Here is a 211,644-nt window from a genome sequence, read left to right on the forward strand (position 1 = left end):
TTCTTAACCTTCCTAACCCTGCTGCTACGCTCCCCCGACGACCAATGCGGAGGTGGAGGCAGCCTGCTGACTGTGACGCTCTGTCTGTGATGACCTTAACAGGTGTCCTTTGGAGGGCCGAGACCTGGAGGGCACCAGTCTGTTTTCAGGGTACTGCTGTGTGGCAGTGGCACCCTCCTCAGCCTGTGGAGCTAGACTGGCTGGGGTCACAGGAAGAGGGGATTTGGATGGGCTGGACACTCCCGGAGTGACCTGGGTGGATGGCCCTGGGGTATGCACCTGCTGATCCTCCTCCCTATGGGTTCCCAAGGGCCCCTGGTTGACTCCTTGAGGAGAAAGGGTAGTTAGAGTGAGAGCGGGCTGCCTTGCACCTCTCTTGCTTTGACACTGTTGGAGGCCAACTATGGCATCAACAATGGAGTTTAGCCCACGCAGCAGTGCAGGACTGATGTGCTGGACCAAGGTTTCCATGGCAGCTGCTATCCTACGAGTGTTAACCTCGGTGTGTTGGCATGCTAGCGCTATCACCTCAGCCTGAAGGTGGATGGAATCCTCCATCATGTCTTGCAATCTGAGGAGCGCAGCAAATATCTCTTCCTGATGTTCCCGACTTTGCCTTTGTAGCTCCAGCAACTGTGACATGACCGAGTCCAGAAGCTCATCATCTGACTCAGAATCAGCAGATTTCTGGCCTCCAGCAGTCCTCCGAGTGCCGGAAGCCTGGGATGTCCTTGCCGCCACTTGCTGTGGGTGAGACAGTGCGATGCACTCACCAGATTGTGACTCTGAGGCTACTCTAAACCTAGGTCCCACTGGGGTGTGTGTCTCTGTGCTGGTGGAGGGCCTGGGTCTTCAATGACAGTTTCAGCATATTCCTCTTCTGAGATGTCTTCAAGGCTCGAGTCGATGACCTAGAGATTCGTGGACTCCATCAACTGTTTGCCAGACATGCCTGTGAAAGCAAGGAGAGATAATCAGTACATGGCAGTGGCCTGTGAAACAGGACACATCACTCACAGCACAGTTGTCCAATGGATATTGCACTGCTGGATCTCCTCACTTGGTTGAGCACCACCGAACTCACCATCAGCACAGGAATGTCCAGATCTTCGCCAGCCAGCTAGATGGCTCTATTTTCAAAGTCGTTAAGGACCTTGATGTCAGGCATTCCTCCATCATCTGTGGCCTCTCCCTCTTGTTGTGTGCCAGCTTATCTTGCATGAGTACAGATGGAGAGAGTGTAAGCAAGATGCCTGCCAAGCCAGATGATAAGTATGCCTGGCATCTATGAATGGTGAGTGGTGCCATGGATGGGATAGGATAATGAAGGTGTGCATGGGAGTAAATGGTGATGTCCCTCGAACTGGCAGTGAGATCCCTGTGAATGTGTGATGGGCTTGTGAGTGTGTGAGTTAAAAGTGATGAGAAGAGTGACTTACCCTAGCAGAACAGAGGAGGTCATTCATCCTCTTTCGGCACTGGGTGGCTGTCCTCTTTGGTAGGGCGTTGGTGCTGACCACTGCCTCCTATGCTGGATTTGTCACCTTGCTTGCTGGCCTTTGCCCAAAATGGGGGTAGAGGACATTGTAGTGGGCCTCCACTGCATCCAATAGGTGCCTGAGGGAGGCATTGGTAAATCCAGGGCAGCATGTTTCCTCCCTTTGGTAGCCATGACTTTGTAGCAGCTTCCTATCCCTTGAAGAGTACTAGTTCTTTGCAGGGGTGGGCCTTTAAATATGGCGCCTGATTTTGTGACAGCCTGATGTGATGGTGGGGCGAGCAAATGAGAGGCTACCCCGCCAGCGACCCAGCCTGTTTCCCAGGAATGCTGGGAATTCTTCTTCCAGCCCACTACTGCACTTAGTGAAAATCTGGGACGCTTCCGCCAAAGTGACCTCTCCTTTTTTTCCCTTCTGAGAAGCTTGAAATGTTAAAAGTACATTGTCAAAACATGTTTGCTTTCATATTCCCCACTTGTGTAAATGAGTTCATGAGCTATTTCATTTTTTTTCTGTGAAATACAGTTGTTTTCTTTTGTGTTACTTTGTCTTACTTTTCAATTGTTAAAATTTAATTGTTAAAAATCAAGCTATTTTAAACCACACTTTTTGTGCATCTGTCCAAATGTTAGATAAAAGTTTGCATTCTTAAGAAATCTCCATATACAATACTGGCATCAGTGCCTCCTGTTTATTTGCTTTTCATGGAATCTCACACCACAGCAAGTGGCTATTTGGGCTCTCATGCCTGTGCCGTCTCTTTGAAAGAGTTACTATTACTCCCACTCTTTCCCCATACCCCTGAAAAATTTTCTGCTCAGTTGCTTGTTCTTGGCACTCCCTTCCTGCCTTATTGTAAGACAATTTCAGTTCATTTGAACTTTTATGGCTTCAGCTGCTTCCACCATAATAACCATTTATTTTGGAGGATCAATTGTTTGTTTCTCACAAGTGCCATGGACTCATATGATTGCCTCTAACTTTAAGCAGAAATCAGTGATTCCATCCACTCACCAAAATTGCAGGTGTCCGCAAAGTTCTTCATCCTAACAATTTGAGCAGTTTATTCTCAACTCCCTTGATTTCTGTTATTGAACATGTATTTTTCATACACAACGTTCTTCCTTGCCTTGGAGAAGTGCTTGAATTTTTCCAGAACTTTCTGTATTTTATTTTCATCATCCATGGTGCCTCATACAACTGTTATACTTCACCAACAGTCACAGTAAGGAATGGCTTTACCCTGAAGCCGATATTCTCTGGAACTCTTGCTTGCATTAGCAACGCAGCTTCACAATTCTCTCAACTTTGTTTGAACCTCTTGAGTTCTGGGCTGTTTTGTTTAGTCGGAAACTGCATTTCAGGTGGCAGTAATCCAAAAGCAGCCAACGGATCACATGTTTGTGTTTACTACCGTGTTATTGTTCAGGATTAATCAACTATTTGCAGGATATGCAACTTTACTGTGGTGCCTCAGCTGTCATTTCATGAGAGTTGTAAAATAACATTTCTATCATGAAAAAGATAAATTGAATGATTAACAAATCAGGTCACTTAACTGACTGATGCATCATTGATTTTTGTAAGTTTGAATGCCTTTAAAAATGTGTTGTCCAGAGTCCTGCCCCTGTATTAGAAATCCTGGACCTGACTTTTGCTGCATCCTAAGTCTCTAGCTGAAGAGGATGAAGTTAAATTGCAAGCGACTAGAATGCAACAATATTACACCGGGATGTTAAGCTGGTGGACTACAACTTCCAAATGGTCCCAAATAATTTAAGGCTACTTCTTTCCCTCCTTACTCCATAATGGGAAGGGATGGGGCAAATGGAAAGTTATGTCTTTGTGAATGGCCAGCTTCATTGTCAATTGCAAAAAAAAAATCAATTGATTTAAAGACATATCACATCCTAATTTTATGATTGCAGAAATGAAAATTGTTTCTCATGGGCAAAGCTTTTTGATTGGAAATCAGACCGAGAAAATAACAATTGTTCCCTATGTTCCAGTGCTATTAAATAGGTAGGCACTTATTTTATGAGGTTCTGTGATTTTAAGTTTAAAATTCTCTATCCTGCTATCTTCCCTGTTGTGTTGTATTTCCTGGAGTCACTTGTTGTATCTCATTTTTGACCAGATGTGCTCTGCTCACTACTTATTTTCCTGTTCTCCTTCCTCTGCAATTCTCACTTCCCTGGACCTCTCCACTGCTGCACTCTACCCCCTTACATCCCCTTCTGTGCTGTTCCCTGCCAACCTCCATCCCACATCCCCAGCTGGGCATTGCTCCCATTTCCCCTGGGCTCCTCTTTCCTACTGTACTTTGTTCCTGAACCTTGCTGTGCCATGCTATTCTCTTTGGGTCTATCCTACGTCATTGTACACCATTCAAATGATATGATGCTACACATCACAACTGCACTCCAAATTGAAACTAATCACTGAACAATGACACAGGACACGAACCTTATATCATTTATGTATTTTTCCCTGACAAAGTTTCTTCAAATGGAGTTAAAAAATTTGTGCTTTGCATTGATTTGATATTTGTGCACCAAAAATAAATTCTCCATTCCCTTTAAAGTACAGTGTTTCTGACAACGGCCTCCCTAGCATATTCTTGCTTTCATTGGTGATAGTTTTGCTTTTGTTGAATGGGTTGGGCAGCAGGGGGCATACAAAAAGCACGGTGTATATGATAGGGCCCAGCGCAGCTCAGTCCCCTCTGTGCACCCAAACACGTTGAGTCAGTATTATCCTGACATTGTGGAGCAAAACCGGCCAATGTAACGGCAGGATTTTAAATTTAGATAGCATGGGCCCTGATAACACATGCATTATCCACTCTTGAAGAAAGAAGCATGAAACAGCATAGTGGGTCCTGCAATAAAGTTACTTAAAAGGACCAAACAAGTTAAATTTTTGGAGCTTTTTCCTATTGGCAAGTGCCTGAGGATATATTGCAGTATTTTTGGAGGTACTTTCTCCATTTCCAAGGAATATTGATGCTCCTCTGACAGGGATAGATGAGTAGGTAACTAGTTCCCATAATGGTTGCAACACATATGGGGGCGGCAGTGCGAGTGCCTTTGGGTCTGCAGTACGACAGGAAGATGGAGCAGAAGCTCTGGAGAGAGCAAACTCTGTGCCATATCCTCTTGCTCCTTGACAGTGACAGGAAGATGCCTGACAGGCCAGCCATTGCCCCCAGCATCTTGGTGTGCATGCCCAGTCAGCATCTCCCTGTATGTTTCCATATTGAGATTTTCATCTGAATCCTTTGCAGCAGTATTCACCTGCCATCTTGCCCTCCAATGAGGCAGCCTGGTTGCAGCCCACTTGTGCCTGTTATACACCACATGCTGATCTCAACTATATGATAGCTTCCAAAGTAAATGCAGTGCCATTAACTGGTGCTTGTGAGTGTCAGATTAATTGATGGAGTTTTCTCATTGGTGGCATACTGTTGCTATCTTTCCTCTTCCTGAGGCTCCTCTGGATAGGTAGGTGACAGTCTTTGTTACCTGAAAGCAGGAACTCAGAAGGGGAAGGTTGGCATGAGGGAAGAAAGGTGGGGTGGGAAGGATGAGGTCTAAAGTTACACAATCCGCACCTAGCTTATCATGCCAGTTAGCAGAATGAGAGTATGCTGGATGTTGAGAAGGGGAATAAGGCAGGAAGATGCCATCATGTTCAAATGTTCTCAGTACCATCAGATGCTGCAGGCCCTGTCACAGCCAGCTTCATAATGCTGAGAGCCATCTCCTCTGCAGAGCTCAGGAAATGTACGTGTCCTCAAAGTATCAGACATCTGACATCCAGCATGGCATGAGCAGAAATTTTCTCTAATTAAATTTTGGGGAGACTCAAGGCCTTGCTTTCGGCCCCCTCTCTAACTCCATTCCCCAGCTACTGACTCCCTCTCCCTGGAATCCGTCTGAGATTAAGGCAGTCTGTTCACAACCTTGGTGTCACAGTTGATCCCAAGATGAGCTTCGAACCTCATTTTCATGCTACCATTAAGACCGTCTATTTCCACCTCCGTAACCTTGTCCAACTTTGCCCCATCTCAGCTCAGCTGCTGCCGAAACCCTCATTCACACCTTTGTTAACTCTAGATTTGATTATTCTAATGTATTCCTGGCTGGTCTCCCACATTCTACCCTACGTAAACTTGAGGTCATCCAAAACTCTACTACCTATGACTTAACTCACATCAGGTCCTGCTGTGCTATCACTTCTGTGCTCGCTGACCTACACTGGCTCCCGGTCAAGCAACATCTTGATTTTAAAATTTTCATCCTTCATCTTAAATCCCTCCATGGCCTTGCCCCTCCCTATCTCTGTAATTTCCCCCAGCTCGACAACCCTCTGAAATATCTGCACTCCTCTAATTCTGCCCTCTTGCATATCTCCAATCATAATTGCTCCACCAATGGTGGCTGTACTTTCAGTTGCCTCGGTCCCAAGCTCTGGAATTTCCTCCCTACACCACTCCGCCTCTCTATCTCTCTTTTCTCCTTTATGACACACCTTACCTCTTTGATTAACCTTTTGGTCACCCAACCCAGTATCTCGTTATGTAGCTCGGTATCCTACTTTGTTTTGTAATGCTTCTGTGAAGTGCCTTGGGATGCTTCATTATGTTAAAGGTGCTATATTAATGTAAGTTGTTGTTGTTTTCCTTGTCCCCCTCCTGGTTCTCCTCTGTTTCATTCTAATGTACACCATCTTGTCCTGCAAAAGAGAGGGCAGAATGTCAGCAGTTGTGTAGCACTGTGTTTGGGTGATGTGCCTGTCATAGCTGAACAGCTAGGGGTATGTGGAGGAATTGAGAGGTGGGTGTGAGGATGGCAGCATTAGAAAGTGTGTGAGGGTGAGGTGGGGTATCTAAATGTTAGGCATGAATCCTGAGTGCCAATGAGTGCTGCTATGTGACTGATGAGGGTGTGGAGCATTGAACAGTGTGTGGGAGGTTGGTGTAGTGGGAGGTGCCAAGTGAAGATGCATAAAGTGACAATGACCACGTACGTATCTTCATTAGATCTCCATGGCACTGCTGCCAGGTCCTTGGGTTCAGACTCCAGAAATTGACCTTCCTGGCCACCTGCTCCTCCTCCCTTTTGAGGGTGGTCCTTGAGAGTCTCTTGGCCTCTTGCTGGACCATGGCATCTCTCCTCTTTCCCACCTCCACCCATCAATGCCTTTAGTGCTGCACCCATCAGTTTGGATTCCTCTATCTTCCCTGCTGTTCAATTTGGAAGGATTTCCATTGCAGTTTGCCTTTAAGTGGCAGCCTGCCTTTAATAAGAACAGGCTCCCTGCAGCAGATGATCTGCTACAATCCTGCCAGTACCACCACTCACTGCCTGCAGTGCTTGTAAGCAATGTTAAGAAGGACAAAGCAGCACTGGATACTTAGGAATCATTCAAATGAGATAGGTAGATGTATTTTATGCTTTACCCGCCTTGATCTGAATGGGTGTGGGAACACTGCAAATCGCGGCTCCCGTGCCCAAAAATCGGGGCACCTTTTGTGAATAGCCAGTAATGCTGCAAGACATTTAAAAAAAAATTTGGTGTTGTAGGCACTGCTACACTCTGTGAATTGTAGTTTTCTACCTTGTTGAGTTTCTGCATATTGCATTCAGAGTGTTGTATCAGAGCTCCATGAACTTAAGCAGGTTTCTCAGAGAGGAAGTGTCTCTGTTGGAAAAAGGAGACATGTCAAAAATACAAAATGCAACTGTATAATAAAGTTTATTAATTTCTTTGTAAATGTTGCAATTTTTAAATTTGTAATTTTTAGTATCAGGCTTCTTTGTGAGACGAAAGGTTTTTCAAAGAACTATCTTGAGCAATTTCAACAGTTGTGACTCTTCCTTTTCATTGGTTTCCTAACTGCTTTTATTAATGATTGGTAGTTTACGTTCCCACTTTTGTACTTGCCGACTGGTGCATTTTGCCTCTGTTTAATTTTGTTTTATTGAATTTTATGAAAATCTTATTGAAGCTGATCAGGTATTTACGGGTATATGCAAGCATGGCATACACTTTCAAATGTGACTCTCTGAAGTTTGACTTTTAGATACATAAATAAATTGGAAATTGTGAACTGAGGAATCATAAAAGAAAAATACTTACATTGATATTTATGCCCTGAGACCCAATGCTCTACAAAGAATTATTTTTGAAGTGCTGCAGTGTAAGAAAACTTGACAGCTAATTGCAGGATAGTGCCAGTTCCTCCAGGCACGTTTTTTTATTTGGTCAGTCGGGTGTCTGGCTTGTGAAGGGACCTATTATGTTAACACTTTCCAAATCAATCTAGAAGGACATCTAAACCCACCGTCAGAAATGTAAGATGTGCATTTCAGTGGCTTCATAGTGTTACAACTGGGATGGGAGAAGTGCGCAGTTTGACTAGCCCCACTATTCCACAGGTCGTACCATTAGTTTAAAAGTTTGATTCACTCACCTAATTGGCTGTTACCCAGAATAAAAGAGACTTTAACCAGGCTCCTTTCAATAAAGGTGGTGGCATAGAGGTATTGTCAGCAGACTATTATTCCAGACACGCAGAGTAATGGTCTGGGGACCTGGATTCAAATCCCACCATGGCAGGTGGTGAAAATTGAATTCAATAAAAATCTGGAGTTTGCATGCAGCTTTTGCCAGATTGTTGTAAAAACCCATCTAATTCACTAATGCCCTTAAGGGGAGGAGGTCTGGACTGGCCTATATGTGACTCCAGACCCACAGCAATGTGGTTGACTCTTAACTGCCCTCTCATCAAGGGCAATAAATGCTGGCCTAGCCAGTGGTGCCCACATCCCATTAACAAATTTAAAAAACAAAAAAACTTATTAGTTTAATATAAAACTTGTCAAATAGAAAGGCAAAGCTTATTAATATGAAAGTATACCAATTACTCTTTCAAGACACCCTAAGTCATGCACAACTAAAATAAAAATAGAGGAATTCTGCCAAAGCTTAAAAGTCAAGAAAAAAATGATGGAGCCCTTGAAATGGTGTCTGGGTTATGTGGTTGGTGTCTCAGCGCTGATCTGCCAAACAATCGATGACTCTTGCACTGCTTTTCAGGCAGACTCAAGCAACACCTGCAGGTACTCGATACCAGCATGCAGAGCAACCTAGAAGCAGCTTTTATTCATTCCCAGTTGTGGACTGCAAAAAGACTGCTGTCTTCCTTCACAAGCAGTTGATCCTTCTCAAAGCAAAACCAAAACCAATTTTTAAACACAATTCCAGGCATGTTTTTTTTTCTGTCCAGAGCCATAAACTACCATGCAACCCCTTTTGTACACAGTCAACCAGGGTCAAGCTTCCAGTTTCCAAGTTTCCAGCTTCTTTACAACTGCTTAATTACCTTTACTTTTCTTGGAAGAGCCATCCATTTACAAGAAATCAGAGTTATTGCATTAACCCTTTAAGGAACAGTGTCTTTTAAAACAAAAATTTATCCAGGAGGTTCTTAGCCCTTGAAGATAAACCATTTTCTGGGATTAAAGTATTCATCACAATAGGAATGCATTCCACATATTCAAGTCTGAAGGACTTAGGATATGTTGGCAGAACCCAAGGTTAAGGACACCCTGTTGTGCGCTGTGTTCCTATTGGAGTTTAGCCAGTTGTAACTAAAGCAATGGAGGCTTTCCACTCTTCGTCTAGAATTGCCTTATCAGTTGGGATGCTGGTTTGTAGAATTATCTAGACCCAAATGGGCAGAATCTCATTCTGCAAGTTTCATTAGTCAGCCATGCCGCCTGGTCAATCACCAACATTGCACTGGAGCACTGTAGATCTGCTTGCCATAGGTATTTGAGTTAATCCCAAACTCTCACCACCAACTATGTCACCTGACAGCCACCGTTAACCCAATATATTATTTCCCGCCAAGGATACTGGTTGTCATTGCAAAACTGATAGCTGCAAATCTGAGTATTTCCCATTGGACGGAGGTACTAGGTTCTCCTTACAAGTTGCATGTTAAACAGCACAACTTGCCAGAAGATGTGTGTGCTAGACACTATTGTTCCAATTGCAAAAGGAATATACACCGCATCCTTTTAAATAGTTGTTCCCCATTTGGAGCAGCAGGGTTTCACAGTAGCTGCTTACCCTTCTGCTAGGACCCAGGTTCTGAGTATATGAGAGCACGTTCTCATACCCAACCTCTAGGTAATGTCTTCCAACTTCCATTGTCCCAGATCTCAGAATTTCCTCAGCAAATATCTGAGCATCATCTGCTTTCAGTGTGATGTAAAGACGGGCATAGGGAAAACAATTTAATGTTCTAGACATCCAAGTTCAATGCCAACTGCTTAGCCCAGAAGAGGGTAAAGGGTCCTCTACTAAAGAGCCCTTTAGTAAAGAGGTATTTCTGTCATGACCTTGACTCTCTCTCTCCAGAGTAGTCTATGACAAATCTGTACAATCCTCGCTCCCATCCTACAGCCATTTCCCTTTTGTTAGCATAAACTCACCTAGCAACACAATCCTGGGCCTCTTACATTGACTGGAAATGCCTAAGGGATTCTGAGCTAGTGGAGGAGAGCTGGAGGGAAACGTCCCCTGTTGTTTGGGTGTTCTCAATAATGGGGGGTGCAGGGGAGAAGGAGGGAGGAAGGATGTGCAGCAGTTTACCACCTAGTGTCTCACCTTTCCTTCCACCCTGTGCTAAAACTGAAATACGTCTCAACACCTAACGTGATCCCACCAGATGGCAGCATTAGTTACAAACTCCTGACAGTCTTCGCGTGACTCAATAAAATAACGTTTTCACATTTCTGTCTCTGTGCATCTTGTTTAAGCAAGGCGTGGATTTTTGAGACCACGGAGCAGGCAGGCACGTGAACCCCAAGATGTTTGAATGTTGCCTCGATGATAGAAATCCGAACTATACCCAAAACCATATATATGTATATATATATAATATATATCTATGAACAATTTATTATATGATGAGCTGATGTTTGGGAGGCTTGTCCACACGTCATGGTTATGTAGTCACTTGATTGGGTGTCGGTATATAAAGCCGGGTCGCTCAGCTTGCCGCTTAGTTCCTTAATCCGAAGTGAATTCCGAATTCGGGAAGTTAGTTCAAGGCAGCGGCGGGTTTTTTTTTATTTGGGGAGGGGGGGGGGGGGGGAAGCAAAAGAGAGAGGGAAAAAATGCAAAGCTGTGTGAAATCCTGGGGGTTCCTGGTCAACTCTCTCGGTCTGCAGCTCACCTGCCGGAAACCTGGCGGATGCCGCTTTAACGGGGCGGGCAGCCCGGCGATTTTCAGCAGAAACTCTCGGAGAAAGCGAACCGAGCCGAGCGGCGGCGTGCGAGCCCTGGGCACAACTCCGACAAACCATGCGAGGTTAATAGACAAGATCCTACCCCGGCACGATGACTTCTCAGAGAGGCACATCGGACCCGGAGACAAAGAGAAGAGGGAAATGCTGGACACTCTGGGACTGGCGGTAACAGCGCACGGGGGTTTATTCTCTTTGGTCGGCTTCCCTCATTAGCTCCAGCCTGTGCCCGGTATTTTTAAGGCATCAAGCCTGAAGTGTGGTCGCTGATGACATAGTCAATCGGGCGCATCTTTGCAACTTTCATTTGCTTAGCAATCCATTAAACTTGAGGCATTGAAATACTGATTTTTTTTTCAATTTACGACATCCCTCGCCATAGGAAGCACATGTTACAATCCTGGGCTGCAACTGAGAATTGTTTTGTGTTTTAAAAAAAAATTACACACCTCTACACATCCCCAAAATGGCAAACTCGTCTCTCTGCCCACCCCTCTTCCCAACCCCTCTGTGAATTTGGATGCATTTTTGGAGGGAGGGGGGGTTTGGATGGGGAGGGGGAGTATATTACATTTCACATTCTGCCCCTTGAATGTGTTTTTTTTTAATGCTATATGTATAATATATTGTTTACTATTTTCCCCATGTTCCGATAGTGCATTGACGAACTTATTGACAACACGGTTCCTGCCAGCATCCGTCTCACCAAACCTTTGAGAATGGACGATCCCGTGTGTGAGTACAATATTTTTTTTAATTATTATTTACCCTCATTTTATTTTTATTTGAATGGAGGGTTGAAACAGCGAGTTTTTGGAATGTCCTGTTGCCTCGGGGATTGCACATTGCAACATGAATACCCCGGTCCCATAACCTTATTAGGTATAGGTGAAGTCTGGTCTGGTTTTTTTTCTCTGCAAATCATTGAAAGGGATTGGGGGTGGGGAGGGGATGGCAATGATAAGCCGTTTTTAAATGCCGTGTAAAGTTCATTTCCTCCAGCTCCAGCGCCCCTGTGTCCAGTTCAGCCTGGCTCGCCCGAGATTTCATTAACCCAGGCGGGCATAGAGCCTAGGACGTGACCATGGCGAAACAAAAAAAAAGGTCACCCCGCCTCCCCCAACTCTTTCTCTTCCTCTCTTTCCCCCCCCCCCCCCTCACTCACATTGTATAGGACAGTTCCTCCCATCACACAAGCACCAGCACAGCCAGGAGTTGACTTTTTTTTGTTCAGTTCTTGCAAGCCAGGGAATTGAGCTTGTACAAATGTCTGATCACTTCAACCAGAGGCGTAGATGTGGCTCCAATCTTATCATGCGTGATTGTTTATTGAAGGGAAAACAATTCTGCTTTAGAAAGTTGTGGAGCCTTAATAATCTAATACTAGACAAGAAGCAGCTGATCCCCCTAGCCGGGCCAGACTACAATATCCCCCTTCTTATTCTGTAGAAACATTGAGTTTTGTAGTTAACTGCTTCCAAATTTATGCAATGTACTGATTTTAAATGCCTCTTAATGTATCCGCTTACTGTAATTCTTAAGCAAGTAGGAATGTGTCAAGGAGTAACTTAATAATTGCACCCCCACACCCTATCCGTAAATACAGGAGGGAAAGGGACATTTTTCACTTTTCTGGATTGAACAGGATCGACCCATTAGTTTTCAGAAAGTAATTACTTTCCGATGGAAGTTTAAAATAAAAACAAAAATGCTTAGCAGGTCTGTAGAGAGAGAGTTAATATTTTAGCCAGAACTCGTGGAAAAAAAGTTAGAAATGTAACAGGTTTTAAGAAAGGCGGCGGGGAGAGGGGGGAGGGAGAACAAAAGGAAAGGTCTGACTTGGGGAGAAATTAAATGGCAGAAGGATGCTGGTGCAAGGCAAAAAGCGCTGGTCATAGGACGAGTAAAGATAGGTCTAGAGGTGTAAGCAGGAATAATAGAATCACTGCAAGCAGCTGCAGCAGCCCCCCCCCACCCCCCCAAAAAAGGGCAGAAGTTATAACTTGAAGTTGTTGAACTTGGTGTTGAGTCCAGAAGGTTGTAAAGATTGGGTGCTGTTCCTTGACTTGTATTGAGTTTCATTGCAACAGTGCCGGAGGCTGAGGACACAGGTCAGTGTGGGAGTTGATGGAGAATCTGGAAGTTGATGGAGTGACTGGAAGCTCTGTATCATGCTTGGTGGACTGAACAAGAAGTACACTCAAGGTTGTAATCTGCATTGGTCTCCCCACACTGAATACAGTAAACTAAATGGAATGAAGTACAAGTAAATTGCTATTTAACCTGGAAGGAGTGTTTGGACCCCTGGATAGTAGGAAAGGTAGGGCAGGTGTTGTATCTGCTGTCCTTGCACAGGAAAGAGATTGGTGTTCTGCGTAATTGAGGTCTTGGTTTAGGGTGTGGTGAAGGCTTGCATCTTCCTTGAACAGAGGTGGAGCTAGTTCCTATCCACCACTGCCCCCTCTACTTGGCTAAATTAATTCTCACTCCGAACAGCTTGACTCCACTCACTTCCTCCAAATAAAAGGTGTTGCCTTGGGAACCCTTATGCATAACCCTATTTATGCATGCCTTTTTTGTGGGATATGTGGAACATTCCTTGTTCCAGTCCTAACTATGTCACTTCCCACACCTCTTTTTGATCCTGAGCTTCCAGTCACTGGTCATTTTAATTCTTTTCTTTTTTCCCCCTACTTCCACTCTAACTCCCAGCCTTTGACTTCTTACACTGTTTCATTGAAGCTCAACATAAACTCAAGGAGCAGCCCCTCATCTTTTTGATTTAGGCATGTTACAGCCTTCGGGACTCAATTTTCAGTTCAGCAATTCTAGATTATAACCTCTGCCCCCACTTTATTTCAGAACTTAGCTTTTGACCCTTTTTTCCATCCTCTAGATCAACATTTATTTATTTACTTGTTGCAGTGCCATCCTCTTTTGTCATTTAATCTCAATCTCTTCTGTTTTCCCCTGATCACAGACCTTCCTTTTTATTCACTCCCTTTTCCTGACTCTTTACTTGCTTAAAACCTGTTACATCTGCCTTTATTAATTTTCAGGTACATGCATGGACTGAACTTGTGGTTTATTGTAGAAAATAAAAACTTGCTGCACAACAGATAAGATTCTGCCTGACCTGTCTCCTTGATCGCCCAAGTCAAGGCCCAAATTGGCTGTCGTAACCCCTGCCACATTGTGTAACTCTTTCGAGTACAAACACGTTTCCATCTGTTCCTATTCAGATGAAGTTACATTGTTTCATAGTTTGCCATTGTGAGATTTGAACTCTTGATCTTGGGGTTACAAACCCAGTACCATAACCACTTGGCTATTTAGGCCAAGCCTAAATAATTTCAGGTTACTGTACAGCGTATGAAAAAATAGCCCAACAACTGAGCTGCGATGCGACGAGGATGGGATTCAAACCCACGCGTGCAGAGCACAATGGATTAGCAGTCCATCGCCTTAACCACTCGGCCACCTCGTCACCGCCAAAAGACTTCCAAAAGGCATTTAATAAATTTCCTCATGAGAGGTCACGAATCAAGCTCAAAGCTGTGGGGATTGTTAAAATTTGGATGGATACACAAAATTAGCTGAATTGTAGAAAACAGTGGGTGCTGGTTAGAGGGCGAATGTCAAGGTGTAGGCAGGGGAAACTAATTTTTTAATAACTCATCATTCGTGAGATGTAGCATGGCTGGCAAGGCCAACATTTATTGACCTTGAGAAGGTGGTAGTAGCTGTTTTCTTGAACTGCTGCAGTCTGTGATGTGCTGCTGTCATGTCGGGAGTTCCAGGATTTTGATCCAACGATGAAGGAATAGTGGTATATTTCCAAGCCAGTGTTGTGATTGACTTGGAGGGAAACTTGCAAGTGGTGGTTGTCCTCATGCACTTGTTGCCCTTGACGTTCTAGGTGGTAGAGGTCATGGGTTTGCAAGAAGCCTTGACAAGTTGCTTCAGTGCATCTTTTAGATGTATACACTGTTGTCACTGTGTGCAGGTGCTGGAGTGAGTGAATGTTTAAGCTGGTGAGAGCAGGCTGCTTTGTCCTGGATGATGTCAAGCTTCTTGAGGGCTCTTGGAACCCATTTATCCAGGCAAGTGGGGAGTATTCCATCACATTCCTGACTTAGTGTCTTGTATTGGTGGAAAGGCTTTGAGGAATCTGGAGGTAAGTTAACTCACTGTAGAACTGGGTGCCTGACCTGCATCTGTGGCCACAGTATTTATGCTAGAATGCATCTGATTCAGTGATGGCCATGCTATTGAATGAAAAAGGAAGGTGTTAGATTCTTATTTGAGATGATCATTGCCTGGCAATTGTTTGGCATAAATGTTACTTGTCACTAGCCCAAGCCTGAATGTTGTCCAGATCTTGCTGCATACAAACATGGAGCGCATTATTTGTGACATTGGAAATGGACTAAACATTGCAATCATCTGCAACCATCCCCACTTCTGACCTAATGGAAAGAAGGTAATTGATGAAAGAACTCAAGATGGTTATGCCTCTGACACTTCCCTGAAGAAACTCCTGTGATGTCCCAGGGCAGAGATACTTGGCCTCAAATAATGACAACCATCTTCCATTGTGCTAGGTATGTCAATAAGCAGTGGAGGGTTTTCAGCCTTAGACTCCAATTTTGAATGAACCTCAAAATTGACGTAAGTTTTGCAAAGGCTCCTTGATTCCATACTCTGTTAAATGTTGCCTTGATGCAAAGGGATGTTGAGACACAAATTTTGGCTTGGAAACCAGGTGAACTTTCTCCTCTTTGAATTGTGTCATGGGATCTTTTAAATGCACCTCAACAGTAAAGTGAGCTATGATTTAACATCTCCTCCAGAATTTAGTGTCTGTAACAGTGCATTGATATTTAAGTTCCATTTTTAAGCAGGAGCAACAGCTCACTCTGAGACATCAGTGGGCCGAGTCATTTCTTTATCATGTGGAGTGAATCAAATTGGCTGGAGACTGGCATCTTTGAGGACCTCAAGGAGGCTGAGATGGATCAGCCGCTCAGAAGTTCTGGCTGAAGATGGTTGCAAACACTTCAACCTTGTGTTTTGCATTCACACCCTGAAGTTGGGGGTGTTTGTGGCACCTTCTCTTCCCACTAGTTATTTAATTGCCCCACTACCATCTACAACTGGATGTGGCAGAACTGCAAGAGCTTTAATTTGATCTGTCGTGGGATTGCTTGGTGCTGTCTGTCGCATGCTGTTTCCTGCTGTTTGGCATGCGTGTAGTTCTGTGTCGTGGCTTCACACAGGTTGCTTGGCACCTCACTTTTAGGGAATCAGGCTGCTGCTCCTGGCATGCTCTAAACTTCTTATTGGATCAGGGTTGAATTGCTGATTTGATGACAGTGGTAGAATGAAGGATTTGCCACATTGAGGTTACAGACTATGGTATGCACTAGGGTTTAAAATTAGGTATGCTATTGTTTTCAAATTCAAAACAATGACTTGGATGGAGAAACTCAATAGTCCAGATTTCACTTTCAGTATAGTGATCAGGCTAATGGTGCCTGTTATTATTTATATGCATTTGGTACAGAGATTTTAGGTGATTGGCAGTTGCGTGGTCAGAAACAAATATCCCAAATTTTCTGCATGATCTGTGCTGCTTTGTCATTAGCTTTGAGAAATGACAACTTGCTGCCTGTCTCCTCATTCAAATGCATTGAACAGCATGAAGTTGCTGTGTTTGCCAAGGAGATGGCCACAAAGTTAAACCTTGTTAATACAAGTGCAGATACCCTTTTGAGGTTATGATAGGTGTTAATTACTGCGAAACAACTACTCTACGACTGAAAGTTAAATATTAAAGTACTGAGTTGCCTTCAGGTATGAATTATTGGACATTTAATTAAAAAATGTAAAATTTCAACTTGATCATTTTTTACTTTATTTCCCCACCTCTCTTAACCCAGACTTTATTTCCGTACCCAATTTAACATTGAATTCATCCAGTCTAATTTGTACTTTTATTTTGTATATTTTGTTTATTTCACAAGTTGTGTCTTCAATCTGATTTCATTTAAGAGATATGATTGCTTGTCCTGTTTGTTCAGGCCTTGATGCTCTGTTTCCCTCTGTGCCCATTATGAACTCACTTCCAACAACTGGCCACTGAAAATTTTTTTCAAACTTGCTCGTGCATGCGCAACTCTAACTAGTGGAAGAGGTCATTAGATGTCCTGTTACAGGAAAACCTCAACCAATACAAATTGATCAAAATTGCAGATGTCAATTTAGGTGGGGCAGTGGGACCCAAGAAAGCAGCACAAACTTACAGAACAAGCTAAATAAGATGGGAGTGGGCTAAATAATAATAAATGGTGTAGATAAGTGTGAAGTTTTGTATACAGGAATGAAAAACGGTGTGCGAAGGGTACATGGTTCAAACTATAAGATAAGTTTAGGTTCAAACTATAAGATAAGTTTAGGACACCTTAACAGGAGATTCCTTATGCAGAGAGTGATCAATACTTGGAATAGATGTTGAAGTAGAGTGGTGGTGGCCAAATCCTTGTCATCATTATAGAAACAATTAGAAGCAGCAATGGGCAAGTATAGGCTTGTTCTGGATGGATGAATTAAGATAGGCCAATGAGCTTCCTTATTGAAGTATATTGTGCTCATGGTTACTAAGCTGGGAGATTCTTAATGTTGTTCCTATTTGTAGTTTAACAAGGAGGCTGCTGCAGGGATAGATTTGAAAGAATGTCATTTCATGAGGTTGGGAGGTGGAGTGGGAGCAGGGAGCCAAAACTAGTATAGCTGCCTATCTGATGATGCCTACCATGTTGACTTTACTGCAGGAGTCATTCATTGTGTGCTTGTTTACAGTACCTTACATGCTTTGGGATAAGTGCTATATAAATAAAAATATTGCCAGCTATACTCCATGTTCTGCATTATTGGAATACAATTTCCATGAATTAAATACTAATGTTATAAGACCTTTTGTTAATGACTTTCACAAACAGAGTATCCTTTTTGTTGAAATGTCATCATTGTTGTGGAAATGATCAAACACGACATCTAATTTGCACAGAGCAATGTCATAGTTGTAACTTCAACTTTTTAATGAAATAGTCTTGTGACATGTGGGTTTCACAACTAGCTGCTGTGTAATGCCAAACTGTATGAAGTCTCCTTTTCAACAAGGTCTTCAGCTCTTTAAAGATTTTGTTGGAACTTGGATATTAAAGCAGTGTGTGTTCTCCCTGAAAGGAGTGTGGCATTACACATCATCTCACTTTACATACATGTGAAGTGGTTTGAAGATGCAATATATAGATGCAAATCCTCCTAGCTTCCTTTCAATATGGCTTACCAGCTCTTAATTGTTGACTCAACTATGTTTATAGGTGCCAGGCAACTGCTGGTGCCTCACCAAAGTGACTAACATAAGCCTTGAAAGTTGGCTTTTGACCTGGCTGCTAGGAACATTACAGTTCTGTCTAATCCTCTGCTTACATGCTTATGCTTGAAGCAGAAGTTGCTACCTTGTGATCTATAGGGAGACCCATCCTGACTTTATGCTTCTTTCCCTTTCCCACCAATAACCACCACAGCTTAGAGGCCCATTGTGGTGCCCAGTTGTAAGATCAGCATAAAAGAAAACCTCCATCTTGCTGTCTACAAGTGCATATCTCAGTAGAGGATACCTAATAACACTTAGGAATGGAATAGTGATTTTTTCTTATTCCTTTTTTGCACCCACCAAGGGTGCTGAGACATATAGCTACTGCAATCAGCTATTCACAGGCTTAATGTAATGGAGGTTGAAGATGATTATCTCTGCAGTAATAGATGTGTTGTAAGACAGGTGGTAATAGCAGAAAGCTGCTTGAAATCAGTGTATTTATAATTGGTAAGAGCAAAATGCTGCAGATTCTGGAAATCTGAAATAAAAACACAAAATGCTGGAAATAATCAGGTCTGTCAGCATCTGTGGAGAGAGAAACAGAGTTAAGGTTTCAGGACTGTGAACTTTCATCAGAATTTTCATGGACCATTGGTGCCATTACTGGGAAAGAGGGAGCTGTTCAACAGAGGGCGCTGGTGAGAAGTGACTGAAGCATTCTGGGAGAAGTCATCGTAGCCACTGCGACTCAGGAGGGAATCGAGGAGGACCCACTGTCAAAGAATGGAATAGCCCCAAACATTACATTGCTGTAGTGTTTCCATCCCTCCCTCCTCAAGCCTAAAAAAAAAGAGGAAAAGGCAGTGCTTTTAGGAGTGCACCAGATCTGCGAGGGACACTCTTCTAAAAGTGGATGTTAAAGAAAAAGCAGCTGATTGTTGAGTAAATCCTGGGAGCAGACTCAGAGGGAGGAGCACCGGAGCGGTGAGTATAAATCTAGCTTGCCTCAGGGATTTGTGGCCTTGTCCCCAGGGAGCAGACTCGGAGGGAGGAGCACCGCAGCGGTGACCTCGGGGCACAGAGTAACTGAAGCCAAAACTGAAAGTGACGTCACAGGAAAGCTGTGACCTGATTGGTTGGTAGGAAATCTGCACCAAATTTGAAAGAAAAACACTGCAAAGCTAATTAATAAATTAATTATCTAAGTAGAGATGGCTGGGCAGATGATGTGCTGTAGCTGTATGATGTGGGAGCCGGCAGATTCCATTGCGAGCCTCAGTGACCACATCTGCAGCAAGTGTTGGTCGCTGGAGGAACTCCGGCTCAGAATTGATGAGCTGGAGTCCGAGCTCCGGACGCTGCGGCACATCCAGGAGGGGGAGAGTTCCCTGGATGCTTTGTATCGGGAGGCAGTCACAGCCGGTAGATTAAGTACCTCAAGTCGGGTCAGTGGTCAGGGTAAGCAGGGTGTGACTGCAAGTGAGGCAGGTAGAGGGATCCTGTGTTCAGGAACAGAGGAGCCTCAACTCTTGACCTTGTCCAACAGCTTTGAGGTACTTGCTCCCTGTGTGGATGAGGAAGAGGGCTGGAGGGAAGATGAGCCAGCTGACCATGGCACTGTGGCACAGGAGGCCATTCAAGAGGGGGGAGCAAAAAGACAAGTGGTAGATGTAGGGGATTCTATAACTAGAGGAATTGATAGCATCCTTTATAAGCAGGATCGAGAGTCCCACATGGTATGTTGCCTGCCCGGTGCCAGGGTGAGGGACATCTCTGACCGGCTTGAAAGGATATTGGAGAGGGAGGGGGAGGATCCAGTTGTTGTGGTCCACGTTGGGACAAATAACATAGGTAAAACTAGGAAAGAGGACCTGTTCGGGGGTTATCAGGAACTAGGAGCTAAATGAAAGAACAGGTCCTCAAGGGTTATCATCTCTGGATTACTACCCAAGCCACGTGCAAATTGGCATAGGGACGCGAGAATAAGGGAAGTAAACACATGGCTAAAGGAGTGGTGCGGGAAAGAGGGGTTCCATTTTGTGGGGCACTGGCATCAGTATTGGAACAGGAGGGATCTGTACTGTTGGGACGGTCTCCACCTGAACCGATCTGGGACCAATGTTCTAGCAAAAAGGGTAAATAGGGTGGTCAACAGGACTTTAAACTAGAAAGTGGGGGGGGGGGAGGGTAAAACTCCAAGAAGTATGACTAATGGGAAACAAAGCAGCAGGTTAGCATGTGGGGGGTGGATTTGACTTAATGGAAAATCATGAAAAAACTGAAAAGAAAGGAGATCCCAGGAGAGGCTATTAAAGTCTCCAGAACACAAAATAGGACAGAGTGTTTGGAAAGGACTAGGAATCTAACTTCAAGCACATCAGATAAAGGGATGACGATGAGAAAGGGGACGGGAAATACAGGACTGAAGGTGTTGTATCTGAATGCACGCAGTATACGAAATAAGGTAAATGAGCTTGTGGCGCAGATTGAAATTGGCAGGTATGATGTGGTGGGCATCACGGAGACATGGCTGCAAGGGGATCAGGACTGGGAGCTAAATATCCAAGGATATACATCCTATCAAAGATAGGCAGGTTGGCAGAAGGGGTGGGGTTGCTTTGTTAGTAAGAAATGAAAGTAAATCGATAGCAAGAAATGATGTAGGGTCAGATGATGTAGAATCTGTGTGGGTAGAGTTGAGGAACCGCAAAGGTAAAAAAACCATAATGGGAGTTATGTACAGGCCTCCGGACAGTAGTCAGGATATGGGGCACAAGATACACCAGGAGATAGAAAAGGTGTGTAAGAAAGGCAAGGTTACAGTGATTATGGGGGATTTCAATATGCAGATAGACTAGGAAAATCAGGTTGGTAGTGGATCCCAAGAAAAGGAATTTATGGAATGTCTACGAGATGGCTTTTTGGAGCAGCTTGTGGTGGAGCCCACTAGGGAACAGGCAATTCTAGATTTAATGATGTGTAATGAGGCAGATTTGATAAGGGAACTTAAGGTGAAGGAACCCTTAGGAGGAAGTGACCATAATATAATAGAATTTACCCTGCAATTTGAGAGGAAAAAGCTGGAATCAGATGTAATGGTATTACAGTTGAATAATGGCAACTACAGAGGCATGAGGGAGGAGCTGGCCAGAATTGACTGGGAGATGAGCCTAGCAGGAAAGACAGTGGAACAGCAATGCCAGGAGTTTCTGGGAGTAATTTGTGAGACACAGCAAAAATTCATCCCTAGGAAGAAGAAGCATACTAAAGGGAGGACGAGGCGACCATGGCTGACAAGGAAAGTCAGGGACAGCATAAAAGCTAAAGAGAAAGCATACAATGTGCCAAAGAGCAATGAGAAACCAGGGGATTGGGAAGCCTACAAAGACCAACAGAGGACAACTAAAAAAGAAATGAGGGAGAAGATTAACTATGAGGGTAAACTAGCCAGTAATATAAAAGAAGATTGCAAGAGTTTTTTTAGATATATAAAGGGAAGAGAGAGGCAAAAGTGGACATTGGGCCGCTGGAAAATGACGCTGGAGAAGTAGTAGTGGGGAACAAAGAAATGGTGGAAGAACTGAATAGGTACTTTGCGTCAGTCTTCACAGTGGAAGACACGAGTGATATCCCCAAAGTTCAAGAGAGTCGGGGGGGCCAGAGGTGAGTTTGGTGGCCATTACCAAGGAGACATGCTAGGAAAACTGAAAAGTCTGAAGGTGGATAAATCACCTGGATCAGATGGATTACACCCCAGAGTTCTGAAGGAGATAGCTGAAGAGATAGTGGAGGCGTTAGTGGTGATCTTTCAGGAATCACTGGAGTCAGGGAGGGTCCCAGAGGACTGGAAAATCGTTAATGTACCCCCCCTGTTTAAGAAGGGAGTGAGGGAAAAGACGGGAAATTACAGGCTGATTAGCCTGAGGTCAGTCGTTGGTAAGATTTTAGAGTCCATTATTAAGGATGAGATTTCAGAATACTTGGAAGTGCATGGTAAAATAGGGCAAAGTCAGCATGGTTTCATCAAGGGAAGGTCATGCCTGACAAATCTGTTAGAATTCTTTGAGGAGGTAATGAGTAGGTTAGACAAAGGAGAGCCAATGGATGTTATCTACTTGGACTTCCAGAAGGCCTTTGACAAGGTGCCGCACAGGAGGCTGCTCAGTAAGATAAGAGCCCATGGTGTTAGAGGCAAGGTACTAGCATGGATATAAGATTGGCTGTCTGGCAGGAGGCAGAGAGTGGGGATAAGGGGGTCCTTCTCAGGATGGTGGCCGGTGACTAGTGGAGTTCCGCAGGGGTCAGTGTTGGGACCACAACTTTTCACTTTGTACATTAATGATCTAGATGAAGGAACTGAGGGCATCCTGGCTAAGTTTGCAGATGATACAAAGATAGGTGGAGGGACAGGTAGTATTGAGGAGGTGGGGAGGCTGCAGAAGGATTTGGACAGGTTAGGAGAATGGGCAAAGAAGTGGCAGATGAAATATAACGTTGGGAAGTGTGAGGTCATGCACTTTGGTAGGAAGAATAGAGGCATGGACTATTTTCTAAATGGGGAGAGAATTCAGAAATCTGGAGTGCAAAGGGACTTGGGAGTTCTAGTCCAGGATTCTTTTGAGGTTAACTTGCAGGTTGAGTCGGTAGTTAGGAAGGCAAATGCCATGTTGGCATTTATTTCGAGAGGGCTAGAATATAAAAGCAGGGATGTGTTGCTGAAGCTTTATAAGGCTCTGGTCAGACCACATTTAGAATATTGTGAGCCGTTTTAGGCCCCGTATCTCAGGAAGGATGTGCTGGTCCTGTAGAGGGTCCAGAGGAGGTTCACGAGAATGATCCCAGGAATGAAAGGTTTAACATATGAGGAACATTTGAGGACTGTGGGTCTATACTCGATGGAGTTTAGAAGGATGAGGGGGGATCTGATTGAAACTTACAGAATACTGAAAGGCCTGGATAGAGTGGACGTGGGGAAGATGTTTCCGTAAGTAGGAGAGACTAGGACCCGAGGATACAGCCTCAGAGTAAAGGGAAGGCCTTTTAGAACAGAGATGAGGAGAAACTTCTTTAGCCAGAGAGTGGTGAATCTGTGGAATTCATTGCCACAGAAGGCTTTGGAGGCCAAGTCATTGAGTGTATTTAGGAGTGAGATAGATAGGTTCTTGATTGGTTAGGGGATCAAAAGTTAAGGGGAGAAGGTGGGAAAATGGGGTTGAGAAAATTATCAGCCATGATTGAAAGGCGGAGCAGACTCGATGGGCCGATTGGCCTAATTTCTACTCCTATGTCTTATGGTCTGTTCTGTTGGGAGCAGGGTCTGCTTAAACCACTGTCCTGGCGAATCCAGAAACTAAGGCAGTAGACAAGACTTTAAACTAATAAAGGCTCAGGAATGAGGCGAGGAAACGTAGGTTTGAGGGCTGAGTTGACCAAGGTACAGTGGGAAACCATTTTCAAAGATGACTGTTGATAAGTAAAGGCAAACATTTAAAGAATTCATAAGTGGCAACAAATATACATTCCTTAAGGGATAAAAGTGGTCGAACCATGGCTAACAAGTTCAAGAAAGGAGTATTAAATGAAAGGAAAAGGCTTATGATATTGCAAAAAAGAGTAGCAAGTATGATAATTGGGATGATTTTAGAATTCTGCAAAGGAGGAGCAAGAAAATGATGAGGAAAGAGAAAACAGAATGACAGTAAACCAGCAAGAGACACAAAAACAGATTGTAAAAAGTTTCCATAGATATGTAAATAGGAAGACTTTAGAAAATTTAAATGTGGGCCCATTAGCTGAGGAGACATAGGAATAAGGAATAAGGAAATGGCAGAGACATTAAACAAGTACCTTGTAGCTGTCTTAATGGTAGACACACACATTCCAAAAATTGTGGGGATCCAATGGTTTGAGAATGAAGAATGCCAAAAAAATTAAATAAAAGTTATTGGCTGTGAAAGTCGACAAATCCACCCACTGATCCCCAGACCTCATGGCCTGCATTTTAGATTTAAAAAAAGGTGTCTGCAGAGATAGAAGATGCATTGGTTTTGATCCTCCAGAATCTCCGAGGTTTTAGAACAGTCCCCATGGATGAAAAAGCGGCAAACATAAGCCCACTGTTCAATAAAAGTGAGAGAGGAAAAAATAGGGAACTATACGCCAGTTAGCTTGACAGCAGAAGTATGGAACATTCTAGAATCTATTAGGGATGTGGTAACAAGGCACTTAAAGGATCGTATTATGATTATGCAGAATCGACATGGATTTATGAAATGAAAAGTCATGTTTGATTTTTGAAGACGTAACTAGCTCTATATATAAATGGGAACTAGTGAATGTAGTGAGTGGATTTTCAAAAAGTATTCGATAAGGTGCTGCAGAAGAGGTTTTTGCAAAAAAAAATTAAGGTTCATGGGTTGGGGTAAAATATTAGCATAGATTGGGGATTTGTTAATGGAGTGAAACCAGAGATGGAGTATGGGTCGTTTTTGGGTTGACTGGCTGTATCTAGCAGTATACTACCGTGATCGGTGCTCCGCTATTTACAACCTATATATCAATGATTTGGATGAGGGGATTAAGTGAAATGTAGCCAAGTTTGTTGATGATGCAAAGTTGGGTGGGAAATTAAACCGAGAAGGAAGCAGAGAGTGCTAAGAAATGTCAACAGGTTAAGTGAGTGGGCAAGAACATGGCAGATAGAATATACTGTGGGGAAGTGTGAAGTTGTCCCCTCTGGTAAGAAAACTAGAGTACTCTTAAATGTAAACTAGAATACTCTTAAATGGAGAGACTGGAAATGTTTTGTATTCAAGAGGGACCTGGATGTACTTGTGCTTGAATCCCAGAATTTTACATGCAGATACAGCAGGCAAATTAGGAAAGCAAGCACTATTCTATCTTGGATTACAAAAGGACTAGAGTATAGAGTAAAGAAATCTGCATAGGGTTTAATGAGACCACAGCTGGAATACTGTGTACAGTTTTGAATGCCTTGCCCAAGGAAGGATATACTTACCTTTAGAGGGGGTACAGTGAAGGTTCATAGGGCTAGATTCCATGTTCCACACTCCCCCTCCCCATCCTAGGGCATAGTTGATGGGGATACCGCCAGTGGGCTCAGGGAGCTTATAAAGGAGCTACCACCCCCATGCCTGCCACCAGCCCAAGCAGTGAAAGCTGTCAGGCCTTCCACTTGGTACTGGCCACTGCCTGACATGGCAAGAATTATGGCAGGGATAGGAAGAGGTTTAAGGGCCTCAGTTGGCCCATGGGTGGGTGGGCCACCTGACACCACCCCTGCTGTGTGTAAAATTGCAGTGGGGTGGGTAATTGTCATGATGCTCAATTTTACGCCCCTGCCCCCACTTGTCTGCCTGCCAACCTGACCTGGGGGGGTGGTGGGGTGGGCAAGTATTAAATATTGCCCCAGGTATTAATCTTATGATTTGAAATTGAGTAGACTAGGCTATTATGACACAGCCTATGGTAAAGGCTGAGTTGTTCAAATCCGAGGGAAACATGAAGCAACTGTGGTAACCCATTTTTGCAATTTATATGTTTCGAGATGCAGGCTTTGAATTCAGTAGTAATGAGACCACTGAGTCTTGAGAGGATTTTTTATAAAACTAGATTAAAAGTTAATACACAGCTTGTAAGCACATACATATGTCTACAAAATTACTACTCTAATAACTACAAAAATCCCCTAATTAATCTGACTCTCAGTTAGATCCCTGGTAAGGCAACAGTATAATACAGATTTAAACAGACCTCTGGCAAAGCACACCCTGGACAGTTGCATTCAAAATGAGTTGCTTTCAGCTTTGGGCCCTTGCAGACAGACTTGAGGCTTACAGGCTGGAGGCTTTAGATCTTAGAATCCCTCTTCCTTTTACCAACAGCTTTCTCTTCCTTTTATATGTCTTTTCATCTTTGAATGCAAATTTGCATAGTCATTAGGTTTTTTGAACTTCAAATCTTTTAACAATAAAACCCTTTCATACTACACACTTTACAAGTAAGCTTGCTTTTAAAAAAACATTGTTTCTGAGCTTCAGCTGGTTAGGTGTAATATTTCACCCGCTCTTTTGGATGGTCTATTTAAAAATGCAAATTGCCCTCTTCACACCTCACTTTCTATTTCCCTATGTTTATCTAATTACCATGTCAAACCTACTTCTCTATACATCAAAGCCTCTAGACCAGCTGGCTTTAATTCAATTAAGACACACGCACATAGAGACACCACTAAACTCTATTTTAAAATAATTTCCAATAACATAATTGACATTATTATATCTTCTTGATGAGGCTTATTCCCTGGAATTTGGTACCATTCAAACACAGAAAATTGTTATGGGACTGGATGGGGCTAATGCTAAGAGGATGTTTTCCCTGCTGGGGAGTCTGGAGCTAATGAACACAGTCTTTGAATAGGGAGTTGATCATTTAGGACTGAGATGAGGGGTTTCTTCTTTAAAAAGGTTGTGAATTTTCAGAAACCTCCAGCCCAGGGAGCAGTGGATGCTCACTCGGCTTATATTTGAAAACTGAAACTGATGTTTGGGTACAAAGAGAATCTAGGGATATGAGGATAGTGTGGCGAAAGTTCAGTTGAGTAGATGAACAGCCATGATCTTATTGAATGGTAGCGCAGGCTTGAAGCACCAATGACCTACTCCCATCCTTATATTTGCAGCCATCCTAGGAACTCTGCTCCTTGAACTCTCTGACCTCTTGAGAGCTCCCTCCTCTTTTTCACTCCACCATTATCATCCTTGCCTTCAGCTCCCTATGCCCCAGCATGTGGTATTTCCTTTCTTAAATCCCTCTGCCCTGTTTTTCAAACCCACCCTTTTGACTACGTTCTTGAATCACCCCTCCTAACCCTTCCTTTTTCGGGCTGCTTTTCCTTTTGCCTCTGCAACATGTTGGGGTGTTTTTCTACATATTAAGGGTATTATATAAATAGTTTCCTGTGCCAAACCCATCCATTTCATATAGATATGAGTTTTTTTGCTGGCTGTTTTTGTTGACAGCATTGTCCAGCACTTAGCAATTAGGAAGCGATTGTTAAGGACAATTGATGGCATAGCGGTACTGTCATTGGACTAGTAATCTGGAGACCCGGGGTAATACTCTGGGGACCTGGGTTCAAATCCTGCCGTGGCAGATGGTGGAATTTGAATTCAATAAAAAAAACCTAGAATTAAATGATGACCATGAAACCATTGCCAATTGTTGTAAAAACTCATCTGGTTCACTGATGCCCTTTAAGGAAGGAAATCTGCCATCCTTACCTGGTCTGGCCTATATGTGACTCCAGACCCACAGCAATGTGATTGAATCTTAAATACCCTTGGAACAAGGGTAATTAGGGATGGGCAGTAAATGTTCGACTAGCCAGAATGATCTTACCAGTGGTTTAGTACTGGTGACGCTAATCAAACCAATTGTTATCAATTCAGTTTTATTTCATTGTAAACATTAATTTTTTACAGCATCTCTATAATTATGGGATATCAAACTAATCAGATACCGAAAAATGCAAAGTTCAAAACAATTTTTGAGTACTGACCGAATCCAAAGATTAAACCGTCAGTGTTGCTGTTGATTATTATAACCACCCATAAAAATGATTTTAAGTGTGGCAAATGTGAAGGTGATGGTGTTTATGCCCAGTTAGTTTTAGCAGCAAGCTCCTAGCGACCAAATTGACGGTATTTTCTACTTCATTGTTCTCCAATTTAAATTCTGTCTTGTGTGTAAATTTTAAATTTAAAACTGACACTTGAGACCTTGAGGTACATGCCTTCCCATGTGTCTTGGGTACAGTTTTCATTTAAGTCTCCGATTCTTGATTGCTTTTGATAATCCCTTTTTATTTAAAACAAATTGAGATTGAAATACTCCAAAAATGAGGATTATTAGAAGCATGGGTCATGTGAGCTGACTCTTGCCAGTTTCCTTAAGTATGTTTTTTTTATAAAAGGAAGCTTGGAATTCAGTAGGGGTGTGAAGGAGCGGATAAGACATGACCTCAAGTCAGTCTACATTAGCTGCTTTTCTGTGACAGTCGCCAATGTAATATTGATCCATATTTAATATATTGTGCGGTGAATTTTATACACTTGGTTCCTTTTCAGACTTGTTGGGCGGAATTTTACACTCCTGCCGAAGTCAATGGAGTTTAGAATGGCTCACCGCATTTTATGGCCTCATCCCCCCTGCGACAAGGCTGCAAAATTCTGGCCTAGGATGTTCCTCGGCCTGCAAAGAGAAAAACACAACTCTGCATTGATATCAGGATGCAGCTTGACACCTTTTCTCAGTGTCAAAACGCCTTACTTCTGGATTAACAAGAACTTTTCCTTGCAGGATACTCCTGTAGCTGTCATACATTTTAAAGCATGTTCTCCCTACTGCACTCATTGTGCTCTCCTTCCACACTCCCTGATAATTTTTTTTATTACATTGAGCAGAAGTTTGAATCCAAGGGTGGGACCCTGATGTCGGGCATAGTTGCGAGTCCTGACTCCCATGTCAGATAGGTGCATCATGTGTGACGTGATTTTAAACGTCGGTTAATTAATTCCAAGGGATGTGTTGGAGATCCAGATGTGGGGTTAAGGAGGTGGGAGACTTTTAAACAAGAACTGGCAGCCAATATTGTGGTTGCTGGCAGAGGGAGAGGATAGGTACGCATACCAGGCTGCCCACCTCCCCCTCCCTCCCTCCCTCTCCTCCTCCCACCCACCCACCACCCCCCCCCCCCCCCCCCCCCCCCCCCCCCACAGACTTCCAACTGATTAGAAGCATTCCTGCAGGTTTCATCACATGACTTGCCTCCACACTCTTGCCATTAGTTGACCAACATATCCATCCTTGTGATGCACTGCCTTCCTACACCAATTGGAAAGCAAAAAGACTTATTACCCAATTGAATGATGCTTGACTGTTAGTTGAACAGCTTTTCTTTCTCCCAGTTTTCAATATTTTTATATCTGGTAAAGAGAAATATTCAAAGGATATGACAGTCTGTGTCCTGGAGATTGATCTCCGATTCTTAGATACTCTGGAGGTTTGGCATCCCTACCCCATTTTAGCGACGCCTTTCTATTGAAGTACTCCTGGAGCTGGTGAAGGCTAGCCAGCCAAACCAAACAATCTTGATTGGAGATGGCTGAGGTGGTGAGTGGATTCAGCAGGGTGAGGAGGACATGGATTCAGTGCTGCAAATGCTTTAATTATCATCTGGGGATTGTCAAATTGAGTGCAGTGCTGCACCCAGATGAAAGGCCTCCAGGTTTGCAGCCGCACCCACAGAGGATGAGCAGCCTGAGGGTGCATGGTTTTCCTGAATACTCCATACATGTGTGCTTGGGAACATCACTGAGCTGTGGGAAAGCTGACCTCTCCATCAGAGGAGGCAACACCAGCCAGTGAAGTCATATGTGTTGGTGCAGCTGATTGTAGTGAAGGAGTGCACATTGGCCTTAATTCTTATCCACTTAGAACTTGCAGGAAAAGAGAGTGCACAACGCTAGAGGGCTCGTTTAGTGGTGGAGTGCCATCTCTGCCCATACTGACGCCAGTTGACCTTACCAGGGTGGCAGCACATAAGTCAAGAATGAAGTCTGTCCAAAACAGGGTGAAGAGATTTGAACACCTTCAGGTGACAGGGATGGAGATGGCGACTCCTTGGTTTCTTTCATGCCAGTCAGTGGCTCTCAGTGTGTGCTTAAGCTCTGCAGAAGCAGATAATGACAAAGGCGATGGAGCATAACCACCTTTTGTGTGCATCCCACAGGGCCAGATGTGGAGGGGGAAACTATGCAGGCTGAAGCGAGAGAGTCAGTGTCCTTTGAAGAGGAGGAAGATGTGACCAAGGTGACACTGTCACATGTGACATGCACACCCTTCCTTCAGCGCAGACACGTTTGTCTCAGTGGGACCACAAATGTGAATAGATTGGGTAGCAAACGTTGAGCGACAGGCAAGAGTGGCAGAGGCAGCTGTGGGAAGTCTCCCTCGGAAGATAGGGGGCAGATACAGCCATGTTCAGATGAACAGATTCTAAGCCTTGGCTGTCATACAAGGTGCCTCTTCCTTGAGAAACAGCAGGAGATGTGTGTTCAAATGTCAAGCATTCCCTGAGGTTTTATGGAGTCATGGGCAGAGAATGGAGGAGTCCATCCATGACATGTGCATTACCAGCCGTGCACCCAAACACTTCAGTTCATCCATTGAGAGAGTGACCAACTTCTTGAGTGGCATAAAGCTGAATGGATGTGTAAGCAGCACACTGACCACCAGACAATGCCGTTTTAAGTGGTATTGACCAGTTGGCGGCACTGATGGTACAATGATTTATGGAATGGATAGCAGGTGCAACCCAGCTGGTCACCCAACCTAATATTCAAGCAGGTCTTCAAGAAGGGCTGCGTTAGGTGATGAATGTGAGGGAGTCACCCCTCAAGGGTGGTCCTCATTACCAGACAGCTTCTTGGACCCTTTGAGGCACAGTCGATGCAGGAAGGCCCTGTGGCAGCTGCTGCCCCTGTCTTCACACAAGTGGGGCAGACTGTTGCACTGCGCCCATTGGCTTTGTGTCACCAAGGACAAACGTCATAAGCATCTCTGCCTCATCTACATAAGTGAGTAGGGTAAGTATCCTGTTGGAGCAGCCAAGATTGGAGGTGTATACAACAGCAGTCTCTCCATTTTTCTCCCCAAGTGTGATGCTTGTTATACTTCAATGTGTTGCAATGAAGATGATTTATGATAGCACCCAGATTCGTAAGTGTCTAATCATTGATTATTTAAAGGCAAATAAATTGTATGGTGATGAGGAGAAGCAAATGAATGTGTTAGTTGACATCCTGTGACAGTTGAAGACTTGTCTTCCAGGCTGTGTAGGGACTGTTGGAGCCTCTGATTTATTGTCTTAGTGGATTCCCACTCTTTCCCCATGGAAAGGTCCTGTCAAAAGCTGTTTGTTTCTCTAGTTATAACCACAGTTGGTATTAATTGCAGTGCAAACCAAATCCCAGAGGGAAACTTAGCTTATGGGCTGCAATCCTTTTGTTTTTGTATTCTGATAACAAGAAGATGATGTACCAATCCCAGCAGTAAGAGGTCCAGTAACACATTTGGGTTTTTAAAAAGTAAAACTTTTATTAACAAAGAAAAGAACTTAAATGCACAAGATTACAGTTACACAATTACAGTTAGTCTTACAAAACATTTCCCCAAAACACTCTACTTGGTCAAACCCACAAATAAACATCTTCCAGACAGCACCAGTTTATAGATGATTAAATATGAAAAATCCAGTAACATCACAGAAGACAAACTGCTGTAGCTTCAATAAAGGTGTACCTCTTAACTTTTACCCTCTTCCGCTTTGCAATAGCATCCACTTCTGAATAAAACCGCTTGTTGCAGCCCAAGACTTCTCGACATCTTGGACAGCTCTAGCCATCTCCAGCTTAACGGCTATACAGCCATGTCTACAGCTTGATAGCTTAAAAAAAACAGCTATCCACTGTAATTACTATGTGTCGGTGGATGGAGTGAATGTTTAAGGTGGTGGTTGTTGTGCCAAACAAGTGGGCTGTTTTGTCTTGGTTGGTGCTGAGTTTGTGTTGTTGGAGCTGCACTCATCCAGGCAAGTGGAGAGTATTCCAATACACTCCTGACCTGTGCCTTGTTAGGTGGTGGACAGACTTTGGGGAGTCAGGAGTGAGTTACTCACCGCAGAATTCCTATCCACTGACCTGCACTTGTAGTATTTTAAATGGCTAATCCAGTTCAGTTTCTGGTTAATGGAAACCCCTAGAATGTTGATTTTGGGGGATTCAGTGATGGGAATGCAATTGAATGTGAAGGGGAAATTGTTAGATTCTCTCTTGTGGAGTTGGTCATTGCCTGGCACTTGTTTGGTGTGAATGTTACTTGCCACTTGTCAGCCCAAGCCTGAATGTTGTTCAGGTCTTGCTGCATATGGACATGAACTACTTCACTATCTGAGGAGTCATGAATTGTTCTGAACATTGCGCAGTCATCAGCGAACATTCCCACTTCAATGACCTTCCTTCCATCATAAGGTCAGAAGCTCCCAGGTACTCCAATACCTACAGAGTTATTTCTGTGCAACCATTGCACACTCACTGGCCACTGTGTGCCTCTGCCTGAGCAGCTCTCTGAACTATTACCCATTAATTCACTGATGATAAATAGTTCTGGTCCCATGATTGGCTCCCAGGTGCGCTGCTACCTCTTCCTTGGGGCCCATTATCATGATCCCTTCTTGGCCCCAATGCCTGAGAACAAAAATTGCTTTTAGCCCTTTAAGTGGCTGTTAATTACCTCATTTCCATGCACAAGTTTCCTGAGGTTGGGTGGCTTGCTGGCACCCAGGCTCTGAAACCTTTTCAAAAATCAATGTGAGGTGGCAATGGCATACCTATGTCCAGTTTTACACTTGGGTCTGCCTCCAGTCCCACCACCTCCTCCAGGGATCAAACCCTCAGCTCATTAGTGAGCTGAGTATTCATGAACATGAATCTAAACATTCAGTATCTGCCTTGGGTAGACATTCTTCCATCTCCATTTGTTGATGCACAATGTAGATGGTGATACAGTTTGATTCCACTTTTTCTCTAAATGGAAGCAAGGGAGGAAATGTGTATGTAACAAGCTAGCTGGAGCCTGGAGTTTCAAGACGGATGCATACAATCAACCCATGCTTGACTGCACATGCCACCACTGGGAAATTATGAAGGTCCCAATCTTGATTATCAGGGTGTAAGACAAGTTGGTGCAAACATGGTGCTGGACAAGACCCATGCAGTTGCCTTCAGGTTCTTTGACTATGGATTTTAACCGATCAGCTCTAAGTGAAGTGGCATTTCTTTTTTTTAAAGTCACCCTTCCCTCATACCTCTGCCAGGAAAACTTTTAGTGGGTATTTCAGGCACTGGTTTTATTAATTCTTTTCAGTTTTACATTCGGATTGTAACCAGTTGTTTCCTGTGGTTGGAAAACAAAGGACTCCTCTAGCTCAATGCATATGTCTTAAACGTGGGTTTGTTTATATATCTTTAATTGTAATTTTATTTTAGCAGCAACATTTCTCTTGACCCTTTGCTGATGATGAACTAGGTCAAGTTTTAAATTTTCCAGTCTAGTTTCAGTCCTTGCCATAACACTGAAACAGCTGTCCAAGGGCATTCTCTGATTGTGGTGCATTATCTCCCCATGAGCTGGCTGCAGCCTGTGGCTCTGTTTCCAGTACCTGAGGGAGGAGCAGGCTCCATGAATGGAAAATCCCTGTCCTGAATGATGGCGAAGCCCAGCATGTGAATATAAGGTGCAAGCTTGAAGCATTTACAGCTACCTTCAGTCAGAAGTGCTGACCATAGCCTGTCTGCCATCTACAAAGTACAAGTCAGGAGTGTGATGGAATACTCCCCACTTGCCTGGATGAGTGTAGCTGCCACAACACTCAAAGATTGACACTATCCAGGACAAAGCAGCCTGCTTGATTGGCATCCCATCCACAAACATTTACTCCCTCCACCACCAACACAGTAGCAGCAGTGTGTACCATCTGTAAGATGCATTGCAGGAATTCACCAGTTCCTTAGACAGCACCTTCCAAACCCACAACCACTACCATCTTGAAGGACAAGGGTAGCAGATGGGACCACCACCTGGCAGTTTCCCTCCAAGTCACTCACCATCCTGACTTGGAAATATAGCTCCATTCCTTCACTGTGGCTGGGTCAAAATCCTGGAACCCCCTTCCTAACAGCACTGTGGGTGTACCTACACCACATGGATTGCAACGGTTCAAGAAGGCAGCTTACCACCACCTTCTCAAGGGCAACTAGGGATGGGCAATAAATGCTGGCCCAGCCAGCCAAGCCCACATCCCGTGAATGGAAAAAAAAAGAAATGCTCCTCCTGAGGCCTCCAACACCACAGCTGATGAAAGTTCAGATTTACATGGGCAAACCATTAATTGGCATGGTTCCCTGTTTAATTAATGGTGGCAGGTGGGTGCTCGAAGCTGGAAGGCCAATTGGAGGCCTTCCAGCTTCACAGTTGCGCCTGCTGCAGTATAAGGTAAACCCCTCTACAGGGTGGTCTTTGCTGTATTTCCCCCCACCTGCGCAGATGGTGAGCATCTGTAGACCTGCTGGCTGCCTACCTCTAGGCATTTGACCTGCCGCTAGCATCAGGAAACTGGAGGCCTCACCTTTGGCAACTGTTGTCATAATTATTGCTTTGTTGTCTTTTTTAATTAAATGTGTCTCTGAAGTGCTGGTGTCCCACCCCTAATGTGGTCCATGTTGCCATACTTTCCAGCAGCATTGACTCCATGTCCCAGAATATGAGAGTTTGAATCCTTCTTGGGCCCCCATATCCAGCCTGCCTTAATCATCTGCTGCTTGATGTCTTTGCATTGATTTTATTACAGGTACCGGACCCTGTATCCAGGAAGTTTGGGATCAGATGTCTGCTGGATTTGGGGGTTAATAGATTTTGGGTATACAATAAAATATGAAAAATAAAGAATAAAAGGGTTTTATTCCAATTGCTACCCAGGGTGCCAGCTTTGAATGTAGCTGGTTTTCTGGTCCTTTTGGATTTTTGGACCCTGTATAAGGAGTCTAGTAGCTGTCTTTATCCTGTTTTCTCTCACCACCCCCACCCCACCTTACTGCATCTCAAGATCTTTGCAAGAACCACAGAAAAATCATCCCTTGCAAACTGCAAGTAAATTTCTAATTTCTTGACACTCTTCTCAGTTCATTAGAAATGTGAAGAAACAGGTAGAAAGCTGAATTTGCCTTCATTGCAGCACTTTCATCCAACCTTACGCTATGTAAAATGCACAGTTTGAGAGCCTTGCCTGAGCTGTAGAATAAATTGGGTGTTAAAATTCTACAATATCCCGAAAGTTTTGGGTAGCTGTGAGTTGGCCTTCCAACTATTTGTGTTTGTGTTCCTGGTGCATGTGTAAGTGAAGAGATTTTTGTGGCCACTTTGCTAAAGTGATAATTTTCTTTAAAATACCTGCGCGGTTTAATGTGGGGAGGGAGATCAATCTGTATGTGGCAAACTTCTGAATGGTGCAGTAATGTTGCAAGTGCTTTTTTTTTGTGAGATTGTTGAACCTTGGCCTTTGTTCAATCAGGCTACAAGCTCTGTCAAATTACATTGTGCAATACTGATTTAGGAACAAAAACTAGATTGTTCGCCTATGCTGAATAAGCAGCTGCTTAGCAATGTTTGTCTGCATCAGTTTTTTTGTTGTTGAAGCATTCTTCAGTGGATTTAGATTTTTCTAAACATATATTCTATGGCCCTATCCTTAATAACTAGCAGATTAAATCATTTAAAGTTCATTATCCCATGTCTGTCTTGCACACTAAAGATGTCTGCAGCCATTCTGTTCAGTGGTATAGGATGGCCTGCCAAACAAAAGAATCTTGAATGTACTCTGTATTGACAAGGAAGAGTAGTTCAAGATCAGTGGGTGCTGCTGCTGAAATAAAAACTGTTGGAGGCAATATAGGATACAACTAATTGTGTTGTTTTGAAGGAAAATGTTCTCAAACATAACTTAAAACCCACATATGAACTAGGAATGCTTGTGGTCATCCTAGTATTCACTACAGCAATTGCATTGTTAAAACATTGTTAGCCCCAAGGCACTTGACAGGAGCATTAGTGAACAAAATCTGACATTAAGCAACATGAGAGATATTGGGACTGTAGAGAGGGAGGAAGGAATACAAAAATTTAGGGAATGAATACCAGAGCTTAAGGTGTAGACAGTTGAAGACATGACTGCCAATTGTGGGGTTAAAGGAACCAGGTGAGGAAAAAGGAATCTGGGATGCACAAGAGGCCAAAACCTGAAGGAATGCATAATCCTGAAGGATTTGAACACAAGGATGAGAGTTTGAGGTGTTGGACAAGAAGCCAATGCAGCACAGCAAGCACATGGATGATGTGTGAACTGGACTTGGTGTGAGTTAGAATAGGAGGAGCATAAGGATGCACTGAAAATGGAGGAAAGAGTTCCATTTCCATTCCAGGGTGATTCTAGAATTGTGAACATTTTAGGGAGAAGAGAGTAACGCCTGATATTGCCAACATAAGGCTGAATCACACAGCACAATGGTCAAATCAGTTGTTTGCCAAAAACGTTGAAGTCTGCGTTCCTTGGACTTGGGGGATCATGCCAGGAAGAATGACCAGGTTGGGAGAGGACAAGTGTTTTACTAGAAACACGGGCATTAAAAGCGTTGGTGAGGTGTGACTGAGGGTGTGATTCGTAGCGAATGAAGGCCCAAAGGCTAGAGAGTTGGAAATGTGTGACTTGGAAGAGTCCCCCCTCACAGTCAGATGTAGAAGGAAGTGTAATAGGACTGCAGAAAGCTACAAGTGACCAGAGATGGTCTTGTCTCTCTTGTAATAAGAAAACATTACAAAGTGCAGCAAAACTTGCACGTTCTTTGCCAGCTTTAGAGAGCTCAGAAGCAGCTCTTTAAGTCACACTGGACCAGTTCAAATTTTTGAAGTGGTTTCTAGTTGTGTACCAAATAAATGCGTTCAGTATGATGTTGCTTTGTCACGACATGCATGTAACAGAATAAAATGGCAATTGAAATGGGTTGCAGACCTGAATCTGAACTGGCTATCTCCTGAAGTGACTTGTTTTTGGATACTTACGGGAGACATATATTGGTGTAGAGCCATAGCCTTTCATTTAAATTAAAATTTGACTGTCTTTGGTGTCCTACCTCACCTCTAGAACGGTAAACTTCAGATTCAGCGCTTTACTCGCAGCTGCCAACTATGTTCTAGGTTAAAGCAACATCCCTGTGCATAGGAGGCTTTGAGTAGGAATCTTGTGCGGAATCTGTAGTAATGTGGGAATTTCCTGTAAACAGGATTGTGATTTGTGGATGGCTGTGGTGAACTGCAGTTAGTTCAGCTATCATTCTGATCTTAGCATCTTTTACTTTTTATAAAGGAGGGGAAATGAGCTATCCAGCAATATTCATATGCTGATCAGAAAAATGTGGCCATAACAAAACCACAAAAATGCTAGTTTTGCAGTTGTTGATTGGAGTGGAGCAGGTGGTGCCAGTAAGAATGTTTAGCTTCAGGTTTGGCCTTCAAATTAGAGTCCTGGAGTATTAACTTGGGGGATGTGGATGTCTATGTCAAAGCCAGCATTTATTGCCCATCCCTAGTTGTATTGGAGAAGGTAATGCTGAGCCACCCTCTTGTATCTTTTTTGAAAAAAAAAGTTCTTTACTTAAATTTGTAGAAGTACATCACTAATCAGTTCAAATTTAACGTTGAATTGTCTTGCAATACAATTCAGTTTCTTTCAAGAGTGCACAATACCCTGAGGTGCTTCACTACACTTGAAATTGCATATATTTACAATATACATTTAAACTCAGAGAACCACAAAAGTTACAGTGCAGAAAGAGGCCACTCAGCCCATTGTATCTGTGCTGGCCAAAAGCAGGAAAAGAAAAAAACTGGCTGCTCATTTTTAACCCCACCTTCCAGCACCTGGTCCATAGCCTTGCAGGCTACAGTACTTCAGGTGCAGATCCAGGTACCGTTTAAATGAGCTGAGCGTTTCAGCCTCAACCATCAACTTGGGCAGTGAATTCCAGATGCCCACCACCCTCTGAATGGAAAAGATTTTTCCTCATGTTCCCTCTAATCCTCCGACCAATCACCTTCAATCCATGACCCCTGGTAAGTGACCCCTCAGCCAGGGGAAATGGGTCTTTCCTGTCTATCCTATCTGGGCTCGTCATAATTTTCTACACCTCCAATTAGGTCACCCTTCAGCCTCCTCCTGTTCTAAGGAAAACAACCCTAGCTTATCCAATGTTTCCTCCATAGCTGCAATTTTTCAGCTGTGGCAACATTCTTGTAAATCTCCTCTGCATTCTCTCCCGTGGAATTATGTCCATCCTGTAATGTGACAACCAGAACTGTCCAAAATTCCAGCTGTGGCCTAACCAGCATTTTATACACTTCTGTCATTATATCCTTACTTTTGTATTCAATAATTTGCCCAATAAAGGAAAGCAGAAAGCATTCCATATGCTTTCTTTACCACCTTATCCACCTGTGCTGGCACCTTCAGGGCCCCCTGGATATGCACTCAAGGTTTCACCCTTCTGCAACCCCTCTCAATATCCTCCCGTTTATTGAGTATTCCCAGGCTTTGTTTGCCCTCCCCAAATGCATTACCTCACACTTTTCCCGATTGAATTACATTTGCCATTTTCTGCCCACTCAACCAAATCATTGATATCTTTCTGGAGACAACAGCTATCCTCTTCTTTATCAAGTACAAAGCCAATTTTTGTGTCATTTGAAAATTTTCCAATCATGCCTCCTGCATTTAAGTCCTAAACATTAACATATACAACAAACAGCAAGGGCTCCAACACTGAGCCCTGTGAAATGCCACTGGAAAAAATGCCACTGGAAAATGTTTTCAATTTGCAAAAACATTCATTGACCATTACCCTTTTGTTTCCTGTTGCTGAGCCAATTTTGGATCCAACTCTCCCCTTCCTCTGTATCCCATGGGCTTTACTTTCCTGATCAGTCTGCCATGTGGGACTACCCTCATCAGTCCTCCTTGTTACTTTCTCAAAAAATTCTATTAAGTTTGTAAGACATGATCTTCCCCTAACAAAACCATGCTGACTATCCTGATCAATCTGTGCCTTTCTAAGTGACAGTTCATCCTGACTCTCAGAAGTGATTCCAATAATTTGCCCACCACTGAAGTCATACTGGCTGGCCTATAATTTTTCTGGCCTATGCCTTGCACCCTTTTAAATATCGGTACAATGTCCAATCCTGTGGTACCTTCCCTATATCTAGTGAGGATTGGAAAATGATCCTCAAGCACATCTGCTATTTCCTCCCTGGCTTTCTTTATCAATCTGGTATATAATAATCTAGCCCTGGTGAGTTATCTACCGTCAAGGATGCCAGTCCCTCCAGTGCTTATTGTATCTAATATTTCACACTCCTCCTCCTTAACTAGAACATCTGTATCATCCCTCTCCATAGTGAAGACAGTCAAAATACTCATTGAGAACCCTGCCCACATCTTCAACTTGCAAGTTACCATGTACATCTCTCATAAGGCCTACCCTTCCTTGGTTATTCTCTTGCTCTTAAATGTATTGGTAAAACATCTTTGGGTTTTCTTTGCTTTCACCTGCCAATATTTTTTCTTATCCTCTTTGCTTTCCTGACTTCCTTTATGCCACCCCTGTACTTTCTTTACTCCTCTAGGCTTGCTACGGTATTAAGCTTTTTATGACTATCGTAAGCTTTCTTTTTTATGCTTTCTTACCCTGTATGCTTCTGGATAACAAGGTGGCTCTAGATTTGGCAGTACCACCCTTTTTTTCTTTTGTGGGGATGTGTCTGCATTGCCTGTAGAATCTCACTTTTGAATACATCCCACTGATTTGACACCGTTTTTCCTTTGTGTATCCAGTCCACATTTTTGCCAGTTTACCTCTCTGCTTTGTAAAATTTTGTCTTCTCCCAATTTCACACTTTTACTCCTGTTTTATCTTTGCTCTTTTTCATAATGATTCTAAATCTAACTGTATTATGGTCACTATCTCCAAAATGATCACCCACTGCTACTTCATCCGCTTGTCCAGCTTCTTTTCCTAAGACTAAGGGTGGAATTTTCTGTGCCCGCTGGCCTTAGGTGTCAGCATGGGCAGGAGTGGACAATATGGCAGGAAGGCCAAAAATCCTTTTCAGACAAAAGTAAAATACTGCAGATGCTGGAAATCTGAAACAAAAACAGAAAATGCTGGAAAAACGCAGGTCTCACAATCTGTGGAGAGAGAAACAGTTAAAGTGTCAAATCCGTATGACCTTTGTTCAGACGTTGTGAAACCAGTTGCAATCGTCCACTTCACCCATTGACGGCGAGCTGTGTTTCCCGCCACTGCACATTGGAACTTCGTTGTAATAAATCTGCATATCATTATAAGCCTAGCTCACTGGAATCAACTCCCCACGCTGGATCATCCAGGCACGTGGCATGATTGCACACTGATGTGTTTTACAACTGTACATAAGTGATGTGTACCTGGCGAGCTGCACTTTGTTCGGGACTTCGCATTTTGTTTGCCGACCTTGCTTTGGGCAGCACTCAGTTATCAGCACCCGGCTTCACAGGCAACACCTCTTCGCTTTTAGGGCGGCTCATGGGCAGGTCTGCACTTGCGAGACCAGCCGTAAGGCGGGGGTGGCTTTTCAACGGTTGCAGGGCTATGGTTTCCTTGGGAAAGGGGGAGAAGTGGCCTCAAACAAGGGAAGAAGCTGCAGGGCAAGGGCTGTACTGGAGAAGTGGGAGGGGTGGGGGTTATCCCAGTGTCTGTGTGTGGGGACACATGTTGATCCGGGCAAGTGACCTCAAGAGGGTGAGGGTTGAGGAGGCAGTCTCCAGAGGAGATGAGGCCAGATGGAGATGAGGATGTGTGAGATAATGAGTGGTGATATCCCTTGAGCTGTCGGTGAGTGAGATGCCAGTGAATATGTGATGGGCCTTTGAGTGAGTGTTTAGAGTGATGAGATGGTTGCCTTACCCTGGCAGCACAGATGAGATCATTCACTCTCTTTCTGGACTGGATCCTCTTCTTCTGTGCAGCTTTGGCACTGACCACCACTGCCACTGCCTCCCAAGCTGGAGTGGTGACACTGATGGGCCTCCTGCGGTTAGAGCGGGGGTAGAGGACATTGCAGTAGGCATCAACAGTGTCTAGAAGGCGTTCCAGAGATGCATCACTGAATCTGGGAGTTGTAGTCTTGCCTTTCAGGCCCATGTCTTCTGTGCAGCAGTCCTGGGCTGGAAGCATTGACAAGTGTGTATGCATGGCTGTACTTTAAATTTGGCACTTAGCATAAGGAGGTGACGATTTGGAGGTTGTCCACCAGCGAAATGACATGTTTCCCGGGAATGCATGATTAATGAGGTGGGATTGGGACGATATGGCTTGAAAAGCCACCATTGTGGCTGGCAGGTAAAACATTCTTTTTCCTACCTGTTACTCCATGGTGCAAATCTGGGATGATTCTGCCCTAAGTCTAGAATTGTGCTCCCTCTCATTAGGCTTATTACGTACTGGCTGAAAAAGTTTTCTTGAAAGCAGTTCAAGAATTTTGTGCATTCTATGTCCTTGACACTTCGTATCTCGATTTGGTATTGGAGTAGTTGAAGTCTCCAACTATTACTGCCATTCTTTGGTGTACACAACCTGAGGGGGTTTTAACTCTTGAGTCAACCAAATAAACTAAATTAACAAAATAAGGGACAAAGTAAAAGCAGCCCCTAAATTAGGGAAACTGCAAAAACAAAGACAAAACTTAAAGAAAACTTACAACATTAAACCAAAATGTGATTTGAGGGTCAATAAAACATCCCAGTCCCCATGATACCCACCGAGCACGGAAGGCCTTGACAGTGCTGGTAGACACCGCATGCTCCCTCTCCAGGGACCCCCAGCCGTGAATGTAGCCGCAGAAGAGGGGCAGACAGTCAGGTTGGACGACTCCCTTGATCACCCGCTGCCTGGACCTGTTAATGGCCAACTTGGCCAGGCCCAGGAGCCAGCTCGCAAGGAGGTCCTCCCTCCTGGCCCCCCTCCACACCGGGTGCCCGTAGATCAGGAGCGTGGGACTGAAGTGCAAACAGAACATCTGTAAAAGGCTTTTAAATAACTAAAAAGGGAGTGGAGCCTACAACACCCTATATAAGCATGGTCCACGGACTCCACAAGGCCACAAAAGACGCAGGTATCTTGGGAGTCTATGAACTGACACATCCTACAGTTGTACAGGGCTGCTGCGTGCAGCACCCTCCATCCCAGGACCCTGATGGAAAGTGGGAGGGCACCCTCGTAGGGCATGTCTGGGCAGTGGGCGAGGACAAGGAAGTGAAGGGTGTGCAGCAGCAGCCCGTACAGGAAACCCCCTCCACGCTGTGCTAAAGGACACAGGGCATTTCTGCAAGGCAACTCAGGTTGCGGGGCACTGGCTTCTGAGGGAGGGTTCGGGGCTGGGGCCATGGACTGCAGGGGAACCCATGAAGGTGCTGTTGGGTAGGGATTTTTTGAATTGGCACCAATGAAGGAACCTCAATATATTTCTAAGCCAGAATAGTGTGTAACTTGGAGGGCCATTGTTCATCTAGTTGGCAGATCATGTTTTGGAAGGTACTGTCGAAAAAGCCTTGAGTTGCTGTGGTACATCTTCTAAATGGTACACACTGTGGCCATGTTGCACTTGTGTGGAGGGAGTGAATGTTTCTGATGGTGGATGGAGTGTCGACTAAAGCGAGCTGCTTTGTCTTGGATGGTGTTGAGCTACTGGAGTGTTGCTGGAGCTGTACACATTCAGGAAAGTGAAGTGTTCCATCACAGTCTGATTTGTGCCTTGTACACAGTGGAGTTGTGAGGTGAGTTACTCACTGCAGAGTACCCTGTCTCTGACCTGCTCTTGTAACCATAGTACTTTTGTAGCTGGTCCTGTTGAGTTTCTGGTCAGTAGTGATCCCCAGGCTGTTGATTTTTGAAGGTGGAAAAAGCTTTTGAATGTCCAGGGAAGATAGCCTGGCACATGCCATTGTAAATAAGAGGCTGTGAAGTTGATGTTTTTGACATAACGTGAATCTTTCAGGGTGCAACTTGATGACTGCTCTGGAAATTTCAGAAACAAAGGCTTAAATGGTGGGGCATCTTGGAAATTAAATTGTATAAAGAAGAAAGGGGAGCAGGCCGGGATGATTGGGATTAAAGGAGGTTGCTCAAAATCAGATGGAGGAAGACCGATCTGGGACAGTATTAGCAAACATTAGTTATAGCTTTTTAAATAACTGTGCTAATTCAGAACATTTCAATGGAACTGGTAGTAATTTTGTCTCATGAATCACAATAACTACTTAAATTATATCATTGAATCATTCGATTTATTATCATACCGTTGTAAAGTAAATGATGGAAATGAAAGTCTCTCGATGGATTTTGGCATGGATACCACTGCACTCTAGGATTTACGGATCCTAGTCACCAGGTTACAGACAGAGTTACTGCAACATAGATGGCTTTACTTTACAACTTGTTTTTCCCTTACTACTTCCAAGTCTAAACAAAAGAGGCAAGTGCCTAGGAAATGCTCCACCAAAATACTGTGCGCTGTCTTGCTAGTTGATTGTGTGGTGGACTTCTTCAAATGTCGTCATATCCTTACCAACTGCATCACTAGCTTCAGCCACTAACCTGTAAGTAATTGCCGATCCCTTTTTTAAAAAGCATTGGTAGAGGATACTTCCTGCTGCTGAACACATGTTCAGTTGTGTGAGGTTGAGAGGGCATTAGCTGTCATGTTGAACCCTAAAATGGCACAACTGATGCCAAATCAGCCTGGATATCATGATCTGCCTGCTTAATATCCTTCTGGCTTATCACTTGTACCAATATGCTGTCCGGTGTGAATCACCCCACAGTGGCTGTGGATGCAGTTTTGGAGCTCTTGGGCCACTTGTAGCCCCAAACAGTAGGTGCTAACAAGTCCAATTTCTTGCCCGTTGACTTCAAAATATTTTGAGTGGTTGAATATTGTTTTAAAAGGCTGGACAAAGTTGGCTTTGAAATGGTGTTGCAAGCTGCTGTGATGGAGGTTTTCTGACCTGTGTGTTTGTGAGCTGCGCCTGGATAGAAGCAACGATGTGCATCTTCTGACCACAAGTTATTCCAGAAGAATTCTATGATCTGGATTTCAATTGTCTGCAAAATTGCACTAGTTGTAAGCAGTTTATTTCCCCTATTTCACTCAAGCTCACTTGTTCATTTCATGGGGAGATGTTGGTGTCACAGTAATGTCACTCAACTAGTGATCTGGAATGCTCTAGGGCATGAGTTCAAATCCTACAACAGCTGGTACAATATAAATTCAGTTAATAAAATCTGGAATATAAAGCTAGCCTCGATAATAATGACCATGAAAATATTCAATTGTCATTTTTTTAAAAATCTGGTTCACTAATGCTGATTAGGAAAGGAAATCTACCAACCTTACCTGGTCTGGCCTACATATGATTCCAGACCAACAGCAATGTGGTTGACTCTTAACTGCCCTTTGAAATGGCCTAGCAAGCTACTCAGTTCAAGGGCAATTGGGGCTGTGCAACAAATACTCATCTTGACAGCAATAGCCACATTCCATGAAAGAATAAATAATTTGGACACTGCTGAATGCACATTCTGCAATAAACCAGCTCAGTTAGGCAGTGTTTTAATACGTTAACTTTTGCTTAAAACTACTCCTTGATATATTTGCGTAGTAACTGCTGCAGTTGAATGTGTTCATCACACATGTGTCCTTCAACAAAGGAAATCTGCCACCCTTACACTGTCTAGTGTGCACATGACTGTAGTTCCACAGCAATGTGTTTGACCCTTAACGACACTCTGAAACTGGTGGGTTTAAAAGCCAACTTGGTGTCAACATAGGCATGTTATGCCCGAGTGGCAGGGAAGGGGATGAAAATGATCGCAAGGGAGCTGTGGGAGCCAAAGACTGTAACTGGTCATCTTAATATCGAGCTATGGGAATTTTGTAGTTCACCAAGACTTGGTGATAATTACATCAACTAGCTATGGTGGGATAGCTAACAAACGAACTAGTACTAACCTTGTCAATATTTCAAATTTGAAAATGTTGTCCATTTTATCGAGCGCTGTTACTTTTGGTGATAAATGTGACGTGAATTGAAGCCATCATTCAAGGGGAAGGGGAGATAAAATCAATATTGTTTTGCAAAATAAATTGCGAATGTGCACTAGACCACAATTTACCAGCGTTTTTTTTTTGATTTTCCTTCCTTCCCAATTTGTGGTAATTTAACTTGACTAGTTTGTAACTTTTTTAAAGTGAGATGAGTAGATGCGACTTTTTTGTTTCTTTTTCCCCTTAGGTGAAAATGAAATCCTTGCCAGCCTACACAAGATTGCAAGCAAGAATAAGATCTGGAGGTCTTACATCGGAATGGGCTACTACAACTGCTCAGTACCACAAGCAATTCTCCGCAACTTGCTGGAAAATTCAGGATGGTAAGACAAGAGCTTTCTAAGTTCAAATGTACTCTTCTTAAATAGTCTAAATTCAGGAGTGATCGGTTCTCTAATGGTTGAGTGTATAGAAGCAGGTGCCTGGGATGCACTGAGGCACAGTGACTAGAGGGTCCTGGGTTTGACCCCCTCGTATCTGGCATGTTAGCTGATCTCCATTGGGTAGTAACTGAAATCTGCTACTTTGGGCTAGTGCTGTATTGGCTCCTGCTCCAGATTTTGCTTTCAAGAAGCCCTGTTTGCCATTGTATTTATTTCTCTTGACTTATCTCCCAAATATTTGAGGACTGGTCAGGACACATATGAAAGAACTACTCGTGGCTTTCCCTATTGCACTACTGCAAAGGGAGACCTGGACTGATGAACCTGTAGAAAGTCCAGACAACATCATATTTTCAGAGTTCTTTGCTGCTGGATCTGAAACAATCAGCCTGAGTGGCAGCTCTGTATGATGGTGTATGACTGGGATTGGGAAGCATCACCAATTGGTGCACAAGAACAGGTCACTTATCCAGTGGAATGTCTGCTGGAGTTCTCATGGATGTAAGGAAAGATATACTTTCCATGGAGGGAGTGCAACGAAAGTTCACTAAATTAATTCCTGGGGTGGAGGAGTTGTCCTGTGATGGATGATTAAATTGACTGGGCTTTTATTCTCTGAAGTTTAAAAGAATGAGAGGTGATCTGATTCAAACATACAAAATTCTCACAGGGCTTGACAGGGTAGAGTAGATGCGGGAAGGATGTTTTCTCCTAGCTGGGGTGTTTAGAACCAGTGGAAACAGGCTCAGAAGAAGGGGCAGGCCATTTAGGACTGAGATAAGGAGTAATTTCCTCACTTGGAGGATGGCGAATCTTTAGAATCCTCTGCCCCAGAGGGCTGTGAAGGCTCAGTCATCGAGTATGCTCAAGACCCGGTCGATAGATTTCTACATATTAAAAACATCAAGGGATACGGAGATAGTGCAGGAAAATGCTGTTGGAACAGCCATGATCTCATTGGTGGAGCAGGCTTGAAGGGCTGAATAACCTACCCCTGCTCCTATTTCTTATATTCTTATGTAGGTTGTAGAAGAAACTACTTTCCCAGTCCAGATCTCTGGGATGGCCCAAAATGGTTTGTTGTGCAATATTAAAATGATGCTGGATTATTTTCCTGACTTGAGTGAAATGCAGCAATGGCACGAATGCCTCCCAAGTTCCAGCTTGTCTAAGAAATTGGGTTTAACTGCCAGGATTTTGATTTAAATTTTTTTATTTAAAATGGGCACATCACAAAAGTGTATTGCACAAGCCCTTTAACACCTTGCTGTTAAACTGCCTTCCAGAATTGCTTAGTGCTAATACGTTTTCTTGTGAAGAAAGCAATCTGCTACAATTGCTGTGGTAATACCATTCTTGCTGTAAGATTTAAAAAAAAAAAATCAATTTAATCACCATTGCAAACTGTTGAGCCCAGATTTTCATCCCTGGGTTGTGTGCGCAGAGTTGGGAGATTTTCCGGCTTGGTGAACCCAATGTCTGCCTGCAGGTCGGATTTTCAATCCACCGGGAGGGAGGTGGTGGCAGGCTGAAAGATGAGCCTAAGTGGGCTACCCTGGAATGAGTGTGGAGGTGGGCTGGGCAGAAGGCCCGACTCTGTGCTCCAGCACTATTTAAGTAAACTTTTAAGTAAACACAGCTCTCCAGCCCTCACACCCCCTTCCCCTGCCCATCCCCACACACACTGCCCCATCCATGCTAACCCATACCCCTCCACCACCTCCCACCCATGACCCCTCAGACCCCTATGCCAGCTCCCTCCCTCTCCCCCGCCCCCCAACCCTTTGCCCTTATCCCCTCCGTGCTATCTCACTGAGGATCCTTAGACACTTTCTTGATGGCTTTGCCACTTCCTTGACAGCTGGACAGTTCTAGTGAGTTTGTGCAGAAAAAATACATAATCCTGTTCACTTTTAACGATCCCGAAGGTGCTTTCCCTATACCAAAGGGGTCCTGGGACCCTATCCAAAGGGGTACCTTACATCTCCAAAGGGACACTCTGGTTATCCAAACACATCCACCAAGTTCAGATCTCTTCTTACCTGTTCTTATCTGCACACACTTGGTTTCGCACTCCTGACCTTCCGATATCCCACTTCAGTGGAGGCAGCCAGTGATTTAAATGGCACATGGGTGAACTCCTGCACCACCCCCCCCACACACACACACACACACTCCCCAAACTCCTGAAGATAGGAAATGCTGGAAATGTGGGTGCTGGACTTAAGAAATTTCAGCCATTTCCATGATGTTCACAATAACCGAGAGCCTCTCCATCATGGCAAAAATTTTGGCCTTAGTTAAAGAAACTGTCGCTTGGTTCATCAATATCAGGTCCACTCTGACTGTGCCTACAACATTAAAAAAAAATTCTTGTTTTGGCACTTGAAACACCATAGGCTTTGTACATCCGTTACATTATGGCTTGCACTCATTAATTTAGTATGAAGATTTGCAATGTTTTTTTTAAAAAGGTCCTTGAGGGGTAACTGGTGTTGCAGAAAACGTTAATGTACTTTGATGACAGTGCGCTATCTCTTGTCCTGCTTTGCAGTTGATCACTCTATTCTTCGCTGCCTCTCCATTTTGCATTGCCTTAACTTGGTTCCACTCTTGTCCCAGTAAATCCAATGCACGTCTTGACGATTTTTCTCACTTCTACATGGTCACATTGTATGTTATTTGAAAAGCTTAGCATGTTGCCCACAGCATCACACTAAATATGTGCCATTTTGATTTATTTTATTTATCTAAAACTCTTTGCAATCCAATTAATCTTTTATGACCAGCAATTTGTTCATGTTTCTATATCCTGATAACTGAATACTATTGACCTCCTTGGTCCTGGGGAACACCTTTCAATGCAATATCCCAATCGAGGTGGTGGAGATGCTGCCCATATTCTGCTTAATACAGAAAGCTGTGGGTTTGGAAGGTGCTGTTGAAGAAGCCTTGGGCAGAAAATAAAAATGAAACGATTTTTGTATGTGGGAGATGGTGGTGTAGTGGTAATACCATTGGACTGGTAACCCAGAGGCCCAAACTAATATTTTGGGGACATGTGTTCAAATCTCACCATGGCAGCTGGTGTAATTTAAATTCAATTAATAAAATCTGGAATTGAAAGCTGGTGTCTCTAATAGTGACCACGAAACTATCATTAAGATAAAAGCAAAAAACTGTGGATGCTGGAAATCCAAAACAAAAACAAAAATACTTGGAAAAATTCAGCAGGTCTGACAGCATCTGCAAAGAGGAACACAGTTAACGTTTCAAGTCCGTATGACTCTTCAACAGAAACTATCATTGTTGTAATAACCCATCTAGTTCAGTAATGCTTTTAGGGAAGGAAATCTGCTGTCTTTATCTGGTCTGGCCTACACGTGACACCAGACCCACAGCAATGTGGTTGATCCTTAACTGCCCTCTGAAATGGCGTAGCAAACCCCTCAGTTCAAAGGCAGTTGGGGTGGGCAACAAATGCTGATCTTACCAGCAACGCCCACATCTCATGAAGGAATAAAAAAAGTGAATAATGAAAGTAGAAATTAACTGGCTGGTAAAAAGAAATGTGAAGATCGATAGGAAGTTCAAGAGGGTTGTAGTTCCTGATTGTTGAATAATGTCTTCAGGCCAGGTTCTTATTTTCAGCCACATGTTTCTACTCACAAGACCAATATAGTATGCTGCAAATATTAACTTGAATGGGTAGCAAGCATAAGCAACTTGTTACCAAGTAGCATTTGATGTGTTGCACCCCTCCCTATTTGCTAAGAAACTCAATCCATGACTCAGTATGACCAACCCATCCCTAGCATGCCTTTCATTATAAACTAATCTTAATGCTTACAATTGGGAAGTTTATTAATCTAGATTTAGATACTGAATTTAATTATCTTTCTCAGCCACCCTGTGTCTGTCTGTATGGACAATATTGTTCTTATCTGACTGTTAGCACTGTGGATATCAGAAACATTTGACAATCTTTTTAAAAACTTCACTGTATGGTCTGACTGACACATAGCTCAATTGTAATATCTATTTGGTTAAGATGTATGGTGTAGCAGAGAAAGGCAATATAAGCTTCAAAGATAATGGTGTTTTGTGCCAGTCAAAATTTCGTTTGATTTGGTCAGCTATTGGGCAAGGCTTTATACCACTTTCCCACTTCCCAGCCAGACATGTTGTTTTCTTAGAGCTAAGCAGGTGAAGCAAGAAAAGCCACTAAGATGTACCTCTAGCTATGCACTGCTTTCTGTGGTTTGGTGCCATTTGAGAATTTTATCTACTCATATATGTGTGGGTGCATGCTGACTAAATACAATTAAGGAAAACACTGCCTCATCATTTGCACTAATGTGGCTGAATTTTACCAACCGGGGGTGGTGGGCTTGCAGGTCGGGGGCCTGGATAACAGCAGAGCATCAACTGAACCATACAAGGCCGTCACTATATTTGTAACATTCCTGGTATCTATACGACTGTGACAAAGGCAACTTTTTTTCTCTCAACTTATCTGCAACTTTTGACAAAGTTGACCACACATCATCCTCTAACGCCTCACCATTATCATCCAGCTGGGTGGGGCTACTCTCAGCTGGTTCTATTCTTATCTGTCTAATCATAGCCAGAGAATCACTTGCAATGGCTTCTCTTCCTGCTCCAGCACCGTTATCTCTGGTGCTCCCCAAGGATCTATCATCCTCCTTATCCATATGCTGCTCCTTGGTGACATCATCTGAAAGCTCTGCATTAGTTTTCACATGTACGCTGACCACACCCAGCTCTACCTCACGAACACCTCTTTTAACCCCGCCGCTGTTGCTAAACTCTGACTGCTTATCTGATATCCAGCATTTGATGAGCAGCAATTTCCTGCTGAAGACTGAAGCCATAATTTTCGGTTCCCTAGCTACTAACTTCATCCACCTTTCTGGCAACAGTCTTGAGATTAAGCCAGTTTGTTCGCAGCCTTGGTGTTACAATTGATCCCAAACTAAGCTTCCAGCTTAATTTCTGCTATCACTAAGACCGCCTATTTCCTTCATAACATTGGGTAACATTCTCCTGTCTGGGCTCGGTGACACACAAATTGACTCGCGGTGACGTCACCATGCGTCATTCAGATATTCAGTTTGGCAGGCACGCAGTGGAGTCAGCTGCGTGCCCACCGAACTGTCAAAGGCCTATTAAGGCCTGTTTAAAAAGTAATTAAAGTAATTAACTGTGCTGCCCATCCAACCTTAAGGTTGGCGGGCAGGTGAGGAGCCCAGGCGGCCTTTGCATTTTTCATGAAACCTCATCCATGGGTGGGATGAGATTTCATGAAGGGTTTATTATTTAAATAAAACTTTTTGAAATAAATAATGGACATGTCCCAGCTCATGTGATGGTTTCACACGAGGGGACATGTCCTTAGATTTTTTTACCCACCTTTATTCAAATTTCCCTAACTTGAACAAATCTCCCTGAGGCACTTGCGTGTTTCGAGAAGATCTCTGTGCTCCTTCGTACACATGCGCGAAAGAGTGCAGGAAATCACTCAGGGAAAATCTCTCTCTCTCTCTCCCTCCCCCCCCCAACCCACACACACACAAAGGGAGTGAGCTTCCGGGTGCACGTCATGACAAGGCCTGCCCATGCAAAATGGTGGCACCGACCTGATTGGGTTTGTGCGCAAGCCCCCCCACCCCCGGACAGGGGGAAATTTCTGGCCATTGCCTCTATCTATCTATCTGTTGCTGAAAGCCTCATTCATGCATTTGTTACCTCTAGACTTGACTATTCCAAGCTCCCATGTTCAACCGTCTGTAAACTTGAGGTTATCCATGTCTTAAGTCAAGACTAGTTCCCCTATCATCCTCATATGCACTAATCTACATTGGATTCCAGTCAAGCAATGTCTTGAAATTAAAGTTTGCAACCTTATTTTCAAATCCCTCCATGACCTCACTTGCCCTCACCACCCCAACTATCTCTGTGATCTTCTCAAGCCCTACAACCCTCCAAGATATCTGCATTGCCCTAATTCTGGCCATGTGAGTATCACTGATTTTAATTGCTCCGCCATTGTTGGTCATGCCTTCAGATGCCTGGGATGTAAGCTCTGGTATTCCCTCCCTACACCTCTCTGCTTCTTTACGTCACTTTCGTCCTTTAAGACACTCCTTAAAGCCTACCTCTTTAACCAAGCTTTTGGTCATCTGCTTATGCGCGTCAGGGTCAAATTTTGTTTCAAAATGTCCTGTGAAACTTTGGGACGTTTTATTACATTTAAAGGTGCTAATTAATAGAAATTGGTGTATACTTGACACAAACAAATTGCAGGGACCATTGGCAGATTATATCTAACTACACCGTGCTTGTATTCGTTGTCGGGTTGTTCCTGAACTAGATGGCAAAAGTAATGCCTGAAGTTTACCATTAGATACGGTTGGTGTTCAGGACAATTACTGTGTAAAATTGACAGCAACATGTGACTTCTGCATATACGTAGTTAAGTGCAGAAATCCAGGAATTGCTGTCTGTGATGCCAGCTCCCCCACAGGCTACAGTGGGGGGATGGGACGGGGGAAGGGGGGGGGGGGGGGGTGGGGGGGTGTTTATGGAGGTGGGGGGTGGGTGGGGGAGGGCGTTGGTGGGGAGTGAGGGGTGAAGGCTGGGGTGCCTATACCCATAGAGATCTGGGTGGATGTCCCAGCAAATAGAGGCGGGCCTTCTAACATGTCCACCTTGGCATCTGCCCACCTCCAATCCCACCTCAGGCTTGCTTTAGGAGGCAGTGGCCCCAACTCCAGCCTGTTCTTGCCACCCTGACATGAATATAGCATAGGGGGACTCTGCTGGGTAGAAGGCAGGATCATGATGTCAAGAAATCTCCCGGCTCATGATTCCTGCCTCGGAGGGGAAAATCCAGCCCTGTGTATTCCCCTGCCTCCCAACCTTCATTTCACTTTCTGTAAAATGACTAAGAAGCAAATGATAATCTCTGTTTCTTTCCTTCCTGGTTTGTGTGTGAGAAACCTTCAATTGGCTGGGCTGCTCAGCCTGCTTGGTGATGTCACAGTTTTTGGACACCAGAGATCCCCTATAGATGAGATCAGAATGAAATTGATGTATTAATAGGGCAAATTGATGCCACAGCAGAGCCTGCTAGATCCTTGAGTAGATTTCTTCAAGGTCGGCAGCAAATACCATCCCTTCGCTGCTGACCTTAAATTCCAGTCAAATGTTTTACCCATTGCTGACATCTGCAATAGCAGCACTGTCATTTTCCACGTGTCTGTTTTGTTGAGCTATTTTCTTAAACAAAGTTTTGTTAATGATGTCAAATAATAACTGATGCTGAAATCAAAGTGGTGAACTGAGTTTTGTACGTATGTTTAGCTTGTTTTTCTTTTCAAATATGGATTCTCCAGCAAAGCATTTATGTCGTTAATTTGGGCACATTTAGAATTTAATACCTTCCTCATGCTGGTTGAGGGGAGTAGGGAGAGGAAATGGCAGTTCTTTATCACTGTACAGCTTGTCAGAGGATTGAGTATGAGTGGATACTAAAATGCTTTGGGATAGTTTGGTCTGTATAGAAACTGAGAACAGTTTACTATCTTTGGGATTGGGTAATTTGCCAATGGTTCCTGTGATTTAACTGTGACAGGGCTAATGACTATCTTACTTGCATGATGATAGGTGTTGTAGGGGTCAAAAAATATCACTTTCTGTAAAACATGAAGTGGTCATTGTACTTTGTGGTGTGTCACTGACTTTCCTGGCCTGGGTTTTGTGGGCTTCCAGGAATGGGCTCTAGACTGCCTGGGCTCTAGTTGGAATCTGTGAATCAGCATGTGTCCCACAGATATTGACCATGTTTGTTGGGAAGAGGATTGTACTCTATTGCAGTCAAAAGGCATGAGTGGGGAGAGTGTAGGAGGGCGAAGGCTATGTTATTTTGCCAGGGAATTTCACTATTGAGGATGGACCTAATAAGTATAACAGTTCATCAAGAGGGATTATGATGCCTGTCTGTCTTTTTATGACCTTTTTAAATTGCTCTCTTAAAGTTGAAAGAGGGTGTAACCTTCTGACGCTGAAGGCTTTAGAGAGCAGTGGAATTTGTGCATCCAGAAAGATCAGAGCGTGAAAATTCAGGGGGATAGTTGGCTGACTGAAAGCAAGAATGAGTAGAGGTCCAGGGTAGCTATTCAGTGTGATAGAAAGTGGGAAATTGCATTCTCTAAGGATCTATGCTGGGACTAATGTTGCAATTTATAGCTGACTTCAACTTAGGCGTCAAAGGAATTAAGAGTTTCTAAATTTGCAGACAAAGCCAAATTGGAAGGCATAGTCAGCTATGACCACAGACGACGTTAATTGCTATGCAAACCAAATCCCAGAGGGAAACTTCGCTTACAGGCCAAATTGGTCTCAGCAATAAGAAGTCCAGTAACATTTAATGGGATTTTAAAAATTCAAAGTAAACATTTCATTAACAAGAATAAAAGAAAACATAAGCACACAAGATTATGGATACACAGTTAAACTTAGTCTTATAAAACATTTCCCCAAAAAGGCACTCTATTTGGTTAAGCTGCAAGTAAACACCTTCAGGCAACACTCCCTTATAGATGTTTAACTATTTTAAAAAATCCAGTAATATTACTCAAGGCAAACTGCTGTAGCTTCAATAAAGGTGTAACCACATGACCTGTAACTCTTCCACTCTGCTGTGAAAATCCAGACTTCAGAATTAAACTGCTTCTTGCAGCCTAAGACTTTGCTGGCTTGACTGGATAGTTGATTCAAACTGCATCCTCTCCTAGCCTACAGCTCCAGCTGCTACATCCCTCAACTCCAGCTCAAAACAGCCACCTAAAGCTCTCCACAGTAACTCTAAAATACCTTTTTCTCTTTTCACCAGATTCCATTGTTTTCACACCTCTTTGAAACTCCAATCCTTCCAAATATAAGATCTTTCATGTTTCCATCTTGTCTTTGCTTTCGGGTCAATAAAATGGAATACCACTACTCCCCCACCTATTCTACTTACCTGTGGAACTCCTGCAAGATGCAATGGAGTAAAGGGGTCTGGGCAGTCAAATGCACAAATCACTTCAAGTTGCAGCTTAGGTCAATTAGGTCATAACCAAAGCAAACCATGCAAGCACTAGAGTTTATTTCTAGAGAGAAATAATTGAAAAGTAAAAAAGTTAAACTAAACTTGTAACTCTTTTGAGTACAAACACGTTTCCATCTGTTTCAGATGAAGTTACATTGTTTCATAGTTTGCCATTGTGAGATTTGAACTCTTGATCTTGGGGTTACAAGCCCAGTACCATAACCACTTGGCTATTTAGGCCAAGCTACTAAACTTGTATTGGACCTTGTTTAGATCACACTGGAAGTATTGTTTGCAGTCCTGTCACCATATTCTATAAAGACAACGAGGCACAGGAGGGATGCAATTAGATTTACAAGCATGATACCAGAACAGCAAGCTTGTACTTATCAGGGAAAGGATGAACAGGTTGTGTCCCTTCTCTTGAAATGAGAAGGCTGAAGGGTGGCCCAATATAGGTTAAAATTCTGAAAGGTTTGGATACATAGAGACTGTTTTACAATTGTGGAGATGTGTCCTAGGCCTAACCATCTTAAGGTGCTTCATGTTATGACACAGCAGTTGGTAAAGCTGAGTTGTTTAAAAATACCAGAGGGAAACTTTAAACAACTGTCATAACCTATAATTTTCACTTGGTATGTTTGAGATGCAACTCTGAATTCAGGCATAAAGCCACCAGTTCTCGAGAGGTTTTTATATCAAACTACATGAGACATTTGTTAATTTTCACAAGTTAAATATATACATGGCCACAAATTACTACTATCATAATCTTTAACAAATTCCCAAACTAATCCCCATTAAGGCAACAGCAACCCATAGACTTTAAACAGGCACCAGGCAAAGCATTTTCACCTTGAATTCAAAGTGAGGTTCCTTTCACTTTGGTTCCTTTGCAGACACAGTGGTAGGCTTACAGGCTTTGATTTTGCATTGCCTCTGCTCTGCACACACAAAGCTGCTATGTGTTATACCCAGCACATCTCTTTGAATGTAGATTCTCATTGTATCAGCAGCCCCTTTGAACTCCACCTCTTCTAACAGTAAAACTCCTTTTATAATACCAATTTTATTAGTAATATAAACATTGCTTGGCCTCTGTTAGCTAGGTGCCAGATTTCACTATCCTTCAACAAAATGCAAATACACTCTATCTCTCTTACATCTCAAAACTAATATACATCAAAGCACCCAGACCAACTGGCTTTAATTCAATTATGACATACCCACAGGCTAAACTTCTATTTAAACAAAAAATTCCAACAATATATTATACATTAACAGCTTCATGACAATACACCAATGATCTGCTCTCCATCATAAGGGCAGAAGTGGGAATGTTGCTGATGATTGCACAATGCTCAGTACCATTTGTGCCTCTTTTATATAATTGAAGCAGCCTGTGCCCATTTGCAGCAAGATCTGAGCAACATTATGTTTGGGATGATAAGTGGCAAGTGGTATTTATGCCACACAAGTGCCAGGTGATGATGAGAGAATCAAACCATTTCACCATGATGTTCAATGGCATTACCATTGCTGAATCCCCCCCACTATCAACAGCCTGGGGTTACCACTGACCAGAAACTCAACTGGACCAGCCTTATAAATACATTGGCTGCAAGAGCAGGTCAGAGTCTAGGAATTCTACAGCTAGTAACTCTCTTCCTAACTCCCCAAAGCCTGTCCATCATCTACAAGGCACAAGTCAGGAGTGTGATGGAATATTCTCCACTTGCCTGGATGAGTGCAGTTCCATCAACAACTCAAGAAGCTTGACACCATTCAGGGCAAAGCATTGGTACCCATCCTCCACCTCTAACATCCACTCCCTCCACCATAATTCTCAGTGGCAGAAGTGTGTACCATCTACAGAATGCATTGCAGCAATCCCCATAATTCTTTGAAGACCTGCCAAGCCCATGACCTCTACCACCTAGAAGGGCAAGGACAGCAGATGCATGAGAACACTGCCTACTGCAAGTTTCCCTCCTAGCCACTCACCAGCCTGACTTGGAAATATATTGCCTTTCATTCACTGCTGTTGGGTCAACATCCTGGAACTCCCTTTCTAACAGCTCTGTGGGTGTACCTACATGACATGGACTGCAGCGGTTCAAGAAGGCAGCTCACCAGCACCTTCCCAAGGGCAAATGGGAATGGGCAATAAAAATGCCACCCTACCCAGTGATGCCCACATCCTTGAAATAAGGAAAAAAAACAACTCTTTGATTCTGTAACCTATGTGAATAATTTATGTTTCTAATAGATGTAATTGGCTTCTCCGGAATTGCTAACTTTTATGGGTATAATCATAAACACCCTGGCTCTACGAAGAAGTCCAGAAATGGGTCATCCATTGTTTGAAAATAAACATAGGTTAGCATTTAACTGTAATTAACTCCAAGCTTGTTTAAATTGCATTCATTTGAGATGAATGCCAGTTTCTTAATCAGATGTTTCCATTTATCCTACATTTACCATTTTAATTCCTAAAACTGAAATGTTGTATTCTAAAACATATGAATTATGAACTAGATATTCACAACAGTACTTGGGGACATCCAGAAGCTGCCTTCATGCAGCTGTTGTGAGTTTGGATGACCTGAATATTGGAAGAGGAATAGTTAGAAAATAAGAAATGCTTATTTTTCTCTGGCATTCACTTTTGATTCCGCTGATTTTTTTTTTTGCCCTAACCTCAGTCGGAGAGTCAACATTTGACAATTACAGCCTAGCAGCTCTTAATTGTGTTAAAGAATTATGAGTGAATAAGAAACAACAGCACTGTCATTCACAGAAACCTAACTCATCATGAGTTTAGCATTTGAGCAAATAAATTCAAATATGAGACAACCCATGAAATGCTGCACAACATGTCAAACCTTTTAGCTGTAATCCTTTGTAGTTCAAGGTGAGGTGTTGACAATGTGAGGAGATGATTGTTAAGCTGGATTAGCAACCTCATGACAGAATGTAAACAGATTATAATAAATGAAGATGACTAGCAGCTCCAGAACTTGTTTTTCCTTTTCATTTGAGCATGTCTTACAGAGGAGTTAAAGTGACATTTGCCTTTCTGATAATATCACCCTTTTTACCGGGTGATGAACTGACCATCTTGAAGGTAAGCAGCAGTCACAACAATTTACAGTTGTGTAATTACTTTAAACAGAGGAAAATATCCCAAGCAGATGGGGGAAAGTTTAGGAATGAATCAAGAGTTGGAATAAATGACTGAAGGTGAGGAGAAACATAACAAGGTGGTGGAGTTTGGGATGAGATCCCAAATCTAAATCAGGAGGCACATATAGATAATATGGTTGGGCCATGCTTGTGTCCATAATGATGAACTGGACTGGTCTACTGTATAAAATTACAAAGTGGTTTCACTCTCAAGGCTTGAACTCTCTTGGCATTGGCAATTGATCACATCTGCTATATGCTAGAGCAAACAAATAGCCAAGATCATTGGAAAACTTGAATATGTTTTTAGAAATTTCTCTCTTCACCTGTTGCTGTTGACAACTTTAATGTTGCAAAAAGTGTATTCACTCAAAATGTAATTGGTCCTTTTGTCAGAATTTTTGCAAAAGTCCTTTTATATACTCTTGAACTCAAAGTTCAAAGCCATATAGCCCACAGATGTGAGCATGGTCTATATTGTGCTCAAGTCTATTTCTTTTATCACCAAGGAGATTTGACTGAAAGTTTACTTATACACAGCATTTTGACCAGACTAGAGTTGGTTATGTCTGCACCAGATTTAATAGGTATATCTGTATGAACATACTAGTTAGGAGCAGGAGTAGGCCATTTGGCCCCTTGAGCCTGCTCCAACATTCAGTAAGATAATGGCTGATCTGATTGTGGCCTCAACTCCACATTTCTCCTATCCCTGATAACCTTTGACTCCCTTGTTAGTCAAGGATCTATCTACCTTTGCCTTAGAAACAGTCAATGACCCTGCCTCAATCGCTCTCTGGGGAAGAGAGTCCTAGAGACTCATGACCCTCAGAGAAAAAATTCTTCTCACCTCCATCTTAAATGGGAGACCCCTTATTTTTAAACTGCATCCCATAGTTTTGGGCTGTCCCACAAGGGGAAACATCTTTTCAGCATCCACCCTGTCAAGTCCCCTCAGGATCTTATGTTTCAGTAAGATCACCCCTCATTCTTCTAAACTCCAATAGATATAGGCCTAGGTTGTCCAAGCAACCCTCAAATGATAATTCCTTAAAATAAAGTTGCTGCACTTTTTTGTTGCAAAGCAAAAACTGTAGAAGTTGCATCAAGGGTAAAACTTCACATATCACCTCTTCTGCTGTGAAACTGCCTGGCAGATATGTTCCAGGGAACTCTAGCCCTCCTATACAGAACTTAAATTGCATAATGCAATAATACTTGCTAAATTATGGTTCCTTCAGCATCCATTAACCTATGGGAAATCTATTGTCTCTTGTTATTTCAATAGTTTCCCCAAGCCTTTCAAATACTCCAGACAATCTCCATGTTTAAATTTGTTAGAAATCTGTCCTTGCTCCAGTTCTTAGCCTGTTATGCTAATTAATCTGTAATGCCAAATTAAGGCATGTCATTACTACAGCAGAAGGCATAGCTTTCTGGTTAGAAGAAAATCCCTCAAATTGAGTGAATATTTTTGGGTTGACCTGTTTTGTAAGGAAGTGCTTGGACAAGTCCACATTGACCTCATTTCAGAACAATCTCCCGTTGTGTGCAAACTAGTATAAGAATATCTATTTTAAATGACCTGGCACTTAAAGCAGCTGGTCTATTTATTGCAGACTCTTACACCCTGAAATCTGATGTAGTGAATCAGTGTGGGAGACCTAAGAAATTTAAAATAATCCTGTAGGTTAATTAAAAATGTAAATGTGGGCAGCAAAAATGTAAACGTGCAAGCAAATTTGGAGATAAGTATCTTTTCCTACCTGCTGTCATCCAAATTAGCCTAGCACCAAATGATTGAATTTCCTATTTAGTTGTTTATTTGCCTTATTTTGCTTGTGCCTGCAAGAGCATGGCTTTGTAATTTTTTTACAGCACAATGTTACAGTAGGGACATGTTACAAACAACCATAATTCAGTGTATTTTTGTGTGCTGAGCTAAGAAAAGAAATAGCTGGGGGGTTGGATGAAGAATTACGTGAGCATGAGGGAGATTCTTAATGCAACAATCCTGCAAGGTGACTTAGTAACTGTTTTAAATCACACCAGTGTGAAGTGAAAGTAGTTAGTAAAGTTTGGAAAAGAATATATGAAGAAATTTGCTGTTGGAATAAATTTGCATAAATTGGTTGCTGGGAAGAAAAATGGAACTTGGAGATATATTTTCTACTGCACTTCTCCCTCTGTGTCATTTAAGTTTATATTGCTGTACTTGTAGATCAATATAAATATTACACCAGTAAATTCAGACCTGTAGAATATTATTCAGTTGTACATAATCCACTATTAGCAAAAATAATTAAGTTGCATTTTTCATCAGCTTTCTCTCCAGTGTGCAGAAAATAAAAACATATAAAATGCAGATATGTCAGATAATTAAAACTATTCACTCACAATGCAGTGTGCACTTGCTGGTCCACTTAATCATGCTGCTATTTTTGCTTATAAATCATGAAGTATCCCATTTGTGGTCTCCTTAATACAATGATCAGTTTTTGAAAAGTACAAGCTTGTTATCACTCTGGATGTGACTGCATCCCTGTCACTGTGCAGCGACGCTTCCATCAACTGAATTACTGCACTACTTTTAAACTATGGGGAATATACTTCTGAAATGTGCCATGTGATGAGTATAATGATCCCTTAGAGGCACAACACTGTAAAATAAATGATGCACAGTGTGGTCTCTGATGCATCTGACAATGTGTTTTTCTGAAACAGGCAGTCTGAGTGCTCTGCCTATCCATATCGATTTAGTCAGAAGTAGCAGTGTGTTCTCTGAGCTACTCTCTCTCTCTCTTTTATCTTGAGCAAGCTAAAGAAGTCGGTTTTAAGGAGCATCTTGAAGGGAGGAGAGAGAGGCGGAGAAGTTGAGTGGGAATCTCAGTTTAGGGTGAAGATGACTGAAGGTGCAATTGTGACTGATGTGAAGAGAATAGAAATGCGCACATAGCCAGGGTTGGAAGAATGTAGAGTGGTTGCTGGGCTAGAGAAGGTTAATAATAAGGAGCGATGAACCCATGAGGGATTTAATAATTTTTTTAAAAAGTTTCTTTGATGGAATGTGGGTGTCCCTGGCCAGCATTTGTTGCCTTTCCCTAATTACCCTTGAACTGAGTGACTGAAGCCATTTCAGAGGGCAGTTAGGAGTCAGCCATATTGCTGTGAATCTGGAGTCACATGTAGGGAGCAGGTTTAGTGAACCAGATGGGTTTTCACAACAATCAGTGGTAATTTCATGGTCACCATTATTGAGATGAGCTTTCAATTCCAGAACTTTTAACTGAATTTAAATTCCACCAGCTGCCTTGATGGGATTTGAACCTATGTGCCTAGAGCATTAGCCTGAGTCTCAGGATTACTAGTCTAGTGACATTACCACTACAGCACTGTCTTCCTCAATAAAGCAGCTGCTTCTTCGACGAGTAACCATCTAGACAGTGACTTCGCTCCCGTCAGCGAATTGAACTCTAATCTCCCGTGTGACAGGTGGGGATACTAACTACCATACTAATGAGGAGCTAAATGCTCCTGAGAATGCTGTTGGGAATAATAAAAAGAGTCTTGAGGTAACAAAAGCATAGATAGGAATTTTTGCAGTCGATGGGCTAAGGCAGGGTCCGAGAGGGGCAGTGTTTTAGAGGTGGAAGTAGGTGTTCTTTGTGGAGAGCCAGCAGAGAGCTAAAACCATCAAACATTGACGGTATTGTCTTACCTTCTTTTCACATACCACCTCCCTTTCAATACTACATGCTCTTCTGATTTACAAGCTGCTGTTGGTGTAAGTATGCAGCTGTTATTACCCCTGTCCGTCCCCGCACCACAGCCTTACCCTTTTGCTTTTCTCCTTTCAGATACCTAAGAAGTGTAATCTAACTAGACAGGGAGGGATAGCAAGAAGAGTGATTTTGAAGGCACTGTCATTTCACAGCCACCAGTTCAGATACTGACAATTTAGGATAATTTAGAGGGTTTAGAAGTTAACACAGAGGCAGGATATGCATGTGCTAAAACACTGGGCATTTGTGGCCAATAGCTAAGACAGTGGGCAAGGATGGTGCAGGTACCAACTCACTGGAAGGTAAGGTTGGGCATGAGTTCTGCTGCACAGGACTCATGAGCACTTCGATGGCACAGCCTACAGAAGAGTATTGATGGGTATGTGCAATGAAATGCTTGGTGCATTGGGAAGTCTGCTAGAAAGCCTGTGGTCAAAGTGAAGGTGCATAAGGAATCCAACACCAACTTGGTACAGGGCTTCAATCTAGAGATCCCCTTTCTGCTCAGGCTATCCATGAAGAATTTATTCAAGTGCATTACCAGTACCTGCAAACCCAATTTTTCATTCCATTTGCCCAGCTCTTTGGATCCTATGCCTTCTAGTATGGAGATGGTGTTCAACATGATTTGCACACTTGTGGATTCAGTCATGGTGCAGCTTCTGATGGCCAAGGTCTCAGCTTCCACTCCAGCACAAGCAGCTTCCACCGGCACTCTAGTGCAGTACTGGAAGCGAAGACTAAACTCTCACACCTTGCTTTTCCCATTACTGACCATTTTGCCACCATGTACAAATAAACCATTGTGGAATAAACATTCCAAATCAAAAATCAAATCATACTGTGTACAAAGTCAATAAATTACCCTTGTGCATTCCCTAAGTGCCTGTCTATCATGTACCTTTGCCTGTCCTGGTACTCCTACAGAGTGCAATACTGACTGGTAAGGCTACTGACTTTCAGTAGAGGAGGCTGCAGGTGGCATTGGAGGAAAACCTCGAACAATTCCAGGCCAAATAGGCCCGGCTGCAATCTGCACCATTTAAGCATGGGTGGCAGCAAGCTGGGATGGCTGGCTGACAAGCAGCTACGAGGACTCTGGTGGAGTGGCAGGGGTGGGAGGAAGAAAACTGTCTTACTGAGAGGACAGCAGATGTGTGGTCTATGGTGCCACTCCTCTGAATGTGAAAGTATGCCTCAGCGTTCCTAGCAAAGTGTCGGAGGACAGATTGCTAAACTCTGCTAACCCCTTTGCACAATGTAAGCCCATGGTGGCAGCAGTATGAGCTTGCATGCCAACAGGCTGACATTGCATGACTTCATTCTTTGCTTCCAGTACTATACTAAAGTTCTGGTGGAAGCTGAGACATTGGCTATCAGAAACAGCGCCATGACTGAATCCACAAGTCTGCAGATTGTGTTGGAAGGTATAAGCTTCAAAGAGCTGGGCAAATGGAATGGAGAATTGGGATTGCAGGTACTAGTATCTCACTTGAATAAATTCTTGATAGTTTGCCTGGGCAGGAAGGGGATCTCTAGATTGCCTCCTCCTCCTCATGTTGCTGCTCCTCAAGTGCTTTCCATATAGCTGGTGACAAAGGCTGCTCTCTAACAGGGTAAGGTTGAGCAGACCACGACAGCTCTTAGCAACTGCTGTGCTGAGCACTGCAAGGCTCCTCCAGAGCGGTCAGTGATTTCCTTTACCCAGCAGTGGATGGAAAATTTTGAAATGTTGCAAATTTCTCAAGCTTCAGCCTGGTAGGAGCTAGACAAATATATGTTCATGACTTGGGTCACCTGCACAGCCACTAGCAATGTGGTCCTTGCCCTGCTGTGAAGTTGGAGATGTGGCTGGCAGTGAGGACAACCTTACTAAACAGATTGATCCTTATTGAGGTTCAGGCGAAAGCACTCCTTGAACATCTTGGAAAGATATGACCTCCTGCTGAGAGCTCCACTTCCTCTCCTCTTCTTTTCTCGTCCAATAGCTTGCCCTGTCTGTGTCACCTCTGTTTATTCTCCAAGTCATGTATTCCTAAAGGAAATGGTTACAAGTGCATCCATGCCTGGGAGCGCTCTGAATTTCCACCAACAGTGTCTCCGCAGGATACTCAAAAGTCATGTGGGAAGACAGGCGAGTGAATCCCAACATCCTCTCCAATTTCTCCAGCATTGCAACCATGATCATGTGAAATTAGCTCCACTGGTTTGGGCACTGCATCCACATGCCAAATCATCGGCTTCTGAAGCAGATCCTCTTTTTGCAACATAAGTATGGGACCTGATCTCAAGGAGGACAGAGAAGATGTTTTAAGGCATTCCAAAGGCCTCATTAAAATGGGCATAAATTGACATCAGTGAGTGGGAGGAATATGTTGCTCATTGTGCCATGTGGCGGCACCCCATCCAACAAGCTAAAACGCAGTAAGAAACTGACCATATGAACTCTACTGTGGAGAAAGGACAAATGCAGGAAAGGAGAGAGAAGAACCCTGACTCTATAACCAACGCCCCCCCCCCCCCCCAACACACACACACACACACACACACACACACACACACACACACACCAAAAAACCCTCCTTTCACAGAGCAACTCTTGTCCTCTTCGCCCAAAGGCCTGTGGCTCCAGGATTGGCCTGCTGGGTCACCTAAGGTCACACAAATCACAAAACCTGGCAGACATCATCCTTGTTTCGAGGGACTGACAATGCTTTGGAGCGACCGGTTTGCGTGGAAGCCTTGAACTCAGCAAAATCTCCTTGAGCATCTGCCACACCACTACCCATTAGACCTTAGCAACTTTAAACAACTCTAGAAAGCATCAAACACTTGTAGAGTCAAAGCATCAGCCAAAAGAAATCAATGAACAACTAACCTGTAAGTGGTGGTTGATCCCTTTAAATAGTGATGTGGGGGTTCCTTCCTGCTGTTGAATGCATGTTCAGCTGTGCAAAGTTAGGACAGGGCGTTAGCTGGAGCATTGAGCTCCAAAATGGCACCAAATCAGTGATGCTCGCTGACACCATGAGCTGTCTGCTCTGCTTTCTTCCAGCAGCCATTCACTATGCATTCATTAATGCCCTCACCAACATGCTTGTGCAAGCCATAATACCATTTCGGACATCTGGACCAAATAACGGGCACTGCTGACCTTAATCCCTTGCTGGCTATTTCAGTTGTGTACAAGCAAGCTATATTTAAAATATGTTGTTTTGGGAACGTGACTTCATGAGCAAATTTGAGGACTTAGGCTTTAAGTTGTAAAGAGCATTACATTATTGAAAATTGGAGAAAAGCAAGATTAAAAACATGACAACGTGCACTTTTAAGTTATGCTCAGAGACATATAATGGAGATTATTAGGTTAAACTAATTACAAGTAATTACAAGTGAATGCTAAATTTGCTAGATTTCAGTGAAGCTAGAAAACAAAATAAAGATATGCAGAATGGACACCCATTCAAACCAGTTTATGTTGGTTCGCAGTCTTGTGGAGCAGTGGTTGCATCCCTGCCTCTTGGCCGGAAGCTCTGAGTTCAAGTCCCACTTCAGGACTTGATGGCAATGGAAGCTGTATGTATAATGTGGCCAAACAGGTTGATAATTAGCCTGTAAATTCACCTCATGGCATAGTATGTGGTTAAGAGTGAGGGAGTTTCCTGATCAGCCATACTTGCAGAAGGCAATGGCAAACAACTGCAGTACTTTGCGGAGCATAATCATGGACCAACCTAATGGAAGTCCATGGTTGCCAATGCTCTTTTAGAGCATCGAACCTGAAGGAGGAGGAGTGCTGGCGAAGAAGCAGCTGGCTGAATAATTACTGAATGGAATTAAAGACAAGTTGGGAAAATGGTTTATTCTTGGAATGGAACTAGAGAAGAGTCATATAAAATAAAAACAGAAAATGCTGGAAAAACTCAGCAGGTCTGGCAGCATCTGTGGAGAGAGAAACAGTTAATGTTTTGTCATTTTGACTTTTCTTCACAGCTACAGAGAAGTAGAAATGTGATGGATTTTATACTGCTTAAGAGGTGGAGCAGGTAGAGCAAGAAAGAAGGTCAGTGATAGGTGAGAGCTAAGGGGAGATTGACAAAGATGTCTTGGAAAGTGAGTTTTTAGTGAACACCTTGTCAAACATGAGAAGGGAAATGGAAAGCAATGGAGGTGAACAGGGTGAAAGGCAAACGGAAATCCTGCTGGAGAGAAGAGCAGTACTTCAAGGTGGGCATCCCTGGAAGAGAAGTGGCAGTGGAGAAGTTATATTGGACTCAAAACTTTAACTCTGTTTCTCTCTCCACAGATGTTGCCAGGCAGGCTGAGTTTTTCCCGCATTTTCTGTTTTTATTTCAGATCTGCAGTAATTTGCTTTTATTAAATTGGCTTGTTCTTTGATCAATTTTACAGCTTTCGATACAGTGACATTTTTGCAAACTTTTTTTTGCCATATTCTTTCCTCAGTCAGGTGAGATAATATTTATAAAGTAAATGAATGTCAGTAAATTTGCCCTGTTATAGCATTGGGCTAACCACTGTTATGCTTTGGTTTCACTGCAAGCTTGGTGAACCACAAAAATCATGTTCAGGTCCCAGACTGCCTGAGAGTCAGGTCACTAGGAATTTGTCAGTTATAAAATAATGTGCATTTGTAGTAAAAACTATGGAGAAGTGATTTAAATCTTAAAACCAAAACAAGCATTTTCTGCATCTCTGTTTCAGGGTTACTCAGTACACCCCCTATCAGCCTGAAGTCTCCCAAGGCAGATTGGAAAGTTTACTCAACTATCAGACGATGGTGTGTGACCTCACTGGGATGGATGTGGCCAACGCCTCTTTATTGGATGAGGGAACAGCTGCTGCAGAAGCAATGCAGTTATGCCACAGGTGAGATTGTTTATTTTGTCCAATTTTTCCAATTTAAAGCTATTAACAGTGCTATTTGGCATCTCATTTTAGATTAGTTGATCCCCTGCAGCAATTGATGTGGGCCCACAAGGAAAGGGCTGCCAGTGAACCATTAAATCAGTGAAAAGAGTAATTTTAGCTTGATTTGTAGAAAGCTGTGATACCCTGTAACTGTGGCAGTCGGATCCCTCGGACTTATTTTAACTACAATAAATTTTGATCTGTGGCAAGCAGCTAGGCCTTGGGTCAAGACAGAGTTATGGAGGGAGTGGGAGGTTAAGATTGGGAAGGAAGGGCTTGGCAAGTTGGACTGAGTGAGGGGAGATAAAAGATATGACCCAAAGCTAAAGCCTAGTAATGAGGTTGGGAGAGGAAAAGGCTGCTCCTCACTGAGTTGGCTGAAACTGGGGATCAGGCAAGAGGTATGTGAGGAGTGCGCTTAAGAGGCTAGAAAGCCATCAAGGGAAGGGAATGTGCAGACTGGTCCATGACAACACTAATACTGCTCACTATCACGTTGTGCCTCAAACTAGTCAGATCACTCTGAGGGTGATAAAGTTAGCCTCTGTTGGCCTGAGCTTAAAGTAGCAAATTACACTCTTCAGAAGTCAAAAACCTCTTAAGTCTCTAGTTTCCTGTGTGTTCCCAGTTGTTGCCTGCACTGTGTTTGTTTGTAGTCAAAGGATCCAGTTCATTAAGGGTTAACCTGCGACTGAGTGCTGCTTAGGTCAAGCAGCGTAGAACTAGGTAGCAATATGTAAGAGCATGCAGGAGTGCTCTCCATACCTGTACTCTGTACTCTAAACATGTACGTAGTTCAGTAATGTTAATAAAGACGTCTTGGTAACTTCTAGAAGACTGCTTAATGGTGCCTCAGCAGTACACACCACAGGTATGTACACACCACAACCAATCAAAACATAGGCCTGAATTTTTCACTCATTGGGCACGTGCAATTGGCGGGCCTGGGAGCGGATGGGAAACGGGCCCCCGACCGCGATTTCATGCTGGCTGGCCAATTAACAGCCAGTCAACGTAAAATGTGAGGTGAGAAAGGCTCAGCGCTGCCAGTGGCAGGGGGGTGCGGGAAGGAGGCGGGCACTGATATCACTGCGGGTGCTGGGGAGCACTTCCACAGAATAAACGAAACAGCAAAAATTTTGCAAAATATGTCCATGCAGCACAATCAAGCTGCTGAAAGTGTACGTCTTTAAAAAATCAGTCCCCAGATATCTCTTTTTAATTTTGTTTCCCCACGGAGATTTCATCCTGCCCTGGATCGAGGTTTGAGCAAAAATATAAAGGCCGATTGGCCCATTTCCCAACCGTAACAGTGGACGGGCCATGAAAAGCCGCTTTCAATTGCCTCCTTAATGGGCTTAATTGTCAGTGGGTACACTTCCGACTGCCGCGCGCCTGCCAAGCGATCGGACGGGTTGGGCAAAAACCCGCCCACGGGATGTAAAATTCTAACCATGGTGGCAGCAGGAGATCAAAATCCACATCCTCTCTAAAAAGACTGAAGAAATCAAGAAAAGGACATCAGCAACAAATTTCCACTCGAAAGAAACCTCACTGAAAAAGCAAGAAGCTGAGAAAACTCACTGGAAAAGCTCCAGAGGCAGAAGATTCTGGCAGCAGAAAAAAAGGCAGAAGTTAAGCTCAAACTAAAGTCTCCACTGGATCCCTGTGGAAGCAGCTTCAACAAAGCAAAGCTAGCAGCCTGCAGGGTGAGATATAACCTTTATGATTTTCCAGGAAAGCCAGTCTTGTGAACTATTTTTTTAAAAAAATGTCAGTCGTCACTAGCTCAACCTCCAATTTGGCACCCCCCTCCTTGCGGACCCCAAGTCTGGAGCGCAACAAAAGTAAAAAAAAAAGCTTTGAACATGCAGAAACCCCCGTTTTAAATGAACATCCAAGTGTCACGCAAAAACTTTGGCTTCCCAGACTTATGCGTGACCTGACCTGCGGCCATTTTGCAGCTTCTTCCTCCTCCTGGCCTATTGTCGCCATTTGAAAAGTCGCGCCAAAATTCGGAAGTGCATGAGCAATACTGGTGGCACCATTTTGAAATCCTTTGATCTCTGAAAGGGATATTCACACTTCAAAATTTTGCAACCATGGATCACAATTCTTCATTGCCACCCCCAATGTGCCTTACCTATAGACTAGACCAATCTCACAATTGGAGTAATTGGAGAAAATGGTTCCTCAGATATAGCACAGCTGCAGGATTAAATAAAATGTAGGAGACAGGACAAGTTAGCAAATTACTTTATTCAGTTGGGCCGATTGCAGATGATATCATTGCCAGGCAAGCCATAGATAAATCATCTGCTAAGTTTGAAGATGTTTTAAAATCTTTTGACCTCTTTTTCAACCTGTGATCCAACAAGATCTTGGAATGTGCCAAATTTAACAGGTGGATCCAGGGCCTGACCTGGGGAACCTGTCGATTCCTTTATCAACGATCTCAACTGCATGGCAGAAAGATGTGAATATGGAGATCTGAAATCAGAACTCATTCGAGACAGAATTATGGCGGGTGTTGCAGACGATTTGCTCTCTGATCTTCTCCAAGCCAAGGAGGACCTCACGCTCGACAAGGCTGTCCAGCTAGTCAGGCGGTCCGAGCTGCGAGACCAACGTTGGATCATCCTTAGAGGCGAGAGCACCTTATGGGGTAGAAGCCACACCTCAGTCCACCACACCCAGCCACAGAAGCGCAGAGGTCATCCAAGCCAGGGTAACCCCCCTTATCTCCCTGCCAAATGACCATCCAGCACTGTGGGGCGAAGCACACCCACAGGAAGGACCAATGTTCGGCCAGTGCTGCCAAATGCTTCCACTGTCAGAAACAGGGACACTTCAGCAGATTATGCCAGTCACGCCCTCCGCACTGTGTGGACAGTCTCAGAGCCATCCGCAAAGTCGAGACTACCAACCCAGAAGACACAGCCCTTCTTCCTGGGCGACATCAGACGATGGAAGCTCCTCCTTCTGGAACCCAGACATCTCAGTCAATGGCCATCTAACCAATTTCAAATTAGTTTCCAGCGCCAGAGTGACCCTGTTATCGGACGAAGAAGCATGGCTCCAAGGCCATTAGGTTCAAACCACGGACACCCCACTCTACAGTGCAGGGGGAGTCCAACTCCCGGTCATTGGTATGATTTAAGAGCTATTAAGGTATGACGACAAACAGGTCACAGAAGTTATGTACATTGTATGAAATCAGCCCTTTTCACTCCTAGTAGAGAACCCTGCGTAGCTCTCGACCTGCTTCAATCGGCAAGAAGTGTAAAGACAACCACAGTTCCCACGCAGCCTGAAACTCGTCCTCCCGAAAGCCCAATTACAAAGCAGCAACCCAATGCTGACTTTGTTTATAATCTCTCTTCCCTGTTTGCGGAGCACACCTGCTCTTCTCCTTTTCAGGTCCCCAACTGAACCAAGGCTAACCCACAGCACAGGAGGTTATTACAGTATCCCCAGTGGAGGTGACACCAGAGTCAGAACGACTTCCAGAAGAGCCTCTGCCTCCAACAGCGACCACGGTGCAGTCGGTTGAGATGACAACCTACACACAGCCCCAGCAACTACCAACCAGCAACCAGCGTGATAAAACCACAGAGCCCACTGCAACCAAGCAGCTGCTGATGCAAACACTGTCCCACAAAGGTGGTCTGCCTCTACACTCTTCTTCCATCCACAGGACAGCTCCCCCTCAACCCCAGAAGATTTTCAGATGCCGGAAAAGGCAACAGCAGAAGAAGAAGAAGAAGAAGAGATGCAACCGACAGCTGGATGGACACCATTCCTGTCCACCCAGAAAGAAATGACCACCACTCATGGTGCCAAAACACCGCCGCAGCACCCTGACCGACCAGGCGTGGTACTACATTCATCAATGGTAGAAGAGCATGAAGCCATGTCTGCACCCGGCTCTAATCAACACCAAGATTAACGGCCCCTAGACACTGCCACTCTCCCAATCTTACGACAAATGGGGTGTGAAAAGGGTACAAGACCTCCAGACTGCCTCACACCCTGATTTCTAAGACTTGAAAGGGAGAGGTGGGTAGTATGAACTCCGTTAATGCATGCTGTTAATGTTGTAATGTTAATCATGAAATGGCTTAGGGTTAGAGTAGTTATAGTTGCAACACCAAATTTAGGTACACAAGCCTTATGACAACACAATTCTTAAATCAAACTGTAAGTAACTATTGTCAGCCAATATCCAGGGGATAATGATTTGGGGGGAGATGTACTAGAAGGATCCAGTACATTAATGGTTAACCTGGTACTGAGTACAGTACTACCCATCAGTGATGTGAGAAGGCACCTGACCTAACGTTTAGATCAGCAGTGCAGAGCTAAGTAGCAACATGTAAGGACATGCCATGGAGTCCTCTCCAACCCTTTACAAAGCTCAGTAATGTTAATAAAGGCTTCTTGGTAACTTCTACAGGCTGCTTAATGGTGTCTAAGCAGTACACACCATGGGTAGTGACAATCCAACAAAACAGTGTTGACCCACGATCAATGCCAAATATTTAAAAATTAAAAATTGCTGCCTATTAATATACATAAATATTATCTTTTTCTGCTTAGACACAACAAGAGAAGAAAGTTCTTTGTGGACGCTCGTTGTCATCCTCAAACAATAGCTGTTGTGCAGACAAGAGCAAAGTAAGTGAATAGTTTAATTCTGTGTATTTTATACAAGTTACCTTCTTCCTTTCCCTCCCAAAAAATCTTTCCCTGATTATTAAGTGAAACATTTAGTAAATGTAGATTGATGTTGATTTAAAACTCAATAAATTTGTGTGAAATCAGTTTTTTTTTTATATATACAAACATCACATTCAAAGACCAGTACTGTATTTGCAGCGCTATGATGAAAGGGTGGGGGTGTGGGATTAGCTGAGTTGCTGTTGCAGAGAGCCGGCACAGACACAATGGGTCAAAAGGCTGTGCTATGACCATTCTACGATCCTATGAAACCAGCTAATCCAGAATGTTGTGGCATGTGCCCTCCCACATAAAATTCTGCAGGCTCACTTTCCATCTAATTGCCAAGCTCCACTGTCTTCAAATGTCTTTATGGCCTGCCTTCACCTTCTCTGTGGAACCTTCTGTAGCCCCATCCATGTCTTCTGACCAGTTTATTTCTTGTTCCTTAGTTCCTTCCCTCCTTCAAAAATTTGCTATTCAGTTGCCGTCCTGGCCTCTGGATTTCTTATCTGCTTTGCATTGCTCTGTTCCCCCTCCTCTCCACCCTTAAAAGCCCCCTAGAAATGTAGCCCTTTGATAGCATTTGAACCACAAACTTTTTTGTTGGCGTCCACCTATTTGCCTTGTTAAACCTTGTAGAACTTACTTCTGTGCGAGAAGTGCGTGATAAATGTAAGTTGTTGTGGATGGTACGAAAGATTTGATTATTAAATTGGTCAACATGCATGAGAGCAGCAAGCCATCTTTATAATGATTTTTATTTGATTTTCTTTTTTACAATGAATCTATTTTTCCAGTTACATAGGAGTTACAACAGAGTTGAAATTGCCCCACGAGATGGATTTCAGCAGGAAAGATATCAGTGGTGTACTGTTCCAGTATCCAGACAGTGATGGAAGGGTTGAAGACTATGCTGAACTTGTTGACCTAGCACATCAAAACGGAGTGAGTGAAAGAAGTTGGGAGTTATTTTGGTGAAAGGGTGAAAACGGGCACTGAATGGGTGCTGTGCTAAGATATGCCCATTTGAAAGCCTGGTTTTCACGATAGTTTTGGGGCTAATCATTGAATGCTGTGATTTAAATGTGCTGGGGAGGTGCTAGGGTAGGTTTGGCATTCAAGCGCCGATTAGAAGCAATTTTCGTGGAGCTTTTATATAGCCTGCTCTCACCACTTCCACTGAAGGTGTGGAGTGTGCTGGCTGACGCACACCAGAATGCTTCAAGATGGCTTAGGGAGAGAGAGGGAGGGTGTACAGTTTCATGGGTGCAGCACTAGAGATAATAGTGGAGGAAGTCCAGAGGAAGAGAGATGTCCTGTACCCGAGAGAGAAGGATGCCAGCTCCCCCCGCCCACTCTCCTCGTCCTTGCCCCTGCAGCAGCTGATGCTGTCCTGCCTGGTCTTATCACCTTTCTTCTTTCCTCATCTAGACTGAGGGATCCCTTAGCAAGATGCCCATGACCATCTCCTAATGACTCCTCTAAAGTATAATAGCACAGAATCCATTCTCTATGTGCAGTTTGCAGGAAATTTTTAGAATAAATGTTGACAGAGTGTTGGTGAAGTCTTGATATTGTGTCCCAGAAAGTTTCCCCATGTGTCTTAAAAGTCCTCTTCAAGCCTCCAGTAGTAAGTGAACAGTAAAAGCTGAGCATCCTCAGCAATCTGTTCAGCTGGTCTCTGTTAAGAAAGGCTCTTAATCAAAGTGCTGGACACCAAAATGCTGTGCAGCCTCATTAGTGAGGACCAGCAAGGAATTTAGTTGTTAAGCCATTAACAATCATCCGGTACCAATAAAATCCTTAACAACCCTCCATTCCACGTACCTTGCATGTGTTCCAACTCCTTTACCAAGATAGTGTCTTGCGCTAAATGCTGAATAAACTGGCACTGCAGCCCACAACCTCATGTTGGCCACCTCCAAGGCTCTTTAGCATCTAAAGGATCCTGGATGAAATCTCCCTGTCAGCTTGATGCTAACAAGCATATAGAATGGTTCTCACCGGAGCAGCAACTCCTTTGTGCTGAAAGTGTTATAACCTGTTATAGGGTGTCTTAATTTTGTATTCACTGTAATAAAGTAGCCCACATTAGTAACATATAGTCAGGTTTCGGCTTTGCATTGCCGGGTCATAAGTTCAGTACTAAGATCTTTCTGAAAGAAAAGAAAAGCTTGCCAACACAGCCAAATGTTAGGACAAACATTCCCACATTGCAAATAATTTATTGCATATATACGTGGGATGGGGAAGGTGCAACATGAAACAATTCAACATGTTGTTTCCCACATAGAGATAATGTGATCGGAACAATCCAAAATTGAATTCAATGTACAATGTACAGCTCTAAAAATTCATAAAATATTCGCAAGGTAGAGATGCCTGGGATAACAGTTTTAGGTTAGTTCTTTTTTAGGTCCAAAAATAATGTCTGAAAATGCAGAAGGAGCTTGAAAAAAGCAAATGCCTGAGGCAAGATTTGGATATTTTTAAAAAACAAAAACAAAACCTATCTGGTTCACTAATGTCCTCTAGGGAAGGAAATCTGCCGTCCTACCTGGTCTGACCTACGTGTGACCCCAGACCCACATCAATGTGGTTGACTCTTAATGGCCCTCTCAAATAGCCTAGCAAGCTACTCAGCTCAAGGACAATTAGGGATGGGCAACAAATGCTGGCCTTGCTAGTGACGCCCACATCCCATGAAAGAATTTTTTAAAAAGTCAAGATTGTACTATTCATAGTAAATTATAACTATTCAAACCCCAAGGCTGCTCATAAAACTTGAGATAATCCATAATCTAGCCAAGGATCATTATTCCAAACCCGAGTGGAAAATATTAAGTAGATCAGGTGATTGTGTAAACATTGTGAATTATTACGCTTCAGAATATAAAGTGGTGATCTGCATTCCTTTGCAGTTCCTAATAATTTTTTAAAATTCTTTCACGGGATGTGGGAATCACAGGCTAGACCAGCATTTGTTACCCATCCCTAATTGTCCGTGAGAACGTGGCGGTGAGTTGTTTTGTTGAACTGCTGCAGTCCATGTGGTGTAGGTGCACCCAAGGTGCTGTTAGGGAGGGAGTTCAGGATTTTGACCCAGTGGCAGTGAAGGAACGGCGATTATATTTCCAAGTCAATAGTGGTGGATCTCATGAGGTTCATTTCTCCACACCAGTACCACTGGTAGCTAATACCTAGTTTAATCAGGGAGTGTAAGGAGGGACCAAGACAGTGTAATGGCAGCTGTGTCACCTTTCCAGGTGACAAGGTTGGGCTGAGGAACTGTCATGGTGGCTCTAACCATAGAATGTGGTGGGGGTTTATTGTACATTGCTACTGATCATTTTTTATTTTAATGAGCTGATCAATTCAAAAGCAGGTAAAAGAGTTCCAGAAACGTAACCAAACAGAAAGAAGAAAATGACACATTCAAAAATTTTGTTATCGAGATATTCTGTACCGGGCCATTCTACGCCAAGGCTGAAATGGCTTGATGGTACCTAAGTGACTAAGTGTGCCATTTGCTAACACAAAAACCTCCCCTCCAGATTTACATAAATACTTGACAAAAAGTGCAAATGAGAAGACTTTGCAATATTAAAGTAAATCAGAGTCAATACTCCTCCCCACTCCTACAAAAAAAAATTATGTTTAAAAGGCTGTGTTTTTACATCTGTACCATCTTTTTCTTTACTTTTCAGGCCTTGACATGTTGTGCAACTGATCTCTTGGCTTTGTGTGTACTGAGACCTCCTGGAGAATTTGCTGTAGACATTGTACTTGGCAGCTCACAGAGGTTTGGTGTGCCGCTTTCCTACGGAGGGCCACATGCTGCTTTTTTTGCCGTCAAGGAAAACCTTGTAAGACTGATGCCAGGAAGAATGGTAGGGGTTACCAGGTATGAAAATACATGTCGATGATGGGGACAGTACCAAATTTGTGGCTCAAACTAACTTTACCTTGTTCCTGTTAAATCTTATAAAGAGGAAAATTCAGGAGGCAAGTGGACTATCTAGAGATCTCTACAGAATATGGGCTTTTAAGGTCATGGTGGGGACATAATGGTGTTTGTTTGTGATGCCTTCACAGTTGATCAACCTGCTGACACTCTCTGCTTAGGGCTGTGCATGTGGAATAGCCACAAGAGTGATTTACTAAAGGGCTGCCAACATCCCGAATCACTTCCTTCAAAAGAAGAATTAGAAAAGGCGGTTCAGCCAGGCAGGTTTGCAGCAAGTATTATTGGGACTGCTTGTTTGTGCTACGTTAAGATAAATACAAAGTGCTAGGAGATTGCCTGCCTTCTTCTGACAGTGGTAAGCTTATCTGTTGATCATAAACAATATTTCCATTGCCTATCCTCACTAAATTGCTGGTAATACCTACCAAAGGAAACTGAAGGAATTTTTATTTTATATTGAAGGGAACATCAAAGTGCTTGTTTCTTTCTTCCAGATTTAGCTCACTCTTCAAGAACTTCTACACCTCCTCTGTTATGTTCCTGGATTGACATTAATGTGTGCATGTTAATATTCACAGAAAAGTCAGGGAAGTGTTGTTTAATTTTAAACTTGACAGGTCTTTAAAAAATTCTTTCACGGGATGTGGGTGTTGCTGGCTAGGGCAGCATTTATCACTCATTGCTAATTGCCCTTGAGAAGGTGGTGGTGAGCTGCCTTTTTGAACCGCTGCTGTCCATGTGGTGTAGGTACACCCACAGTGCTATTAGGAAGGGAGTTCCAGGATTTTGACCCAGTGACAGTGAAGGAACAGCGATATATTTCCAACTCAGGATTGGTGTGTGACTTGGAGGGGATTTGCAAATGGCGTTGTTCCCATGAGTCAGCTGCTCTTGTCTTTCTAGTTGGTGGAGGCCACAGCCTTGGAAGGTGCTGTTGAAGGAGGCTTGGTGAGTTACTGCAGTGCATCTTTTAGATGGCACACACTGCTGCCACTGTGTGCCAGTTATGAAAGGAATGGATGTTTAAATTGTTGGCTATTTCGTACTGCATGTTGTTGGGCCTCTAGAGTAAAGGGGTTTCAAGAGTTTCCTCAAAATTGAAAATGCTGACACTGTAAAAGGAAGTTGAATCCTTGGTCTGCCTTCCAGAGATCATTATAAAGGAGCTTTGATGGTGACATTAGCTATCTGGGTGCAAAATACAAAGTCACATTGCCCTAGGTCACATTTCATATGTGCCAGCATGGTCCTAAACTGCACGCTGAGAAGATTTCAGGTTCACTTACTGGATTTGAGTTAGCTGATCTCAACGGCAGAATTGCTAAGCACGCCTGAGCAAGGGAGAGACAAAATCAGTCTGGGTTACACATTCTGATGGCTATCAAGTGACTTCTGGTGGGAAATACAAATGTGTCTGAATTTGGAGCAAGATTAGGAACAGATTTGTCTTTCAAGATTGAAAAGCCATCCTGCACCCACTCTTGAGGGTTTTGCATGAAAAATGGCTTGAATATGGCTGAAGTTTTTCATCTTGTACTCATCAGGACAAACACAAGAATACCAAATTTCAAATGATCACAACAATTTATACTGCAGAAGAAAATGGTGCTGATCAGTTGACAAGTTGGCTCTGATTGGCCGAGGTGTGGCCATGGAGAAAGCAATGGGGAACTATAGACTCCCCAAGTTCCTGGGTAATTCAAAAAAGGCACAAGACTTGAACGTGTCCTTTTGTTTACAGAGAACTGGTCCTTTTGTATGAATCTATGTCACTTCCAGCAAGCGTAACTGAGCCATGTTATGAGTTTGACTGATTATCTTAAATTGATTGTTAGTGTAGCTATTAGCACACTCAAGATTGTTCAGCAAATTTGTAACAAGGCTTATTTATGCTTGTAACATGTCTCTCTTTTCAACAATATTCAAGTTCTGTATTACCAAGCAACTGTGTTGACTTCTCGGACGAGATACAAGAGAATTCAATTTCCTGGAATCCATACCCCACCATGTGTCAATGCTTTCAGCAAAGGAGGGGACAAAACTGGAGAAATAAAATTAGATGAAATCCCTGCATCTCACCCTCTTTTTTCTCTCAGTGAGCATGGCAACCTTCTTCTTTGTATTTTCCCAAATGTAGCAGAGAAATAAGGACATAAGAGATAGGAGCAGCAGTAGGCCATACGGCCTCTTGATCCAGCTCGACCATTCAATAAGATCATGGCTGAACTGATGTTGCCTTAAACTCCACTTTCCTGCCTGTCCCCCATAACCCTTGACTCCCTTGTCAATTAAAAATTTGTCTAACAGAGGCCTGAACATATTCAATGACTCAGCTTTCACTGCTTGCTGGGAGAGAGAATTCCAAACATTGAAAACCCTCTGAGAGAAGAAATTCCTCCTTTTCCCTATCTTAAATGGGAGATCCCTTATTTTGAAACTCTGCACCCTCGTTCAAGTTTCCCCCACAAGGGAAAACATGATATTCTTTTTACAGATCAAGCAGGCTAGAAAGCAGTGACATAGCTGGAGCTTGGTAATGGAGAGAGGAAGAAATGGATGAAGGGAGTGAGGAAATGAAAAAGAATGGCGTGTGAAGAGGGGTGGTGGCAGGGGGCTAGTTTGCCTTCAGTAAGGAAGGAGCAATTTTGTCTATGTCCTCAGTGGGCATGGAGTGTAAGGCCAGTTTTGTCCTTGTTAGGAATGGGGAGGGATGAGTTTCCCCACAGTAAGAGGGATTTGGCCGAAATTCTGCTGTGAAAAACATGAGGGGTTAGTATCTGAATTACTGCTCAGTAGTGCTGAAGGGGATGACGGTAGTTACAAATTTTAGTATAATAGATCCCAGACAACAACCCAAAAAATATTTGCTACAAACTTGCCTGGTTGAATCTTTTGTCCATCAATAGCTGAAACCTCTTTATCTTGTGTAAACAAACATTGTGAAATTGACAGCTTGGATCAGAGAGCCAGAGCTGAATATCAAGCAATGTTTTCCTGAGGCTCAGGTGCTTTCAATCAAGCCTCATTATGTGTTCTTGGCTGAGAGCCCCAAAATCCATTAGGCTGTTGAAACCCCTGAGCCCCAGGGAAAACATTGCTTGTGTTATGATGTGACAGATGGTATTTGCCAGGGTAACCAAATCCACAAGGGCCATGCTATTACAATGATTTTGCAAGCTTGGCCTAAATAGCCAAGTGGTTATGGTACTGGGCTTATAAGATCAAGAGTTCAAATCTCACAATGGCAAAACTATGAAACAATGTAACTTCATCTGAAAAACTGATAGAAATGTGTTTGTACACGAAAGAGTTACAACGATTTTGCAAATTGCATTTATTACGAGAAGGCTTGTGCACTGAAGTCAGAAGTAATGAGTCCACTGCCACCTTTAGGGATTTTAAAGATTAAAATAAAACATTTATTAAGAAAAGAACAAACTTAAACACACACACAAGGGTTTTATGTCTCACAGGCGGGTGTGTGCCCAACCCGATCAGGCATAAAATCACACACTATGATGTCGGGCGAGCGTCCGGACGTCATCACGCACTCGCGCGATCTTTTGGTTGTGCCGACAATGAAGAGGCCTATTAAGCCCCTTAATCAGGTAATTAATCTGAATTCTTCACTGCCTGTCCAACCGTTCGGTTGGCAGGCGGGCAAGTCGGCCAGGCGACCTTTGGATTTTTTATGAAACCTCATCCATGGGTGGGATGAGGTTCCTCGAAGTAATTTAAAAAAAATAAAAATATTTAATCATCATTTTAAATTTGTCCCTCTTCATGTGACTGAGTCACATGTGGGGACATGTTTCTGTCGTTGTTTAACTGTTTATTTTTGTGTCCACAATTCTTCAGCTCCCTGAGGCAGCTCTGTGCCCTCAGGGAGCTTTCAGCATATGCTCCCCAAGCTCATGCACAGACTTCTGCAGTCGCACTCCTCCCACCCTCACCCCAGTAGCACTGAACTCCTCAGCGCACTTTTCACGCTGGCTGGCCGTTAATTGGCCAGCCAGTGTGAAATCGTGGTTGAGGCCCAATCGCAGGCTGCGAACCATTTCGCAGCTACTCCCTGGCCCATCCGCCACCTGATGACCGGAAAATCCTGGCCAAGATTACAGCTACACGGTTATAACAGTTCCCAAAATTTCTACTTGAACAAACTCTCAACTACACACCCCCTTTAAGGCAACAGTCCAGATAGGTTCCAAATTTATAAAGTCATCCAGCAATTTTACCACAAGTACCCATTGGACAATGGAATTCCAATGGCTTTCAATACAACTTTGGTTACTGGTACAGCAAACTTCTGCAGTGTGGCTAGAGGCTTTTCCACAAGTTTGTTTCACACAGTCACCTTTCCAGATCTCACACAGCCGCACCTCGCACAGCTTTCCATCCTTCTTTAAATATATTTCTCCCTTTTTTTACCTGTAAATCCCATTGTTTCAACCTGTCTTTAGAAGTTACTTTTCCCAGAATATACAAGTCTTTCATGTTATCATTATGGCCAGCACTTATGGGAAAAATCAACATAATAACTTTGCCTTATTTATCTTGCCAGTTATAAACCTTTTCCATGTCCCTTTGAAAATCAAACACTTCACTTATCTAAAAATGCTTATTTCATTCACACTGTATCTGCTGACCTCACCTTAGCTTTACTCATCTCTAATTCAAATGTCTGTTTTACACTTAGCTTCTTTTGATAATTTAAACCTTATAGTCTAATTATCTCTAGTTTAGTTAAGTTAGCCCCATATACAAAACCATACACACACACATATAAGCCTGTTTTAAAGTTTCCTACAGTAATATTCAGAAAAACATGATAGTTCCTTGACACTTGGTTGACAGCTCTGGCTGTCTGATGTATGCTGTCAATTTCAGTGTTTATTTACACAAAATAAAGAGTGTTCAGGTGCTTGCAATTTCTGGTATTGATACTTTAAAGGGTCTGAATGATTGAATTTTCCCGATTCCCTTACCTGCATCGAAGATGAAAATCCACCAGTACGTCACCAGTTGGTTGTTTTATTACATTAAAGGCACTACACCATTATAAATTGTTGCTGTAGGTGTTCAGAATGAGGCTTTGTTGCTGTGTGATATTTACATACAAGAAATATTGGTGTGTTAAAACGTCTCATCTTTATAACATGAATATTGAAAAGACAAGCTTCCTATTTGTGTTTTTCCTCAAGATAATGTATATGACTTTTAATTGCAAAGTTAAGAGAAATTGTATGTGATCTCTAAAGTTCACTTTACAAAATTGTAGTGATTGTCTGAAATCTACTAATATATGATGTTAGTTACAAACTGTCATTGGCTCTTTCAGAGTTGGGAAAATAACCTTTCAAATATATTTTTCATTATCTGAAATACTACCAAAAGGTATATTTTTAGCAGGCCATGAAAAATTGTACATTAACTTGGCACCATTTTGAATGGAAATAGTTCAAAACCTGGAATTGCGTACTGCAAATAAATTTGTCTTTCACCCTGTAAGATGCCGCGTGGGGCATTGGGCTGTAAAAGTTATTTTTAATGACCTCAAATGAGAAAACCTTTACTTTCATTTTGGGAAAAAAATACCTTTAAATTATCTATTTTAAATAAACCATTGACGTTGCTCATTGTAATTTCACCCCTCAAGCCTGTTCCAGTTATTTAGGTAATTTATCCGTTTACCATTACTCCTCCATCACAAGGTTGTGTTTGCTGTCTCTCTATTATTTACACAATGGGCCATAATATGCCGGAAAAATAATAGCGAGTTTAATGGACACGTTATTAATGTGTAAATTTCCTAGTTACTTGTGTGGATGGAGCAATACTCATGACCTGTGAGTCGCCATAAATTGCAGAACGACTTGGGCCACTCCGCAATTCCCCACATGGAAATGGCAGCTTGCCCTAACCTCCCCCCCTCCATGTGTCAAAATATTGCTGCATTAATTACTAATTAAACTCACTGCAGAAAGTTAGGGCAGGTATTTAACAGCATAAGGAACTGTATGATGTAATTTATATTCCTGGAATGCCATGTAAACTCTCTGGCCCAGAAAAGGAACAATTAAAACTGTCTAACCTCAATCCCGCAGGTAGTAAGTTGTTTTTTTGGATTTTTAAAGTTTAAAATTAATATGTAAAATTTGTTTTCTTGTTTCTTTGTCTAATTTTTCTTCATTAATCCAATCTTTCTTTCCCTCTATTTAATCCTTTTCCTGTACCCGATTTGATTCTACTTCACCCTAATTTCCTCTTTCCTCTGTTTCTTTCTGAATCCTTTAATCTCATTGGTTAAGGAGAAAGATTGTTGGTCCCATCGTTCACCAAAGTCCCAGATGCCCCGTTGCTGCTGTCATCTCGCAGTTCCAGCAGTTTACGATTCAGAAAATCTTCAAGCTGAAGGGTGAGAAAGAAAATCGAACAAATGGGAGCACACTGCAGCAAGTTCTGGACCAATGCATTACTTAATTACCTCATCTAGTTTGATATATTCTGAAAGTTTTTTCTTGAGAAACAAGTACTACAGTGAAGATGTAGTATCTAAGTCATTTCTGCTCTAGGTTTATTCTCTGGTTTTGCTTTGTATTATTCAGGGATGCTGCAGGAAAGGAGGTATATCGTCTAGCACTACAGACAAGAGAACAACACATCAGGAGGGACAAAGCTACCAGCAACATTTGCACAGCTCAGGTAAAACCAACAGCATCAATACTTTCAGCACTAGCTGGTTGACAGGATTGAAATAAGACTTTTGTATTCAATTACCCCCACAATAAACAATGACATCTTATTAGCTTTCATATTTACTTGCTGCACCTGCATACTAACTTATTGCAATTCATGCACCCCAGATCCCTCTGTATCTCAGAGCTCTGCAATCTCTATCTATTTAGATAATGTGCTTCATTACGTGCTTTTCCACTTAGGAAAACGGGCTTGCAACAAAATTCAAAGTTCATGCTTTACATTTTTCTAATATTTCAAAACAAATTTATATTTATTTTCAAAGCTTTATACTGCCTGCACATTATTTTTTGAGTCACAGCTGTGGAGAAGCAGCCAAACAGCAAGGCCTGACGTATATTGTGAAATTGCTCATCTTGTCTGACAAAAAAGCTGGGTGTTTCTTTGGGGAGGGGCATATTACACAGAGAAAATGCTATTATGTATGATTTCCTTTGTTTTGTTAATGTCTTTGTTAGATCCACATCCCCATGCCCTCTAAGGAGTGAAACCTGCTGTCCTTACCTGGTCTGGCCTAGATGTGGCTCCAGATCCACAGCAATGTTGTTGATTCTTAACTGCCCTCTGGAATGCCCTACCAAGCCACTCAGTTGTGTTCAAGATGCTGGGTCAGCGGCAACATCTCAAGGGCGATTAGGGATGGGTTATAATTGCTGGCCTAGCCAGTGACACTCCTATGACATGAATGAATTTAAAAAAAACATTTCTTCAGCTCTCCTTTCTTCTTTGTATTGGTGTATTTTGTTGGCTGATTATTTTAGATTGCTTATTTTCAATGCCTTCAGTTGTTTTCACTGGAAGTTATCACATCTTTTGTGTTTGGAGCATTGCCCGTTTCTCAAGTGAATTTGAGCTGGCAAAGTATATGAGGGACGCTGCAATGTACATAAACATGGGCTGAAATATGACATTCCCAAGAGTGTGGACAAAATGCACACAAGATCCAATGTTTTTGTATATGGATCTTTAGAATTTTATATTGAATTTGTAGTTGGCATGTTTTTTAGATAGGATCGTGACACAGACTTCTTTCTGACAAAACAAATTTTCTATTTCTTCCATTTCTCTTGAAACATATATTTTTAATGCCTTTCCTTCTAATTTTAGGCACTTTTGGCCAACATGGCCGCAATGTTTGCTATTTATCATGGCCCTAATGGACTGAAACACATTGCAAAGAGAGTACACAATGCTACTTTAATTTTGGCTGAAGGTAAGACTTATTAATGGAAGTAAAATTTTATTTTAAATCTGCCACTAAATGCAATTCTGACCTAATCTCTTCTTAATCAGGTTTGAAACGTGCTGGGCATAAAATACAGCATGAATTATTTTTTGACACACTGAAGATCCACTGTGGTGTGGCGACCCAGGAGATAGTTAGCAAGGCTGCCCAACGGCAGATGAACTTCCGAGGATATGGTAGTTGTATGGTGAGTTAACTTTTATGTGGTATTGCCTTCTATTGGACAATTTTAAACAGTTCTATCAAGCTTCAAAATTTGAATATCGTGCCCTTTCTAGAAAAAGACACAGGTTGATTCCTGACTATTACTTAGTAGGCTAATGCATTACCTAATGTGCTTCCAAGCCAGAGTAGATTTGGGGCTGGATTTTCCCTGCAGGCTTCTGAATCCTGCTGTCCAGCTCAAATGTAGTCAGGAATTAACTTCGCAATGTGTGGGAAACGTTTGCTCATTGTGATTTTTCCCTGGAACGGCCAATTAATACTGAGAAGACTGACTCACTGCCCAATTACAGGCAGTGGGTGGGCTTTCGAAGATGGAGGGCCAATCAGGCTTGGAAGCAGCAGCAGGGTGGCATATGGTAAGCAAGGGAGATGGTGCCTCAAAATGAAGGCGCCCTCTCTCCAACTTTATATAATTTGGAATAAAAAATGGCCTTTGCAGCCAGGACACCACTGTTGGTGGGGTTGGGGGGGCAGTGGGCTTCCCTTTTCAGGCAGCCTGTGGCAGCTGCTGCACTTAGGCAGGCAGGGAGAACCTCTAAGCCTGCCTGGAACTTTGGCCGTCCTGTCTGCGGCCAGGAGGACACCTGTAGGTGGCTAAACTGGAAATTGCTTCCCTCGCCTCCAGGAAACCCAGAGGCCGACTGGAAAATCCAGTTGGTCTCTTTCAGTTAGCGTTAAGTGGCTGTTTTTAGCGAAATTGGTTACCTGCTGATTGTCCTGTTTCCGCCCGCCCTCCATCCCATCTCTGGGAAAACGGCCCGAGGGTGGAGTGGAGGTGGGGAACCAGCACACAGGCCGGCAGGGCGATTTTTGGCACCCATCTGCCTCCCTCTCTGACCCCTGTGGGGGCTCAGAATCAGGCCCTTGAACTCTTGTCTGCATTGCTTTAGCTGATCTCAGACAGGCTAGCAGGACAGTGAAATTAGTCTCAGTGTCCCCTGACATGGGAGAGGAAAAGAAACTCAGCCCGGGGTTCCTCCCGTCTTTTCCGCCTCTCGCTGCTCGCTTTGTTTCCACATTGAGCTGTCTGTCTGTAACAGGTGCTCGGTGTAACTTCCATGCAAAATGTTAATTAGGCCCAACTGCTAGTGCAAACATTTACAAGTCTTCTTTTCCTCTTTAAAGCAATTGCCTGTATTTACATAGTCTGCATGTATAGTTTTGGGAAACATAGGACTGTAGCTTTAAGAATAATCCTGTGTTGTAAGATCACATGATCTGTGTAAACTAATGTGTCAACAGCACAAGGAACCTCTACAGGGGAATTCTTCTTTAGTTGTGGAGTTTGATGCACCCATGGGGTTGCTACCGCTGTCTTGTAAATAAAGTCAAACGTTTTCACGAAGAAAAGTTGTCTGAAGGTCAACTCTATAACAAACTGGTGACGAGGATAAATCAGATTCAGTGCTGTACCTCGCCCAGCAGTTGTGAGTATCTAAGTTCATTAAAAATAAAAGAAGATATACTCATCCAAAATGCCACAGTTTGGCAGAATCGATCCCTTTGAGCCAGCCACAGATAATTGGTCTCAATATACAGAACGTCTTGCATTCTTCTTTCAAGCAAACAAAATCATGGGGAAAGAAAAGAAGAGAGAAATCCTCCTGAGTATTTGTGGAAGCAAAACCTACATTTTAATTTGAAACTTGACGGCTCCCAGTGCCCCAGATTCAAAGACTCAGTGAATTAGTAGACCTCATTAAGGGACATTTTCAACCTAAGCCCTCAGTCACAATGCAGAGGTTCAGGTTCAGTTCATGAAATAGAGCCCCGGTTGAGACAATTGTTACCTATGTGACGAAATTAAAGTAACCTAACAGGATATTGTGATTTCGATAAAACCCTGGATGACATCCTCAGAGATCGTTTAGTATGTGGCGTGCAGGAAGACACTGTACAACGAAGATTGCTGGCTGATTTTAAGAAAGCATTAGAAATAGCGCTGGCAATGGAAAGCGCTGTAAGGGATTCACAAGCAAGTCAAGGGATGCAAAATGGTGCCGTACACCAAATCAGGTGGGAACAGTCAGCCAAAAGTAGCGCGAAAAGCCGGAACTCTGCCGTGAAGCAGGAAACAACCCCCGCTAACCAAAAAATGAGAGGAAACAGCTTAGCAACTAAATCAAAAAATAACTTTCATTGATGTGGAAACAATCATTCTTCTAGCGATTGGCAATTTAAAAAAGTAGAATTTTTTTTGTCATAGAAGTGGACATATAATGCGACAGTGCAAAAGCAAGATTTAAACAGAATTCCAAACAACAAATGAAGCCCAATAAAGCCTATAGTGTAGAAGATCCTGAAACAACAAATCCTGACATTTATTCATTATTCATCATGAAAGTTAGGAAGGTAGAGCCAATACTTGTTACAGTGCAAGTGAATGGTAAACCTTTAAAAATGGAAGTAGATTCAGGAGCTTCTACCACTGTTATAGGAGAACACACTTTCAGATACTTAAATAAAGGTGATCAACAATTAAACTTGGAACAAACACCTGCCAAGTTGAAAACGTACACAGACAAAGAAATCCACATAAAAGGTATCGCCAGAGCAACTGTTCATTATAGAAATCAATCGGTACAGCTACCAGCAATGATGATAGAAGGTGAAGGGCCAAGCCTCCTAGGGCGAGATTGGTTAAAGGAGATTAAATTAAACTGGTCTGAAATCTTCCAGTTGAGAGCAGGTGGACTACCAGAGTTGCTAAAAAAAAAAAGACACTGTATTCAAGGATAAACTGGGAAAAATCCAAATCCTTCAAGCCAAGATTTACATGGACCCAGAAGCAACTCATCGCTTCTTGAAAGCAAGACCTTTGCTGTACACCCTGAGAGAGAAGGTTGACGCTGAGCTGAACCGGCTAGAGAGATTGGGTGTCATAAAAGTGTTTCAGTTCTCAGAGGGGGCAGTGCCCATTGTCCCTGTCTCAAACCAGAACAGACCGTCCGGATCTGTGGGGACTATAAACTAACAGTCAACCAAACTGGACAGGTACCCTATAGCCAAAATTGAAGACTCATATGCCAAACTAGCAGGAGGGACAACATATACAAAGCTTGACATGAGTCACACATATCAGCAATTGGAGCTGGATGACACCTTCCAGGAATTCGTCACCATAAATACCCACAAAGGGTTATATCAATATACATGCCTGCCCTTTGGTGTTTCCTCAGCCTGTGCCATTTTTCAGAGGACAATGGAGAGCTTACTGCAGGGACTACCCCAGGCTGTGGTCTACCTGGGCGATGTGCTGGTAACTGGATTCACAGAAAAGGAACATTTGGCTAACCTTGAGTAAGTCCTAAAGCGATTTTTACAAGCATGAGTGTGCCTGCAGAAGGAAAAATGCACTTCTCAAGCAAATGGAGTCATCTATTTCGGCCACCGGGTAAATGCTCAAGGGTTACATCTGGTTAAAGAGAAGGTTAAAGCAATAAGAGAGGCAGCTGCACCCAAGAACACCTCTGAACTTAAATCCTTTGTCGGGATGATAAATTATTATGGGTGATTATTACCAAATTTATCCACAGTTCTCTCCCCTCTGCATTCACTGCTTAAAAAAAAACCAGCGTTGGTTTTGGGAGGCACCCCAAAAAGAAGTCTTCATGAACGTAAAACAGCTCTTACACTCATCCAATCTGTTAATGCATTTTGACCAGATGAAGGAATTGGTGCTAACCTGCGGTGCGTCCCCCTATGGAGTGGGAGTGATACTATCTCATCAAATGGATGACGGCACTGAGAGGCCAATAGGTTATGTATTCAGGATGCTTACCACAGCTGAAAAAGGATTTTCTCAGATCGAAAAGGAATGTCTGTCGATTATTTTTGGTGTAAAAAAAATTTCACCAATACGTACACGGCAACATTTCACAACAGTATCAGACCACAAACCACTTTTGGGTCTGTTTAATGAGGTGAAGACTATACCTCCCATGGCCTCTGCAAGAATACAAATATGGGCCCTAATTTTGGCAGCTAATGAATACACCTTTATACATAGACTAGGGATTCATATAGCAAATGCTGTTGCCCTGAGTTGCCTGCCTTTGCAAGAGAATGACCAACATGTCCCAGTTCCTCAGGGACTTGTATTAGTGATGAATTTTCTAGATTCCTCGCTAGTATGTGCCAGACAGATAAGAAACTGGACGAATCGTGATCCCGTCCTGTCTCGAGTGAGACCAAGTGTTACATGGTTGGGCCCAGGAACCAGTCTCTGAATTGAAGCCATTCTTCAACCGAAGACATGAAATGAGCAGTCAAGATGGCATTCTGTTATGGGGTGCTCGGGTAGTAGTACTTCCACAGGGAAGGGAACCACTTTTAGTGGAGCTACACAATGCCTATCCAGGGATTTCCTGAATGAAGACAGTTGCACGAAGTTATCATTGGTGACCAGAGGTGGACAGCGATATTGAAAATGTGGTAAAACACTGTGTGTAATGTCAGCAGCTACAAAAGTTGCTGGTGGCAGCCCCATTACACCCATGGGAGTGGCTTTGTAGATCCTGGGTGCGACTGCACATTGACTACGTCGGTCAATTCCTTGGAACCATGTTTCTACTGATTATAGATGCTCATTCTAAGTAGTTAGACGTTTGTGAGGTAAAGTCCCCAACGTCGGGTGCTACTATAGAAAAACTAGGCCAGAGCTTCGCCATCCACTGATTGCCAGAGGTAGTCGTCTCAGATAATGCCCCTGCATTTACGAGCTCTGAGTTCCAGCGATTTATCAGCCTCAACGGTATCAACCATGTGAAGAGTGCACCATACCATCTATCATCAGACTGGCAGAAAGGGCAGTGCAAACTTTTAAGGCGGGGATGAAAAAGTTAACAGGTGATTCTCTGGAGACCAAACTTGCTCGTTTTCTACCTCACTACAGAACAACTCCCCCCCGCAATATTACGACAGGAGCAACACCTGCAGAATTATTGATGAGGCGCTTTGTCTTCAGACAAAACTAAGCCTAATACTTCCCAATTTGAAGGGGAAAGTGGAGAAAAGTCAAGGGAACCAAAAAGCGACGCATGATTTGTAGTCGTGAGAGACAGTTTACTGTTGGAGCAGCAGTATATGTAAAGAATTTCACCAGAGGACCAAAGTAAAGTAAGACCTGGTAAAGTAAGTTCAGTGACCGGACCATTGTCATACCACGTGGAAGTGGAGGGCTGGGTCGCCCATAAGTATTCGGATCATTTAAGAAAAAGAGAAATACCCTAACAGAATGATGTTCCACCTGTAACCATTACTGAACCAGTGGTTCCTATTGAAGTTGCTCAACCAAGAACAGACATGCCTGATGTCTTTGTTGGTGTGGAAGACACTGAACTGTATGTGCTTAATGAGGTACCTGACGTTAATGCGATTCTGGAGAATGTGGTTCCTGCAAAAGGACCTGAAGCCGTGGAGCTGCAACGTTCCACACAGATCAGGAAACCAGCTGACTGAACTTGTAATTTCATGACCTTGGTAAATATTTCAATGTCATGAGATAAATATCCTTGTAAATACAAAATGTACAGGAAAGTTAAAGGGGGAAGAATGTAGTAATTATCGTTTTGGGAAACATAGGACTTGTAGCTTTAAGAATAACCCTGTGCTGTAAGATCACATGATCTGTATAAACCAATCTGTCAACAGTACGAGGAACCTCTACAGGGAGTTCTTCTTTAGTTATGGAGTTTGATGCACATGTGTAGTTGCTACTGCTGCCTTGTAAATAAAGTCAAACATTTCCACTAAGAAAAGTTGTCTGAAGATCAACTCTATACACTGCACCTTTAATGTTAGAAGGCCAGGAGGGCTTCACAGTGGAGTTGCATAGGGAAATGAATGCCAAGCTCAGGAGCCGGTTCCAATAAAGTCATTTTCCCATTTGTTAACTTATTTTCCATTATCTGATGTTTACTTTATTTCTCATTTGAACGATATACATTTAAATAACGGCTTTAATATGGAAAAACATCTCGTGGTGCCTCACAGGGAAATGAGTTTTTATAGGGATGTAGGAGTTGCTGGCTAGGCCAGCATTTATTGCCAACCCCTAATTGGCCTTGAGAAGGTGATGGTGAGCCACCTTCAACCGCTGCAGTCCATGTGGTGCAGATACACCCACAGTGCTGATAGGAAGGGAGGTTCAGGAATTTGACCCAGTGACAATGAAGGAATGGCGATATAGTTCCAAGTCAGGATGGTACGTGGCTTGGAGGGGGTCTTGCAGGTGGTGGTGTTCCCATGCATCTGCTGTCCTTGTCCTTACAGGTGATAGAGGTTGCAGGTTTGGAAGGTGGTGCCGAAAGAGCCTTCATGTATTGCTGCAGTGAGTTGTGTATGTGGTATACACTGCTGCCGCTGTGTGTTGGTAGTGGAGAGAGCGAATGTTTAAGGTGATGGGTGGGCTGCTTTGTCCTGGATGGTGTTGAGCTTCTTGAGTGTTGTTGGAGCTACACTCATCCAGGTAAGTGGAGAGTGTTCCATCACACTCCTGACTTGTGCCTTATAGATGGTGGACAGGATTTGGGAAGTCAGGAGGTGAGTTACTCACCACAGAATTCCTAGCCTTTGACCTACTCTTTTAGCCACAGTATTTATTTGGCTGCTCCAGTTCTGTTTCTGGTCAATGGTAACCCCCCAGGATGTTGATATGGGGTAGGGATTGGGGGGGGGTTCGGGGGCAGGGAATTCAGTAATGGTAATGCCATTGAATGTCAAGGGACGATGGTTGGATTCTCTTCTGTTGGAAATGGTTATTGCCTGGCACTTGTGTGGTGTCAATGTTACTTGCCACTTATCAGCCCAAGCCTGAATGTTGTCTAGTTCTCGCTGTGTATGGACACAGAATACTTCAGTATCTGAGAAGTTGTGAACTGTGCTGAGCATTGTGCATTCATCAGTGAACATCCCCACTTCTGGCCTTATGATGGAGGGAAGGTCATTGATGAAGCAGCTGAAGATAGTTGGGCTCAGGAGACCACCCTGAGGAACTCCTGCAGCGATATCCCAGAACTGGGATGATTGACCTTCAAGAACCACAACCATCTCCCTTTGTGCTTGGTATCACTCCAGCCAATGGAGAGTTTTCCCCCTGTTTCCCGTTGACTTCAACTTTTCTAGGGCTCCTTGATGCCACACTCGGTCCAATGCAGCCTTGATGTCAAGGACAATCACTCTCACCTCACCTCTTGAGTTCATGTTTCAGTTTTTTGTCCATGTTTGGACCAAAGCTGTAATGAGGTCAGGAACTGAATAGCCCTGGCAGAACCCAAACTGAGTACCAGTGAGCAGGTTATTGCTAAGTAAGTGCCACTTGATAACACTGTTGATTACTCCTTCCATCACTTTGCTGATAACCGAGAATAGATTAACGGGGTGGTGATTGGCTGGGTTGGATTTGTCCTGCTTTTTGTGAATAGTAAATATCTGCGTAATTTTCCACATTGTTAGGTAGATGCTAGCATTGTAGCTGTACAGGAACAGCTTGGCCAGAGGTGCAGCAAGTTCTGGAGCACAGGTCTTGAGTACTATTGCAGGAATGTTGTCAGGGCCCAATGTCTTCAGCCATTTCTTGAAATCACCCGGAATGAATCAAATTGGCTGAAGATTGGTACTTATGATGCTGGGGACGTCTGGAGGAGGCAGTGATGGATCATCTACTCGGCATTTCTAGCTGAAGGTGGTTGCAAATGCTTCACCCTTGTCTTTTGCACTGATGTGCTGGGCTCCCCCATTATTGAGGATGGGGATATTTGTGGAGCATCCTCCTCTAGTTACTTGTTTAATTGTCTACCACTATTTACGACTAGATGCGGCAGGGAGCTTAGATCTCATCCATTGGCTGTGGGATCAGCTCTGTCTATCGCATGCTACTTCCGCTGTTTGGCACGCAAGTAGTCCTGTGTCATAGCTGCACCAAGATGGCACCTCACTTTTAGGTATGCCTGGTGCTGCTCTTGGCATGTCCTTTTTTCTTTCATGGGATGTGGACGTTGCTGCACCAGCACTTGTTGCCTAATTACCCTTGAACTGAGTGGCTTGCTAGGCCATTTCAGAGAGCAGTCAAGAGTCAACCATATTGCTGTGGATCTGGAGTGACACGTAGGCCAGACATGCTAAGGATGGCAGATTTCCTTCCCTAAGTGCACGAGTGAACTAGATGGTTGTTTTTTTAATGACATTGTTCATGTTAGTTTCATGGTCACCATTACTGAGACTAGCTTTATATTCCAGATTTATTAATTGAATTTAAATTTCACCAGCTGCCTTGGTGGGACTTGAACCCATGTCCCAAAGCATTAACATGGAGCTCCAGATTACTAGTCCAGTGACATTATCACTATGCCGCCATCTCCCCCTGCACACTCCCTTCAAGTATGTATAATTTTTAGTGATATTGAGCTGAGTTAAGATGGGTGATGTTACACGAATTCCTCTCCTAAAAGTGCTGACTTGTCCGACCATGCTGTTTCAAAGCTACCAGCAGAGTCAGAAGGAGGCCATTTGGCAAATTGTGTCTATGCTGGCCAAGAAAGAGCTGTCCAGCCAAATCCCACTTCCCAGTTCTTGGTCTGCCGCCTTGTAGGTCACAGCACTTCAACTGCCTATCCAAGTACTTTTTAAGCACAATGAGGGTTTCTGTCTCTACCAGCTCTTCAGCTTGTGATTCCAGACCTCCAACATGCTCTGGGTGAAAAACTTTCTTCTGAACTCCCGTCTAATCCTGTTGTCAATTTCTTTAAATTTGTGCCCCCTGGCTGTTGAGCTTCATGCTAATGGAAATAGGTTCTTCCTATCCACTTCCATCTATCTACATCTCCCATAATTTTAAGCACCTCAATTAAATCTACCCTTGGTCTCCAGAGAAAACAATCCCATCCTACCTATTCTTATAGCTAAAATCTCCATTCCTGGCAACACACAACATAACTGTTATAAATCCCCTCTGTACCCTCTCGAGTACAGTCACATCCTTACCTTAATGCAGTCACCAGAATTCTAGCTGTTGCATAACTGGTTTTAACAGTTTGACACAGCTCAAGCATAACCTTGGCTAATAAAGGAAGCAATTATGTATGCCTTCTTAACCCACCTTACTTCTGAGTTGCCACCTTTATGGATGTGTGAACATGCACTCCAAGATCCCTCTGTTTCTTCTACCTTTCTCAGTAGTAGTGATCCTCCTAATGCCCGGCCTTTGCTCATTTCTCCATGCATCGCCATCTTGTGCTTTCCTCTTCCATTTCAAATTGTCCAACATCGTCACTCTCTTTCTCTCTCTTGGCCTACATCCCTCTAATCTTCCTTCAGTCACCTCCTCCATCAAGTTTTTATGCCCGAGAATAGGGCCAATCCAACCTCGTGCCTTTTCTTGATGACACTAACAATCCTTCATCCTTCACAATGCCGAGAACTTCCTCATTGCTCTTCTGTTCTCTTGGCTAACACAGCTTCTTAGTATCGCCCTGTTTATTGTATGTTGCCTTGCTTCATTTGTCCTCCCCAAATGTGCTACCTCACACATTTTCAGATTGAATTCATTTGCATCATTTCCGTCTACCTGATCAGTCCATTGATAACTTCTTGTAGTCTACAGTTTTCCTTTTCACTATCAAGCATATGTTTGTAACATCTACTAACTTCTTTATCATGTCACCTACGTTTAAGTATAAGTAGTTTATATATACCACAAAAAGCAAGGGACCCAGGACTGAGCCCTGCAGAACCCCACTAGGAACAGCCTCTCAGTCACAAAAATACCCCTCAACCTGCCACTGAGCTAGTTTTGGATCCAGCTTATATTTCCTTGGACCCCAAGTGCTTTTACTTTTCTGACCAGTCTGCTATATGGGATAAAAACAAAAAACTGCGAATGCTGAAATCCAAAACAAAAACAGAATTACCTGGAAAAACTCAGCAGGTCTGGCAGCATCAGTGGAGAAGAAAAGAGTTGACGTTTCGAGTCCTCATGACCCTTCAACACAACTGAGTGAATCTAAGGAGAGGGGTGAAATATACGCTGGTTTAAGGTGGGGGGTGCGGGTTGGGTGGGGGGAGAGAAGTTGGAGGAGGTAGTGTGGTTGTAGGACAAGCAAGCAATGATAGGAGCAGATAATCAAAAGATGTCACAGACAAAAGAACAAAAGAACACAGGCGTTGAAGGTGGTGATATTATCTAAATGAATGTGCTAATTAAGAATGGATGGTAGGGCACTCAAGGTACAGCTCTAGTGCGGGTGGGGTGGAAAGGCTAGCAGGGCATAAAAGATTTAAAAATAATGGAAATAGGTGGGAAAAGAAAAATCTATATAATTTATTGGAAAAAACAAAAGGAAGGGGGAAGAAACAGGGGATGGGGGATGGAGGAGGGAGTTCAAGATCTAAAGTTGTTGAATTCAATATTCAGTCCGGAAGGCTGTAAAGTGCCTAGTCGGAAGATGAGGTGCTGTTCCTCCAGTTTGCGTTGGGCTTCACTGGAACAATGCAGCAAGCCAAGGACAGACATGTGGGCAAGAGAGCAGGGTGGAGTGTTGAAATGGCAAGCGACAGGGAGGTTTGGGTCATTCTTGCGGACAGACCGCAGGTGTTCTGCAAAGCAATCGCCCAGTTTATGTTTGGTATCTCCAATGTAGAGGGGACCGCATTGGGAGCTACGAATGTAGTAGACTAAGTTGGGGGAAATGCAAGTGAAATGCTGCTTCACTTGAAAGGAGTGTTTGGGCCCTTGGACGGTGAGGAGAGAGGAAGTGAAGGGGCAGGTGTTGCATCTTTTGAGTGGGCATGGGGAGGTGCCATAGGTGGAGGTTGAGGAGTAGGGGGTGATGGAGGAGTGGACCAGGGTGTCCCGGAGAGAACGATCCCTACAGAATGCTGCCGGAGGGGGGGTGAAGGGAAGATGTGTTTGGTGCTGGCATCATGCTGGAGTTGGCTGAAATGGCGGAGGATGATCCTTTGAATGCGGAGGCTGGTGGGGTGATAAGTGAGGACAAGGGGGACCCTATCATGTTTCTGGGAGGGAGGAGAAGGCGTGAGGGCGAATGCGCGGGAGATAGGCCGGTCACGGTTGAGGGCCCTGTCAACGACTGTGGTTGGAAAACCTCGGTTAAGAAAGAAGGAGGACATGTCAGAGGAACTGTTTTTGAAGGTAGCATCATCGGAACAGGTGCGACGGAGACAAAGGAACTGAGATAATGGGATGGAGTCCTTACAGGAAGCAGGGTGTGAGGAGCTGTAGTCGAGGCAGCTGTGGGAGTCGGTCGGCTTGTAATGGATATTGGTGGACAGTCTATCACCAGAGATTGAGACAGAGAGGTCAAGGAAGGGAAGGGAAGTGTCAGAGATGGACCATGTGAAAATGATGGAGGGGTGGAGATTGGAAGCAAAATTAATAAATTTTTCCAAGTCCCGACGAGAGCATGAAGCAGCACCGATGTACCGGAGAAAGAGTTGTGGAAGGGGGCCGGAGTAGGACTGGAACAAGGAATGTTCCACATACCCCATAAAGAGACAGGCATATTTGGGGCCCGTGTGGGTACCCATAGCCACACCTTTTATTTGGAGGAAGTGAGAGGAGTTGAAGGAGAAATTGTTCAGTGTGAGAACAAGTTCAGCCAGACGGAGGAGAGTAATGGTGGATGTGGATTGTTCGGGCCTCTATTCGAGGAAGAAGCTAAGGGCCCTCAGATCATCCTGGTGGGGGATGGAGGTGTAGAGGGATTAGACGTCCATGGTGAAGAGGTAGCGGTTGGGTCCAGGGAACTGGAAATTGTTGATGTGACGTAAGGTGTCAGAGGAATCACGGATGTAGGTGAGAAAGGACTGGACAAGGGGAGAGAGAAGTGAGTCAAGATAACAAGAAATGAGTTCCGTGGGGCAGAAGCAAGCTGACACGATCGGTCTACTGGGACAGTTCTGTTTGTGGATTTTGGGTAGGAGGTAGAAGCGAGCTGTCCGAGGTTGGGCGACTATCAGGTTGGAAGCTGTGGGAGGAAGATCTCCAGAGGAGATGAGGTCAGTGACAGTCCTGGAAACAATGGCTTGATGTTCAGTGGTGGGATCATGGTCCAGGGAGAGGTAGGAGGAAGTGTCTGCAAGTTGACGCTCAGCCTCCGTGAGGTAGAGGTCAGTGCGCCAGATAACAACAGCACCACCCTTGTCAGTGGGTTTGATGACAATGATGGGGTTGGACCTGAGAGAACGGAGTGCAGTAAGTTCAGAGGGAGACAGAGTAGAATGGGTGAGAGGAGCAGAGAAATTGAGACGACTAATGTCACGCCGACAGTTCTCAATGAAAAGATCAAGAGAAGGTAAGAATCCAGAGGGAGGGGTCCAGGTGGAGGGAGAATATTGGAGGTGGGTAAAAGGATCCGTTGAACAGGGAGAGGACTCCTGCCCAAAGAAGTGAGCACGGAGACGAAGACGGCAAAAGAAGAGTTCAGCATCGTGCCGAACCCGAAATTCATTGAGATGAGGGCGTAAGGGTATGAAACTAAGTCCTTTGCTGAGCCCTGAACGTTCAGCGTCGGAGAGGTGTAGGTCAGGGGGTATAGTGAATACACGGCCTGGGCTGGGATTGGAAGATGGGGTGGGGACGGAGGGACAGGCAGGGGTGCTTTCCTGGTTTTCTTTTTGATGTCCGCCCTGCATGTTCTGTATTCTGTAAGCGTGCTGCAGAATTGCAGTGCAAGCTTGCTGTTGTTGGTACAGCAGGTGGTGAACCATCTGTTTGTTTTAACATTTAATGTTTTCTTTCATATGACAGCTGGGGGTGTCCCTGGATGAAACAGTGACTGAAAGAGACTTAGATGATCTTCTCTGGGTTTTTGGCTGTGAATCGTCTGCTGTAAGTATTTTTTGTTGCAGTGTATTAGCCATTTCTGTGATGCATATGTTTTGTGCGTTTTACAGGTAAGTTATGTTTGCAGTGCTTCAACTTACTCTCCTCATGGAGAAATAAAAAGTACAGAGTGTAACTTTCTCGTGGTGGAGGGGATAATGGAGTAAAATTTAATTAAAAGGTGAAAGAGAGACCTTGCATTTATATAGCATCAAAATACACTTGACTATAGCCCTTCCAAGTTATTTTTTAAAAATAGTTTGGAGCAGTCTATAAGAGTTACTGTGTTAAATGTTTTATTTTAAGGAGTTGATAGCTGAGAGCATGGACGATGAACCAAAGGGTATCTTGGCCACACAGTTTAAGAGGACAAGCAAATTCCTTTCACATCCAGTCTTCAACAGGTTAGTAACAAACCTTGTGCTAAGATTGCAGCTTAATCCATTGAAGGAAAGCCACCGTGTGCAGATAAAAGTGAGCTATACTAAGTGGGTCCACTTGTCACAGTTTGTAACTTTTTCTGTCACAGTTTGTATTTGTATCGGTCTCTTCCTTGTGGTTGCCCTAAGTTACTAGTCTATATATTTGGAAAATATGTTCATCTTGACCATCAGCGCCCTATGATAGAGGGATATCTAATCATTTTAAGTCCTGTGTAGTGGAAAAGCCTTTTGAGTGGAAGAGTATTGGGAGGTTAACAGCTTTGTTTAAATTTCCCTTTCCACATCCCCAAATCATCATCAAATCTTTCAATTCATCTTCAAAAGTGTATTTAAGTTCCCATCAAAAAGTCTTGGGATTTTATTTACTATTGATAGACGGAATATATACTTTGAGGAAGAGGCTATTTAGCCTACCGTCCTTGTGCTGACCCTTTGAAGGAGTGAACTATTTAAGCCCCCTGCCCTGCTCTTCCCCATAGCCCTGTAATTTTCTCCTTTTCAAGTATGTATCCAAATCCCTTTGAAAGTTACTATTAAGTCCGCTTCCAACACTTTTTCAAGCAGGTGCTTTCCAGAACATCATAACTCACTGCAGAAAAAAATATATTCCCATTCCTCCACCACCCCTCCCAGTTCTTAAATTTGTGTCTTCTGGCTACTAAACGGTCAAAATAGTTTCTCCTCATCCACTCCATCAAAAACCTTGATAATTTTGAATACCTGTATCAAATGTCCCCTTCACCTTCTCTGCTTTAAGGAGAATACTTCTAGTTTCTCTAGTCTTTCCACATAACAGAAGCCCCTTAATTTTAGGTTTATTTGGACATCATTAGGTTGTCTTCAACATATGAACACATTCCAAACAATTTTAAATAAAAACAGAAAATGCTGGAAAAACTAAGCCCTGAAGAAGGGTCATGTGGACTCAAAATATCTGTTTCTCTCTCCACGGTCAGACCTGCTGAGTTTTTACAGCATTTTCTGTTTTTATTTCAGATTTCCAACATCTGCAGTATTTTATTTTTACCATATAATTTTAATGGGATTTGATGATATTTTTCCCTGTCCCATATGGAAAATCTTTCCTAAATTATAATGAAGGCCTTAAGATAGTTATGAAGCCAGCCTTGACACTTCATGCTTGTCATTTTTTTCAGCGTGTTGTTATGTTACAATAACCAGAATGTATTATCCTGCCTTAAACAAAATGTTTGTTTTCAGCTATTTCAATGTTATGTGTCAAGCTCTATATTCAGTTAATGATTCTATTATTTATACATAACTGCATGTTTTAGGCACTTCATTTGTTTACTTGTATATTTCAGTTATCACTCAGAAACAAATATTGTCCGGTACATGAAGAAATTAGAAAATAAAGATATTTCTCTAGTTCACAGCATGATACCGCTGGTGGGTGACTATTATTTTCAAACTTTTTTCTGCTTCACTATGTAACTGCAGAGTTTAGAGTTTGCACATTACACATTTTGTTTCCTCTATTTGAACCAGGGGTCTTGCACAATGAAGCTGAACAGTTCCTCAGAACTTACTGTAAGTGTGCCTTATTCCTTGTTATCACTCTAACTACAAAGTTAACTATCTGTATTTCCTCAAGTTGAGCTCAACGTGAACTACTTGACTAATCAGCACAATGCTGGTCTTGCCTATTCAGGAGGGCAAAACTAGCTGGTTCAGATCCGCTTACAAGATGGTAAGGCTTCACGAGTGTATTTTCGGTGCAAAGGCTTGCGCTTGCAGCACTGACTTCCTAACCAGATATTCAGACCTAGAAATTTGGCTGCACAGGTGCTAAATGGCTACCTCAGCCTCCAGCATGTTAGGCACACTCATTAATTGCTGGAATTGTGTTGGTAAAGACCAGGAAATCAGATTGCAGTGGCTATGCCTGAAACAGGTTTTGCGCAATAACTGTTTTAGGCCCAAACGGCAAGATTAGTTTGCCTTGGAACAACTGGCACCAGCTGCACATAGGAAGACCAGGTCCTCTTGTACGCTAACAGGCAATCCTTAAAGGGAGGGTTTTAAGATAAACTTATCTGAATGTGTTCAAAGGACACTGGCCACCTATCGTGAACTGCACATGCACAAGGTCATGGGTAAGGCGATCTCCTCATCTACCACTAACCTCTCAGTTTGTAGTCACAAGAAAATCTTGAAGTAAATTGAAAGATTTATTCAATCCTACTTCAAATCTGCACAGTGAATATCTAGGTCAGAGAGGGGGCATATAGGTGCAAATGACGAAACCATCAGATGTCTGTAACTTTGATTTTTCACTGGTTGTCTCCCACAGTCTCCGGGGAACATCCATTGTACATCCACAATAAAATGTAAATATCAAACAATAACTTCCAAACACTGGAACCAGAGGTCCACCCCAACCAAACCTTTCTTGGATGATCCTGTCCTAAGGCACATAAAATTTAATGCCAAAGAATACAGAAATCATGCGGGATGTCGAGATCTTTATCTGTATTATCATTAGGACGCAGGCATTTAGTTAAATAGGTTACTGTGCAATGTAATCCAGTATACAAGTCATTTGTATGTGTTTTGAAAGTTGTATGAAAATGCATAAGGTATAGTTACAAAATAGATTTTATAATGAGTGTTGTGTTTCCTCCTTTAACCCTGCTCCCAACACTTTGCTGCAGCCCATCACTTGGCTGGAATTTGGAAACGTCCATCCTTTTGTACCTCTGGATCAGGCTCAAGGGTACCAACAGTTATTCCATGAGCTGGAACGGGATTTGTGTGAAATAACCGGATATGACAAAATCTCTTTCCAGCCAAACAGGTAAGCCTTCAACTTTTTAATATTCTATCTTCTATTAAGATACTGGTGTTTGCTCTTGCCCCAGCAAAATAGTCATTTAATTAATGTAATCCCTCTAGTACAACAACTGCTATTCTTGTGGGATTCCTGTTGTCTTGCTTATCACGGATTTCTCTGCTGCCATATTTAATGGCGCTCTGGTTACTGGTTGAAATGATGGGCTGAACTTAATGCCAGCAGTGGTGCTCCCCTCGCCCCCTGACAGCTGGCAGGAAAGCCAGGGTGACCCTGCCTTGGTCATTCCCAGGAGCCCATCAGGCAATTAACTGAACTCCTGTCCCCTTAAGGGCAGAGATCCCATCTCCAAGAGCTGCCGAGTCAATGGAGGGCTGGCAGAATGGTGGTCACTGCTGGGAATGCACCTGGCCAGGAGCAGCAAGATGGAGCAAGCCCCAGAACTCAGGTGCGTGGGGTCGGGCTAACTGGAGTGAGTCAGCCAGATCCCGAAGATGGGGTGGTGTGGGGTCGTTGGTGAGGTTGGGGGTGGTTTTTCTGTGGGGCAGCCCTTGCCATCCAGAAGGGCTCTCTGTGGTCCACAGAGCCTCAGATAAGGAGGGTCAACCCCCTCCCCCCCCCATACCCTCCATGCTCACAAACAGACTGCCAGCTTTTACTAGGCAGGCCCTCCTCCTGGGAAGAGGTCCTTAAATAGCTGCTCAGCAGCCTCAGTTGGCCGCTGGGCAGGAAGAACATCCTCGATGTTCCCAGCCCCTAACTCAATCACAGAGTCGTGAAGGTGACGGTCACTTCACTCCCTGCCTTCCTTACCGATTCTGTGACCCCTCCTCCCCCACTTCATTACCCACTCTCATGGACCAGATTAAATTCTGCCCATTTATTCCAACAACAGCATGGCTAATTAGACTTGTTGATCTCCAACTGAAAAGGAAAACAAAATGAAATGAAAATCAACACCCTTTAAATGCTTGGATCTTTGGACTCCGAAAGGCAGTTTGTCTATTGCTAGTTTACGTTTGCTTGGACTCACTTATTTGTAGCTATAATAAATACAGTATCATGAACCTCATGGGAACAACACCACTTGCATTCGTGTAGCACCTTTAAATAGTAAAATCTCTCAAAATGATTCACAAGAGCATTATCAAACAACATTTGACACCGAGCCACATAAGGAAATATTAACAACAAAAGATTGTTCAAAGAGGTATGATTTAAGGACCCTCTTCAAAGGGGAGAGAGAGGCAGAGAAGTTTAGAGAGCGAACCCCGGACTTTAGGGCCAAGGCAACTGAAAGCATGGTCACCAGTGGGAGAGCAATTAAAATTGGGGGTGCTCAAGAGGCCAGAATTGGAGGAACTTAGATATGAGGGTTGGAGGAGATTATGGAGATGGAGACAGGCAAGGCCTTGGATGAACTTGAAAACAAGGATGAGAACTTTAGATCGAGATGTTGCTTAACTACATGCCAGCGTAGGTCACCAACCACAGTTTTGTTACTGTGACAGCAGTAGAAATCTAATTGGAGAGATTCAATCATAGGTCTGGGGCAGAATTTCTGGATGGCTGGGGGGTGGAGCGAGCGCTGGCGGGCGCTGACACGATTGCCGTTTGCCTACATCACATTAGGCACTGCATGGCGCATTGCCGCCATTTTATGTGGACGGGCCAATTAAGGCGAACTTCACAACTCCCGTGCATAGCAGGAGTGGGCAGGTGGCGGCAGGCATGCTCAGCCCACCAGGTCCAGTGGCGACCTGGTGGCCTGTATAAAGGAAGGCTTGGCAGCCTTGAAAAGGCTGCTCGCAGTGGCTGGGTGAAGGGCTCTGCAGAGGAGCAATGGAGGTTATGCAAGTCTGGAGGGTAGGCCATCGGGGCAGGCCAGGCCGGAGGGTAGGTCCTCGTTTTTCCGATGACTGCTTTGCTGCCCTCCTTGAGGAGGTGGCAGCACAGTGGAAGGTGCTGGTTTTCCAGGTTGGGAGGAGGAAGCCCCCCCACATGACAAAACGTACCTGGGAGGAGGTGGCAGAGGTGGTGAGCTCCTGCGACGTGGTGCAGCGCACCTGGATCCTGTGTTGCAAGCGCTTCAACAACTTGTTGTGTTCCAGAAGGGTGTGTACAATGTTGGCATTGGTCACTTAACCCAGCAGGTCGGCTTTCCCCCCTGCTGCCCCCCATGACCCCCCCAAGTCTGAGTGTAGTGACTGCATTGAGTCATTGACGGCATGTGCTGGGTGGGCCAGCAGATATTGCACATGCCGAGGTCACCCTGAGAGGGTGGTGAAGAGATGGGTTCTGCACCCACAGCATGTGGTACACTGAGACCCACATTACTCTTTTGGGGGCAACCTGGAGGAGCTGCACCTAGGCGCAGTGCTGGAACTCCAGGACATGACAAAGTCAGGGTGAAGACATGCTGGGAGGGGAGCTTCAAGGTGGCGTGGCAGTGAACCATCTGCTGCCCTCTGCGCTCCATGTGCTTGCGCCTCCTTGCCATAGAAGGATACACCGTGCGGTGCCTAATGTGATGTAGGCAGCATGTGTCCAAAAGGGTGGGGTGGGGTAGAGGGGGTGGGGGGCTGGGGAACAGGCCTAGCACTTTTGTGTGAGTGTTCGGCAGCAGCGGGGTGAGGAGACACTGGAGCCCTGATATGTCCCACTCTGGTTGGGGTGGACCAAGCTTGAACAGAGTCCCTGTACTAATTTTTACTAATCAATGCTCGTCTTTCATTTTCAAAAGAAGAATGCACATAATGCCGCCGAGCGGGTGAGGACTGGCGGCGGCCATTCTCAGCCGCTTTGAGCAGGAGGCCCTGGATGTGAAGAGGCGCCATGCACCCAGGTCCACTGGTGTCAGTGAGGCTGGGGTGCCACGGTCAGGTATGTATGCCCAGCAGTGAGGTCAGTATTGTTCTCCCAACATCCATAGCAGTGCTGAACATTAAGTGATTTAATTTTGCAACATGGCTTGACCATTGCTTATGGAAGGATGAGCGCATAATAATCCAGGAACGCACTTTGTCATTGTCTCCATATTAACTGATCCAATGTCCTTGTTCTTCCTTTCACTATCGGCGGAGCAGGGCAGGGAGGAGGAGCAGCAGAGGCCTCTCTCAAACCTGAGGGCCCTGAAGTTTTACCAGCGTCACACCATCTCTGCCAGGCAGGCACCAGCATAGATACTAGCACCTCGGTGGGAATTCGAACATAGGCTAGTGTTCCGGGGCACAGCAGTGAGGGCACTTCACAGTCGCTGGAGGAGCTGGCAGAGACAGAGAGTGCCCATGGTGCCAGCAGCCGAAGGACTGCAGGGGACCAGGCACACGCTCAGTCGGTGCCTGATGATGTGCCTCTGGAGTCGTCCGCAATGCAGCAGGGGCATGAAATGCGGCCGGGCATGCGGGAGCATCTGGGGGAGATACATGAGGCTGTGCTTGCTTGGTCTCTGTGGTGGAGGAGTCTACGCGGACGATCGCCAAAGCAATGAGCCACATGTCTGGGTGCCATACGTCCTCCAGTGGCAACTTTCGTGGAGAGCCTCCTCCAGGAGACCCATCAGGCACCAGCAAGCCTTCACATCGGCATTGACTTCAGCTGATCAGTGCCAGTGTAGGAGATGGTGTGGGCACCAAGTTTCCCAGCTCGGTGCCCATCCGTCCATGGTGAGCAGGGAGGTCCAAAGCGACCTCACGGCGCAGCAGCTGCCTGTCGCCTCTGTGGGCTCCTCTCAGGGCGCTCCAGATGAAGGTGGCAGCTCCTCCGCCTCTCTCCCAGTGACTGTAGCATCCGGTGAGGCTGCAGCGACTGGGGAGTGCCAGCTGTGGAACTGGCAGTTCTCTCCCAGGCAGGGCCAGCACTGGCTCCATGGGCCAGAGGACGACTGCCAAGGTCATCGAGGCCAACAGGACAGCAGAGTCAGTAGGTTGTCTCAGATGCGACTCCGAGTGATGGGGCAGCAACAAGACATAACATCCAGAAACGTAAACATAAGGCACCTTAGGCACACCACGGGTTTATCATTGGTGCTTTTGTGTTGGCCTGAGATGAGGTTTTTATGATTTGCTTTGACTTGGAACACTCTTGTCATTTTTATTCATTAAGTTTCTTTGCCTGTGATATTAAATTCAGACATGTGACCATGGCTGAGGGTGCCTCTTTTCTTCTGCATGCGTATGGTTTCCAAAAATGTTAGGAGTGCTTTGTGTGACATTCAGCTTTATTGACCAGTTATTAGTTAATGTTCCTAACCTGGCAGATTTGGCACTTAGGTATCGAGAATGGAGCCTGCAGCCCAGGGTTGTCCTGGAGGTCCATCTGTGGTGTGCTAGCTGAAGGTTTGTTGGATTAAAGCCTCCCGGGTGTCCCTGCCTTACTGGAGAATGCCCAGGCCAGCGTCTACCCCCTCAGCATTTCCCTGTGCGTGCTCATCCTCGGACTCACTGCTGGACTCATCGTGTGCAGCTGCAGCCACTGTGTCGACATCTTCATCGTCCACTGCGTCCCCCCTTTCCAGTACAAGATTGTGGAGAGTGCAGAATGCAACCACTATCACCGACACACGATCTGAGGAGTACCGGAGTGCGACCCCTGAGCGGTCCAGACATCGGAAGCGCATCTTAAGAAGACCGATGGTTCTCCCCACCATAGGCCTTGTGGAGGTGTGGCTCCTATTGTGCCGCTGCTCAGCTTCTGTTCTTGGATGGCAGAGAGGCGTCATGATCCACCTTATGAGGGGATAGCCCTTGTCACCCAGCAGCCATCCATCCAGCTGGGCTGGAGCACTGAAGAGCCCAGGCACCTGGGAGTGTCTGAGGATGTAGGTGGCGTGGGAGCTGCCTGGGTACCTTGCACAGACTTGTAGAATCAGCATCCCGTGATCACACACTATCTGCACGTTCATGGAGTGGAAGCCCTTCCTGTTGATGAAGGCACCGGGCTCACCTGCTGGTGCCTTGATGGCCACATGTGTACAGTCTATAGCACCCTGGACACGGGGGAAGCCAGCAATGGCCACGAAGCCTCTGGCTCACTGTGTCTGGCTTGCTTGGTCACAGCGGAAGGGGATGAAGGTCAATGCACGCCCGAACAGAGCGTCTGTGACCTGCTTGACACAAGTGTGGATAGCTGATTGGGAGACACTGCAAAGATCACCCACCGACCCCTGGAAGAAGCCAGAGGCATAGAAGTTGAGGGCTGCTGTGACCTTAAGAGCCACTGGCATGGGGTGCCCACCCACACAGTTAGCGGAGATCTCACGTTCAATCATCTGACAGATATAGTTGACTGTCTCCCTTGACGGACGGATCCTCCTTTGGCACTGCACCTCAGACATATTGAGGTAGCTACTTCACCGCCTGTATACCCTGGCAGCAGGATAGTGGCGCCTTCTGTGGCCCCTTCCACCTTGGCCTACCTCTTGGCCCTGCGCCCCTTATGCCTGCGCCTGTCCTCCCAAAGGTGGCTCCCCTGGAGGCTGAATGTGCACTCCTGGCCTCCTCCCCCTTTTTAGTCCTCCCTCCTCAGAGGAATTGCCTCCAGTGAGAATTCAGCTCCCATTCCCAGGCTATGGAAACCTGCAAGCCCAAAAAAGATTCCTCGCTGCAGAGTGCCGACCTGAGGGTTAAGAGTCCAGACAAAGCAGCTGGTAAGCATTTTGAAGTGTTGCAGATCACACAGGTAGGTTCAAAAACTTTGAAAAATCAATACTGGACAGAGCACCCTCATGACCCTAGTGAGCCCTTTTATCCTGCCCGTGAATGAAGTTTATACAAATATGTCCGACCCGCCTGCCCGTTGCGCCTGTGCGCCAACCTGGAGATTGTAAGGGTGCTGAAAAATCAGCGTCGATTGGTGAGTCAAGGGCCTTAAGTGGCCTGTTAATTAATGGTGGATGCGCAGTGGATATCACTGCACGCCTTCCCAATAAAATATCACGATGGTACACGGTGACGTTCGGGTGCTCGCCCAACATCACCCCGCATCGTTTAATGCGCGGACGTGCAGGGCCCACCCCCTCACGCCAATGGGAAAATTCTGCTGCTGGATTTTCACTCCAGGGTCGGGTGCTCAGAGTCGGGACATTTCCCGGCCTCATGAATGCGACCCAGGAAAAGGAGGCCCGGAAGTTGGGATTTTCATTCCAGAGGTGGGGGCTGCATTGGAAGTCAGACCCGCTGCCCCAGAACGAGTGCGGAGGTGGACTGACTGGAAGGCCTGCCTCTGTCCTCTGGCACTGTGTGGAAATATGAATAAAACAATGAAACAAAAAACATCCCTTCAGCCCTCACCCCCCTCACACACTCCCAGTGCCTCACCCATGCCACCTTATGCCCCAGTGACCCATAGCAAGCATTTTTAAAAAACATTCCGGACGATTTTTTCCCCCAAAAAATTTAAAGGGCAGGGGTCTTTTAAATGTCTTGACAGCTGGACAGCTCCCTTTGACACTTGCTTTTGACCAGTCCTCTCACAGTCTTGACATGTCTCCTTAACAGTTCTGATAGGTCCTCTTGATAATCTTGACGGTCTTGACAGGTCCTCTTGACCGTCTGATAGGTACTCTTGATAGTTTTTACAGGTCTCTTTGACAGGTACTTCTGAAACTTTTGACAGGTCTGTTGACAGTTGCCATGAGCATGACAATAATGAGTTCATGCACTTTTTACATGCATTTCTGCCAACTTTTAAAAATTCCAAAGGGCACCTGACCTCTATCAGTAGACATCTTACCTCCTCCAAAGTGTCCTGGGACCAAGTCCAAAGGTGTCCTGGGACCAGGTCCAAAGGGGTACCTTACCTCTCCAAAAGGTTACGCTGGCTATTCAAATGAGTCCAGCAAGTTCAGACATGCTCCTACCCAGTCTAATCTGCACATGTCACGTTTCACACTCCTGACCCTCCCAAATCCCACTGCAGTGGAGACGGCTGATGATTTTAATGGCAGCTGCCTCTGGTGAACCCTGGCCCAGTTCCAGTCCCACCCCTGAAAATACAGTGCCCTGTTCAAGGGCGGGGCTTCTGATTTCCGGGCTCTTGCACCTTTCTCGCCACGACAGAGATCCTGTTCTCTCCATTGTGGCAAAACTTCAGGCCATAAAGTTCCGAGAAAGGTATGCACAGATTTGGCAGATGATAAGACATTCAAGGACCCTGGAGAGGAAAGCGTATTGAAAATGAGGCGGTAGTTTGCAATGACCATGGGGTCAAGGGTTCATTTTTCGAGGAGAGGGTTGATGACAGCAGAGTTGAAGGAGTGAGGGGCAAAATTTGAAGAGAGAGAACCATTAACAATGGTTGATAACAGCTAAGAAGGGAGCCAGGCAGGGAAGTTGGGTGGTCAGCAGTTCAGTGCGAATAACATTGAGGAAGCAGGAGGTGGGTCTCCGGACAAGATAACCTCAGAAGATGCTTGAGGGGAAATGGGAGAGAAACTGGGAAAAGATGCAAATCCAATGCTAGAGAAGTGGAGAATCTTAAAAGCAGGTTTGGTTTATAGGCAAGAGGAAGAGGCTGTTCAGATGATCTCAATCTTAGCGAGCAGAACGTCTTTCAAAACTGCTTTAGGCCACAAGAATGCTATTATCAAAAATAGAAATTCAGACTGACGATGTAGTTGGCCTTTCATTTTCTCCTCCATAGGTGCTGACTCAATACAATTCAATATGCAATAAAAGCTTAATGTTACATCACCTAGGTTAATCATTGCCTTGTATGATCCTCGACAGTGGTCAGCGGTGATCTGTTTTGTTACAGGAAAGATTCTCTTCTAACCTAACTCTCTCCTAATTCCTAAATGTTCTAAAGGGTGTTCTTGTACACTGTATGTAATAAAATTATTCTAATCTGTCTATTAAACTGTAATTTGGACGGCTGTTATTCACATCAGGTGCACTCTGATTGACTTTGTTTAATTAGAAAGGAACATCATGAATTAGCACAATAACAGTATTATATACATAATTGAGATAACTGGGACATGATAAAAATAATCCAGTGAAATTGGTAGTATCAAGAAAAACGATGCACTTTGGAATTGATAATACTTCTGAATAGAAGTACAAAAAGAAAAGATTCAGCTCTTTTCATTTTTAACCAATGATTTTTCCACCCCCTAGGTAGCTGTTTAGGATTTTCTTTTTGAACAGTTAGCTGAACCATTTCTTCCATTTAAAAAAAAATCTATTTCTTTACAGTATTTCAGATGTTGGTGCCAAGTTTGTTGCAACGATGAGCAGAAAAACTGTTTTCAATTTTTACCGTAATGATATAGATTTATATTGTGGTCATTAGTAAACTGCCAATCCCTCTTTTTATTGAAAATGTTGAGTTATTTTTAAAGAATCTGACATGTTATTGAGCACCAGCAAAATGATAAACAGCTCTTTCAATTACACCAGCAATCAGAATCAGCAATTAACATCAGTCCCCCCTAAAAAACTAAGTTTGTAACTATGCAGAAATTGATTAATCAACAAGTGTACAAAACAGATGAAGTTTCAAAATTCATGGGGTGAAAAGATGAAACATGGATCTCCATATCCTTCTGGTAAAGTTAGCCAAGCTCTTGAGATGGCTAAATGCTTTTGGGAGGAAAAAGCATCAGTCGCCACCAATCCCGGCTGGAGCTGCTTGTGCATGGATGTGAGTGATTGGGCTCACGCAGCCGGACTACCTGCCAGCATACTCTGTCGTCACTCGTATGGAAAGCACGTGCTACTTGGGCGAGCTGCCAGAGAGCAGTCGGGTCCTGTGGAACTGAATTGCAAGAAAGAATCAGTGCCTCTGTGAGCCGAGAGGAGAAAATTGTTGAGAAAGGTGGAAAGAAAGTTTAGAGGGAAAGAAGCTTTCTCTTCCACTGCACAATAGACCCCCAGTAATTGTAGATTTTCTTGTCGAGGAAAGCCAAATGTTGATCCAGGCTGAGGTGGTGTTCACAATAGCGGGGGGGGGATGGTTTCAGCTCAACACTGGTGACATCAGCTCTTCCCTATTCCTGTTAATCAGTTAGTACATAAAATGCTGATTCAGCATTTTTGTCTGCCATCCTTGTGATAAAATAAGCACCAGTATCTTGCAGTTATTGATGACATGCCCTCTGTGTAGATTATTTTAATGTTATCTAATCTGATTACCTGCTTGAGCAGGGTACGTAAACATATTCAGAATCCCCATTTTAATGTAGTACTTTTATTGTGCGCTGGGTAAATGTCTGTACGGCTCATTGTTATAGAACCATGACTTTTGTGACGTTGAATAACTTAGAGAGCCGTTAAAATGTGGTTTCATCGTGTGGCTTAAAATATACTTTGTTTTCCTTTGGCTTGTGGCAAAGTTTTGCAGCAGTGCCAAATTAACTAACGTCGCTGATTGAGTACTGATAAAGTATTGAGGAGCTGAGGTGGCAATAACAAATTGGGCAGTCAATAATGTCACAATGCAGAAATATTCTCTGCAGTTCAAACCCATATTAGGTCTTATTTTGGAGATATGTACAGTTGCTAGAAGATTTCTCTGGTATCCTTGTGCCCTGAGCCTGATCACATATAAATTTCTCATCTACACATCTGTTCCTTCTTAAGTTTCTCCTCCAGAAGATAATTACAGATTAGAGATACTGATGTGATTACAGCTAGGTGACTCTGCTTTTGAGGTAAGGGGTGCAGTATCATGTGATTATCTAATGGCCAGTACTTCACCTGTTCTAAGAAATATCCACTCTCCCTGTGATTTTGTACTTCTCTGTAATTCTGTTACCTGTTGTGTTATTTATCTGAAAATATTCTTACCTTTTCTAACCCAGTGAGGTTATTAAACTTCTTCCGACACTGCGAAAGGGCCTTTGGAGTCCTGTTCATTAAGCCTTCCTCGTTCCACATTCTCTATGCTCTTCACAAATTTCTTGGCTATTGGCTACCTGTTGGCAAGAATAATGTCTTTCTCCCGCCAGCAGCATGTAAATTAGTTGATGCTGGAAATCCTGGTGGATGACCCTCCTCTGACTTTGGCAGATATAGGTGCTGCTCTGCTACACTTGGATAATTGGTGGTGTGGGCATCTTGTCAACCCACAGCACTTTTGCATCATTCCAATCAGGTACCTGCCTAGATTTAAGAGGTAGAAATTATCCTCCAGGGAAAAGAATCTCTTATTTATGGGTGAGGAAATTCTTAAGGAAAAAGGCAGTTTATAAAATAGCAATAATCCATTGTTCACGCATCTTCTTCGGTTAATATTATTTACGTGCTTTTACTTTGATTTCTATTATATAGTGGTGCCCAGGGTGAATATGCTGGATTGGCAGCAATCAAGGCTTATTTAAATTCAAAAGGAGAGCACCAGAGAACTGTAAGTAACTTAACAGATAACACTTGTAATCCTTCCCTAACCAACGTGATGCACTTGGTTATATTCAGCGGTTAATTGATATTTGGAAGTGAATAATTTGAAAATGGCAAAAATTGATGTTTTTGTTGGGGTCTTTATCGCCGTCTTTTTTGAGATCATTTTGAGAAATTACTGTTGCTTTGACTGCCCTGCATTGCAGTCTTAGTTTTTTGATTACCTTCTAAAAATCGACTAGAGATAATTGACCAACAGATATTAAGTTGAAGTTACTTACCACATGTTGTGAACTGTTGCAGTGGAAATAGCTTGATGTTTGTTGGATGCGATCACACTGATTACGTGAGACGGTACACTGATTATCAAAGAAATTGTAATAGTTCTGTTAATTGTGAATTGTAATGCTTGCCTGAAAAGAAAGCAATTCTATTCAAAAATGTGTATTCAATTTTTTAAAATGTTTTTTCTTTATTTAATTGCGTAGTGTGTTTTGAACAAATGACCTGATGTCTTTGAGGTCTCCATAATCTTTTGACCCAGTGCTCATTGCTCGTTTTTCCATCCCATTTAAGATATTATATTCATGGCACCTCAATGTAATTCTTTCCTATTGGTCTTAAGATTTTACCTGTTGAGATGCATTCTTTTACTAATATTTTGTACTAACGTAACCAAAGTTTTGACACATACATGCAAACATATGAATTAGGAGCAGGTGTAGGCCACTCAGCCCCTTGAGCCTGCTCCACTATTCAATAAGACCATGGCTGATTTGATTGCAACCTCAACTCCACATTCTTGCCTACCCCCGATAACCCTTCACCCCCATGCTAATCAAGAATCTATCTAGCTCTGCCTTAAAAGGCTCCGTTTCCACGGCCTTTTGAGGAACAGAGTTCCAAAGATTCTCAACCCTCAGAAAAAAATTTCTCCTCGCCTCTGCCTTAGATGTGCAGCCCCTTCGCCAGAGTTTTATGGCCCCATTGCTTTGGGGACGGGCCCTAAAATGTGGCGAGCCATTCTAAACTCCATTGACTTCGGCGGGAACATAAAATCGCACTGCTGTAAAATTCCACCCCTTATTTTTAAACAGTGACCCCTAGTTCTAGATCCTCCCACAAGAGGAAACATCTTTTCCACACCCACCCTGTGAAGACCCGTCAGGATATTATATGTTTCAATCAAGTTGCCCCTTACTCTTCTAAATTCCAATAGATAAAAAAAGATATTAAAACATGCACATGGATTCAGAAAGTGGCATAAGAGGAGCTGCAAAAGTAAAGCAGTTGGATCAGTTATCACAAATGGAAAATTTTGAGCAGGAGTAATCATGCTTTGAAGTGTTGCCATGTAAAACAAAGCAAACGTTGACCCAGGAACCTTCGTGCCATTGGCTGATATTTGTCGAAGCAACGTTGAAGTTGCGACAATTGGACTGCTGCTATCACCTAGAATGCCCAGAAACTCACTCGGGTTCCCAGCCCTGATCGATATCCAATTCGAAAATGTGGACACAGGGCGAGGACGGAATCTAGCTTGGCTGTGATGACTCAATAGTTGAAAAGCCTGCAGGTGTTCATACACAAACCATTGCCACTTTGGCATTTTTTTTTTGCTGTGCTCAAAGAATCCTAACATTGAGTCACTGCAATTGATGAACAAGGGGTGGGTGAGGCGGAAGTGGATGGGAACCCTTGAATTATTGTTTTCCTTGTTGTTCATTGCCTTCTGTCCAGGATTCTGAGATGTTTGAATTGTTTCTAAACCCAAATTTGAGGCTTATTCAAGACTTCAGCAGGCTTGAGCATTGAAGAGAGGAGTTGTAGAATGTGAAAGTGTTTGGCCAAAAAGACAAAGCTGAGCTCACAGGAGATAACTTGAACAATGCAAAAAGATGTGAGAGATCTACTTAAGATGAAAGATGACAGCGAGGTTTAGAGTGTACCAGGAAAAGGATTAAGAGTGGATCAGGAATGTCACCTGGGCTAGAATCCTCCCCACCCCCTTCCACAGCCTGAAACCTGTGTAAATAAAGTAGCAGAAGTAGTTTAGAATAGATTTCTCTAGGTTAGCCAAAACAAAAACAGAATTACCTGGAAAAACTCAGCAGGTCTGGCAGCATCGACAGAGAAGAAAAGATTTGATGTTTCAAGTCCTCATGACCCTTCAACAGAACTTCAACAGTTCTGGATTTCCAGCATCCACAGTTTTTTTGTTTTTTTCTCTAGGTTAGCAGTCAGACATGAAAGCAGAGCAGCGAAGCCTTACGACACATTCTATGAGGGAGATAGGCTACCGAAAAAAGCTATCAGAATAATCGTAAGAGATAGGTAGCATGAACGATAATGGGGTAAATGCACTGCCCTGTGTATTGGTCTCTAAAATGTTTTAACACTGCATCCGTTGGGGTGATTTGAGGAGTAGTATTTAAAACAAAGCTTGCTGCACCATTGGAGGCCATGCTTTCAGCTGCCTTGACCTTAAGCTTTGTAATCCCCACTCTCTTTGTTCCTTAAGATGCTCCTTAAAACCTACCTGCCTTGAATTATTTGCATGGTATCACATATATGGTTTGCTGTCATATCAGGCCTTTGTTCATTTCCTGTTCATTCCTCCTCAGTGAGAACTAATGTTTGAGCCCTTTACTTCATTTTTTCCCCCTATGTTTCTGTGGTGTTAGCGTGGACAAGCAGGAGAGCCCTACAAAAATTAACCCCTCCTGCCTCCATAGTGAAGAAACTGCCTTAATATTGAAGATTTAGCAAAATCTTTCAATAAAATCTAGTCTTGACGAAAGTTAATTGATATTATTGAATCACATCGATCTCACCAAGTCCATTCCAGATTCCTTTGACACTTTTCTGTTTGGAGGTTTGTTGGAAAATGCAAACATTTCATCCAGAATCAGTTCTTGTTAAAGGCATGCTTCCCCCTGGTGGCTTTGAGGGGCATTGTTGACTAAGCACTGTACTTGAGAGCAGAGTAACTGAATAAACAAGCACATGCACTGGAGCGCCTGCTAGCATTTGTACATCTATGAATAGACAGAAGGCATTGGCAAGGGATTAAAATTATAACTACATGCAATAACAAATGTGGAAACTTAATTTGGAGCAACTTGATTTTTTATATTTTAGTTTTTTTTTTAGCTTTTAACATTGACTTGATTCTCCTAGTAACAAATTTGTTGATTTGGTTCAGCATTAACAGAAACACCCAATTGCACGAGAATTTGCTCCTTACCTCTGCTTATTTTTGTGCCTCTTCTTCAATAAGTTCCCTGGTTTTTATATTATGCTGTTGAGTGTTTCTACCCTCATTGTTCTAGAAACAAGTGAAAACCTGCCTTGTTTTATACTTCACTTCCTGGCATCTGAATAGATTTCCTGAAATAAGTGCAGATTTCTGGGTTTCTAAAATGGAGACATTTTAGATTTTCATTCTGCTTTCATTCTTTACCCTTTTTCTTTCCCTGTTCCTTTTTTGTCACTGCCACATGTAGATAAGCACCTCAGTGGAGCATCAGTAGCTCACCATGCTGCTCACCACGTTACAATAGTCTGAGGTGCGATGCCCTTGAAAGATGCATGTGGCAAGGCATTATATTTTCAACGTGTGTCATGCTGTGGGATGGATATGTGTGAGATGATGTGAAGGACCTGTTAAGTTTGTGCAAGGAGTTGATGCTGCAACAAATTGACTGCATGTGTTTTCGGCGTGGGATATCCATTGGATAGTCTTAACATGCCTGACTCCTGAAAGTCTGCCCCCTGTGTTTGATCCCAGGCCCTGGAGGTAGTGTGGAGTAAGATGCATTGTCACCTCTCGGGTGCTGAGCACGGCAACCCAGCTGGAATTTGCTAGACATGGAACTATAACTGCAAGACACAGGCGTTTGCTTGCAGGTTCTGTTTCCTGTTTCCACGTTGGGTTTCCTTTCATTGTATTTTTGTCTTTCCCCTCTGCCTTGTAGCTTTTACAGCCTCTGCCAACGTATTGATAAGTGAGCTTGCCTAAAGGCTCGAAGAACTGTTGCCACCTGCATAGCCTCCTGCCTTTAAATGTTTGCAACCCTTTCAATTTCAGATGAAATGTGATTTTTGAGGTTCTTTCCCCTTCTCCTCTCCCACGTCCTCCCAATTAAAGTTGGCAAACCTGTGTGCGGAGAGTTATGAATAATTGTGCAAATGAGGTGGCCCTGCATGCAGCCTGCTCACTGTGCAGTTAGGTAGCTTTGCAAAGCAGGTAAGTAAACAAACCTAAATATCGTCTAGGCCGCAAATCAGCCTTCAGCTTTAATGCACAATAAAACAGTTTAAAAAATATACTGGCCGGAATTTTCCAGCCCCCTTTTCCAGTCCTGCTGATGTGAACGGAGATTTGGGGGGGGGTGGGTGGCTGGAAAATTCTGGCCACTGTATCGAAGATGATACTTTCTACCCTTTTCCTTTTTCCTTAAGAAAAGAATTGAAAAAAATATTCAGGAAATAAAAATGCAATCCAGAAATGAAGAAACATAATTATCCTTTTGATAAAGGGACTCTCCTGGATGTTATCTTTTTAAGCTCCTTTTATAGCAATCGAAGTACATAATGTTGAACCATAGAGAAGAACATGATATCGGAATAATTCCCAAACAGTGACTCAGGTCACCACTATAACAAGATAAATTAGAGGGCACAAGATTCCATCCGAGGCCTTCCTGCTAACCTGTGGCGTAGAGTTAAATTATGCTGAGACCTTCAAATTTGAATGTGTAAAACAGCTCGCCTAATGTTTCTTCTGATGCCTCTGGAGTTGTTGTTGCTTTTTTAACATTGATTCTTGCAATATGAACCAGTGACACCTGACCTTCACACGCACCAGCCTGTTGACACTATAGCAAGGATCCTGTTTATAAAGTTATAAAGCTATGTCCCAAATCGGAGACTAACGTTTCAAGTATATAATTAACATTTTGACTGCTTGTTTCTTCTTCTGTCCAGGTCTGCCTTATCCCCAGGTCAGCTCATGGCACAAATCCAGCCAGTGCACAAATGGCAGGGATGAAAATCCAGCCGGTCGAAGTGGACAAGAATGGAAGTATAGATGTTGCACATTTAAAAGCGCTGGTATGTAGTTTTCCAAAAATACTACACCCACAAAATTAGCTTGATAAAACCTGAACATGGCAAATAACATTAGTACCATTATTCTACAGCACAAAAATAGTCCATTCTAACAGTATTTTAAATATATTTTTCAATCTTGATGTTCCCAGTGTTTGCTGCATTTGACAAGTGTTCTGTTCTGCATTTGATGTCTGATGAGGTCCACTTCACCACGTTGCTGCCTGTCCATTTGTACTTTTGAGGGCCATTTTCTCACTCTCTTTCAACTCTGGCAGGGCTGGCCTTCCTTTCTCTCCCTCCTTGCCCTGAGGCAGAGGTGGTAGTGGGCCGCCTTCTTGAACCGCTGCTGGGTTGCTGATGGTACTTCCACGGTGATGTTTGTTTCTTCACTCCTCACAAACTCTCCATAAGGCAAATGTGAGGCGAGGGGTAAAAGAAATTGCACTGGTCACCATCTTTCTATTAAGTAGCCTCATCTGATGGAAATGGTTCAACTTTGCAGCAGTTCCTGTGCTGCTGATTCTGCCCAGTTATATCTAAGGAGATTCAGCAATAATGGAACGTGTGTGCCAAGTTGGCCAACTCTTGTAAAAGCAAAAAACTGCAGATGCTGGAAATCCAAAACAAAAACAAAAATACCTGGAAAAACTCAGCAAGTCTGACATCATCTGCGGAGAGGAACACAGTTAACATTTCAAGTCCATATGACTCTTCAACAAAACTAAGGAAAAATAGAAAAGAGGTGAAATATAAGAGCTTCAGTCTGTCCGCAAGCATGACCCAGACCTCCCTGTCGCTTGCCATTTCAACACTCCACCCTGCTCTCATGCCTACATGTCCGTCCTTAGCCTGCTGCATTGTTCCAGTGAAACTCAACGCAAACTGGAGGAACAGCACTTTCATCTTCCGACTAGGCACTTTACAGCGTTTCGGACTGAATATTGAGTTCAACAATTTTAGATCATGAACTCTCTCCTCCATCCCCACCCCCTTTTCCAATAATTTATATAGATTTTTCTTTTCCCACCTATTTCCATTATTTTTAAATGTATTTCCGTCCATTGTTTTATCTTTGCCTTTTAGCCTGTTTCGATCCCTTCCTCCCACCCCACCTCCACTAGGGCTATCTGTACCTTTATTATCATATTCTTTAGTATCACCACCTTCAACACCTGTTTGTCCTTTTGTCTATAACATCTTTTAGTTATCTCCACCTATCACTGGCCCTCTATCCAGCTCTATTTGTCCCACCCCCCCTTAAACCAGCTTATATTTCATCTCTTTTTTCTATTTTTCCTTAGTTCTGTTGAAGAGTCATACAGACTCGAAATGTTAACTGTGTTCCTCTCCGCAGATGCTGTCAGACCTGCTGAGTTTTTCCAGGTATTTTTGTTTTTGTTTTGGCCAACTCTTGTGTTGCGGAGGTGGGCGGGGGAGTGGGTGTTGGTTGTGGGTGTGGGAAAGTGTACAGGCCAGCACATTGCTGAGAGCTTGTAGCCTGGATCAAAATATTTGGACTGTGATATGTGCATTAATGTCATCCAAGGACACTAGTGTTGAGCTATTTACACTTCAAGGTTGCTGCCAATGGGAATTCTTCCCACCAGAGGTAACCATGAAAGGTAAGTGTGCTGATGAGGTGGACGCTGGTGGAGGTGCGTTTTACAAAAAATAGGAAGTCCGATTCATGAAGTGCAAGCTTTACAGCCCAAGCTGCCTAGAACCTGCGAAGGTTGAAGTGGACACAGGCAGACTTTCTGGCCAATGGGTAACACCAAACTGGTGTTATAGAAATGTCAGTACGTGATATTTTGTGAGCAAGTTATCTGGCCCTCCTAAAGAGTGCTCGAAAGGTCAAGCAATAAATTCAATATGGGTTGAGCCATGATATTGCTGTCTACTGAATACAGTAAAATACTAATTGTGCTCCTTTAATAAGGACCAGGCGACTGACCTCATGGCATTGCACAAACTAGTGTACCTAGATTTATATTACATGTTATTTAAAAAATAAACACAGATAGAATTTCACTTCAGTGCTTCTTACATAACAACTTATTTTTAATTAAAGTTTGCTACCAACCATATCTCTAAAGTTAGTAGCAGGTTACAAATATAAATATGGGGACATGACTACTTTCCAGAGGCAGTCACCCCACATAAATAACCTGCACTGCCATCTCTGCTGGAAGCATTGTCAGAGACTGAGATGACCCAAGTAATTGGCTGTTGACAAACTTAACCTTCGGGCAGGTACAGACTCCAGTGAACTGCTAGACAGCACAAATTAGAGCAAATTCAGCTGCTGTTAATAGAATTGTGGGGGTTTCTACAGTTGCAGGAGTGATGTCCATCAATTGGAAAACTGCTTCTTGAAGCAGTTCTTTAACATTCCAGTTTTTAAATTGCAGGGGCAACTCTGTGATATTAATGAAGCAGTGCACACACACTTGAGGAGGTTAGGAACATCACCTCAAGGGATAGTTTAGGCCTGAATCTAGAGCTGAAATAATACCAATGGCAAAGGTTCATGGCTACTGCCAGTACTGTTTTCTGTCAGGGCCTTATGACTTGCAGCCTTGAGGATGTTTAGAGGTTGATGCACTTTTACAGGCCACCTGTGGGAGTTTAACATTGCTGAACTTGTAAAAGTGCATCAAACTCTAAACATCCTCAAGGCTGCAAGTCATAAGGCTCTGACAGAAAAGTGTGTGTGTGTGTGTGTGTGTTTGTGTGTGTGTGTGTCCCACTGTGTCCATCATTGCTACTTTTCACTTTACACCTACACACTAGTTGTCCCTTTACACTCATCCAAACTGACTTACATATCTGTTTGCATCCTGCGCCACCTCCTGTGTCACCATGACTGACTGGGTGTATTTCATGTACTGGGAAAATTGCACAGTACTGCCAGCCTCCCACTTATATCCCCCCCTACATTCTGACATTCATGTGTTTGTGTCCAGTTGTCTGTTTAAAGATGTGCTTGCTGAGGAGGTGCCTACACAAACAAGATAGTTTGTAATTGTTTCATGATTATCTTGGAAGTAAAAAAAGTGCAGTGTTTTTCATAGTTTAAAGATGTGCTTGCTGAGGAGGTGCCTACACAAACAAGATAGTTTGTAATTGTTCCATGATTATCTTGGAAGTAAAAAAAATGCAGTATTTTTCATAGTGCGCAGTGGGTGCTGGTGCAGCATTCTGTCTTTTTAAATGTGGTATTAAACGTGCTGCATTTTTATTGTTTTAGGGAAAAAAATGGTTTACAAATTTGTAACATTAGTAAATCTCTTTTTACCAGTTCATTTTGAAGAACTGTCAAATGTCAATCTATCCTCCCTGATAAAAACAAGGGAGTATTCCTATATGGAAAATCAATCTATAATTGGAAGAACAGCCATGAATGAAGATCCATAAAACTTGGAACTGCACTGCTATTTTATTGGAAAAGTATATTTGTTTCATATTTCTTTGGCTGTTTTACAATGAAAGTGTTGGATTTCCCAATTGGCAGTTGGATGGTCTGCTGGTCATCTTGTTGGTCTTGGCCAAGTTAGCAAGGAAAGCAATATATGGATGGTGAGCTATCCTATCAACAGAAAAGAACAAACATTTGGCACAGATTCCAACTTGGAGTGCTTTCTTAAATGTTTCACCAGCTTTGGCACTGAAAAGTGTTAGCTAAAAAGGCTGTGCGCGCAGCTGAAGACACTACAAGAGGGAAAGTGTTGAGTTGTGCTTCACGAACACACTCAGCAATAAAATTGTCCAACTTTCTCTCGGCCATTGAAGTTTTGTAGCAATTTTCTCAAATGACATAAAATACACTTCAACTCCCTCCTAAATTAATTTAGGCACTATGCAAATATTCCTTGCCAAATCAAAATCAAGAGCTAAATCTGAGTCATTGTTAAGTTTTACTGCCAGCCCCTGTGTAATCTAAGCCTTTCTCCCTCAAGTTCAGATTTCCTCAATTCTTTCTCTCTTTGTAATTCAAGTTTTTCCTTTTTCTTGCTCCTTGAAACTCCTAATTCAAGTTTTCACATTTTGTTTTCTTCTTTTGAGTTTAAGTTTTTTTCATTTCTCTTTCTTGCCCCCGTTTCCACTTCTGCGAAAATAGGAAGTGCTGTGATCGGGGACGGGACTTAAGATTTTCGGCCCCTTGGGCAATTTTTGGAAAGGCTCTCCATCATGGTGAAGATTCAGGACTAAGTCTTCAGTTTAAAATCTATGTTCAGATGCTGCCAGCATGGCATCCTCTTCTGGGTAGATTTTCCATCATAAATATTGACCTGATGTGCATGTATGGTACTTATTCATAAATTAACATCTTCTAACTTAACCAATCGTTCGTTTTTGCTAATTGCCTGGACAGAAATGCTGCACCACAGATGAGGAGAATTTTTTTCTCTCAGAGGGTTGTTAGCTTCTGGAACTCTCTTCCCCAGAAAGCAATGGAAGCAGGCCCGTTAAATTTATTCAAGGCTGAGGTAGATAGATTTTTTGATAGACAAGGGAGTCAAGTGCTATTGGGTGGCGTGGGGGGTCGGGCCAGACAGGAAGGTGGAGCTGAGATGACAACCAGATCAGCCATAATCTTATTGAATGGTGGAGCAGGTCAGAAGGGCTGAGTGGCCTACTCCTGGTCCTGTGTCCGATATTCCTATTATCCCGAGTCCCATTCTATGTGGGTGCAGCAGATTTATATTTCTTAACCCCTGTACTGTAAACTAGCAATACCAAAATGCTGCCGGTGCCAAACTGACGTGATAACATTTCCAGTGCTGGGATGTATTGGGGGTAGAGGGCTCTCCGTTGATGGAAGAATAGCATGTTAAATGTTACCCTGGGTTCGGGAGTTCAGTTGGCTGAAAAAACAGAGTTCCAGATTCATTTTCAACCAAAGTACGTTGGTACCAAAGTACCAAGCTACATTTATTGACCATTTTGCCTCGCTGTGAGAAGATGGTGCTGAAACTTCTTGAAGTGATTGTTTGTACAGCTGAGTGATTTGCTAGGCCACCTCAAAAGGCATTAATAGCCAACCACGCTGCCACGCTGTGTGGAGTAATCTCACATGTAGGCCAGGGCAGGTAGGGGTGAAATGATTCTCTAGTCTTAACATCAGTGAACTAGTTGAGTTGTAAGCAACAGTCCAACACTTCTCATTATTTTCTGGTACTAGCCCGTGATTTTGTTACACATCCAGTGGTGGGGAGATTCCGAACTCAGAAAATTCCCGGCTCTGCAAACCCAGTAGGAGAAAGTGCCCCGAGTCTTCAGATTTTCTCCCAAGGGAGCAGGGGCACTGATCCCGGATAGAGTTCAGAGGCAGCCACAAGGGCTGCTGGGTGCCAAGGCAGGCTGGTTAAAAGGCCCGCCTTGGTGCTCTGCAACATCGTTCCAGTTGCCACAAAAGGTGTAAAACCAAAAACAGCCCTTACCCCTCACCCCCAAACATTTCCCATGCCACCTCATGTCCCCCAACCACCCCATAACCCCTCATACCCTCCATGCCAACCTATGCCCCCTTATCCCCATGGCCCCACATATCCAGCATGGCACCCCATGCTCCCCACTCTACCCCATGGCCCTTTGTAACCCTTATACCAACTTAGTGCCAACCCATGCCCTGGCACCCTTTTCCCTTATGCATTCCATGCCAACTCACACAGTATCCACCATGCGCAGACCTCGAGCCATGGTGAGATGAAATAAAATAAAGTTGGCTTCACTGTATTTAGAAAAGCACTGATTAATAGCATTTAAATCCCTTCAAGTACTTAAACCCTTATAAAAGCAAACATTTGTATTCATCGAAGACAGCTAATCTCTTTATAACCACTCGGAGCTGCCAATCAAACTGTGAACTTACAGGCCCCCCACTGTGATAATGATAGGTCATGGAAGCAAGCAGGCAGTACTAAACCTGTAATATTGCTGAAAAAAAGACCCATGTCAAAGCTTTTCATCTTGCACTCATCAGGACATTTGGAAGGATACCAGATGTAAAGGGAACAACAATTTATACTTTGTGAGAAGAGAGTACTACACATTGTGCCTATTTCAACCGAACAGAATAGGCGACAGCGACTCTTTGATTCATTCCCCAGGGCAATTCCTTTACTGATCAGAGTCAACCTGCCTGGTTTGAATTTAAACAAACCTTGAAAGTTAACTATCAGTTATCAGTTAACTGGTGCATTCTCTATGGCAACACCTCTACCAATCAGAGTCCACTTGCCAACCAATCAGCACTCTCTTCTCACGAAGAATAAATTGTTGTTCCCTTTACATTTGATATTCTTGCAAATGTCCTGATGAGTACAAGGTGAAAAGCTTTGACATGTGTCTTTTTTTTGGCGATGCTCAAGATCTGTACTACCAAATGATTAACCCTATAACAATACCCCTCAGGCATACATCAACAAACGGTAAAATAGTGAACACTTTTTTTTCAACCGTGGGCTGCACGGCTTTTTATTTAAAGGGCATGGGGATTTAAATGACTTGACAGCTTGACAGTTTCAGGAACTTATACATTTTTTTATGCACTTCATGTCTTCTCTTAACATTTCCAAAGGGACACCTGGCCTTTCCTATAGGGAACCTGACCGCTCCCAAAGGAGTGCCATGCTTCTCCAAAAGGATATCTCAAATGTCTAAAGCCCATGAGTCATGTTTTGGAAATCCCAGTGATGAATATTGGACCTATTTGAAGGCAGCTGCACTTTTATGTGTGCGGCTGCCTCCGTGAACCACGGATATGTAAAGGGCAACCCTCCCCTTTCCCTCAACTCTCCCACCCCCAATGGGTACTGGGTTTAGGGAGGGGACTTTCAGAATTGGGGCTCCATGCCATTTATGCTAAGGCATGGAGCCCTTCTGCCAATACTAAAGTTCAGGCCTCCATGTTTGAACATCCCCAGTCACGTTTCTGCCCTTTGCTAGAACACTGTAAAAGTTCATCGAAGTCACAAATGATAGCCGATGTGACGGTGACCATGATGAGTTATCCTGGCCTGCAGCCTTTAACAAGTTGACCCTATGATCCTCATCCTATACTTCTACTCTGTTGTCCAGTTAGTTTGGACTGCCCTCACCCAGTTCCACTCCATCTATTCTCTCGTAGCCAGAGAATCCCCTGTAATGGCTTCTATTTGCCTTTGTGTTCTGCTACCTTAGGATTCCTGTAAGGATCTATCCTGGTCTGAGTCTAAACCAGACTATTGCCAACCTCACTGTCCTATTTGGTCTTGAGCTGAACATTCAGTCCCATATCCTCTCCATTACCAGGACCGCCCACTTTCACCACCTTAACATCACCCTGCTCTGCTGTGTCTGCTGCTGAAACCCTTGTCCTAGCCTCTTCATTCAGCTATTCCAGTGCTTTCCTTACTGCCCCCCACCTCATCAATCAACCTCCATAAATCGAACTCATCCAAATTATGCTGCCCATGTCCTACTTTGCACTGTCTTATTCTCCTATCACCCCTGTGCTTGCTGACCTACATTTGCTCTCAGTGCAGCAACACCTCAGTTATAAAATTCTCATTGTGGTCAGCTAGGACCATGTAGCTGGGCAGACAAACCGACATCATGCCGAGGGATCAGATCCGCTTCAGTGTTGGCATAGCAATTTTAAGCCTCTGTCTAAAAATCAGTTTCATGTCTCTTTGTGTGTCAGATGTACATGGAACGAGGGGGAGATTACAGCCTAAACTTTGGTTCTCCAGATGTTCAAATCCCTCCATGGTCATGTCTCTCCTGTTCTCTACATCCTCCTACAGTCCTCCAGAGCTCGCACTTCTCCAATTCTGGTCTCTTGCATAACCCCAACTTGCTATGCTCCACCATTGGTGGCTGTCTCTTCCCTGGAATTCCCTCCACCTCCCCATCTCTTTACCTTTCTTTCCTCCTTTAAGTTGCTTCTTAAAACTTAACTTTTCGACCAGCTTTTGGTCACGCCTCCTACATTTGTCTGATTGATGCTGCTGCGAAACATCTTGGGACATTTTACTATGTTGAAGGTGCTATATAATTGTAATGTTTGGGTTCGCCACCCACTGTCTTGGTGAGAAGATTTTGTTACACGAAGATCCTTTGCGTTACTTTGTAAAAAAAATCTTGTATTTGCACAATTTGGTTAAATATATTTACTAGAGTTAAATGTAGGCGAACAAGTGAAGCTTGACATTTCAAATGTCTGCATATTTTTAGTTTGGAAAGTGTTGAAATGGGCTTCGTTTGTTTAACAATCTTTTTACTGAAGGTTGACAAGTATAAAGATAACTTGGCTGCCATAATGATCACCTATCCGTCCACCTATGGAGTGTTTGAGGAGAACATTAGTGATGTGTGTGAGCTAATCCACAGTAATGGAGGACAAGTTTACCTGGATGGAGCAAACATGAATGCACAGGTAAGAAATCTTAGTTAACAGCATCTGCCATGCACTTGACTGGTGTACATTGACTAGCTATAGCTACCTATGCCTGGGAAATTGCTGGCTGACTTGGCATTAGTACATTGGAGGCGCCAGAAAAATAGTGTTATGTGTCTTAAATAGGGCATTTTCTTTCACAAACTTTGAGTACTCATGTACAGTTTGGCTATGAGAGCATAAGTAAAATTGCTATTTTCATGCAAAGTTGGTATTGCGAAAATTGAAGATTAAAGAAAGATGTTTTGTGCCAGGATTCCTTTATTTTCCCCTTTATTCTTTTATGGAATGTGGGAGTCGCTGGGAAGGCCAGCATTTGTTTCCCATCCCCATTTGCCCTTGAACTGAGTGGCTTGCAAGGCCATTTCAGAGGGCAGTTTAGAGTCAACCACATTGCTGTGGATCTGGAGTCACGTGTGGGCCAGATCAGGTAAGGGTGGCAGATTTCCTTCCCTAAAGGGCATTAGGGAAATGTTAGTGATAGTTTCATGGTCTCCATTACTGAGATGAGCTTTCAATTTCAGATTTTATGAACTGAATTTAAATTCCGCCAGCTGCCATGGTGAGATTTGAAGTCATGCCCCCAGAGCATTAGCCTGGGCCTCTGGATTACTAGCCCAGTGAATTTACCACTACGCTGCCATCTCCCCCGAAAAGGGAACACGGCAGAATGACATTTCACAAAATGGTACACATTCCTGGCATGTGTCATGGAGAATCCAAGCTAGAGACTTGCAATATCCAATGCTGGAATCTCAGAGGTGGAAAATTTACCTCCAATATATTTTCTTCTTCCCTTTACACAATGTTCTGATATACACAATTTCTGCCAGAACAGTGGCTGAGTCTAGGCTAGAGAAGTGTCCACATCGATGTTTCCTCCCTGAGATTGTGCAGTCTGTAATAATATTAGTGAAAATTGGCATTCAGTTTCACTGCTTCACCATAGGCATCCAGTGCTCTTCTGTTGGATCAGGAGGACTACTGTTTCTTTCTATCCTTCTGCTAGTCATCATAAAACCATTTACTTTTCAAATTGGCACTTTTCAATTTAATTTTCATTTGTTAACTGCACATTTGGCATCATCCCAGCATTGAGGATCCAGCATAAGCCTGTGGATTTCTCTGATATTAGCAGCTTAGGTCCAGATTTTCACGTGGACTCGGGAAAACACGACTTGTGCACTTTTGCGCCTTCCAAAATGGACACCCAAACCCATGTGTGACTTTGTCCGGAATTTTTTTTCTTTTCACGTGGGACAGGTTTGCGGTGCATTTTGCAAGCCGTGATGGAGTGGGTGAGGGGTGCCAGTTAGAAGTCCCACCTCAGTTCTCCAACACATTGGCCCAGTTCCCAACATCATTTAAAGGGTCCCTAAACCTTACCCTTTCACCGCCATGCCACCTCAGATTGCCATGCCACCACTATGGCCTCTAACTGCCCTCCAAACCCCATGCCGTCCCCTGTGTCCTCAGACCTCCCTTGCTATCGCCACATGTCCTCCATAGCCACTCACCCAATATCTTCTATGTACAGCCCTCAGGATTCATGCAATTGCAATGGGAATTATTTGAAAATCATTGGGAAAAAATTAAATCTCTAGAAATCTAATGAAACCGTCAATTCAAACACAGCTTTCACTGAGACTGGAAAAAAACAGTCCAGTGCAAAAAATGTAACCCTTTAAGTGCCTATTAGGTTTGTAACAAACAAGAAACCACATCAAAGGCATATTCTGTTGTTACACTCTCTTAAAAGTTCCAGTCATTCTTGGATCAGTAGACCTCCTGCTGAGCTGAAGCCATTTTAGCTTTTAAACCCCAGACAAGCATTCATAATAGTCACAGCTGTCATAAAAGCTTCCAGCCACATTGCCTGAAACTGACAAAACAGAATAGTGCCCCATTTCCATCTCAAGGAAGTGCCTGTCAATCAATGGCAGGCAGTAGGTGCAGAGATTTTTTTTCAACTTTCAAAAGCCATGTTATTTTTAATCGCCAGAGTGGTCAGTCAATTTAAATCTCAGCATAAAACATGATAACAGAGGTTGAGAGAACTTTTTTTTTTAACATTTTTTAATGCATTATGGCACTTTTGACAATTGGAAAAGTACTGTAATGCATGAGAACAATTACACAATGCTGTTTAATGTAAGGGTCAACTTACCTTTGCAGGACATATCCCTATCATGAATCACTGCATTAAAAACATCTATATTACAATGCAGCTTCAAAAAGTGACATTTGAAGGTGTCAGAACATTTTACACTTGCACTTCAGAATGTTCCTAACTCCCCCTCAACAGGCTTTCCCCAGTGGTCACGAGCTCTCCCAAGAATTTTCATATTTTAAAGGCTTCCAAAACCACTCTAGCACAGGAAAATAGTGTATGGGAGAAAATACAATTTTCCCGTGGCCCTTACAATGGGGATCTCGGCCTTAGCAGAGGTGCGTGTGCATTTTGCACCCAATGCCAACCCGACCCAAAAGACCACAGGAAAATGGGGTTGGGAAGGCAAAGGAAATTTTTTCTAGCCAAAAAAACATGAAGTTCAGCCTTTTGCGATCCAATTTGCAACTTCACTGAGAATTGAAAATCCAGCCCTTGGTGTCTTTAGAGAGACTGAAAGAGTGGTTTTTGCACATCTGATGCTGCAGACCTTTCACATGAGTAGTTTTAAACTTGGGCAGTTTTCTGCACTGCCTTTTTAAATTGCTCATGATACAGAAGGGCTAGACGGACTAGCCAGATCTTTTCTGCCATTCGAGATTCAATTGACTGTCAGACACTGCTGAAGACAGACCCTGGCACAGTCGTGGGCACACCCACGTGAAGCTCTACTTTTCCTAATTCAGCAGCTTTTTAAACAAGTAGCATAATTACAGTTGCCCATTGCAGCACTTAATGCAGTGTAACTGGGGTATACAATGCCAGGCTAGTTGCTGGATGAAGCTTTCTAATATGGAAGAGTGAAGATTGATGATGGAATTACATGTATCCATGGCACTTTTAAATTATGCTTAAACCTACTTAAAGTACGCCGCTTAACAGCAAAATGTTTAAAAATAATCTGTGGGACTGAGTGTTGGCTTCATGTGTTGAAGCGCCATTATCATGTTGGTTTGTGCCCATGATTTCATTTTCACAGGGTTTGCGATCTCAGGTGCTGTTTCCTGGTAAGGTGCCAACTGGAGGCCAAGCGCTTCTCCATAAAGTGGGACAGGTGGGGTGGGGGTGGGGTGAAATGTAGCGAGCCCAGATACCTCCAGGTCTGTCAGTGTACCTCCTGGACCTCGGTGGACGCAGGCTTTCAAGGATGATGCTCCACCTGGTTAAAAAGTGTATAGTAGATATTCACTAAGCAACTGCCCAAAGGATGGGACACCCCTCACTAAATTAATCTTGAGACCTGAGCTGGTATGTCAAGAGTCACTTATCCACTGGTAATTTTACCTTTTTCCATTCCTGCTCCACGCCATAAAGATATTGTTGTTGACTGTTCTAATATTATGGTACATTTTACCCTAATGGTGTAATCTTTCAGGTGGGCCTATGTCGTCCTGGTGACTATGGATCTGACGTGTCTCACTTAAACCTGCATAAAACTTTCTGTATTCCTCATGGAGGTGGAGGACCTGGAATGGGACCGATTGGAGTGTAGGTTTAAATAGTCTTATTTGCTTACAGTACTGACTCAAGATGCTGATCTTTTTTAGAGCATGAAGGGATTTAAGTTAAAGATGACCATGACTTTTTAAAAATGCTGCTGTACCAATCACATGTATACTTCTTGATGTTTTATGACAACTACATATTCCCCTATGCTACTTAATAGGGCATTTTTGATCTTGTGACTGCTTTCTCTCTCTATTGATACCATTGAGGAGAACACAAAATATTGTGTACTAAGGCCTAGGTGAAGAAATGAGACAAATGTATTCTGCCATTTGGACAACCCTTGAACACTTCACTGAATGAAGATTTGGGTCAGGAGTTTGCTGCCGCCTGTTACACCTTCTAAACTTGATTCAGTACATTGAATACTATTTTGAACTGAGGAGCCAAACCATGTCCACCAAGTTTAGGCTTACAGTCGCCATGCTAACCGACTGTTGGTAAATGGTATTGCGAGCAGACCAAAAAGCAAGCGGGCTAATTTGGGCAGCTCCTGAATTCAGACATGAGGAGGTGATGCAGGATTAAACTGCACCCATTTGAAGTGATGCAGGCAGCATGCAAACTTTGTGCTGCCTACTAATTTGTAATGTTTCTGGTAGGTAGCCCAGTGCTGAACACGCTGTTGACTGGCTGCATACCCCAGCAGGGGTGCAAGCTAGCAGAAATTAAAGTCGTCCTGCACCTCTGATGAAGTGCATTCTGGTTGTAGCAAGAGTTGCAAGTTGTGGAAGAGGAGTTAAAGAGCAGGAAGAACCTTGAAAAATGGCATAACAGGCCAGAGTGTGTGCCCCAAGGTTCTCCGATTCACCCGCATTCTCTTTGAAACTTCTTCACCCAAAGAGTGGTAAAAATGTGGAACTCGCTACCACAGGGAGTACAGTTGCATTAAAGGGGATATTAGACAAGCATACAAAGGAGAAGGGAATCAAGGGTTACGATGGTAGATTTAGATGAGAAAAGAATGGAGGAGATCAAGTGGAGCATAAACCCCAGCATGGACTGGTTGGGCCGAATGGCCTGTTTCGGTGCTGTGCTTTGTGATGCAGCGTTGGAGGACCCGGTGTGGCAGGTGTGCTGGAAGTCTTTCAGGGGTCAGGAGATATGAAGAAGGCAGCAAGAGCAGGTAGCCGTTGCACTCTATGCTGGGTGTTTAGTCCTGAGGACTTTGATACAGTGCCGCAAGAGGTTTAATGACCTCACATGAGTAATCAAGGTCAGTGACTGCATCTTCACATGTCAGATCCTAGAAACTGCACCACTAACCTCGCACGCTGCTCTATTTACCATATCCCCTCACTTATCAATAATCTCCATCAACTACAACTCAGACATCACATTCATAGCCTCACCTCACCATCACACACTTAGCATTGCTCATTGCTGCAAGCCATACACACAAATATGGACACACACACATCTCAGAGCTTGCACACAATGCCAGCTATCCAACATGGCAGGCATATCACCCAAACACATTGCATCACACTCCCTGGCACATTCCCCTGTCTTGTAGGGCATGGTGGCCCATAACTGAAGGGAGCAGGACCAAACTGACCGGGGATAGGCACGCTGCACACGCTCCCTCGCATGGAAAGACAGGACTGGCAGTGATTGGTGCGATGGAGACCTTAGCCAGCAGCAAGGGTGAAACCAATGAGCATGCTGGTATCTTCCTATCTAATCCACCATGAGATGTCATCAGTTGCCCACTTAAGGGCCTCAGCTGGGGAAAGGCAGGGCGGGCCAGCCTAGGCCTCCCCCATCACACCATAAAATTGCAGACCCCAGGTGGGCCCTGAGAAGGTCATCCAGGGAATTCTACGCCACCCAGCCCGCTCAAATCTCACCGGTGAGGGAGCGTAAAATTCTGCCCAGTGTGCAAGATGTGAAATGAAAATTGGAACCTACATCTGCTCCATTCCCACCAGGCAGTTTAGGTTAAAAATGAAGCTTATATGCAGCCTGTAGGTAACTTAATGCTGCACAAAATAAAAACTTAACACACATCGGCATTATAGAAAAGTGCCTCCATTGACTACTACTAATGATCCAGAAATATTATATTATTAGATGAGACCTGCAGTGTGAAAATCTCAGCCTCAACTCTACTGTCCTTGCAACAGTAATGTCTCCAAAGGAGGTCTTCCCTATGTGGTAGTTACAGTTTTGCACTGCACTTTAACCAAAGTGGTCAAATCTCTCTCTAAACTGGATAAAACCAGTTTTGGAAGCTGCCCTCCGAAATGAGCAGTGGATTCAGGGAATGAAGAAGCTGCTCTGACCAAACCTTTACACTCACTACTAACATTGAGACAGGGTTCCAGAAGCAGCTGAAGACTGGCGCACTGGCACAACCTTCAAAGGCTTGACGTCGAGATTTGACTCTGTCTTGAAGGCCAACCACTGAAGTTTTCAAAGCCTCAATACTCTTCTGCTTATCAACAACCTAATGAACAACTATAAGTTCCACGTTTATCTTGGTGATGAGACCAGCCGAGCACAGACTCTTAACAATGGTCTGTCGGGGTTGGGGGGTGTGCAGTTCAATGTTTGCACTGGCTTTTTACATCATCTAAACATCAGACATGCCCTGCACCTGGAAGTTCATCCGTGTCAATGACATAACATTGATAATGTAGACATCTATGCTACAGGACTCGGGTAGAACTCTCACCACCTACTGAAATGCTCCCTCAGGACCTGGTGTCTTCATCCCAATCCAGAGAGGACGGTTGTGTTAATGTTCCACCTGCACAATATCGCCACCAGGAAAGAACTCATGATCCCACCCCCTGCCAAAATACCTGGGTCTTACCTATCAGTCTCCCCTCATCAGTAATGGAAAAAAAGTAAAAAGATTGTGGACGTGCAACTAAATGTCACCATGTGGACGATGTCAGGGATGGTTAAGTCCACTCCACCTGGGTGGCTCCCAGTGCTGTCCCAAGTTGCCTTGCCTGCCATTCACCACTATGCCATCATGTTGCATGAGATGAAAGAAATCATGGGCAGCACCAACCTTCCCATTCATGAAGATTTGAAAAAGCCACCGGAAAGCCCTGGAATTCATGCCAGCTACCCTGGAAAACAGAAGCTAACATTCTTGCAGCTGATATCAACCCACAATCCAGATGGACAGGCTTGTGGGCCCATGCAACTTATAAGACCAACTCCTCGTCAGTGAGGAACAGCAGAGGTCCCTGGCTTCAACCTCCTTCAAAGGCAGTGGATAGCTGTCAACTGAATCCATAAGGGGCACGGACATTGCAATCAACAGTACCCTAAGATGGAGGATGCCATAGTGTGATTGTGGTCATGGGTCCCAGACCATGGAACACATCACATCAACCCACCCACTCAGATCTATTGTGGAAGGCATCTCATTTCCCCACTCAGCGTCTTAGGGGCAATCAAATGGATAGACAAACTAGACATCCCATGATAAGTTTTTCTTGTATACAAAAGTAGTCATACAACGCTTTTAAAATTATGTTTGAATAAAGTTAGTTATTTTAGCTTTTTTTGTTGAATTTATCGATACTTTGCAGAAACAAAATTCCAGTAGCTCAGCTGATGAAGTTGAGTCATCCAAAAATGAGGCGTTGCTTTGCTGAGTGAGCTGGTCTCAGACAGTGTGGCTGCAGGGCCTCAGCAACTTGGGTTTAGGTTTAAGATGAATGAGACTAGGTTCACGCTTCTGTTTGCTTTCCTGGAACTGCCCATTTGTGGATGTTAAGTCACGGCAGAATTTGGCTTGGAAGTGATCGTCCTCAAAATAGGGGGCCTATTGCGCTAGGAAATCATCAACAAGGGAAGTCAGCTGCTGGGAATTACATAATTGTGCTAATTTTTTCAAAAGCAAGGGTGGAATTTTCCATTCTGGAGGCTAAGTCTGGTGGCGGGCGGAAAAGTTGGCGTGATTCCTGCTGGGCAGTGGGAGCTGAAAATTCCACCCTACCTTTTATTTTCTTGTAAGATTTTTGAGAAAAAGTTAAGTATCTATAGTGAAGTATGTTAAAAATGTGACAATTAGAAGCTCTTATTCTGAAGAGCTATCTCATTTCTGAAACTAAGGATCAAACTTGCCAATCACACCAAGCATCACGTAACTTCTTTTTTCTTGAATGTATTTTTAGGAAGAAGCACCTTGCTCCCTACTTACCCAGTCATCCAGTGATCCCTCCAGTGTCTGATACTGACGCTCGTCCTTTGGGCACAATCAGTGCTGCTCCTTGGGGCTCCAGTGCGATTCTACCGATTTCCCTGGCCTATATTAAGGTATAGTGCAGTTCTGCATGTTTACCACATATAAATTCTTTGTCAGTTTTCTCATAGTACAGGAAATGTGTGCGCCTGCTTCTCATGTTTATTTTTTATTTGTCTGCAATGCTCAGATTCTCATTTTAAGCCGATTGGCAGCTTGCTCCCTCTCACTCCCCCACCTCCACCCCCACCAAATGCCCCAGCTTACTTCCTCTTTCCTTATATGAAGTACCATTTTTTTGTTAGGGCACAGTTCAGTGGAAACCAACCGTCCTCCAAATCCTTCCTCAAGTTGCTGGTCTAAAAGTTAGTGTCAGTGGCCTATTGAACCACGAAGGCCATCACAGTCAAACCCAACTCTATATTAATCCAATGTTCACACCAGCACAGATAGAGCAGTGGTGATGTGGAGTAGGAATCTTGACTAGACATTGGGAGCAATAATAGTAAGAGGCAAAAATAAAAACAAAAAAACTGCGGATGCTGGAATATAATAGTAAGAGGCCACCTGTATCAGCATAGATTGGAAATCAAATCTTTATGGCTTAGTACTTCACTGGAAAGTGTATTTATCCACTCAGCCCCTTAGAGTGACTCACTCAAAACTCTCAGAGATGCTGATAGTGCCTGCCAAGTAGGACTGAGAACTGAACTTCGGACTGAGATGTGAGCTTCGGACTGAACTAAGCTTCAAACTATCCTAAGATAAAAGCAAAATACTGCGGACGCTGGAAATCTGAAACAAAAACAGAAAATAGCTGGAAAAACTCAGCAGGTCTGACAGCATTTGTGGCGAGAGGAAAAAACAAAGTTAACGTTTCGAGTCCTTATGAATCTTCTTCAGAGCAGTCAAACTATCCTGGACAGGCAGGACCCAAAAGCTTGTTTAAGAATATTATTTCCTTTTTATTGTGTCCAGATGCATTTGATTGTTTAAAAAAGAGTGGACATAGACATTGAAGAAAATAATGTTGGCCACACAAGTACTTGGCATTCAGAGCAATCTGGGCCCAGCCTTAATTATCCTGCAGTTAGCCAAAAGATCACTTATCAGGAAATAGTTAGCAGTATGATGGAGCTTTGTAATGCTTTGTGCATTACAAAGTCATACACTATATGCATCTTAAGTTATTCAGTCTCTTGAAATTCAAAGATATGACATTTATGAACCCACCTGAGAGTTTTAATCTGAGCCAGCATAACTTTGAGAATTTTAATGGGAATGTGAAGGTGGATTAATATTATAGTTCTGCTTGAATCTTCGTCTATTATTAGGCAGTGTGGTTTACGGGAAGAGCGGGTATAATGGGCTGACTGGCAGTTTTAAGTTCCATGTAGAGCACCAGTATATAGTGCCAGACCGATGGGCTGTAGGCTTGACTCAGTATCCAGCATATCTTCCCCTCTAATTTGCTCCCAATCCACCATTGTAACCCCATCAGAAATCTGGCTGCAGCCCGGTTTACATATATTATATAAGGATTCTGTTGCCTTTCTAATGGTGGAGCGGTAGCTGCTTCGAGGAAATTCCTAGCCAATGTTTTTCTTCTTCAGTCTTGGTAAACACAAAGGAATGGTTTACTCAAACATGCAGTTTGTACTATGAACCCACAGATTCACTGTAAACTGAGTGCCATAAATTTCCTGAGATTTTATAGTCCAGTTATTGCTGGATTTCACACTTTGTACTATTGAATTTGTATCCTGATACCTGTATTCTTGTAGTAGCTATATTTGAGGAAAATAAAACCTGGTTAGAAGAATGAAAACCGCCGAGGTTTTCAGCTAACTGTTCTTTATCTTTAAGCCAAGGCTGAAAGGTAGAATGCATGTAATTACTGCAGTTTGAGCCAAAATCTTGTGACATTGGCTGAATTTAGCCAAATGAATTGGGGTGACCTACAGGAATGGGACATAATCCTAAAAGGTGGCGGCTAATGCACAACAAACATGTCACAGTAAAAGCTACACTATATACATGGTTGTAATTTCATGAGATGGCCTCTGAGATGGTTAGAATGACTTAGAAATATGGAGGTCTTTTTTAGGGCAATTGGGAAAGAAATGATCTGTTAGTGTTGAAAGTCTATTGGTGATTAACTCACCCTCCTGATGCATCCAAAGCCTGTCCACCATCTACGAGGCACAAGTCAGGAGTGTGTTGGAATACTCTCCACTTGCTTGGATGAGTGCAGCTCTAACAACACTCAAGAAGTTTGACACCGCCCAAGACAAAGCAGCCCACTTGATTGGCACCCTCATTCTCCCTCCTCAAACATTCACTCCCTCCACCACTGATGCATAGTGGCAGCAACGTGTACCATCTACAAAATGCACTGCAGAAACTCAGCAAGATTCCTTCGACAGCACCTTCCAAACCCACGATTGTTATCATCTAGAAGGACAAGGGCAGCAAATACATGGGAACATCACCACCTGGAAGTTCCCCTCCAAGCCACTCACCATCCTGACTTGGAAATATATCGCCGTTCCTTCAGTGTTACTGGGTAAAAGTTCTGGAACTCCCTCCCTAACAGCACTGTGGGTGTATCTACATCACATGGACTGCAGCGGTTCAAGAAAACAGCTCACCACCACTTTCTCAAGGGCAGTTAGGGATGGGCAATAAATGCTGGCCTGGCCAATGACACAGTCCATGAATAAATATTAAAGAAAACTAGAATGTAATTATAAGTCAAGAATTCCTCATCTGATGCAAATTTAACAATGCTGCCATGATTTATGCACGCTGTTTCTCTTCACATAGTTGATGGGATCAAACGGACTTCGTCATGCTACTGAGGTTGCCATTCTAAATGCAAACTACATGGCCAAGCGGTTAGAAACATTCTACAAAATAGTTTTCAAGGGAGCAAAGGGTAAGTTGACAAAAGTGCTTAGTTATTAGCTGAAGCCTCAGATTTTACATAAAATAAGAACATAAAATGCTGGAAAAACTCAGATCAGGTGGCATCTGTGGAGAGAAACAAAGATAACATTTCAGGTCGGTGACCCTTCATTAGGTTTTACAGCTCTCTCTATGAGACACACTGCAGTTTACTGTTTCCTCACCTTGGGCAAGGCCCTTAGGCCTATTGTTAGGAATCAAAATTCTAGACAGGAGTTTTAAGCGACCATTCCTTTATCATTACTCTTCACATGTGGCAACCAATGACAGGATGAAATTGTTTTCTTAAAAAATATGCTTAGCATCCTTAAATATGCACCATGCCCCTCTGCCTCTTGCCCAGGGCTTTTACATTAGCTATTCTCATTGTGAGTGGCTGCAAGTGGAGGAATACCTTTCAAAAAACTCCTAAATAATGCTGCTCTGAATCAGAGTTATCACAAGCCCTAGCTTTTCTTGTTATATTGTATTGCCAACCATATTATTTCAATACATTCCTCTGAAGTACTTTTTTTTAAACCGTAAACCAACCCAGATTATGCCATACATTTTAATACGTAGAGGATAAGGGGACTTATGGCAGGCAGAAGACAAATTGAAAATATGGTTGTGAATTACATTGATAATAATAGCACTTTGCTTAAAACAGCAGGCTCACCATGTACTCTTACTTAAATAGTAGATATACACATAGGTTAACAGTTTATGTAGATGTACACAATAAAAAGAATTTTTTATGTTTTTGTGCTACTATATGACCATTCAAGTATACTTAAGAGTCAATGGAGAAATAATTCATTTGACTAGATGTGTAATGCTTTTTTTCTTGGAATCAGTTGGAGCCAGTGGAGTGTGAAGTTGCATAGGCTAAATCAGGGTGGTGGTGTAGTGGTAATGTTACTGGACTAGTAATCCAAAACTCAGCTAATCCTCTGGGGACGCATTTTCAAATCCTGCTATGGCAGCTGGAATTTAAATTCAATTCATGAAAACCCTGGAATTGAAATCTAGGCCAGGATTTTACAGCACCTCCCTCTCAGTGGGATATTACAGTCCTGCCGAACTGAATGGAGATTTAAATGGCTCACCACATCTGCTGGGGGTGGGGAGACACGCTGCGGCGGGGCTGTAAAACCCTGGCCCTGGTATCAATAATGGTGACCATGAAGCGATCATCAATTGTTGTTTAAAAAAAATTCATTTGGGTCATTAATATCCTTTAAGGAAGGAAATCTGCCGTCCTTACCTGGCCTGGCCTACATGTGATTCCAGACCCATTGCAACGTAGTTGATTCCTAAATGCCCTCTGAAATGGCCGAGCAAGCCCCTCAGTTCAAGGCCAATTAGGGATGGGCAACACTTGCTGGCCTTCCCAGCAACGTCCATATCCCATGAAAGAATGAATTTTTAAAAATTTTGAGGAAATGTTTCTGGATTCTCACAATATGTTTATTGAAGTGTTAATATCAAAGGAGGTAAAGGAACTTTTATATACTTGATCCTTTATTTGTTACTCTACTTGATAAACAGATTTATATCTTAACTGTGTTAATTGTCTTCTGATGAGGAAGCTTCCCAAAAATATGGTGTGTGTGTGTGTATATGTATGTGGGTATGTGGGGTGTGTGTGTGTGTGTGTGCCTGTGTGTCCATGTAGTCTAAATGAACTATTCTTGCTGAATCTTCCAGCAATAATTACAGAAGTAAAAATGTTTCTAAATAAAATGTTTTTTTTTTGTATTTTTCAGAATGATTTTATCAGTAGGCTTATTAGGTGGCATTTAATGGAGGCAACAGGGGTCTTGCCCATTAGCTGGAGGTGCTCCACGTTGCCTCTTTTAGGGAAGGTCCACTGAATTAAATCTAATGAGGCAGTTAACTGGGCAGCGGCAGGTTTTCCCCAGGATCAAGGACCCCGGGGACTGAAATCCCATCTGCCGAGAGCTGCTGGCCAATCAAAGACCGGCAGCTCTTCATTGCTAGGCAGGGCCGCTAGGGAGATGGTGGCTGCTGCCATTACTACACCCACCCGAGGTCCAGGATCTCCAATGGACCAGGCACAGGTGAGTGATGGCAGGGTGAGGGTCACGGGGTGGGGGTAGTGGGGAGGGTAGTCGGCAACAAGGGGAAAAGGCAGTTCTCAGCGAGCCCTCCCTTCCCGATGCCGGGTCCCTCTATCAGGCACTGAGTGCCTTTGAACGAGGGACCCCTCCCTCTGCCCGTTGAAGCCCACAAGCAACCCCGACAGAGTTAATTTTCGAGTTTCCCGAATGGTGAGATCCTACCCGCTGTTGTGTGAATACCAGTGGTGGCGGGATGAGGCACGTAAGTGTGCATTAATTGCCCACTTAAAGGCCTCACTTGGCGGCAGGTCAGGAAGGCCGCCCATGGGACTACCTACCACAGACTTAATTGGGGCAGAGGTGGGAAGGCGGTGGGGTGCACCTGCCACCCTCCAGCCTGATTAAATGGCCCCCGCCACCAAACTCACCAAAGGGGAGGGCATTAAATTCTACCCATTGAATCTATTGGCACCGTTGTACTCTAGGAAAATCATCACATTGTGCCTGCACCTTTTAAATGTTGTGCCAGTGAATTCTATTGCTGTTTGTAATGCTCTCAATTCATCACCACCACCACCACCACCAGAGAGAGACGTAACAACCACAAGTGCTTCAACATCAATAGTACCAAATCTACTCAGGGCAGCAGAGCGAGCATTTTCAGTTGGGAAATCAAAACGGATGAGTTTGCTGAATGTCCTGTGGGAATGAACTACAGGATGTCTTTTCAATTTTCTCAACAACTTCTTTGCCCAAAAGCCAGTTAGTTTGACAGGCTGACTGACTGCCTGTCGGCCAGGAAAGTACCCAGGGAGCGTATGCCAGGTAAATAGAAGATTGCCAAGGTGGGGAAGGGAATCAGAGATTAGGGGTGGGGTGAGTAAGCAGTTGGATGTTGGCAGAGATGAGCATTTAGAAACATGGAGTTGTGGGGGAAAATAGGAGATCAGGTAAGAGCCCTCAGAGATTGGAGGGGTGGAAGGAGTCTGATCAGTGAGGTGGGTGAACACTCTAAGAAAATAGAGATTGCCAAGGGTGTACAGACGGAGATAGAGGAAATCAGAGATCCTGTTGAGCGAGCATTCAGAGATAGCAGGAGGGTGAGGCGAGTTGGAGAAGGAGGGTCCATAAAGATGTCAGGTGGGATAGGGGGGAACCTATCTGCTCCCCTCCTGGCCCACAAGCAGTGCTGTAAATGTTCTTACCTCATGGATCCAGGCCTACTTGCCTCTTTCTCATGGTTTGAAGCCAAAGCTCCTCGCAAGATTTTAGTGGCTGACCCACCTCTTAAGAGTGGATTGGTTTCCCACCCCTGTGCTTGCCTCCTTTAAAACTGAAAGTGTGAAACTTAGCATTGGTTTAAAAGTTTTACCTCCAGTTCAGTCCCAATCCACCAGCCCTTAAACCAATCAGGTTAAACCCACCCTACCCCCATGGTAGCAAAATTAAAAGTTTTGTCTTGGTGGATTCTTGTATCTAAATATATTTTAAGTGTGTGCAAGAAAGGTTTAAAATGGGTGTGGTGATTTTCATTAGCTGAAGACACTGGCCAGAATTTTTACTTCTCTCGCCAACCCACAATGCTCATTAAATTGATTTGATGAAATATTATAAAACTGCGAGCCTCAGCTATGATGTCTCGGAGAAATAGGCAGTGTTGCTCATGAGTCAGAAAATCCATGTTCCCTTTTGAGAGGAACACAATTAAAAATAGTCGTACATGCAACATCTGGCTGACTGCTGAGAGTTCTTCAACTATTGTTTTGTTAAATCTTATGGAGACACAGGAGGTCCGAAGGAAGAAATTGGAACCATTGTAAGCTATCAGTTAGACCTTGGCTATCGTGCCACAGTGCAACAGGAGAGTAAAAGACAAAAGTTTCAGTTCGGTTGAAATATGCCCTACGGACAGAAATTGGTGTAGCTTGCATGAGAAACAGTGTTGGGAAAACTTGATGCAGAATACTGTCTCCACCCACAACTTTTTAAGTTTGGAAAGTAGAATCTGTCACAGAATGGTTACAGCACAGAAAGGCCAAGTGTGTGCTGGCTTTCCGAAGGAAAATATTCTCCTCTAAGTACTATTTGGTGTTTTCACAACTGCAACATTTTTATTTGAGATGCAGAAGGTCTAATTAATCCAGAAAGTATGTTGCTGAAGGTCAGTTACTGTTTTGCTGCAATAATTCATGCTGTAGGGTTTTTTTGTGGTTGGGAGAGGGGTTTCAACGTCATTTAATTTTGTATGTGGGGTATTACCTGGATTTAGAATTTTGGCCACTTATACTGATGTAGAAAGTGTCATGTCAGTAGGGGCTTTTAATGTTTTACGGACTGTTTAATGGCTTGCTAAATTTAGCACTCATGGTTTGATTACACATGCTTCTTATAATTGTACCAATTCTTGCAGTTGTTTCTCATTTCTGTTAAATGTTGTCAAATATTTTTGTTCATTTTTATCCCTAGTTGAAGTTATTTCCCCTAGTTTAGACTGTGTTCTGCAACCTTGCATGCAAGAGTTTCACTTGGTGCTTAGCCACATGGTGAATTATGATCCCTGGGTTGTCTAGTTGGCACAGCTTGCTGGGTTTACCATGTCATGTTTCCAGGACTGGTTGGCTGTGTTCCTTTTCACAATTGTTTTAGTTTGAAGATTTCTTTTTTGTTAAGTGTTGTGTTTAGTGCTTATGGATAAATGTGCGAGTGGAGCAAAACATTGAGTATTATATGGAAGAACCAATTCATGAGAATTTTCTTTCACTCACCTGAGGACATTATGTGCTGGCTTGGCTTTGTTGGTTATCATTGAGGAGTGTTGTATTATTTTCAGTCCTTTTATTTTGACTGTCAACAAGAAAATTGTCTACATTGTTGTTTGTTTCACTGAATTAAACCTTAAGGGAATTCTTAGCTGCCTGTTATTACTGTGTTACCAGTGGAAGTCCTAAATATTTTCACACTGACTACTTTCTACTGGTCCTATCCAGAGAGAGAGAGAGTGACATTTGTGTTTCACTCTGCTGCTTTCAATTTTCAGCCAGTTGCTTACCTTCCTGGGTTCCAACCTTTTATAGAAAAACTCAATTGCATAGCATGAGGGCAACTGCAAAGACAGGCTTTCAGTGTTAACTTTATTGAAGGTAGCTTCTTTAATCTGATGGCATATTTGTAGATTGACATTTTCACGGGCCTATGATGCAGCAGGTTTCAAGACATTGTGGAGTGTATGGAGTGCAGCTGACACAGTGAGAGAGAGGGAGAGAGAGACCATATCCAGCTAACTGTCCTTCTGTCACACAAAATTATTATTCTATAGTGTCAGGTTCACTTGTGTTACTGAATTTTGTATGTGGCCCCCTGCCTCAGCTCATCTGCTGAAACCCAAATCCATGTCTTTGTTACCTCCAGACTTTACTATTCCAGTGTTCTCCTGGCCACCCTCCTGTTCCGCCCCCTGCAACCCCCGCCCCCCACCAAACAGACATAATCTGGCACTTATCCAAAAGTCTGCTGCCCATATTCTAACTTTCACCAAGTCCCGTTCTCCCATCACAACTGTGCTTGCTGACCTGCATTGGCTTCTGACCTGGCAATGCATCAGTTTTATAATTCTTATCCTTGTTTTCAAATCCCATTATAGTCACTCCCTCTCCCTATCTCTGCACTCCCCTCCAGCCCCACAAGTCTTCGAGATCTTAGTGCTGCTCCAATTCTGGCGGCTTGCTCATCCCTGATTTTAATCACTCCATCATTGGAGGCCAAGTTTTCAGTTGCCTCGTCCTTGACCTCTGGAATTCCCCCCCTAAACATGTCAGCTTTTCTACCTCTCCTCCTTTGAGACACTCCTTAAATAAAACCCACCTCTTTGATCAAGCTTTTGGTTATCTGTCCTGATATCTCCTTATGTGGATGTGTATCAAATTTTGTTTGATAACTCTCTTGTGAAACACCTTGGGAATGTTTTGCTATTTGTAAGTTGTTAGCAGATGAATTGAGAATCTCACAAGAAATATTTTGGTGAGAAGGTTGATTCCTTCTCCCCTCCATCATCAATTCTTGAGCTGTAACAATTGGCTCAGTCTTTTTGACAGTTGTGGGGAGGAAATCCTGATTCTCTGAAGTTCTCAGCTCGGTTTCAATCACCCTCTGTTTCACTGTCAGGAACATATTAAAACCAAGGGCCAAATTGGGCAAATCATTCTGTCTTCCAAATCGTCTTTTTAACAGCTTGGCCCATAAAAGAAAATATACTATAAATTTAGGGGTTTTGGCCATCAGTGATGGATGCAGTTTTGATTTTTTTTAAATTTGCCATACTAAACTGAAGTGATTTTGATGGTTTTTGGTTATGTTATTAAATTAACTGCATTTGTTCGTCTTATCCCAATAATTTTATTTTGTTTACGATCTTTACTTAGTGAAGGTCATGCACCAAATTCCATTCTGGTTCATTTGGGAACAACTGGAACCTGTCATCATCCTACGGAGGGAAACCTGTAGGAGAGCATCTGGTATCGCGAATACCTGGAAAATCAGGTCCTTCATTGACACTCAATATTTTATTTTTTATGAACTGGATGTTCCTTTTTAATCTATATTATCATGCAGCCTCAAATGTTCTGTCCAGTTTTCTCTCCTGAAGGCATTGGGATAAAAAGTACATTAGGCTCTATGTCGGGTGTGGGGATCATAATGCATGATTATTCCACATCCGGTCCCATTGAGGCAGGCTGCATGCAAACTTCATGCTGCCTTGCTCACCAAAATCATTTATGCATGCAGTCCAGTGCAGAACATGCTGCTGGCTTGGCCGCATGTGCAGCAGGGTGGCCCCAGCAGCACACTTGGCTAGCGCAACATACGACTCATCTGATCCTCTTAAAGGCAGCCTTCACCTCTTAAAGGGGAACTGCACTCGTTCAGCTCAAGCTGTTGCAGACTGTCTCTTGGAGGATTGACTGGAAGGAAAAGCACAGCAAGTGGAGCATCAGAGAGGGCTCCCAGATTTTCGGTTGCAGCACTGGAGGCATTAGTGATGGAAAGAAGGAGAGAGATCATGTTTCTGCAAGAGGGCAGGGACCCTCAAGGCACAACTTGAGAAGGGAATGGGAGCAGGTGGCCAGGGAGGTCAATTCCCAGAGTCTGGCTTTTCTGAACTGGCTGCTGGAAAAAATTCAATGACCTCACATGGGTGGTCAAGGTCAGTGAATGCATCTTCAAATGACATCTGCTAACTACCTGTCATGCTGATCAATGCATCACAGCCCCATCTTTCACTCACCAGCAATCAGGACTCAACCAGAGCATTCAGATACTCCTCCCCACCCTCACAAACATATCAGTGTTATCAGCCTCATACCCACCTCTTAGTGCTTCTACAAAGTCTAGCAACCACAGGGAGCAGCAGAGAACCAGCAGGAGACAGGCACACATCTATTCCCTGAATCCTCTGGGGGAGACAGTGTTCTGCATCATAGCGACAGCTGTGAATGGGGCTGTTGCATCAAGACTCTGCCATCTGTCCCTTCTCAAATGTCACCTCAACTTCATCCTCTACCTGGCATGAAATGCAAGCTGCAGATGGTGTGACCATGGAACTCTTGCATTCTAACCTCTTCTGTATTTCTGCTTTCTGATACTCGAGCTTCTGCCTGTCCAGCCCATGCTGTCTCATCAGGAAGGGCATGAGCTACACCAGACCTCTGAGGAAGAAGCATCCTCACTTCTTCTGACAATTGCAGCCACCAGCTCAGTGTAATATAAACAGAGTCAGCCTGCAGTGAGTCGCCAAGCATGAATGGGCTGCAGCCAGACCAAGGGGAACGATAGTTCGTGTGCCAGCTCACCGGAGGTGAGGTTGCACATGCATTCTGAAAATGGCAGATAGGATGGCAAAAAGAAAAAGGCTGATAGACATGAACATTGAGGTGCTTGGTGCATGTGCAGGCTTGCCACAGAGCTTGTTCCCACTGTTGAGGAGCATGAAAGAGATTGGCTCCAACTTAGCAGAAGGCTTTGTGCAGAACTTGGAGTCCAGCCTGTCCAATGGGGAAGTGGTGGTCATCTCCACAACAGCCCTGGCTGACCCAGCCCTGATGCAGCGTCTGATGACCAATTTCCCAGCTTCCACGGCAGAACAGGCAGAAGCTACCCATTGTCTCAGTGCTGTAGTGACATCTTAGACTGAGGTCATGAGAACTGTGTAAGGCCAACTTGGTGCCATCCAGATTCAGGCTGCTGCCATTATGGCTGCAGATACCAGTGCTCAAAGGGATATGTCACAGCTGGCCAGCCAGCAATCTGTCCTCCAACAGATTATGAGGATTGCTGAGGCACCACCTCAGGGGGTGTGCCAGTGGCTCCATGGTGTACAAACCTCCTGTCCATTTGCAGGAGGACAGTATTTGTGCCAGCTCCCTCACTGCTGCCTTGTAGCCAGCCATCCCAGACTGCTGATGCCCGTGCCGGGCTGGTGCAGCCAGAAGCTAGGTTTCTGGGGAATATTAAGGTGACAAGTGGCTATAACATCACAAGGTTTCAGTTGGATATGGAAAAGGACAAGGAGCAATCTAGAGCAAAAATAATTAATTTGGAGAGGGCTAGCTTCAATCTGGCTCAGGAAAATTGAAATAGAAGATTGGCAGATAAATCTGTAATGGAACAATGGACTGCCTTTAAAGAGAAGATAATTTGGTATAGTCCCATGAGGGGGAAAGGTAGGGCACACAAATTCAGAGCCCCCGAATGATGAAAGAAATAGAGAATAAGATGAAGCAGAAAAAGGGTGCAATTGATATTTGTCATGGGGATAATGCAATTGAGAACAAAGCTCAATATAGAAGGTTCGGAGAGGAAGTGAAAAAATAAATAAGAGAAGCAAAGTGAGAGTATGAGAGGAGACTGACAGTTAACATAAAAGGGAATCCAAAGTCTTCTCTAGGTGTATAAATACTAAAAGGGTGACAAAAGGAGCAGGGTATCCCTTGTCACCCAACAGCCAGCCTTTGATTTTTCATAACGGACCAAAGGTTGCAGCTGACTGGTGTGGGTTGAATGCGTCGTGACTGATGCCAGGGTGCTGGTATTCACCGACAGGATCTTCTGGGCGTGGTTACACAGGAAGTCATATTAATGGAATGACAGCTGTGGTAATCTGAGGTGCAATACCCCTTTTAAGAAAACGTGAGCAGATTGACTACGTGATGGTATTACTCAATTGCAGAGTAGCGCGGGCTACAATGTTAATCAGTAGTTTAGAATAGGGTCTGGTTTGAGAAGCACGCATTGTGTTAACGCTCTGTCACTTGCGTTAATAAACAGCATGTGCTTCATTATATATTGATCTCTGCATCTGCATCATCTTGTTTACCAACTCACTCAGCAGTAGATAGGCATGCAACCATGTTCGCTGAGCAAAGTGACCCGACAGAAGGAACATAACAACTGGCGATGAGGCAAAACACGACCTGTCGGTGACAACAAGGAAAGCCGCAAAAATTCCACTGAAGTGAATCAGCTGTGCCTTGCAGGCCGATTGTAAGCACAGCCCTCACCGTAGTTGTTGAAGTTATCTCTCTCCAGTATGCCACAGTTTGACCGTATCGAACCATTTGACCAGACCACCGATGGCTTATTGAATTATATTGAATGCCTCGTGTTCTTCTTTTTGGCCAACGACATATCGACTGAGGGGAAGAGATGGACGACTGTCATATTGACATGTGACAGTAAAACATAACAGCCTAATTCGTAGTCCAACGGCATCCAACACCCCAGATTCCAAGAGCTTTGATGAATTGGTAAATCTTGTGAAAAGCCACTTTCAGCTGAAATCCTTGGTAAGAATGCAGCGTTTTAAATTTATTTTGAGGCGTCGCACCCTTGGAGAGACAGTCGATGCTACTTAGCAGTCTTAAAACATTTGACAGAGCACTGTGAGTTTGGGATCTCGACTTACGATATGTTAAGAGACTGATTAGCATGTGGCATTAACGAAGATACCATTCAAAAAAGGTTGTTGTCAGAAACAAATTTAGACTTCAGCAAGGTGCTGGAGTTGGTGCTCGCAATGGAAAGCGCAGTCAGGAATTTAGAAGCAATCAAGGGAACGCAAAATGGCGTCCTTCACATCAGGAGGGGAACACCGGTTAGAAATGGCATGGAAGAGCAGGGCTCCGCAGAAAGGCAGGAAACAGCCACCCTTAATGGACCAATAAAAAGCAATGGTTTAACAGCGAAAACCCACAACAATAACAACAGAAATGGAACCAGACAGTCTGCAAGTGAATGACAGAAGAATTGGGTGTTTCTACTGCCATGATAATGGGCACATAATGCGATATTGAAAATAGACAGATTGGGACAAACTTTTAAGCAAAAAAAAGGAAATCGTGAAACCCACATAATAGAGGAACCAGAAGAATCAGAGTCAGATATTTACTCACTACACAGCTTAAAAATGGGTAAAACAGAGCCAATCTACGTGACAGTGGAAGTCAATGGAAAATCCATCTCAATGGAGGTGATTACAGGGGCATCCACAACAGTTATAGGGGAACATTCATTCAGATATCTGAATGGAAGAGACCACTCACTAAATCTCGAAAATTCAGATGCTAAATTAAAGACGTATACTAGTGAAGACGTACAAGTAAGAGGTATATGCAAAGTTCCAGTATAGTATGGAAGTCAGTCTGTTAATTTACCCCTGATAGTGGTAGCAGGGGAGGGTCCAAGTCTACTTGGTCGGAACTGGCTTAAGGAAGTAAAGTTGACCGAGATTTTTCAAATCAGAATGAAAGATCTGCAAGAATTATTACAGAAATATGTCTCCGTTTTCAGGGAAGAGTTCAGGAAGTTTCAAGGGTTGCAAATTAAAATCCACGTGGATCGTCGGACAACCCCAGATATTTGAAGGAGAGGCCAGTCCCCTGTGCATTACAAGAAACAGTTGGTGTTGCATTGGACAGGCTGGAAAGGTTGGGAATCTTACAACCTGTACAATTTTCCGAATGGGTAGCGGCCATAGTTCCTGTACTAAAGCCTGACCAGAGAGTGTAAATATGCGGGGACTACAAGTTGACAGTAAACAAAGTGGCCAGACTTGGTAGGCATACCTAATATTGATGAATTATACTCCAAGCTGTTAGGGGGATCTGCATATACGAAACTCGAGATGAGCCACGCTCACCAGCAAGACGAGCTAGGAAAGGCCTCTCGGGATTTTGCGACTATAAACACACATGAGAGATTATACCAGTATACCAGGTTACCCTTTGAAGTCTCATCAGCTTGTAGCATTTTCCAACGGACGATGGAAAATTTGCTTCAAGGGCTGCCCCATGTTGTGGTTTATCTCAATGACTTCCTAGTAACAGGACTAACTGATGAAGAGCACCTGGCTAACCTGGAAGAGGTATTGAAGCATTTCTCACAAGCCGGAGTACATTTGAAAAGAGAAAAATATATACTGCAAGCAAAAGAAGTGGTTTACCTGGGTAATAGGGTCGACTCGCAGGGTCTTCACCCAGTAGAAGACAAGGTGAGAGCACCATGAGGCACCAGCACCGAAAAACGCCACAGAACTCAGGTCCTTCTTGAGAATGACTAACTACTATGGCCGTTTTCTCCCAAATTTGTCAACAGCACTGGCTTCATTATATGGGTTACTCAAGAAAAGCCACAGGTGGACTTGGCAAGCTCCATAACAATAGGCTTTTACAACAGTAAAGCAGTTGCTACATCCATCGGCCCTGTTGGTACATTTCGACCAAAGAGAGAATTCATTTTGACTTGCGATGCAACCCCCTATGGAGTAGGGGCAGTACTCTCCCGCTGAATGGCGGGTGGCTCTGAATGGCCCATTGGTTACACCTCAAGAACACTCAGTGTGGCCAAACGAAGATACAATAGAGAAAGAAGACTTATTCATTATATTTGGTGCTAAGAAGTTTGACCAGTGCATCCATGGTCGCCACTTCACCATTATATCTGATCATAGGTCAGCACTAGGCTTGTTCGGGGAAGATAAAGCAATACCCCCAATTGCCTCGGCACACATCCTACTGTGGGCACTGATTCTAGCTGCTGATGAATATACTTTTATCCACCGGCCAGGAAGCCAGACTGCAAATGCTGACGCACTGAGCCAATTACCTCTAAAAGATAGCACTGTGAACATCCCAATTTCTCAAGGACTTGTCTTATTATTAAACTTTCTGGATACGTCACCAGTACATGCCAAACAAATAAGAGAGTGGACAGACCATGATCCAGTTTTATCTCATGACAGGGAACAAGTCTTGCAGGCATAGTCTAACGAGCCAAAGTCAGACGAAATGAAGCCCAATTTTAATAGGAGATACAAGCTCACCTGCCAGGATGGCATCTTATTGTGCGGAGCGAGAGTCATTGTGCCTCTGAGAGGAAGACAGCCATTATTGACTGAATTGCATAGCGTTCACCCCGGCATTTCCAGAATGAAAATGTTGGCGTGTAGCCACTTATGGCGGCCAGGGATGGACACACAAATTGAAAACTTGGTCAAGAGCTGCATACAGTGCCAACAGGCACAGAAATTGCCCCCTTTGGCTCCATTGCACCCCTGGGAATGGCCAAGAAGGCTATGGGTCCGCCTCCACGTTGACTACGTGGGGCCTTTTTTGGGCACAGTGTTCCTCTTGATTCGAAGTAGATGGATGTATACAAGGTGAGATCGCCCACATCTGCTGCCACCAGACAGATTGCATCAGAGTTTTGCAATACACGGGTTACCAGAGATAATAGTGTCTGATAATGGAACGGCATTCACCAGCTGGGAACTCCAAAGATTTACAAGCCTCAGTAGCATAACACCCTGCATCCAAAAGTTTGGCCAAGCGGGCAGTCCAGACCTTCAAGTCTAGAATGAAATAACTGGGTGGCGACTCTATTGCAACGAGATTATGACGTTCCCTACTCAGTTATAGGACTACGCCACACATGACCACCAGTATTGCCCCCGCAGAGTTATTGATAAAGAGATGTCTCAGGACATGTTTGAGTCTCATAAAGCCAAATTTAGGGGGAAGGTAGAGAGAATTCAGGAGGCCCAGAATAATGGACATGATTAATTAAGTCGTGAAAGAAACTTCACTGTTGGAGACGCAGTTTTTGCAAAGAACTTTAGACTTGGGCCCTATTGGCTATCAGGTGAAGTTAGTGCAGTGACAGGACCCCTTTCCTATCACATATCAATCAACGTTCAGATAATTAGGAGACACCGAGATCATCTCAGGAAAAGGGAAACAGATCTAGGAGAAAGGATGTGCCAAACATTCCCATTAGAGTCTACACCACATGTGGAAGGAACTCCAAATGGTTTGAAAGTGCCTGTAGGATCCGTTTAGCCTGAGGGAGTCGAAGATAGAAACTTACAGGTTCCTAGAGGAGATCCTAGTGGACAGATGACTCCTGAGAGGGAGGCCTTGGATAAACAGTCCGGAGTCGTAGAACTACGACGTTCGACACATTTGAAGAAACCTCCAGAGAGACTGAATTTGTAAATAGTTTATTTATGTAAAGTGTTGATATATTGTAAAGATTGTAAATTGTACTTTCAAGTAAAGGGGGAGGGATGTGGTCATCTGAGATGCAATACACCTTTAAGAGAATTGGAGCAGATTGACCATGTGATTGAATTACCCAATTGCTGTGTACCATGGGCTACAATGTTAGTCTGTAGTTTAGAATAGGGTCTGGTTTGAGAAGCGCACGTTGTGTTAGTGCTCTGTTACTTGTGTTAATAAAGAGCATGTGCTTCATCATCTATTGGTCTCTGCGTCTGTAGTATCTTGGTTACCAACTCACTCACCAGTAGATAGGCGTGCAACCATGTTTGCTGAGCAAAACGTCCCGACAGAAGGAACATAACAACAGCCCATGCAGTTGCGGAACATCTCACCGTTAACATGTGGGGCCCTCAGAGCCATGTGTCTGCAAACTGCATGAGTGGGAATCCCATCAGCCTGGCAGAACCTCTTGCTCCTCCCTGCTTCTCTATGGTTAGTGAGCAGATAGAAGTCCCCTCTCCTCCTCTACAGAACCTCCAACATCATCTTGATGCAGTGATGGATGGTGGATTGTGAAATGTTGCCTGCTGCCTCCTGGAGGAATGTGCTGGCATAGAAATTGGTCATCTTGATGGCCACCGGCAATACCGTCTTCGCCCTGTTGTACAGCCAGCTACAGGTGACACAGTTCATTTGCCATCTCCTTAGTGAAAGGCTGGTGCCTCAGATGCTGCACCTGGCTGAGGCTTAGGTATGAGAAATGTCCCCTAAAGACCCTTGGTGGGTAAGGCCTCTTATTGAGAGCCCTCCTTTTGCACACAGCTTTCCTTCACTGCTGCCTGTGCTCCCTCTCCAAGGCATTCTGCAAGCCCACTGCAACAATAGCCCCCAATTACTGAAACGGGCTTTCTCCTAATAGGTCCTCTGACCTCCTTGTCAGGATCCAGCACCACTTCCTAAAAATCCAAAAGGCTTGCAAAGCTGCTAGGAATAACACAGAACACAGTCCTTCCTCTGCATCAGCATAGATAAATCAAAAGCCAGTCACCTGGAAATTGGCAGACCATATGGCAAATCAGTGTTAGAAACTGTTTGATGTCACGATCTGCCCCTTCACATACTTCCCCTGGACATGTGGCACACCTACAAGAGTGCTCAGTCAGGGCAGCCTCACGGGTCACGTCAGCCTCACGGGTCACGTCAGGAATGGCTAGAAACATTCTGGTGGCATTTTTTGAGCTTGGGGCTTCCGTAGATCGGCACCAATGCAACAAAACCTAATTTCACACTTATTGACTCTTGTTAGCATTTAGTTCCACAAGTGAAAGTAATCCTCTAGTGTCTCCCTCCAATTATAATTCTTTATGCTTTGGCCTAGCAGTTGACTACAGTGAGGAAAAAGATTGTTCTACTTAAAATATGACATTTTAACAGACTAATATCAATACTGCTACTTCCGATTCCATCTATTAAGCATTCACGTGATACAATATGCAGCATGACAGCATGCACTCCTATCTGCACTTATTGGCAAGACTGACCTTGGGATCATTGCATTGAATTGCACGCCTGTTTTTCCACTGCTATTGTACGTGAACAATAATTCAACAAGGAAGAATATTAAAAGCTTTTCGGTATGAGTGCCTTAATTCTTGTGGAATTTGTGCTTCATGATTGTAAGTTACGTTTGCTACATACATGTTGATCAGGGAGTATTCTATTCCAGTGTCTTGAAAGTAAGCAATTAAAATGTTTGTGTGGAATTTCTGTCAGCCACTGTATTAGATCCACTAACTCCTTTATTTAAATGGGATAGCACCTTGATTAAAAGAGCAAATTGAGGCATTTCATTAAAACACAAATGTTTTTGAAGAGCCTTATGTCAAGATACAAGTTGCTTGTACATCACAGGAACAGGGAACCCCCTCTGAGAAACTTCTGAGATACTCTGATGGAATTTCTTGTTGTTGGATAATCTTTATGGTCATACTAATGTTTTTCCCTATGCTGCTTGCTGTGATGTCATGCTGGAGGAGAACTATTTTTCAATATCCTGGATGTTACACTGAATTTCTAAAAACATGTTTTAACAGGTTATGTAGCTCACGAATTCATCTTGGATGTGCGACCGTTCAAGAAAACTGCAAACATCGAGGCAGTGGATGTTGCCAAGAGGCTGCAAGATTATGGTGAGAAGTTTTAGTTTTGTATTCCATTGAATTGTAATCTAATCGTTGTCCAATACTGCTCCTCATACCATGGGTGTAGGACCAGAACCATGAACAAATGTGGCTAAGTGCGTTTTAAGGACACATTACAGCCTCCCACGAGTAAATCCACTTTGTGTGTACAGTAATGAAGAGGGATTCTTTCCACTGGTTATGATATCATAGAAACAGGAGCAGGCCATTCGGCCTGTCGAGTTTGCTCTGCCATTCAATTAGATTATGGCTGACCATCTACCTCAATGCCACTTCCCCGCTCTATCTCCATATCCCCTGATATCATTGTCCCCTGAAATATCTCGATTTCTGTTTTGAACATGCTGAATGATTTAGCTTCCACAGCCCTCGGGTTGAGAATTCCAAAGTTTTACCACCCTCTGAGCAAAGAAATTTCTCCTCATCTCCGTCTTAAATCTACCCCTTATCCTGAGATTATGTCCCCTGGATTGAGACCCACCAGCCAGGGGAAACATCTTGTCTACATCCAACCTGACATACCCTGTAAGAATTTTGTAAGTTTCAATTAGGTCACAATAAAAGGATACAAATTTAACATTTTTTAAAATATATTTATTCTTTCACAGACATCACTGACAAGGCCAGAGACGCAGTTAAGAGTCAAACACATTGCTGTGGGTCTAGAGTTACATGTAGGCCAGACAGGATAAGGATGGCAGATTCCCTTCCCTAAAGGACATTAGTGAGCCAGATAATTTTTACAACAACCAGTCATGGTTTCATGGTCACCATTGCTGATGCTCCCTTTCAATTCCAGATTTTTAAAATTAGATTTAAATTCCACCAGCGGCCATGGTGCCCCGAGAGCATTAGTCTGGCCCTCTGGATTACTAGTCCAGTGACACTACCATTACTCCACTGTCTCCTCCCTGCCTTGCAAGCAAGATAATCTTACAAAGAAATAAAGAGGAAGTTAAAAAAAGTTCTTTACAAACGTGATGGTTAGAATATAGAATTCTTTGCCAGACAAAATGATTATTGAAGCAGTTTTTAAAAAAAAGGGAATTACATAGTTGCTGGGGAAAAAATATTAAAGGGTGCAGACAGCGTGTTATGGGTTTGTGGGAGAGCAAAATATACCGTGGATGCTAGAAATATGAAATAAAAACAGAAAATGCAGGAAATACTCAGCATGTCTGGCAGCAACTGTGGAGAGAGAAACAGAGTTAAAAGCTGGAATTTTACACTCCTCCCCTTACTGGGAATGGCTGTGAGCTGAGGAGGGCCTGATATAGGATAGGACAGTGGGAGGTGCTGTTGCCTTCCACCTCTGCTGGTATTTTCCCAGCAACGGGGTGGATGGTGGGTGGCTTAGCCACCTTAGGCCAATTGAGGCCTGTAAGTGGCCAATTAATGGCCTCTTGCCACCATTGGTATTTCACCAGCAATGATCGGGGTGAACCATACACCATGTGGGGAGGCTGCTCAGTAAAACCAGGCAGGCTCTGGAGGGTGCGTATCCCTCTTGATAGGATATTCTGTGGCCCTTGTAAGCCCCACTACCCCTCCTTCCCTTCCCCCCCCCCACAATAAGCAGTAAGGGCTGCCTCTGCTGAAAGACACCCACACCTGCCTTCACAATGAGCGCCACACCACCGCCTCCCCCCACCCCCTTCAGCAGGAGCTGCCTCATTTGACCCTGGTGAGCACCCTTCCCAATTACCTGTTCTTCAGGCTTCCTGCATTGCGGCTGTCCAGGCACTGCTGCAGTTCAGTGGTGACCACCACTCCAGGCAGAAGCCATAACTGTAGGCAATTAACGGCCTGGTCAATGTTCAAGCCTGTGGTGACGGACTTCCACCTAAAATCCCAGGTAGTGTTTCAAGTCTGTGACTTTTCATCAAAAAGGCTGTATGGAGTTAAGTGCCATGATCTCATTGGTTAGTGGAACAGGCTCAAGGAGCCAAGTAGCTTTGCTCATGTTCATACATACCTTTTAAGTGGTAACGGATGATGTAAAAACTAAATTTGAGGTCTGAACATGGAGTTATTGGTGAATTGCGCAACTTCGAAATCAGTGGTGTACATGACATTCAGCTTCTTAATGCAACAGAAGTTGCATCCGACCATGAGGGCTTTCTTCTTAACCATGAAGTTACAATAAGTTTACATCTTATAGGATTCCATGCTCCAACCATGTCCTGGCCTGTTCCTGGTACACTAATGATTGAGCCAACTGAATCTGAAGATAAAGCTGAACTGGATAGATTCTGTGATGCAATGATAAACATCCGACAAGAAATAGCAGACATTGAGGAGGGTAGAATGGACATCCGAGTAAACCCACTTAAGGTAAGTCAGAACAAATCATTGTTTTGCTGAAGTGACCTGTATAATTAAATTTAAGGTGCATTAAACAAAGCTATTCAAAGATGCTCTATATCAGGACAACATCTTCCTACTTTCTCTAATAGTTGATATCAGCAGTTTATAGGACTGCTCCAAAGATCAACATCATTCACTGCGTGTGTGTCATCCATGGTTTAGTTGGTTACACTCTTGCCTCTGAGTCACAATGTTCTGCTTCAAGTCCCACTCCAGGACTTGAGCACAAAAATATAGGTTGACACTCCAGTGCAATACTGAGGGAGTGTCGAAATGTTGGAGGTGTCGTCTTTTAGATGTGATGTCAATCGAAGACCCCATTAGGTGGGTGTACAATCTCCCATTGCAATATTTTGAAGAAGAGCAAGGGAGTTATCCCTGGCGTTCTGGCTAATATTTATCCATCAATCAATATCACAAAAAAAACATTATCTATGTCATTATGACATTGCTATTTGTGGGAGCTTGCTGTGTATAAAATTGGCTGCTGCATTTCCTGCATTACAATAGTGACTATACTTCAAACGTACTTTACTGGCTGTAAAATGCTTTGAGATGTCTGGTGCTCACAAAAGGTCCAATATAAATGCATATCTTTATTTTGCTTCAAATGATGACAAGGATGTTTTATTGACCAAGTTAACAGGGAATTATAATTTAAGTTCAAGTGTTAGGGGCTGTATGCTGTAAGTTAACACAGCCAGAAGGAATGAGTAGTGAGAAGGTGGGAGAGACTAACCCTAAGAATGTAGTTTTGAAAGTCAGGAAAATAATTGATTTTAAAACAAAGAAAGAAGTCCATGAACCTTGAAGAAAAAAAGCAAGTCAGCAAATTCTTACAAAAACTGCCTGTGCAGAAGGGAGGCGGGAAAATCCCTTTCCTCATTGAATACCTCAATAAAACTCATTGGCCTGGATTTTGTAGCAAAGTAAGGACTCACGCCTCTAGCAATCTGTGCGATGTGGATTTCATCTTTCCTGGTGTTAATTCACTCCAGCAACAAATATAGGGGACTTTTGGTGCCCTGCAACAGTGATGCAGTTAAGCAGGCTAAGCAGCCAATCACATTGAAGCACTCTCACAGATGGAAAACCAGGATGTAATAAAAATCCTTCACCTTTTAAGAGAGCAAAATAAATATTTGAGGCACACACACGAGAACTAAATGGAGGCTGAAATATGAACAAGCTTTAAAAAAAAATGTAAAAATCCATGGAATATTTTTATCATGATGGAGAAATTTGACATTACACAAATATAAAATTAGTTTTTCATGGCCAGAGAGGTTGTTCAGCACTAATTGTATCAGTTATGCATTCATTCAACAAGGCATAACTTTTTCAAGAGTTTTTATAATTAGACTAATGGTGTAAAAGTGGAAGTTCATGTCAATTCAAGTAATTTCAGAAGATTTCCATATGCAGAGACTTCAACAGTACAACCTGCGGAGGAGTAGGGAGTTGCTGATAGCAACTTCTGGATTTGCATGTTTAGTTATCACATGCAGTCACCAGGCGTTTCTGTCAGTTTCACATTTGTAATGACAGCCAACATGGTTTCACTGTCATTTAACCATAAAATCCAGGCCATTGTAATCCTCAAAAGATAGGGCAGTGGAATTTTTTTTAAATTCTTTCACTGGACATGGGCATTGCTGGTAAGCCAACATTTTTATTTCCCATTCCTAACTGCCTTTAAGAAGGTGGTGGTGAGCCGACTTCTTGAACACCCACAGTCCATGTGGTGTAGGTACACCCACGGTGCTGTTAGGAAGGGAGTTCCAAGACTTTGACCCAGCGACGGTGAAATAATGATGATGTAGTTCCAAGTCAGGGTGGTGTGTGACTGGGAGGGGAACTTCCAGGTGGTGGTGTTCCCATGCAACTGCTGCCCTTGTCCTTCTAGGTGGTAGAGGTCGTGGGTTTGGAGGGTGCTGTCAAAGGAAGAAGGTGCTGTCAAATGAGCATCAAAAGTAAAATGAACAAAAATGGGGCAACGGAGGAGGGAATGTGGATTGGAGTTAATGAAAGAAAGCTTGGACCTGAGAGATAAACATGGAAGAGACTATAGACTATAATGTGGAGTATGATTAGAGTTATGTTTGACTTATCTAAGGATCTGATTGAGTTGGTGTTTTCACTGTAATGCACCATTTGGCTGATTAACCAACAGCTCATTATGCCAAAGGTTTCTATGCTTTACAGTGAGAGCCCTTAAGTGTTTCTAAGCATCAACGTGAGCAAGTCAGTGCTCCTTATCACTTTGCTTTGGAATGAGGGATATAACAGTTGCCATTACCTTGAATTAGGCTTTCCAAACATTTATTACAATTCAGATTTTCACAGAATAAGAAATGATTTGAAACATGTTGTGCCTAGCCTACTCTGCCAACCCAGCTGAAGAAGGTTGTACAGATACCAGACGTGTGCTAAGTGAGTGTAAATAAAACAAACAGGGCATTTGGAGTCTGATCTGTAATTATAAAGCTTTTAAATAAAACACTGCAATGCATCAATAGGAATAGGGACATTCTAGTGAGGAAGGCAGAAAAGGGTGCCAGGGAATATCAAGAATGAGTTAAACTGGGAAAGAAAGTTAATTAATAAAAAAACTTGCTGATTTGACATTTTGAAACTCCTTGCCTTGATCCATCAAAAGTTGATCTTCATTTTGGGACATGGGGCATTCCTGCACTGCCCTGCACTCATATTACAGCTTTAGCATGAGCACAACACATATTTTCTTCACACAGACACAAACAGTGCCAGAAAGAGGGAAATGGTGTTCTAGAGGAATCTGAGCTGGGACCACTGCTGATCATTATTTACATAAGTGATTTGAATTTGGGAATCGGAAGTACTATGTCTAAATTTAAGAACAATATAAAATTGCAGTGTATAGTTAATACTGAGGAAATTTGCAAAAGAAAAAAATGATTTTAGTGAACTTACAGAAGGGGGCGAGCAGATAGCAAACAGATTTCAATATAGGCAAGTGTGAGGTAGTGCATTTTGGTAGGAACAATAAGGAGGCCACATTCACTTGGAAAATGGAATCTAACTGCTCTAGAGGAGCAAAGGATCTGGATTCACAAATCCCTGAAAGTATCAACATTGGTTAATGCAGCCATAATACAAACAAACAAACTGGAGTTTCATTTGTAGAGGAATACAATTGAAAAACAGACAAGTTATATTAAAATCATAAAGAACTTTGGTTAGACCACACTTCAATGATAACTTATATGTATATTGCACATTTTATGTAATAAAATGTCCCAAGGTGCTTCGTGAGGCATAAAACAAAATATGACTGAACCACATCAGGAGATATGATGCCAGATGACCAAAAGCTTGGTCAAAGAGTTAGGTTTTAAGAAATGGCTTAAAGGAGGAAAGTGAGGTAGAGTGGTGGAGAGTTTAAGGGAGGGAATGCCAGAGCTTGGGGCCTAAGCAACTGAAGGCACGGCCACCAATGGAGGAGCGATTAAAGTCAGAGATGCCCAAGAGGACACATTTAGGACCGCAGGTATCTCAGAGGCTGTAGGGCTGAAGGAAATTATAGCGATAGGGAAGAGCAAGGCCATGGAGGGATTTGAAAACAAGGATGAGAATTATAAATGCAAGACTTGACCGGGAGATAGTGTAGGACAGCGAGCACAAGGATGATGGGTGACTGGGATTTGGTGTGAGAATAGGGGCAGCAAAGCTTTGAGTGACCACAAATTTATGGTGTGTAGAATGTGGGAGACCAGCTGGGAGTACATTAGAGTTGCTAAGTCCAGAGGTGACAAAAGGCATGAATGAGGGGTTCCAGCAGTAGAGGAGCTGTGGCAGGAGTGGATTCGGGCGACATTCAGAGGCGGAAAAAGGCGGTCTTCATGACGGTCAAAAGTACATCTCAAGGCCAAACATGACACTGAGGTTGCAAAGTCTGCTTCAGCCTCAAGTGGTTGCCAGAGAAAGCAGTGGATTTGGTGACTAGGGAATGGAGTTAGTGGCGGGGATGGAAGACAGTGGATTCAGTCATGGAGTAATTTGCAGCATGGAAGGAGGCCATTGAGCTCATCGAGTCTGTGCCGCCTCCCTGTGAGTAGTCCAGTTAGTCCCATTCGCCCGGGCTATCCCTCTAGCCCTGTAAGTTAATTTCCTTTAAGTGCTTATCCAATTTCCTTTTGAAATATTGGCTAACATGGGGACAAAGAGTTGGGGAAGTTAAAGTGGTCACTAATTTAGTGAAAGTGGGGTCGAGCAAGCAGAACGTGTGTCTCATGGACTAGATGAGTTTGGAGAGGGCATGAGGCGAGATAGGAGAAAAACTAGAAATAGATGCAAGTTCAGGGCTAGGACAGGGGAAGGGCTTAGAGCAAGTTTGCCCTAATCAGGTAGAGAAAAGGAGGGAAACAGCAGAGGCAGCTGACCGGGCGGTCTCAATCTTGGTGACAATAATATCCATGAGTTCCTCAGACTTGTTGGAAGTGAGAGTGGAGGAGACAGGGCAGATGGGTTGAAGAAGATGGCTTTGCATTCCAGGATGATCCTGAAAGAGGGAGCAATTTTGGCAGATGAGAGCAGGACCTGATCGTGCTTTATTTTGTTGAGCCAGATCAGGCATTGGGAGGCTAAACTACTTGTGTCCATTGCCTTCTGTTCAAATCTGCATATCTTGGACTTAAGGGAGTGGAGATGAGAGCTGTATGGGGAAAACGGCCAGGTGAGAGAGAGTAATGGTTTTAATGGGAACAAGGGTAGAGGTCGTTATGGCACAGCCAATGGTAAATGCTGAGTTGTTCAAATCCCAAAGGGAAACTTGAAACAACTACCACAACTTGTTTTGCAATTTGTATAAATTTTGAGATGCGTGCCTTGAATTCAGTAGTAATAAGACCACCAAGTCTTATAGGCTTTTACAAAACTAGGTCAAACATTTATTAATAAGAGAAATAATTTTAAGCACATGCATATGTCTATAAATTACTACTACAGTAACTTCTAAATCCCCTACTTAATCTGACTCCCAGTTACACTTTCATTAGGCTGAACAGTAAGACGCACAGATTTTAAAAGCCCCAGGCAAGGTGACACACAATACCCTGAACCAGTCGAATTCTAAGTGAGTTTTCTTAATTCAGTTATCTGAGGACAGCAGCTTGAGGCACAGTGCTGACGGCTTTTCATACTTGTTAGATCTTAGAATGCCTATCCTTATACACAATCTTCACTCATTTATACATATTTTTCCCTTTGAATCCAAATTCTCATTGTTTCACTATGTCTTTGGACTTTACCTTACTGATAATAAAGATTTAGCATAGTACCCATTTTACCAGTAATCTTTGGGAAAAATATACACATTGTTTTTGAACTTCACCTGGCTAGGTGACACATTTCACCCCTCCTTGAAAACAATCTAATCTGGTTTATTTAAAAATGCAAATGTTCCCTTGACACCTATGTTTACCCACTTAACATTTCAAGCCAAGCTCATCTTCTACCACATCACAGCCTTCAGACCAGCTGCCTTTAATCCAATTAAGTGACGTACACACACACACACACACACATATATATATATATATATATTCAGACACACATATTCAGACACAGATACCACTATTTTACAATATAGTCCAATAACATGAGAATTATTATATCTTCCTGACAAGGTAAGGATGTGGTTGAGCAGATCAGTAGCGGCAGAAGAGTTGTGAACAGAGCATTTGATTCGACGCTTGGAAGTTTGGATTTTGAGAGTGGAGCTGTAAGTGAATTGAGGGGAGGTTTATCCAGGGACAGATACAGGAAGATGCAGGTCTAGGAAGGGGAGCGAGATGAGGGTGGAGAGCAATACAAGGAAATATTCAGAGATGGTCTTATCTGTGATTGATACTATGGGCTGGGTAGTTTACATGGAGGGGGAGATTAAGGAGGATTGGAGAGCAGTGAATTCAGTGAAAAGAAAACATGATGAATCGAGCTGGAAGTCAAAATACCTAGGATGAGAAGCCGCTTGGTGCAGAGACTGAGGGAGAAAAGCAGTGAAGATATCTCAGTGAGAAAATTGACATGGCACTTAGGAGGACGATACTGAACTAAGATTTTAAATGAGACGTGAGAAACGAGGTAAGATGCTCAAAGGAGGAGAGTGTGCCAGAGGAATAAGGGGACAGATCAAGGTGAGATGTGGTTATAAGAGCCATGCAAACATCGTGATGGTCAGGACGAGACAAGTGATAAAAGGTATAAACGAGGGGAGGATTGAGTTGGGGGAAGATGTCATCACTCCCCATTCATTTTTCTGTCAAGGCCATGATCTTGATGTAACAATCCAGAATAAGCTCATGGATTGTAAGGGGATTGTTCACAAATAAATGGATATCCTGAAGGGCGATGCAGAGAGGGAGGGTGAGAGCTAGGCCAAGAGTCCACAGGATCCACACTGGGAAAGGTGAGGTGGACACAGGGAGGAGATTTGGCAAGATCAGCCCCAGTGGGGACAAAGATTGGCATGAGAATGGGATAGAGTTGTTGGGTTTGCTGCTCATGAGGAGGCAGTAATGAGTGCCTCTATAGACCTTTCGGAGAATGCCGTGTGATGCACAGAGGAAAGCTATCAGCTTATCTAAGAGGGAGTCAAGCCTGGGATGGCGGCAGGCAAGTAGATAGGTCGAAGAGTACTGAAGGGCTGGAATAGGGATTTGGGAAGGCAGTGTATCCAAGAAGAGAGAAATGAAAGGAAGCATAACGACAGATGAAAGGGTCTCGGAGTGGGAGAGAGAAAAGAAGCAGAAAGAGAGAAGATAATGAAGCGAAAGTGATGGGCTCGGGACTGGAGCAGCCAAAATGTGTTCGCAAAAGGAAATGGAGAAAACCGAAGTTACATGAGCCTAGTTTAATTAGGATGCATATTTCTTACTGAATGGGGAATAAAGAGGAGCCAAGAGAGAGTCCAGAATTGAAGTCATAAACCCCGTGGAGGACATAGACAGGCCGAGCCAGCATGGGTCATCAGCAAACTGTTATCAAGGTGCGGACACAGATGTGGCGGGGGAGTGAAGTCCAGAAGCTATTTGAATGGTGGGGGGATGGTCAGAGGACACACTGACAGAGGAGTTCCCATTGGGATGAAGATCCAAGTGGCAATTGGTTGCAGGGCAGAAAGATGACGGCAAAATTGGAACTCACTTCAGATTCAGAAGTGGTGGAGAGATATGCTTCAGCCCAGGACGGAGTAACTCTGGCTGGGAACCAGACCATAGCTGAGGCTGACAACCCCGAAGGTCCAGTCACAGACACCACAGGCAGCTGAGTCCCACAGATCCCTGTCACAGCAGTAGTGGGGGAAGGGCTGAGCCTGATCAAAGTTACTTCAAAATTAAAGCAACAGAGCAGCAAATCATAGACACAGTAGCTGAGTCTTGTAGTGTTATCCAGTGTAGAATCGAGTCTTAATATCCAGATATATCTGGAGAATCCAGGAACTTGAAGCCAAAATTCAAGAAAAAGACCCAGAGCTCACTGAAGAAGGCATTCAGCAGATTCTGCACCTTTTTCACTAAACTTGCAATGCAGGAATATTTAGCCCTTGATAGGTTTGAATCATTGCACCATAACTAAGTGCCTAGTAGTGATGCTGCAGACAGCTATTGGACAAGTTTGATTCTATCAGCCTTTTCTAGAGCTTCTGTACCAATAGCCTGCTGGTGGCAATCTTCTAGTTGTAACTGCATCTTTTAATTTGCCTTTCCAGTTGTTCAATCTGTTTGATATTTTGTTAAGTTTTCAACTTGATGCCTTTAAAGTTCTGAGTGGCAATTAGTATTTTGGAGATTTATCTGCCGCAGAAAACAGGGAATATTGATAAGACTCAGCAGGTCAGGTAGTATCTCTGGAGAGAGAAGACAAGTTAATATTTTAAATATTGACCCACTGTCAGAGCTGGTTTGAGAAGAGACATCAGCTAAAACACTAACTTATCTGTTGTCTCTGTAAATGCTGTCTAACTTCCTGAGTCTTTTCAGCAGTTTCTTTTTGCTTTCTGGATTTAACGAGCTGGCGCAAAGCACATGGTTTTTAAAAGCATTGTAGAGTTCCAGATGTTCAATATTCCCTTGGTGAATGCTCCAAAATTTTCTTCAGCTTATGGTTCCAAGACCTGTCAAATCCTGTAGTCAAAGATGCCGACACCATCTTCAACCCCATGGAAAGAAGTACAGTTCAACATACTTTTAAACCATGGCGTTACTTCTTAAAGAAGGTTAAAAGCTCAGTCTAGCTGATGTCCGCTGGTGACTCAATTGGCTTATCTCTGGATTGGGGAAAGAAAGAAATTGCAATCCACTAATTCCTGTGTGTATGTATGATGCCTGAGAGCTGTATTGAGTTGGCCTGTACAGGGACAGTCTGGCGGATGAGGAGTGGATCAGGTTGGCCTGTACAGGGACAGTGTGTCAGTTGAGGACTGTATCAGGTTGGCCTGTACAGGAACAGTGTGTTAATTGAAGACTGGATCAGGTTTGCCTGTATTGGGACAGTCTGGCAGATGAGGAGTGGATCAGGTTGGCCTGTACAGGAACAGTGTGTTAATTCAGGGCTGGATCGGGTTGGCCTATACTGGGACAGCCTTGTCAATTGAGGACTAGATCAGGTTTGCCTGTACAGGGACAGTGTGTTAATTCAGGACTGGATCGGATTGGACTGTACTGGACAGCGGGCAGGATTTTCCCTACCAAAGCACGTAGCTCAAGTTGGGAAATCACAGTGCGGGGCCCATCGCAGGTGGAGGTCGGCTTCCTGTCCACCCCTGCTCGCCCCCGCCGAGCACCCCCGCCAAGGGCAAAATCCTACCCCTTGTGTTTGTATTTAGTACACTTTTTGTCTGGTGTTCTTTTTCTTTGTGAAATAAATATTTTATTCTTTGTGTTAAAAGTTCATCAGCAGACTCCTGTGAATTTGTTCAGTAACTCACCGCCACGGTTTCTAAAAAAAAAAGTTAGGACCTATCAAGTAGGTTTTCACTCTGGGATCTGACTTGCCCAGTATTAACATCAGCTGGGATCATAAGACTCGGCAGACCACTCCAGGGAGTTCGGGCAGGATTGGGTCTGCTGACCCTGAAAGCAGATCCTAGGTAGCCATGGGGGCGGGCAAGTGCTGAGGCGGACTAGTCGGAAAGCCCGCCTCGATTCTCTAGGACTTTGTCCCAGCTGTTTTAGAAGCTGTAAGGCCCTCTAGCCCTCAGCCTCACACCCCCCATCCATCCCTATTGCACCTTATACCCTCATGCCACCTCCATACTAACTCATGCCAACTCCTTGCAAACTCATGCCCTCCATCCACCCCCATGCCCCTTCTTCCCCCCATGACACCTCTATAGTCATTCACCCCATATCTACTGAGCACAGACCTCTTGATCCATGTGCAGTTGAAAAGAAACTTCTCACAATCCAAAACAGCTTTCACTCCTACACATTTGATAGTGATAAAAAAAATCTCCCATTCAAGAAAACCATTCAAAGCTTTCAAATCTAATCTCTTATAAAAACAAACAAACTTCTGTTTAGACCCTGCATCAAATAAAGGTAATCACTTAATAACCTCTTTAAATTGTCGATCAAACTCTGAACTCAGAACGCTGTGCTGAGATAATTGTAGCTTTTGACACTCAGACAAGCATTCATAATGACATAACATACCTTGGAGTAATATGCACAAAGACCTTAAATGAAACTGCACAACCAGGTGGGTTTTTTTTAAACCTATACCAGATGGCCTGTCAATCAAAGCAGCCCGGCAGAAGTTTTTTCTTTAAATTTCACTGATAGCTTAAGCACCTTTTTTTTTTACAAGTTTAAAGAGTTGGGGATTTAAAAAACTTCAGATCATGACACTTAAACAGAACTTATCTGCTCTCCAAGAGCATTTAGGCCTACTCCGTCTAATTGTGACTCCCACATTATAGGTTAATGCCATGGGAACAGCCAAAATAGGATCTGTTTGAACTCAGCACCAGGTTCAGATGGTCCTGCTGAGTTTGGATATCCCTCCTGTGGGAATTCACACCCTGCCCCCTTCCACCTGCCAGCAAAAATTTGATCTGTTGGAAATGGGGGAGGCACTTCTGCATCCAGGTCCCGACCACCATTTTTAAAGGTTCACTGAGAAATCCGTCCCGGTCTGTCAGATGAGGATTGGATCTGGTTGGCCTGTACCGAGACACATTGACAGATGAGGACTGAATCGGGTTGGCCTGTATTGGTACAGACTGGCAGCTCATTATCCAGCTTCACCTTTTTAAACAAAAGCTAGTTGAATGAAGTCCTGGAGACTTGCTGACTTTCTTAGAACTGTACCTCAACAGGAGTCAGTTCCATTATTAGAGATGGGGGAGACCATGAATAAGGGCATTTCCTACCTGGTTAAAAAGTACTTTTGCCATTGTGGCAATAATATTTTCTTCATTATGAAGACCCTCTATTTTGCTTCTACATTTGGATTAAAGCCAAATGTTTTGCACACCCTCAGGTCTGTCCTGGTGATACCTGCATGAGGAAACTGAGATAAGTAGCCATCCCACTTTGTTCACCATATTGGGAGTAGCATTGGAACATAAAAACATAAGAAATATGAGCAGGAGTAGGCCAACCTTTGAGCCCACTCTGCCATTCAATGAGATCATGGCTGATCTTCTACTTCAACACCATTTTGCTGCACTACCCGCGTATCCCTTGATGTTTTTAATATGTAGAAATCTTATTGATCTCAGTCTTGAACAGATTCAATGACTGAGCCTCCTTAACCCTCTGGCGCAGAGAATTCCAAAGATTCACTGCCCTCTGAGTGAAGAAATTCCTCCTCATCTCAGTCCTAAATGGTCTTCCCCTTATCCTGAGACTAGGTCCCCTGGTTTTAGACCCCACAGCCAGGGGAAACAACCTTCCTCCATCAATCCTGTCAAAATTTTTTTAATATTTGAGCGAGATCACCTCTCATTTTTCTAAACCCCAGAGATTAAAGGCCCATTCTATTTAATCTTTCCACATAGAACAATCCATCTATCTGAGGAATTAGTTTAGTGAATCTTCGTTGCACTCCCTCTATGGCAAGTATATCTATCCTTAGGTAAGGAGACCAAAACTGCGCACAGTACTCCAGGTCTGGGCTCACCAAGGCTCTATCTCATTGCAGTAAGATATTGTTACCGCTACAGTCAAATCCTCTGGTAATAAAGGCCAACATACCATTTGTCATCTTAATTGCTTGTTGTACCTGTATGTTAGCTTTCAATGACTCATCAACAAGGACACCCAAGTCCCTTTGAAGTTCAACACTTCCCGGTGTTGGACTGCACCATTTAAGAAATATTCTGTATTTCTGTTTTTCCTACCAAAGTGGATAAACTCACATTTCTCCACATTGTATTCCATTAGCCAAATTTTTGCCCACTCGCTTAGCCTCTCCAAATCTCCTTGAAGGGTCTTAAAGGAAGCAAGTCCCTTAACCATATTCTCAATTGAGGACATGAGTGATCATGCAACTGGCTTAAAATGCGATGGGAACTGAACCAATATAGTACACAATGAAATCTATTTGACTGCATTCTCACAGAGCTACCGATTAAACTGATGGCCTAGCAGGTTCACATGGTTCTAAGATTCCTGTGCAATCTAATTTGCTTTGTGTTTGTTATAATCAACTGCCACCATTTTTTTTTCAATTATGTCCACTTGTTTCTACCAGTCCTGTCTGTTCCTCCATGAGAACAGGACTACCTCCTATCAATTTTCAGTACTCTCCAGTTCAGTTCATATTTCTCTGCTCCCTTATTCTCAGTGTTGAAAAATAATGATCCTCACGCACGTGGGGCAGATGCTGGATAGGGTGATGGCAAGAGAGTTGGCAGTCAGCAGTAAGAGCACCTCATTTGCTAATTAGTGTAAATGTTAACCAAAGAATGTGCCCTAGTCAAATGCCCCAGCCTGCGCTGTGCTGGACTGTGGAGGAAAGACCCGGGAAAGGTAACAAGAGATGTTGGCAAATTAAACCGTGAAGAGTATAATTGAAATGAAGAGGAAAACAGCCGTGGCTGGGATTTTCTGCGCCCAACTGTGAAGGGTGTGTTCAGTGGCGAAATCAAAGAATCTCACGAGAAGGCCCTATCCACTTTTCCCGGCGACGTGAATTCAGGAAGCGATTGTCCCCACCCCATGATAATGGGGGGGAGGGGCTGATTTTCCTGCTGTCAAACATCGGGAACTTAATTTGAATGCATTTGCTTCTCATTATTGTGGCCACACACCGGAATCAGCACCCCCCCCACCCTGGGCATGATTATACGGTGGCGCGATTTACAGCCACCTTTAAAAGGCGTCCACATGGCGACCTGAACTTTATGGAGAATTCAGAGGCGAATGCAGCACTCGCGAGGATCCCAATGCAGGGAAGTGGCTCCGTGGACTTGAGGGGATGTGGGTGCCCACAGGCCAGCCTCCACAGCAGCTTCTTAGTAGCTGGCTTGTGGTGCTGGGGAAAGGGCGACGGTGCCTAGGGGAAGGGAGCCTCAGGGTAGGGGCTACAGTGCAAGAAGAGAAGGGGGAGAAGGGAACCTCAGGGTAAGGGTGACAGTGCAAGGGGAGGGTCATGGCAGCACAGACTGAAGTTTGATCACAAACATATGCCAGGGAGTGGGCTGTAGAAAACGGTTGGGCAAGTGCCAAAACATGTCAAAGATGAGCACTCTTCCACAGCTGAGAGCGTTTAGCTTGAGCTCAATTGACATGCTTGGAGTCAGGCTAGTCAAGCGATTGTGCCCACTCTAGCAGCACTAATTCCTGACAGTGCCAATGATTGTTCCTCTACTGCTAACCCCTTGCGTGCACACTTCAAACTTGAATGAGTGCTCTGGTGCTGCAGAACCATTGGGCGACTGGGAAAGCTTGAGGATTCCTTTGGGAAAGGTGGCCATGGAACACTGACGGAGGGGTGCATTCCTCGTCCCTTGCATTATGTTTCTGTTGACATTGAAAAGTCATCTTCATGGTCCAAGCAAACTGTGAAGCCTTGGAGTGCAGATTAGGAAAATTCCTGCACCAGAGATGAATGTTCAGGATGCAGTCGCGTGGCTGAAGCAGTCTCCACTTGGTCATGTGGTGTGGGGCAGTGCTGGGTGGCGGCATGGTGAACCATCAGACACACTAAACACGGGGCATCCAAGTGGTGGCCTGGACTCCCTGGCATGCGTTAAGGGGCCTTGAGCGGCAGCTGCAGGCGATGACTTAACAAAGAGTGATAATTGCTGACCCTTGCATCTCACTTTGATACTGCAGTGAGGAGAACATCAGGAACAGAACCCTGAAGACCAAAGGGCAGCACGGCCTCCTCTGCATGCAGAGGATGAACCTCACAGAGCCCTCATTTGTAGGCGCATCGCTAGACCCAGGGCCTATAGACAGCGCATGTTGTATTCGCAGGTGAGCGAGAACCAGTGTCGCCAACGCCTGCGCATGTCAAGGAAACTGGGCATCTGATGCCACTGGCAGTTAAAGTTACCGCCGGGCTCAATTTCTATGGCAGTGGCTCCTTCCAGGGCTCCATTGGATCCTTGTGGGATCTCGCAAGCCTCCACCCACAAATGTATCCAGGAGGTCACGGGCACCCTTTTTGCCAAGGCACACACCTTTGTCAATTTTGACAGGAATTATGTGAGCCAGGAAGCAAGAAGGCTGGGATTTGCTCAGGTTTCTGGATTCCCACAGGTGCAGGGTGCCATCGACTGTTCTCACGGGACTGTTAAATCTCCCTGGCAACAAGCAGTCCAGTATGTGAAGCACAAATGCTTCCACTCTCTCAATGTTCAGCTGGCCTGCGATCATAACAAATGGGTCATGCAGATGTGTGCAAGATACGCCAGAGGCATCCATGATTCGTACATCCTCAGCAGGTCTCAGGGACCACACAGGATGGAAGGTTGGCTCCTCAGGGACAAGGGCTATCCACAAAAGACGTGGCTGATGACACCTGTGCGGTGGCCTCAGACTCCTGGTGAGAGAAGGTACAACGAGGCCCATGACGGAGTTTGGTTGAGCACATCATTGGCATCCTGGAAGTGAGGTTCCAGTGCCTGGACAGATCTGGTGGAGCACTCCAGTACACTCCCCAGAGGGTGTCACACATCATAGTGACTTGCTGCACGCTACACAACCTGGCCATGCAAAAAGGGTAGGATCTGGATGATGAGATGCAAGAGCTGCACGCCTCCTCCGAAGAGGAGGAAGTTGAAGGGGATGAGGGTGATGAGATCCTGAAAGGTGAGGCTACAGGCAGTGAGGCCGTTGCAGTGGCCGGACGAGGCAGGCCTACTTGTGAGGCCCTCATTGTCACAAGATCCAGGGGATGATGACGAGATGCAGTGAGGAAACTCCTGAGATCTTCACATTGCATCTGGGAATGTCTGACACCTGTCTGGCTGAGTGCAGTGCACATAGACTCTGTGAAGAGGCTCATATCATGGAGACGTTGCTGAGATACAGCGGCTGCAAGGACTTTAAGACAACTCAATCAGGCTTCATCACCTGTTCCCCTCAGCACCAGACCTTCACCTGTCAGGAATGGTGACAAGATGGGGGGGTGGGGTGGGGGGCAGCCCAGCCCCAACTCCAACTCCAACTCTAAGGTGCTGAGAGCACACAGAGATCAACACGGGACCCAGTGAGACTTAGGTATGAGATTCTTGCGGCAAACACAAGCCACGTGGAGTTGCACAAGTCACTAATCTGGAGAGTGACTTCAAAGCAGAACAATCACTGTGCTCAAAATGTTACACACAGCACAGGGGAGAGGCCCTGGATTGTGACACACGCCTTCATTTTATGCAGGAAGTAAGGTTCCACATCTGATTGACACAAACACTGCTCATAACAAGGAGCTATGGGCAAGGAGACATTCTTGGGAGTGTGTTTACAAAGGTCAAAATTAAGTGCAAAGGATTAACACCCACGCCCACATTGTGCTACTACATCTTCTTGATGCTTAGCCTAAATAGCCAAGTGGTTATGGTACTGGGTTTGTAACCCCAAGATCAAGAGTTCAAATCTCACAATGGCAAACTATGAAACAATGTAACTTCATCTGAAACAGATGGAAATGGGTTTGTACTCGAAAGAGTTACATCTTCTTGACCTTCATAACCCTGTTGCTCCATCTTGGTGCTCTCCTGACATCTACAGCGGAGGTGGAGGCAGCCTGCTGACTGCTACGCCCTGTTGCCTGTGATGACCTTGGTGAGCGTCTTCTGGAAGGCCCCGGCCTGCATTCAGGGTTCTGCTTTGTGGCAGTGGCGCCCTCCTCAGCCTGTGAAACTGGGGTCAGAGGAAGAGGGGATTGGGCTGGGCCAGACACTCCCGGAGTCACCTGGGTGGATCACTCGAGGGTATGCACCTGCTGATCCTCCTCCCTATGGGTGCCCTATGGTGCCTGGCTGATTCCTTGAGAGGAAGGGGCAGCTGGAGTGAGCTTGAGATGCCCCCTGCCCCTCAAGCTTCTTAGGGGGCTTTGACAGGGTAGATGCTGAGAGGCTGCTTCCCCTTCTGGAAGACTCTAGGACCAGAGGGCATAATCTTAGAGTAAGGGGTCGCCCATTTAAGACAGAGGTGAGGAGGAATTTCTTCTCTGAGGGTAATGAATCTGTGGAATTCTTTACCGCATAGGGCTGTAGAGACTGGGTCATTAAGTATATTCAAGGCTGAGATATACAGATTTTTAATGAGTAAGAGAATCAAGGGTTATGGGGAAAGGCAGGAAAGTGGAGTTGAGGACTATCAGATCAGCCATGATCTCATTGAATGACGGAGCAGACTCGATGGGCCGAATGGCCTACTTCTGCACCTAGTTCTTAGATCCTAGGGTGCCTTGCAATCTAAGGAGTGCAGTGGACATCCCTTCCTGATGTTCCCGAGCCTGCCTTTGCAGCTCCAGCAACTGAGACATGACAGAGTCCAGGTACTCCTCATCTGACTCAGACTCAGCAGATTCCTGTCCTCCAGCAGTCCTCAGAGTGCTGGCGACCTGGGAAGTCCCTGCCTCTGCCTGCTGTGGATCAGACAGTGCGATGTGCTCACCAGATTGTGACCCTGAGGCTGCCTTAGAACTAGGTCCCACCGAGATGTTTGTCTCTGCACTGGTGGAGGGTGTGGGTGAGCGCTGTGACGGGTGTTCAGTTTTAGTGTCTGCGGATTTCTCTTCTGTGGTGTCCTCAGGGCTGGAGTTGAGGACTTGGCTCATGGAACCCCCTCAGCTGCTTCCCAGATGTGCCTGCGAAAACAAGGAGAGATAATTAGTGTGTGGCAGGAGATTGTGGAACAGGGGAACATGCACAGCATGGTTGTCTGATGGATGTTGCACTGGTAGATCCTCACTTGGCAGAGTACATCCAACACTGTGCTGAGTGGTGCCGTGGACAGGATCGGCAGGGCAGAAGAAAGGTTTGTGTGTGTGAGAGAGTGAATGGTGATGTCCCTTGGCCTGGCAGTGAGTGAGATCCCTGTGCATTTGTGGTGTGTTTGTGAATATGTGAGTTGAGAGTGACTTACCCTGGTGGAACGGAGGCGATCGTTCATCCTCTTTCAGTACTGGGTGGCTGACCTCTTTTGGAGGGCGTTGGCACTGACCACTGCTGCCCCATCTCCCACGCTGGATTTGTCACCTATGGATGAAGTTCTCCACCCAAAGCGGGGATAGAGGACATTGCGGTGGACCTCCACTGCGTCCAGTAGTCGCTGGAAGGAGGCATCACTAAATTTGGGGGCAGCATGTTTCCTTCCTATGGCAGCCATCAAGTTCCCAGTAGCTTCCTGTCCCTTGAAGAGTTCTCGTTCTGTGCAGGGGCGGCCTTTAAATATGGCACCCGATTTACTGAAGGCCTGAGGTCACGGCGGGGTGGGGGAATCAGAGGGATCCGACGTAAAACCCGCGTGCCTCAATTTTTTTAACCAAATGTTGCACGATATGGCGGAAAAAGCCTCTGTTGCCGTCGGCAAGTCTCACACTGAGTTCCTCGCATGACATCGGACTTTGCCGATTTCTGGGACAATCCCGTCCTGCGAGTCTGTCAGAAAAATAGAAACAATTGAATACGTGTGTCTCGTGTCAGGATCTTCTGACACTTTTTTTCCCATTGGAAGGATTTGGAAAAGGTAACATCTTAAGTGATGTGTTTTAAAGCACGATGTGATGGCTGATGAGTCGTGTCAGGTATTAAACAAGGGGTCTGGAACGATGGCTGGCTGGTATGTAAATGAGCAAGCTTTGATGTTGCTTTCCAGTGGTGGCGGCCTCCCATCTGGTACGACAGTGGTTGTCAACTCGGGCCGGGATTTTCCGGCCCCGTTGTGGTGGGACCTGCTGCGGGAGATTTAGCGGCCCAGCCAAAAGCCCATTGACTTTCGGCAGGACCAGACAATCCCAGTGGTGGGCGGGGCCAGAAAGTCCCGCCCTCTGTGTTAAGCATCACCTGATATAGCTCAGGCCTCGGCAGTCTACTGCACTTGCTGCAGAAGAGGACAGCGGTTGATAAGGTGCACAATTCGTTGGCCTCTGTTTTCTAGGGTCCTCCTCCCAACCAGCTGAGCTTTTCGTTTCTGTTCACCTCTTCCAATGCCCTTCCAAACAGTCAGCCTCCAGAGGTTATGGCCATCAGCGACTATCTCCCAGTTGTCAGTGTCAATGTCCACCACCTCCATATCATGCTTGCTGGTGTCCTTGTAATGGAGGTATAGACGCCCAAGAGGTAGTGACCCAGTGGCCAGTTCAGCGTACCGAAGATCTTTGGGTATATAGCTACTCATCCATCTGATGAACATAGCTGAGCCAGCGCAGCCGTCATTAGCTTAACAATGAGTGTACGCAGATGGAACTAGCACACTGCAGACCCTGTTGGTGACCTTGTCCTGCCAGGAGATGCCGAGATTTGGATAATGAGTAGCTCACTAGCTTGCCTTGATGATCGATAAATGGTTCACACCTATTGTGTTCGCTGCCTCTCCACGCCCCTTGCGGCTATAAGAATCTCCTTAATATCTCATTTCTTTGGCTACGTTTTTAGTCACCGCTTCCAATCGGCCCTCCTTTGGGTTGATGCTAATTGTTTTTTTCTAATTAGCGGTCCTCTGAAGCATTTTGGAACATTTCTTTACATTAAGCCCACTGGTCCTGGGCATGTGGCCAGACAGTCTGGTCAACTTTCCCTCTGGTTCTGAGCAGCAAGAAAGGAGCATGGGCAGAAATGCTACAGAATACTTAGAATCCATCTTGTTTAATCCTGGTACTGTGAGCCACTGAGGTGGGGTCATGTGGTGTGTTTTATATTTTGTATTATTAAAATAAATTCTAAGGATCGAATTAAGTAAGTGCAATCACAATGACTGTTTGGTATGTTTATTTCCCTCTGAAATAAAGTAGGTTAACAATTAACAAAATTTGCAGACAGTACGAAAATAAGAAGCATTGTGAAAAATTCTGAGGACCAGAGGAATCTGCAAGGGGATATTGATAAGATGGTAAAATGGAGCAGATGATATTTGGTGTCACTAACTGTGAGGTGCAAGATCAAAACGAAAATATAAAAATGATGCTATCACTGGAGGACAACTGCATCTTGTGGGTGGACAGAAGGATTTGGGGGTTTGTGTTCACTGGGTATGATGGAACGCTAAGATGCAGAAAGGCGTTTCATTGGAGCAGGAGGTTGCGTGGCAGCCTTTATAGAGGTGTTTAAAATTCTGAAGGAATGGGACAGAGTTAAGATTGGCCGCTCTGGTTGGTTGTACTCCTGGAGGAACCTTCCGCCCCCAAGTTGAACAGCCTCTTTTACTGTCCAGTATTTTTGTAACTAATAATTGTCCAAAGTAAATAAGAGGCACAATTGTTTTTAATGCCGTTCTGTTTCTCTGTTTGGGTGGCTTGCAGCAATGTCCAGGAGATCTTTAATTATTGGAGACTCCAGGATAATCTTGGGCAGAGTGGAATCTCCTCTACTTTAAAGTTTTTCAGGCGTTAGAACCAATTGCAGGTCCTGACTCTCATCCCGTCAGAGCTTTGTCCTGCAGCGTGATCTTATAGGAGGCAGCTAATGGACAGGCCATCCTGATTAAGAATGGGTGCTGGGACAGAGAGACAGGAGGTCCATTGGGAGGGTCAGCAATCCTGGTCAGCTGACAGCCACACTGGCAGAGGCACAGGGAAAATGGAGGCTGGCAAAAGCTTTGAATAAAAGTGAAGGGGCCAGAGCTGTCAGGGCCATCAGTGTGGAGGAGGAGGAGCTGCTGTGGCTGCACCCTTTTCAGCCCTGCAGTCCCCTGATAGCGCCATACGTAGCACTCTCCAGTGTCTGTCTGACCTCCCACCATGAATCTGACTCCTGTGCCTTCCCGGGGCCCTGTCAGCCTTCCACAAGATTCCATGTGCACAATTAAGGGCTAATGGCTCTTTTAACTTGCATGTTTGGCGACCGGGCATGCAGCTGCTGTGTCAGGATGCCCACCTCAGGGAAGATGGGGCACTGGCACACCTCAGTCCGATTTCCACAAATTCCACCCCGCCCTGCCTCCAAAACCACCTCCACAGGGCTGGGAAGATTCCACCCACACTTTCAGTTAAATGAGGGTCATAGAAAATTGGGATCTATGTATAAGATTACATGGAAGAGGTGTTAGAACAGGGAGCAGGAGAAACCTTTCCAGAGAAAGTTATGAGATTGTGGAATGCAGTGCTGGAGTTAGTGATTGAAGCAGATGCCACATCAATATTTAAGAATAAATTAAAGGAATATGAGAACAGGCAGACACATGGGATTAGGACTACTGGGAGTGTGAAGTATAACACCATCATGCTTTTGTTATAATTTGTATGAAAGCTGGCCTAGTTTCACCAAGTGTATGCTTAATCCACTTTCAGAGAGACTGAAGAAATACAAGGGGAGCTCTTGTGGTGCAGTGGGTGGCATCTCTGCCTCTGAGCCAGAAGCTCCAGGCTCAAGTCCCACTGCAGGACTTGATGGTCAAGGAAGGTACATTCATAACATAGCCAAACAGACTGAAATATCAGCCTGCAAAACCTTCCAAATATGCCTTTGGTCGGTGGTAAGAGCAGCAGTGTCTCCTGGTCAGCACATGCTTGATGCGGACTGGTGCCCCATAAGCTACAGCCTTTGGCTTCAGGCTGGCAACCCGTTCTGAAAAAAACGAGCTATGTAAACATGTGCTTCATCTGTCTCGTGTTGAGGGGAAATACATCTGCAAATGCCACCAATGTCCACAAGGGGGTGCTGTTGTTAATGGCCCTGGGTGTGAATAAACATCCTTAAAAGTAAAACATTTACAGACATCGCTGATGCTGCTGAACCTGAGAAAATATTGATTACATACCCAATTTTGTAACAATTCCACTTCGTCTCTTGAGCATTGTCAAATATAATTAAATAAACCCTCAACCAGTGGTTCAAATACAAGCAGTATTTTCAAATATAAATTTAGGGTAAGATACATCATTGGCAGAAAGCAGATCCTTACTCTGTTTAAACCTCACTGTGCTGCACATTGCCAGCACTAGTACTGTTGGCTTACAGTGAAACCAGTGTTTTCTTGTTTCTAAACTTAATAATAGCTCTACTTTGATTGACTCTTAAATATTACTTGTAACGTTTGACTGACTTCAGGTTCAACCACTGTTCAAATAATGCATCTGATATTCGCAGCATTAAATCTTCCAAGTTATTAAGCATTTACACCCAGCTGCAAAGCTAGTCCTAAATTACATGCCGAGTAATATTTTGGGCAGTAGGTGATTGGTTGATCTAGCCTATCCTTCACCCATCAGGTTCCCTAGGTGATTCCAAATGGTCCTACATTCCCTTCCCAAATAGGAATTCTTCTAATCTCATTTTAAAACTTGCCCTGGCTTTCTGATCTAGTACCAACCAACCCTCTTTCCCCCCTCGCCTTCCCCAGTAATTCGTTCCACAAATGTTATCACACTCCTACCCAAAAAAAAATGGTTAAATTTGATGTTCTCTTTCAGTACCTTAAACTTTATATCATGTCCTCTCCTCCTCAAACCCTGTGCCTGACTAAAATCTTTTCATTATCAAAATAAGTTGAAAATCTTATGAACCTTTATCAAGTCCCTTAGGAGAGCGTAGGCCCAAGGTAGACTATCCTTCATCATGTTTCAACCTGCTAAGTTTAGGAATTAGCCTTGCAGTTCTCCTTTCAATAATTCCACAAGCTCCCTGCCCTGCTTTCTCCTGCAGCCTTATCAGGTTAAATACAATTTACAACATCCCTTCCCTTGTCAGATATGTCACACCCCTGGTTATATATCCCGATTTTTTTTTTAATTCTGTGAATACTGACCCACCATATTTAATGACCAATCCAAACAAAACTCCCAGATCTTCTCCTGCTGCTTCACACATCTCAGCACGTATGTTGGCACAGTCGTGCTTCTTTGACATAATTTCACCACCCCATAAAGCCTGTCAGAAAGGATTGTGAAATATGTTGGACTGGAAATTCTGAGAGTGGTGGGAACTCCCAATTTCCCCTTGTACCTTTGACAGAAGATAACAGAGCCATCAGAGAAAACAATGCCCGGGATTTTCCCGCCCTGTTGTGGGCGGGACCCACTGCAGGAGATACAGTGGCCCAGCCAGAAGTCCAAAGCTGGACGATCCTGGCAGTGGGCGGGGCTGGAAATTCCCACCCAATGTATATGGTTCAAAATGGTGGTTTATGTCCTTTCTTTGTGGTCCCTACGTGTATCTCTGCAAAATCGCAGGCCCGTTCCCTCCAAGAGATCTGTGTTGCTACAGATTCAAAAGCAGAGCTTTAGGATGGCTTGTTAACCTGAAGATACCCACCCAAAAAATGTATCTATTGGGATTCTTTTTATCCAGTTGCTGTGACTAGTGATATCTGTTTCTGGATATAGGCCCAAGCACTGAAAATATGATTTCAATTGAAGGAAAAATATTCACTTCACATTTGAACTCTTGGAAGCAAATATTACTGCACACAAGCTAACAACCAGTTAGTACTGACAAAGTAATTGGAAGTGACAGTTTAAACGGCCAGATTAGCTCCACCTGTGTGCCTGGCCATCTCTTCAATCCTCATAAAATACAAAACAGTTTCCCCACACCTCCACCCCCCAACTTCCAAATAAATATTGTGCTTAAATAGGATTTATGTTAATTACCAGCCTGCAAGTTCAGCATAAACCAACTCAGAAACCCCGACTCAGTTTCAGAGTTTTCACTGTTGTCTGTAGGTGAGACATATCTGTGAGTTGAAATAATAAACAGGAAATGCTAGATATGCTGGGCAGGTCTGGCAGCAAGTGTGGAAAGAGAAAGAGAGTTAGCGTTTCAGGTTAAGGATTTTCATCAGAAGCTGTGAGTTGACTCTGTCCAGGTCACTGGGGACTAAAGTGATTTAAACTAAAAGGGATGAAGTTGATCCTGGGTAGCGTTGTGCAACAGCAATAGTACGTCAACAGCTCATTTTACACTCAGCCTCATTTTCTATCTCTTTGTGGAATAGGCTGATGATTTTTTCTTTGCCACTTTGCAGCTATAATTCCAGTAAGTAAATTAGTCAAACTATGTTTCTTAGTAGACAACCAGGCTGTGAAACTTGAGGCTTCGTTTAAAAAAAAATCTCCATGTAATTGGCACTCAGAAGTGCTTGACAAAGCACTTGTTGTGCCAACACACCATGTGTTGAATGGAAAACTAGGAATACTGCAAAAAACAAATCCTTGTACAATGCAATAGTGTTCATGGTGTAATTAGCTAATACTACACAGGATTTGTGTTTCAGATGGTTTCAGCATGCACTAAACAATTAAGGCTATCAATGGAATTATAACGGCTGTTTCTGATTATTGCATTAGCACAAGTACTCCCAAGTTCCTGTGTGAGGGACGAGGCCTGTGGAATTCTGCCGAGAATTTTCTCACAATCAAGTGTTTTTCCCATTGACGTAACCAAATGTCTCAATAATAAGCACATCAATGCAATCAAAATACATCATTTATTAAACTGGAAATTATATAGTCATCACTGAATTAAATGCCTAGATAAAAAATCTGTTTCTTTTCTGAACGTGATTGGGTCTTTTCGACAGACACTGGCAGTTCTCAGATACCTTATCCATTTGGACATTCTTTGTGTGCCAGGCTGGTTGGCATTTCTTGACAGTCTACCATCAAAGAGGACATCACAGCTGAGCTCAGTCTTGCTCTCGCCTGATTTCCCCATCACTGGAGCTTGAGGCTGATTGCACTTTTGCAACTGCTGCCCCTGTGACCAGATAACTTGGCTTAGTCCAGGAGTCAAGCTTGACTCTATTTGCCATAATATGGTTCAGTAGGCCATAGGCAGGAATGGTAACATAGTTCTGTGGAGTGACAGCATTCCTTTTGTCCAGACACTTGATACTGTTGCTTTATGAATTGTGGACATTCTTAACACTATGGTCTGATGCAGAGATGTCTAACACTCATCCTATGGACCAAATTGAGATCATAAATCTCTTACTATACCCCTTTCATCTTTGCTTACAAGCTTACTTGGACACAAATGCAATTTCAACTCTTTAAACTTCCCAGGCCTGAAGAATCAGAAGAGGCCACTCGGTATCTCATTGGTATATGTAGATCAATCACGGAGCTGCCTTTTTGCACCATTTAGGAGTCACTTCCAACTACTTTAAGACTGAGAATTTTAAGATGCTGAGACTGAAGGTTAGATGTTTTCAAGCCTTGCTGGGAGGGTTTGAATTATTTTAGTATGGGGGGAGGAGAATCTTTTGTCCAGAGGGGTGAGACATTTCTTCAAGATCATCGGTAATCAACTCATTGCTTGGAATACTTGTAACCAGTTCCAGCTCCAAAATGATGAACTTCCTGACCAAATATTGGGGAGAGGGAGGTTTTCACAAACTACAAGTCTATTTTAACTGCGGAGTTAGTGACTAAGTAACATAAATGACCAACTTCAGAGGGCTGGTGGAGGTGATGCAGAAAAACCCCAAACACGATGATATTGTGCTTTTGACCTATAATTATATAGTGGTCATTTTCAAAAGTCGTTGTAAAAGGAATGTGGCAGCATGACTACACATTGGATACAAAAGACAGGAAAATGCTAGTGGTATAATAGGTGGTACTCTAACACAATAATTAGGGGCATGGGAATTGCTGGACTAAATTCTGTATGGTTTTCCATCTGTCGTCCTGATATTCACATGGTGCAATGATAACGTGATTGTTAACAAATCGTAGCAATCAGCCTCAACCATGTCTACACCAAACCCAAATGTGAGGCAAGAAAACCCAGATGGTGGAAAGCTTTGGAAATCAAATATCCAAACTCCCCTGTTTCTCCAAAGCATGTTACGCTTCATATATGCCTTATCTCAAATTACTCTTAGAGTGGGCCATTTCACAGTGCACTGTTAGACTATTTCCTGCATCCTTTAGCTTAAATATAATTTGTACCATAACTTGGTGGAAACGTGAATCGCTAACGGTGCAGGAAGGGCAATGAAACACCTGGAACCTTAGTGAATGAACGGAGGAACTGTGTATCTCCTTGAGAAAGTAACAAGAAGGAGGGTCAGATCAGGTCCAGAGAGAGAAGTGAAGCGAGGGAGAAGAAGATTGGATCAAGACAGAGAGAAAGAGATAGGAAAAGTAAGAAAGAAAATCAAAATTTTTAAAATCTCTGAGAAGAATTTACTATATGCAAGAAGGAGACTTTATTGGCCCAGAGAGGTTGATTGGCATTGCGTTACCAATTGTCTTGTTAAAAGGCTACTTACATTGTTGGTTGAATCCTAATTTTCTATGATCAGTTTATTTGCCTATTAACGTGAAAATACAGCAAGTTCTTAAAAATAAAGGGGGAATTTAAGGGCAAGATTATGTTTGTTCAAGGCAAATGCCAGAGTGGTAAAAATTGGCCAGTAGGTTCTGGAGATTCACAACTCTCAGCGTATCTCTTCGCCCTTTGACATTCCTGGCTGCATATGTCGGAAACTCGACCATTATCTTCTGAAAGAAATCTATCTAATTAGCAATTGAATCAATGCTAACAGCTTCCTAAAGATCCTGTTCCATTAATTGACCACTTGCTCACTGAAATAATGGGCTGAATTTTCCCAATTAGACAGGGATCCCGATGTTAGCCGCAATTCCAGGTCAGGAACCCGGAATTGGCTATGGTGGGACATTGATCACTATCTTCCTCCAATTTAAAAGACGCTTCAAGGATCCCAGTTCAATTAAGGAACTGGGAGGCCCAATCAGAGGGCCTGCAGCTTTGTTCAATCAGCAGCCCCATCAAGAGAGGTGGGCATCAATGTAGGTAGGAGAACACACAGATGCCTCTCTTCACAGGGTGGTCTGTGGCCATGGTTATAGCCCTCTGATGCCTATGGCCTTGGGATAGGAGTTTTAAAGGAGATGTTGATGGCCCTGTCACCGGGTGGTCACTTCCAGGCAACTGCTGGACTTTGGCCTCAACGGGAGCCTAACCGCTGTCAGGAAAACCCTGCTGGTGTCACCAATTTCCCTGAAGTGGGCACTTCATTGAGCCTAATTAGCTAGCCGTTGCTGTTAGGCTGATAGCTGGTGCCAATCTGACTCCACTTCTGGCAAGATTGCTTGGTACCGAGAATTGGTTGGGGAACCACCCGAAAGCGGGATTCTCTCGTTTTGCGCCCTGTCACTCCTCCAAACCCATCTCCAAGAGTCTGGGCAAGTGCAGCCCAATGTTTCTGTAGATCAGTTTTGAGTTTACTCCACCCTTCAAACACAGGCTGTGTCCTTCAGTTCTATTGTTCTGGACAAGGTGAAACAAGGCCTACATTATCTAGATCCTCCATAATCCTAATAAGAGCAATAGTATTGCCTGTACCTTCTAACATGCCCCATTTACATAATCACCCCCACATAATCTAATCCCTCCATCCCTTCAATTATTTTGGATGCTTTCTGTATCTTTTTAATGGCTGCTTTATTCATTGCTACCAAGCATTTTGTGAGAGCTGCAATTTACTATTGAAGTAAAAGGAAAATAATGTGAATGGAAAATTAAGAGATCTGGAGAATCAGTAGCTCCAGATCTCTTAATTTTCTATTTACATTATTTTCCTTTTACTTCAATAGTAGTCTCTTCCTGAAATTTCTGTCCCAATATGAAGCACTTGGGCTGACAAGTGGCAAGTAACAAGTGCCAGGCAATGACCATCTCCAACAAGAGAGAATCTAACCATCGCCCTTGACATTCAATGGCATTACCATCACTGAATTCCCCCACTATCAACATCCTGGGGGTTACCATTGACCAGAAACTGAACTGAACTAGCCATATAAATACTTTGGCTACAAGAGCTGGTCTTTGGCTAGGAATCCTGCAGCAAGAAACTCACCTCCTGACTCCCCAAAGTCTGTCCACCATCTACAAGGCACAAGTCAGGAGTATGATGGAATACTCTCCACTTACTTGGATGAGTGCAACCCCCACAACACTCAAGAAGCTTGACACCATCCAGGAGAAAGCAGCCCGCTTGATTGGCACCCCATCCACAAACATTCACTTCCTCCAGTACTGATAAATAATGGCAGCAGTGTGTACCATCTGCAAGATCAAGCCTCATTGATCTTGTAGAAACTCACCAAAGCTCCTTAAGCAGCACCTTCCAAACCCACAACCATTACCACCTAGAAGGATAAGGACAGCAGGTACATGGGAACGCTGCCACCTGGAGGTCCCCCTCCAAGCTATTCACCATCCTGACTTGAAAATATATCGCTGTTCCTTCACTGTCGCTGGGTCAAAACCCTGGAACTCCCTCCCTAACCATAGAACCATAGAAAAGTTACAGCACAGAAGGAGGCCATCTTGTCCATGCCAGCCGGAGGGCACACAGGTGCCCTTTCTAGTCCCAGACCCAGCCCATAGCCCTGCAACTAACAGGCGCAGATGCAGGTCCTTTTAAAAGAGTTTAGAGTTTCTGTCTCTACCACCAACTTGGGCAGCGAATTCCAGACACCCACTACCCTCTGCATAAAAAAGTTCTTCCTCATGTCCCCACTACACATTCTGCCACTTATCTTGAATTCTCCACCAAGGGAAACAATTTTATCCTGTCCACTCTATCCATTCCCCTCGTAATTTTGTACACTCCAATCAAGTCTCCTCTCAACTTTTTTTGTTCTAAGGAAAATAACCCCAACCTATCCAATCTCTCCCCGTAGCTACACTTTTCTAACCCTGGCAACATTCTTGTAAACCACCTCTGCACTCTCTCCAGAGCTATATGTCCTTCTTGTAATGTGGTGACCAGAACTGCACACAATACTCCAGTTGTGGCCTCACCAGTGTTTTATACAATTCCAACATTATATCCTTACTTTTATAATCTATACCTCTGCCAATGAAGGAGAGCATTCCATATACCTGCTTTACAACCTTGTCTACTTGAACTGCTGCCTTCAGGGATCTGTGTACTTGCACGCCAAGATCTCTCACTTCATCTACCCCTCTTAGTATATTCCCATTTATTGTGTAATCCCTGTAACTGTTTGACCTCCCTAAATGTATGAACTCACACTTCTCTATGTTAAAATCCATCTGCCACTTTACTGCCCACTCCACCAACCCAGTACCGTGATTGTACCTGCACCGGAGGGACTGCAGTGGTTCATGAAGGCAGCTCACCACCACCACCCTCAAGGGTAATTAGGGATGGGCAATAAACGCTGGCCTAGCCAGCGACGCTCACATCCTGTAAATAAATTCTAAAAAACTTCCTACATGTGTGACTTTGCACTGACTGCAGTGCAGTCTTTCTTTCCTTCGTTCTGTCTTAAATGAGGCTTGATCTGTTTTGGAAGTAAAAAAGTGTGTTATTTTCATTTGCAGATGTCCCCACACACATTGGCTTGCATTGCTGCACCAAATTGGGACCGTCCATACTCTCGAGAGCAAGCTGCATTCCCATTGGTAAGTCTGGCTGTAAAAATTAAAGAGAAACACCATTATATTAGTGTTGGGTTAGATCTGCATATAATGAATGAGGTTGTTTCAGCACAGGAATATTCTATTTCCATAAGGGTAACATACCACATTATCTGGCCCTTCTTTTGTTATCCATTTTTGGCACCCCTTGACTGCAACAAACATCTGGTGTCTGTTTTCTTTGTGTTACCTCGGACTCTGTGCCCTTCCATGGAGAGTGCCCATTCCCTTCTCTCACTCTGATTTTGCTTGCGTTTGAACAGCAGAGTAAACTCCACCAGTAAATGACACTGGTAGTGGTTCTGTGTTGTGTGGACAAACCTGTCGTCTGCGGTGCTTTTCAGGTTTTTAAACCCGCATTCTCAAGCTGTTTACTCCTCTTAAAAGTGCGCATGCTTGGATTGTCCATGTCCTGTTAGCACAGTGTTTAGAAATGGCGTACCACTTCAGGAATGTACCACCCTTTTGGAATTTTCACTGCCTCTGCCAAGTAGGTTATGCAGTGTGCATATCCATGTGTCTAAACATTCTTGGCTGAGTAACTGATCTCGGCAGATACTGGGAATCACAGCAAGTTGGGACAATATTGCTTCATGTCTGGGCTTCAGTCAAGTCCAACTGATGCTGTTAAAGTCCACTTTGGGCTGTTGTAAGGATCTTAACCTAAATGATTTTGCTGGTTCCGGTGATGATTTGTTTTATCTTGCAGTGACAGCCCCATTCCAGTGCAGCCTTGATAACACTGCCTCAAGCCTTTACAATCTGTTTACAGTCAATTTTTTGGGGGGGCACTTAGAACGCCTTTACAACAAGAAAGACAGAAGAAAATGTGCAACTCTTCTATATTTTTCACTTTTGGGCAAAACACAGCAAGACTGTGCACTTTTACATATTGTGGAGTTTATTCAAGAGATGGTAGTTTGGTGGTAATGTCACTGGGTTAATAATCCAGAGGTCCAGGCTAATGCTCTAGGGGCATGGATTCAAATCCCACCATAGCGCTAGTGGAATTTAAATTCAATTAATAAATCTGGAATATGAAGCTAAAAACCATGCTGGTTCAGTAATGTCCTTTAGGGAAGGAAATCTGCCATCCTTACCTGGTCTGGACTATGTGTGACTCCAGACCCACAGCAATGTACCTGACCACTTTACTACCATCTGAAATGACCTAGCAAGCCACTCAGTTCAAGGATATTCAAAGAAGGGTAACAAATGCTGACCCTGCACATCCCAGAAAAGAATAAAGAAAAAAAAATTGCTAAGTACTTAGTCATTTATTATTCTTTCACAGAACTTGCAAACATTTTTTTGCTATGTTTTGGCATTGGAAAATATTTGCCAGATAGGTCATGTTGAACCAGGAGTATCTGTTAATCATCTCTTAAGTCGTGGATTATTGAGAAGTGTGTAAGTGTACTTATTTTTTAAAAATGGTTTGTTTTTCAGCAATTTGTGAGACCAGAAACCAAATTTTGGCCCACAATCGCTCGCATTGATGACCTCTATGGGGATCAGCACTTGGTTTGTTCCTGCCCACCAATGGAAGCATATGAATCTCCCTTCACAGAACAGAAAAGAGCTTCATCGTAAAACTTCATCATTGATTGATTTTCTATTTTGCGGGTGTTGGGCTCAGTAAATAATTGCTGTCAAAAAGCACAAATACATTTTTTTTTCTTTGTTTTGTTTTCAAACTCAAGATCCGGCAAGTCAAATATCTCAGTTTGTATTGAAACAGCTGCTAATGGTTTTTAATGAGTAGACACTACATCCAAGCCACACTTCAGCTGATGGTATTCAGTGCCTCAACATTAAGCAGCATTGAGTTACTTAAGTGGCCTTGATCCTGTGCACTTTTTCCTTGACTTGACTTGAGAACTGCTCTGGGTGCAGATGTGATTGAACTGTAATGTATCGTGTTTACTATAGGGCTGTTTGCCAAGCAGCAGGTTATCAGACCATATACAACTGTGGCCTAGTGACAAAGTGGTCCTAGAAGGTAGTATTTTTAATGTTTACTTTTGTTGTTCTTGTTTGTAATTGTCAATGCTTCAATAATTGAAACCAGCATCTCCTGGTTAATAAATGTTAAAAAAAAATGTAAATTTTAACTGTCTTATCATTCCAATAAAAGTTCTTGAACTGATTTTCATATTTTTTTTCACTTGGTTCTGTTACAAGGACTGTCAGTACTTTTTATGTTCTATCCATTCAAGTTCTACATAGGTAGCTTTCACGCATCTTAACTGTACTTTTCCTGAAACATTTTATAAGTTGTTTTTCCAGTTGCTGTGGCTGGTGGAACAGGAAATTGTACAGAGATCCCTCACTGGATTACCACTGAGTTCTGCATGTTCTTCCATTGCACAAAAACAGAAATCATTTTCGTATTAAACTCAGTACTAATGAAGTACAATCAGGAATTCCCTGATTTTCCTGTGTTCTCTTCTATCACCACACAACACTGGCAATTAGGGCCAGCTATGTTTCTGGGCTGAAAGAAGGAAGTGGTTTGAGGAAAACCAGCTGACTTGGTACATGTCTGAGAGTGGACTTTAATTTTGGTTCTATGAAATCTGAATTTTTGATCGTTGTTTGACTTTTGGGAGTTTTTTTTTTCTATCACTTGCAGCAAAATTTAGTGATTACTAAACTCCCCATAATGGATATGGAATTTTCCTCTTTTTGTGCTCCTTGGAATAAGAAATGAGGGATGTGAAACAGGTTCAGTTGTACCAAACGGAGGCTTCACATATCCACACTCGAGGCTGTGGATCCAGGCACACCCACCCAGGAATATCCAAGATATTTTCTGTTCAAGCAGAGCCTGCAAAGTGACTGACAGTTGTGCGGTCAGATCTAACCCATGGATAACCTTCATCACATGCATGGTTTTGCCAGTGGAAGTCAAGGTCATCATAGCTCTGGGCTGTTCTGTCTCAGGCTGTTCCATCCTCCAAGGGAATATCTGCATAGGTTCACAGCGATGTGAAGCTGGTTACTAGTGTGAATGGGGCCGAAATAGGTTGAACTCCAGGATAAGCAACTTCTTCATTTCTTCCTCAGAGAGCCAACAGGAGAATGAAAGGGCACGACATTTTTTTGTGACGCAAGCATCTCACCAGGCTTATCAAAATCCTCGTAATCGGCTGTATGCTGCACTGCCTTGTCAATCAGTGGCTTAATATTGAAGGCTCAACCCACAGTCAAAAACAGAGCTTGATTGGCACCCCATCCACCACTTAAAATTCACTCCTTCAACCACCGACACACAGTGGTAACAGCGTGTGCCATCTGCAAGATGTATTGCAATGACCCACCAAGACTGCTTCAACAGTACCTTCCAAATCCCGCCTAGAAGGACAAGGGCAGTAGATGCATGGGAACATCACCAGCTGCAAGCTCCCCTCTAAGCCACATACCATTCTAACTTGGAACTATATCACCTTTCCTTCACTGTCACTGGGTCACATGGACTACAGAGGTTCAAGAAGGTGGCTCACCACCATATTCCCAAGAGCGATTAGGGATGGGCAATAAATGCTGGCCTAGCCAGGAATGCCCATATCCTGTGAAAAAATAAAAGATGATCCTCGAGTTGCTCACTCGGGGGTAAGTGGCAACAGAATAATCAAGTAGATATAATCTGGGATTGAGAAATGACAAGGATCAGGAGCTTAGCTGAGGAAACAGTTTACCAACTTGGCTGGTGGGGAAGAGGTGTCGTTATTCACAACTTTCATAAAGGCCAAGTGGGTCAGCTTTCAAGGCTTAATGCAGAACACGCAGTGGTAAATACATTGCCAGAATCAAAAGCATAGCAGAAACAAGCATGATCAAGAACTGGCCAAGTTCATAGATTCAAAGAATATTTACAACACAGAATGAGACCACTCGGCCCTAAGTCTGTAGAAGTCAAACTGTCACTTAAAGGGTCCAATTTCTTCTCTCTCTCAAATATTCAGCCCACAAGAGCCACTTTCCAGTCCATGAGAGCCAATCTGAACCTCCCTGAATAATTGAATATATGGGTCAGTGACTCAAATGGGATATCACCCATTTCCTTGAGTGCCGTAGGATAAATGACAGCACCATTGATCTTATATGCACCAGTTTAACTAAAATCATTTCTGCAGCTACTTCTAATGAAGCATGGTAGAGAAGCAGTGGCAGACATTTAAGAAGATATTTCATGGCTCTCAAAAAATATATATTCCGTTGAAAAAAAAAAGACTACGAGAAGGATGAACTATCTGTGTCTAATTAAGGAAGTTAAGGATGGTATCAAATTGAAAGAAAAGATATACAATGCAGCAAAGATTAGTGGTGGGACAGAAGAGAAGGTGAATTTTAGAAACCAGCAAAGGATGACTAAAAAAAAAGAGAAATTGCATATGAGAGAAAACTAGCAGGAACTATAAAAACAGACAATAGCTTCTACAAGTTTATAAAAAGGCTGAGAGTGGCAACAGTAAGCCTTGGTCCCTTAAGAGGGTGGGGCTGGAGGATTACTAATGGGAAACAAAGAAATGGCAGAGACTTTGAACAAGTATTTTGTATCTCTTCACAAGAAGCATCCTAAGAATTGTGGAAAATCAAGAGGCAAAAGGGAGGGAGGAAATTTTAAAAATCACAATTACTAGAGAAAAAATACTAGGAAAGCTAATGGAACTAAAGGCTGACAAGTGCCTGGACCTGATGGCCTGTATCCTAGGGTCTAAACAAAAGAACATAAGAAATAGGAGCAGGAGTAGACCATTCAGCCCTTCAAGCCCACTCTGCCATGGCTGATCTACTTGAACACCATTTTCCTGCACTATCCCTGTATCCCTTGATGTTTTTAATATGTAGATATCTATTCATCTCAGTCTTAAACATACTCAACAACTGAGCCTCCACAGCCCTCTGGGGCAGAGAATTCCAAAGATTCACCACCCTCTGAATGAAGAAATTCCTCCTCATCTCAGCCCTAAATGGCCAGCCCCTCATTCTGAGACTGCGTCCCCTGGTTCTAGATACCCCAGCCAGGAGAAACATCCTGCATCTACTCTGTTGAACCCTGTAAGAATTTTGTACGTTTGAATGAGATCATCTCTCATCTAAACTCCAGAGAATAAAGGCCCAGTCTATTTAATTGTCCCTAATAGGACAATCCTTCCATCCCAGGAATTAATTTAGTGAACTTTTACTGCACTCTGTGACAAGGATACTTTTCCTTAGGTGAGGAGACCATAACTGCACACACTACTCCAGATGCAGTCTCACCAAGGCTCTATGTATTTGTAGTTTTTCAATCCTCTGGGACCTTTCCAGAATCCAGAGAATTTTGGAAGATTACAATAATTGCATCCACCATCCCTGCAGCCACTTCTTTGGGGATTAAAGGTAATATTTAAATAACATTCTGATTTTCTATTCTTCCTGCCAAAGTGGGCAACCTCACATCTTCCAACATTATACTCCATCTGGCAATTTTTTTTCCTACTTAACTTAACCTATCTATATCCCTTTGCAGACTCTTTGTATCCTCCTCACAACTTGCTTTCCTACCTATATTTGTATCTTCAACAAATATGACTTCAATATTGTCTGTCCCTTCATCCAAGTCATTAAGATAGATTATAAATTGTTGAGGCCCCAGCACTGGTCCCTGTGGCAGTCTTCTATTTACAGTTTGCCAACCTGAGAATGAGCCATTTATCCCAACTCTGGTAATAACTCTTTTGTATAGATCATAACTTGTTGAGGCCTCAGCACTGATCCTTGTGACACTCCACTGGTAAAGATATCATCTTTACTCCTATACTCAAATCCTCTGGTAATAAAGGTCAATATACCATTTGTCATCTTATTTGCTTGCTGTATCTGAATATTAGCTTTCAGTGACTCATGAAGAAGGGTATCCAATTCCCTTTGAAATTCAATACTTCTCAGCCTCTCACCATTTAAGAAATACTCTGTATTTCTGTTTTTCCAACCAAGTTGGATAACCTCACAGTTATACACATTGTATTCCATCTTCCAAATTTTTGCCCACCTACTTTGCTTCTCCGAACCCCCTTGAAGCATCTTTGCATCCTCCTCCCAACTCACACTTTCACCTAGTTTTGTGTCATCTGCACACTTGGAAATATTACCTTTAACCCCCAAAGGAGTAACTGCAGGACGGTGGGTGTGATTATTATAATCTTCTAAAATTCACTATATTCTGAAAAGGTCTCAGTAGATTGAAAAACTGCAAATATAACATCTCTATCCAAGAAAGGAAAGAGACAGAAAGCATGAATACACACTAGTTAGCTGAACATCTATCATTGGGAAAATGCTACATTTTGGGATGTGGGTATCGCTGGCTAGGCCAGCATTTATTGGCCATCACTAATTGCCCTTGAGAAGGTGGTGGTGAGCTGCCTTCTTGAACCACTGCAGTCTGTGGTGTAGGTACACCCACAGTGGCATTAGAAAGGGAGTTCCAGCGTTTTTACCCAGCAACAGTGAAGGAACAGTGATATAAGTCAGGATGATGAGTGGCTTGGAGGGGAACTTGCAGGTGGTGGTGTTCCCATGTATCTGCTGCCCTTGTCCTTGTAGATGGCAGTGGTCATGTGTTTGGAAGGTGCTGTCTAAAGAGCCTTGGTGAGTTTCTGCATTGCGTCTTGTAGATGGTACACACTGCTTTTACTGTGTGTCGGTGGTGGAGGGAGTGAATGTTTGTGAAAGGGGTACTAATCGACGTCACCCAGGACAAAACAGCTTCTTGATTGTTGTTGGAGCTGCATTCATCCAGGCGAGTAGGGAGTATTCCATCACACTCCTGACTTGTGCCTTGTAGACAGTGGACAGGCTCTGGGAATTAGGAGGTGAGTTACTTGCTGCAGGATTCCTAGTCTCTGACCTGCTCTTGTAGCCACAGTACTCATGTGGCTAGTCCAGTTCAGTTTCTGGTCGATGGTCACTCCCAGGATGTAGTTAGAGGGGGGTTTCAGCGATGGTAATGCAATTGAGTGTCAAGGGGCAATGGTTAGATACTCTCTTGTTTGAGATGGCCATTGCCTGGCCCTTGTGTGGCAGGAATGTCACTTGCCACTTGTCAACCCAAGCCTGGATATTGTCCAGGTCTTGATGCATTTGGACATAAGACTGCTTTGGTATCTGAAGAGCTGAAAATTGTGGAATCATCAGCTAAGCAGAATCACAGAGTCTTAACGGCATAGAAGGAGGCCATCCAGCCCATCATGTCTGCACCAGCTCTCCAAATTAGCATTTTGACCTAATGCCATTGCCCGGCTGTTCCCCATACCCTTGCACATTTTTTCTATTCAAATAATCATCTAATGTCCTTTTGAATGCCTCGATTGAAACATCCCCACTTCTGACCTTATGATGGAGGGAAGGTCATTTGTGAAGTAGCTGAAGGTGCTTGGGCCTAGGACATTACCCTGAGAAACACCTGTAGTGACGTCCTGGAGTTGAGATGACTGACCTCCAACAACCACAATCATCTTCCTTTGTGCCAGGTACAACTTCAATCAGTGGAGAGTTTTCCCCCTGATTCCCATTGACTCCAGTTTTGCTAGGGCTCCTTGATGCCACACTCGGTTAAATATGGCATTGATGTCAAGGGCAGTCACTCTCATCTCACCTGGGAGTTCAGATCTTTTGTCCATATTTGAACCAAGGCTATAATGAGATCAGGAGCTGAGTGGCCTTGGCTGAACCCAAACTGAATGCCAGTGAGCAGGCTATTGCTAAGCAAATGCTGCTTGATAGCACTGTTGATGACCCCTTCCATTACTTTACTGATAATGGAGAGTAGACTGATGGGGTGGTAATTGGCCAGGTTGGATTTTTCCTGTTTTTTGTGTACAGGACACACCTGGGCAATTTTCCACATTGCTGGGTAGATGCCACTGTTTTAGCCGTGCTGTAACAGCTTGGCTTGGCAAGTTCTGGAGCACAAGTCTTCAATATTGTTGCCAGAATATTGTCAGGGTCCATAGCCTTTGCAGCATCCAGTGCCTTCAGCTGTTTCTTGATATCACGTGGAGTGAATCGAATTGGCTGAAGACAGGCATCTGTGATACTGTGGACCTCTGGAGGAGGCTAAAATGGATCATCCATTCGACATTTCTGGCTGAAGATTGTAGCAAGTGCTTCAGCCTTATCATTTGCACGGATATTCTGGGCTCCCCTATCATTGAGGATGGGGATATTTGTGGAAAATCCTCCTCCAGTGAGTTGTTTAATTGTTCACCACCATTCACAACTGGATGCGGCAGGACTGTAGAACTTAGATCTGATCCTTTTGTTGTGGGATCGCTTAGCTTTGTCTATCACTTGCTGCTTATGCTGTTTGGCACACAAGTAGTCCTATGTTGTAGCATCACCAGATTGACAACTATTGTTAGGCATGCCTGGTGCCACTCCTGACATGCCCTCCTGTACTCTTCATTGAACCAGGGTTGATCCCCTGGCTTGGTGGTAATGGTAGAGTGGGTGATATGCCGGGCCATAGGGTTACATATTGTAGTTGAATACAATTCTGCTGCCGCTGATGGCCCACAACGCCTCATAGATGCCCAGTCTTGAGTTGCTAGATCTGTTCGAAATCTATTCCATTTAGCATGGTGGTAGTGCCACACAACACAATGGAGGGTATCCTCAATGTGAAGACAGGACTTCATCTCCACAATGACTGTGCAGTGGTCACTCCTACTGACACTGTCATGGACAGATGCATCTGCAGCAGGCAGGCTGGTGAGGATTAGGTCAAGAATGTTTTTCCTTCTTGTTGGTTCCCTCACCACCTGCCACAGACCCAGTTTACCAGCTATGTCCTTTAGGACTCGGCCAGCTCAGTCAGTAATGGTGCTACTGAGCCACCCTTGGACATTGAAGTTCCCTGCCAGAATACGTTCTGTGCCCTTGCCACCCTCAGTGCTTCCTCCAAGTGGTGTTCAACATGGAGGAGTACTGATTCATCAGCTGAGGGGGTGTGGTACGTAGTAATCAGCAGGCAGTTTCCTTTCTGTATTTGACCTGATGGGGTCCGGAGTTGATGTTGGGGACTTGGGGACTCCAAGGCCACACCACCCCCACAGCAAACCCCCCACCCCCCACACACACAAACTGTATACCACTGTGCCGCCACCTCTATTGGGTCTTTCCTGCTGGTGGGACGATGATGGAGGTGGTGATGGTGGTGTCTGGGACATTGTCCCAGTAGAGGATATTTAGAAAATCGTATTTTAATCAGGCAGAGTCAACATAGTTTTGTGAAAGTGAAATCGTGTTTGACCAACAGTAACAGTAGATATAGCATATTTGGATTTCCAGAAGGCATTTGATAAGGTGCTACATAAAAGGCTACTGCACAACATAAGAACTCATGGTGTTAGGGGTAATATTTTGCATGGATAGAGGATTGGCTAACTAACATGAAACAGAGTTGGGATAAATGGATCATTTTTAGGTTGGCAAACTGTAGCTAGTGGAATGCTGCAGGGATCAGTGCTGGAGCTTCAACTATTTACGATCTATCTTAATGACTTGGATGAAGGGATAGACTATGTTGTAGCCAAATTTGTTGACACTACAAATATAGATAGAAAAGCAAGTTGTGAGGAAGATACAAAGAGTCTGCAAAGGGATAGAGATACGTTAAGTAAGTGGAAAAAAGTTGGCAGATTGTGTATCATATGGTAAGATGTGAGGTTGTCTACTTTGGCAAGGAGAATAGAAAAGCAGAATATTATTTAAATGGAGAGGAGCTGCAGAATATCAAAGTGAACAGGCAAATGGAGGTTAAGGGATAGGTCAATAGAAGTTCAGTGGCAGAATTTAAAGGGATATTTCAGAATATACAGAATATGTACATTCCAATGAGAAAAAAATTCCAAGGGGAGGATCCACTATCCGTTAAATAAAAAAATTAAAGGTAGTATCAAACTTAAAGAAAAAGCATATGATTACGCAAAGACAGGTGACAGGTCAGAAGATTGGAAAGAATAATGCTCTGGGGACCTGTGTTCAAATTCCACATGGCAGTTGGTGAAATTTGAATTCAATAAAAACCTGGAATTAAAAGTCTCATGATGACCATGAAGCCATTGCTGATTGTTGTAAAAACCCATCTGGTTCACTAATGTCCTTTAGGGAAGAAAAACTGCTTACCTGGTCTGGCCTACATGTGACTCCAGACCCACAGGAATATGGTTCACTCTTAAATGTCCTCTGAAAATAAAGGGCAGTTTAGAGATGGGTAATAAATGCTGGCCAAGTCAGCGACGCCCACATCCCATGAACATATAAATAAAATATAAACAAAAGCAAAGAATGACAAAAAGTTTAATAAGGAGGGAAAAATTAGAGTGTGAGAGAAAGCTAGCTAGAAACATAAATATGTATAATAAGGGTTTATATAGGTGCTGTGGGCCATCAGCAGCAGCAGAATTGTATTCAACCGCAATCTGTAAACTCATGGCCCAGCATATCCCCCGCTCCACTATTACCATCCCAAGCCAGGAGATCAACGATTCAATGAAGTGTGCAAGAGGCCATGCCAGGAGCAGCACCAGGCATACCTAAAAATGAGGTGTTAACCTGATGAAGCTACAACACAGGACTATTCAAGTGCCAAACAGCATAAGCAGCAAGTGATTGACAGAGATAAATAATTCCACGGATCGGATCTAAGCTCTGCGGTCCTGCCATATCCACTAGTGAATGGTGGTGGATAATTAAAGAATTCACTGGAAGAGGAGGCTCCACAAATTTCCCCATCCTCGATGACGGGGGAGCCCAGAACATCAGTGCAAAAGATAAGGCTGAAGGAATTGCAATAATCTTCAGCCAGAAGTGCAGAGTGGATAATCCATCTCGGCCTCTTCTAGATGTCCCCAGCATCACAGGTGCCAGTCTCCAGCCAATTCAATTTACTCTACATGATATCAAGAAGGCATGGGATACTGCAAATGCTATGGGCCCTGACAATTTTCCAGCAATAGTACTGAAGACATGTGCTCCAGAACTTGCCACGCCCCGAGCCAAGCTGTTCCGGTACAGCTGCGCCAGGATCACTCAATTCCTGACCTCATTACAGCCTTGGCTCAAACATGGACAAAAGAGCTGAACTCCCAAGGTAAGGTGAGAATGACTGCTCTTGACATCAAGACCACATTTGACCGACTGCGGCATCAAGGAGCCCTAGCAAACTGGAGTCATTGTGAATCGGGGGAAAACTCTCCACAGGTCAGAGTCATACCTAACACAAAGGAAGATGGTTGTAGTTGTTGGAGGTCAATGATCTCAGTTCCCGGACTGCAGGAGTTCCTCAGGGAACCCAGCCAACCATTTTCAGCTGCTTCATCAATGACCCTCCTTCCATCATATGGTCAGAAGTGGGGATGTTCACTGATGGTTGCACAATGTTCAGCACCATTCGCAACTCCTCAGATACTGAAGCAGTCTATGCCCAAATGCAGCAAGACCTGGACAAAATCCAGGCTTGGGCTGACAAGTGGTAAGTAACATCCGAGCCACACATTTGTCAGGCAATGACCATCTCCAACAAGGGAGAATCTAACCATCACCCCTTGACATTCAAAGGCATTACCATCTCTGAATTCTCCACTATCAGCGTCCTGGGGTTTACCATTGACCAGAAACTAAACTGGACTAGCCATGTAAATACTGTGGCTACAAGAGCAGGTCAGAGGCTAGGAATCCTGTGGTGAGTATCTCACCTCCTGAGTCCTCAAAGTCTGTCCACAATCTACAAGGCCCAAGTCAAGATTGTGATGAAATTCTTCCCACTTGCCTGGACGAGTGCAGCTCCAACAACACTCAAGAAGCTCGAAAACATTCAGGACAAAATAGCTTGCTTGATTGGCACCACATCTACAAACATTCACTCCCTCCACCACTGATGCACAGTGACAGCAGTGTGTACCACGTACAAGCTGCACTCCAGGAATTCACCAAGGCTCCTTAGACAGCACCCTCCATACCCATGACTGCTATTATATAGAAAGACAAGGGCAGGACATGGGAACCTGCAAGTTCCCCTCCAAGCCACTCATCATCTTGACTTGGAAAATATCACCCTTCCTTCACTGTCACTGGGTCAAAATCCTGGAACTCCCTCCCTAGCAGCACTGTGGTTGTACCTACACCACATGACTGCAGCGGTTCAAGAACACAACTCACCATCATCCTTTTAAGGGCAATTAAGGATGGGCAATAAACACTGGCCTAGTCAGTGACACCCACATCCCACGAATGCATAAATAAAATTTTTTTAAATGTTCTTGATAACCGCACCTTATATGCATTGCAGTCATGTTATCCATCCATATTTAGGCTCCATGTTTTCTTCCTTTTCTCCCTAATCATATAACAGATTTCTTTAGCACTTCTTCAGATTTAACAAAGTTCTCTGACCCAATGCATTAATAGGAGGACATGGAACGGAGGGAAGAGGGGGCCTTGCACACATTGGTTTTAGTTAGCAACTATGACAGCTTGACCAGGCCCCTGAAATCCTAAAATGGTGAATTATTTGCAGTTGGCATACATCTACTGCTACATTGTCCATTCTGGTGCACTCCCTACTATGTTAAATAAGGAAACAATTAAGACAGTCTCCCTCTGTATTTGGCCACACCACAAAGCCCATTTAACATGAGGATAGCTAAAATTGACCATAAATCTACAATGTTCTACTGTTCTTATAATTTGTTTGAGTTCCCTGCCCACAGCAGGCGCTGAAAATCCACTTCTAAATCAGCAACCCCACCTTTAGCCAGATGAGATAAGGTCAGCTGAAGAGAGTCACAGAGCGGCTATTCCCTCAGACATAACTTAGAGAAGCCAAGCACATGGGCTGTGGCTCTTCCTAACTGTTACAGCAAGCTCATAACCAAAGTGAAGTTTTACAATATCAGAGTATGATTAGGGATATTGAATTTTTTGGCCAAGTTGCTTGCTAAACACCAAACATTTTATCCGTATACAGGATGTTACATATTCCATGAGCAATGTCACTATTTTAATATAGATCTTTAAGATTAAAAGTGTTCGATGGGGTTGACGTAGAAAAGATGTTTCCCATTGTGGATGAGAACAGAATTCGGGGCCATAAATATGAGATGGTCACCAATACATCCAATAAGGAATTTTGGAGAAGCTTCTTTACCCAGAGAGTGTTTAGAATATGGACCTCAAAACCGCAAAGAATAGTGAGGAGCATAGCAGATATGCATTCCAGGGGAAACTAGATGAGCACATGAGAGTGAAAGTAATAGAAGGATAAGTTAATGAGATTAGGTGAAGAGGGGTGAGAGGGGACTTGTGTGAAGCATAAACCTCGGCATTGACCTGGTGCACTAAAGGATCTGTTTGTTTGTTGTAGATACTGTACATCAGAGCTTGTATAATTTTACCATGTTTCTCAGTTTGATGAATCAAATATGTAACCTTTAGTCACCCCACATCACTAACCTTATCCCACTAAGCACACAATTCTAATCGCTTACAATGGCATTTTTATGTTAAACTGTTTTAAAATTATTTAAATGGCCATGGTAGCCCCACATCCTCTCCCTCCCTTAGCATTTTTAGTGAATGTGTAGGAAAGGGGAACCTGAATCTTGTCTCTAAGTCTGAACAAAAGGCTGTTTGGAAATACAAAGACAGAGAATGATAAACACTAAGGACAAGAAAAAGCTCATACCCTGATAAGAGACAAGTTGCCAAGACACCACATACCACTGCATAAGATAACAATTGACCCATTGCTTTTAGTACAATAAACAAAGCATGTAGAACAAAGTTGATAGTTGAAAAGATTAGAAACAAGTAAACTGCTAAATATGCCACATCAGCAAACATGTACCTATGCATTGTGTTCTACATGGATATAGAACAAGATAGTAAACTAATGTAAGAATAGGACATGTTAAAAGCCAACAACATCTCTGGAAGCCCATCTAAGAAAGATTATAAGCCTAATCAACTTGAACAAGACTTTGGAAATATAAGCAGGTTGTATTATTTGTTTGCTATTTAATGTAATATGGTAGAATAGCTATGTAAAACTTAATACTGCCAATAATAAAGGTATATTAAAGCTTCAGCCCCAGTTCTGATGTAAGGCCATCGTCTGGCAACTGTATTAACAAAAGCAGGCTGACCAGATTTTGAATGCTTGGCTGAGTTCCAAGAATGCCTAATGCTCTTGGGTCTCAGCGAGCGATGTTTATACAGCTGCAGAGGAAAGGGAAGGGTTTGTTTGATTGACACCTCTATTACCTTGAAATAGCCTGCTGTTTCTTTGAAGAACTTTTTCACTGCGTGTTTGTTTATGTACACAAGATTAAGAGGTCTGAAGTGGGTAAAATGTTCTGACATTGATACAACGAATGTCTGTGATGGATTGATGAGCTGATTTATGAGGTGGTAAGAGGGCAAATGTATTTCAATGGGAATGTTGAATGCCTGTTTTCTTTTTAGTTGGTGACTCAAGACCAGTGCTCCCCTGTCCACAACTCCTTTGAGAGACCATGAACCACGCTTACTTACAGAAGGAGCCTGACTTCACTAAAATTGCAGGGGAGTTTGAACTTCTCACCCCTGCAATGGGGCCAGCAAAGAGAGGAGTGCTGCATATGAGTTGGCTACCCGCAGCATCATCTCACAATGGGGGAACTTGCAGAAAATAGGAATGGGAGCAGGAACCCTGGAATTGGGACCTGCCTACCATTGAGTGGGTGGTGGCGGTGGGAGTGGGGCTGGGGGTTTAAGCTCTCTCATGGGAATTTGACTGCCCGCAGACATGGAGGCAGCCTGGAAAACCAAAAGCGATCTCTCTGACTGGGAACCAGATTGGCTTATTTGCAAATCATCTTGTAGTTTTCTATAAGGCTGTAGAGTAGTTATAGATACAAAATGTAATACTGTTATTAATTAATATAAGTGAAGCATGAGAATAAAAATGATCCAGACTAGAATCTGAGGCAGTTATTGTTGCCAGATTTAATTTACCATGGGAAATCTGCTAATGCATTGCACACACACTATCTAATGTAAAATTTACCATAAAATAATCACTCTTATGTGTTCTTCATCTGCTAATGTCAAACTCCTGACAGATCAGTACAGTAGTAAACTTAAATAATGACATGTCCCACCCTCATCTATGTGCTCCAGCTGTCTAAACTCCGGAATTTTTAGGAATTCTCCTGGTGACAGTGAAGAGTGCAGGAGGGTGTGCCAGGAGCAGCGCCAGGCATACCTAAAAATGAGGTGTCAACCTGGTGAAGCTACAACACAGGACTACTTGCACGCCAAACAGCATAAGCAGCAAGTGATAGACAGAGTTAAGCGATCCCACAACTAACGGATCAAATCTAAGCTCTGCAGACCTGCTACATCCTGTCATGAATGGTGGTGGACAATTAAACAACTCACTGGAGAAGGAGACTCCACAAGTATCCCCATCCTCAATGGTGGAGGAGCCCAGCACATCAATGCAAAAGATAAGGCTGAAAATTTGCTGCAATCTTCAGCCAGAAGTGCCGAGTGGATGATCCATAAATACTGGCCCAGCCAGCAAAGCCCGCATCCCATGAATACATTTTTTAAAAGGCTGCAAATAGTTCTCAATTTCTTCCAATTCATGTTGATTTCCCAAGTAAAATAAGGATCTCAAGAAGTCATACATTGAAGCTTGTTTGTACTTTAGTATTACCCTAAATGAACCAAAATAGAACAATTTACACATCTGGATTTCAGTGTCAATGATTCTGCATTTGAAGAATGCAAGTACATAGATAATGTCGAAATTTTTAAGAATTGTTTTATGATCAGCAGAATTCTTAATTTTTAAAAATTAATTTATGGAATGTGGGTGTTGTTAGCTAGGCCAGCATTTATTGCCCATCCCTGATTGCCTTTGTGAAGGTGGTGGTAAGCTGCTTTCTTGAACTGCTGCAGTCCATGTGGTGTAGGTACACCCACAGTGCTGTTAGGGAGGGAATTCCAGGATTTTGACCCAGCAACAGTGAAGGAACAGCAATATAGTTCCAAATAAGGACGGTGAGTGACTTGTAGGGGAATCTCTAGGTGGTGGTGTCCCCATCCATCTGCCGCTGTGTCCTTCTAGATGAAACTGGTCATGGGTTTGGAAGGTGCTGTCTAAGGAGCCTTGATGAGTTTCAGCAGTGCATCTTGTAGATGGTACACACTTCTGCTTCTGTTCATCAGTGGTGGAGGGAGTAAATATTTGTGGGTTGGGTGCTGATCAAGTATGGTGATTTTCCTGATGATGTCGAGCTTCTTGAGTGTTGCTGGAGCTGCACTCATCCAAACCAGTGGAGAGTATCCCATCACACTCCTGACTTGTGCCTTGTAGATGGTGGACAGTCTTAGGGGAGTCAGGAGGTGAGTTACTCGCCACAGGATTCTTAGCCTCTGACCTGCTCTTGTAGCCACAGTATTTATATGGCTAGTCCAGTTCAGTTTCTGGTCAATGGTAACCCCCAGGATGTTAATAGTGGGAGATTCAGCGATGGTAATGCAATTGAATGTCAAGGAAACATGGTTAGATTCTCACTTGTTGGAGATGGTCATTGCCTGGCACTTGTGTTACCTGCCACTTGTCAGCCCAAGCCTGGATATTGTCCAGGCCTTGCTGCATTGGGACATGGACTGCTTCAGTGTCTGAGGATAGTGCTGATTGGTGAGCAATCGTCAGCAAACATCCCCACTTACGAGCTTATAATGGAACAAAGGTCATTGATGAAGCAGCTGCAGATGATTGGGCCTAGAACACCACCCTGAGGAACTCCTGCAGTGATGTCCTGGATCTGAGATGATTGACCTCCAACTATCACAACCATCTCCCTTTGTGCTAGGTATGCCAATGTAAATAGTGATGCTATAGTAGATTTCAGCCTATGTCCCATCATTAACAATCACCGCCAATTCAACCAAGACCACATTAAAAACACAATTCTAATTTGTCACCTCATTGCACATTTCAGAAATTCAACACATCACTGGGATATTTGAATTTGATGTGCTTTCCAGTGTAACAAGTAGTTGTCACAAGGTCTTCTGGTGCTGCTGAAGTGGTGATTAACAGGTCGATCCAGCTGAAATGTGTTTGGTATTTAAGACGAAGGCTAAATATCCTTGGCCCAAATGGCATCTGGCTTTATCGATGGGTGAATATTTCACCTGTCAGTGCTAAGCTGCAGATGTGTTCCTCCTGGGACACATATTTGCTTGTACTCCACTCCTTCAATTTTGGCCTCTTTTGCATACCCAATGTTAATTTCTCCACCATTGGTGGCCATGCCTTAAGTTGCCTAGGGCTGAAGATCTAAAACACCCACTCCACACCTTTGTCCACTTCATCTCACTTTCCTCCTTCAAATCTACCTTTGACGAAGCCTTTGGTCCATCTGACCTAATATCTCAGTGGCATAATATCATACTTTGTTTTATAATATTCCTGTGGTGTCTTGGGAAGTTTCCTTACATTAAAGGTGCTACATAAATTTAAGTTGTTGTTGAATTGAGGCCTGTATATTCAGCAATTTGTTTTCTGTAGACTATAAAGAGGAGAAATTCATTCACATTGCATCATTTACACAGACTTACGTTGATTCTCTGAGGACAGGCCGATCTCTGGGCTGTGAGTTTCATTGGTTTTCAATGTGGTGGTGCTACACCAAGGCATTTCTCTCCCAAAGTATCATACCTAGGGGAGTAGGGCTTGCACCTCATTCCTATTACTTACAATGTTTTTTTTTCTCTGTCAATATCTGTTACTTCAGTTTATTTCTATCTGTTGGTATGTTTGGGCAAACTTTGACATGAAAATTTACATTGTTGTGTTTTGAAACATCTTCCCTTTTATATCTTGTAATTGTATCTACTTAATAGGTGGAATTTTCCGTGCCCACTGGTAGCGAGTGTGATAGGTGGCGGGCGCAGACAATATGGTACGATCTGGTTAATGACGGCGGGAAGGCAGGTTGCGATCGTCTGCTCAGTCGGCTGATGGTGGGCCCCGTTCCTGCCAGTGGTTGGCTCATTGTAATACATCAGCATCTCATTAAAAGGCCATCCAACAGGCTCTGGACCCCCGCTGGATCGTCTGTCCACGTTGGCGGGAAAGCATGTTGACATGTTTCACAACGGCACACAGGTAACGTGCACTTGGCGGCCTTCACTTTGGGGGAACTAGAGATGAATGAACAGTATCTTTTTCCACAGCCCGCCAGGGTCGCCTGTTACTTTGCAGGCTTCAGGGGTGCCGGGAGGCCTGGGTGAAGTGCTTCCTGCCTCAGAGGTTACATTTTTCATGGAGGAGTTGGGGGGGGTGGTGATATCCAGGAGCAACAGCTGCCCTGCCATGGAAGAGACAGTTGTACAATCTCCTCGCCAATGCCGTCACTGCTGGAGGTGCTCACAGCCCCTTGCAATCTCAGCATCCTGGTTTGTACCAGTACCCCCCATGTCACAGGTTGACAGGACAGCCATGCAGCGGACTCATTTCTGGCCATCCGAGAGATGACCAGCACTCTTAAAGGGCAGTCACACAGGGCTAGGAAAGGTGCTAAGTACACCGATGATAACCACGTCTCTCTCTCTCTCTTTCTAGCTGCAGGAGGACCATGTCAGGATCATGGATCCTGGTGATATAGCTGAGGGGAGAAGGCGGAGGAGAGAGCGACTGGGGCACCTGCTGTGCAAAGGCAGGAACAGCAACCTCAAGAAGAAGGGGCTGCTGGGTGTCCCATACACGCTGCCCAGGAGCGACAGCAAGCTGTGGCTGGTCAGCGCCTAGCAACGCCCAAGGTCTATAGATGCCGCCTGTCATTCCTGCAGATGACCAAGAACTAGTGCCAGCGAAGACTGCACTTCTAGGGACCTGGTGGCTCATCTGCCACTTACTGCAGGACTTGGCACCAAGGGGACATGGAGGGCATCCACTGCCAGTGGCTGTGAAAGTGGCCATGGCGCTCAATTCTATGCCAGTGGCTCCGTTTAGGGCTCCACAGGTAACCCCTGTGGGATTTTACAAGCCGTAAATGCATCCATGATGTCACGGATGCCATCTTCTCCACGGCACACAACTTTGTACATTTCACCTGGGGCCAGGACAGCCAGGATGCAAGGGCCATTGGATTCGCCCTGACCTCGGGATTCCCACAGGCGCAGGGTGAGATTGACTGTACCCATGTGGCACTCAGGTCTCCATCTCTGCACACGGTGGACTTCATCAACCCCAAGGGCTTCCACTCACTGAACATGCAGCTGGTATGCGACCACCAGAGCACATCCTGCAGGTGTACACATGGTTTCCAGGGAGCCTGCACGATGCCTACATCCTGAGTCGCTCGCAGATCCCTGCAGTCTTCCAGGGTCCACAAAAGCTGCAGGGATGGCTCCTTGGGGGCCAGGGCTACCCGCGGAGGATGTGGCTGATGACACCCTTGCAGCGGCCTCAGACTGCAGCAGAGCGAAGCTATAATGAGGCTTATGCAACAGCTCATAACTTGGTGAAGCAGACCATTGGGATGCTGAAGGTGCAGTTCCGGTGCCTGGACCGGTCTGGTGGAGCCCTGCAATATAGCCCACAGAGGGTGTCACGCATCATTGTCGTCTGCTGCGCCCTTTATAACCTGGCACTCCAACGGGCAGATGAGCTGGCTGAGGAGGAGATGGAGGAGCTGGAGGTCTCCTCGGGTGATGACAGTAGCGGGGATGAGGGTGAGGGGGTCCTCAGTGTGACGATGGTGGAGATGAGGCTATCGCACTGGCTAGATGAGGCAGGTGCACTTGCAAGGCCCTCATAGCTGCTAGATTTGTGGAGGAAGACAACATGCAGTGAGATGTCACCATAGATCCTCACATCACAGTTGTGAACATTTGACTCCAGTCTGGCTTATGGCAGCGCCATGTGAGAATGCTCCTGTCATGGAGATGCAATGGAGGCCCTAAGAGTTGCTCGATCGCAGGACGATGATGGTAACATGCAGTGAGAACACTCCATGAACCTTCACATAACCTCTGAGAATATTTGACTCCTGTCTGGCCAAGGGCAGCTCGCTTGCGCTCCATGATCAGGGCCATCTCAGAGACACAGCCATGAAACTTTAGACACATCTGATGCTGTGTTCGCCTTCAGCACCTCAGCCCTTCAGGAGCTGGTGCACAGCATCACTGGTCACAGGTGCGATTGGAGCCAGACCCACCTTAAAGGTGCTGAGAGCACACAGAGAGAATGAGAGAACTCTGTGGTGCCTGCCCACTACATTCTGCAGCCGAGGTGCAGGCATCAATAATGTTTCCAGAAAGTGTGAGGCTGGACCATCACTTTGGTCTGAAGGCTGCACAAAGCACAGTGAAGAGGCCCCGGACTGAGACACCTGCCTTTATCTTGTGTAGAAAGGTTTCACATCCAAGTGTCAAGAGCACTGCTCATCAGAACAAGGAGCTACAGGTAGGGAGACATTTGTAGGAGTGTATTGACAATAGTGATCAGTATGAACAAGTGTCCAACACCCGTGCCCAGGCTGTGCAACTACTTTTCCTTAACTGCCTTAACCCTGCTGCTACATCCTGGCACTCACTGGACATCCACAGCAGAGTTGGAGGCAACCTGCTGACTGTGACGCCCTGTCTGTGATGACTTTGGCGGGCGTCCTCTGGAGGGCCGGGACTTGGTGGGCCCTGGCTTGCTTTCAGGGTCCTGCTGTGTGGCAGTGTCACCCTCCTCGGCCTGCGGAGCTGAAGCTGTGGAGGTCACAGGAAGAGGGGATTCGGATGGGCCGGATACTTCCGGAGTCAGCTGGGTCGATGACCCTGGAGCGTGCACATGCTGACCCCCCTCCATATGAGTGCCCGAGGGCCCCTGGCTGACTCCATGAGGGGAAGGGGTAGCTGGACTGAGATTGAGCTGCCCAGCACCCCTCTCATGTACACACAGTTGGAGGCCAACTATGGTATCAGCGATGGAGTTAAGCCCGTGCAGCGGTGCAGGAGTGATGTACTGGACCAAGGTCTCCATGGTGGCCACCATCCTGCCAGTATTGACCTCAGTGCATTGCAATGCTAGTGCTATCACCTTAGCCTGAAGGCAAATGTACTCCTCCATCATGCCTTGCAATCTGAGGAGTGCAGTGGACATCCCTTCCTGATGTTCCCAAGCTTGCCTTTGAAGCTCCAGCAACTGTGACATGACCGAGCCCAGAGGCTCATCATCTGACTCAGACTCAGCAACGTTCTGGTCTCCAGCAGTCCTCCGAGTGCCAGACACATGGGAAGTCCCTGCTGCCACCTGCTGTGGATCAGATCTGATGTGCTCACCAGATTTTGATCCCGAGGCTACTCTAAAGCTGGGTCCCACCGGGGTGTGTCTCTGTGCTGGTGGAAGGTGTGGGTGAGCGCTGTGACGGGACTTCAGGGAGGGTGCCTTCAGATTCTTCTTCAGAGGTTTCTTTAAGCCTTGATTAGAGGCCCTGGGTCATGGACTCTGTCGGCTGTTTCCCAGATGTGCCTGCGAAAGCAAGGGAGATAGTTAATGCATGGCAGTGGCCTGTGAAACAGGACACATCACTCACAGCATGGTTGTCTGATGGATGTTGCACTGCTGGATCCTCACTTGGTAGAGCACCGCTGACCTCACTGTCAACACAGGAATGGTCCAGATCTTCGCCGGCCAGCTGGATGGCTCTGTTTTCAAAGTCCGCAAGGTCCTTGATTTCAGGCATTCCTCCACCAGTCTATGACCCCTCTCTCTTGTTGTGTGCCAGCTTGTCCTGCATGGATAGAGATGGAGAAAGTCTAAACAGGATGCCTGCCAGGCCAAATGATAGATATGCCTGGCCTGTGTGGGTGGTGAGTGATCCCATGGAAGGGATGAGGACATTGAAGATGCGTGTGAGATAGTGAATGGTGATGTCATGAACTGGCAGTGAGTGAGATTCCTGTGGATGTGTGATGTGTTTGTGAGTGTGAGAGTTGAGGGTGATGAGAAGAGTGACTTATCTTGGTGGAATGGAGGAGATCATTCATCCTCTTGAGTCACTGGGTGGCTGTCCTCTCCTGAAGGGCGTTGTCACTGACCACCACTGCCACTGACTCCCAAGCTGGATTGGCCACGTTGCTGCCCATCCTGCGGCCAGAGCAGGGGTACAGAAGGTGGGCCTCCACGACATCCAGCAGTCACTCGAGGGGCCTGTATTAAATGGGGGTTGCAGGGGGGTAGAGGGGGATGGTCTTTTTTTCTGGCCATGTCTCCGAGATAGTGGCAGTGAGCCGGTAGCAATCAGCCGTGTGCTGGCCGCTACCTTTTAAACATGGCGGCCAGTGTGATGCAGCGATGAGGTGATGGCAGGAGCGCGATGGAGAGTCTGCCCACCATGGAAACGATGTATTTTCCGGGAATGTATAAATAATGAGTCAGGTTTGGAACATTACGTTGTGAAAACCCACTATCGAGGCCAACGGGTAAAACATCATTTTACCCACCCACTACCGCACTTAGTCCAAATCTGGGAAAATTCCGCCCAATGTTTGAAGCAGTGGCACATGCCAACCATGTGCTCACTGATGTAGATACCTCATGAACTGGGCTAACCTAGTCCCCGCATTGAAGACTGCAGATGACCAGTCAGCGATTCAAATACAAAGCCGCTCTTTTGCAGCTATTTTAGATACTTGTATCATTGTGTCTCCTTCCTTTTGTATTCACAATACATCGCGTGCAGCAGATTTTGAAGCTGTTTGACCCAAAGCATCAGAATCCGAAGTATTGTTGTATAAGGGTATGCTATAGTCACAGTTGTTAAGGGATCATATTGTACTTCAGTCTAAAATCTTGATATGTGGAGGAAGTCCATGTGTAGGACACTGGAGTAATGTTTTCCTCAATTCAAAAATACATTAGATTTGTCTTGCAGGTTGCATTGAACAGAAAGCCCTTTGCATTTTCGATTGGCACATTTTTAGCAAATGTCTAGCCGTCATCTCAAGCAGGCTGGAATACAAGGGGTTGAAGTTATGCTTATTTTATACAGCTCTGTTTGGGCCACATCTGGAGTACTGCATTCTGTTCTGAGCACTGCACCTCAGGAAGGGGATGTGGGAACTTAGTCTATTTAGCCTCTTCAGCCTGCTCTGCAATTCAATATTATGCTGACCTATAATCTAACTGATAGGAGGAAGCGCATCACAGATTCACCAGAATATTGGACTAAAAGGGTTAAATTATGAGGAAAGGTTGCATTGACTCGAGTTGCATATCTTAAAGTATAGAAGATTAAGTAGCGATATAATTAAGGTGTTTAAGATTAAATGATTTGATAGGGTAGATAGAAGGAAATTATTTCCTCTGGTGGGGGTAGTCCAGATAAAGGAGACATAAACTTTAAGTTGGAGCTAGGCCATTAGAGATGATGCCAAGGAACATTAACTTTGTTTAAAGGGTAGCGGAAATCTGGAAAACGCTCCCTCAAAAGTTGAGGTGAGGTTGATTGAGAATTTCAAAAATGAGATTGATAAGGTTTTTGATGGACAACGTTATTAAGGGATATGGAAGCAAGGCAGGTAAATGGAGTTAAGATAAATATCCACATGATTTAATTGAATAGCATAACAGGTTTGAGGGGCCGAATGGTCTACTTCTGTTTGAATGACACACAAAATCACCTGTTTTCATTTGCTAGCAGTGGAGTTTACATAAATCAAGCAGCCAGTTAAAAACCATCGTAATCATTGATCAATGTGGCACATTACTTGGCATACTCTTCATGCCTTGAAATCACAGTTCAAACAAAGCCAACAATATATTTTGTGATGAGGACGGGGGAGCTCTGGTGAGTTGATCAGGATGCAAATTAACTGTACCAAGCTGTTCCCCCCACCATGGAAATCAAAATTGCACATTTATTTCTCTCCATGAAGCAGACTACACAGGTCTTATCATCCACTTAAGGCACAGTAGGGTAGGAATGGAAAGACTTCAACAAACCAGATGCTGCACAATTTCAGCAACTACTTGTTGATGGTTTTTCTTAGTTGAAAGTCCCATATTTCAGCATTTGCTACTGCCAGCCTGTCACATCTGCCAGCTACTACAGGATTTGGAGCCACGTGGATGTGGAGGGCATCCATTGCCAGTGGCCATGAAAGTGACTGTGGCGCTCAATTTCCATGCCATTGGCTCCTTTCAGGGCTCCACAGGTGACCCTCTGTGGGATTTTAGAAGTCTCCACCCACAAATGCGTTCATGAAGTCACAGATGCCATCTTCGCGAGGGCCACACAACTTTGTGCATTTCACTGGGTACCAGGAGAGCCAGGATGCAAGAGTGATTGGATTTGCCCAGATCTCTGGTTTCTCACAGGTGCAGAGTGCCATCGACTGCACTCAGATCACTGTCTCATCACATGGCCAGCTATGACAACAGCAAGGGATTCCACTGAATATGCAGCTTGTGGGCGACCACCACAAACACATCCTGCACACGGTTTCTAGGGAGTGTGCATGACTCCTACATTCTCAGTTGGTCACAGATCCCTGACGTCTTCCAGGGCCCACAGAGGCTGCAGGGTTGGCTCCTCGGGGACAAGGGCTTTGTGCAGAGGACGTGGCTGATGACACCCATGCAGATGCCTCAGACTGCAGCAGGGCGAAGGTATAATGAGGATCATGCTGCAACTCACAACTTGGTGGAGCAGACCATCAGGATGCTGAAGATGAGATTCCGATACCTGGACCGGTCTGATGGAGCCCGGCAATGTAGTCCACAGAGGATGTCATGTATCATCGTCATCTGGTACGCCCTTTACAACACGTGCTGCAATGGCGAGATGAGCTGGCTGAGGAGGAGATGGAGGAGCTGGAGGTCTCCTCTGATGAGGAAGACACCAACAGGGATGAGGGTGACGAGATCCTCGGTGGTGACGACGACAGGGATGAGGCCCTCGCACTGGCTAGATGATGCAGGTGCACTCAAGAGACCCTCATAGCTGCTAGATTTGTCGAGAATGATGATGACATGCAATGAGCAGACACCATAAGATCCTCTCATTGCACCTATGAACTTTTGACTCCAGTCTGGCTTATGGCAATGCACATAACATCTTTGATAATGCTCCTGTCATGGCGACGCAGTGGAGGGCCTAATAATCGCTTGATTGAAGGAGGATGATGACATGCACTGAGGACACTCCACAGACCTTCACATAGCCTCTGAGAGTGTTTCACTCCTGTCTGGCTGAGGGCAGCTCGCTTGTACTCTTTGATCAAGGTCATTTCATAAAGACACGGCCATGAAACTTTAAAAGCTGATCCTTTGTCAGCCTTCAGCATCTGTCCCCTTCAGAAACACAGCGTCACTGGTCACAGATGCTGAAGAGATGGGAGCCAGCCCCACCTTAAAGTTGCTGAGAACACACAGAGAATACGAGAGAACTCTGTGGCGCCTGCCCACTACATTCTGGTAGCAATGACCAGCACCATCGAGGTGCAGGCATCGGTAATGTTTTCAGTGAGTGTGAGGCTGGACCATCACTTTGGTCTGAAGGCTGCACAGAGCACAGGGAAGAGCCCTGGACTGAGATACCTGCCTTTATCTTGTGCAGAAAGGTTTCACATCTGAGTGACAAGAACACTGCTCATCAAAACAAGGAGCCATAGGCAGCGAGACATTATTGGGAGTTTATTTACAATAGTGAACATTATGTACAAGTGATTAACACCTGTGCCCAGGCTGCCCAACTATGTTTTCTTGTAGGATGTGTCTGTTCACCATCTCCCAGGATGCCTGCTTCATTTGCGGCCATGGATCACGCTAATATAGGTTGTTGCAGGCTGCACCCCCTTTTTAGTTACATGAAGAACATTTTGCTTCTGTTTTGTTTGCATTCAGTCCCACGCTCCTGATAAATGGGCACCTGGTGCAGAGGGGGGCGGGAAGGGGGGAGGACCTCGCTGTGAACCTGCTCCTTGGCCTGGCCAAGTTGGTCATTAACAGGCCCAGGCAGCGGGTGATCGAGGGGGTCTTCCAGCCCAACTATCTGCCCCTCTTCCGCGGCTACATTCGGGTGTTCTTGGAGAGGGACCAAGTGGTGTCTGCCAGCACAGTCGAGGCATTCCATGCTCGATGGGCAACGCGGGGTCTGGAGTGTTTCATCGACCTACTTAATCACATTTTTAATGTTTGCAAGTTTCCTTTAAATTTTGTCTTTTGTTTTTGCAGTTTCCCTGTAAGGGGCTGCGTTTTACTTTGTGCCTGATTTTGTTAATTTAGTTTATTTATTTGTGCTTAAAGGAGTTACATCTTCTTAACCTTCCTAACCCTGCCACTGCGTCTTGGTGCTCCCCAGGCGTCCACAGCAGAGGTGGAGGCTGCCTGCTGACTGTTTCGCACTGTTGTCTGTGATGACCTTGATGGGTGTCATCTGGAGTGCCGAGACCTGGAGGGCCCCAGCCTGCTTTCGGGGTCCTGCTGTGTGGCAGTGGCACCCTCCTCAGCCTGTGGAGCTGGAGCTGCTGAGGTCACAGGAAGAGGGAATTCGAATGGGCTTGGCACTCCCAGGGTCACCTGGATGGATGGCGCGGGGGGTGGGTGGTGCGCGGGGGCACACTTGCTGATCCTCTTACCTATTGGTGTCCAAGCACCCCTGGCCGATTCCTTGAGGAGAAGGTGTGGCTGGAGTGAGATTGGGCGGCCCCGGACCCCTCTTGCGTACACATCATTGGAGGCCAACTATGCTGTCAGCGATGGAGTTCAGCCTGCGCAGTGGTGCAGTGCAGGAGCAACGTCCCAGACCAAGGCTTACTTGGCAGCTGCCCATCCTACCAGTGTTGACCTCGGTGCGTTGGCATGCTGGCACTGTCACCTCAGGCTGAAGACGGACGGACTCCTTCATCGTGCCTTGCAATCTGAGGTGTGCAGCAGACATCTCTTCCTGATCTTGCCTTTGCAGCTCCAGCAACTGTGACACAACTGAGTCCAGAGGCTCGTTGTCGGACTTGGCCTCAGCAGATTTCTGGCCTCTAGCAGTTCTTTGAGTGCCGGACACATGGGAAGTCCCTGCAGCCATGTGCTATGGATCAGAAAGTGCGATGTGCTCACCAGATTATGATACTGAGGTTACTCAAAAGCTAGGTCCCACCGAGGTGTGTGTGTCTCTGCGCTGGTGGAGGATGTGGGTGAGCGCTGTGACGGGACCTCAGGGAGGGTGCCTTCAGATTCCTCTTCAGAGGCTTCTTCGGGGCTTGGTTGGAGGCCCTGGGTCATGGATTCCGTTGGCTGTTTCCCAGATGTACCTGCGAAAGCAAGGGGAGATAATTAGTGCATGGCAGTGGCCTGTGAAACAGGACACACCACTCACAGCATGGTTGTTGGATGTTGCACTGTTGGATCCTCACTTGGTTAAGCACCGCAGTCCAGATTGTCACTGGCCAGCTGGATGGCTATTTCCATAGTCCTTGAGGACCTTGATTTCGGGCATTCCTCAGCCAGTAAGTGATCTCTCCCTGTTGTGTGCCAGCTTGTCCTGCATGAATAGAGATGGGGAAAGTGTAAGCAGGACACCTGGCAGGCCAGGTGATAAGTATGCCTGGCCAGTGTGGATGGTGGGTGGTCCCATGGTCCAGATGAGGACAATGATGGTGAGTGTGAGGGAGTGAATGGTGATCTCTCTTGAACTGGCAGTGAGTGAGGGTCCTGTGGGTGTGTGATGGGTTTGTGAGTGTGTGAGTTGAGAGTGTTGAGAAGAGTGACTTTCCCCGGTGGAACAGAGGAGATCATTCATCCTTTGGTGGCACTGGATGGCTGTCCTCTTTTGCTGGGCATTGTCAGTGACCACCGCTGCTACCACCTCCCAAGCTGGATTGATGTTGCTGCCCATCCTGCAGCTAGAGCAGGGGTAGAGGACATCACAGCGAGCCTCCACTGCTTAAAAAAAGGCACTTGAAGGACATGTCATTGAACCTGAGGGGCTGCAGTCTTTTTGCCTTTCGGGGCCATGTCTTCTATGCAACAGTTGTGGGCTGGAAGCGCTGAGGTGTGCGCGTGGCTGCACTTTAAATATGGCAGCCAGCGTGATGAAATGGCAAGATGATGGTGTGGCGGGCAAATGAGAGGCTGCCTGCTGTAGAAATGGAGTGCTTCCAGGGAATGCAGAATTAATGCAGCCGGTTTGGGGCGATGCAGTGTGAAAAGCTGCCATTGTGGCCATACTTAGTGCAAATCTGGGATGACTTTGTCCAGTGAGAGAAAGGGAGAGGAAATTATTCCTCCTGTTTCATTATTATTTTTAAAGTCCTGCCTTTCCAGATCTACCTTTAGCATCAGTTTTGACTGCAGTTAAGTTTGCTTTTTGCTTATTTCATATTGTTTTATTTTTCTGACCAATCTCTGCAGGAAGCTTCCCCTTCTCCTGTAAACTGACAGAAACTGTTGAGGTGAGAGTGACTTCAAGGCAGGATTTGACCGAGTGCGGCATCAAGGGGCCTTAGCAAAACTGGAGTCAATGGGAATCAGGGGGAAAACTCTCCACTGGTTGGAGTCATACCTAGCACAAAAGATGATGGTTGTGGTTGTTGGAGATCAATCGTCTCAGTTCCTGGACGTCACTGCAGTCCCTTGGGGTAACGTCCTCAGCCCAACTATCTTCAGTTGCTTCAGCTATGACTAATGAAGATTGCACAATGTTCAGCACCATTCGTGTCTCCTCAGATAATAAAACAGTCCATGTCGAAATGCAGCAAGACCTGGACAATATTGAGGCTTGGGCTGAGAAGTGGCAAGTAACATTCATGCCACACAAGTGCCAGACAATTACCATCAGCAACAAGAAAGAATATAACCATTGCCCTGTGACATTCAATGGCATTATCATCACAGAATTCCCCGCTATCAAATCCTGGGCATTACCACTGACCAGAAATTGAACTGGGCTAGCCATATAAATACTGTGGCTACAAGAGGTCAGAGGCTAACTCACATCCTGAGCCCCCATCTATAAGAGCACAACAGAGGCTAAGAATCCTGCAACAAGTAACTCACCTCCTGACGCCCCAAATCCTGTCCACCATCTGCAAGTCAGGAGTGTGATGGAATACTCGCCACTTGCCTGGATGAGTGCAGCACCAACACAAGAAGCTTGACGCTATGCAGCACAAAGCAGCCCGCTTGATTGGCACCCCATCTGACAAACATTCACTCCCTCCATCACCGACGCACAGTGGTAGCAGTGTGTATCAACTACTAGAAACACTGCAAAAACTCACCAAGGCTCCTTAGACAGCACCTTCCAAACTCATGACCACTGGCATCTGGAAGTTGAAAGGCAGCAGATAGATGGGAACACCACCACCTGGAAGTTCCCCTCCAAACCACTCACCATCCTAACTTGGAAATATATCGCTGTTCCTTCACTGTTGCTGGGTCAAAATCCTGGAACTCCCTAACAGCACTATGGGTGTACCTACACCACATGGACTGCAGCTGTTCAAGGCAGCTGCTCACAACCACCTTTTCAAGGGCAATTAAAATAGGCAATAAATGTTGGCCTAGCCAGCGACACCAGTGAACGAAAACCAAACATAGGCCCAGCATTAACTATATAAGAAAACCATACAAGAAGCTGCTGTGAAATTTTCTGACAGTAACTCATCTCTCTGCAGTCCTCTGCCCCACTATATACAGATTGCCAGTCTCTAGATTATGCATCCTCATTCTAATTTTACTCAAGGGATTAAAAACAGCACAGAAACCTTCATTTATCACAGTGGTAAGTATCCACCCCTGTGCCTGTTGCAGTTTTATATACACCAGCTGCTGCTAGCTAAATATCAATATCTACTTCCTTTTGCTATCAGTGCCTTGATGGAACAGAGAGTAAGAGGGAAATCTGATAGATATGCCTCAGTGAGGAGCAAAGTTTCTCTGTCAATGAAAAATGGAATTTACCAGATTTTCTGCACAATTCAAAGCCACAATATTGTTATGGAGACCCTTGTTTACAAAACTTGGTGTCTCAGGGATGGCAAAAATAAGGCACCATGTGAGCTGATGTCAGGCCCAAACTACACCATTGTCTGGATGAGTGCAGCTTTAGCACTACAAAAAACTGAACACCATCCAGGGCAAAGCAGTATGCTTGACTGGCACCCTGCCCACCACCTTAAACATACACTCCATCCACTATTGTCACAAAGTGTGTCCTATCTAAAAGGTGTACTAGAGAAACTTCAACATCATCTCCCAAATCAGTAACTTCTACCACCTCAAACAACGGTTTTTAAACTGAAGTCTGCTGGGCGGGGTGGGGGGTGAAGGGAGAGCGGGATGTGAGGGTACTTTGTTTAAAGAAATTCACCCCAAAACATTAACCTCCCTTTGCAGATGTTGTTTGACTTTCTGCACCTTTGCTGTCTGTTACTCCTAATTTCCAGCATTTGCAATTTTTATGCTTTTTTTTTAAAAAGGTGTGTAAATTTTCAAGCTATTGTATGTATTCCAAAATGCCAGGTTCTCAATAACTGGAGTCAAATCAATGAAAACATTTCAAATGTTAACATGTTTATTGGTAAGTACTGGTCAAGGAATATATATCAAATCTCAAAATCACAATATGAAGTGTGTTCTACCCCAGCCCCCTCCAAGCTAAAATTGTTTTAACACTGATACAGACATAATTGCCACATACAAATAATCTAGTTATAATATATATAATGTGTGACTAAAATACTAAAAGTGGCATATTCAGTAATAACAAATGTATTTTCTTTACATGATGTATTCTGTTTGACTAGAAGTGCTTTTTATTTCCTTTGCATTTTGAAATGCAAATAACAATACAGAAATTACTGAACACTAATGTAAGTACAATGTTACATAATTATTTTTAAAAGCCATTAGTAGTCAAACCATTCAAAATATAACAAGAATGCACACTTAACCGCACAAGAAAGCCCATTAACTTGCTGATTTTTTTCATTTTATTTTTTTTTTCAAAATAGCAACATTATAAAATCAAAGTAAAGAGAGATATAGTCACCACAGAATTACTTTAAATCAGTTATAATTTTCAGTGCTA

At 44.0% G+C, this 211,644-nt stretch overlaps 1 protein-coding gene and 1 non-coding gene across 2 annotated transcripts; one reads left to right on the forward strand and one right to left on the reverse strand.

Moving 5' to 3' along the window:
- Positions 1 to 10,693: 10,693 nt before the first annotated feature.
- Positions 10,694 to 182,660, forward strand: gldc (glycine dehydrogenase (decarboxylating)). Its single transcript, XM_041185541.1, has 25 exons — positions 10,694 to 10,990; positions 11,479 to 11,557; positions 45,283 to 45,418; positions 66,284 to 66,448; positions 71,090 to 71,167; positions 72,010 to 72,157; positions 74,920 to 75,116; positions 81,788 to 81,884; positions 83,046 to 83,151; positions 83,232 to 83,371; positions 96,176 to 96,256; positions 96,557 to 96,654; positions 98,019 to 98,103; positions 98,203 to 98,244; positions 99,369 to 99,511; positions 109,777 to 109,852; positions 114,835 to 114,960; positions 123,233 to 123,382; positions 126,949 to 127,061; positions 131,219 to 131,360; positions 134,113 to 134,224; positions 149,959 to 150,054; positions 152,228 to 152,400; positions 180,416 to 180,496; positions 181,961 to 182,660. The coding sequence occupies exons 1-25, from the start codon at positions 10,694 to 10,696 to the stop codon at positions 182,102 to 182,104; spliced, it is 3,105 nt and encodes a 1,034-aa protein (XP_041041475.1). The 3' UTR covers positions 182,105 to 182,660.
- On the reverse strand, positions 14,228 to 14,309 carry trnas-gcu. The gene has a single exon. It is a non-coding gene; the product is annotated as a tRNA-Ser (tRNA).
- Positions 182,661 to 211,644: the final 28,984 nt, after the last annotated feature.

The sequence above is a fragment of the Carcharodon carcharias genome, chromosome 4 (genome assembly GCF_017639515.1).
Source record: "Carcharodon carcharias isolate sCarCar2 chromosome 4, sCarCar2.pri, whole genome shotgun sequence".
NCBI lineage: Eukaryota > Metazoa > Chordata > Chondrichthyes > Lamniformes > Lamnidae > Carcharodon > Carcharodon carcharias.

Excerpts from the sequence above, each read along its gene's own strand:
- gldc (XM_041185541.1), top strand. The coding sequence starts at position 10,694 with ATGCAAAGCTGTGTGAAATCCTGGGGGTTCCTGGTCAACTCTCTCGGT. Across the intron at positions 123,383-126,948 it reads GAGCAAACATGAATGCACAG|GTGGGCCTATGTCGTCCTGG; the intron begins GTAAGAAATCTT and ends GTAATCTTTCAG. Across the intron at positions 134,225-149,958 it reads AGTTTTCAAGGGAGCAAAGG|GTTATGTAGCTCACGAATTC; the intron begins GTAAGTTGACAA and ends ATGTTTTAACAG.